Source organism: Lithobates pipiens, unplaced genomic scaffold (assembly GCF_037356315.1).
Source record: "Lithobates pipiens isolate NorthernLeopardFrog02 unplaced genomic scaffold, aLitPip1_a1.2 Scaffold_13, whole genome shotgun sequence".
NCBI lineage: Eukaryota > Metazoa > Chordata > Amphibia > Anura > Ranidae > Lithobates > Lithobates pipiens.
Window position 1 is genome coordinate 386422275 of NW_027507718.1, and position 281278 is coordinate 386703552.

The 281278-nt window shown below is 45.0% G+C and overlaps 2 protein-coding genes across 4 annotated transcripts; one reads left to right on the forward strand and one right to left on the reverse strand.

The window, feature by feature from the left end:
- Positions 1 to 46957: 46957 nt before the first annotated feature.
- LOC143975192 (caspase-3-like) lies at positions 46958 to 105072 on the reverse strand. The gene is made up of 7 exons (XM_077477300.1): positions 104926 to 105072; positions 77366 to 77459; positions 68068 to 68198; positions 67856 to 67984; positions 65964 to 66139; positions 52296 to 52416; positions 46958 to 47949 (listed from the first exon to the last, which is right to left on the reverse strand). The coding sequence occupies exons 2-7, from the start codon at positions 77437 to 77439 to the stop codon at positions 47723 to 47725; spliced, it is 858 nt and encodes a 285-aa protein (XP_077333426.1). The 5' UTR covers positions 77440 to 77459; positions 104926 to 105072; the 3' UTR covers positions 46958 to 47722.
- Positions 105073 to 105095: 23 nt separating this feature from the next.
- Positions 105096 to 236563, forward strand: PRIMPOL (primase and DNA directed polymerase). Of its 3 annotated transcripts, XM_077477297.1 has the most exons (13): positions 105097 to 105254; positions 128625 to 128805; positions 158303 to 158397; positions 168318 to 168456; positions 176092 to 176239; positions 192969 to 193196; positions 211046 to 211208; positions 217645 to 217736; positions 225786 to 225875; positions 228363 to 228471; positions 231325 to 231407; positions 231649 to 231695; positions 236066 to 236563. In XM_077477297.1, exons 2-13 carry the CDS (start codon positions 128626 to 128628, stop codon positions 236363 to 236365), a joined length of 1674 nt encoding a protein of 557 aa, XP_077333423.1. In that variant the 5' UTR covers positions 105097 to 105254; position 128625; the 3' UTR covers positions 236366 to 236563. The 3 variants fall into 3 exon arrangements, with proteins under 3 accessions (XP_077333424.1, XP_077333425.1, XP_077333423.1); XM_077477298.1 differs by lacking the exon at positions 225786 to 225875 and having other exon boundaries at positions 105096 to 105254; XM_077477299.1 differs by lacking the exon at positions 192969 to 193196 and having other exon boundaries at positions 105096 to 105254.
- The last annotated feature ends 44715 nt before the right edge of the window (positions 236564 to 281278 follow it).

Below are 281278 nucleotides of genomic sequence, written 5' to 3' on the forward strand. Positions count from 1 at the left end.
CACCCCCCAAAGGAAGTCCCACTCTACCGAGTCAAATGCCTTCTCGGCGTCGAGAGAGGCAATCGCACGGGACCCCGGTGTCTCATGGGCCATAGAGAGGTTGAGGAATAAACGTCTAATATTGATATCAGTGCCCTTTCCGGGCATAAAACCCGTTTGGTCGGCGTGAATCAGGGTAGAAATCACCGAAGTTAGTCTAGTGGCTAGAATCTTTGCTAACAGCTTGGCATCCACATTTAAGAGAGAAATTGGACGATAGGCCTCACAATCCCGAGGGTCTTTGCCCGGTTTTGGAATGAGAACAATGATAGCATCCCCCATAGAATCCGGAAGACAGTCCTCCTCTCCGAGCCCATCAAGGAGTTTCTTAAATTTAGGGGCCAGCACATCAGCATGTTGGGAGTAAAACTCCGCCGGTAGACCATCAGCGCCCGGAGCCTTGCCCGTTCGAAGGCCGCCGATCGCTAACTGGATCTCCTCCAGCGAAATCTCCCCCTCCAGCATCGCCCTCTGTTCTGCGGACAGCACCGGAAAGGGGATGCCCGCCAGATAACTCTGCAGTGCAGCATCCGAGTAGACTCGCCTAGACTCGTACACCCCTTTAAAAAATTTGTAGAACCTACTATTTATGTCCCCAGGGGAGGTGAGCTCCCGCCCCTGAGCATCGCGGATACTGGCAATATGTGTGGAAGCTGAGCGAACCTTCGCCAGCCAAGCCAACAGCCTACCATTCTTGTTCCCATATTCGAAAATCCTCTGCTTAGAGTGTAACATTGACTGCTGGGTCTGGGTCACAGCCAGCAGGGAAACATCCCGGACTACCTCCTGCCACCTCCGATAGGCCTCCTCCCCCCCGTTCGAACAAACTCCGCCTCCTGCCTGCCACACTGCTCCTCCAGGTCTGTAAGGGATCTAGACGCTTCCTTGCGCAAGGAGGCAATATTAGAGATGTAATGTCCCCGGAGAACAGCTTTAAATGAGTCCCAAACAATAGAGCCTCTCTCAGAGTCAGCGTTATGTTGCCAAAAAGTACTGACAGCCTCTTCAGTTTTCTCCCGCAGCCGCTCATCAGTGGCCCAGAACCCGGACAGACGCCACACCCTCGAATTCGGCGGGTGTGACAAGGACAGGGTAAGCAGAAGCGGGGCGTGGTCAGAGATCCCTCGGGGCAGGTGTCGCACGGACCTGGACCATCTCAAGGCCCCAGGGGAGGCATAGGCCAGGTCTATGCGAGACATCGCTCGGTGAGTGGCAGAGTGACAAGTAAATTCGCGTCCACTGGGATGATAGTGGCGCCAGAGATCAGTTTGGGAAAAGGTGTCTGCCCAACTCTGGAGTTCACCACCAGCCCGGGGAGGCAGAGTGTAGTCTGTCCAGGTCCTGCTGGGGTACTAAGTTAAAATCCCCAATTAAGAGGACCTCCGGTGCATGAAAACCTAAGGCTGTGTGCATAATGTCATATAGCAGTTGCCCATTCGCCGGGGGGAGGAGGTACAGGCCCACCAACACCATATCTTTGTCATACACAGACATATGTAGAAGCACAAACCGGCCCCCAGGGTCCGTCCGCACCTCCTTGATCTGAATCGGAAGGGACCTGTGGATCAGGACACCGACACCTCTAGCGTAGTTGGAGTAAGTTGCGTGATAATGAGTCCCCACCCAAGCCCTGCGGACCCCTAGTATCCGCGAACCAATCAGGTGAGTTTCCTGGAGTATACAGATGTGGGGATTGAATCTTTGCAGAAATTTGAATACCAGAGATCTCTTGGTCGCCGAGTTAAGGCCCCGGACATTCGAAAAGATAATCGAGATCTCACCCATCAGGCCAGGAAAGCGTATAAAGTGTCCCAATCCACAGGAACCCCCCCTCCCCCCAGACCCCCCACAGTAACACCATATAGAATGGTACAAGCAGAACATATCCATACCAGGCTATAAAGAAAAGTGAGCATGTCCCCCTGAGCCATAAAGTCACTCCAACACAAACTAAAGTAACAAAAAACAGAGAAAAAAAAAGAAAAACCACCCCATCTGCAACGGCAGATATAAACAGTCCCCCCCTCCCCGCACCCCCCCCCAAAACCGGGGGCACCTCGATCCCCCAAACCAACAACCAAGTCATCTGTTATGGAGGGTACCAAAACATAGCGTGAGGTTCTGCCCAAAGGCACAAGTGGGCCGTAGAGATGCTGACTAAAGCATAATGAGTCTCCCACCTCCTGGTGGGGGTTCCAAACTTGAGTTGCAAACAGTTAGTTCCTGAATAACCTCCCCGAGCAGGAGACCTGCAGGGGAAAAGAAGCTGTTCAATCGTGAGACATGTAATAAACGCTTTACCCCCCGGGCTCTGCGCAGCCACGAGTCCAGCATGATAGAGAAAGTATTGCTCCGGAGCTACCCCCCGCTACAGTGGTGTGTATCGTTCCAGGGTTCTGTGTCTCCAAGGCTCCGCCGCAAAGTCCAGACTGTGCAGTCGATTTCCAGTAAGTCCAGCGGAGACAAACAACCACAGGCCCCGACCCGGTGGGAGGCCGCAGCGACTGCATTAGGTAGGAACAGCATCCAGCTAAGTCCTCATCGGACGTTAGGTACAGGCGTTCGCTCCAGAACGTTCGCTGAAGCAGAGACCATACATGGGGGGCAAGTCATGAGTACAATGAGTAAGGAATCCCGGTTCCCCCCAAACTCACAGCCAGCAGGAGAGTCCCATACATGAGATAAGTAAGAGAAGCTGGGGGGAGAAAAAACAACTAAATCAAGTCAGGGATGTCATCAAAAGTGTACCTTCACCGCCAAGTCTCACCGACGCGGAGGGAGGGATTCCAGCCAGGCCGCAGCCTCGCGCGGGTCAGTGAAAAACCTGGTAGCCTCTCCATCCTGTACCCGCAGCCGAGCCGGGAAGAGAACGCTGTATTTAATATTCCGAGCTCGCAGACCAGCCTTCACATGATCAAATGATCTACGCAATTTCTGTGTCTCTAGAGAGTAATCCGGGAACAGCATTATGGTGGCATTCTGGTATTTCAGATCCCCCGTCCGACGGGCCGCCCTGAGTGCTTCGTCCCGATCCCGAAAGTGCAGGAGTCTGAAGATGAGTGTGCGCGGCCACGCACCCGGGGGTCCCGGGGTGGGGGGAACCCGATGCGCCCTCTCGACTGTAAAATAGGGCGAAAATTGCGCTTCAGGTAAAAGGTTGCGCAGCATCTCCTCAACGAAGACGGTGGGGTTCTTCCCCTCAACTCCTTCGGGCAGGCCGACAACACGGAGATTGTTCCTCCGGTTCCTGTTCTCTGCGTCGTCTACTTTGTACTCCAGGGCCTGCACTCGTGTGTGGAGAGTGCGTATGGACTCCGCGTGCTCCGAGGTAAGATCCTCCACTCGGCCCACGCGCTGCTCCATCTCCGACACCCGCGACCGTAGCTTGTCCAGATCCTGTCGGACGAGGCCAACATCCAGTTGCACCGCCTCGATCTTGTTAGTTAGCGCCGCTTGGCAGGTAGCAATAGCCGCCATGACCTCTCTGAAGCCGACCTCGGCGTCCTCCTCCCGGTCCTCCATCTCCGTTTGGGACGCCATATTGCGCGCCTGCACGAGTGGTGCCGCCGCCTGCAGGGTCAGAACCGGGGCTGGTTCCGGGTAAGAATGCTTTTTTCCCCTGCGTTTTGTCCTGCCTGACATCCGGAGCTCAAGGATGTATTTTCCAGGTGGATCCGAGGTGTGGAAATTAGTGTCCGGATAAGAAAAGTCAGCAGAGCTCTGGCAACCACAACCTCTCAAGTCGCCATCTTGGACACGCCCCCCTAGAAAGCCAACTAAATGTTTTTAGTTGATACAGGGTTAACTACATTTGGTCATGCTAATTTGTATTAAAAGAATTTTAGGACATTGTTGTCTAGATGTCTTTGAAACTAGAATGAATTGCAAACTTGATTCAGTGTAATGTAAGGAGAGGACACTCAGCAGCTGTTTACACATCTGGACTAAGGAGCACTAGTGTGGGACACCAGAGCACATTTTTAGGGTGACCCACACAGGTGCTCCAGTGGATACTTGGGGTGTCTCCATGTGTGAAACTTGTCCAAGGTAAGTATTCAAGCTTGGTTAAAAGGGAATTAATCATGTCTTCTACTTCAACTTGGAACTCTGCCCAGACAATTGTACCCCACTTCCAAGCAATGTTTCACATTCATATTTCTGGCCACAAATATCTGTGTGCTACATATACCTTTTGTTACTTCTCATAGGGGAGAAAAGACTCGCTCCTTCAGAGGACAACATGAACCCCCCCCCCACCTCGACATCCCTATCCTCCTGTTGCCTACTGTGGGTGTGAGCTGGGGGACCCTGGGGGTCGCGACCTGGAGCCAGTTGCAGCCAAGTCCATCCTCACCACTAGAGGCTCTGGTGAACACCTGCTGGCTCTTAGACTCCGCGCCCCAGGGAATCTTACGCTCTAACCCCGGTGGGATCCATCTTGGTGTTCTGGCGGCCCTGCCTTCCTATCACCTTGACTCCCATCCTCAGCAGTCAGCCGTAGGGTCCACAACCTTGCGGTGCACTCCTGATCCCTACGGGGTGCATCTGTCACCTGGCCTCAAGGTGACCTGACAGTACACCTATACCAGTCCTTAAAAGGACCTTTGTGGACCTAGTAGCTAGTGATTTGCAGACTGTCCCGCAGTCCCTACACTGATAAAAGACAGCTGCAGAATCGGGCAGCAGCAGTGCACCAGCACCCTATATACTGTACACCTATACCAGTCCTTAAAAGGACCTTTGTGGACCTAATAGTAATAGCTAGTGATTAAACTGACTGTCCCTGCTCCACACAGTGTCCTGTGCCTACACTGACAAAAGACAGCTGCAATCACCAGCACAGCAGTGCACCAAACCCTATATACTGTACTACACCTATACCAGTCCTTAAAAGGACTTTTGTGGACCTAATAGCTAGTGATTTGTGTCACTACAGTCTCTCCCTGCTCCACACAGCATCCTGTCCCTACACTGACATAAGACAGAATGTAAAATGGCCGCCAGATCAGGTATATTTATAAGGTAGGGGGAATGTTCAATTGTCCATGTGCTGAAATGTCTCAATTGGCTGTCCTGTGCCCCATGATGGATGTGTCATCATGGCTCAAACTTCTTTCACACTGTAAATGCATATGTCCACCGGGCGATTCGCGAACACACAAAATTTGCCGCGAACCGACCGCCGGGTGAACTTAGCCCCCAAGTGCATAACATTACATGTATCAACATTAAACCTAGACAGACCATTGAGGTTGGCTTGTAAATTGGAGACATCCTGTAAGGACATTATTCCACTGCATAGCTTGATGTCATCTGCAAAGACAGAAATGTTACTTTTGATCCCAGACCCAATATCATTTATTAAGATATTAAGGTTGAATATTTGTTTAATGTTACAGTTCAGGTAACAGTTTAATACCATAAGAGTTGAGAGGGGAAGGGGGTTACAGAATAAAGAAAGTTGGGGAGGGGGGAAGGGGTAGGGAGTGCATTGCATACAAAACAAGTTACAGGCATCTGCAGAATTCGCTCATCAAGTCATACAGTGAAACCCATACAAGAAGAAAATTATCATAAAACCTCCCCCACGGTTATGTCTATACAAGGACGCCGTTTGAGAGGTCCATGCAGTCAGGGAGCCTGTGAGCCTAAAATGGTAGCCTATGCGGCATGGGACGGGTTAGCTGCTTGCATGACCTCTTGGGCCACCTGGGTTGGGGGGCAGGGTGTAGGTAAGGGGGACTCAACAAGAAAAGTCTCTTGGTTTGTCCACCTGGGGGTCCGCTCTGAGCCCTTTGGTCCGGGGGACCATCCCGAACAGTCTGCCCGTGCTCCACTTTTACAAGGCCTCGTTTTCACTAAGCCACACTACTGAGAAAGTGGGCCGATGAAGAGTGATGGAGCCAGGGATACCAGAGGGACATATATTTATCCCATTTGTCAGTTTGTTTGGCGTGTAGTTCTTCCATGAGCATAATATCATTCATGGCATCTGTCCACCTCGTAATCGGGGGGACAACATCCTTTTTCCAGAACTGCGAGATGACGTGACGAGCTGCGGACAGAAAGAACCCAAAAAGGCTCTTTCAGTGTGAGCTCAGGGGTCCTGGGAGTATGGAAAGTAAAGCTATTTGTGGTGTAGGCAACACAGAGACATCATACAAGTCATTATGAATTTTAAATACCTTGTCCCAAAATGTGCGCACTCGGTCGCAATCCCACCACACGTGGACATACGTGCCCTCTCCTCTGTGGCAACGCCAGCACCTGTCGGAGGTCTCAGGATACATTTTGCTCACCATGACTGGATCCCTGTACCATCTCGCCAGCAGTTTGTAGTTTTTTTCTTGCGTGAAACCGGATATGGAAGATCTGTTAGTGATCATAAATGATGTGTTCCATTGTGTCATGGATATTTCAGTGCCGAGGTCTCTGGACCATTTTTGTGTGAAATTTGGTAGCGTGCCATAAGAATGTGATTGGATGTCCTTATAGATCAGAGATAATGAGTGTTTAGGCGTTCGAGAGAGACCACACATATCCTCAAAGGTTGTAAGAGGTCTATGTACCTGTCCAGAGAGATGAAGTGACTTACAGTATTGTGTTATAGTTAGCCAGTCTATCTGGTTCAAAGGTTGGGGGTCTACAGGTGCCCACAATAGACCTGTGGAGGCCTGTACATACTGTTTGGCAGTAGGCCACTGGTCCCTAGAGTAAGAGCCACATTGTCTCCCCGTGTGAAGTGTCGGGATTGCTGGATTGTCAAATAGGGGTGACAATGGGCTCGGATCCGTGGAGAGGAGAAGAGATGATTGTTTGCAATACCAGAGGGTAAGTGCTGCTATCGTCAAAGGGGATAGTCCGGACATGATGCAAATTCTCGCGTGATAGCCCCACAGGAGGGCTCTAAGGTCAACCTGAGCCATGGTTTGTTCGATTATCATAGACGGTTTAGTCAGGGGGCGTGGGAACCATTCAAGGAGTCGTGACAAAATGGCTGAGAGGTGGTACAACTGAAAGTCAGGGAGACCCAGGCCCCCCTTGTCTTTAGGAGAGCATAAGATTCTATGTCTTAGTCTAGGTTGGCCGATTCTGGCAGACGAACCTGACCGCTAAGGAACGAAGCGTATGGAAAAAGGCGACGGGAAGAGTTATGGGTAATGTCTGAAACAAGTACAGCAGCTTAGGCAGGATGTCCATTTTCAGCACATTCATACGGCCCCACCAAGATAGTTTGAGGTTATGCCAAGATTCCAGCGAGTGACGAATTACGAAGTACTTAACCGGGTGCGGTTGCCATTTAAATGGGAACCTCTGCTTTAGTAAGGATACTGTACGTGGTTTTAGAGATACATTCAGGGCCTCCGTTTTTGTAATATTTAGTTTAAAGTTACTATGCGTTCCAAAGCGGTCAAGCTCCTGTAGTAATGCCGGGATGCTAGTTAGTGGATGGGTGATGTAAAGGAGCAGGTCATCTGCGTATAAGGAGAGTTTGCTGGGTTCTGTGGAGGTCGGGATCCTGTGAATGGCAGGGTTGGCCCGAATCGCTTGTGCGAGATGTTCAATCGTGAGTGCGAACAGCAGGGGTGACAAGGGGCACCCCTGTCTGGTGCCGTTTCTAATTGTAAACGACTCAGAGGCCACCTTTGCTGAGGGATTAGAATATAAGGACATCACTTTAGACAGTAATTTTGGCCCCATCCCTATTTGTACTAGTGTTGCTCGTAGGAAGGACCAGTCTATGCGGTCAAATGGCTTCTCAGCGTCACACGCCAGTAGACACGTCGGGATGTTATGTTGTTGGGCGTATGAAATGAGATGCAATGTCTTAGTAGTATTGTCACGAGCCTCACGGTGCGGGATAAAACCAACCTGGTCGCTGTGCACTAGGGATGGCAAGAGAGGGGCTAAACGGGTGGCTAGAATTTTGGCAAAAAGTTTGAGATCGACATTAAGGAGGGAAATGGGTCTGTAATTACTGCAATGAGAATGATCTTTTCCAGGTTTGGGCAGTACCAATATTTGGGCTTGGAGGATGTGGGAAGATAGGGGGTGGGTATCATCTATTCCCTCAAACGCACGAGTCATAATAGGGGCCAATTGTTGCGCAAACGTTTTGTAAAACTGTGGGGTGTACCCATCCGGGCCCGGACTCTTCCCCGTTTTCAGGCCCTTAATCGCAGTCAAGAATTCTGTGGTGGTCAGGGGCAGTTCTAGATCGTCAGCTTCCGTAGGCATTATGGTGGGAAGGGCTGTGTCCTGCACATAACCTTGTAAGTCTAATGTGGCCGTGGCGGCCTGTGTGTCCCTGACAGCCTGTGGTTGGAGGTTATAGAGGGAAGAATAATAGTCCCTAAATTCAGAAACAATTTCTGAGTTCTTGTGTCTTTTTTGTCCGGTATTGGTAACTATAAATGGGATATTTTGTCGCTGCTGTCTGGGGTGCAAGACCTTGGCCAAGTGTTTCCCGCATTTGTTCGCTTGCGAGTAATGGATATAGCGGCCTTTGTTGCGAGCTGTCAGCGCCCTGTCTGAAAAGATGCGTAGTAAGTCGCGGCGGGTGTTGGACAGTTCCACTAGTATTGCTGGGTCAAGGGAATGTTTATGCGTGGACTCGGGTGTGTGGAGGTGTTTAAATAAGCGTTTAATGTCCTCTGTACGCGCTCTTTTCAGTCTGGCCCCGTGTTGGATAAAAATCCCCCTAAGCACGCATTTAAGGGTTTCCCATTGATTCATAGCGGATGTCTCATCAGTAACGTGATTTTGGACGAAGTCAGTGATGGGTTTCGACACCTCTGCAGTACAGATGCTGTCGTGTAGCAGATTATCATTCAGTCTCCACGTAGTTCTACGTGCGTGTTGTGGGATGCGACCCAGAGTGACATGCACTGGAGAGTGGTCTGACCACTAGTGATGGACGAACTTCCGACGTGACGTTTCGCGAACGCGGCCGATAGTTCAGCCAACTTCAATGGGAGGCGAACATCGCAAACCTACAGGTCAAATTTGCAGCCACAAAATAATGAATAGCTGTGCAAACATAGTCCCACCACATGGCCAATGACATAACACATGTATGAGGTGAATCTGGGATCGACAACTACAAGCATTCTTTTTTTATATGGGAAATTGTTGTGACAATTCAGGAGAGGGAAGGTCAGGGTAGGCAAAGAGGGTGCAGGAGATGATCACCAGCAGCGTGACATACAGCAATGACACCTGCACCGTGATAGAGTCATCTGACAACAGCACCGTGATAGAGAGCACTGACATCAGCAGCGTGATATAAAGCACTAACACCAGCACCGTGATATACAGCACTGACAGCAGCACCGTGATAGAGAGTACTGACATCAGCAGCGTGACATAAAGCACTAACACCAGCCCCGTGATAGAGAGCACTGACATCAGCAGCGTGACATAAAGCACTAACACCAGCACCGTGATATACAGCACTGACAACAGCACCGTGATAGAGAGCACTGACATCAGCAGCGTGACAAAAAGCACTAACACCAGCACCGTGATATACAGCACTGACAGCAGCACCGTGATAGAGAGCACTGACATCAGCAGTGTGACATACAGCAATGACACCTGCACCGTGATAGAGTCATCTGACAACAGCACCGTGATAGAGAGCACTGACATCAGCAATGTGACATAAAGCACTAACACCAGCACCGTGATATACAGCACTGACAGCAGCACCGTGATAGAGAGTACTGACATCAGCAGCGTGACATAAAGCACTAACACCAGCACCATGATATACAGCACTGACAGCAGCACCGTGATAGAGAGCACTGACATCAGCAGCGTGACATACAGCAATGACACCTGCACCGTGATAGAGTCATCTGACAACAGCACCGTGATAGAGAGCACTGACATCAGCAGCGTAAAATACAGCAATGACACCTGCACCGTGATATACAGCACTGACAGCAGCCCCGTGATAGAGAGCACTGACATCAGCAGCGTGACATACAGCAATGACACCTGCACCGTGATAGAGTCATCTGACAACAGCACCGTGATAGAGAGCACTGACATCAGCAGTGTGACATAAAGCACTAACACCAGCACCGTGATATACAGCACTGACAGCAGCACCGTGATAGAGAGTACTGACATCAGCAGCATGACATAAAGCACTAACACCAGCACCGTGATAGAGAGCACTGACATCAGCAGCGTGACATAAAGCACTAACACCAGCACCGTGATATACAGCACTGACAACAGCACCGTGATAGAGAGCACTGACATCAGCAGCGTGACATAAAGCACTAACACCAGCACCGTGATATACAGCACTGACAGAAGCACCTTGATAGAGAGTACTGACATCAGCAGCGTGACATAAAGCACTAACACCAGCACCGTGATATACAGCACTGACAGCAGCACCGTGATAGAGAGCACTGACATCAGCAGCGTGACATACAGCAATGACACCTGCACCGTGATAGAGTAATCTGACAACAGCACCGTGATAGAGAGCACTGACATCAGCAGCGTGACATAAAGCACTAACACCAGCACCGTGATATACAGCACTGACAGCAGCACCGTGATAGAGAACACTGACATCAGCAGCGTGACATAAAGCACTAACACCAGCACCGTGATATACAGCACCGACAGCAGCACCGTGATAGAGAGCACTGACATCAGCAGCGTGACATAAAGCACTAACACCAGCACCGTGAAATACAGCACTAACAGCAGCACCGTGATAGAGAGCACTGACATCAGCAGCGTGATATACAGCAATGACACCTGCACCGTGATAGTCATCTGACAACAGCACCGTGATAGAGAGCACTGACATCAGCAGCGTGACATAAAGCACTAACACCAGCACCGTGAAATGCAGCACTGACAGCAGTACCGTGATAGAGAGCACTGACATCAGCAGCGTGACATACAGCAATGACACCTGCACCGTGATAGTGTCATCTGACAACAGCACCGTGATAGAGAGCACTGACATCAGCAGCGTGACATAAAGCACTAACACAGGTGGTGGTGGTGTTGTTGGTGGTAGTGTCTTTGGGGGTGCACATAGCAGAGAGTGAAGAAGAGGGTGCAGATCGAGAGGATGAGGAGGGTGCAGAAGAGTAAGGCTGAGTGAGCCACTCAACCAAGTCTGGTGCGTCCTTTAAACTAATTGAACGCACCTTCTGCAACTTCCCACTTTGGTTCAAGCCTGTTGCTCCTGCCCTAACCCTACCACCCCTGCGGAACGGCCTGCCTCTTCCTCTGCCTGTCATTTTTTAAATGACCCTGTGACAAAACTCTCAGTCCCTATACCGATGAAGGACTGCTGCAGTATAGGGCAGCGGTCAGCAGTAGTGCACCTCAACCCTATGTATTGTGGACCTATACCAGTCCTTATAGAATAGCAGACTGTACCTCACTCAACCCTATGTACTGTAGCACCCTAGACAGACCAAGTTACCAGTCCTTATAAGGACCTTTGTGGAACAAGTAGGTTGTGTGTGACTGATTAGTAGACTGTACGTCAGTCCCTATACCGATGAAGGACTGCTGCAGTATAGGGCAGCGGTCAGTAGTAGTGCACCTCAACCCTATGTATTGTGGACCTATACCAGTCCTTATAGAATGGCAGACTGTACCTCACTCAACCCTATGTACTGTAGCACCCTAGACAGACCAAGTTACCAGTCCTTATAAGGACCTTTGTGGAACAAGTAGGTTGTGTGTGACTGATTAGCAGACTGTACATCAGTCCCTATACCGATGAAGGACTGCTGCAGTATAGGGCAGCGGTCAGCAGTGGTGCACCTCAACCCTATGTATTGTGGACCTATACCAGTCCTTATAGAATAGCAGACTGTACCTCACTCAACCCTATGTACTATAGCACCCTTCACCAGGTTATTACCAGTCCTTATAAGGACCTTTGTGGAACAAGTAGGTTGTGAATGATTAGCAGACTGCAGCAGAAGGGCAGCAGTCAAGTATAATATGCTTTCTATATTTGGAAGAAAGAATATTATACGTGTACAAGCCTATTACCATACCACTGATACCAGTCCTTTCAAAAACAAAAATCTCCCCTTAGGGTCTATGTCAACTTCTAATACCTCGGGTGAAAAAGAACAATGGAATGCTATTGTTACCCCTTTGGTCCTAGCCGAGGGGTTGGTGCTATGAAACCACATAGTGTAGTGTTTATCCTGAAAAGTGGGAATAAAATCAGTGCGGAAATGGGTTTCCTGCAATAGCATTATGAGAGTTTTAGCCTTGTGGAAATGATGTAGTATCTGCCTGCGTTTCTCTGGTGTGTTGAAACCTCTGCAGTTAAGCGAGGAAACCTTAAGTTCTATGGGGGTCGCCATAATGAGGTGGGACATAGATGGTGTGGTGTGTATTGGTAGTCTGAGAGCTTGGAGAACCGGAGTAAATAGGAAGGTGTTGAGTAGAGCGGAGGGGAAAAAAGAAGGTAGGTGGGGAGGGAGGGGAGGAGGGTGAGTGCAACTCCATAATAAGATGATGTGCAAATGAGCCTGTCGCACCCTGATACAGGGCACGGGGGTGTAATCCACGCGGGTGTTGAAGCCCGCGTGGTATGTAACATGCTATGAAAAGTTTTGGGTGGATAATACCCTCTAAAGTCCATTTTGGCAGGAAGGACGTCCTCTGAAAAACTAACTGAAATTGTAAATACAAAGTCAGTAAAGTCTCTGCTATTCTTAAGGGGGGGAACCGTGGAATGTTAACATAGTATCCCACCCCCGTCTATGTGTAAACACACAAAAAAAAATATATGAACAAACAGAACAATGCACTAGATTAATAAAGGAGTATTTCTAGGCAGCATTAAGGCATGTGAGGTTAGACGGCAATCTAGCACCATTCCAGAAGCAGAAAAATGTAAACCAACAGTGAATAACTAGAACCTCAAGGTGGTTCAAACTCTAATAAAACCCGTGCTTCCGAGGTGCAATGAGGAGGGTGCAGAAGAGTAAGGCTGAGTGAGCCACTCTGGTGCGTCCTTTTTTTTTTTACTTACCAGAAATGCCTGTTGCTAGGCACATAATCCTAATCTTCCTCTTCCTCCTCCGCGGAGATCTTCTTTCTTCTCTCCTCGTCGCGGCATCTTCTGGGTAATGGGTCGCGCTGTGTTCTGGGAACTGTGTGTTGCAGAACACAGCGCGTCCCATTCAGAAAGTGCTGCGGGACTCGCGCATGCGCAGTAGGAAACGGGCAGTGAAGCCATAAGGCTCCACTGCCTGTTTCCCTTAGAGGGAATGGCGGCGCCGGGACCCGAGAGCCGAGGGACGGGTCGGCCTCGGGCGGCCGACATCGCGGGCGCCCTGGACAGGTAAGTTTGTTTATTAAGTCAGCAGCTGCAGTGTTTGCAGCTGCTGACTTTTTTTTTTTTTTTTTTAAACGGCCCTCCTCTTTAACCACTACTCTCTGAATTCTGTCTTTTAGCCAGTTTTCTATTCTAACATGTGCTATCTACCATCAGGGGATTTCAATGTACGTGTTTTGTGGGTGCAACCCCTTCCTCCCAACTCTAGTAGGTGAGAGGAAGTGGTTGCACCCCCAAAACACATCCATTGATCCCCCATGATGGGAAATAGCACATACTGACATTAGGTATGGGGTCAGAAAGGAAATCCCCATTTTGACTCACAATTTGTGTGCATCTTCTAAATTTAGCTTTTACAGGGGTGATTTCACCCCATCTGATGAAGGCAAGACCAAGACCTTTTTCACACTATAACATTTATGATATTGCCTTCTTTTTTGCAATGTTGAACTTTGTAAGTTCCAGAGTTGTGTATATTATGTTTGGAAACATGCCTGTTTCTGTATCTTGAAAAAAAAGTTGTTTTTTTTTTTAACCGCCAAATGTTTTATAAAACACACATGTGAATGTGCACAGAGTAAAAGGCTTTCTACTCAACAATATGTGTGGCTTCTTCTTTCAATGCTCAACAACACTTTTTGTATTAAATTGGTGTTTACAGTGACAATGAGTGTTATTTAAATAATGTGAAAACCAATTGGCACTACAAGTGAACTAGGAGAACCTAGGAGACAGATAAAATAAACACAAGCAGTAAATCCAAATCAAGATTTTACATTTTTATTAATTAAAAAATATTTACAAATTAGCTGGCATAGCAATGGCCCCCCTACCTGTAAAATATTCCACATATTTTTGACGCACTTCACGGGCACTTTGGGGGAGCAAGCCAGGACGGACAGCTTCCAGGGCCATCAATGTTGGCTCCCAAAGTCCGGCCCCAGGCCCAACTAAGGCTATATAATTTGGAGCATTTCTTTTTAAAAAGTTGTGCAGGATGCAGCAGCATAATACAATGTGGTTCAGTTTGTACTCTGCCAGGTTGAGTGCCTTTAGAAATAGGCGGAACCGGATGGCCATTATCCCAAAGGTATTCTCCATGACTTCTTGGGCTCTGGCCAGCCGGTAATTGAAAACCCTGTTCTCTGGGTTGAGGGTCCCCTGGGGGAATGGCATCATCACATGATTGCCCGGACCAAATGCTTCATCAGCAATAAAAACAAACTGAAGTCCTTCGATGTTCTCTTTTGCAGGTGGCAATCCCATGCCACCGCTCTGGGGAAGTCTGTAGAACTTAGTCTGGGCAAAGACTCTGACATCCGGACATTCTTCCCCACGTTCACATAGAGGCCACGCATCCACACGATACTATGAAACCCCTTATGGTTAAAATAGTATGACCCCCAAATGGGGTGGCGGGACGATGTGGCCGTGCTTCCCATCTATTGCCCCTCTACAGTTGGGAAAGTCCCAACAATGGGCAACGTGGGATGGCACAGTCTGCCATTCTTGTGGCGTTGAAGGAAACTGGAGTCAAAACAGAAAGAAAAAAAAATAGTAATTTTGCACATAAATATTGCAAGCAGATTAGACACAAACATTCTTGGCCAACATCAGTATAACATTGATTTTAATGCATATTTAAAGAAAAAAAAATAAGGTCCACTTATCAGATTCCTCACCCCCTCTGATGGCCCATTGTACAAATTTTAGGGGGTAGGGTTCTAAATGAGTTTGTGAGCCCAAAAACGCCTCTGACACTGCATGAATTTAAGGACAACAAACAACATTTGTACACATTACAGGGGGTGTTTAGGGTAAAGCACTACATGCCGGGGAGGTTAGTGAAGGCAAATATGCATGTAGGCCAAAAAAGGAGCATTAAAAGATTCAAGCATGCATGAGGACAAAGAGGACATTCGCAGCATATTACAATCAGGGTAATTATGGAATGAAGAAATAAATACAAAACATTAAATACATAGAATGTGATGTTAAAGGATAAAACTTACCCTAATATAGTCCTTCTGCAGGACCTGAATAATAGCAGAACAGGTCTCTGGAATAATGATCCCCAGAGCCTGGGGGGAGATGCCTGTAGAGAACTTGAGGTCCTGTATACTTCTCCCAGTCGCCAAGTACCTCAAGGTGGCGACTAGCCTCTGCTCGAGAGTGATGGCTTGCCACCGGGCCTGTCGCAACAGGATAGGCAAAACAAGCAATTGCTTGGGGCCCCAAGCTGACCTGGGGCCCCAGCCGCACCGCCAGCCGCCACTTCCTATAAGCTACAGCCTGTAGCGTGGCCAAGCTCCTCTTCCTTCCTCCTGCAGTCCGCGCGGTACAAGAGATTCAGTTTCCTGTTTCCGGCCGGACTGACAGGAAGTGCACACACTGAGTGCTCACTTCCTTTTAGTCCGGCCGGCCGGGTATAGAAAATGGAATCTCCTGCCACGTGTTAGGGAGGGGGGTTAAAAAGAACACGGGGGGAGTAGTAAGGGGGGAGGCAGTCATCAAGACCCATTTAGTAATAAAAATATGGTAGCTTGCTGACCATAATAAAAACAATTACCATAGCTTTCGTTCCATTTTCTGTATCGCTATTCTGTGATTCCTGTAGGCTTTGCATGCGTGCGGGGGGGTTTGGGGGGCCTCCATATCCATTTTGCTTGGGGCCCCCAAATTCCTTCAAACGGCTCTGCTTGCCGTATTCAGGTGTCCTGGAGTCTCACTCTGAGCACACACGGGACAGGCAGCTACGAAGGCAGTAACATCAGCCCGTAGACTAGGCCACCAGAATTGTTGGGAAATGGCCCAAATTAGTTGATTCTTCCCAGGATGGCCAGCTGCCTTGGGAGAATGGTAAGTCTGTAGCACAGCAGTACGGACACTCTCTGGGACAAAGCAGTGGTCACAAGGTTTCTCAGGAGGATCATGGACCTGAGCAGCAAGAATCTTGTCACCCAAAGGAGAAGTAAGACTGGTGCGAACCGTAGCCAAGACACGATCAGGAGGAATCATAGGAACCAGAACCGACTTGGAAGTGGAGGAAAATTGTTGTGACAAGGCATCAACCCTTACATTCTTAGTATGAGGTAAGAATGAGACAATGTAATTAAATCTCGACAAGAAAAGAGACCATCGCGCCCTTTTGGGAGAGAGTCGCTTAGCCTCAGACAAGAATGTAAGATTTTTATGGTCAGTAAGAATAAGAACAGGCACAGTTGTCAAGGAGATGTCTCCATTCTTTCAGGGCTAAAATGATCACCAACAGCTCTCTGTCACCAATCTCATAATTGCACTCAGCAGGTGACAATTTCTTGGAAAAGTAGCCACACGGATTAGGACGTTGAGACAGAAGGGCGCCAACTCCAGTCTCAGAAGCATCAACTTCTAGGATAAAAGGCAACGTAGGATCATGATGTGCCAACACAGGAGCAGAAACAAAGGCAGCCTTGAGAGTCTCAAAGGCCTTAATGGACTCCGGAGACCAACTCTGTGGGTTACCGTCCTTTCTGGTCATATCAGTCAGGGGCTTGACCAGAGATGAGAAGTTACGAATACACTTCCGATAGTAGTTGGCAAAACCCAGGAAACGCTGCAGAGGACGTAAACCCACGGGTTGAGGCCACTGTAGGACTGCCGAAAGTTTCTCTGGGTCCATCGAAAAACCAGCAGTGGAAATAACATAGCCCAGGAATGTAACCTGTTCACGATGAAACTCGCACTTCTCCAGTTTACAATAGAGATTGTTCTCCCTTAGTTTCTGAAGCACATGACAGACATCTGTGTGGTGGCTCTCCAGGGACTTGGAAAATATGAGGATATCATTGAGATAAACCACCACATATAACTGCAACAAATTTTGGAGGACATCGTTAATAAATTCCTGGGAAACTGCCGGGGCTTTACAAAGGCCAAAAAGCATTACCAGGTATTCATAATGGCCTGTTCTGGTATTAAATACAGTTTCCCACTCAATACTATAGACAGAGGAGGACTTTTGGACTTTATAGGCACTACAAAAAAACGAATTAAATTGAGTTAAAAAGATATAATTTTATTTACAAACACCATGTATTACATAAATACATACTTAAAAGAAGAGAGATGGAACAAGTCATATAAATTCCAACACTTATCAGCAAAAGATGTTACCATAATCTCAATTATCATTCGGTAATATTATAATTGAAGCAACACAAAACAATATCACCAATTAGTAGATAACCTCAATTTTAAGATGGTAAAACATCAAGGATGGTAAGGTGCTGATAATGGCTTCATGCCCGACATGTTTCGCGTAATTAAAAACGCTTCTTCTGGGGCCCAATTCTTAAAAGCAAGGAAAAATAAACAAAGACATTTTTATTAATTGCACACGTCGCCCTCCTTAATGCACACGAGATTGTATGCCCCTCTCAAGTCAAGCTTCGTGGAAACCGTTGCTTCCTTGAGGTGGTCAAATAACTCTGTAATCAATGGAATCGGGTCGGCATTCTTAATCGTGACACGATTGAGACCCCTATAATCTATACAAGATTTGCAGCCTCCCATAATTATTTTTGGTTCAACCATCAATTTTATAGACAGGTTATGGGAGTGGCTATGGGGGCTAAATATACCCCAAGCCTGGCTAACCTGTTTATGGCCAGGTGGGGGGAGGATGTCATCTATGCCCAGGACACTCCACAGTTGGTCCTGTGGGCAAGATACATAGATGACATCCTCCTCCTATGGGAGGGCCAGTTGTGTAACCTTTCAGATTTTTTACAGTCCCTTAACAACAATCAAAGGGACATTCAACTAAATTATGAGATGAGTCAGGTCAGAATCAATTTCCTCGATCTGAGTATCTCCATAAAGGATGGGGCATTTGTCACTTCTACCTTTTTTAAGGAGACGGATAGAAATTCGTTTATCCCCACCGATAGTTGTCATCCTGTCCCCTGGCTCAGAGCAGTCCCTAAAAGCCAATACATGAGGCTGAGGCGTAACTGCTCTGACCCAGGGGAATTCCGGATTCAAGCTGATGTTCTCACCTCTAGATTTTTAGAGCAAGGGTATGAACGTGGCTTTTTGGCTGAAACCTTGGAGAGTGTCTCCAATATGGATAGAGCAGATCTGTTGAGAGAAAGGGGCTCTAGAAATGATGATGCCTTTCAGGGAAATGTCCCTTTTTGTTACCACCTACACTCTACAACATAAGAGTATAAAACATTTGGTGAATAAACATTGGCATATTGTCAGCAATGATGCTGTGTTAAGAAATGTTTTACCTGTTAGGCCTAAAGTGATATTTAGAGGTGTTCCTTCTTTGAGACATCAATTGGCACCTAATGTGATTGATCCGCCAAAGATGAGTAGAGGTTTCTTTGACTAGCTAACGGGTTATTATAGGTGTGGAAAATGTAGGGTTTGCTCTCTCAACATATGTACCCAGAGGTGCATCACTACGTTTACCTCTACAGTGACTCAGAGGGACCACACCATTAAACCATGTATCACCTGTTCTACAACGGGTGTTGTCTACATGTTGCAGTGCCCGTGTGGACTGCAATATGTGGGACGCACTAAGCGCCCATTACAGGTGCGGTTGAATGAACACATCACAAATATATTGACAGGGTTCCCTAAGCATTTAGTGTCCAAACATTTTTTGTTAAAACACAATAAAGATCCTTCAAAGACTCTGTTTTTGGGTATCGATAAATTCAAACCACATTGGCAAGGGAGCTTGTTAGTGAGAGAAATATCCAAGTTAGAAATTACTTGGATCCACCGTTTGAAGTCCTATGTTCCATATGGACTCACCATAGATATAGATGTGAACGCATTCATAGATAATTTGTAAAACTTTGTTACTGGTATAGGTACATGTATTTGATTTATTTGTAAACTCTGTCTGAGACGTGGAGGTAGGCCTTTGTAATATAGGCTCCCGCTAGGACTTTGGAGGAGTGTTTATATTAAATGTTTTTTAGTATATTAATTTTAATGGCTACAGGCCATGTGGAGACTGTACCTTTTGTTATAATATTTTTTATATATTTTTTTATGACTTATTAATTTCCTTATAAGAGGTAAGAATATAAAAACACATATGACTCAGGTATAATAAAATTATTGGGTTAGAAGGATGAGCACATTTTTTATATGTTCACGGGGAATGATAAAATATAAATACAACAATAGGAAAGTTTTTTTTTTTTCAGCTATTACAAGTATTGGTATAGATTAACATAGGTTTGGTTTTTTAAGGGGTTATTCTATATTATATTATCCTCCAGGTCCTTTTCAAATTGTAATTCATTTTTTGGTGTTTATTTATCAGTATAAAGGAGAACCCGTCCGTTATAGGATGTTCTGGTTTGCCCTTACAGTATGTTATGGGATATAGGGGTTTTGTCCATATCTAAGATGGTGTCTTCGGCCTATGTCTCAGAACGAGGTCTGGCTCTATTTAATGGTGGTGCGCTATGGTGTGCCCGTTCCCCATTGAAAACGTCACGTCTCACGAAACGCGTCTGGGAGAGCACGCTGTGACGTCACCACGTTGTACGAGAGGAGGACGGGCTCCCGATTTGCCGGCCGGCTTGTATCTATGCGATCAAACTTTTTTTCTTAAGTGCATTTTCATTTATAATTAAAGGAGTATTGATGATTTTACACTATGGGAAGCTTCTCTCTCTCTGTTTTTGAGCATATTCATTGTGTGTGAATGGTAGTGTGGAGCATGATAAAGATCTACAATATATGAAGCGTTACCCCTGAATTGCAAGACATCTTTTACCATAACGCTCCTTACGCGCTACCATCTGGTAAGCACATTCTTTTGTCGGTGGCTATTAGTGATAGATGTGTGGAATCACTGTGGTGTGTCCGTTTTTGAAGCTAAGTGATTTTCCTTCAACACAAAGATCTTCTCGATATGGACTTTTATTAACCACTTAACCGGCCCATAGCCGAATGACGACTACAGGGCAGTTGCTTAATTCTGGGAGGACTTTATAGTACATTCTCCCAGAATTCTGCTCTTGCGCGCGCACCCGAGAGCATCCGTGACTCGGTGCATCACGGAAAACAGCAGTTCATCGTGCCCGTTTACCACATGATCGCTCCGTCCCTCCCCTCTCTGTACCGATCGGTACAGCGGAGGGGGAAGTGATTGGTGTCAGCAGCGCTGTGGGCTGGATCTGCAGTGCCCACAGCGCTGCTCACCGACAATTAACCCCTCAATTCCCTGCCAATACTCTGCAATACCCAACAATACCCTGCCGATACTCTGCAATACCCTGCCAATACTCTGCAATGCCCTGCCAATACTCTGCAATGCCCTGCCAATACTCTGCCATACCCAGCAATACCCTGCCAATACTCTGCAATACCCTGCCAATACTCTGCTATGCCCTGCCACTACTCTGCGATGCAATACCCAGCAATGCCCTGCCAATACTCTGTGATGCCCTGCCAATACTCTGCGATGCCCTACCAATACTCTACAATACCCAGCAATGCCCTGCCAATACTCTGCAATACCCAGCAAAACCCTGCCAATACTCTGCAATAAATTGCCATACCCAGCCATACTCTGTGATACCCAGCCATACCTGGGGATACCCTGCAATACCCAGCCATACTCGGTGATACCCTGCAATACCCAGCCATAGTCGGTGATACCCTGCAATACCCAGCCATACCCGGTGATACTCTGCAATACCCAGTGATACCCTGCAATACCCAGCCATACTTGTCCATGCTCAGCCATACTCTTTGATACCCTGCAATAAACAGCCATACTCGGTGATACCTTGCGATACTCGGTGATACCCTGCCATGCTTGGCTGTACTCCGCCTCTGTATGTGGCCAGTATGTGGAAGTCTCACACACTTGGTATCGCCGTACTCAGGAGGAGTATGTACATGCTATGTGTTAGAAATATTGTATAAATGAACAACTTTGTGTTAAAAAAAAAAAAGCATTTTAACCACTTCCCGCCCGCCGGCCATCATATGATGTCCTTGAATTTGTGCGGGATATCTGTAGGATGCCTGTAGCTACAGGCATCATTCAGATATCAGCTTTTTCAGCCGGCGATTCCCTACACCATAAGAACGATCATAGCGGCTGTTCCGCTGCTTGTTCGTTCTTACAGGAGATGGGAGGGGATGTCCCCTCCCCTCCTGCTGCCCTCCAGTGCTTCTACCGATTCACCAATACGATCAAAGCCAGAATCTTTTTTTATTTTTTTTATTTCAGGCTTCCCAGCCTAGAGGTGAAATGTGGGTCTTATTGACCCCATATCTCACTTTAAAGAGTACCTGTCATGCCATATTCCTATTACAAGGGATGTTTACATTCCTTGTAATAGGAATAAAAGTGATCAAAAAAGGTAAAGTGCCCCTGTCCCCATGTGCTCGCATGCAGAAGCGAACGCATACGTAAGTCCCGCCCACATATGAAAACGGTGTTCAAACCACAAATGTGAGGTATCGCTGCGATCAGTAGAGCAAGAGCAATAATTTTGGCCCTAGACCTCCTCTGTAACTCAAATTTTAAAGCGTTGCCTATGGGGATTTTTAAGTAGCGACACTTGGCGCCATTCCACGAGCATGTGCAATTTTGAAGGGTGACATGTTAGGTATCTATTTACTCGGCGGAACTTCATCTTTCACATTATGCAGAAACATTGGGCTAACTTTACTTTTTTTTTTAAGCACAAAACTTTTTTTTACAAAAAAACACGTTTGAAAAATTGCTGCGCAAATACCGTGCGAGATAACAAGTTGCAACGGCCACCATTGTATTCTCTAGGGTCTTTGCTAAAAAAACATATATCTAATTTTATAGCAAATAAATGATGATTTTTACATGTAGGATAGAAATCTCAGAATTGGCCTGGGTGCTTCAGAACGCCTGATGGTGCTACCTTGATTCTTGATTTTGCAAAGAATTGTGGGAAAAAATTACAACTTCAAAAAACTCATCATGCCTCTTACTAAATACCTTGAAATGTCTTCTTTCCAAAAAGGGGTCATTTGGGGGGTATTTGTACTTTTCTGGCATGTTAGGGTCTCAAGAAATGAGATAGGCCGTCAGGTGTGATCAATTTTCAGATATTCGCACCATAGCTTGTGGACTCTATAACTTTCACACAGACCAAATAATATCAACCAATTTGTACTTATTTTTACCAAAGATATGTAGTAGTATACATTTTGGCAAAAAATTATGAAGAAAAATTACTAATCTGCTAAATTTTATAACTGAAACGAAGAAAATTTTTTTTTTTTACAGAATTTTTTCTTTCTTTTATAGCACAAAAAATAAAAACCCAGCGGTGATTAAATACCACCAAAAGAAATCTCTATTTGTGTGAAAAAAGGACAAAAATTTCATATGGGTACAGTGTTGCATGACTGAGTAATTGTCATTCAAAATGTGAGAGCACCGAAAGCTGAAAATTGGTCTGGTTATTAAGGGTGTTTAAGTGCCCAGTGGTCAAGTGGTTAATTTAATAAGGCAGGGACTTTGTGATGAATGTAGTGCTGTTTTATTACAAGCTATTTTTATTTATTGGGGCAGCTCTTTTCTTCTACTTCCATTGATTGTGTGTGTATCCCACAGTGGAGCAGCAGTCTTGTGATTTTCAATATTCACTGTAATTTTTATATTTTTTATTAATACTTATTTTGTCCCTTGATTTTGTATTTTTATATGTATTGTTATTTTTAGGTCTCAGCGCGGTTTTATCACCCTTGTTCTTAGTTCACCGCTCTTCTTCACAAAGAAGAAACCAGCACAAGGATTTGCGGATGAAACCTCGAGAAAGTGCATCAGCAACGTACTCCTCCATGGTCTTATCCTCCAAGACCGACAAAGGGTAAATCCGGCCACGGGGAGGTATGGCACCAGGTTGAAGGTCAATATTGCAATCATAAGACTGGGGTGGAGGCAAACTACCGGCTTGAACTTTATCAAAGACATCGCTAAAACCGCGGTACTCCTCTGGCAGGGAGGGGAGTGAAGAGGTGCACAGGACCTTGGATACCTTCAGGAAGCATGTCACACTGCATTGTGGTGACCAGGAGAGAACCTCAGCACGGGGCCAATTAAAAGAGGGGTTGTGCCTCTGTAACCAAGGATAACCAATAACCAGCGGAAACCTGGGTGAGGAAATAACTTGGAATTGGATTATCTCATGGTGAAGAGCCCCTACAGCCATGGACAACGGAACCGTCTCATGAGTCACATGGTCTCCCGTCAAGAGCCTCAAAGGCAAGTGGAGTGTCACGCAGCTGCAGCGGAAGTGAGTGCTGCAAAACAAATGCAGCATCAATGAACAGGCCTGCAGCCCCAGAGGCAATTAGAGCCTGTATCTCGATGGACGACTCAGCCCAAGAAAGGGTGACCAAAACCAGGGGCTTATCCTTCTGGATAACTGGGGACGAAACAACGCCACCTAAGGTCTGTCCATGACAGGACCTCAAGGTTCGGGCATTCCCTGGACGGACAAGACTTCAAAAAGTGACCTGCCTGGCCACAATAAAGGCACAATCTCTCCCTCCTACTAAAGGCTCTCTCATCCGCAGAGAGACGCGTGAAGCCCAGGTTCATGGGTTCATCTTCACTGACCGACTCGGTACCAGGAGGCATGGGAGGTGAAAGAGGCATGGGTGGGACTACAAAGCTTGGAGGCAAACGTACAGGAGGCTTCCGCAAGCACTCCTTAAGAGAAAGTCTTTCTCTGAGTCTGGAGTCAATGAGGATGGCAAACGAGATCAAGCTCTCCAGCTTAGTGGGTATATCTCGGGCTGCTAACTCATCCTTGATGGAATCCGAGAGACCATGAGAAAAAGAAGCCACGATGGCCTCATTGTTCCAAGCAACCTCTGCTGCCAGAGTACAGAATTCAATGGCGTAGTCGGCAACAGTTCTCGTACTCTGTTTGATGGACATGAGGCACTTGGCAGCAGAAGTGGAGCGTGCGGGAACGTCAAATACCCTTTTAAAGGAGGCCACAATCTGAGGGTAACTCAAGGCAACAGGTTTTTGCGTCTCCCATAGAGGGTTAGCCCAGGTCAAGGCTTTCTCAGAAAGCAAAGATATTACAAAACCTACTTTGCTTCTGTCTGTGGGAAACGCTTGGGGCAGCTTCTTGAAGTATATCTCAACCTGATTGAGAAACCCTCTGCATTGAATTGGATCACCCCCAAATCGCTGGGGAAGCGGAGCGGAACAAGACATACCTCTTATAGAGGTAATACTCGAGGAGGGTGCCTGCACAGAGACTGGCGCAGCAGCAGGGACGGACTGCGACTCAGGTTTTCCCAGAGCAGCCACCGTGGGGGATTCCAGGTGAGCCGTGCGACTCAGGAGCGTTTGTAACACCATGGCAAACTGATCTATGCTCATCCAATCTGGAAAAATTATTACCAACAAGTGGATTGACTATGTTCTGAATTAATGTCCTTCGCCTACTGTCAGAAACCATGAATCAGACCGAGACAGAAGTACAATTAAATCACACTTGTTTATTAAATAAAAATAAAAAGGTAAATAGAAAAAGCGTAGTCAACGCATAGCCAGAGTTCAGTAACCGGATCAAGTAGTCAGCCAGGCCAGAGTTCAATAACCAGATCGGGTAATCAGCCAGGCCAGAAGTGAGGTATCCAAGTAGAGCAACAGCAAGCATTATAAGGAGCCACAAGGGATGTCAGCAAGCCAATCTTTAAACAGGACCGCAGGAGATGGTTTCTTGAGAAGTGACCAAGGCGAAGGCAGATGTGAAGTGAGCTGGACAGCTTTAAGTAGGCAGGTCAGATGAGCATGATCAGGAACAGCTGGTAACTGTGGAGAGTGATGAGAGCTGGCAATTAGCCGATAGCTGAGCAGCCAGCCAGAGAAGGAAGGGCTAAGCCAGCCCTGACAGATAGGCACAATTGTAGACACTCACTCAGGTTGAACTGGATGGACTGGTGTCTTTATTCAATCTATGTAATGTAACTGCTATAGCAACTGGTCTTCAAACCTGATGCCTGATCGTGACACAGCATTAGCATTACAGTGAACCTGAGTTACCCTAAATATTGCCAGTAACAGTAGTGTTAAGCACCAAGTGCCCAGGGTTGGGTAAAATGTAACACTGTAATTGATATTCCAGATTTTCTCCACAACTTTCATCCATGCCCACTCTCCTCAATCATTCTCCTTTTCTATCCCTGTTTACGCTCTCCTCCCTTTTCATCCCTACTCACTCTCTACTCTTCTGTCCATGCCTACTGTCTCCTTTGGCCATTCTCTTCCTTTTTCATCCATGCCAACTGTCCTGTTTTCCTCATTCTCCCGTTCCATTCCTGCCTACTCTCTTCTCTGGTCATGTTCCTTCTCTTTCACATGTATGCTCTCCTCCTTTTCTCCCACTCTTCCATTCATGCTCACTGTTCACTCTGGTGATTTTCCTCCTCTTTCATCCATGGTCACGCTTCTTTCTGACCAGTCTACTTTTTTTGTCCATGTCCACTGTCCTGCTTGACTATTCTCCACCCCCAACTTTGAGGGATCAATTTCATAAGTACACAAAACTTACTACATTTCTTACTTTACATTACACATTAACAAAATGACTTCACAGCAGAAAGTATTCCCACTTCCAATAATTCTCTGCTCGTAAACAGGCATGCATTTTATAATTTTCATATACAGTATGATAAACAATGTTGTCTATAACTGAATGTTCACGGATGTTTGTACTCAGGAAAAATCATCTTATAATTATGTATTAGGGCTCATGTACACAGGGCAGTTGAAAACCTTTTCTGCATGCTGGAAACTTTACAGCTGGAGATAGACAGTGAAAAACTTCAGTTTCTCTTATATTCACCGACTGACACAGCTCCTCTCTGTAACTACATGGGTTGTACAGCCTGCCATTAGGAGAAACTAGGCAAAATTGTTACACAATACATAGAACTTTAATCCCGCCCTGGGGGGCGGGGCCTGTGCTATCGACCCTCCTCCTGCTACTGGCAGCTTCATTTCTTATTTTGCCTAGCAAGGAGAATGACCTAGGAAACCCTGCGGGCCTCTCGGTCCATATTTTTACTGCAGGTTTGCTGCTTTTTGCACAAGATGAGAGATCCTGAGATCTTCTATCAACTGCCGGCTGGGTGACAGGCTGGTTAATGATATCCTTGTTGTCTCCCCAGTCCGGCTATCGAGCGTGAGCAGGCCGCAGCTACGGCTCGGCAGGCCACGACATACCTCATGCTCCAGAGGTGGTCGGTGAGCTTCAATGCTCCGGGGTATACATATGACCGGGCTACTGATGTCTGGATCACAGTATACCGAGGCCAACAGCTACCCTGTAACTGCGCAGGTGTAGGTCTGTGATGGAATGTCTCCCAGCTGTTCAGGACTGGTAATTACGGCTCTTCCTGCCTTGGTGGGGGGAGCAGCTGGGCATTCCCTGGGGGGTCGATTCGGGGGCCACCTCACCTCCTTATCTTCTCTCCCAAGTCCCTATCACCCCTCCATTCCCCTTCCGAGGGGGATGTCTGTATGCGCTGCGGTCGGTGTATGTGTGTGTGTGGAGTCGCTGTTTCTCACCTGTGGGGGCTCTGTGCGGTTGCTGGTCAGTCCTGGTCCAGGTCTTGGGGTCCCAAAAAAGCAGTTTTTGTGAAGGTTGTCTGTCAGCCGGCAGCTTGTTTTTATTTTTGCTGTCTTCACCGCATGGCACCATTCCGGCGGCCATCTTTTGATTTGGGAAAGCTATAGATTCCCCTGGGGAGCTTCAGCAGCCATTTTCCTTAGGATTCCTATTGATTACATTGGAAGCCATTTTGTGAAAGCCTGAATGCTTTCTTCACCGCTGGCCTCTTGTGGCAGCATGACATGTGCTTTCTCTTGTTACTTCCTGTATCCACTGTGTGTGTGTGGGACACTGGATGGCTCTGTGCTGAATGCTGAGGCTGTTCTGCAGATCGTTGCACCGCTATTAGAGCTGCTGACACAATTTTTTCTCCTCTCTGCATCTGGGAACTTCATAGGGACTACAGGCACTATTGTTGGCATTCATAGAACGCCCCAGGGTGGTGAGTCTAGCGCCAACTACCCCCCCACATGGCGGCAGCAGGAGGGTGGGACCTTCACTGTCCTAAGTCCCCTTGCAGGTGGCAGACAGGATAGGGTCAGCATGGCTTCAGAAACTGGTGTTTCTTCCCCTGAAATCCAGGCTATAGCAACCGGGTCACCTGCGGTTAGTGCGTTGGGCATGGACACCCTGGCGGCGTTCCTTGACTCCTATGTTGCTAAGATAGAGGTGGCACGTGGCAGGAAAGGCGCACGTAAGAGGCCCCTGCCCCCTCGTCCTCTGGGGAGAGCTCTGATGCAGACTCTGCTGCGGTTGGAGACCCCTGCTCTGACCCATCAGACGTGGTTGACCAGGACCGTTAGGACAGTGAGGATGATTCCCCTTCCGGGCATGACTTGTTGGAGCACTTATCACAGCTGTGCATGATACCCTGAAGATTCAGGAGCCAGTGGATTCCTCTGCTGATGTACCGGTCCCTTTTGGGTCCCACAAGCCAGCACGTTCACCTAAGGTGTTCCTGTATTTGACTTATTTTGACAAATTCATCTACAGGCAATGGGGTCGCCCCGCAACGGACCTTTTCGGTCCCCAAAAACTTGGCGGTGCATTACCCCTTTAAGGAAAGCCTTCTCAAAAAGTGGTCGGCTCCTCCGGTGGTGGACCCCCCAGTATCTAGGTTAAATAAAGTAACCACGATTCCGGTTGAGGGAACTCCTGCATTCAAGGATCCCAAGGACAGGAAGGCCGAAGCAGTGGCTCGTTCCTTGTTTACGGTTGTGGGGTCAGCCGTGCGACCTGTACTGGCATCCGCACTGGTGTCGCAGACACTGACTGAGTGGGCAAAACTTTTGCACCATGAATTGAGAGAGCAGCATGCCTCCCCTGTCTGCGTGGAGCTAGCAGACCAACCAGTGCATGGCCTTAAGTACATTTGTGACGCGGCCCTGAATACTCTCCCTCTCTTATCCAGGGCCTCGGTGTCAGCCGTGGTGCTGAGGCGCCTTATTTGGCTGAAATGTTGGTCTGCTGACCAGGCATCCAAGAAAGCCCTGATGGATCTTCCCTTCCTTGGCGAATGGCTCTTTGGAGCCTCGTTGGATGACATTATTAAAAACGCCACGGGTGGTAAGAGTACACTACTCCCACAGGCCAGGAAGGCTAAGGAGCCACGCCGCAGGCAAGGGCCCTCCTTTTCCGCTCACAAGCGGCTTTTTCGTCCGCCTGGTGCTTCGGCAAAATGACCCCAGCCCGACAGGACGTCCATGGACGGTCAGAAGAGTCCCTGGACCGCAAGCCTAACAAGCCTGCGAACAAAAGTGCTACCGCAAGGTTTGCCCCCACCCATGTCTCGGGTGGGGGGTCGTCTTCGGGAGTTTGCAGCCCATTGGACCTCCTGGTTATCAGACCAATGGGTCTGCGATCTGATTTCCACAGGTTACAAGATAGAGTTTCTCTCTTGGCCGCCAAACAGATTCTTCCCCTCCAGCATACCCACGTCCCCGTTTCACCGGGAGGCCCTGCTAGGGACAGTAAGGGACTTGCTGAATCAGGGGGTGATTATACCAGTTCCGGACTCGGAATGCTTCCAGGGGTTCTACTCAAATCTGTTTGTGGTTCCCAAGAAGGAAGGGGTACATCCAATCTTGGACTTAAAAAGCCTTCAATCACTTTATAAAAGTGCAGAGGTTCAGAATGGAATCAGTTCGCTCAGTAGTCGCTGCACTCCATCAAGGGGACTCCCTGGCGTCTTTGGACATCCAGGATGCATACCTGCACATACCCATATAACTTTGGCATCAAAAATTTCTGCGTTTGGCCCATTACCAGTTTGTGGCTCTTCCCTTTGGCCTGGCATCAGCCCCCGAGTCTTTACCAAAAGTACTGGCTCCAGTATTGGCGTTGCTGCGACAACGTGGGATCGCGATCGTGGGTTACCTAGACTATCTCCTCCTGAGAGCACTTCCGCCTCAGAATTAAGAGGAGGATGTGGCGATGACCATGCAGACTCTGCAAGAATTTGGCTGGCTGTTGAACCTAAAGAAGTCGGTGGTTGTGCCAACCCAGCGTCTGGAGTTCCTGGATTTACTATTGGATTCCAGGGAAGCAGGATTTTTCTCCCCTCAGACAAATTGCAGACTCTCAGATCTGCGGTCAAACTACTGATGAACCGCAAGTGGTCATCACTCCGCTTTTGCATGCGAGTGCTGGGGCTCATGGTAGACTTTTTGGAGGCAGTACCTTATTCCCAGTTCCACACCAGAGTCCTGCAGAAGGAGATCTTGACAAAATGGGACAAATCTCCGTTGTCCCTGGATCGGTAGATCCAGGTGAGCCAGCCAGTCAGAGACTCCTTGATCTGGTGGTTGAGGTCCCCGGTGATTCCGGACGGAAAATCGTTCCTTCCTCTAAAATGGACGGTGGCCACTATGGACGCTAGTCTGGCCGGCTGGGGTGGAGTGATGGTGATTCAGTCGGCTCAGGGCCTCTGGTCGACGGAAGAATCCAAGTTGCCAATCAATCTGCTCGAATTGAGAGCGATCAGGCTGTGCCTCCACACGTGGTCGATGTGTCTTCAAGGGCGTCCGGCCAGGATACAGTCGAACAACGCTACGGCTGTGGCATACATAAATCACCAAGGGGGAACAACAAGTTCCGCCGCTGCTCGGGAGGTCGCTCACATACTTCGGTGGGCAGAGAAACACGTTCCGGCCCTGTCAGCCATTTACATCCCGGGGTGGAAAATTGGCAGGCGGACTAGTCGACAGATGCTGGACCCAGGAGAATGGGCATTGCATCCAGAGGTATTTAGGCTGCTGTGCCTGAAATGGGGCACACCAGATGTGGCTCTATTGGCCTCCTGGCTCAATTGAAAGGTCCCAAGATTTGTGTCCAGGACAAGAGATCAGTGGGCAGACGCGTCAGACGCGCTGGTGGCTCAGTGGGATCAGTACCAGCTGATCTATGTCTTTCCTCTGCTGAAACTGTTGCCACGTCTGCTTCGTAGAGTGGAATCCGAGGGTATTCCGGTAATCCTGATTGCCCCAGATTGGCCTCAGCGGGCCTGGTACGCAGACCTGGTGTGCCTGGTGGCAGACGCTCCCTGGTGGCTGCCATTGCCAGAGGACCTCCTATCTCAAGGTCCAATCTTTCACCCTGCTTTACCATCGCTAGCTTTAACGGCCTGGCTGTTGAAAGCCAGGTATTGAGGAACCGGGGTCTGTCGGACTCGGTGATTCCGACTATGCTGAGAGCACGGAAATCTTCTTCCAGGAAGATATACCATCGTACTTGGAAGGCCTATATCTCCATGTGTGAGGAGAAAGGGTGGCATCCGCGCTCCTTCTCTATTTCCAGGATCCTGCTGTTTCTTCAGCAAGGTGTAGATCAGAGGTTGGTGTTGAGCACCATCAAGGGGCAAATTTCAGCTTTGGCTGTCTTTTTTTAGCGACCCCTAGCGTCTCACTCACTAGTGACTACTTTTGTTCAGGGGGTCCACCATGTAGTCCCTCCGGTGTGTCCTCCTTGGGATTTGAACCTGGTGTTGTCTGCGCTTCAGAAACCGCCGTTTGAGAATATCAGGGAGATTCCTCTGTTGACCCTTTCACAGAAGGTGGTCTTTCTAGTGGCCATCACATCGGCCAGGAGGGTTTCGGAACTGGCGGCATTGTCCTGCAAGTCGCCTTATCTGGTCATCCACAGGGATAAGGTGGTGTTGCGTCTGCATCCGTTCTTTCTACCGAAAGTGATCTCGGACTTTCATATCAATGAGGACATTGTATTACCATCGTTGTGTCCTAAGCCGAAGCACCCCAAAGAGGTAGCCCTTCACGCTCTCGATGTGGTTAGGGCTCTGAAGGTGTACTTGTCTGTCACGGCTTCCTTTCGGAAGTCAGACTCACTGTTTGTTTCGGTGGCTGGTCCTAAGAAGGGTATGGTGGTCTCGTCGGCCACCATTTCCAGGTGGATCAGACAGATTGTAGTCCAAGCCTAAGCCCTGAAGGGGCAGGTGCCTCCCTTTCCAGTCACGGCCCACTCTACAAGAGCAATCGGAACGTCTTGGGCCTTCCGACACCAATCGTCTGTCGTTCAGGTGTGTAAGGCGGCAACCTGGTCGTCTGTCCATACGTTTACCAAGTTTTACAAGGTAGAGGTCAGTGCATGGGCTGATGCTGGTTTTGGCTGCAAAGTTTTGCAGGCGGCCGTGTAGTTGCCATTTTTTTCCCTGGTTTTTCGATAAAAACACAGTACTGTTTCGTATTGCACCGTTGCATTACTTCCGCAAGGTTGCGGTCTGGGGGATCACTCCTGTTGAGGATGCCCGGTTTTGTGGTGGAGTTTCCACACACTGCTGTTTTTTTTTGTGGGTTTAGTTTCACTAGTTCCCACTTGCCATGGTGGATGAAGTTTTTAATGCTGTTTTCCCACCCCTCGTTTGGTACTGCTTGGGGACGTCCCATGTAGTTACAGAGAGGAGCTGTGTCGGTCGGTGAATATAAGATAAAATAGGATTTTTGTACTCTCCGTGAAATCCTTTTCTCTTTAATTCAGACCGACACAGCACCCACCCCTCCTTTTTCTACGTTATACTGCTTGTTGACGTACTGAAGCTGCTAGCAGCAGGAGGAGGGTTGATAGCACGGGCGGGATTAAAATTCTGATAAATGTGTAACAATTTTGCCTAGTTTCTTCTAATGGCAGGCTATACAACCCATGTAGTTACAGAGAGGAGCTGTGACGGTCGGTGAATTACAGAGAAAAGGATTTTACGGTGTGTACAAAAATCCTATTTTTACAGCTTTTACATACAGTTTATGCGAGTTTAGCAGCAATTATGAGCATATGAAGTTAGAAGCGTTTTTTTAAACCTACCAAATAACCACAATGCATGAAAAACAAGTCAATTATTAACTTATTTTTTTTGTGTTTTCACTATGGATCCTATCATGAGCATGTGTGAGGAAATGCTCCTGCTGTTGGAGGCTCCGATGACGTAGAAAATTGTGTGAGAGGACCAGAGTTCATTGATGCAGGCCACAGGATGTGGCGACGTGTTTTTTTCAACATTTTTATATGATCAGAAATGGTTTACCCTTTAAAATCCTAATCAACATAAATACGGTTTGCCGTGGTTACATGCGGTTACAAGCATTTGGCGTTTAAAATGCCAGGAAACTACAGTCCTGAATGAGATTTTTCTGCTTTCAAAAAAATGCCTGTAACCTCAACTGCCTCTAAACTAATATAAATGACGGAGTGTACATGTACACATAAGATAACAGAGAAGAGTTCTGGGGCTTCTGAAAAAAAAAAAAAAAAAAAAAAAAAAAAAAAAACAACTCCTAAACTTCAGTTTAGCAGCTGTAGTGTACACGAGGCCTTACGCTAGTTCAATAATAATGCCACTCTAAAATCCCAATACAAGCCTCAACATACAAAAAAAAAAAATGTAATTAAACATTTGAGTTAAATCTGTAAGAGCACCTTTGCTATGTTAATTTTTGTCCACCATACATAGTTTATATACTACAGCGCAAGATTTGTCAAGCAAGTCTTTATTTTCACTTGGAACATTTGATTTCCATACACTTATAAGGCAGGTAATAAGTCTGACAAACTGAATTTATGTATTACAGGTGCTTAGAACTTTTAAACAAAGCTTAATATGAAATAGATCACATTTATAAAATGTTACAGCAAGATTTCCCTTTCCTGGAGCATATTTAAGAATATTTTATACTACTTAGAAACCCATTTGTTCACAAAATGGCATATGTCAAGGTCGCCACCTGCCGGCTGTAGAAAAATAGTGGCAGAGACATATGGGGAACATGAGGTCCTTTTTTTGCAATCCGCTATATATAAACAGTGTGTGGGGTGCCATCGTTTATCGTTTTTAAAAATATGTACATTGGGCAGACACATTTATGTGCTTCATGTTTAGTAATGCATCACAATGACTGTGCTTTACATTTCCCATTTAATTACAATCTCTGTAAAAATACATAATAAGCCGGTTAACCAATCCTTTCTATTTATATCCAGTAGATAGGTCATTACATTACAAAGTTGTTCGCAAATTTCAAGGAGATTGTCAAGTCAGATTGTGTATTGTCAATGTTAAAGTTTAACTAAAGAATAAAACTTATTTTTAGGTTTGGATAGAGGGGAGATGGATTAGAACACCTGTCAGTTTTTTTTTTGCTGTCTATGTCCCTGTTATGGAGATTTATCCTGTTTACTATTGAAAGTGAAAGCATAAAAAAAAAAAAGTCCAAATTTTAGGTTGTCCCCAGAAAGGTAACAGAGGGGAAATCTTCCAATGTGGACACTAGTTCTGATGAGCTGGGGTCCCCAAGGAATGTCTTTAATTTGAAGGGATTTATTCTCACTTCCTGTTTGGCTACAGGACAGGAAGTGAAAAGAAAGCTCCGAAATGGGACACAGATGGTGAAAAAAAAAAAATCTGACAGGGGGTTAGAACCCTCCCTTACTCTATCCAAAAAGAAAAATGTTTGCCTATATTTCTATTTTAAAAGGGGTCGTAAACCCTCATGGTTTTACACCTTAATGCATTCTATGCATTAAGGTGAAAAACCTTCTGTAGTGCAGCAGCCCCTCCCTGTTTTACTTACCTGAAAACGGCCATCTTCCATCTGGAATGAGCACACCATATCTAGCTGGGGTCTTGTGTGCTGATTGGATAGATTGATAGCAGCGCAGCCACTGGCTCCCACAGCTGGTCAATCAAATCCAATGACGCGGCACTGGGGGATGGGGCCGAGTCCTGTATTCTCTGTGAATGGACACAGATGCAGTATCTGGGAGCACATCCACATGGGTGTCCCCCTTATGAGAGCCTTCACCAACGTGTACACTCGATGCGGGGAGGAGCCACCAGTGCCGCTGAGGGACCCCAGAAGAGGTAGATCGGAGCCACTCTGTGCCAAATGAACTGCACAGTGGAGGCAAGAATATCATCTTTGTGATTTAAAAAAACAAAACAAAAAAAACAAGGGTTTGCAACCCCTTTAAGTACTTTGAGATTAAAAACAAATGCTGTGTGGATTGCCCTGTTATAACAGCAGCTGTATGATTAAACTGTTAGACATGCTAACTATTCTATTTGTATATACAAAATATTAATGAACAAGTAAAATGTGACAGTCAAATAAAGAAGTTCATTCAGTTAAACTCCACAATAAAAATCCTTAACAATACATCACAGTTTCACAGTTTTTAGTTGGGGGAGTGTTATCCCTAAAAGAACATGCCTATTGGATACTTGTGGTATGCAAAGGAAGAGAGTGAATCATCTATTATGCCACTGAATGTTAACAGAATTATTCATGGTTATAAATGCATAACCACTCACACTCTACTGTATATGGTAATAGAAGCTTTTGATTAAATCACAGAGGAATTGCATCATAGTGACCCTACGCATATCTTTTGACTTGCAGTCGTTTCTATGACTCTGGATTTCCAAACAAGGTGCCATATCTGAGATCAGGGCTCAATAGCAAGATCCAATATAAGCAACAATAACAGCAGGTATGGGCATCATATGCAATTTTGTAAAAGGTCACATTGCTGGCAAAACTCACATGTGACTGGCCTTTGCATTACGATGTACTTGACACACTGACTATACACATGGAAATGTTTGTGTGTGAAGGATAAAATCCTCTGAAGCTCCCTTTTTATGACCACAGTTGCGTTTTAAGTTGGTCACGTGCCCTATAATCAGATGTGGAGATGACAAAATTCTAGACAATCAACAGTCACGTTGAGGAATCAGTTAAAAAAACGCCACAAAAAATACATTTTCCCAGCTGTTCTCAAAGGTTTATGAAAAATTGATTTTTATATAGACCCCTAACATTTTGGATGGTTATACCAAAACAGCCTGCATCATAATTCAGCATCTCCTTCAGGTACAGGCACCTTAACCACTTCCCGACCAGCGCACGACGATGTACGTCGACAGAATGGCACGGGCAGGCATATTGGCGTACAGGTACGTCCAATATTCAATGCCGCCCTGCCATCGGGAGCGCTGGTCAGAACCCCCGTGAGTCCGGTCGTGGGACCCGCGGACTCGATCGCCGCGGGCATCCCCACGATCGTCTCACGGAGCGGCCGAATGGAGGAAATGCTGTGTAAACAACATTTCTCCATTCTGCCTAGCAACTAGTGACGCTGATCTCTGCTCCATGTGATTGGAGCAGAGATCAGTGTTCACTAAATGAAAGCCCAACCCCCCCACAGTTAGTAACACACCCCTAGGAACACTTAACCCCTACACTGCCAGTGTCATTTACACAGGAATCACTGCATTTATATAGCAGTGATTACTGTATAAATGACAATGGTCCCAAAAATGTGTCAAAAATGTCCGATGGGTCCCCCACAATGTCGCAGTCACAATAAAAAAATCGCTGATCGCCGCCATTACTAGTAAAAAAAAAAATAATAAAAAATTATTAATAAAAATGCTATAAAACTATCCCTATTTTGTAAACGCTATAACTTTTGCGCAAACCAATCAATAATCGCTTATTGCGATTTTTTTACCAAAAATATGTAGAAGAATACGTATCGGCCTAAACTGAGGGAAAAAAATGTTTTTTTATATATTTTTGGGGGATATTTATTATAACAAAAAGTAAAAAAGAATGCGTTTTTTTCAAAATTGTCGCTCTATTTTTGGTTATAGCGCAAAAAATAAAAACCGCAGGGGTGATCAAATACCACCAAAAGAAAGCTCTATTTGTGGGGGAAAAAAAAGGACGTACATTTTGTTTGGGAGCCACGTCGCACGACCGCGCAATTGTCAGTTAAAGCGACGCAGTGCCGAATCGCAAAAAAGGGGTCTGGTCTTTGACCAGCAAATTGGTCCGGTCTGCAAGTGGTTAAGGAATGTGTAATGTTTTTGTGGATAGAAGGTAACATATTTTGAGGATGATCAGTTAGGAAACTGTAGGTAAAAAAAAGAAACAGTGCAATGCATGTTAGTAAGCTGAATTAACGTGACTAGGATACATTTAGTATTTAGACACAACTGTGTCTATGGTACTGTTCCAGAATATATACATAATCTGTAGCTGCAGGACTGTGTGTAATGAAATTCCAAACTATTTGAATATACTTATCACTAGGCTTACTTTTGGCAGAAGTACGTTGGCAATATCTCATTGTACTGAATAAGTACAGAAAATTAATTAAAAACCACCATCTACTTTTTAAGACCTCATCACAAACCACTGAAGCTATGACATAACTTAGATCCATAGTCCATTGTATGCTGGACCCACAGACACCGATTATGCCCTTCAACCACTAGCTGCCCAGGCCAATTCTGACATTCCTCACATGCTTGTAAAAATCTGCATTTTGTTTTTCTAGAAAATTACTTGGAACCCCCAAGCATTATATATTTTTTAAAAGCAAAGGCCCTTGAGAATAAAATGGTGCCTGTTGTAATTTTTTATGTCACACAATATTTGCACAGTGGTTTCTTTTAACGCAATTTTTTTGGAAAAAATAAATTTTGATAAATTGTAGTGTACACAAACACAAGAGAATACCCAATTTTTGGTAAAATATAAAAGATGATGTTACACCAAGTAGATAACAAAACATGTCACTTTAACCACTTCGCGCCTGCACTTAAGCCGAAAGACTGCTACAGCATGGACACTACCTGCCGGGAGGGCATCCCTGGACAGCCTCCTGTTTACTTCCGCAATGCGCGCTCCTGAGAACGCGCACCGGGGAAGTTCTGTGTTGGCTATGTCCCTTCGACACAGCCAATCACAGAACGCTGTAAACGGCCAATCACAGCAGCCGTTTACAGCGCGATCGGTGTGTCCAAAGAGAGGTGATCTCATATGTAAACATATGAGATCATCTCTCCACGCCGCTCTCCCTTCTCGCACAGAAACAGCGTGTGAGGAGGGAGAGATGAACGGCAGCAGCGACCGTAAGTTCCCAAAAAAAAAAAAAACGTAAAATAAAACGGCCATTTGTCCCCACTGCCAACTGTTCCCAGTGCCACCTGTCCCCATTGCCGCGTATAAGTGCCATTTGTCATCAGTGCCACGTATAAGTGCCATCTGTCATCAGTGCCACGTGTCATCAGTGCCACATAGTGCCCTCTTTCATCAGTGCCACATTAGTGCCATCTGTCATCAGTGTCACGTATCAGTGCCATCTGTCAGTGCCACCTGTCAGTGTCATGTGCCATCTGTTATCACTGTCACGTGTCATCAATGCCACGTATTAGTGCCATCTGTCAACAGTGCCATCTGTCATCAGTGTCACCAGTGCCCCGTATTAGTGGCATCTGTCATCAGTGCCACATCAGTGTCACGTGTCATCAGTGCCACGTGTCATTGTCCTGGTGCTCCAGGGCCTTCAAAAGTGTAATAGTTAGTCAACAATTTAGATGTGTAATTTATGCTCCTAGAACACATGATGGTGCTCCCTGCATGTTGGGCCTCTCTAAGTGGCCAGGCTGTGGAAAAGTCCCACACATGTGGTATCGTAATACTCAGGAGGAGTAGCAGAATTTATTTTGGGGTGTCATTTGTGGTATACACATGCCATGTGGGAGACATAACCTATTACAATGACAATTATGTGGGAAAAAACAAAACAAACAAAAAATCTTCATTTTGCAAAGAATTGTGGGAAAAAATGACATCAAAAAGCTCACCATGCCTCTTACTAAATACCTTGGAATGTCTACTTTCAAAAAAGGGGTTATTTGGGGGGTATTTGTACTTTCCTGGCTTGTTCGGGTCACAAGAAATTAGATAGGTCACCAGTACATCAGCTGTGATCAATTTTGTATGATTCGCACCACAGCTTGTAGACTCTCTAACTTTCACAAAGACCAAATAATATCCACTAATTTGGGTTATTTTTACCAAAGATATGTAACAGTATAAATGGTGGTCAAAATTTATGAAGAAAAATTAATAATTTGCATAATTTTATCACAGAAAAAGAAAAATGATTTTTTTTTCAAAATTATCGCTCTTTTTTCATTTATAGCGCAAAAAAAAACCCAGAGGTGGTCAAATACCACCAAAAGAAAGCTCTATTTGTGGGAAAAAAAAAAAAGGACAAAAAATTAATTTGGGTACAGTGTTGCATGACTGAATAATTCAAAGTGTGAGAGCACCGCAAGCTGAAAATTGGTCTGTGCAGGAGGGGGGGGTTAAGTGCCCTGTAGGCAAGTGGTTAAAATTGCAAACACCCGTGGAAAGGTGACAAACTACTACTAAATTATCCATAGGTGATGCTAGAATTTTTACTCTCACTGACATTCAGTGTAACAGGGTTAAGTGCCCTGTAGGCAAGTGGTTAAAATTGCAAACACCCGTGGAAAGGTGACAAACTACTACTAAATTATCCATAGGTGATGCTAGAATTTTTACTCTCACTGACATTCAGTGTAACAGGGTTAAGTGCCCTGTAGGCAAGTGGTTAAAATTGCAAACACCCGTGGAAAGGTGACAAACTACTACTAAATTATCCATAGGTGATGCTAGAATTTTTACTCTCACTGACATTCATGACAATACCTCACGTGTGTTGTGATCACTGTTTATATGCAGTATCTCACAAAAGGGAGTATACCCCTCACATTTTTGTAAATATATTATATATTTTTATGTTACAACACTGAGAAATTACACTTTGCTACAATGTAAAGTAGTGAGTGTACAGTTTGTATAACAGTGTAAATTTGCTGTCCCCTCAAAATAACACAGCCAATAATGTCTAAACCACTGACAACAGTGAGCACATCCCTAAGGGAAAATGTCCAAGGCCCCAAGTGTCAATATTTTGTGTGGCCACCATTATTTTCCAGCACTGCCTTAACCCTCTTGGGCATGGAGTTCACCAGAGCTTCACAGGTTGCCACTGGAGTTATGTTCCACTCCTCCATTACGACATCACGGAGTTGGTGGATGTTAGAGACCTTGCGCTCCTCCCCCTTCTGTTTGAAAATGCTCCACAGATGCTTAATAAGGTTTAGGTCTGGAGAAATGCTTGGCCAGTCCATCACCTTTACCCTCAGCTTCTTTAGCAAAGCAATGGTCATCTCGGAGGTGTGCTTGGGGGTCGTTTTTGGAATACTGCCCTGCAGCCCAGTCTCGGAAGGGAGGGGGATCATGCTGTGCTTCAGTATGTCACATTTCATGCTGGCATTCATGGTTCCCTCAATGAACTGTTGCTCCCCAGTGCCAGCATTTGACTGTAGGCAAGACACACTTGTCTTTGTACTCCTCACCTGGTTGTCACCACACACACTTTAAACCATCTGAACCAAATAAGTTTATCTTGGTCTCATCAGACCACAGGGCATGGTTCCAGTAATCCATGTCCTTAATCTGCTCATCTTTAGAAGAGGCTTCCTTTCCGAGACGACAGCCATGCAGACCAATTTGATGCAGTATGGTCTGAGCACTGACACGCTGACCCCCCCACCCCTTCAACCTCTGCATCAATGCTGGCAGCACTCATACGTCTATTTCCCAGACAACCTCTGGATATGATGCCGAGCATGTGCACTCAACTTCTTTGGTTGACCATGTCGAGGCCTGTTCTGAGTGGAACCAATCCTGTTAAATCGCTGTACGGTCTTGGCCACCTTGCTGCAGCTCAGTTTCAGGGTCTTGGCAATATTCTTATACCCTAGGCCATCTTTATGTAGAACAACAATTCTTTTTTTCAGATCCTCAGAGTTCTTTGCCATGAGGTGCCATGTTGAACTTCCAGTGACCAGTATGAGAGAGTGAGAGGGATAACACTAAATTTAACATACCTGCTCCCCATTCACACCTGAGACCTTTTAAAACTACCGAGTCACATGACACTGAGGAGGGAAAATGGCCAATTGGGCCCAATTTGGACATAGGGGTGTACTCACTTTTGTTGCCAGCAGTTTAGACATTAATGGCTGTGTGTTGAGTTATTTTGAAGGGACAGCAAATTTATACTGTTATACAAGCTGTACACGCACTACTTTAAGTTATAGCAAAGTGTAATTTCTTCAGTGCTGTCACATGAAAAGATATAATAAAATAGTTACAAAAATGTGAGGGGTGCACTCACTTTTGTAAGATACTATATTCCTGTGGAACCAACAGGTGCGTTTGCACTTGGGCATTTTACTTTTTATCTACACCAATGTCTTTTAAATTGATCATCGCTTGTGACAGCATGGGCAGTGAAAAGTTCTCTTTACTGAGAGAGCTGGGGTCTATTAAACCCCAGATCTCTCATCTGCCCTACAAAGCAGTGGATGAAACTGAGATCAGCTTGATTAGCTACTTTACTATCCAGGAACAGCCAGTAAACAAACAACCAAAAGCAGAAGTGGTGAAATCCTTGTTTACATAACAGAGAAGACTGGAGAATGAATATTGCTCCTTCTTCTCTATGGTCAGCTGACGAGACTTCCCACAGTGGCCCTGGTGGAATGGGAGAGCCAAAAAATGCCAGCACAGCTGTATAGCCGATCAGATTACTTTTACAAAAAAGAGGATTTCTGGCTGAAAAGAATGTAGCTACAGCCAATATAACCATCTTAACCCAAGGCTGTATACATATGGCCTAAGGTCAGGAAGTAGTTGAATGCAGTAGCTAACAGATTCCAACTTTTCAAAGTCCTATGTAACAGCCGGCTTGTTTGTATAAAACAAATATCGTTTCCTTAAAAGAGTCAAAATTATGCATATCATAAGACAGGTTTTTGACCTAGTGAGCTACAAGCACTTAGAAAGAAGGATAATGGTTTGGATATGTCATAAATTACTAAAAAATAACTTTTTCTTAAAATGGAATGGTAACCTGGAAAAAAAAACCTGTTGGAATGAAGTTTTTTTTTTGTTAGAAGAAATGTGCATCTCTTCTGCCAAAAACTCCTTTCCCTTTTTTTTGCTAACAGTTTTCTTTTCCTAGCATTGATAGCAATACGTGCGCAGTAAATTGTTAATTCTTAGCATCTGTCAAATGTTGAAAGTGAGGCCTCATGCCAGGATGATGCCACTCCACTGCACACATATATAAATGCATCATTGGTCATCTTATGACTGGAGAGATGGTGCTAGCAGTGAGGGAAGCTTCTGTAAATTTGCTACCAACAGCTGTGAAGTGGCATGGTAAAGCATACAGCAATTTTCTATTATGTGCAAGTATACTGTGCACTGTGCAGGGTAAAGTATTTAGTGTAGAAGCACAGCCATTCAGGTTTATGGGAAGCTACCTGTGCAGGCAGGAACAGCACTGAATGTAAACAGTGGAAAAAGGCCACCTTAAAGTCATTCTACTCTCTACACCCCTTCAAAACAGCAGATCATGTTAAAAATCTTCCCTTATCTGTCAATGGCAGAGAGGGAAGATCTTGCGAGCAGATTGAAGGAAAGGAACACACCCCCACCACAAATTTATCTCATGTGTCCTGGAAAACTTCTCAGAAGTGACTCATGCTGATACTAGAGGAAGATAGCAGCAGAGAGAAACCACACTTGGAGCTTTGGAGATAGACAAGTAAAAACACTAAAAGGCACATGTGCTTTGTTCAGATTCCATAATGGAGGTTTACAACCACTCTAAAGCCTCATACACACGATAGGACTTTGTACAAACTTTCCCTTGGATATTTGTACAAAGGGCGTCGGCCCTGAACTTGTATTGCATACACACAGCAGGACTTTTTCAGCCAACTTTCACCAAATCACTTGTTTTTTCTGCTCTTTACCGCCACCTTTGGTCAACTTCTGTATTGTTGTCTGATCTTTTGCATTGGTTCTGAGTATGCCTGTTTGTACTTTGTACAAAAGTCCTATGGTTTTCTGTACACACGATCAGACTTTGCTCCATCAGACTTTTGTTGCCAGAAAGTTTGTCTGTTCGCACAGCCAACAAAAGTCCGATGAAAACCAAAAAAGTTTCTCCGATGGAGCGTACACACGGTCGGATGTTGCTCCAAAACAGCTAATTTGCATGTTTGTTGTCAAAAAGTCTGATCGTGTGTATGGGCCTTAACAGAAAGGAAAGCGGATGGATTGATGAGTTCTAGCTTAGAAAGGGACACATTTTATAAAAAAACATTTAACTGAAGTTTTACTTAAAGAGGAGGGCCGGTTATACAAAAAAAAAAAAAAAAGTCAGCAGCTGCAAACACTGCAGCTGCTGACTTAATCAACACACTCACCTGTCCAGGGTGCCCGCGATGTCGGCCGCCCGAGGCCGACCCGTCCCTCGGCTCTCGGGTCCCGGTGCTGCCATTCCTTGTAAGGGAAACAGGCAGTGGAGTCTTACGGCTTCACTGCCCGTTTCCTACTGCGCATGCGCGAGCCCCGCAGCTACTGCGCATGCGCGAGTCCCGCAGCGCTTTCTGAATGGGACGCGCTGTGTTCTGGAACACACAGCGCGACTCATTACCCAGAAGACGCCGCGACGAAGACAGAAGACAGAAGATCTCCGCGGAGGAGGAAGAGGAAGATTAGGAGAAAGTGCCTAGCAACAGGCATTTCTGGTAAGTAAAAAAAAATTATTTTTTTCATTTTTTTTTTTTTCTATTTTTTTGTAATTTTTAATATTTTTTTTGTTTTCAGGGTGGCCCTCCACTTTAAAAAGCAAAAAATGTATAAAAAAAAAAAACAAACAAAAAACTTTACTATGTGATTGTAAAACCTTTCTACTTTTAACCACTTCCCACCCGGCCAATGCATATATACGGCCGGGTGGGAGCCGTCTACTCCTGATAGGACGTTCAGGAACGTCATTCAGGAGTAGCGGGATCGCCCGCGCAGCGGCGCGATCCCGATGTGCTCGTGTCACCCGGACACGGCACATCTCAGATCGGCAGGAGGGCTCTGTGATTGGCCCTCCTGATCACATGACGGCCGTGTCCAATCACGGCCGTCATGTGATGTAAACAAACAGCCGGTTGCTAGGCAATCGGCTCTCCTCTCCTCACACGGAAGTCACCGCTGAGGAGAGGAGAGCAGAACGCTGCAGCCGGCTGATGATCAGTGAGTATGGGCTGCTTTTTACAGCTTTTTACTCACTGATCATCAGTGTAGTGTAAACACACAACACACCACACAGTACAAACACAGTCCCCACATATGTCCCCAAAACACACATGTCCCCAAAACATACATGTCCCCAAATAATAAAAACACATGTCCCTAATAATAAAAACATGTCCCCCACATATGTCCCACTAAAATCACATGTCCCAATGATTATCTGCACACATATGTACGTGATCACCTGCACACATATGTACATGATCATTTGCGTACATATGTCCGTGATCACACAAACCAATTATTATACACTTAACGGAATTTTTTTTTACCAAAAACATGTAGCAGAATACATTTTGGCTTAAATTTATGACAAAATTTGATTTTATTGGATTTCTTTTCAAATAGAAAAAAGAAAATATTGTTTTTTTTCCAAATTTCCGCTATTTTTGCGCTTATATCGCAAAAAAAAAAAAAAAACGGAGTCGTGAATAAATAACACCAAAATAAAGCTCTATTTGTGCGAACAAAATAACAATTTCATTTGGGTACAGTGTAGCATGACCGCGCAATTGTCACTGAAAGCGCTAGAGCGCTGAAAGCTGAAAATTGGGCTGGGAAGGAAGGGGCGAAAGTGCCCTGTATTGTAGTGGTTAATCAACACGTGCATCTCTTATATACCTGGTAGTCTTGCCAGTAAAATGGTTTGCTCCTCCTACAAAAGAGTTATAAATATGCAAAGTGCCACCCTTTTCTCTATGCCTAAAGAAGGGGCAAGTCATTTCCATATCTGCTATGTTATAACAGGCCAGGGGCATTCCAGAGCTCGCTTCTGCCCACCTATATAGGCTGCCATGCACAATAAAAAAAATAAAAAAAAATAAAAAAAAAAATAAATAAATAAAAAAAAGCAGTCATGTAACCACAGCAAACAAACAGAAAAAAAATAAAAAAAAAATAAAAAAGTGTTTTGGCCAAGACACAGGTAATAAAAGTGGTTATAAAGGTAAAGAAACATTACAGCCAGCATCTCTATCCTACAATGTGTAAATGTTTTGATAAAAGGATGCCTGTAAATACCTTATCGCTGATCTTTCATGGCCGATCATGTGACCTCCAACTGCTCTCCTCCTTTGATCAGAAAAGCTACAGCGGGAGGGGCCAAGACCCCCCCTCTAACATCAGCTGGAAGGTCACGTGACCAATGTGCTCTCTGCTCTGCCCCTGTAGTTCTTAGATGGGGGAGGAGAGTGACCAGAGGTTATGTGACTGGCCATAAAATATGCAAGATAATATTTTTATTAAAAATCTTTAAATACCTTAACACAATGTAGGATAGATTGATAGAACAGAGGGGCTTGGCAGTAATATTTCTGTACTTTTACTGCCAACTACTAAGGGGGGCAGGAGGGGGGGGGGGGGGGGGCGGTGTATGGTGTGGAGACGGCTCACACACACAGAACTGACAGGCAGGCAGGGAGGGAGGAGAGAGTAAAGCAGCATGATGACAGAGGCACACATAAACTGACCACGATGACCCTGGACCAGCAGCCATGATTACCGTGGGCCAGCACACAGAAAAGGAAAAAGAAACCGGCAGGATAAACCATTTTTTTTTACAGCTTAGAAAGGGGCAGATTATACAGCACAAGCACTGTGCTGTATAATCTGCCCCTTTCTAATCTGTAAAAAAAGCGCACTGTGCTGTTTAATCTGCTGTAGAGGAACAGGATCGCTCTCTTTTTTTTTGGATTACAACCACTTTAATATCAGCGCTAATTGAGAGCTCAATCACAGTTTTCCCAGCACTAAAATAAACGCAGTGTTCATTAATCATGACAACTGTTTCTAGGATTCTGTTATTGCCTTTTTGTATAATGCATCATTCTGCTGAATGTATGCTTGTATTTAGATTGAATGGAGGTTTGGTATTTCTTACTGCCCAATACATTCCAAAACCATTATGTCTAAATTTTTAACCACTTCGCATCCAGGCCAATTCTGACATTTCTCTTCTACATGTAAAATTCATAATTTTTTGGCTAGAAAATTACATAGAACACCCAAACATTATATATTTTTTTTTAGCAAAGACCCTAGAGAATACAATGGCGGTTGTTGCAACTTTTTATCTCGCACGGTATTTGCGCAGCAATTTTTCGAACATGTTTTTTTCAGAAAAACAAAACAAAACAGTTTCATGCTTAAAAAAAAAAAAACAGTAATAAAAGGTAGCCCAATTTTTTTGCATAATGTGATAATGTCACGCTTCAAAATTGCACATGCTCGTGGAATGGCGGCAAACTTTGTTATTTAAAAATCCCCATAGGCGACGCTTTCAAATTTTTTACTGGTTACATGTTTTGCGTTATAGAGGAGGTCTAGGGCTAGGGCTATAATTATTGGTCTCGCTCTAAAGTTTGCGGCGATACCTCATATGTGTGGTTTGCAGACCGTTTTCATATGTGGGCGGGACTTGCTTCTGCGTACGAGCTCATGGGGACAGGGGCACTTTAATTTTTTTTTATTGTTAATTTTACTTTGAATGTTTTTAGTTTGACACTTAAAAAAAAAAGAAAAAAAAATTGATTACTTTTATTCCTATTACAAGGAATGTAAACATCCCTTGTAATAGGAATATGGCATGATCGGACCCATTTACAGTGAGATATGGGGTCAATAAGACCCCACATCTCACCTCTAGGCTGGGAAGCCTAAAATAAAAAATAAAATAAAAATAAACTGATCACAGCTTCCCAATGTTTTGAATGCAGAGGCCGGGCGTGACGTCATAACATCGCACCCAGCCTCTGAACGATCATAGAGACTCCGGGGACCATCTGGTCCGCCGGAAATCTCTATGATACCACTAGGGGGCCAGCGGATCTTGTGACCGACTCACCGATGGAAGCGGGGAGTCGGTAGAAGCACCGGAGGGCGGCGGGAGGGGGTGTCCCACCGCCCATAAGAACTATCAAGCGGCAGAACAGCCGCTATGATCGTTCTTATGGTGCAGGGAATCGCCGGCTGAAATGCCGATATCTGAATGATGTCTGTAGCCTCAGGCATCATTCATATATAACCCTGGAAAGTCGAGGCCGTCCCAGGACGTCCTCCCGGCGCGAAGTAGGTAATCACACCGAATTGCAGGACTTAAGATTCCTTTCAGTGACAACTATTGATGACTTCCCCTACCATTCAATTGCCACATAGGCACCCTAATATTTAAAGAATATGCATTTATATAATTTGTCATTGTATAAATCAATGCACCCCCCTTTTACCTGGAGCATACTGTCCCCTTTCCCCTTCATCTACTGGAATTTTACACCAGACTCTTGCTTCTTGTATTGCACCTCTAAAAAAAACCAAGTAGTATTTTTTTTTTTTTTTTTAGAGAATATTAGTGTAATTACAAAATGTACGATACAACCAATTTACTAATAACTTCATTCCACTTGAGCATAATATACACCACATAACAAATACAAATCCTACTAGAAGTATTTTTCTTTTTACATTTTTAGCATTTCAAGTAGCTGGTATACCAAGGCTTTTTAGATATGTCTTCAACTGTTGAGTATGAATAGATGGTTAAATTTACATTCCCTGATTCCACAAAGCCTTCTGGCTTTAGAAAATTTAACAACAAGGCTAAATTGTAGACAATACATTAACCTACAATAAACCTAATGAAGTATTTTTTATTCCAAACACGTGACAAAACATGCTATCCAAGTCGCATGCAAACTTAGGATTTAAAAAACAAGATCACAAGCAGTCTTATACAGTGTCACTGTCTGCCCTAGCTGAAATAAGAACCTGCACTAACAGAAATTATAAATCTACTGGGCTTATATATATATATATATATATATATATATATATATATATATAAACTGGAGCAAAAAGAAAGGGCACTGTTGAGACAACCAATCAGATTCTAGCTACCTTTATTCTGTTCCTGTTATTCTATATTAGCCCCTCAATAAACCTAAAGCTGCATTCAGTTTTCGTCTTCCTTTCTCAACCAGTCTGCTAAAATTTATCAGACCTGGTTACAGAAGCAGGGTCAATGCACAACAGTCTGTGTGTGACCTTCCTGTTCATGCTTCCCCTGTACGGAATGAAGGAGTGAATTGTATACCAGGTACTGTATCATTCAAGTGGCAGCAGGTTCCTCTTTCTTATGGAAAATAGAATGCTTTTGTGAGCATGGACACAACACATGGGATCTGTTTCTTTGCGTGAAAGTCTATTTGATTTGAACAGGATTCAAATTCCAAGGCCACCATGTGATTTACGCATGTGAGAATCTGGATAAGTTCAAGTTGTCGGCGATGCAATTTTAGCATTTCACAAAGAGACTGGATGAACCAGGAGCCATTTACAGTGTTTCTCCAAGAGTAGTACCCTAGAAAGAAGAATAAACAGGGCTTATTCCCAGCAGTTGACTGTAATCATAATCCATATAGTTACTAAATTTTAAAATCTTACAAATATTCTCCACTTGCCCAATACCAGCTAGGCAATAGATAGTGAAATTAATTAAGAGGGTCAAAGACACCCTTTAGAATTCCATCACAAGATACCCCATTCTTACTGCATGGTCAGCCCCTTGGTAGCTAGGACACTGTCTGTACAATTAATGGCATCATAGCAACAGATTACTTATCCCTGGACCTATTCAGCTGCCAGTTGAGAGATTCCCAGACCAACAGCTAAAAGTAAACAAAGAGGTGGGGATGATGGCGAGTTATGGCTTCAGAGGTGCAGCAGACATAAGGGTGAGCAGAGCACTCAGGAGCGGATACATTTTGTAGGCTGGGTAGGTGCTGGAGGCAGAGTGGCGAGTGTAATGAGGTGCACAGTGAAGGTGCTGGATGTACATTGGTGCCGAGTACCTGTAGGGCACTGACACTGCAGCCAATGAAAGCTCAGGCTCATTGCAGGGGGTGCACAGTGGTGAAAGCAGTAGATAAGGGGGGTGAAGTGTGCTCCGTTTGGTAACACTGTGTGTATGTAGGGTGCTGCTGTTGACATCATTGTCCAAATATAGCCACTGTCATATCTGGGTAGTGACATCAACCAGCATCCCTGCCCTTGTGGTTTCATTTTGCCGTTAGCCAGGGAGTCTCAGTCGGCAGCTGATTGGGGCTGTGGATGAGTCATTGGTTGCTAGTCAGTGGATGCTGGGGTCTTAGCAACCATGAACCCTGTGTATGAAGTGGTCACATTAATGAGAGCTCCCAGCACATATGTCCAGCTCTAGGAACTGTAATCTACCTACAGTGGAAATAGAAAAGAATCACCCTCCCCCACTTTAAAATAATCACATTTTGTTGCTTTGCAGCCTGAAATTAAAGACAGACACAGCTTTTGTTTTATCCAACTGTATTTACCAGAATAACTGATAACAAGTAAGTTAAAGATAGAACACCAAAATGTCTCCAAAAAAAAAAAATCAAGAACAGAAATCAATGAGTTTGAAAAAGAATCACTCCTTATGTCAGTATTTTGTTGGACCCTTTTTTGCTGTAATTCCAGCCTTTAGTCTGTTGGGATATGTCTCTGCTAACTTTGCAAATCTATACTTTGCAATATTTGCCCACTCCTCTTTTCAGAACCACTCAAGTTCAGTTAAATTTGATGGTGACCGTTTGTGGACTGCAGTCTTCACATCAATACAAAAGATTTTCAATGTGGTTTAAAGAGGAAGTAAACTCAAATGCTCCTTCTTAATAATTCCAGTCTGATAAAGCTTTCCATAACATTCTGCATTCTTTCCCCCCTAAGGATTTCTTTTTTTCCCCCAGTTGATTTGTAATTTTTACTTCCTGGTTGCAGCCGGCGCCATGTTAGCTACTGTCTTCTTAGTCCAACAAGCAGTTTGCTTCTGCCCTTTCTGTTTTTCTATTTGTCCCTGCTGTAACCCCACATATGCTCAGTAAAGTTATAACCAAGCCTCATTTTCATTCCCAATTGGTATAGCAATAATATCCCACAAATTGAAGCATAGAGACGGGAGCAAGCTTTGCAACACATTTATTGATTGTTTAATATGTTTTTGACACAATCTATATGACGAAGCTGATCTCCTTGCTCCTGTGTGCCATGCAAAGTAGTTGCAAACTTGTGAATAGCACTGTAATCGCACGGGTTCTCAGACCCATGCTGCAGAGAAAAGATGCATATAAATTAATGGACTGACAGCACTAGGAGGATGTCGTGAATTGGCAGAAATATGTGCATGCGCCGGCAATGTCATGAAAATGAAGAAGGCAGATTACAAGCAAAATGGAGTAGGTTAGAATTGATTCATACACCACAATTTGTACAGTGCTTTACAACCACGTATGTCTGGGCTCCGACAAGCCATGTAAGGATATTCACTTTGTTTCTCCAACTACTGTGTGGTAATTTTTGCTGTGTGCTTTGGGTCATTGTCATGTTGCAAGCTAAACCTTCCCATTGACAACTTTCTGGCAGAGGGCAGCAGATTTTCCTCAAGAATTTGTTGGAATTGTGTCCCATCCATGTTTTTCCTTCTTTTCTGACAAGTGCAACAGTCTCTGCTGCAGAGAAACACCCCATAACAGGATATAACCACCTCCATGCTTTACTGTAGGAATGGAGTTATTTGATCATAACAGCTTTTTCCCATGTGACCTCAGAATCTTCAAGGTGCATTTAAGGTGGTCAGAGGAGACTAGAATTTAATTTAATTTAATTATTTGGCCTCAACACCAAACCAAACCATACGTCTGGTGGAAATCCAATAGAGCTTGCCATCTAAATACTGTAACACCATTTGATTCCATCATTACAGTAAATCACTGAGGTGGTAGTCTCCTGTTATGGGGGTGTTTCTCTGCAGCAGGGATTGGAGAATTTGTCAAGAAGGTTTGGAAAGAAGGTTTAACCCTTTCATGACTAGGCCTATTTTTGGCATTTGGTGTTTACAAGTTAAAATCCATATTTTTTGCTAGAAAATTACTTGGAACCCCCAAACATTATATATATTTTTTTTTAGCAGAGACTCTGAGAATAAAACAGCGATTGTTGTAATATTTTATGTCACACGGTATTTGCGCAGCAGTGTTTTAACCACAACTTTTTGGGAAAAGGGACACTTTCATGAATTAAAAAAAACGAAACAGTAAAATTAGCCCAACTTTTTGCATAATGTGAAAGATAAGGTTACGCTGAGTAAATAGATACCAAAAATGTCACACTTTATAATTGCACGCACTCGTGGAATGGCGACAAACTACGGTACCTAAAAATCTCAATAGGCCACGCTTTAAAAAAAATTCCCGGTTGCCAGGTTAGAGTTACAGAGGAGGTCTAGTGCTAGAATTATTGCTCTTGCTCTGACAATCGTGGCGATACCTCACGTGTGATTTGAACACCGTTTACATATGCGGGCGCGGCTTCCGTATGCATTTTATTTGCTTCGCAAGCTCGCGGGGACGGCGGGCTCTTTAAATTTTTTATTTTTTTTTTATTAATAAATTGTTTTTAAAAAAAATTAACATTTTTGATCACTTTTATTGCTGTCACAAGGAATGTAAACATCCCTTGTGACAGTAATAGGTGGTGACAGGTACTCTTTATGGAGGGATCGAGGGTCTAAAAGACCCCCCATCCCTCCTTTACACTTCAATGTATTCAGATCACCAAAAACTGCGATTCTGAAAACTGTATATATTTTTTTTAAAACCGGCATTATTGGCAGCCGAGTAAACGGGAAGTGACGTCATGACGTCGCTTCCGTGTTTACTATTAGGAGACTGGAATGAAGCCGCTTACGGCTTCATTCCAGTCCCTCGCTAGCTGCTGGAAGCGGCGGATGTGAGATCGGTGCTCCCGACTGAAAGGGAGCACCAGTAAGAGCGGCGGGAGGCGGTGGGGGAACGTCCCCTCCCACTCCTCCAGCATAACAGCCGAGCGGCTTTTAGCTGCATCGGTTGTTATGGCTGGATAGCCGATCGCCTGATGTGAAAAACGGTACCGGGATGATGCCTGCAGGTGCGGGCATCATACCAGTATAACCCCGGGAAGCTGAGTACGCACATCTGCGTACGCTCAGCGGGAAGGGGTTAACTTCCAACAAGACAATGGCAAAGCACACAGCAAAAATGACCACACAGTGTTTGAAGGAGAGAAAAAAATAAAGTATAATGTCCTTGCATGGCTTAGTCAGAAACCAGACAAACCCCATTGAAAATCTGTGAAATGATTTGAAGACTGCAGTTCACCCACAGTCACTATAAACTTGAACTGAAGTTGAGCAGTTCTGCAAAGAGGAGTGGGCAAATATTGCAAAGGCTGTAATTAAAGCAAAAAGTGGTCCAACAAAATACCCATATAAAGAGGGTTGTCCTTTTTCCAATTCAGCGATTCTGTTTTTGATTTGACATGTTGGTGTTCTTTCAGTTGGATGTTATCAGTTGCACTGATAAATACAGCTGGATAAAAACAAAATCTGCGTCTTCATTTCAGGCTGCAAAGCAACAGATTGTGATCATTTTAAAGAGGGCGATTATTTTCTTTACCCACTGTATCCATAGTTTTCAGGAGGAGGATGTCCAACTTGATTCTAGATATGAACAGCTTAGTAAAACAGAGATGTTGTTCTAAAATGTGTCCTCGTTGGGAAGCAATACATGATATGCATAAACAGTACTTTCTTTAAAGATGCTCCTTATTTAAAATTGTGACCTCCCTTTAAACATACTGTAGGTTTTCATAGCATACCAGGGACTGTAGAATAGGCGTATAGGAAATCTGCTTCAACTGGGATCCTGTGCGCTTCTTCTTGTGATCCACTTCCACTGTCTGTCTCCACTCCAGAGTCAAGCTCTGTTCCCCTGCAAGCCTTTAGGAAAAACAAAAAAGACCCATTACTTAGGAATTAAAAATTATATAAATTTGTAACATTCTAAAATATGTAAAGTTTTTGTTACCCTCTGTCGAAATAAATATGGCCTCTTTATTACTTTGTTGTAAAAAAAATAGGAATTTCGAACCTACCTGTAAATTTTGTTATCTTGGAGTACAGTAGAGAACCTGTATATAGACCATGGGTTATGCACACACACCACTCAACCCTCAGAGCTACTAACCGTTTAGAAGTATCACCTACTATGATACCATCCAGTACCACCAGTTGGTTCTCATATCTGTTTTCTGAGGTTTGAATATATTTATCTTTTATGGTCAGAAAACTGGAGTTAGTACTTACCGGTAACTCCTTTTCCGGTGGTCTTCCAGGACAGCCCTTGAGAGATGGAGCTCCTCCCATCGACACAGGAAACACATTGCCACAGTTCAAAAGGCGGTCCCTCAGGTCCCTGGTCAGTCATTCACCAAGAACCGAAGGATGGAACTGAAAAACATATAAACCATAACAGGTAATAACATTAGTACATCACTATAATCAAATAAAGGGTGGGATCGTGCTGTCCTGGAAGACCACCGGAAAAGGAGTTACCGGTAAGTACTAACTCCAGTTTTCCCAAGTGTTCTTCCAGGACAGCCCTTGAGAGGATCCCCAAGTACTTACCAGATTAGGGGGGGACCACGGCCTGGAGGACTTTCCTCCCAAAGGCCTGATCCTGACTAGACATTAAGTCCAGTCGGTAATGCCTTGTAAAGGTGGAAAAGCTTGACCATGTGGCTGCTTTACATACCTGCTCCGGGGTGGCACCAGCTCTTTCTGCCCAGGATGCAGACAACGCTCTTGTGGAGTGAGCTTTAACACCCTCAGGAGGATCTCTATTCAAGGCCTTATACCCCTCTGCTATAGCTAGCCTAATCCATCTAGCTATGGTTACTTTTGAAGCTTTCTGTCCCCTACGCTGTCCGGAAAAAAGGACAAAAAGGGAGTCTGAGATTCTGAATGGATTTGTTACTTTAAGGTATTCTAGAATACACCTCCTCACATCCAATAAATGAAAACATTCCTCTTTCTCATTTGCTGCATTTTGACAAAATGAAGGGAGGACAATATCTTGGGACCTATGGAAGCTAGATGCTACCTTTGGTAAGAACCCAGGGTCTGTCTTTAGTATGACTCTGTCTTCTAGGATCTGTAGAAAAGGTTCCCTGATGGAAAGGGCTTGGATTTCACTGACCCTACGGGCTGAAGTGATTGCCACCAGGAGTACTGTCTTAAATGTAATAAGCCTTAAGGAGGCCTCTGAGATAGGCTCAAAGGGTGACCCCAAGAAAGCTTTTAGTACAACTGCTAAATCCCAGGATGGGACTTTGGTGATTCTGACTGGCTTGCGTCTAGCGACTGCCTTACAGAATCTAGTGACAAAAGGATTTTCCTGTAAGCGTTCATCTAGGTACACACTTAAGGCAGCTATCTGTACCTTAATAGTACTTAGGGTTAAACCCTTGTTTACGCCTTCCTGTAAAAACTGTAGAATATTAGCCGTATTTATGTCACGGCTATTCAGCCAGCTATTAAATTTTTTCCAGACTTTTTTGTAAATAGCCCTCGTGACTGGTTTGCGACTCTGTAGTAAGGTCGCAATTACCTCATCTGACAGGCCCTTACTCCTTAAGATTTCCTCCTCAGTAACCACGCTGAAAGCTTCAGTGTGGCGACCTGTGGATGGTAAAGAGGTCCCTGCGACAGGAGGTCCTGTCTGTAGGGAAGCCTTAGAGGCGGACAATCTGTCAATTGTAGCAACGTTGTGAACCATGGTCTCCTGGGCCAAAAAGGTGCTACTAGAATCAAACAGGTTTTCTCCTTGAGGAATCTTGCTAGGACCCTCGGAATGAGATGAAGAGGGGGAAATGCATACGCCAGACTGAAAGTCCATGGAGTTTGCAAGGCATCTACAGCCAGGGGCTGATCTCCTGGGTTTAGCGAGAAAAAATTTGGAACTTTTGCATTCTTTTTGTTCGCAAAAAGGTCTACCTCTGGTTTTCCCCAGTGAGTTGTTATGAGATTGAATGCCTCTGGGTGTAAGGACCATTCTTGGTTCGAAATCTTTTGTCGACTCAAGAAGTCCGCCGTGTTGTTCAGTTCCCCTTTCAGGTGAACTGCAGAAATAGATTCCAGATTGGCTTCTGCCCACTGGAAAATGCGTCTGGCTACCAACATCAAACGAGGACTTTTGGTACCTCCTTGTTTGTTTATGTATGCTACAGCCGTCGTATTGTCTGAACGGACCTGTAGATGGTGACCCTGTATTGTGGGGTGAAAAGCTAGAACAGCTCTCAGGATTGCTGTTAGCTCTTTCCAATTGGAAGAGAAACATTTCTCTTCCGGGGTCCACTTGTCCTGGACCCAGTTTGAGCCGAGGTGGGCTCCCCAGCCCCAACTGCTCGCATCCGTTGTTAGTGTTGAAGTGATAGGAAGGACCCAATGAACCCCTTTGTTTAGGTTCTCCCTGTCCTTCCACCACCAGAGGGAGCATTATATCTTTGAGGGGATCGATACCTCCTCCTCCAGATCTCTGCCCTTTAATTGTTCCAGCAGAAATCCCTGAAGGTCTCTCTGGTGGAACCTGGCCCATTGTACGGCTGGAATGGCTGCCGTCATAAGACCTAAGACCGACATTACTTCCCTCACCGTACATTTGGGGCTGCATTGAAGAAAAGATATTCTCTGCCACAGATTCAAAATCTTTCCTTCCGGCAGTATAATTTTCTGATCTACAGACTTGATCCAGTAACCCAGATACAGGATCTCCTGTGTTGGGGTTGTCTTGGATTTCTCCTGACTGACAATCCACCCTAATCAACTCAGGTTGAGTTGAGTCAATTCCAGATCCTGAGAAAGACGACTCTCTGAGTGTGCTGTTAGGAGCAGATCGTCTAGATAGGGGATAATTGAGACTGATTGAAGCCTCAGTGGAACTAAAGCCTCTCCGAGAACCTTGGTAAAGATTCTTGGGGAGGATGACAGACCGAAGGGGAGCGCTCTGCACTGAAAGTGGTAAACCTTTGTGTCTATCTGCACTGCCATCCGAAGGAATTTCTGGCATTCCTCCCTTATTGGAATATGCAGATAAGCATCCCTTAGATCCAGGGTCGCCATAAATATCTCTTTCTGCAGGAGATTCTTTATGGAATAAATGGACTCCATCCGGAATCTCTTGTAACGGATGGAGCGATTCAATGGTCGGAGGTTCATAATTAGCCTGAATCTCCCTGACGGCTTTTTTACCACAAAAATGTGCGAGTAAAAACCGTCTCCTTGTTCCTGAATAGGGACTGGTGTCAATACCTCTTGATCCACCATTTCCCCTATCAGTAAAGGTAAGGCCCTGGCCTTTTCTGAGTGACTTGGAAGCTTTGTCACCAGAAATTTGGAAGGAGGGCTGCTGTGGAATTCCAGCGCATGACCCCTTATTATGTTTAAGACAAACTCGTTCGAGGTTGTCTCTTCCCATTGTGGAAGAAATTTGCTTAATCTTCCTCCCACAGGAACCCTGACGTCACTGGGGTTTGGGATCCTGATTGGGGCGGCTAAACAGTATGCCCCCTTTTTCTTTCCCTTTATGTCCCGACCAATGTTTTTTGAGGGTTGAACTCTTCTCTGATTTAGAGGGTTCCTTAAAGAGACAAAAAATTTTTCTTTGAAAATTTTTCTTTTTTGCGGGAAAGGTTTTCTTTTTATCCGCCGTCCTTTCTAAGGCGGAGTCTAATTCAGGCCCGAAGACTAAGTCTCCTGTAAAAGGGGCGCTGCACAGGCGGGTTTTAGACGCCGTGTCTCCCCCCCAAGTTTTCATCCATATTGACCTCCTAGCTGCCACTGAAAGTGCTGCTGACTTGGCCGTAAATTTTACGGAGTCCGTGGAGGCGTCAGAGATGAAACTGGTGGCCTTAAAAAGCATAGGGAAGGATTTCAGAAGCTCCCCCCTAGGAGTGCCTGCTTTTAAATGTTCCTGTAGTTGTGATAACCAGAACTCCAGGTTTCTAGCTACACAAGAAGTGGCTAGAGCTGGTTTTAAGCCTGCCATAGAGGCATCCCAGGCCCTCTTTAAGACAATGTCTGTTCTCCTGTCCATGGGATCTTTCAGATGGCCCATATCCTCAAAGGCCAGATCAGCTTGTTTTGAGATTTTGGACAGAGGGGCGTCTAGTTTAGGATTTTTATTCCAGACCGCCTCTGGGCTCTCATCAAAAGGGAACCTTCTCTTAAGGGATTTAGGAAAGAAAACCTTTTTATCTGGTTCCGACCACTCCTTAAGGACAAGGTCAGAAAGCACCTTGTGTATAGGGAAAACCCTTGCTTTCTTTTTTCCCAGAGCCTCATACATCATATCATGTCTGGATAACTGAGTTTCTTCCTCCTCAATTTCCAGCGTGTCATAGATAGCCCCCATTAGCTCATCTACTTCCTCAAGAGACAATCTATACTTTGAGGCTTTGGATGTTGCTTGATCCTCTTCCTGATCGGAATCAGTGTCAGAGGAATCGGGGCTAATCAACGTGGGGCTAGGCTCCCTGAACATACGGGGCTCCCCTGAGCTGGGTGTTGTAAAGCATGGTGAGGAGGAGACTGCAGTTGTTTTACTCGTGGAGGCAGCCGCAGCTGACCCCACGTCAGTGATTAACTCTCGGAGGGACTTAAAGGTCGACGCCATTTCCTCTTTAAAGGAGCCCAAAAATTTTGCCAAAGGGGAATCTGTCTCAGATTTAAGCAGGTTTGTAATGCATTGCTTGCATAGGGCTTTGTTAGAGCCAGAGGACAACCTATTCCCACAATTAGGGCACTTTTTGCGGCCTGCCTTGTCTTCCTTTGGTATCTCTTTAACCTGAAAATAAGAAGACAAAGGATTTTTAGCGCCAGCCCCCTGTCCCTCCTTAGAATCACCACTAACTGCACACAACCTAGACTGTGAGTAACCACCACCGTGGGGCACTACAGAACCCATCCTACAAACACCACCGCTCCACCAGAGTAATAGCATGCCCGGCAGCCTACCTGGGATTGGCTGGTGCCTGTCTCCGCCGGAGTGTCCTGGGGAATAGCCTCCATAGTCCCCCTCTGGCGCTCCGGATCCCGCCGCTAGTCCGGTATTGCTGGACGCTGGTCGGGCTTTACAGGCACAGCGCTGGCTCTCCCTCTCCCCCTTGTACCCTAGAGACCCGGAACCGGAAGTCTCGGCACACAGAGATGACGCGGTTCCGCCGGAAGTGAACGCTCGGCGTCTCCGACCCCCTGCAACGAGGAGGGAAGATGGAAGGTTCCACTCACCACTCCTGGGGGAAACCGGCGTCATTCTGCCCCTGGCCACCTCGGCACTGGAAGGAGGAGGGTAACGGGTCTGCTCCGGTTCAGCTGGACGGTACCCGAGCCAAAGAAAAAAGGTATGGACCCAAACTGCAGCCATAAACCAGGACCCGGTCCCTTAGGCTTGCAGGTTCTCAGGCAGCCCCTGAGAGGGGCCTCCAGGTTCCTGGCAACATGTTCCTCCGACGGAGGAAACACAAATGACTGACCAGGGACCTGAGGGACCGCCTTTTGAACTGTGGCAATGTGTTTCCTGTGTCGATGGGAGGAGCTCCATCTCTCAAGGGCTGTCCTGGAAGAACACTTGGGAAAGATACTTTTGTTGATTTTTTGATTCTCGTCAGTCAAGTTCATCATCTATCCCCCTTTTCTAGATAACAGTCAGTCTTATGAGGCCTGTATGTCCTTCTCTCTCTGTGATACACTAGATATCTCCGCTTTTTTCAATGTCCTTGAGACACCAGGTTTGCAATCTCCAAACATAGGACACGTCCTACAGTTCAGGTGGTCTAACTGTATCTGCAAGATCATTTCATTTCTATTTTTGATGTGTTTAAAATATTGTTTTGATTATTAAATACTGGATTTTAATATACCGTTTTTCACCTATAGTTACCATGCAGTGCTTGTTGGAAGTCTCCTGAGGAAGCCATTGCATGGTGAAACATGTAGAGCAAGAAGTCACTGCTGGTTACTGTCTGATGATACTGTGATATTTTAGACATTTTGTATAAATAAATTTATATATTTTATACTTGATTAAGTAATTTCTAGGCACCCTAAAAATCACATATTTCCTCTCCTACCTATATATGTATTCATAGGGATGAGGTGCCTTCTTGACTAACGTCCAGCAATTTACAAAATCTTACCACTTTTAGGTGATTGTCCGCTTGCAAAAAAAACTTTCTATGGCCACTCCTAATACATGCTCCTATAGCTCAACCACTCAGTGAGGCTTAAAATTTGTATGCAAGCAATAAGGAGTGACAGCAAAAGACAGAGGGAAAGGACCTGTGTCCTGTAGTGTACTCCAAGATAAGGAATGTACAGGCAAGTCAAAATTCCCCATTATCCTAATCATACAGTACAGGACACAGGGCTTATATTCATAGGACCGAAAGTGACGGCCTTCCACATTTAGTATACAGATGCTTCATGTTGAAAGGCCCAAAAAACACCAACAGATGTGGTGGAATGGGCTGTGATGAGGAAAAGAAGAACCATTTTCTTAAGGCATATGCCCTGGAAATAAGTTGTCTGGTCCACCTGGCAATGTAAAGCGAGAGACAGAATGTCCTCTACGAGAACCTGCAGGTAGGACAAAATGTCAGTTTTGCAAACAGCATCCGTGGCTGCCAGGCACTGACATCTACTCAGTGTAGGGAAATGTCCTTGGCGAAGTCTGGATCAGGACAGAGGAAAGGGAGGGTAACATCCTCACAAGTCGAAAGCAGAAGACACCTTGGGTATAGGAAAAAAAAAAAAAAAAAAGGTTTTGGGCTCAAGACCACTTTGTCCCTGTGCAATACAAGAAAAGGCTCTTTACAAGAAAGGCTTGCCAGTGCAGAAGCATGCCTAGCAGACATAATAGTCGCCAAGAAGGCAATCTTACATGTAAGGACTCAAAGACATATCTCCAATCAGCTCAACGGGGGTATCTGAAATACAGAGAGCACCAATTTGCGATCCCAAGGGGGTAAAGGGGGGGTTGAATTTGGAGATTTATATGAGAACTTCCTGAAGAAAATTATTGATTAACGGTTGCAGAGCAAAAAGGTTTCTCTAGGAGAGTGGGTAAGTTAGGAAACTGACCTTTAGCTACTTGACAGACCAATTCTGACATTTTTCACATACATGTAAAAATCAGCATGTTTTGCTAGAAAATTACTTAGAACCCCCAAACATAGATTTTTTAATCAGAGACCCTGGCGAATAAAATGGTGGGTGTTGCAATTTTTTTGTCACAGGATATTTGCGCAGTGGTTTTTCAAATGCAAATGAAAAAAAAAATACATAATAAATTTTATTGAACACAAACATGTATAAAAGAACACATTTTTAGGAAAAATATAAAATATTGTTACCCTGAGTAAACAGATACCACAAATGCCTCGCTTCAAAATTGCCCACACCAGTGGAATGACATAAAACACTAGAACATTAAAATTATCCATAGATGACCTGCCCCCCTTCTGCCACCTGTAAAAGTGATCCAGTGGCTGTATAGCTCAGGCCCAGAAACTGGTCAAGAAAAATACTGAAGGAAGGGCCAAAATATGGGCAACAGAGTACTCCTTGGGACTTAGCTTTTAGTCCTTGAATCAGGCAACGTACGTCTTCCATGTCTGATAGTAGATCTTGCAGGAGGCAGATTTTCTTGCTTTGAGTAACCTTTTCCTTTAGGACCTGGGTTTCCACAGCCATGCCTTTATTGTCAGTGACTAAGAAGCAGGGTGAAGGAAACCATGTGCCTGAAAATCTGATTTGTTTGGACGAAGCCAAGGCTCGTTCACAAGGAGTCCGAGTAGGTCTGTGTACCACCTTCTTTTGGGGCCAGTTCAGTGCAATCAGGTCACCGAAACACTTTCTATCTCTATCATGCATAGCAGTTAAAGGAAAACATTTATGAAAGCGAAGGCATATGTCAGCCTCAATGGAGTTCATGGAATCACCAGGCCAGAGAACTTATGAACCTGGCTACAAGTCTGTATAGTTTGTTGCTTAACATGGAGGGCAGGCTGTCCATATCTGGTTTCCCCCACCTTTGACAGATTCTGGAAGATCTCAAGGTGCAGATATCACTTCCGTGGGTCTAGGTGTTGGAGGTTAGAAAGTCAGCCTGCCAATTGGATAGGCCAAGAATGTGGAGGGTAGAGAGCTGAAATGTGAATTTCTGTCTAGGAGTATCAATTTTGTATCTCTTACAGCAGCTCAACTTTTGGTGCCCCCTTGAAGATTTATATAGGCCACTGCTTTGGCACTGTCCAGCTGCACCCTTACTGGGTGACTTTGCAGACGGTGGGTCCTATGTTGTAGTGTTAATTTGATGGTACTTAGTTCCAGAATATTGATGGGAGGGCCTTGACTCCCGAGGACCAGGTCTACTGGACAGTTAGGAAATTGTAATTCACAGTCATCATATTTTAGGGCATGTGGGCATGTGAAGGAATAACTCTAATGACTCTGGATAGATGGATGGGACAATCCAGAGAGTGGAACTGTGTTGTTGACATGAGGATTTTGAGTTAAAATGACATAGAATGAAACTGGCATAAGGAATGGCCTAGAAGGCGGCCACCATTAGACCTAGAAAGTTCATGTAAAAGCAAACTGTGGGGCCCCATTTGGATCTGAGAGTCAAGCTGGGGCCCTAGAGAGGCAGTTTTTTTTTTGGAGGAAGAAAAATTCTAGCTTGGGCTATGTCCAAGATTAGACACAGGCAATCCATTTGGTGTGAAGGCTGGAAGGCAGACTTTAGATTACCAACAGAAGGGTTGCAGAAGCGGAATCATATATTAACTGTTAACATGCAAGGTTATGGTTGAGAAGTCCTTCAGCACAAGATCGTCCATAAATGGTCTGCAGAAGAGCAAGACGTAGGGCAAACTCTTGTGAACAAACTGGAAGTTTTGGTCTCCCACAGCCAAAAGGCAGAAAGTGTTGGTGTGAGGGGAGGATAGGAATGTGTAGATAGTCTAAGGCCAGAAATTCCCGTTGCACTGAAAGACCTTGTGATTTCATACAGTATTTTAGTACACAATTAAATCGGCTTAGAGCCCAAAATTTAAAATGATGCCCTCATTTGGTTTGGGAACTGAATAGGCCTGATAAAAACCATGGGACCTTTACAGTGCAGGAATTGATACAACCACTCCTTGTGACTGTAGCTGGTGTAAGGTGGCCAGTAAATGTACTTGTGTTTGGAGGTGACACTGGCAGAATGGGGGGGGGGGGGGAGCAGGAGAAGGCGAAGGAGGAACAGAGAAAGAGACATTCCATATTGCACCCCCTTGAAATTACAGATTAGACCTAGGAGGTTCGGAAAATCTTGGATTCAGACTGGTGCAAAAGCCAATAGACATCTTCCTACTCCGAGGGGGGGGGGGGGGGGTGGTGCCCCTTTATTTTGAGGTGGGCTTCTGGCTGGGCTTGATGGCCTTAGGGGTCCAAGGCTTGCTATGAAAGGACGTACAAAGCACCTTCCCCAATGACTTCCTTTATGAATTTATCAAGGAATTCCCCAAATAGGGCTTCACTGTCAAAAGGCATGTGTATAAAGGCAACTCCTATAAGCAGGTTCGGCAGACCAACATTTTAACCATAAAATCCTGTGCATACAGTGGGGCAAAAAAGTATTTAGTCAGCCACCAATTGTCCAAGTTCTCCCACTTAAAAAGATGAGAGGCCTGTAATTGTCATCATAGGTATACCTCAACTACGAGAGACAAAATGTGGAAACAAATCCAGACAATCACATTGTCTGATTTTTAAAAGAATTTATTTACAAATGATGGTGGAAAATAAGTATTTGGTCAATATCAAAAGTTCATCTCAATACTTTGTTATATATCCTTTGGCAATGACAGAGATCAAACGTTTTCTGTCTTCACAAGGTTGTCACACATTGTTGCTGGTATGTTGGCCCATTCCTCCATGCAGATCTCCCCTAGAGCAGTGATATTTTGGGGCTGTCGTTGGGCAACACGGACTTTCAACTCCCTCCAAAGGTTTTCTATGGGGTTGAGATCTGGAGACTGGCTAGGCCACTCCAGCACCTTGAAAGTTTTCTTACGAAGCCACTCCTTCGTTGCCCGGGTGGAGTGTTTGGGATCATTGTCATGCTGAAAGACCCAGCCACGTTTCATCTTCAATGCCCTTGCTGATGGGAGTAGGTTTGCACTCAAAATCTCACGATACATGGCCCCATTCATTCTTTCATGTACACGGATCAGTCGTCCTGTTCCCTTTGCAGAGAAACAGGCCCAAAGCATGATGTTGCACCCCCATGCATCACAGTAGGTATGTTTTTTTTTGGTTCCAACTCAGCATTCTCTCTCCTCCAAACACGAGTTGTTTTTCTACCAAACAGTTCTACTTTGGTTTCATCTGACCATATGGCATTCTCTCAATCCTCTTCTGGATCATCCAAATGCTCTCTAGCAAACCTCAGACGGGCCCGGACATGTACTGGCTTAAGCAGGGGGACACGTCGGGCACTGCAGGATCTGAGTCCCTGGCGGCATGGTGTGTTACTGATGGTAGCCTTTGTTACATTGGCCCCAGCTCTCTGCAGGTCATTCACTAGGTCCCCGTGTGGTTCTGGGATTGCATGAAGCCCCAGATCGAGGGAGATTATCAGTGGTCTTATGTCTTCCATTTTCTAATTATTGCTCCCACAGTTGATTTCTTCACACCAAGCTGCTTGCCTATTGCAGATTCAGTCTTCCCAGCCTCGTACAGGTCTACAATTTTGTTTCTGGTGTCCTTCGACAGCTCTTTGGTCTTCACCATAGTGGAGTTTGGAATGTAACTGTTTGAGGTTGTGGACAGGTGTCTTTTAAGCTGGCCATACACCTATAAATCTGCAGATTTTCTATGGTTAGATGGAAAAAGTGGGAGATTCCTCCATCCACACAGTTTAGCGAACATGGAGAAATCTGTTGCACTTTTTCCATCTAACCATAGAAAATCTGCAGATAATCTATAGGTGTATGGTCAGCTTTATACTGATAAAAAGTTCAAACAGGTGCCATTAATACAGGTAATGAGTGGAAGACAGAGGAGCCTCTTGAAGAAGATACAGGTCTGTGAGAGCCAGAAATCTTGCTTGTTTGAAGGTGACCAAATACTTATTTTTCACCATAATTTGCAAATAAATTCTTTCAAAAATCAGACAGACAATGTGATTGTCTGGATTTGTTTCCACATTTTGTCTCTCATAGTTGAGGTATACCTATGATGACAATTACAGGCCTCTCTCATCTTTTAAAGTGGGAGAACTTGGACAATTGGTGGCTGACTAAATACTTTTTTGCCCCACTGTATGCACAAAGAGAAAATTTAGAGACTTAGAAAATTACATCTTCTAGCACTTCAACACAAGACTGAGGGCATAATCTGCAATTGTTCTAAGGGGAGCCATTAAGAACGAGATCACACATGTGCGGGTTCGTGCCTGGGGTCCGATACATTCCTGTACACCGGGTCAGGTGGCATTCAGGTCAGAATTTTATCCTGAATTCACACCTGAACGGGACCCTTTTTCAACCTGGACCGCTGCCGCCCTGGACATGTGTGAACCGGCTCCATTGAGAGACAGTCACACTCGCATGTCATATGAATGCGGGGAAACCCGGCCTAAAACCATATTCATGGTTTCTATTCATTTAGCAATAGTCTGGCAAATAGACAAGGCAGCAACTGCCGGCTGCAGGATTGGACCTGCTTAGGGGAAAGAAAGCCTTTAAGGAGGGCTTCAAAACACCTACCAAAAGAAACCCAAATAAAAGGGAACATCCCCAGTAGAAACTGTAAGGTAATTATTGAGGGCTGAAATGGAAGGATCTATTACCAGACCGGAGCATTTTTTCTTACATTTTAATATATTATATTACTGTCCATCCTGCTATATTGGCCTCTAGGGGCAGCATTGTCCATGTATCATCCCTAGGTGCCTGTTGATCCTTTGATCTTTGTCACCCACCATCAGCAATCATCCTGGCAGCCATGGTCCCTTTCAAGAGCATTATATCAGATGGTCCAGAGCAGAGTTGTCCAGCCTTGCTGGAGGCCTGATCTCTTCTTTCAGATCTGCTACAAAGCTTTGATGTTACATTCCAGACCGCCCCCAAGAAAGCAATGGCTTGGTTGTATCATCCAGAAATATGATATTAAAATCATGTTGCCTTCACACATATCCCTCTTTGCACCTAAAGGGCGTATATCACCCTTCTTCAGAAACAGCTCCTATGGAACAGTCCACAACGGTCTTACCGGTTTGTGCATACCAACATGTGCCGCTTTGCCACTGAGTGACAAACCACCATCACTCTTCTGCAACAGCTTCCATGTCACCATCCTGTGTCTTCCCCTTTCCGGTATCTTCACGACAGGGTGCATTACAGGCAAGGGGTGTCCATTCACTCACCATTCACCAGCACACACTCAGAGCAACATATTAAACAGCTTTCAGATACAGCGTCTCGGAGGGCCTTACTCACCCATATTACTAACCTAAAATACACGTCACACTATACCAATAGCATAAATCAACCTATTGCCATAATATATACATATATATGTGACCCATCCAATTACGCATTCCCGCGTAGTGGCCTTTCCTACCACAATTTTGGCATGTCAGCTGTATTTCAGAGCTCTGAATTGCCAGCAAAGCCTCTAATTTATACAAAGAGACCTTACTGACAATTCATCCCTCAACTTGCATAGATAAAACGGGAGACCCTTCTATTTAAATTTTGAATCTAACACATATAAACCTGAAACAATGATAAACCACAAAATTCCATCCCTGTGCCTGGATTTCAGAGACCCTTGCCCAGGGTATATCATGCACCTATTGTTAGGTTCAGGGAACACCCTAGTTCCATGACTAATGCTAGATCGGTATCCTTTAGGACAAAGAAACAAAATTGTCTATGTTCCAAATAATATCCAGGTGCTTCCTTCCCAGCAATGATCTTTCCATTCAGAACCCAGAGTGAAATTTTCCCAACATTTCTCGTTCACCACCGTGTATTGACCTGGCATACAAAGGACGTCATGGTCATTCCTTTGACAGAGGTTAATGTCAACCTGCCTCCAGCTTCCATCCTCTCTGATCACATGTGGGTAATTTAGCCTCAGACGCAAGAAGGTAGAATCCCCAGTCAGTAAGCCCATTGATGCCATCAAATATACAGACCGCCCTGAAGAAATCAATTGTTTGGTTGCATCAACCAGAAAAACTCCAGAAATATGATATTAAATCATGTTGCCTTCCAACAGTACATAACTCCGTGCATAAGCACCGTGAATCAGAATATTTTTCAAGGCCAGTTATATGAGAAATTACTGTATAAATAAAGCCTAGCAGCAGCAGTTTGACAAGAGAACTCTAAATATTAAAAAGCATATTAAAAAGCATATTAAAAGCAAAGTACCTGAATAAAGAATAATTTTGGTTTGCCCACCAAGGTCTTGCATCGGTCACCTCGGAAAAGGGATGTGAGCCGTTTAATAGGCATTGCGTCATCTACTCCATATAACAAGCCGTCCTCACCATGGCTCAAAAGTGCACAAACAAATGAACTTCTTTTGCTGTGGTCATCCTCAGCCACTGCACAAAACAAATAACATGAATGCATATAAAAATGAAGGGCTGATAAACTTGTAGCATAAACTATTGGTTATTATATTGAAAAGTACATCAAAATCTAGAGCTCTAAAGAAGGATTGGTGAAAATATTCTGTGAGTTTGCATTACAGGCAGGAAGTGGTAGTGGAGTATGTTGTAACAATGACAAAGACACTAATGATCACTGGCCCTATCTCTGTGTGAGCTACAAATCAGTAGAAATAGAGATGACATAGAAGTGTGTCTTTTTATCAATTATACACAAAACAAGCCAACTACAAAATTGCAGAATATGGCAAGTTCATTTTAATATAATGTTTCCACTAAGGTGACAATCCCTGCAAAGAAATACGTCTGAAGTAGTATTTGCCAATCTAGCTCTTTTGTCATAGAACTACCAGTTACAATAGGATAGCTGAATATTCACATGTTACCCAAGACTGAAGACATTTTATAAGAAATAGGGACTTTGAGGAAAACAAGGCCTGGTAAGGCCCAATGATTCCATCCCTAGGGACTTTAAATGATAACACGGCCTGGTAAGGTCGTGAATATCCATCCCAATTACACAATGCACACCATTATGTTTTACCCACCACTTACATACCCTTCACTTCTCTCTCTCTTTTTTTTCCCCCCTTTTTTCTTCCCTCTTTCTATATCTTTGTACATATTCATGTAATTTCCCTATTTGGGTCTTCTTTAATCCCCCCTCCCTTCCCTTCTTCGCCCCCTTCCCCCTCCCCCCCCCACCTTTTCTTATCCCATTTCCTTCCTTTCACTTTAGAATGTCCCTGCGAGTCACTCACCCTGGTTATCGCCCATATCGGTGCTGGGTGTTTGTTCCACCTCAGCTCCCGGTTGGAGCTGTTTTCCGGACCGCCTTTTCAGTCCCACTACCGCATTGGCTACACAGCGAACTCTAGTAAGTTAGCTTTGGTTGGGGTAATTATTCACTCAACCTTGCTTCTTTAGTCATTTATATATATATAATTTTTTATTTTATTTTTATATATATTTAATTAATTTTTCTATTTTCATACAAAATTTCTCCTAGATCCCATATATGCTTGCTCCTGATGAGTGGCGGTTAAGCCACGAAACGCGTAGAGCTACCGGTTTCTATGTATTTACCAAATTGTATTAAGACCTCTATGTCATTATAGAATTCTTACTCCCCCTTCAGTTTTAGTGAGGTCATAGGTCCTGCGGATTTTACCCCTTAAGTATTGTCATATACCATGTCTTTTTGAGACGAATGAGGAAATGTTTTATTGTTTACATCATATGAATTCATTATTTTTATCTATATTTATATTGTTTTGTCTATTTTATATTATAAATGCACTTAATTGGAATGTATTTAGTGAATTTATTATCATATGTATCATTATATGTATGTTATTTTGCATTACTATTCTGTATTTATTTATTTGTACTATCATTATATAATAATTTTGTATATTTAGATTGATGTATCAATAAAACTCCTTTACATTCGCCCTTTTATTGTTTTGCTTCCATGTGCTGCATTTAAAGTCCCACCTCCCTTGTAAATTATTTCCCCCCCCTTTGTTGGTTACCCAAGACTGGACTTAACAGTACAACATCCTATTTATGCAGAAAAAATAGGAGTCTGCATTTCCGAAATGATTCAGAAAGTATCTCATCATAGTGACTGTGGTGGATAGTACTTACTTTTTTTCAACAGTTCATAGATGTCAGAGCACTTCAGATCATTGTAAACATGCACTTTGTAACCCAAATTTTTAAATGTAATCTGTAATTTTTGGGCATCTAAATCAGTTCCATTCCGCATTCCCATTCCTTTAAAAAAGAAAAAACAAACTCATTTCACCATATATACAAAATGCTGGAAGATAAGATACACAAACCGTACACACACTTACTTGTGGTTGGGTGGAAATTCTTGTTATTAACAATTACACACAACCCCATCTCTGGGTAGTCTGTGCTGTATCTGAAGAGATGATTAAACTTTGATTCTATTTCCTTTGCTGTTCCACCCTTCAAATTCATTCTAGGAGAGAAAAAAGTATAGTACATGAGCTCACCAAAGATTCTTGAAGGGATAATATAGTCCATCCTTCTTTTGCTATGGGGGATTCTTGCATCAGAATCTAGTCTAACCTTTAGTATCCAGTAGGCTATTGTTCATCATAAGCAGAGCCACAAGCATTTATCTGATACTTTCCCATGCATATGTGTATGCTCAGCTGAGGATGGGCAGACTATGCTACTATTGTAATCTAAGGTGGATCTGCTGCCTTTCTAGGATACATTGGAAAGGCATTGGAAAGCCATAAGGAAAAGCAGAGCTATCCTCACATATAGAATGATTGTCTCCATCAAATTCTGCAGCAAAAATTGGATTTTTGCAGTCACCCCAAAACCGTTTTCTCCGAGTTCAATGAAGGATACAGCTTAATTCATCACAGATGAGTTTGATGCCACCACCTACAAGAGCAGGACGCTAGGTACAACTTTAAATAAAAGCATGCTTAAGGGGAGGCCTTCTGGTGCTGATGAAACCCCCCAGCTGCGACACCAGAATCAGTAGCCAGAGGTATCAGGACAAAAACACAGATGCAGCCAAAAAGAAAACTGGGCGGGTGCTGTGTCCTTCAAGGAACTCAGAGAATAGGTATTTACTGAAAGTACAAAAATCCAATATTCTCCATCATCCATTAAAGGACATAGCTTCATTTATCATGGATGGGAAGGCCCAAAGTAGTGGCAGAAAGACAGAAAAAACAAAAACAAACAAATAACTACAAAAAAAAAAAACAAAAAAAAAAAAAAAACACAAACTGCTGCCTGCAAAACTTCCCAGCCAATCTGAAATCCACTGAGGCCATGACAGAAATCCTATAAGGGCCCTTTCACACGGATGCATTTTCCTGCATTTTTACCTTGCAAGAAAAACGCAAGGAAGGATTTCCCTTTAAATCCTATGGGGCTCTTCATATCATTGTGGTGCGGCGGGTGTGGTGCATTTTGAAAAGTCCTAAATACCGCATCTTTGGTGTGGTTTTCAAACTGTAGTTCCTTATTGAAATGAATGTAGAACACAGCAAAAATGCACCAACCTAAGCTTTTGCCTTTTTGAGTCACGTCAAATTTTCACAGGTGCAGACAACCATAAAACGCACCTGAAATGCACTGGAAAAGTGCATATGTGTTTTTACTGCAATTTTGCTACAGAGTAGTGAGAAAGCAGCTTAAAACTTGTAACTGTCGGGATGGACGACCAGCAACTGCCTCACAACTCTGAAAAAAACATAAGTAGAATGATGAAATACTGAGGACGTGCTGAGTGCCCCTGGTAGAATTCCCAAGAAAAGGCAACAGAGCTTTTCAGCCCGAGAAGGCATAGGCTTGGATCACCGATGTACAAATCCATCCAAAAGGAGAAGACGAGGCAGCTAGATCTTGACCAGAGCCCTCCTGAGTGATGAACAGGGCAGCAGACTGCCAAATAGAGGCTGTAACAGAGAGGTAGACTCTAAAGGCCCTGTTAAGAACCACTTCCCTACAATGAGAAAAACAAGGGCACAACCAAGGAGGGTGAAATCTTCCCTTAAAATGAAAAGCCAAAACCACTGTAGGCAAAAAATGTACAGCCTAGAACGAAGAGCCATAATGATCAGAAAAATAGGATTTTTATATACAGCTTACCTGTAAAATCCTTTTCTTGAGAGTACATCACGGGACACAGGAGTTTCATTACATAGTGGGTTATATAGGCACATCTGGTGATTGGACACTGGTTAACCCCCAATTAAGGAGCATTCCTCCCCTATATAACCCCTCCCATATGGGAGGCACCTCAGTTTTGCAGCAAAGCAATAAGAAACCACGTAAAACCCAAGAAGGGCGGGAGCCCTGTGTCCCGTGATGTACTCTCAAGAAAGGATTTTACAGGTAAGATGTATATAAAAATCCTATTTTTCTGATCATACATCATGAGACACAGGAGCTTCATTACATAGTGGGATGTCCCAAAGCAATGCTCAGTTTGAGTGAAGGGAGACACAGATCAGAATCATAGACAGCCATGGACCAGAGGGTCTAAACTGCAGCCTGCAGTACACTGCGCCCAAAGGCGATATCCTCTTGCCCTCTGACATCCACCTGATAAAATCTGGTGAATGTGTGGACTGATGACCAAGTTGCAGCCTTACAGATCAGAGCCAGGGAGGCCTGGTGATGCACTGCCCAAGAAGCACTTACAGCCCTCGTTGAGTGCGCTTTCACTTGAAAAGGAGGACTCTATGGTATTGGGTACCTGCCCAGCTCGGGCTTTCCCTGGGAGTACTGACAGATGCTTCCGCAACTGTGGACAGCGAGGTGATGTTATGCACACATGGTGGGCTTGCCCAAGGCTGGTGGGGTTCTGGTCTAGGCTTTTTGGTTTGCTGCAGACACTCTTCCACCTAACGATCCGAAGGGACGCTAAGCTAGCTCTCCTACATTGCCCGGTACCTGGTTTGCGAGGCCCTCAACAGAAGCTGGCTGCCTATCTATTTATAGCAGCCAAGCGGACCATTGCCCAAACCTGGAAGTCCCAACGGGTAGATTTTCAAGGGGTTAAAACCTGCATGACTGCTATGTTACTTCAGGAACGTATTTCCAGTATTGTCCATGATTCTCATGCTAAATTTCTAAAAATCTGGGAGCCGTGGATCTCTTATGAGTTCCCCGCACTCCAAGCTGCATGCCTGGGCTTGGTCTAACTCCTCTCGGCGAGGCGTCCACGCCTGAGTTTTCCCCCTCCTTCTTGCCCCTCTCTTCTCTTTACCCTTCTTCTTTTGTTCCCTATCTCTTTTCACTCTTCTTTATAATCTCTCCCATTGCTAATAAATACTGCTGCCCCCCGTGGAAGGGGGTAGTGGGAGAAGGGCTTACCCTCCGGAAACAACAAGGGAACAAGTTTTTTGGTACTGGAGCCAGGTTCGATACCATCCCTTACTCATTTTCCTTCCTTTTCTTGTGTTTATTATAAGTATAATGTGATGGTTTGCCCTTTGGTTTCCTATTCATGCTTTGTAGCCCCTGCGAGGGCGCTCAAGGAGCAGATTGTAGTGTCTTGTTTATTCCTGTTTGTTCAAATTTTCAATAAACATATTGAAACAGAAAAGGAGGACTCTTCCCCTTTACACTATAGGCCTAAAAAATAACCTGTCTAATCCACCTTGAGAGAGTGGATTTTGATGCTGCCTGGCCCTTCCTAGGGCCTTCCGGCAAAATAAATAAGCAATCAGTTTTTCTTATCTGAGCAGTTGCCTGAAGATAGATACTGATTGCCCTTACCACATCTAAAGTGTGCAAAGACTCTTCTTCTGCAGACTGTGGATCTGGAAAAAAGGATGGTAGGATTACATCTTGATTCAAATGGAATCCTGAAACCACCTTAGGCAGAAAGGACCTATTAGGACGCATTACTTATCCTTATGAATAATTAGATAAGGTTCCTTGCTGGAGAGAGCTTCTAGTTCTGACACTCTTCTAACCGAGGATATGGCTATCAAGAAAACCAATTTTTTAGTAAAAAGAACTAATGAAGCCTGATGCAAAGGTTCAAATGGTTGCCTCTGCAAAGCCGAGAGAACCAAATTCAGATCCCATGGGCATACCGGAGGTTTGACTGGCGGCCTTAACCGCATAGCCCCCTGGATGAAAGCCCGCACAAGGGAATGTGATGCAAGTGGCTTCTGGAAAAACACTGACAAGGCCGAAATCTGCACCTTGATAGTGTTTAGGGCCAAAATCATTTCGAGGCCTGATTGGAGGAAAGCCAAGATCCTGCTAATGACATACTTCCTAGGATGCCATCCCCTGGGTTCACACCAGGAAACATATGCCTTCCAGATTTTGTAGTAAATAAGCCTGGAGGCCGGCTTTCTGGCACTGACCAGAGTAGAAAGGACTGGCCCTGAAAGCCCACGATCTCTCAGAATGTGGGTCTCAGCAGCCAAACCGTTAAACTTAGACTGTGTAAAGCAGGATGGTAAATTGGACCCTGTGAGATTAGATCTGGCCGGAGAGGAAGGATCCACGGCCTGCCTACTGCCAACTTCAAGATCTCTGCGTACCAAGGTCGCCTGGGCCAAGCCGGGGCTACCAAAAGAACCGACTTGGTTTCCCTCTCGACTCTTCCCAAGAACCGTGACAGAAGCGGGAATGGTGGGAAGGCATAAATTAGATTGTACTGATCCCAGGGAACTGTCAGAGCATCTGACCCCTGAGCAAGTACATCTCTTGTCCTTGACACAAATTTGTCCAGTTTTCTGTTGAATCTGGACGCAAACAGATCTACGTCTGGAGTGCCCCATTTGTGACATATGATCCAAAATACGTCGGGGTGTAGAGCCCATTCTCCTGGGCATAACTGCTGGCGGCTTAGAAAATCCGCTTGCCAATTTTCCACTCCTGGAATGAAGACTGCAGAAAGGCATGGAACATGCCTTTCTGCCCAAGTATGCGATTCACCTCTCTTTGTGCAACCAGACTCCTGGTGCCACCCTGGTGATTGATATAGGCCACAGCTGTGGCATTGTCGGACTGAACTCAAACAGGGAGACCCCGTAGTCTGTAAGACCAGTTTATGAGAGCCATGTAAACTGCCCGGATCTCCAAACATTTATGGGCAATAGCTTCTCGACCGCAGACCATTTCCCCTGCGAGCACGACTCCCCCAACACTGCTCCCCAGCCTGTCATCTGTAGTTATAATCTTCCATGGAAGAGGAAGAAAGGTTTTGCCTTTCAGCAGATTCTTGGTCTGTAACCACCAAACGAGACTTTTGCGTGTCCCTGGGGATAGACACATAGGAAGGTACAAGGCCTGGGGCTTCCTGTTCCAAGCCGCAAGGATGCATCTTTGCAAAGGCCTTGAGTGAAACTGGGCGAATGGAACGGCCTTGAAGGAGGCGACCATTTTCCCTAACAGTCTCATACACAACCGAATGGGGGAAGATCTTCTGCCCAGAATTAGGCGCACCAGATCCCCTATAGCCATGGCTTTTGGCCTTGGTAGAAACACCCCACCCTGAGCGGTGTCGATGACCATGCCCAGATACTCCAACCTGGTAGCAGGCTGTAGGGATGACTTTTCTAGGTTTATAATCCAACCTAGGTGTTCCAGGTGTTCTAACGTTCTGATAACACTGTGGTTCAAGAGTGCTACGGTTTTCTCTATGAGAAGCAAAGCGTCTAGATAAGCCATAACAGTAATACCCTGAGCTCTTAGGTTTGCCAAGAGAGGGTCTAGAATCTTTGTGAAGACTCAAGGAGCCGCAGCGAGACCGAATGGCAAGGCCACAAATTGAAAATGGCGCTGCTCTACCACGAACCTTAGATACTTCTAGTGTGCGGAAAAAATTGTCACATGAAGATATGCATCCTTGATATCTATCGATGCCATAAACTCTCCCCCTTGCAGGGAGGAGACCACATAACGTATTGACTGCATTCGGAAAGACTGGATGTGCAAAAACTGGTTCAGATCCTTCAGATCCAGGATAGGTCTGACACCTCCATTTGACTTTGGAACGGTGAAGAGATTTGAGTAAAAGCCTGAACCCTGTTCTTTTGGGTCCACTATCACTCCCTGGGATAGTAAGTGATCTAAGGACAGAAGTAGCGGTTTTTGCTTTACTAGATCCTTGGGGATCCTTGACCTTAGGAAGCGAGAAGGTGGAATCTCCTGAAACTCTAGCTTGTAGCCCAGAGATACCGAGGAGGTTACCCACTTGTCCCGGATCTCTTCCTGCCAGGCTTCTGCAAACTGCAGGAGCTTTCCCCCCACTCGGCCGAGTGGGGGCGCCCCTTCACAAGGAAGCTTTTGGGCTCTGCTTGGCAGGCTTTCGCCCCAAGTATTTTTCTGCACCTGGGCGTGGCCTTGGGCCTTTCCTGTAGAGGGAGGTTGGGAAGGCCGTTGCCACTGCTTAGAGCTTGATGCTCCGGGAGAAAGAGAATGCCTAAATGATGGACATTTGCTCTTTTTGATTGGAAGGAGAGTAGATTTACCCCCTATAATCTTTTGGGACGAATTTATCTAATTCCTCCCCAAATAAGCGTTCCCCCTTAAACGGGAACCCAATCAAATACTTCTTACATGATAGCTCAGCTGCCCAATTTTTTAGCCATAGGGCTCTTCGCATGTGTACCAACAGGAGAGACAAACAAGATGCTTGTTGGACCGAATCCAAAATCGCATCAATCATAAAACACAGAATTTGAGGAATCTCTGCATAATTCTCCACTTCCTCACTGGGAAGAAGGCCAAGCATCTGCTTAACCTGTTCCTTGAGGAACTGACAAAACCCCACAGTTGCGACTGTAGGCTGCACTACAGGGCCAGCCATGGAAAAGGAGGCTTTCAATAAAGTTTCCAGCTTCTTATCAGTTGGATCCTTAAATACCTGAGCATTATCCAAAGGATAAGTCAGGCTTCTATTCACACAAGAAACAGCCGCATCGACAGATGGGACCCCCCATTTTTTGGTGAAACTTTCCTCCAGAGGATAAAGCATAGAAAACCTTTTAGGAGGAGCAAACAGTTTATCGGGATGTCCCCAATCCTCATACAACAATTTATCCATTAAGAGATGAATATGAAAGGAAAAGGCAGTCTGTGGGATTTTCCTGACACCCAGGGAAGAAACAGAGGATGTAGCGGCCTCAGCAGCGGGCATTCTGAATGTGGTACGCACCAACTCAGTATAATATTGAACCTGTTTTCTGAGTGCCTGGGAGGAGGGGACTCTCTCCTCTTCCTCTGACTCATCCGACTGCTCTTGATCCCTATCCCATGATAGGGATCTCTCCTCATTGTCAGAGGTGTCATCTGAAAGAGGAATCTCAGCAGAGGAAGGGGATCTACCCATTTTTCTGCTATCTTTTAGGGAAGCTGAAATAAAATTCATGATTCTCCCTTCAAAACCCTCCAATGTAGCCTTAATGGAGTCTTCAGTGACATACACTGGGGCTGAAACATCAGGAGAGGCTGCAAAACCTGACAGGGGCACCGACTCATCCTGTGAGGCTGGCTCCAGTCTTGCAGGGGGGGATGGTAAACTACAGGCATTTTTAGGACCCCTAGACCTAGGCGGTGATTTACCAGTGCCCTTGTTACCTCCCCCTGAGACCCCCTTACGAGGAGACATAGTCCTAAGCTACAAAGCAGAGGTACTAGTACAAAAGTGCAATCACTGTTGTGCTCCAAGTCTCACAATAAATATATATGCTTAAACTGCACAACCTGATGCTGAGTAGGTGTCTTAGGTTTGCCTGGATCCAATCCCTTAGGATGCTTACTGCCCACAGCTCCTGTGTCTTCTACTTACAGCCCCCTGGCGCTCTAGGCTTTTAAAATTGCCGCTTTGGTGCCTGCGCAGTAAAGCGCCATACACGCCGACGTGCACGAGGACGAGGACCGCCGGTAGTCCAAGGGGGGAGGGGATCACCCACTGAGCCGCACGGGACCCCTACACTACGTGGGACCCCTCTCTTACCTCTACTGTGGCAGAGTCTGCAGCAGAGACGTGAGCCATCTGAAAAAACAGGCTTCACTGAGCGTGTGTATCTGAAAGGCATGCAAGTATGCATCAGGCTGCTCTTACTCCCTCTAGTGGTGGAAACCAGGTAAGACCAACAACTACTCACATGAAGAAATCCATAATATATGATTTATATAGGATTAACTTCTCTTGCCTGTCCTTGCCGCAGGAATTGCTGAAAACAGACAGATTCCAGCCTTCCCATCACGGCGGGCAGAGTTGTGCCAACCTTCAGGATTTTTTGGGTTCCTTCTCAGAGGAACCTCTTACCTGGACTTTGTAAAAGACTCTGCCAGAAACTTTCCTGCCACTATGTAAATAGTACACCAAGTCTGGTTTTCCCAGAGCCCAGTCTTCCAACAGGAGAGGACTTACAGGCAAAACCTAGTTTCTTCGGATGACGAGGCCCAGGTACCATATCATCTTGGGAGTCAAATATCGGCCCGAGATATGGATCCGGTTATCATAGCCCTTAGAACCCCGCAGGGACCTGAACAGAGCTTTCTTCATAGCACATGTTTTACGTGACCAACCACCTTAGACACTGGCGAAAAAACTGAGGTGCCTCCCATATGGGAGGGGTTATATAGGGGAGGAATTCTCCTTAATTGGGGGTTAACCAGTGTCCAATCACCAGAGGTGCCTATATAACCCACTATGTAATGAAGCTCCTGTGTCCCGTGATGTATGATCAAGAAAAAGGCTGTTACAGGGAAAGCCATAAGCTCAGATACCAGATGTGCTAATGAGAGGGGCACTAAGAAGACCTTCTACCATAGGGTTGCAATCCTACTTCTGAGGAGGATGCTAGAAAAACGAATTCTTGTATTGCAGCTGAGGGGTTTTGCCACCACCAGAGGGCCACCCCTTTGGAGTGCTTTCAAGTTAGGTTGCAGCATCAAACCCATCCATGATGAATTATGCTGTGTCCTTCAATGAACAATAGAGAAAACGTATTTATGCTATGTAAAAAAAACTTTATTTCACATTTAACATTTCTTGCAAGGATTATACAGGTCACTGAGTTTGTAAAGCATGCTGTGAACTCTAATAAGAAATCCCAGCTCTGTATGCATGCTTTCTTAGTTAAAGCCTAACTCCAGCTTTCTTCTGATGTAAATAGTTTATTTGGACCAAGCTAGCCCTAATGAACAATTTGCTAACAGATGCACCTGCTGAAAGCGCTGTGTAAACTGTATGTAGATACATTTACAGCTCTGTGTTCCGGCACAGAAACCCAATAGCCTGTATGAAAGTCTACAATATTAATATCAAAATATTCCACAGCCTGACCATCCTGTATACAAATATGTTTGAATAGAAAAATATATTTCTCACCTTTGCCTCAAATATGGCAGTGCAAAGTTTTGTACTATTATGACACCAAAGTAAATGGTGGGACTTAATGGTGCCATGACATTTATATCACATCAAACTGACTTTTTAAAACATGCTTATGGGGATCTTTCCTGGCCAGTGCAGAACACTGACATGTATGACATTACTTCATATATGGTTTTAATTAGACTATGATGACCCAATTATAACAGCATATATTATATTCTACCACCACTGTTGCAATGCAATGAAATTAATGTGTAACAAGCACATTGGTCACCACTTACTGGTGGCTGGATGAATATGTTCCAGCATCAGTTCTGTCGCCTCCTGCATGTACTCCATTCTGATTATCTGCCATTCTGCTTTCAGTCTTCAAGGCTGTCAAAACAAAATCAGGTTTATGTATAATAAAAGTTTTAGAAACATCTTCAGGCTCATTTTAAACAAACGCATATGTAGTCTTGTAGCATTTATGTAGAACTCAAGCCAACCAGACAGGATTGTAAACCTGATGGAGGTTGTAACCTTTTCACAACGCTGTTTTTTTTTTTTTTTTTTAAACTGCCTCCTTTGATTGACGCTTACTTTTAAGTCACAGATGCAAAATTATTATTATTTATATGTTTTTATAAATTTATTCTACAGCTATTTTTTGAAATGCTTGGGTTTATACACAAGAGCTGGAAAGTGCCGTTTGGTAAATTTATAAAGGATTACAGAAATTTACACTGTAAATAAATAATAAAAAAACATCTGAACAGTCCAATAAATGTAAAAATCACACTACAACATGTTTAATGTAATTGTGTTGCATTTTATATGATATGCAGTCAGCCCTGAGATGTCTGCACTAGTTGGCGGTAGCTTCCCAACCTAATCATATATGCTTACACTGGGCAAAGAACATTTCAATTGGCCTAACTGCAATCAAACAGAATTACTTATACTGTACACAATATTGCAAATCATTCTGCATACAGTAGGTAGTATGGTCAGATGAAATCATAAGAAAATGTGTTTGCAAATAAAAGACCTAATTATGTTTGACTAAGAGTAAAGCCTTTCAAGGCTAAATATACAGTACATCACAATGGTAGCTTTGGAAAGAAATCATATTTTGGAACACAACTGCTTGCTTCATTATGTTCTATTATTGCAAAAGGAGGAAGTCATTAAATCGGTTGTAAAACCACGGATATTGTAAAAAAAAAAAAAAAAAACCCTCCAAGGCAATGGCATAATGTGCACTATGCATCGCATACTAGCACATTATGAAATGCTCACCTTGGAACAAAGCCCTCCAGCACTGCAATGTCACAGCTGATAGGGCTGACATGGTCCCCATCTTTCTTCTGGGTTCGTGCGCTCTGGCTATGTGACTGGCCAGAGCCGCAACGTCACTCCCACACATGGGTGCGGGAGCTCTCATTTCCGACAACGTATACTGGACCTTCAGAGCGAATGTGCCAGTGATGTCACTGGCTGGATGCAGGGTGAAGATCTCCTAAATGGTGCACATTTAGGAGATATTCAATTTACCTACAGGTAAGCCCTATCACAGGCTTATCTGTAGGTTAAAATGACCAAACAGTGCTAGGTTGAAAAAATCCATACAGGGAAAACTAGTGTACTATGCACGAGGACATGCACCACATTCTTAAAAGAGTGGAGGAGGTAGAGGGAAAATTGGAATCTCAGTCACTGGCCATGTTAGGCCGCGTACACACGCGCGGACTGTTGGCCCAACTTTGTCCGTCCAACAGTTTGAGCGAACAGTCCGCTCAAACTTAGCATGGACGGACATGGCCACACACGACGGACGAACAGTTTGCTGAAACCGTGCGCGATGACGTGAACGGCACGTACGACGGGACGAAAAATACGACGTCCTATACACTGCAATGCAACCTTCCGACGTGGAAATCCTTTCTGAGCATGCGCGAGACTTAGTTGGCCGAACAAGCCTACACACGAGCGAACAGTCCGCTGAAACCTTGTTTCAGCGGACAGTTTTTCGGAATTTCCGTATGACCTTGTTCGGCCAACTGTCCGCTGAAACTGTCCGCTGAAAGCCCACACACGAGCGGACTGTCCGCCCAAACACTGTTCAGCGGACAAGGTTGGGCGAACAGTCCGCGCGTGTGTACGCGGCCTTAGAGTTTAAAGAACAGTTGGAGGAGATGCAGAGAGAGCAAAAATTCCTTTGGTACAAACTGGAAGACCAGGAAAATCACAGTAGGAGGAATAATTTAAGGATTAGAGGGTTGCCAGATATATCAGGCGAGGACTTAAAGTGAAAATGGATAAAATCTTTGGCCCACTATTGGGGAATGTGGAACCAACAAAAATTAAATACGAGAGAATATACAGGATTAGAAAACCAGCAGAGATGTCAGCTGAAACAATTAGAGACGTGATTGTAAGATTTCACAATTATAGCGATAAAGATCGGATTTGGACAAACCTAAAAACAACATCAGCTAAATATGAGGAGTTTCCCCTACAGATTTTCTCTGATTTAGCACCAGTCACACTCAGGAGGAAAAAATTGCTGAAACCCCTCTTAGAAACACTAAAAGAAAACAACATACAGTATTATTGGGGGTTTCCCGCCTGTCTTATTGATAAGAAAAAGGGGCGATCGGCAACACTGAGATTCCCAGAAGATACGGAGGTTTTCTGTAATAAACTGGACATAGTGTCAGTAGATATTCTGGGCTGGTGGGAAGTACAAGAGAAATCATCAAATAGCGCTGCCCAACAACAATGGCATTTGACTGATAGGAGGAAGAAAATGCCCAAGAAGAAATAAGTTTAAAGCTGTGGGGAAGGGGACGTTTTTGGTTACAAGAATGGGGGGGTGGGATGGGTAGGGGCACCCCAATGGGGGAAGCAGAGGCCTGCTGAGGGCACCATAGTCAGGGCTCAACCTCGGGGGGAGGGATCCAGTGAATAGGAAGGTCTAGGGCAGGGGTAGGGAACCTTTTTGGCTGAGAGAGCCATGAACACCATATATTTTAAAATGTAATTCCACAAGAGCCATACAATATGTTTAAAACTATTTTTTTTTTTCTAAGGATTAATCGACTAATTTCAATTATAACTGTAATATCCAAGTCATCTCCCCCACTGTAATATCCACATCTCCCCTACAATTGTCTGCTTGCTTACCACTACACAGGCAGCCAGATCCACGAGCAGTTGAGGCGGGTGATGATGACATCAGCGCGCCGCTCACCTAGGCCGCCGTTGAATGTACCAAGATGGCTGCAGCTCCGGAGCTAGGCCAAAGCTGCGGCTTTTCCTATGGGCTCAATCCACGGATCGGCACACCACGCAATCCGCGGATTGAGAGGTGAGAGCCAGATTCAGCCATCAAAAGAGCCACATCTGGCTCGCGAGCCATAGGTTCCCTACCCCTGGTCTAGGGTGATCATGGATCCCAGAGCCTTTGGTAAGGCAATTTCCCCTTTTGGATATGGGCCTGGGTGCGGGTGGGAGGTCTCTCCACTATTCAGGGAAAGGGGCAATTGAGGCCCGTGTTCGCCAAGGCCGGGAAGTGGTATGATGCCATCGGTCTGGGGTACGGGTCTTTGGAAAGGGCGGGAACCAAGGTCAGTAGAATACATCTGGGGAAGTTTCGGATGACGAGATGGGCAGAAAGGGTCGTGGAAGGCTTTATTTTAGATGGCCACATTAAAAGTAATGTCATATAATGTTCGGGGGCTTAATACCCAAATCAAAAGAGCTAACATTTTAAGAGAAATGAAACAATTTAAAAAAGCAGATATAGTTCTCCTCCATGAAACCCATATTGCGCAGGACTCTAGCTTGAAGATCTGGTCCAGGGATTACCCGACTTGGTTCTATGGGGACTCCCCAACCAAAACAGGTTAGGGGAGTTGCCATAGGATTTGTGAGAGGTATAATGTTTGTACCCGAGGAAAGAAGGGCAGACCCGGAAGGGCGCTACTAAGGGGCAGAATAAATGAAATAAAGTATTCATTAGCAAATATCTACGGACCCAATAGAAATCCAATAGGGTTTTTCCTGGGAGTGGTGGATAAGTTTATGAAGTTCAAAAGCGGCTGGGTGTTGTTGGCTGGAGATTTCTATTTTAGTATGGACCCTGGGGTGGATAGCATGTCCCAGATACAGCGGATGGAGAAGGAACAGCGGAAATCATTAAAAAAGAAGCTGCACCAACATCAATTGATGTATGTGTGGAGAACACAACACACAAAACTACGGGACTACTCATTCCATTCCGCTGTGCACGGGACATTCGAGGATTGACTTCTTAGTTGAACATAGGATGCTAAACGCGGTGAGGAGTTCAAATATTGAGACCGGGGTCTTCTCAGACCATGCCCCAGTATCAATAAAACTAATGATAGAAGGGGAACGAAAGGGGGCTAATAGGTGGAGACTGAATGAAGTACTCTTGCAAGATACTGAGGTTGTAGAAAAGATAAAAACAGAATTGGAATAGTATTTTTCAACAAATAGTGGCAGCACCACATCGGAAGCTACGGTATGGGAGGCACATAAGGCTTATATCAGGGAGATGCTGATCTCAATCGAAACTGCAAAGAAAAAGGCAAACAAACACACAGAACAGGGAAAGGTTATATAAAGAAATCTATGCTCTTGAGCAGAGATATAAAAATAGTGGGGAGAAAAGGGTAGAACAGAAAATTACTATTAAGAAAGAGTGTTTAAAATAAGTAATTGAACAAGAAAATAGAGCTATCTACTATCGGTTTAAAAAGAGCGGCGCCAGTGGGGGGGATATGTCGAGTAAATATCTTGCTAAAAAAGAAAAATAATGCCAATTTTATTGAGAGTATACAAACAGGGAAAGGGGGAGAGGTTTTCTCTACCCCAGAGATAGCCCGGGCCTTCCAAGAATACTATGGGAAGTTATATTCAATAAACCAAAAGGATCCCCCAGACATTGCTAAAAATAGACTAGATAACATCAGAGTTTTCCTAGAGGGATGTGACCTAAGAAAAATACACCCAGATAAAGCTGGCCCTCTGGAGGATCCGATAACAGAACTAGAAACATTCAGAATGTTAAAAGAATCTGCATCTGGGAAAAGCCCAGATCCAGATGGGTTCATGATTGCCTATTACAGAAAATTCAGTGATATTCTGGTTCCTAAAATGGTATCTTATATGAATGGGATAGGAGCAGACTGGGAGATAAGACGGTAAGCGCTTGAGGTGGAGATTACTATTATTCCCAAGGAAGGAAAAGATCCCTCTTTGTGTTCTAGTTACCAGCCCATCTTCTTATTGAATGCCGACGTAAAATTATACGCAAAGATTCTAGCCAATCGAATGAAGACGGTAATGAACGACTTGGTGCATACAGACCAAGTGGGATTCATCCCTGGCAGGGAGAGTAGGGTTAATGGTCCCTACGTTCTAGAACCCTTTTGGTTATACACAAACTGAAAGAGTGGATCCCCAGGGCTGCTACTGTCTATAGACGCCCAGAAAGCGCTTGACAGAGTAGACTGGGGATTCATACAAAACTCTCTGGAGGTATTTGGAGTTGGCCCTAAGATGCTAGGCCGGATAAATGTCCTATATAAACAACCCACAGCGAGGGTTAAAATAAATGGGTCTCTATCCCGGCCCCTTTGGAGATGTTCAATGAGACACGGCAGGGTTGTCCTTTATCCCCTTATTATTTATTTTATCAATGGAACCATTGTTGGCAAGGATAAGATCGAATCCCGATATTAAGGGATTACAGATCGAAAATGAAGTACATAAAGTACATATGCCGACGATGTTTTGTTTTAGGTTACTAGTCCCAGGATGACCGTCCCGAGTCTATTGAACACCTTAAAAATGTATAGCGAAGTCTCAAATTTCAAGATGAACCCCTCAAAATCTGAAATTTTGAATATAAATGTTGCTCCACAGGAAGTTCAAATGCTTAAAACAGAACTTTCCTTTCATCTGAAGGGACAAGGAAATAAAGTACCTCAGAGTCCGTTCACACAGGGGCAACTTGGGATCCGACTTCAAGTCGCCCCAGGTCGGACATTTAAAAACCAATGTAAGTGAATGAGAGCTGTCTTAATGCACGCTACTGAAGTCGCTCCGACTTCAAAAGTAGTTCCTGTACTACTTGAATCCGACTTGTAGGCGACCGGTACCCATTGATTTGAATGGAGGTCGCCTCCAAGTCGGATTTCTGTCTATACGGAGGAGACTTTGACAGAATTATTAGCTCTGAAGGGGGAACTCCACGCCAAATTTCTGAAAAATTTTTGGCGTGGGTTCCCCCTCCGAGAGCATACCAGGCCCTTAGGTCTGGTATGGATTCCAAGGGGAACCCCCTACACCGAAAAAACGGCGTGGGGGTCCCCCCAGATCCACACCAGACCCTTATCCGAGCACGCTACCCGGCCGGCCAGGAAAGGGGGTGGGGACGAGCGGGCGCCCCCCCCTCCTGAGCCGTACCAGGCCGCGTGCCCTCAACATGGGGGGGTGCCTTGGGGGAGGGGGGGCGTGCGGCCCCCCCACCCCAAAGCACCTTGTCCCCATGTCGATGAGGACAAGGGCCTCTTCCCGACAACCCTGGCCGTTGGTTGTCGGGGTCTGCGGGCGGGGGGCTTATCGGAATCCGGGAGCCCCCTTTAACAAGGGGGCCCCCGGATACCGGCCCCCCACCCTATGTGAATGAGTATGGGGTACAATGTACCCCTACCCATTCACCTGTGAAAAAAAGTACAAAAAAAACACAACACAGGGTTAAAATATTTTATTGCACAGCTCCGGGGGTCTTCCGTCTTCGGGGGTCTTCTCGCCGGACTCCTCCGCTATCTTCTTGTAGCTCTTTTGCTAGCGGAGGAGTCCGGCTTTCTTCCTCGCCGCCGGCCTCTTCTCCCGACTTCGGGGGTCTTGTCCCCCTCTTCGGTTCTTCTGCCGGGCCACCACGCCTTCTTAGAGCTCTTTTACAGGCGGTGGCCCGGTCTTCTGTCGCCGCCGTCACCGCCGCCGCCTTCCGTTCTTCTCCTTCTTCTCCTGGAGATGTTGACTCGACGAGCTCTCCGCCCGCAATGCCAGGGACGCGCTGTGCTGCCACTTATATAGGGACAATGGGGCGGTGTCACATGGGTTGATGTCACATGGGTTGATGTCACGTGGTGACAGTCCCAGCATCCTCCGGGACTGTGACATCGTAAGGGGGCGGGGTCACCATGTGACATCAACCCATGTGACCAACCCATGTGACATCAACCCATGTGACACCGCCCCATTGTCCCTATATAAGTGGCAGCGCAGCGCGTCCCTGGCATTGCAGCCGGAGAGCTCGTCGAGTCAACATCTCCAGGAGAAGAAGAACGGAAGGCGGCGGCGGTGACGGCGGTGACAGAAGACCGTCCCCACCCCCTTTCCTGGCCGGCCGGGTAGCGTGCTCGAATAAGGGTCTGGTGTGGATCTGGGGGGAAATAAACGGCGTGGGGGGTTCCCCTTGGAATCCATACCAGACCTAAGGGCCTGGTATGCTCTCGGAGGGGGAACCCACGCCAATTTTTTTTCAGAAATTTGGCGTGGAGTTCCCCCTTCAGAGCTCATTCTCTGATTGGCCACGGCAAAAGTCTTCGGCCTGGGGCGACTTGTAAGTCGTCCCAAGTCAGGTTGAAGTCATCACAAGTCGTGTTGAAGTCGTCCCAAGTCGCGCTGTGATCTAAACTCAAGTCGTGTCCAAGTTGCCTCACTCAAGTCGCCTACAAGTCGTGTTGCCCCTGTGTGAACGGACCCTCAGAGTTAAAATAACACTTACATGATATGTTATATCAACAAAATGTTATTCCGTTAATGAACGATATCAAAACAGAATTAAACATTGTGGCTTCTAGACAGAGATCTTGGATTAACAGGATAAACTGCCTAAAGATGATAATATTCCCTAAAACATTATATAAAATACAAATGTTACCAATCCTGATCCCCGAATAATATTTGAATAAATTAAATCTGCTTTTCGTAGGTTTATTTGGAGGCATAAAAAGACACGAATAAGCTTGGGAATACTCTCCAGAGATAAGAATCAAGGGGGCCTGGGGGTTACGGATATTAAAACCTATTATTCAATCCTAATAGCACAAGTGGTGGAATGGGTAAAGGACAATAAAGAAAAAGGTTGGGTGAAGTTAGAAAAAGGGATTAGCAATATTAGGTAAAGTGATACGGATCCCCTCACATTTAAGAGATTTAGATGTACATACATATACACACACACACACACACACACACACACACAATCACACGGACCGCAATGGCAATATGGGATAGGGTTCACAAAAAACAAAAATGGGATTAAACTTCCCCGTTAATACCATTATGTGACACCAATTATTTTTGCACTGGGGAAAGACAGGCTATATGGAGGCTGGATTAGAATAAGGAGGCACAAGTAAAAGATATTATTAAAAAAGGCAAAATTTGTATGTTTCAGGAACTAAAGACAAAAAAAAGAGGCGTTAGATATAAATTGGTGGAGGTATGTCCAGCTGAAACATTTCGTTTAATCCCTCCCATATCCAATTAGATCAGCAGACAGCTTGCTCCCATTAGAGCAGCTGTGTGTGGCGGCTGATGGAAGGAGAGGGATTGTGAAGATATATAGAATATTGATTGGTTTAAAAATATCGGAACCCCCTGCATACATTACAAAACGGGATGAAGAGATTGGGCCAAGAAGTATGGAGGCAGAGATTAATAAAATATTAAAGATGCCGCATGCAATTTCACTGGACTGTAGTTTATTGGAAATGAACTACAAGTGTATGGCCCGGTGGTACATAACTAAATACATCAATTTCAAGGAGGGCTCTTCAATCTATGGTGGAGGGGATGCTCATAAATAGGTTCCATTTTCCACATTTGGTGGTCATGCCCTAAAATTAAAGTATTTTGGAAGATAGTTTTGTTAATAATTGAAGAAATTATGGGTCTAAAATCCCAGAAGATCCAAGGGTATGCCTGCTTCATGGGACCACTTTGCTTATTAAACAATATAGGCAATCATTGACACCATGTTTATTAAACGCAGCAAAGAGTTTAATTCCCAGCCAGTGGAAAGACCCAGAGATTCCCTCTTTGAATAGTTGGTTTAGTAAAATCAACAAAATTTACAATCTGGAGTATTTAAAGCGGGAGTAAACCCAGTTTCAAAAAACACTTACATTCCCGGCATGCCAGAAATGCTAACTTTCACATTGGTTGTGCTCTCAACCAAATTTTCAAACCATCCAATGGCTGGTTTCATAACTGATCACATGTGCAGCATTATGGCAGTTGAAGCATCATTAGAGGCCAAGATGGCAGCTTCCTTGACTGAAAATTATAGAAGGGTTTACTTCCACTTTAAAGTATAGTGGAGAATTAGGAGAAACAGGGTTTGTAAAGAGATGGAAAGATTGGGAAAAATACCAACAAATATCAAGATGTGCTGAAATGAAGGCAGAAGTATTATAGCATGATTTTGGGCTGAATGGGCAGTCACAAAATTACCAAACAGGGTTTACCGCCACTTTAAGCTAAAACTCACACAGACCATAGATGCATTGACTGGTGCAGCTCGAAGAATTGCATTAAAAAGAAGTCTGTTTTTTTCCTTTTTTTAAAGATTCATACTTACCTAGGTGGATGGAGCAGTGGTCCGATGCTGCATCTGTCCCTCGGCAACGCTACACTGAGAACTGAGCAATCGAACACTGACAATAGCTCGGTTTTCAGAGCTCTGTAAGGAGAGAGCTGTAGACGGTCAGTCACAGCTCCCTGCTTTGATCCCTCCTCACTCATTGGAGTGCTGGGCTGTGGAGGGGGCAGAGCAGTCGGCTTAGGCTCTCAGTGGGTGGTTGAGAGGCTGAGCCGGATGTCCGTCCAGGGACCTGGCGGATCTCCATACTTCCATTGTCGTGATGATGCAGAGCCTGGACTGACTTCTGTGATGTCAGCAGAGAGCAGACTTCAGCCCACTCTCTGCTGAAAACGGCTCACAGAAGTGCAAAACAAAAGTGCAGCCAAACAAGTTTTTCCTGCTCCTAATGTCACTATGTGACTTTCTTTTTTATTCAGCTTTCAGCTGGGAACCCTGCAGACAGCTGATTATTCATTGGTTGCTAAGGACATGGGGGCTGGCTTGCCGGCCCCCTGCTATATCCAGTGGTAAAATAAGAACCGCAAAACACATCAAAAATCATATCACAAATGCACCACTTGCATTTCTGGTGCAGCTCCATTGAAGTCTATTACCCTCAAATCACAAGGAAAAAAGTCCCCCACCCTTTCCAAAAATGAACCACCTGCAAAACGCATAGGTGAACTAGTACCATAGGAAACCATGTTAAATGGACTGTAGTGCATTTCTGCAAACTGCAAAAAGCACAAATAAATAAATAAAATAAAAAATGCATGGGTAACTGCATTTTTATACACAGACCCATAAATGTGAACCTACGCCTAAATGTCACTACCAGAATTTACAAGAAACAGGCTTTTTCTATGGGTTACCCTAGTGCCAGGTCCTTTGATTGCAAACAGCAATATATTAAATTAAGGGCAAATCCTGGGCCTTATTTATCAAAGTACCTAAATTAAGAACTGTATGCAACACGCTATGGCAATCAATGAAAATTTTTGGGTCAGTTATCTATTTGATTGGTGGATATGGGGTAATGTAGACAGTTTTTTTTCACTGTGATAAGAGGTGCATTTCCACTGATCAATGATCGATTTTACTTCTTGTACTCATTTGGAATCCTGACATGCTGTTTTGAAGATTGGGAAGAGAAATAACCCCTTCAAGCCATGAACGCATATTTGTGTACAGTCGGCGCAAAGGGGGTTAAAGAAAAGAATACAGTCGCTAAAGTTAAACATGGAGATTCACTGATGTTTTGGAGTTGCTTTGCTGCTTCAGTCACTTGATGTCTTGTCTGCCTGCATGGCATTAGGAGATCTGAAGATTACCAAAATAGCAGTTGGGAACCAAACTTCCAATCTGAGAGACCTGGGGCAGTTGGCAAAAAAAGAGTGGACCAAAATTCCAGTAGAGGTGCAAGAAGGCCATTGAAGGTTACAGGAAGCGACAGATGTCAGTTACTTTTACCAAGGGGTGTGCTACTAAATATTACATAATTTTGTCCAATACATTTTTGTAGTTTTGTGTGTCAGATTTGGCTTTTTGTTCCACCACTTTGTGTCATACCAATACAAACAGAAGAAATAAACATGAGAATGCCTAAACATTTGTTTTTCTGGGCAAAGTGGTGCCTTATCTGACCGAAATGCAGGGGTGCCAATATTTTTGCCCATGATTGTATTACACCTGTTTCCAAGTGGGAGTATTTAAACGGATATAAATGGCCACACTGATAAACTAGAATACAATATATTTGCAAAGCTGTACCCCCTCCTAGAGCTTCACAATTAATCGTTAAAAAATTGTGATCTTGATTCAACCCCCCGACAATCTCTATTGCAGAGATTGCAGATTCTTTCATATAACAAGTGGAGAGACTTATCTGCTCACTCAGCTGTCAAAAGAAAGCATCCAGGCAGTCTGCCAAGTTTTTAACATGAAACATTGTAACTAACTCTTCCTTCTTCGATCAAAGGGATACACTCCTGTGTGTAAAGAAGCAATCCAGGCAGTCTGCCACGTTTTTAACAAAGTGTAAATGCAGGAAGTTTAACCAAAGTCTAAAGTCTTTCTCTGACACTTGTTTCTTAAGTTAAAACCAATATTTTTTGCTAGAAAATTACTTGGAACCCCCAAACATTATATATTTTAGCAGAGACCATAGGGAATAAAATGTCAATTGCTGCAATATTTTATGTCACACTGTATTTGCCCAGCTATCTTTCAAATGCAATTTTTTGGGGAAAAATACACTTTAATAAATAAAAATAAATAAATAAAAAAGTAAAGTTAGCCCAATTTTTTTGTTTTAATGTGAAAGATGATGTTACGCCGCGAGAATCGTGAGCTATCTTCTAAGCAAAAAAATAAATAAATTGCGATTCTCATTTGAGCCAGAATCGTGCAGCTCTAACCCCTCCTACACAGAGATTGTTGTTCTGCAGGTTTTAGTATACCAATAGAAGAAAAAAAAAAAAACACTTTTACAATGGTCAGGCACATCTTTTCTAGTGGTAGATAGTAAGAATTTCCTTGCGTTATTCTTCAGAGGAAAGAGCATAAGCATGTTATCTCATGTGACACGCTTTTACTGTTGGTAGACTGAACTGTACTAGTGTGTTGATATAAATCTTTCTCCAACCAGAATGACTAATGTTTATAATCAAACACAACATTAGATTCAATAAATAACAAACACAAATTTGTATTTTACAGTTTCATTTTTAACACAGAGCAAAAAGCACCAGACTAATCTAAATTCATAAGTGAGGCACACACAGCAGATTTTCCAAGACCATCAGAAAGGGCAACGTAATCACCATGAGCTAATGTATTAAGTAAGCCAGTCCTGTCACTAGGGATGGTGAGCTCATCCAGCTATTTATGGAAATAACAGGAATTACACTGGATGGAATATAACTCACTCGACACCTGTGCCATCACCAGACTTGTTATTGTTTTTAGTGTTCAAGACACCATTCTATTATTTTGAATATATATTTTTTTATCCTACAAATTAAAGCCGAATCCCAGGCATAGATTTATTTTTTTGCATATGCCGTAACTATGCAAAAAAAATAAAATAAATGTATACATGGAATTTAACTTGAAATATAAAGGGTAGTACCTGAAAAGCCCAACTACTTTCTCTGCACTCACACAGCTATAAGTAAATGTTCCTGGGCACACTTACATCATCACTCTGGCAACTAGACCACAGTGATCTATGGAGAAGTCCTGGGTCCAGTCATGGTAAGAAACGGTTTGGTCTTTAAATGGTTAAACTTCCTTCATTTACACACCTGAGTTCTTTCGGTGCTGTGATTAAGGCCGGGTTCACACTGGCACGGCAAAAGGTCCAACATTGGGAGCTCATGTTGCACGACATGTGGAAATCAATGTTTCCCTATGGGAGCCGTCTTAACTGGTCTGACACAAGTCGGTCCGACTTTGAAAATGCTCCCTGTACTACTTTGGTCCGACTTTGATCCTACTTCAGCCCATTGATTATCATTTACGTAGGATCAAAGTCGGATCCTTGTCCTAACCATTCAACATTGGCATCCGACATTGTGTTATTTCCTGCCCCCTGCTGTAGCCCCTCCCATTGTGTGTTAGTTTTGATTGGTCAAAGGACAAGTTGTACTATCTGAAAAGTTGGATTAAAGTAGTATCCTGTTCATGAAAGTCGGATGAATGTAGGACCAATGTAGGACTGATGTCGCAGAGCAAAGTAGGATGAAAGTCGCATTACTGTCGTGTAGAATAGTGTGAACCCGGTCTAAACTTGGCAGGCTGCCTGGATTTTTTATTTTATTTCCCCCAGCTGCGAGAACTGTCTGCACTTGGAATCATGACATGCTGTTTTGAAGATTGGGAAGAGAAAAAAAATAGCGATTTAGATTATTAGGGCTCTTTCACACGTGCGGACAGTTCAGATCCGCCTGCCAGTTTTTTCAGCGGATCTGAGCGGTACATACATCTCTATGAAGCGATAGATTTTTTATTTCTTACATTTACATATATTTATCAATTGTTATATATATTTGTAATATGTTTGGATTGTTATGCTATTGAGTTCCACAGTTTAGCTAGAATTGACGTCAAATGATTCCCTGGAAGTATGTGCTTGATTTAATCAGACCACAAAAATGGCGTTTTGTCTCTCCTGTAGATATTATTCTATCCTTAGGAGCGATGTCTTTAGCCCACCAACAAAATGGTCGATATGCCATATTTGAGTGGTTCTATTTAGAGGTGTTTCTCCTCCGCCCTCTATTTAAAGTTGGCCCAGTTCACCGGAAATTAGGGTGAAACGTTGACGCAATTTTCGGTATTACTGACGTCACTTCCGGGCTTGTGGAACACACACCACAAACAATGTTTTTATACGTACAGATCTATGTTTGAGGCCTGTTCGATCGTATTTTTTTTGTAAGTACCCACTCCCTTGTACAATAAAATTGTTTTAATGGTACTTCACTATTAGTTCAATTTTTCTTCACTTTTGGGTACCTGTCTGTTCTGCTGAGTAAGAGATTTCAGATTTGAGGATCTGACAACACATCCATCATCCCTGGACAACATTACAAAGCTTTAAGTGACCCACTAGACTAAAAAGCTGGGCGTCGCCTCAATCCGGTTAGTGGGGACACATGAGGGGGTGTTGTACATCTGAATGTTTCTTCTTCGGATTGGAGCACCTTTTGTCACTTTTTGTTTGGACATTGTTTTGTTTTAATATACATTGTGGTATATTCACTCATTGTCTTTGCGAGCGCCATATTTATATGTTTTTCAAGTGATCAGCACTTTGTGTGTAGCAGCTGCATTTTTATTTTATTTTTATATTTTTCTAGTTGTTTTGTATACACTGTCTCAAAAAATGGCCTGGTCAGGAAGAGGGGAGGGGTTACCTCCCAGAGCTGACTTGGTTCGTTTTTCTTATATCTGCATATAATTTAGCGTCAAAGGCCAAGTTCACTTTTTTTTTTTCTAAACTCCAGCTTCTCTATTTACCAACATGTCATTAATGTACCTCTGTTGCAGAAAAGAGAATGCACTTCTCTGTGCTGAGAGCGCACACCCTGTGTGCTCCCAGCACATTCACCACATGACCTGAAAGCTCCCGATGAATATTTGCCATTGGGAGCATTCTGATCATGTAACCACTGTGACATCCAATCACAGTGATCACATGACTGAATGCCCCTCTCCACCTCCCAGCATGTAGAAGCTCGTAAAAGGGCCAAGAGGCTGTGGTGGGAAGGGGTTAACAGAGTACATTGCACCATATAACACACGAAATACAGTACCAAAGTAATGTATGCTTTAACTCAAACTTGAGACAATGACCCAACTATTTACAGGTATGCGTTTATTTTACCTAGTGACTTATTTTATATTCTACTTCTCCAGAATTAAAACAGAAGTTTGATCAATCACAGCAAATGGCAATTATTTGTAAAATGCCTGTAATGTGTAAAATACCTTCTTTGTCACTATCAAACCTGTTTCATCAATAGAACAGCTCAGTCTGACATTTCAATCAGACAAATGTGCCTGAAAGCAGGCAACCCTGCTGTAATGGTGCTTAAGTTAATGCACAGTGCTCTGTGAATCCTCTGCCATGCATTGTTATATTAAGAGAATAGAAATATTTAAAAATAATAAACTGGCCCTATTAGGCCCCTTTCACACTGACGTCCTGTTCAGGCCCGCCTGTCAGTTTTTCAGGCGGACCTAAACGGGTGCTCCATAGGGCTCTATGGAGCGTCGGATGTCAGCGGTGACATGTCCGCTGACATCTGACCCGCTCCGATCCGAAAAAGTGTAACAGAGGAAAAAGCAATTTTTCCATCCGTCTGCGGATCGGATGACGATGGGCACTGCGGTCCGTCGTCATCCGATCTCCCATAGGGGAGAGCGGCGCTGTGACAGGTCCGTCCCTGCGCAGTGTGCAGAGACAGACCTGTCATCTCCCTGCTCAGCGGGGATCGGCGGAGTGATCCCCGCTGAGCAAACGGATATCCACGGGGCGGATCAGAACTGATCCGCCCCGTGTGAAAGGACCCTTAGAGTTTTACTTTTATCAAATAAACAAAGGAATCAAGCTGTTAACAGATAACCCACTCCAAAAAGGGATTACTAGCTAAATACCATGTTCACATACAATGATAAGGTCTAGTAAGAAGAAACAATACTGTCCATGGGCTGGTGTTCTGGTTTAGCAAAGGCTAATATGTTACATTACTTGCCTGCAATATAAAAATGACATTTACCTAAAGTTCTTTCACCTTTTGTCCTAGGTTGTTTGCTGAGAGCTTATTTCCTTTTACTGCTGTAAAGCACTAGTTGCATACATTTGCCTGAGGTCTTGTAGTTTGTCTTTGTACTCCAGGTTTCTAAAGATAGTCTACAAAAAGACGAGTATGCAAAGTACAACAAAAACAAGTCTGACTACATGTATCATTGCCGTTATCGGCTTTCATTTGTTTGCCCAAGCTCATATTTACCTTTACTCGGCAATGAAAGTAAATGCAAAATGTGGGTTGTCTAAAGAGTATTGTTACAGCACACAAAATATGAACTGGTTTTAATTAAAACAGAACCATCACAATATACTGAAAACATTACCATGTAACCATATACCAGTCCAAATTAAGGCAGAAACGGGTTGATTTACTAAAACCGGAGAGTGTAAAATCAGGTGCACCTCTGCATAGAAACCAATCAGCTTCCAAGTTTTTTGTCAAAGATTAAACAAACTGAAGTTAGAAGCTGATTGGCTACCATGCACAACTGCACCAGATTTTGCACTCTCCAGCATTAATAAATCAACCCCATAGACTCAGGCAACTTTGCTCTTCAAACAGTGCAAAAGCTGTCAGTGTGATTAATGTAGCACTTTATGCCCGATTTGTTATTTATTCCATCATATTGTGTGGCTGTACAGTATTAGTGGAGGTGTAAACAATCACAGGAAGGTCTTCCTTTAACCACTTAACAATCGGCCCATAGCTGAATGACGGCTACAGGGCGGTTGCTCAACTCTGGGAGGACGTACTATGACATCCTCCCAGAATTCTGCTCTCGCACGCCCCTTGGGCCGCCCACATTCGAGAGCATCCGTGACCGCCGGCGCATCACGGTGAACGGCCGCTCATTGCGCCCATTTACCACATGATCGCTCCATCAAATGATGGAGCGATCACTTGTAAACAAACCGGCGTCATGTTATGACACCGGTTCTCCCCCCCCTCTCTGTACCGATCAGTACAGTGTGAGAGGGGAGAGATCGGTGTCAGCAGCGCTGTGGGCTGGATCTGCACTGCTCACCGACAAATTAACTCTGCAATGCCCTGCCAATACTCAGCGATACCCCGCAATGCCCAGCCATACTCGGTGATGCCCTGCAATGCCCAGCCATACTCGGCCATGCTCAGTCATACTCGGTGATACCCAGCCATGCTCGGCTTTACTCGGCCTCTGTATGTTACCAGGCTGTGCAAGTCTCACACATGTGGTATTGCCTTACTCAGGAGTAGGAGAATATTTTGGGGTGTAATTATTGGTATGTACATGCTATGTGTTAGAAATATTGTATAAATGGACAACTTTGTGTTAAAAAAAAAAAGCATTTTAACCACTTCCCGCCCGCCGGCCGCCATATGACGTCCTTGACTTTGTGGCTACAGGCATCATTATTCAGATATCAGCTTTTTCAGCCAGCGATTCCCTACACCATAAGAATGATCATAGTGGCTGTTCTGCTGCTTGATCGTTCTTGCGGGAGGCGAGAGGGAATGTCTCCCCCCCCCTCCAGTGCTTCTACCGACTTGCCGATACGATCAAAACCAGAATCTTTTTTTTATTTTTTATTTCTGGCTTCCCAGCCTAGAGGTGAGATGTAGGGTCTTATTGACCCTATATCTCACTGTAAAGAGGACATGTAATGGCATATTCCTATTACAAGGGATGTTTACATTTCTTGTAATAGGAATAAAAGTGAACAAAACATTTATTTTGGGGGGGGGGGGGGGAGTGTTGAAATAACTCGCATTCAGAAGCGAACGCATACGTAAGTCCCACCCACATATGAAAACAGATGAAAAATTAAAAAATGCGAGATAGCGCTGCGAACGTTAGAGCGAGAGCAATCATTTTGGCCTAGACCTCCTCTGTAACTCAAAACATGAAACCAGTAAAAAAATGTAAAGCGTCGACCTATGGGGATTTTTAAGTAGCGACGTTTGGCGCCATTCCACGAGCGTGTGCAATTTTGAAGGGTGACATGTTAGTTTTCTATTTACTCAGCGTAACTTCATCTTTCACATTATGCAAAAACATTGGGCTAACTTCACTACTGTTTTTTTTTTTTTTAAACGGTGCATGTTTAGGAGTTATTCATTATACCTACAGGTAAAGCTTGATTGTAAGCTTACCCGTAGGTACAAGTTTAAATACAGACTTTACTACCACTTTAAAAACTCACAATGACTGCAGAGCGGTGCCTGGGCACTGTCACATGGGAGGAAGCACTCTGTCATTTCATAATCATAAAAGGTATTTTTTTCCCCAAGACAGCCAGATTTCAGAGACATTGCCATATGCGGGCAGGATTCTCCCTATTCCCCCCCCCCCTCCTTCCCCTTCTTGTTCTTTCCTAACCCCCAATGGGGTTGTTCAAGTGTATATTTTACGCAGTACTGAAGTTGTGATCGATAGTATTTTCCAGTGGTGACTGACTGCGTTTATGGGTTTCCACGTGTTTTGCTGGGTAATCATGCCTTTCAATGTAACGTCTATAGGCAACAGTACCATTTTCAAGGTAGCAGCTGAATAGTTGTGACTTTTTGCATGAGATTTGGTTGCCATTGTCTTACCTGAAATTAGCAGTCACTAGGAGAAGCTGCCAACTACATTGCATTACATAAATGTTTTAGCTTGGGGAGACAAAAACTTTTGCATTTATGGAAATATCTGCTGAAATATGACTGTCAGGTGGTAAAATCACAACCTCTGGCATCATATAATAATCGATGGTAGGCTTTAGACTACCACTGTCTATTCACAAGGGCTGACTATTAGACCTCATGCACACTGGGCATCAAAAACTCCACTTTAAGAACTTATTCACACCTATGCAGGTTACAGTTTGCATATTCTCAAGGCATTTTGCATTTTTAAATACACGGTTTTGATCCATTGAAGTCTCTGGAACCAAAAACCAGAAAAAAGTCACTGGCCTTTTCCATAAAAAGCATAGATGTGAATGTTACCCACAGGAAAGTCGCCTGTAAGTGCATCTAAAAGCGTCTTCAGCACTCATTTATTTATTTCAATGGCCACCATTAATGAACCCCTTCAAGCCTAAGAGTAAAACAAATCTTAATGCCCAAGCACAATTTTGCAACTATGACATGGGTTAGTAAAATGTGTAAATCATGACAACTACCGGTATTTTGTGTATTCAGCTGGATTATACCTTTTTTCAGGAAAAATTGGGCTTTCATTTGGTGGTAAATTGTAATTAATATCTCCTGATTTTTATTTATTTTTTATCAAATGGAAAACTGGCCCAAAATAGTAAAAAAAAGATTTGCATTTAGCTGTATATATTTCTTCCTGATGATCACAGCGATACCACATATGTTTATGTTATTTGTGGTTTGTAACCGTAGCACAGCCCAGAATCAATAGTGCACATTTTGCTTTTTTTGGTCTTACCTAAAACACACCGATACTGACAATTAATCGTTTGCCGATCAGCGCACGACAATGTACGTCAGCTCAATGGCACGGCTGCGCAAATGGGTGACACGGAGAGGCAGAACGGGGAGATGTAAACAAGGCATTTCCCTGTTCTGCCTAGCAACATGACATGACAGAGATCTACTGCCCCCCCCCCCCCGTCATCGGAAGCAGTGATCTCTGTCATATTCTAGTGAGCCCATCCCCCCTACAGTTAGAACACAGTGAGGGAACACAGTTAACCCCTTGATCGCCCCCTAGTGTTTAACCCCTTCCTTGCCAGTGTCCTTTACACAGTAATCAGTGCATGTTTATAGCACTGATCACTGTATAAATGTCAATGATCCCAAAATAGTGCCAAAAGTGTCCGATGTGTCTGCCGCAATGTTGCAGTCGCAATAAAAATAAAAAAAAGATCGCTGCCATTACTAATAAAAATAACATAAATCTATCCCCTATTTTGTAGACGCTATAAGTTTTGCACAAACCAATCAATATACGCTTATTGTGATTTTTTTTAACCAAAAATATGTAGAAGAATACAGATCAGCCTAAACTGAGAAAGAAAATCCTTCCGGGGCTGAAGTGGTAAAAAAAAAAAAACCCCACACCCTCTCGCCCAAAATATACTGACCCTTGACCCAAACACTAACCCTGGCACTAACCTAGATCAAACTTTCAGCTAGGTATTTTTTCTTTATTTTTCTATTATTTTTTTCCTTTAGGAGAGAGAAAGATGCAGTATATATTTCCTCTCCATTCACAGAGAAAAAAAAAAACAAGGAAGGGCTTCAGTGACTGATCACTTTTTTTTTTTTTTAATTAACCACTTGTCTACTAGCACCATTTAGGCTGGGTTCACACCGCTGCGGCTGGGAGACCCGGATGTGATTCGCACCGCACTGCAGTGCAAATCACATCCGATCTCTGTGCGATGCGAGTTCAGCCATACAGATAGTATGGCTGAATTCGCATCGCACCCGCCGCAAACTCGCACGGGACCCTTTTTTTGGTCCGCAGCAGAATCGGATCGCATGGGTGTTCACATCATGCAATCCGATTCCTGTCCGAGTTTGCAGATCGCACTGCGATATGCAAACTGATCTGGGGGTGTCATTAACATTTCACTGACACTCCCAGCAGTCCGCATAGGGCAGTGTGAACTGCCGGCGGGAGGCTTGCGATGTGGGAAAACGCCGCGGATTCGCGGCGTTCCCGCATCGCTCCGGTGTGAACCTAGCCTTAGACACAGTTGGCTGCTCGACTGGGATTTTAAAAACACCCCACCCAGCAGGGACTGTATTTAAAATTTGAAGCGGGCGATGGGCTTTCAAGTTAAAGCTGCCTCATTACTTTTACAGCCCACTGAAGGTATACTGTTTGGTTGGTTAACTAAATATTCAGGCCTAAAACGTACATTTTAACATGTACAAAAACAGCTCTGGTAGAGAAGTGGTTACAGTAAGAAACACTGAGCCTTTAGTACTAATTCAGCCATTGCTGCCTCTATAAAGCAGAAACATGGCCAGCAGCACCACCTCCCTTTCGTGTACCTACAAGAACTATTTATACATTGTAATTATACATTGAGAAGCAGGCAATGTCATCAGTATGTTATTGGGTACATTTGCTCTGCCTATCAGATATCAGGGCAATGATATTTTACGTGCAAAGTAACTGCCAGCCTGGCATAAACCCAGACAAGCCAAGTATGCTAAGATAGTTGTGTTTTTCTGAGCAAAGTCCACAGTGTAGATTATTGAGTAAGGGCATCAAAGCTGAAATTATGCTGGGATGAAAATCCTTCTGTCATAAAGATAAAGCTTTACAAATTACCTTAAGGCTGTTGAGGCTGCACTAATGAGGCGGCACAGATAAACTGCACTGATGGGCACCGATGATCAGGGCACTGTACTCACTGCTTCCCTCACAGATTTCTCTCTCTATCCCTCAAACACTGTCTTTGTGTGAGAGAAGAGAGGCGGTTACAGGCAAAGACCTTTTGTGTTTACATTACATCTGTGATTGCTTGTGACTGGACACAGCGATTACGTAGTAAAAGGCCATTGTGATTGGCTCTTTACTTCAATCTGTGATGTCCAAGGCACACAGTGGTCATAGAGATTTCTTGATGCATGCCCCAGAGGGCACACAGGAAGCGCGCACACCGGACGATGCCCTCCCAGAACTAGAGACTGGCCATGAACCATATACTGAACATAGGCGGGACAGAAAGTGGTTAATATGTGGCCCTGAGTGGTGTTGTCATCAGTGCCACCAGCTGCAATTGCCAATTTGCAACATCAGGTCCCCTGGGAACAATGGGCATTGAAACTACCATCAGCTACTAAAACCTGGGTAATACAGGTCACATGCATGTCAGACTCAGGGCTGGAGCAGGTCCAGTAAATGTTTTTGTGGCAAGAAGATGTGAGATGAATATCCTAAGTCAACCAGTTCAGCAGAGAGACAGATACAACTGTAATTAAGACTAAAATGTTTTGTGTCTATTTCAAAGCTAAACTTAGGGATACCCAAATAACATCTAATTCTTACAAATATTGTGTATTCTAAAGCAGGTGTATGAATACAACCAGCCTGCTGTATTTTACATGCAATTAAGCTAGCAGCTGTTAAAGCCGCAAGCAATTATTACTGTGTTATCCTGGTGGGGACGGCTTCCCCTGCCCTCCCCCACCAGAACACAATGGCTCCATCTCCGTGGGAGGGATTCCCCCATCATCTCAGTGGTTGTGGGAAAGAAAATCGCTCAGTCCATGGCCAGATTTACAGTGACAAGGAAAAAGTATGGTTGTAGTTCTGAAATCTGAACGTTTGATTCTTCTCAAATCTTTGGCAGTTAATTGCCTTTTTTTTCTCAACACGTAACTTGAGACCCTGTTGACTATTTGCAAAAAAACATCTGATGGTTCTGTTCACACCCCTAATATTTTAGTAATTTCAAGAGTGCTGCATCCCTATGAAAGACTTTTGAAGATTTTTGACTTTCAGAGTCAGTTAAATCTCTTTTTTTGGCCAATTTTGCCTGAGGAAAAGAAGCTGCCTAGTAATTATACACACCTTGATATAGGGTACTGATCTCAATACACATCACCTGATATGCTTAAATCCAATAAGCATCCAAGTTTATACATCTTGGAGTTGGACATAATGCATAAAAATGATGATTTGGTCAAAATACTCACTTGCTTAATAATTGTGCACACAGTATATAAGTACAATATGTTTCATACACTACAAGTACATATAAGTATATAGTGCAACAGACACATCCCGGGAATATAAAATGTAGGAGTAACATGCACTTTAATCATTCAATACTCTCTCCAATGTTAGATGGTTTTAGCGATACATTAAAGGGGCTGTAAAGTTATTATTTTTTAAATAACAAACATGTTATACTTACCTCCACTGTGCAACTCATTTTGCACAGAGTGGCCCCCGAACCTGCTCTTCTGGGGTCCCTCGGTGGCTGTCTCTGCTTCCTCCTGCAAGTACTTCTGATATTTATGCGAGCTCCCACAAATGGTGAGAAGCAGGCGCGGGCATAGAATGCATTAAGGTGAAAAAATATTTACCTTTACCACCCCTTTAACATCATCCCTTCAGGCTTGTTTCTTAGGATTTCTCCAACTCCTTGCCAGGAATATTTATTGTAGCTAAAGGCATCTATGCCTCTCAGCAGAAAGAATCAGCAACAGCCGCTTGACCAAATAAGTCACATAAGCATTTTCAGATATGTGAATCATTTCTTTTGTAAACCATATACAGCACACTGCGCTCTCCCTAACTGCGTAAGCAAGCTTCATCTAGTATTCGGACAGCTGTACTGCACAGAAAGGCTGACTCAGAGAGCACAAACAATACAAAACTGAAAGGATCACTTACTCTATTTAATTTCATACCATATTTCCAATCATTACGCAAAAAAAAAAAACCTTTTTACAATAAACTATTTTCCATATTGCTACACAGTCTATGTGTATTTTCTCAGCTGGAATGACAGAAATAAAAACCACCAAAGTACTTCCCTAAAGCAAAATATGGGCAAATGTGGGAAAAACACAGCCATGTATCACCACTTCTTCCTCCTCTGAGTATAGGTGCAGTGCTTATAAAACCATACATCCCTGTCTGTAACAAACACGTCAGTACAATTCACATCTCCATAACAGCCTAGACCTCAAACAACCCCATCAATGCATGGAAACCAGGACAAACAACTTGGGACATCTGACACCCTCATTAGAGAGGCCCACAAAGAGGCAACCACGCGGGCAGTTACTGTTTGTCACCCTGTAAGAGCGATGACATGTCATTTCTGTCATTTCCCCCCTCCCTTATAAACATGTCACAGTTCCCTACTCTCACAAAATGCCACCAATGAGATTAAAATGGGACACACTCAACAGTCACTGGAATCTGAACGTTCAAACCTGCTACAGACCGGCCAGCAAAGACAGATCTTCTCATACTGTACGCCTACCCAATGAGGACAACATGCAGAAGCTTTACTGCCTGGGCTGCATGCCTTACCGGGCAGAAATAACAAATGGAAATCTGCTCACGTTATCAAAGTCATTACCAAACAGGGAGCTGAAAGGGTATTTCCACTTCTGCAGTCAAATTTGAGAAAACACCACCACTATGTTTGTTATCTATTCCCATTCACAGCATACCTGTAACAATTAGAAATATCTGAAAGTTAAGAATGTTTTAAGAAGGTGTCATCGCTGATTCTGAATGTAAGGAGACATCAGCCGGTTCAATAAAAAAAATGTCTGACATTCAGCCTTTGTGTGTCGGTCTGTCTGACAGAAGTCGGCTGTTTGGCCGGCTTTTGTCGGATGTACATGCTGGAAAAACAACAGCCGACCGACCCTGATCAGTGCTCTCAGCCAATAGCAGAGCACTGATCGGAGTGTTCTGGGGTTGCTGGTTATCTTTGTTGCTGGTTATCTTTTTTAAGTTATGCTATGATAATGGGAACATGTAACAAATATAAACTTGTGTTATCCTGATGTGGCTGGAAAGGTGGAAATTCACTTTAAGCCCCAGTTCACGGGACTTCACGGGAACTGCTTGTGATTTTGAACAGCAATTGAACTGCCTTCGTGTTCAAATCACATGCAAATCTCCAGCAGTGCGATTTGAGCCATTATTCTGTATAGCTCAAATCACACCAAAAACGAGCAGGACCCTTTTCTTGGTCACACAAGAATCGGATTGCGAGGGTGTTAACACCATTTTGGGGTGTTGTCGACTAAGCATGCACGCCCGCATCGATTTATATGACTGGGGTGCGATTTGTGCAAGCTGATCGGTTAGTAGACAAGGGGATGCGTCTTTTACTGGCCCTCTGCTCCCCTTATCCCTTCACAGAATGCCACATTCAGTGTATAAAATACAAGGCTTTCTGTAAATGCACAAGGGGAGAAGAATATAAAAAAAAAAAACAGATAGAATATTTTGTGCCCTCCTTTTGCCCTTGCTTTAGATCTTTGCAGAACAGGGCAACTAGCAGATTAATTCTCTTTTAATTCTGCAACATTTTAAAGTGCACTAAACCCACCAATTTAATGGTTTCCCAAAACCGTTACATTCGAGGTATGTTAGTGTATGTTAGCTCTTAATCCAACTGTCAAGCCATCAAATGACTGGTGTCATAACTGATCACATGTACGCTGCCCCACGACAACTACAGATGGCAGCTTCCTTGGTTATAAAGGATCGAAGGGTTTCATTCTGCTTTAAGGCTGTGTTCACACCTAATACCAATGCGGCTCACAGCAGGGGTCCAGTGTGTCTCTGTTCTCCGTTTCAGGTCCAAATTTTTTTGCCTGAAACTCGGCCAAAGACGGGACCCCTGTGCAATTCGCCACAGAGATGTGTGAGCCGACTCCATAAAAGCCTGTGTACATTTTTCTTTCTAAAGCCCCATACACACTATCAGATTTTCTGATGATTTTTTTTACTTCAGATTTACCAAAACCATATAATATGAGGTCAAACCTTAGGAGTTTCAATTTGTATGCAATCAAGCAGGCCCTTCTACTACATGGTTTTGGTAAATCTGAAGGAAAAAAAAATCTGCAGAAAATCTGATAGTGTGTATATTTCTTTAATGTGTAAGCTCTGCAGGCTGTTATGATGCAATGTATTAGGCCTCATTCACACTGGACGTTAATAAAACGTTATAAAAACACCAGTAGCTTTGCAGTGAGTTTTTTTTTAACATCTTTCAATAGCGGTTTTCTGGTTCAGCGTTTTTCTTTTTCTTCAATGGTTCAAAAATGTCAAAAAATGCTAGCGAGACACGTTTTTGAGCGTTTATCAGTGTTTTTTGATGTTAGAGCGTCTTTACAGCTGAAAAACTCCTCTCAGAACCCACTAGATTTGGGGTTCTTTTAAAGCTAAAAAACGCCCCAGCCAAAAACTGCTGATAACAGCCTATGTGCGCATGGACATATAGGATAACACGATGGGGAGTTTATTGACTGTAGAAAAAAAACGTCTGAAGCCAAAAACAGCTGCTGTAAAAACATCCAGTGCACACGAGGCCTTACAGTGCAACAGAAAAATGCAGCAAATTATATTTTTTTTCTCAGCACATCGGTGTAAACGCAAAAGGACATAGGGCAGACTGTCTTGTCTATGGGCTGGGCTATGCAGCCTATTGTATATGTGACTGGGTCTTAAATAAACAAACATTTTTTCCTTCAGTTTGGATAGACTAAGGTTCTGGTGACAACCAGGGATTTCCTCTCACTTTCTGTTTTGGCTATGGGACAGGAAGTGAAAGAAAATCTCCTCAATGAGATACAGATGTAAAGAAAAACCTGACCGGGGTTATAATGCTTCCCTAAGGGTCCTTTCACATGGGGCGGATCAGTGCTGATCTGCCCTGTGGATATCTGCTTGCTCAGCGAGGATCACCGGAGCGATCTCCACTGAGCAGGGAGATGACAGGTCCGTCTCTGCACACTGCGCAGGGACGGACCTGTCACAGCGCCGCTCTCCCTTATGGGAGATCGGGTGACGACGGACCGCAGTGTCATGTCACCGCTGACATCTGACGCTCCATAGAGCTCTATGGAGCATCCGTTCAGGTCCGCCTGAAAAACTGACAGGCGGATCTGAATGGATCAGTAGTGTGAAAGGGGCCTAAGACCCCATACACACTATTAGATTTTCTGCAGATTTTTGTCTTCAGATTTACCAAAACCATATAGTGCAAGGGCCTGTCTGATTGCATACAAATTGAAACTCTTAAGGTTTGACCTCATATCATATGGTTTTGGTAAATATGAAGACAAAAATCTGCAGAAAATCTAATATATTGTGTATGGGGTCTTAGGGAAACATTATAACCCTGGTCAGGTTTTTCTTTACATCTGTATCTCATGGAGATTTCCTTTCACTTCCTGTCCCATAGCCAAAACAGAAAGTGAGAGGACAACCCTGGTTGTCACCAGAACTAGTGTCCCCACTGAAAGATTTCCTTTCCATTACTGTTCTGTGGACAACCCATAATGTAGGGTTTTCCTTCACTTCAGTGAGACTTTCAGTGAGAAGTGTAGACAGGACAAATGACAATCCAAAACACATTCATTTCAATGGGTGCCGTCTTAATCAATGCGATTCAAGTCGCAGCAAAAAATAAATAAAAAAAAAGGGGGTTCCGACACTACTTTTCTGTAACTTACACTGCAATGTCAAATCATAAAAGTCACATGACTTTGGGTTCCCAGCGGTGTGAATTGAGCCTAAAGCAGACCTTGATCACACCTGCGTATTTCAGGAAGGTGCTCAGAACCGCACATTTCTACACGTGAAAAACACGGGACGTGCTTGTAGTGTCATTAATTGTTAACGGCACACCAAACGCTGCCAAGAAACTCGCCAAAATGTGCTTAACTCTCCACCTGAAAAAGGTGGCGGAGCTTTCATTTGTCACACATTGGGCCACCTATTCATGTGAATTGGCTCTCCACACTGCTGTGGGGAGAAAAGGCTTATTAGTGCGACACTCTGGTGAGGATGGGGTCTGCGGGGTCCTCAGATGTATGGAAAGGTCTGTCCCCTCCCCCAGAGGTGAGTACACATTGTCCCTGGAGATATATAGTGTGAGGGGAAGGAGGACATTCATGACTAACTACAGGCTGACCATGACTGTCCCCTGTCATGCCTTTCCCAGTCACAGAATACCTCATTGTCCCTCCAGCAGCCTTATTAGGCAATAGTTTGAATGCTGAGACCCAACCCCGGAGACTAGCCGCTCATGTCCGGACAGCTGTGCTCCCCCCTCACACATTCCCCGGTATAAGGAACACATAGAACGCCTTATTTCTTTTCTCCTCTCCTCTCCGCCTAGTCACATTACACCCGACTCACCTCCGCCCCGCTCTCCTGGCTGATATCTTCTTTTTGTCTCAGTAGCTCCGAGTTACAAGCAGTGAAGTCAGCCTGGGCGGGGGCTTCCAGCAGGGCCGCTTCCTACTGGCTAGGAGTTCACATAACAACAATAACACGGGCCGCTCCAGGCGAATGGTGGGACGCTTCTGTCAAATCAGAGCCCAGCAACGGCTTTCACTTGGTGTTGTCGCGCTAAGAAACTGATGACTCGTAGTCTTCTGCGCCAATGAGTGGGCCCCGCGCTGTATCTGAGGGGGTGATGGTGTGTCTCGGGAGACGTCTTCTATAGGAAGTCTGCCTGTGTGCAGGTAATACGTATAGAGAGAGAGAACACTGCATGTGGGCAGGGGAATTATTTCATCAACGTAATAAACAGCGCCGAATACATGGGCTGAGCAGAGTGACAGGATGGGGGATCAGACAGGGAGTTCAGTGTACTAAACATGTGAGAAGTAGAATTAATGACAAGGGACTGGGTGGCAAAGAGCATGCATGGCCTGTACCAGGGCTCCTGCAAGGATTTTTGTCACCCTAGGCAAAACCTAATTTTGCCACCCACTTGGCACCACCCCATTTGCCCTGCCCTTGTATACGTTGGGGGTTGGGATTTTTGCGGCGCCATGGTCCGCGGGCCCACATGTGCACCTCTGGACCCAGCCTGAAGACAAATAGTGGTGACACCGGCTCACTTCCTTGCGCCAGCTGTGGTCCACAGGTATATAGATGGGCTTAGGTAGTATATAGACAGGCTAGGATAGTATATAGACGGGCTAAGGTAGTATATGGACGGGCTAAGGTAGTATATAGACAGGCTATGGTAGTGCAGTAATACCTTGGATTACGAGCATAATTTGTTCCAGAAGCATGCTTGTAATCATAAGCACTCGTATATCAAAGCGAGTTTCCCCATAAGAAATAATGGAAGCTCAGATGATTCGATCCACAAGGTGCGGGGACGCTGGTGACACTCTGAGACACTCGGGAACTGTTAACACTTTCGGGTGCTCTGACACACGTTACACCCGCCCCACCCAGCTGGGAGTTTCTCCAAGTTCTCCAGTGATCCCGGACCTCTGGCCACATATGGTAATATATACACCAGCGGTTTGAGTCCTGCTTGTATCGCGAGACCGCTTTCGCAAATCAAGTCAAGTCATATAGATCGTCTTGTGAAACGCCTGTATACCGCGTTACTCGCAAACCGAGGTATCACTGTATGTAGACAGGCTAGGACAGTGGTTTATTTAGTGCTGCCTTATTAGTGCGGCCCCACGATTGCTGCCTCGTCAGTGCAGCCTACCAGAGCCCATCAGTGCAGCCTATTAGTGCCCATCAATGCAGCCTCATTAGTGCTGCCCTATCAGTGCATTTTTATCAGTGCAGCATATCAGGGCAGCTTATCAGTGGCCATCAGTGCTGCCTCATCATGTTACTGGGTTAGTAAGATTACTGTTATCTTGTAAGGTATTTGGATTTGTGTTTGCTGCCACTGATTGAAATTATAGGATTATTTTACTTATTTGTATAATGACTAGGAAGTCCCTAGTCATTTTACAAAGAAGTGAAATAATCAGTGGCAGCAAATACAAGTCCAAATATCGTATAAGATAGGAGTGATTTTACTAATCCAGTCACATATTGTGATAGCACATATGAGGTGAGCAGATCTAAAATATTATTGGCATCATATACAATTAATTATGTATATGATGTAATTCAACATACTCGCTCAAGCAAGGACAAGGATGTTTAAAGAAATTAAATTAATTAGATTGAAGTGATGCCATACCTGGGGGCTTCGGCTTCCCTCCTCTCTTCTCTGCGCTATTGACAACCTCCTTCTAGGTTAGATTGGCAATACACTGCACAAGATGATGAAGACCTCATTAGGTCACAACATTCCTATTTCAGATGTATTTGGCATTAAGGTCCAGCCTTCAAAGTAGAAGCTATGAATCCTCCTTTATGCACCCACCGTTATGTCAGCCTTTCCTGCTGGGAATGCGGGATTCTGGTCCCAGAGGGAAAGTCTCTGTGTGAGCTATTCTAAGCCCAGGCGGTTGGCAAAGGGGATGGTGACTTCCAGCAAATGGAATCTCTGGTGAGGCACGTGGTACAAGAATCCCATAAAGAGTGGAATACATGCCACACGCAAAGTTCAACAGCCATTGAGGTGTGTCCTCCCACTAGGGTGACCAGAAAGAACTGGAACTGTCCCAACTAGGCCATCCATCTATGAAGACCCTAGACAGTGAGGAAGAGGGAGATGAGTTTCTTTACCCTTGTAAGGCCTTGTGGTTAAGGAAATGATGGGCGCATGTACATGAATGGAACCTATAGAGCAGGGATATGCAATTAGCAGACCTCCAGCTGTTGGAAAACTACAAGTCCCATCATGCCTCTGCCTCTGGGTGTCATGCTTGTGGCTGTCAGAGTCTTACTATGCCTCATGGGACTTGTAGTTCTGCAACAGTTGGAGCTTCACTAATTGCATATCCATGCTGCAGAGTCTCCTGCAAAGCAAGAGGAAGCTCTGTAAGCACCTTGGGCTCTGTCTTCCGCTAGTGCAATTTGCCATGCGACTTGTGACACATAGGGTCAACAAGACGAGTCACAGCCCATTGATTTTTAATGACATCTGTTTCAATCTATGCGACTTAAAGTTGCAGCGATTCTGGAAAGGTTCCTGCACTTCTTTAGTGTGACTTTTGATCCAGAGATTGAGAAGTTGGTTCAGGGCTGCACTCAGTTGCATTAAGGTCGCACTCTAAATGGTGTCACAATAGTGGCGTAGCCTCAGAGAGAGTATTCTGTTTTCCCATTCCGAATGGAACTAGGGAACATAATTTTGGATGAGTGGAGCAAGGTCACGAGATATACCTCCCTTCTGAGCAAACATGTCTTTTTTTTTCTTGGAAGATGCAATGAATAGCCCAAAAGTCGGCCTGGGCTCTTGCGTCCATGTTGAAAAGGATGAAAATGTGGAGGGAGAATGGATGCAATATTTCAGAGTGTTTTCAGAAACTCTGTAGTTCAGGAGCCAGAGCTGGTGTCGGTTTGCATTGAGGCTCCAATTGACATCATCCACGGGGTTATGCTGTCGTCGACTACGGCAAATGAGTACTTTGGCTGGGACCTAGGCTCGCTGATCCCGCCTCTAACAGGAGTAATATAGTATTTACTTTGAGTGAGCTTCATCTTTGGCAAGCTGGATAGCACCACAACCCAGGCCACAGTTGGCAAGTTGGGGTCCTGCCACAAGACCGGCATTTAATAGGCCGGAAGACGACAGTCTAGAGAATAAAGTTTGGAGCGTGCGAGGGTCGCAAGTTTTTACAGACTGGAGACCAGATTTCCCCTCAAAAGTATGCTAAAAGCTTGATCTCGGGTATCCAAGAAGCTAATGAGTTTGGGCCTCAGACTATTGGGACGTCAAAATGGTCTTTTGAGACATGCATGGTCTATCAGAAGTCCTCATCTCAGATTCTTTTCAATGGATATTTGTCCTTGCGCACCTGGGTCAATTTTCAGCAAAGGAGAAGTTCAAGGTGGAAATATTGTCCATGATTCGTAAGAGGTCCAGCCAGGTGACTGGCTTGTTTCCAATAGACCTAAGATGCTTACTTTCATGTGCCCATTGTAGAAGACTTCCGCAAGTTCCTTTGGTTCGCTGTAGGTCAAGACCATCTTCTCTAGCTCCAGCCATTTGGGTTTCACCCTGTATATTTTCAGGGTCTTATTGGTTGTTTTGCTCTTTATCAAAACAAGAAGCATACGCCTGCATAGTTACATGGATATCCTTCTCCTACTGTCCCAAAACAAAGGGCAGCTGCTGGAGCCCAGAACTCAGGTCTTTCAATGCTCCTCAAATTCGTATGGCAGCTGAATCTGAAAAAGAGTCACCCGGAGTCCACTTAGTCTCCTGTGTGCTTCGAGGCTCATTTCATTATAATCAAGAGGATCATTCCCTTGACTCTGGATCCGGATGTTCTGAAACAGAATACTCCTGGCCTTGTCTTCTTCCCACCTGTTCACTTTTCAGTGTCTTAAATGATTGGCACTATGGTGTCTACAGTTCCGAGGGTCAAGTGGAAGCTGGAGAAGATGGCCCTTCCAGAAGGGGTTTCTCCAGCAGTGGGTGCCAGGAAGCAGAATTAAGGTCATCTACATAACCTCAATCATGAGTACGAGTTCCCTGGTGGCTGCAATGGAGAAACTGGCTCATCTGCCATTCAATTCCGTTTCTAGTCCATTATCATGTCCGATGCTAGCCATATGGAATGGGGGTTCTTGCTGCTTGTCGGGGATAGCTCATGGCAGGTGGGGGTTTCCATTTCTCAGATTGTGTTGACCATTCTGAAACTACGGGCAGCCTTCTGCACCTTACAGGCCTTTCACCATATAACAAAGGGAGCGTCAGTGCTCTTAGGTTAGTCAACTCTATGGCAGTCTCCTATGTTAAGAGACAAGGGGACTCACAGCCTGTTCTCTATTACAGGGAATGGAGCCGATTTTGTCTTGGGCCCAGAAGAATCAAGCCTACATCTCAGCGGCTTATGTCCCCAGACTCCAAAATATTCTAACAGACATTCTTTCCAGAGTCCAGTTGGACAACAACGAATGGTCTGTATATGTGGAGGTTTTCAGGCACAGATGTCCTGATGGACCATTGGAAATTCAGTAGGACCTGTGCATTCCTTCCAGTCCTGGTCAACCTCGGTTTTCTACAAAGACTCCGAACAAAGGTTGTGGAGGTAGCGGCAGTAATGCCTTATTGGCCAGTTAGGCCATGGTTCCCCTTGCTAGCACAGTTCCGGGAACCCAGTGCACCTTCTCCTCAGGCCAGACATTCTGTTACTGGGTGCATTTCTACATCCATGTCCAGCACAGTTGCATCTGACGGCCTGGTTTTCGAGATTGGAGGTCCTAGGCTGCTCCTCCAGAGTCATCTCCGCCCTCTTGAATACTAGAAATATGAATGCAAACAAAGTTTACGGGAGAATCTGGTCAAAGTTTATTCAAATACATGTCCAATGCTGACAGATCATGTAGTGATCTAGAAGTTCGAAATATTCTAGGCTTTCTCCAGTTGGATCTAGAACTGGCCCTATTGGTCAGCTCCCTCAGAGTTCAAGTGTCAGCTTTATCGGTCTTCACAGGTTTATCCCGCTCTAGGTTTCTTTTTCCTGTCCAACAATTCTTCAAGAGGGCAGCTAGGCTCAGACCTCGGAGTAAGTGGAGGTTTTCCAAATGGAGTCTCCCTCTTGTTCTCAACTCCCCTTGGCAATCGGAGCAGAATGTTCTAGGGCTGTCTCCATTGAAGGCTTCTGTCAGGTTCGCCTTTTTCCTGGCTATCACATTGGCATAAAAAACCTCAGGATTGATTCACTGGTCATGGAGAACTTTTCTTAACATTCTTTCCAGTTCGAACTGTGCTGCTACCTATGCTTGACTCAATTCCCAAGGGTGCATGAGTCTTTCATGGGAGCCAAGAAATTTTTCTTCCAACCTTAGAGTTCTAGCTTGCGTCCTTTTAAACGTGGGAGAGGGCGTGCTGTGGCTTAGTTGGTTTAAGAGCACGTCTAGTAAACAGGGAGTCCTGAGTTGACTCCCAGCAGTGCCTTCCTTCAGTTCTAGGAATCCCTCAGATATTACGATTATTATAAGTTATATCTTACATACAGTGCCTTGCGAAAGTATTCGGCCCCCTTGAACTTTTCAACCTTTTGCCACATTTCAGGCTTCAAACATAAAGATATAACATTTTTATTTTTTGTGAAGAATCACCAACAAGTGGGACACATTTGTGAAGTGGAACGAAATCTATTGGATTTTTGAAACTTTTTTAACTAATAAAAAAATGAAAAGTGGGGCGTGCAAAATTACTCGGCCCCCTTGTGTTAATACTTTGTAGAGCCACCTTTTTGCTGCGATTACAACTGCAAGTCGCTTGGGGTATGTCCCAAGCCCATTCTTCCTTGCAAAACAGCTCGAGCTCAGTGAGGTTGGATGGAGAGCATTTGTGAACAGCAGTTTTCAGCTCTTTCCACAGATTCTCGATTGGATTCAGGTCTGGACTTTATCTTGCCATTCTAACACCTGGATACGTTTATTTGTGAACCATTCCTTTGTAGATTTTGCTGTATGTTTGGGATGATTGTCTTGTTGGAAGATAAATCTCCGTCCCAGTTTCAGGTCTTTTGCAGACTCCAAGGTTTTCATCCAGAATGGTCCTATATTTGGCTGTATCCATCTTCCCCTCAATTTTAACCATCTTCCCTGTCCCTGCTGAAGAAAAGCAGGCCCAAACCATGATGCTGCCACCACCATGTTTGACAGTGGGGATGGTGTGTTGAGGGTGATGAGCTGTGTTGCTTTTACGCCAAACATATCGTTTTGCATTGTGGGCAAAAAGTTTGATTTTGGTTTCATCTGACCAGAGCACCTTCTTCCACATGTTTGGTGTGTCTCCCAGGTGGCTTGTGGCAAACTTTAGACAAGACTTTTTATGGATATCTTTGAGAAAGGGCTTTCATCTTGCCACTCTCCATAAAGGCCAGATTTGTGCAGTGTACCACTGATTGTTGTCCTATGGACAGACTCTCCCACCTCAGCTGTAGTTCTCTGCAGTTCATCCAGAGTGATCATGGGCCTCTTGGCTGCATCTCTGATCAGTCTTCTCCTTGTCTGAGCTGAAAGTTTAGAGGGACGGCCAGGTCTTGGTAGATTTGCAGCGGTCTGATACTCCTTCCATTTCAAAATGATCGCTTGCACAGTGCTCCTTGGGATGTTTAAAGCTTGGAAAATCTTTTTGTATCCAAATCCGGCTTTAAACTTCTCCACAACAGTATTACGGACCTGCCTGGTGTGTTCCTTGGTCTTCATGATGCTCTCTGCGCTTTCAACAGAACCCTGAGACTATCACAGAGCAGGTGCATTTATACAGACTTGATTACACAGAGGTGGATTCTATTGATCACCATCAGTCATTTAGGACAACATTGGATCATTCAGAGATCTTCGCTGAACTTCTGGAGTGAGTTTGCTGCACTGAAAGTAAAGGGGCCGAATAATTTTGCACGCACCACTTTTCAGTTTTTTATTTGCTAAAAAAGTTTAAAATATCCAATAGATTTCGTTCCACTTTACAATTGTGTCCCACTTGTTGGTGATTCTTCACAAAAAATTTAAATTTTATACCTTTATGTTTGAAGCCTGAAATGTGGCAAAAGGTTGAAAAGTTCAAGGGGGCCGAATACTTTCGCAAGGCACTGTACATAGTAGGGGAGTTTGAAAAATGACTCAAGTCCAACCTATGTGTGTGATTTTATGTCAGTGTTACATTGTATATCCCTGTATGTTGTGGTCGTTCAGGTGCTTATCTAATAGTTTTTTGAAACTATCGATGCTCCCCGCTGAAACCACCTCCTGTGGAAGGGAATTCCACATCCTTGCCGCTCTTACAGTAAAGAACCCACTACGCAGTTTAAGGTTAAACCTCTTTTCTTCAAATTTTAATGAGGGGCCATAAGTCTTATTAAACACCTATTCACAGAAAGGTTTCATCCCTATTGTTTGGGTCACCAGTATGGTATTTATACATTGAAATCAAATCCCCTCTCAAGCGTCCTCTCCAGAGAGAATAAGTTCAGTGCTCGTGACCTTTCTTCATAACTTCATAACTAACATCCTCCATTCCCTTTATTAGTTCTGTTGCCCTTCTCTGTACTTGCTCCATTTCCAGCACATTCTTCCTGAGGACTGGTGCCCAGAACTGGACAGCATACTCCAAGTGAGACCAGACCAGAGTCTTGTAGAGTGGGAGAATTATCGCTTTATCTCTGATTTAATCCTCTTAACCACGTACGGACCGCCCGCCGCAGTTTTATGGCGGCTGTTTGAAGGAGGATATCGTTGTTATGGCAGCAGCTAGTTGCCATAACCCCGGTATCCCTTTCTTCAGTGGGCAGTCCGCTACAAGATAAAAGTGGTCTCTGCGGCAGATCACTTTTATCGGTGGAGAGAGAGGGACCCCCCCCACCCGATCTGGTGCCTTCCGCCGCTTACCGGAGCTGTCGGCAGCAGCAGAGGTGATCGCGTCCTCTCGATGGCTCAGTATGGAGACAAGTGAGGGGAAGATACAATTGCTGGGCAGAAGCGACATCAAAACGTCACTTCCGCCCATAGCTCTTAAAGGGCCAATTTTTTTAAATTTCAATTTTTTTTCTTTTTTGTTTATTGCATTTTAGTCTAAATATGAGATCTGAGGACTTTTGGACCTCAGATCTCATATTTAAGAGCACCTGCCATGTTTTTTTCTATTACAAGGGATGTTTACATTCCTTGTAATAGGAATAAAAGGGACAATTATTTTTTTAAACAGTGTAAAAATAAAAGGTAAAATAAATAACTCGTATGACCGCTGCACAAATACGGTGTGGAAAAAAGTATTGCAACGACCGCCATTTTATTATCTAGGGTGTTAGAAAAAAACAATATATAATGTTTGGGGGTTCTAAGTAATTTTCTAGCAAAAAAAACTGTTTTAAACATGTAAACACCAAAATCTCAAAATGAGGCTGGTCCTTAAGTGGTTCATGCATGCCAATATTCTGTTTGCTTTGTTAGAAGCGGCTTGGCATTGCATGCCATTGCTGAGCCTATAATCTGCTAGGACCCCAGGTCCATTTCCATCCTCGATTTTCCCCCCAGAGGTTCCCCCCGTGAGTATATTGCATTCATATTTTTGCCACCCAAATGCATTATTTTACATTTTTCCACATTCAACCTCATTTGCCATGTAGTTGCCCATCCCATTAATTTGTTCAGATCTAATTACAAGGTTTTCACATCCTGCAGAACAGAACACTGGTTTGCACATCCTGCAGGACAGAACACTGGGGGATCCCGTTTTCCACCCCTGACCATTCAGAGTACTCCCCATTTATCACTACCCTCTGAACTCTCCCTTGTAGCCAGTTCTCAGTCCATGTACTCACCCTATGGACCATGCCAACAGACCTTACTTTGTACAGTAAGGACATGTACGTTTATAGGGAACTGTATCAAATGCTTTTGCAAAGTCCAGATACACCACGTCTACGGGCCTCCCTTTATCTAGATGGCAGCTCACCTCCTCATAGAAGGTTAATAGATTGGTTTGGCAAGAAAGATTCTTCATGAATCCATGCTGATCACTGTTAATACCATTTTCATTGCTAAAATCATTTACACATAGTCCCTTATCATCCCCTCCAAGAGCTTGCATACTATTGATGTTGGGCTAACTGGTCTGTAACTCCCAGGGATGTATTTTGGCCCTTTTTTAAATATTGGTGCTACATTGGCTTTTCTCCAATCAGCAGGTACCGTTCCAGTCAGTAGACTGTCAGTAAAAATTAGGTACAATGGTCTGGCAATTACTTGACTGAGTTCCCTAAGGACCCACAGGTGCAAGCCATCTGGTCCCGGTGACTTATTCATTTTTAATTTTTTAAGTTTTCCTATTTATAATTCTGTCCTCTGCTGGCCATGAGGGTGCTTCCTGTGATGTGTCATGAGGATAAACCCTGCAGTTTTGGTTACTGAAGCCCCCCGATTCCCTTGGGAAAACTGAAGTGAAGAATAAATTCAATACTCTCGCCATCTCACCATCCTTTGTAACCAGATTCTCTTCCTCATTATTTATGGGTCAATATGGTCTGTCCTCCCTCTTTTACTGTTTACCGTATATACTCGAGTATAAGCCGAGATTTTCAGCCTCTTTTTTGAGGCTGAAAGTGCCCCCCTCGGCTTATACTCGAGTCATCGCTGTCTGCCCGCTCGATCAGCGTGTCGAGCAGACAGACAGCGGCCATTCTAGGATTCAAAAGCCGCGCCTCCGGCTCCGCCTTCGCCTGTGATAGGCGGAACACTGAATTTCCCAGCAGCCTGTGTTCCGCCTATCACGGACATCGTATCATCCTCGTACTACGGACGAGGATGATACGATGTGCGTGATAGGCGGAACACAGGCTGCTGGGAAATTCAGTGTTCCGCCTATCACAGGCGAAGGCGGAGGCGCGGCTTTTGAATTTTACAATGGCCGCCGAGGCGCCGACGAAGAGGGCACGGGACGGAGGCAAGGCGAGGCAAGGCACGGCACGGGACGGAGGCAAGGCACGGGACGGAGGCTCGGGACAAAGGCTCGGGACACAGGTAGGCTGGACACACACACACACACACACACACACACACACACACACACACACACACACGGATGGAGACACACACACACACACAGGGATGGATGGATGGATGGAGACACACACACACAGGGATGGATGGATGGAGACACACACACACAGGGATGGATGGATGGATGGATGGAGACACACACACACACAGGGATGGATGGATGGATGGACACACACACACACAGGGATGGATGGACGGACACACAGGGATGGACGGACACACAGGGATGGACGGACACACAGGGATGGACGGACACACAGGGATGGACGGACACACACACAGGGATGGACAGGCATGTCTCACCCTCGGCTTATACACGAGTCAATAAGTTTGCCAGTTTTTTTGGGGGTAAATTGGGGGCCTCGGCTTATATTCGGGTCGGCCTATACTCGAGTATATACGGTATATACTTTAAAATTTTTCTTGGGATTTTCTTTGCTCTCCTCCACTATGTGTCTTTTGTGCTCTATCTTAGCCGCCCTAATTGCACCCTTACATTTCTTGTTGCATTCTTTGTAAAATTTGAATACTGATGATGATCCCTCAGCTTTGTATTTTTGAAGGCTTTCTCCTTTGCTTGTATATGCATTTTTACATTGGAGTTAAACCACCCAGGACTTTTATTCGCTCTTTTAAATTTATGTCCCAATGGGATGCACTGGCTAATGCCCGAATTTAATATGCTCTTAAAGCAAACCCACCTCTCCTCCGTGTTCTTTGTTCCTAAGATTTTATCCCAATTAATATCTTCTAGCAGTTCGTAGTTTAGGGAAGTTGGCTCTTTTGAAATTCAGTCTTTGTATTCCCCTTATGTTTTCTATTTATGTGATTTTATACTGAAGCTAATTCACCTGTGATTGCTATTTCCTAAATTACCCCGTACTTCCACATCCGTGATCAAGTCTGTATTGTTGATAATCAGTAGGTCTAGTAACGCTTTGTTTCTAGTTGGTGCGTCTACCATCTGACCCATGAAATTGTCCTGCAAGACATTTAGGAACTGGTGAGCCTTAGACGAATGCACAGTTCCTTCAGCCCAGTCTATGTCTGGATAATTAAAATCCCCCATTATGATGACACTTCCCATCCTTGCCGCTAATCCAAATTATGATCGGACGTCCATCTCCCTCTCCTCCTTCAGATTAGGGGGCCTATAGCATACTCCCAGTATTACATTCCCTTTAGTTTCATCACTTTTGGAGCTCTACCCATAAGGATTCCACCTCCTCCCTTGCTCCCTTAGTGATGTCATCTCTCACATTCACTTGTACATTATTCCTGATATACAGGCATACCCTTCTCTCTCCCTGCGATAAAGGGAATACCCATGAATGGTTTCCAGCCAACTTCACCTCTACCCTTCCTGACTGTCACCCATCTACTCTTTTCTAGTTCCTGCCTCAGTGCTGGCCCCTGCCTGCACCTGCCGGGTACGTTCCCAGCTCTCCTTTTAGTATGGAGGGTCTTTTCAGTATTGACAGTTGTTTCCCTAGAGTCAGAACCCAGGCTTCCAGGGAAACAATGTGCTTACATTTTGCACAGCAGTATTTGCCCTCGATCGGATGATCAAGGAATGCATACATGCTGAAAGATGTACACAGAGTCGCATCTCCACACCTGCCGGGCATCGCCACCAGTGTCTTGAGGAGGCTAGTTATGGAACGCGGCCTCTGGCTCAGAGCAAAGATTTGTGGGAGTGGGGTCCTATAGGGGAGGAGTGGAGGCGGGGTTAACCCATACATATGCTGCCATGCAGTCCATCAGGAAAGGAAAATTACAGTAAGTATTTGATAGGAAATTTTAATTTTTTTTAAATTAGAAAATAAGAAAACAGTAACGTTAGCCCAATTATTATTTTTTTTATATATATTGTGTAAGATAATGTTATGCCGAGTAAACTGATAGCCAACATGTCATGCTTCAAAATTGCACCGGCTCGTGAAACAGCGACAAATGTTGACCCTTTTCAATAAGAAAAAAATTCCCCTTTTTAAGGCCGTCATCCAACGTCATTGAGTCGAGTGGGGGCCATCATTCCCTCGCTCGATTTGCAGTCTCTGAGGGGAATGGATCGGATCCTCTCCGCCTACGGGTCCGGTTAGGGCAGATGTGTGGCTGTAGGGTAGTAGCAGGGGTGGGTTCGGGGAGAAGTGGAGCTGACAGGGGCAGAGCAGAACCCCTGTCAGGAAATGTCCCCTGTGCGGCTCTCTTCTCCCTCCCAATGGGTGCGGGTCTGGATCGAGCTGTCCGGGGAGACTCCCTGGAGCAGAAACCAGCTGCTCTGAAAAAGTTCAACAATTGCCCCAAGCTGGACACTGCCTCACAGCCCCCCCCCCCCCCCCCCGATTGGCTACGGCGTCAGGTCTGAGCAACTCGAGAACTGCTACCCATTGGACAGCACAGCCATCTCTCAGTGCCCATCAATGCTGTTTTATCAGTGCCCCTCAATGCAGCTTTATCAGTGCAGCTCCATCAATGCAATGTTATCAGTGCTGCCTATCAGTGCCAAATACTGCTGCCGTGTCATTGCAGCCAGTCAGTGCATATCAGTGCAGCCTCATGACTGCACATTAGTGAAAAATAATTTTTTTTACTTTTTTTGCAAAATTTTCTAACTTTTCTTAATTTAGAAAGGGTTTATTAATTTTTTTTTTTTTTTGGTCTTTTTTTTTTTTTTGCTGATTAGAGTGGTTGTAGGTCAGAATGTTTGTTTTTTTATCTTAATGCATTCTATGCATTGAGATAAAAAGCCTTCTGTGTTGCATCGGCCCCTCTCTATCCAACAATGATTGTCTCTGCTGACCGGGAATCCCCTCCTCATTGGCTGAAACAGCTGCGCAGTGCCTTTTGGCTCCTGCTGCTGTCAATCAGTCAGCCAATGAGGAGAGAAAGGGGGCTAGCCCCGGCCACAGCTCTGTGTCTGAATGGATACACGGAGCTGCAGCTCGGCTCAGGTGCCTCCATAGCAAGTTGCTTGCTGTGGGGAGACGCATCAGGAGAGTGGGGCCATGATAGCCGAAGAGGGACCCGAGAAGAGGAGGATCCAGGCTTCCCTGTGGAAATGTTTATTATTTTTAACAAAAAAAAAAACGGAGACTTTAAAATCGCTTTAAATACCACCAGAAAAAAAGTTCTATCTGTCTCAAAAAAAAAAAATGTAATTTGGGTACAGTGCTGCATGACCTCACAGTTGTCATTCAAAGTGTGACAGCACTGAAAGCTGAAAATTGGCCTGGGCAAGAAGGGGGTGACAGTAACCAGTAGTTAAAAAGAAACTGGCTCTTAACTTTTTTAGCTGGCTTCTCGATTCACGGCAAATTTGTTAAGCTCTGCTGTAGAGGGCGGAGCCAGTCATCTCACAAGTAAGCTGTCCTGGAAAATTCTTGGAAATGCCATTACTGTTAAGTCTAAAGGAAGTTTTCACAGGTTCCTATTTATTTGTGCTCATTCATGCAGCATGCTTTACTTTTTTAAATATACATGAAAGCACTGCATACTGTACATTCATTTTTCTTGCATATGAGTTTTGTACTGTGATTTTGCTGCATTTAAAACACACCTGAATGTATCTGGTGTAAACAAGCCCTAAAGCCTCCTTTACACTTGCAGTTGGGGGGAGTCAGGTTTGCTGATAGAGGGGAACAGTCAGCCCTCCCATACCGGGTCCCACTGAGTCATTAGGGGTGCCAGTTTAGCTGGGAACCAGGATGAGTCTGATTGGTCATGTGTGTAGTCCATCAGACTTTTGCTTGTCTCACCCCTTGCATTCCTTCGCAGGGCCTGTCAGGTTGTAAGGGGCCCCATGATTTCTAATGGTGGCTCTGAGGGCAATAAAAAACACACGGTTGAGCCACATTTTTACACCCCCCCCCACCCCCCACCCCTTCCTCAACCACTCCCCCTTAAGCAGCAAAGACAGTGGATAGGTAGTACACATGCCACAATGCTTTGCATTATTGCAAAAATGATCCCTCTGTTGCGGTTGATGGGTAGTAGTGCCCGCTGAACATGACCCGTTTAACTGACTTTAGCCATGCATCAACTGCATGCAATGCACAGGGATGTGGTGTGGGGTTTTTTTTTTCCCATAAAGAATTTATTTTATTAACCACTTTCAGACCGGACCAATTTGCTGGTCAAAGACCAGACCACTTTTTGCGATTCGGCACTGCGTCGCTTTAACTGACAATTGCGTGGTCGTGCGACTTGGCTCCCAAACAAAATTAACGTCCTTTTTTTCCCACAAATAGAGCTTTCTTTTGGTGGTATTTGATCACCCCTGCGGTTTTTATTTTTTGCGCTATAAACAAAAATAGAGCGATAATTTTGAAAAAAACGCATTATTTTTTACTTTTTGTAATAATAAATATCCCCCAAAAATATATAAAAAAACATTTTTTTTCCCTCAGTTTAGGCCGATACGTATTCTTCTACATATTTTTGGTAAAAAAAAATCGCAATAAGCGATTATTGATTGGTTTGCGCAAAAGTTATAGCGTTTACAAAATAGGGATAGTTTTATAGCATTTTTATTAATAATTTTTTATTATTTTTTTTTTTACTAGTAATGGCGGCGATCTGCGATTTTTATTGTGACTGCGACATTGTGGGGGACCCATCGGACATTTTTGACACATTTTTGGGACCATTGTCATTTATACAGTAATCACTGCTATATAAATGCAGTGATTCCTGTGTAAATGACACTGGCAGTGAAAGGGTTAACCAGTGGGTGGCAGTGTAGGGGTTAAGTGTTCCTAGGGGTGTGTTACTAACTGTGGGGGGGTTGGGCTGTCATTTAGTGTACACTGATCTCTGCTCCAATCACATGGAGCAGAGATCAGCGTCACTAGTTGCTAGGCAGAATGGGAAAATGTTGTTTATACAGCATTTCCTCCATTCGGCCGCTTTGTGAGATGATCGCGGGGATGCCCGCGGCGATCGAGTCCGCGGGTCCCGCGACCGGAATCACGGGGGTCCCGACCAGCGCGGGAGCGCGCCGCCGGCGGCGCGCTCCCGATGGCACGGCGGCAACGAATATTGGACGTACATGTACGGCAATATGCCTGCCCGTGCCATTCTGTCGACGTACATCGTCGTGCGCTGGTCGGGAAGTGGTTAAAGATAATGCGGAACATAACAGAGATAACAGTACAGGTAATTAAGGCACCCCTTGTCAAGTTAAGCCAAAAGAAATACTCAAATATCCAGAAAGTAAAATTTTCAGTCACATATTCGTATCCAGATTTAAGTTGTACAACAGCAAAATCAATTTGACCATATATGTCTATTACTCTTAAGCGTTTTGGTTTATGGGCGTCACTTGTATTGAAGATCAGCTTCTCATTTTGTATATATCTTACTGCAGTTGGGCCATTAGGAAGTCTGACCTCCTGATGTCTGTATGTCCTATCTTCAGGGGGATGCGGACCGGTGGTCCACAGATAAAGCAGCCCCGTGCTCCATATCCTCCCTAAATTACAGGTCAATTAGGAGAGGGGAAACAGGGAAGGAAGGATGGGGGAGGGACAAGAGGGGAGGAGAGGTAGGGAGCAAAGGGAAGCAGCAGAGGGGGGAAGGGATATGTGCAGTCGAACTTGGGGATGGGGTGGGGTCACCGCTAGGGATGCACCGAAATTTCGGCCGCCGAAACATATCGGCCGAAAATGGTGTTTTCGGCCAATTGCCGAAAGGAAAATCTTGCCGATAATGGGGCCGAAAAATGGGGGCGGGGCCTGTGCGGGGCTCCGCCCCCTGGTGCCGCCCATTGCACGGGTGTTTTCCTGGCTCGTCCTCCGTCCCCCCTCCTCCTTTCCTCCCTCCTCCTTTCCTCCCGCCCGACAGTGTGGTCATCTCCGTGTGTCACCGAGCTGTGCATTGAATTTCCCGGGCGGCTGCAGTAACAATGTCCCGCCTCCTGTGACAGACGGTACACTGATCCAGTGGCGGGACATTGAATCAGCGTGACGATATTACAGGAGGCGGGACATTGTTACTGCATCCGCCCGGGAAATTCAATGCACAGCTCCGTGACACACGGAGATCACCGCACTGATCCGGGCATGAGTAAGCGGAGATGCATGTGTTACATTGGATCCTTAATACATATTTGGTGGCAGTGTGCGTTAATCATCTCTTTTTAGGACAAAGTAATAGAACTAATCAAATTGATTACAGAGACCACATTGGTACTTGATGCAACATGCTGCTTACTGCATATATCAAACTGGCCCAAAAAAATAAAAATAAAGTACAAGTCTGAAACTATCCACCTCTGGCCACTTGTGTGAATGTAGCCATGCTATATAACACCAGGTCACAGGACAAAGGCTGTACTCCCTTTATTGGCCATATAAAAAAAATAATAATCTTGATTTTGACCCAGCTAGGTTTTTATCACCATGTGATAGAATGGGGAAGGGTTAAGTTATTGCTAGTAGAGGTAACGATATGAGTATTCCCAATAGAAGTCTGTTGGAACGGAACCAGGTAGCTTGCTTGGGGGGCCAGTTCACACCAGATGCAGTTCCGTGTGCTTTTTTTTTTTTTTGCACAAAATGCATGCACAGTGTTTTCCATGTATTCCAATGGCTCTAGTTCACACCATGCAGTCAGTTTCTGCACCGGAAACTGACTGCATGGTGTGAACTAAAGCCATTGGAATACATGGAAAACACTGTGCATGTATTTTTATCAGGCAGGCTGCATCTGAGGGGAACTGGTGAGGCTGCTTTGATCTCTCCTGTACCATGTCCGCAGTCTCTGACCATCTCCTGTACCATGCCTGCAGTCTCTGACCATCTCCTGTACCATGCCTGCAGTCTCTGACCATCTCCTGTACCATGCCTGCAGTCTCTGACCATCTCCTGTACCATGCCTGCAGTCTCTGACCATCTCCTGTACCATGCCTGCAGTCTCTGACCATCTCCTGTACCATGCCTGCAGTCTCTGACCATCTCCTGTACTATGTCTGCAGTCTCTGACCATCTCCTGTACCATGCCTGCAGTCTCTGACCATCTCCCGTACCATGCCTGCAGTCTCTGACCATCTCCCGTACCATGCCTGCAGTCTCTGACCATCTCCCGTACCATGCCTGCAGTCTCTGACCATCTCCCGTACCATGCCTGCAGTCTCTGACCATCTCCTGTACCATGCCTGCAGTCTCTGACCATCTCCCGTACCATGCCTGCAGTCTCTGACCATCTCCTGTACCATGCCTGCAGTCTCTGACCATCTCCTGTACCATGCCTGCAGTCTCTGACCATCTCCTGTACCATGCCTGCAGTCTCTGACCATCTCCTGTACCATGCCTGCAGTCTCTGACCATCTCCTGTAATATGTCCCCAGTCTCTGACCATCTGCTGTATGAAAATATTTTTTAAAAACAGTCATTTTCGGTATCGGTGCTGTTTCGGTATCAGTTTTGGTTTTCGGCCTAGTGTATTTTTCATTTTCGGTATCGGTTTCGGCACCAAAAAACCCATTCGGTGCACCCCTAGTCACCACCAGCTACCCTCCCCATCAAATCCTCATAGCTCACCTGATGCTTGTGGTGTGGGTTTTTATAGGTCAAAACAGGCAGTGAGGTGGCAACTTAACGCCTCCTCAACCGCTATCAGACACCCTCTAAGGAGCAGTCCACTGAAAATCACTCTTCAGAGTGCTATTGTACAAGCTCTGTCACCCCAGAGAGGTAGACAGTCAGCCACTTGTGATTATCCTCATAAACCAAGCCCACCACTGTGATGTCTAGGGTAGATCTGGTAACGCAGGTGAACAGCTAGAGTGATCCCAGCTCTGAGGACAAAGGACCGCCCCACTGGGACTGGAGCTCATTCCGTAAGGGTATCCCCACAGTAGGTGGGTCTTTTGGAGAAGCTGCAAGCTATCGGGCCCCTACCTGGCTGCCGGCACATAGAATCAGTCAATAGAGGGCCTCTTGCCTGGTTACATGTAGATCACCTGCCCAATTGCTGTTAGGTGTGACCTTTCCCAAGTGCTGAGGGACATACCTTCCTGGGTGTGTCCAGGAACCCAGGGAATTTTGGGACAGAAAGTTAAAAGGGCCTGTGCCTGCATGTGTGTAGATGGGCACTCCGCTTCAGTGTTAGCTGAAATGGGTTGTGACACAAAATGGCCATCAACATTAGACAGGGAATAGTAATGGTGACTATACACATGTTGATCTGAAGGGAGGTTTTCTGATCACACGTTTCATCTTGATTGTACAGTCTTATTTAGATAATCCAGCACATATAGTTTGAAGACCTCACTTAATTAATTAAACCCCCAAAAAATAACAAATAGGCCCAGGAACTTTTAGCCATAATGTGCTAGTATTCACACATTATGGCAGACTTACCTGGCAAGCAGAGCTGTGGTGTCGGCGCTCCAATCTGTAATGAGCAAGCTTCCAGTTTTTCTCAGTTTTCCTTGCGGGTTCAGACAATTTGGCTGCTTGATTGAGAAGTGCCATAAATGTGTGCTGAGTTGCACATGCAGGGAGAAAGATTGACAACAGAAGAGACCAATAGGGTCACAATATAAGGATACTGTATGTTCACATTGACTCTGGTGATCAAATGCACCAAAATAAAATGTATGCAAGTCTTCCATCTGTCAGTTGCCATTTGCAGGTGACTAGATTGCACTTTTTTTTTTTTTTATTGAAGATGATTTGTTTAAGTACAGAACATAGCCTTTGGACATTCCCCAGCTAACAAATACTGATAACACAAACTGCTAAATAATACAACTTATATACAAAGAACAAAAAATTCCATACACTGTGTGCGGCCGTTCTAATAATTTATTTCAAGGATTAATTAATTACAAGGAGATTCCTGCTCCCTCCCAACCAACAGAGTGATACATCAGGAGAACATTTACTCATAGTTGGATTTGGATTTATACCCAATCTAATGAAGCGTGAGTCACTGCAAAGGAGTAAAACCATATATATCTTAGGCTAAACCATAGCAGGGGTGAATAGATTCAGTCCATGGTCTTCTGATCATCAGTTGTATAGTCTGAGTCTGTCCACAAGTGCCCGACCTTCTCAAATTTTTTAGACAAATGGGTAGATTTGGTATAGGGCTACAACCACACTTCCAGAAAGACAAAGTAGGGGCTGTGGCTGATTTTCCACTTAAGCACTATCGCCTTCCGAGCATAAAATAGTAAGAGACCCAATAAATTACGCATAGTCCTATTACCAGCCAAAGAGTCAACTGACCCCAGGAGACAAGTTGCAACCCTTACAGGGACATGCATAGTAGCCAGAGTATATATGAACTGGGTCACATTCCGCCAATAGCTATTAATCTGAGGGCACGCCCAAAAGATATCAGCAAATCGCGCAAGGTCACTAGAACACCTCCAACAGCAAGAAGAAGGAACTAGGGTAAATACAATATAGTCTTTGCGGTGTAAAATTAAATTCTGTGCACTATTTTAAATTGGATCAACCTATCTTTAGTCTATATTAATGGTTGGAATTTGCTGTCCCAGAGGTCCTCCCAGTCCTCATTATCCAATTCCTCCTCCTCCGAGCACCATAGAGTAAGCAGGGCATCTAGACCCTCATGAACGGAGGGCAGTAGTGACTAGATCACTGATAGTGTTTTTTTGAGAGTGTCATCCCGAAGGAGAACCTCCAAATCATCCTGCTCCAATCAAACGGAGAGGATTCAGATGCATGTCGGAGTTGCAGGAATTGGAAAAAGAACACATTAGGCAGTATAAATTTGTTCCTCCACCTGTCAAATGTAAATAGTGCCCTCCCATCACAGATGTCTGCAAGGTATCTAACTCCTTTTGGCAGTCCATAGACCGGGGTCTGGTAAGGAAGTGAATTCTGGTAACATAGGATTAAAACAAAATGGCGTGGATGGGGACCTTTTACCCTGCACTATATTAGGTTTAATAAGAACAACATGCCAGGCCGTAATAACTGCCCTCATAGTAGCAGTAAGGGGTGGGTAAGAGACTCTCAGACCCCTGTAAAGGACATTACAGAGGGCCTCGTAGGATCCTGAGTGCGCAGCTTCTAGAACTACCGAGGCATTTGTGTCATCGGAGACAAGTCAGTTATGAGCATTGGTGAGCATGGCTGCCAAATAGTAGTTATAAAAGTCTGAGCAAGCCAAGCCCCCTTGTGCCCAAGGTCTGCATAAAGTCTTCCTACTAAATCTAGCTGGGCGGGATTGCCATAAGAAGGAGCCTATCAGTGAATTTGGTTGCTTAAAAAAGGATTTCTATAACCAGACTGAGGAGTGCCTAAGGTTATACAATAGGACTGGGAGGATTTTCATTTTTTTTAGATTAATTCTCCCAATAAGGGATAAAGGGAGATGTGACCAGGCTTTCAGCCTCTGTTTATGCCACTGAAGAGCTGGGGACAAGTTAAGTTAACTGCACTCATTTTTAGCCTGTCTGTGATGCCCAGGCAAGCTCTTTGTGTATGTGTGTGTGTATATGTATATGCATGTGTGTGTATGTATGTATGTATGTATATATATATATAGTTGCTTCATGTCTTTAAAAGAATTGCACAGCACCTTCATTCATTCAAACCACTTGCTTTGCACTACCTAGGAGGACTGTTGCCATTATTTATAAGCAACAACACTGTGTCTATGTGGCTCTGCTACATGGATACAACCCATTGTTTATTCATCGGATGCATGACACATCACCTGGACTCTACAAATTCATCTACTTTGAGTACTATTTACTTACCAGCAAACAACTCTCATACATTTGTCAGCTGATTGTGGGATACCATTTGTGAAGTTTATACTTTTATATTCAGAAGTTTATACTGAACACATTTTGGCAACTGATTAAAACGCTCCAGATAAAATATTTGCAGACATCTCCCAACAAACCATTCAGAAGAGATGTGCACTGAAGCCACTATTGACGCACTTAATTAATCACCCCATAAAATATTGATGGTCTTTGCCCTTCCACCTCTCATTTACCTACAAGGGTAAGATGCACTCATTTGCCAATTTCTGAGATGGAGAGGAAATTCTGCTAGACCTATGACTGATCACACGAGAACCTTCATTTCCCTCTCCCCGGCAAGTAAGGGAACGACCGATTTCACCTATATGGTCCCAACAAGGACGCTCCTCATCCAAGTGGTCCAACCCAGCCATGGGAGCATATGGATAAAGCTGAACTGAATTCCGATCTTCTGACCCAGAGTTGAGGCATTGCCTGCTGAAACCCAGATCTGACAGAAGCCTAGTGAAATGACTCAAAAGGTTTTTGTTCTTGTTCCCACCCCCCCCCCCCCCTTTTTTTTTTTTCCGCCTCCTCCCACATACATGTTCATGGTTGGAGCTGTTGTGAAACTAGGATGTGGACACCTTAATCTAGTTCTAGGACCGGGTGATAAGATTTTCCTTTTTTTTTCTCTTCCACATTTTGTCAAGTTACAACCAAAACGTAAATGTATTTTATTGGGATTTTATGTAACAGACCAATACAAAGTGGCACATAATTGTGAATTGGAAGGAAAATGATAAATGATTTAAATTTTTTTTTTTTTTTTTTTTTTTTTACAAATTAATATCTGAAAAGTGTGGTGTGCATTTGTATTCAGTCCCCCTGAGTAAATACTTTGTATAACCACCTTTTTCTGCAATTACAGCTGCAAGTCTTTTTGATTATGTCTCTACCAGCTTTGCACATCTAGTAGAGCTGCACAATTCTGGCTAAAATGAGAATCACACATTTTTTTGCTTAGAAGAAAGATCACGATTCTCGTGGCGTAACACCATCTTTCACATTATACAAAACATTTGGGGTAACTTTACTGTTTTTAGTTTTTCTAATTCATTGAGGTGTATTGTTTCCCAGAAAATTACATTTGAAAGACCACTGTGCAAATACAGTGTGACATAAAATATCGCAACAATTGCCATTTAGTCTTTAAGTAGTTAAAGTGACCTCATTACAGATTACAAAATGTGGAAAATTTCAAGGGGTATGAATACTTTTTCAAGGCACTGTGTATACTGTTTTACCAACCCTGTTTGATATGGTGGTTTATATCTGACTTCTGTAATTTACTCCAATATTTATTAGGTCAGATTGTTTATATAAAACCTAACTGCACTGTAGATTCTTAATTGTGGTACTGCAGAGTGTGTTTAGTAGAGTAGAACCAAAAGTTATGCACCCTGTGGGTGTCCATATGTAGCATCAACTACATACAGTATACAGCACTGTATGCCAACAGTGGTAGGGGGCCTTTATGAATGAATATACAGGGGGTCCCCGACTTACATACGCCCGGCCTGCGAACATCTCCTACTTACGAACCGGGCGCTGTGGGGACCCTCTGCCATTTTGCGCGGACATCGGCCGTTCTGCGCAGATGGAGCCTCGGAAAATGGCGGAAAACATTGGAAATGCCCGTAATTTGTCGCGCATGTGCAGAACGGCATTCGACGGGACATCGGAAATGTCCAGAATTGTTGTCCTGTGCATGCGCGGCCGACTTACGAACATTTCCGAATTACAAACAGAAGGACAGTCCCTAATGGGTTCTTAACCCGGGGACCCCCTGTTAGCCCTTGTACACACGGTCGGACATTCCGACAACCATGATTGTCCTTTGAAATGTCCGACCGTGTGTACAAGGGCTAAGGCTTCCTGTGATTGGCTGAGGTGATTAGGCTGGTGGATAACTCTGTGATCTCCACCACAGCTAATCAGCGGAAGCCTTGTCATTATTGATAAAATGCAATGAATATTTGTGCAGTGTTCTGCCCACAAAGTCCCTGTATCGCTGCTGGAACATGATAGCTGATGCTACATACAGTTTATGCAGCATTAACAGCAGGCACATCAGTTAGTAAAGGAAAATGGTTAATTTGGGCCGGCCTGGCCCAAACAAATCGTTAATGTGAAAGTAAACCTGGAGTTAGGCTTTAACATCTGTCCCCTATGATTACGCCCGTGTGAATAAAACACGCCAGCAGTGAGTGAGCAGTTCATAGGCGGGGATTGTCATTTGGATTTTGGCGAAATAAAGTTGATACTTATAACCTCTTCAAAGTGTGGATGCGTATCTTTCTCCAGTTAAGATCTGTGTCTAATCTATTTAGTTATTGCACTGCATATACTTTAGGTATGGGAGTAAAAAAAAAAAAATTAAAATCACATTCGCCCATGTGGCTGCAGCTGTCCCCTATTAGCTCTTAGACCAAGAACTGAGAGGTCAGTTGTCAGCCGACAGCAGCCTTTAGCCTGGGAGAAGTAGGGCTAAAAGAGCTTTGGTCATACTTCTCCTTTAAGGCAGAATATAGAATGTGAATAAACAGTTAACTCAAGTGTAAAAGAATGTATTCAATGTACTCCCATTATTTGCTTCTAATTTGCAATACCAGTTCATTAGTATCTATTCTGTATTTATTTCTTACAGCATGAAGAGAACATGGGTTGAAAAATGCAAACAAATTGAAGAACTGGCATCTCACTACAAAAGCCATCCACTGAATTCACCCTATCGACCTAGGCTAGCCAAGCCATGGCAGCCGTCCTCAGTTTGGAGGCTTTTTCATCGTCAAGCTGCAGCTCTCCAACTTGCCAAAACTTGTAAAGAGGTATGTAACTACTGTATGTAATGGAAGGTAATTGAATGGCAAAAGGTAACTGAAGCATGCATGTTTTAATGCATGTTGACATTCAATACAAAGTTCAGTGCATCGCTCTTTGAAAACCAGCAGCAATGTTGATTTCAGTAAACCTATCGGGCACAAAAACAAAAACTTCATATGTGTTTTCCACATTGGTTTACTCTAGAGGTGCACCGAAATTTCGGCCACCGAAAATTTTCTGGCGAAAACTGTGTTTTTTCGTTCGGCCGATAGCAAAAAAACAGCCGATACCAAAAGGGCGCAGGGTCCACCCTAGGTGCCACCCATTCTGTGCCCCAGTCCTCCGCTCCCTCTTTGCCGCATGTCACAGAGCTGAATTTTCCAGGCCGTCGTAACAATGTCCTGCCTCCTGTGATAGACGGCACACTAATCCAATGGCGGGACATTGAATCAGTGTGACGTGATCACAGGAGGCAGGACATTGTTACTGTAGCCCGGATAATTCAAACTCTGCTCCGTGACATACAGAGATTGCCGCTCTGATCCAGGCACAGGCATGCTGCTTATGATGGGCACTGATGAGGCTGCTGGGCACTGTTAGGCTGCATATGATGGGCACTGGTGAGGTTGCTGGGGACAGGCAGGAAGCATATGACGGGCATTGGTGAGGCTGCTGTGCACTGGCAGGCTGCGTATGATGGGCACTGGTGAGGCTGCCCTTGCACAGGCATGCTGCTTCTGGTGGGCGATGGTAAGGTTGTGGGGTACAGGCAGGCTGCATATGACGGGCACTGGTGAGGCTGCTGGGCGCAAGCAGGCTGCATATGATGGACACTGGTGAGGCTGCTGGGCACTGGTAGGTTGCATATGACGGGCACTGATGAGGCTGCTGAGCACAGGCAGGCTACATATGACGGGCACTGGTTAGGTTGTTGGGCATAGGCAGGCTGCATATGAAGGGCATTGGTGAGGCTGCTGTGCACTGGCAGGCTGCGTATGATGGGCACTGGTGAGGCTGCCCTTGCACAGGCATGCTGCTTCTGGTGGGCGATGGTAAGGTTGTGGGGTACAGGCAGGCTGCATATGACGGGCACTGGTGAGGCTGCTGGGCGCAAGCAGGCTGCATATGATGGACACTGGTGAGGCTGCTGGACACTGGTAGGCAGCATATGACGGGCACGGATGAGGCTGCTGAGCACAGGCAGGCTACATATGACGGGCACTGGTTAGGTTGTTGGGCACAGGCAGGCTGCATATGACGGGCACTGGTTAGGTTGTTGGCCACAGGCAGGCTGCATATGACGGGCACTGGTGAGGTTGCTGGGCACAGGCAGGTTGCATATGACAGGCACTGGTGAGGCTGCTGGGAACAGGCAGGCTGCATATGACGGCACTGGTGAGGCTGCTGGGCACTAGTAGGCTGCATATGATGGGCCCTGGTGAGGCTGCATATGACAGGCACTTGTGAGGCTGCTGGGCACTGGTAGGCTGCATATGATATGCCCTGCTGAGGCTGTATATGATGGGCACTGGTGAGGCTGCTGGGCACCGGCAGGCTGCATTTGATGGACACTGGTGAGGCTGCATTGATCTCTTGTATCATGTCTGCAGTCTCTGACCATCTTCTGTATCATACCTGCTAGAGGTGCATTGAATGGACATTTTGCTAATACTATTAGCAATGTGGTTAAGTAAGAGATTGCAGACATGCTACAAGAGATTTATAGAAAAAGAGGTAATTGGAACTTTAAGTGAGACCCGCCATGTCAGATAAGAACAGGATCAATACATAAATTTACAGAATATGATTTATCGTTCCAGTCTAAAATTCATAACAAATCTTGAGAAATACATTGTATGAAATAGGTAGTCACAAGACTTACACTAAGATACGCTGCTCATAGCATGCAATCCAATTGATAAATAGATATGATAAATTTACATAATGAGAAAAGTCAATTGAAAAATACATAGTAGGACCCAGTATCTTTTGGCATCTAGTGGCATTCAACATGTTTCTTGTCATTACAGCCATTCTTCAGGATTGTAATAATGTAATAATGTAATATACTAGAGGGGAGAATAGAAGTTGGTAGTTAGTGATGCCCTCTGAAAAAAAAGGGGGGGTGGGGTACAAAAATTTATATCCCAACAAATGGGGACAGGTAGAGAACTTGCTGCACAGCCTCAGGGCAAGGTTCGGTGTCTGCACAGGAGAGTGGGGATATCGAGCATGATGTCTCCCCCGGGATTGAGACGGGGAAACCCCCTGGGGACAGGACCCAAAGGACTACATTTATTATCTTGTATTTTTTAACCTCAAGGAGGTTGGTTGGTGTCCCTTGTTAATTTGACATTGTATCTTTGAAATGTACCTGCCTCTTCACAAACAAATTGGCCTTTTTTAATAAAAACACATAGGCAAGTATTTTTTGAAAACAAAATTACCATTTATTCTGGGTCATAACAAAAGAAAGAGGGAAGGCGACGCTGGAGAAACTGCAGTAATTTGCGAAGCCTTTAGACCCCAGGGCAGACATCAACTATTTGAAAAAGAAAATTGGTAGCCTGAGGAGTCCATACCATGGTGAGCACAATCTGGTCCTGGACTCAGAGATCAGGAACAGCAGCAGATGACATTTATGTCCCCAGGCTGTGGTACTATAACAGCCTGAGTCTTCTGTCATACCAGACTGAACCCAGGCCATCACTTTCTTGTCTTACTTGCATGCTTACTTCCAGGCTGTGGCTTTGTTTGCCGAGTTGTGGCAGGAGGAGGAGGATGGACGAACTCACAGAGGTGTGTATTTTCTGTCATTTGGCTACTCAACCCCTTATTTAGGGTCTGTAAAATTATGTTCTCATGTAAGAGGCATTGTCCCGTCTCCATTTCCATTTGACTATCATTCTGACCCCAGCATTTTTCATTCTTTTCCCCATTATTTTTGGTCACTACTGTCTATTGATATATAAAACACTTTTTGTTCAATCATTTCTTATCAATCATAACATACAGTCGGGTCCATAAATAATGGGACATCGACACAATTCTAATCATTTTGGCCCTATACACCACCACCACAATGGATTTGAAATGAAATCAACAAGATATCCTTAACCACTTCAGCTCCGGACCAATAAATACCTTAAGGACCAGAGGTCTTTTTGCAATTTCGCACTGCGCTGCTTTAACTGGTAATTGCGCGGTCATGCAATATTGCACCCAAACGAAATTTGCGTCCTTTTCTTCCCACAAATAGAGCTTTCTTTTGATGGTATTTGATTGCCTCTGCGATTTTTATTTTTAGCGATATAAATGGAAAAAGAGCAAAAATTTTGAAAAAAAAATATATTTTCTTCTTTTTGTTATAAGAAAAATCGAATAAACTAAATTTTAGTCATACATTGAGGGCAAAATTTATTCAGCCACGTCTTTAGTAAAAAAAATGTCAATAAGCGTATATTTTTTGGTTTGCGCAAAAGTTATAGCGTCTACAAACTAGAGTACATTTTCTGGAATTTACACAGCTTTTAATTTATGACTGCCGATCTCATTTCTTGAGGTGCTAAAATGGCAGGGCAGTACAAATCCCCCCCAAATGACCCCATTTTGGAAAGTAGACACCCCAAGGAAATTGCTGATGGGTATGTTGAGCCCATTGAATATTTATTTTTTTTGTCCTAAGGGATTGAATAATGACAAAAAAAAAAAAAAAAATTTTTTTTACAAAAAGTTGAAATGGATAAATGATATATTGCTCACACATGCCATGGTTATATGTGGAATTGCACCCCAAAATATATTCCTCTACTTCTCCCGAGTATGGGGATACCACATGTGTGGGACTTTTTGGGAGTCTAGTCGCGCACGGCACCCCGAAAACCAATCACCACCTTCAGGATTTCTAAGGGTGCAAATTTTTGATTTAACTCCTCACTACCTATCACAGTTTCGAAGGCCATAAAATGCCAAAATAGCACAAAACTCCCCAAAATGACCCCATTTTGGAAAGTAGACACCCCAAGCTATTTACTGAGAGGCATGTTGAGTCCATGGAATATTTTATATTTTGCCACAAGTTGCGGGAATATTACAAACTTTTTTTTTTTTTGCACCAAGTTGTCACTAAATGATATATTGCTCACACATGCTATGGGCAGAAGTCAAATTACACCCCAAAATAAATTCTGCTGCTTCTCCCGAGTACGGGGATACCACATGTGGGGGACTTTTTGGGAGCCTAGCCACGTACGGGACCCCGAAAACCAAGCACTGCCTTCCGGATTTGAATATAAAATGCTACCAAAAAACCTGTTAGCGATGGCAGGGATCAGGCCTGACTCTGCGATCGCTGCAGTTATGTGTTTAGTGTTTTGTAAGTGACAGTGATCGATCGATACTGCACTTGGGTGGGCTGGGCAGAGGGGCAAAACGCAGGTGCCAGCAGGTATTTGGGCTGATCCCGCTAACAATGCGTTTTTTTGGAACCCTAAACTGCTGGGGACGCTAGTATAGATCTGATCAGATCAGATATTGATCTGTTCAGATTCTATACCACTACGGGAGGTGTATGCTTTGTGTGTGGGTGTTAGCGGTACTGGCACTAACCTAGCGCTGCCTGGGGCGACGCAGACCCTGACCCTAAAACCTAATTGATATCACCCGCCGGGTGATCAGGGGGTTAAACCTTTATTGGGTAATAAATGGTGGGTGCCCTGATGCTATAAAAAACAAACTAACCAGAGTCACCCGTAACACTTATACGGTGATCAGTGGTGAAAGGGTTAACTAGGAGCAATCAGGGGGTTCAAATTTTTATTAGGTAGTATATGGGGGTCCCTGGCGCTATATAAAAACCTGACGGGGAACCTAAATAACTAACTGGCTAACCAGCGTCACCAGTGACACTTATACTGTGATCGCTGGTGAAAGGGGGTGAAAGGGTTAACTAGCAGCAATCAGGGGGTTAAAACCATTATTGGGTAGTATATCGGGGTACCTAGCGCTATAAAAACCTGGCGGTGAACCTAAAAAAATAACTAGCTACCTAGCGACACTAGCGACACTGATGCAGCGTTCAGAAAAATTATCGCTTAGGTACACTGGCAAAAGGGGGTGAAAGGGTTAACTAGCGGAAATCAGGGGGTTAAAACCATTATTGGGTAGTATATCGGGGTACCTAGCGCTATAAAAACCTGGCGGTGAACCTAAAAAAATAACTAGCTACCTAGCGACTGTAGCGACACTAATGCAGCGATCAGAAAAACGATCGCTTAGTGACACTGGCAAAAGGGGGTGAAAGGGTTAACTAGCGGCAATCAGGGGGTTAAAACCATTATTGGGTAGTATATCGGGGTACCTAGCGATATAAAAACCTGGCGGTGAACCTAAAAAAATAACTAGCTACCTAGCGACACATGCAGCGATCAGAAAAATGATCGCTTAGTGACACTGGCAAAAGGGGGTGAAAGGGTTAACTCTAGGGGCAATCAGGGGGTTAAATCTTTATTGGGGGGTGATAGGGGGCTACCCTGGACCTAACACTAACTGTCCTGACAGTTTTTACTGTCACAACTGACACTGAATGCATTGATCAGTAAAGAAATGATCAATGCAATCAGTGACACTGTGACTGGGGGGGGAGGGGGGGCGGGGGGGGATCGGGGGGCGATCGGGGGGGGGATCGGGGGGGGGTTTGTGTGCCTGTGTGTACCTACATGTCAGTGTAGTGTTGGTGCACACTTACTTTCTGTCTTCTCCTCGTAGTCCGGTCAAAAAGACCGCCCCGAGGAGAATGACATCACTTCCTCCTTCCTGTGTAAACAATACACAGGGGAGGAAGCTTCTCCATGGCCAGGAGCGATCCAGAGGGGGTGGCCGAAAACCAACGGCCATCCCCTCATCACGGAGCGCTCCTGGACCGAATCGGACCGCCGTAACCAGCGGTAGGGGGTCCGATCGGACCCCCCACCCGCTGGAAGGCAATCACGTAGATGTACGTGATTGTGCCTGCCTGTGCCATTGTGCTGACGTACATTGGCAATACGGCGGTCCTGAAGTGGTTAAACTGCAGACTTTCAGCTTTAATTTGAGGGTATTTACATCCAAATCAGGTAAACGGTGTAGGAATTACAACAGTTTGTATATGTGCCTCCCACTTTTTAAGGGACCAAAAGTAATGGGACAGATTAACAATCATCTATCAAGCTTTCACTTTTTAATACTTGGTTGCAAATCCTTTGCAGTCAATTACAGCCTGAAGTCTGGGACACATAGACATCACCAGATGCTGGGTTTCATCCCTGGTGATGCTCTGCAAGGCCTCTACTGCAACTGTCTTCAGTTCCTGCTTGTTCTTGGGACATTTTCCCTTCAGTTTTGTCTTCAGCAAGTGAAATGCATGCTCAATTGGATTCAGGTCAGGTGATTGACTTGGCCATTGCATGACATTCCACTTCTTTCCCTTAAAAAACTCTTTGGTTGCTTTTGCATTATGCTTATCCATCTGCACTGTGAGGCGCCATCCAATGAGTTCTGAAGTATTTTGCTGAATATGAGCAGATAATATTGCCTGAAACACATCAGAATTCATCCTTCTGCTTTTGTCAGCAGTCACATCATCAATAAATACAAGAGAACCAGTTCCATTGGCAGCCATACATGACCACGCCATGATACTATCACCACCACGCTTCACTGATGAGGTGGTATGCTTTGGATCATGAGCAGTTCCTTTCCTTCTCCATACTCTTCTCTTCCCATCACTCTGGTGCAAGTTGATATTGGTCTCATCTGCCCATAGGATGTTGTTCCCGAATTGTGAAGGCTTTTTTAGATGTTTGGCAAACTCTAATCTGGCCTTCCTGTTTTTGAGGCTCACCAATGGTTTACATCTTGTGGTGAACCCTCTGTATTCACTCTGGTAAAGTCTTCTCTTGATTGTTGACTTTGACACATGCACCTACCTCCTGGAGAGTGCTCTTGATCTGGCCAACTATTGTGAAGGGTGTTTTCTTCACCAGGGAAAGAATTCTTCGGTCATCTGCTACAGATGTTGCTGAGCTCACTGGTGCGTTCTTTCTTTTTAAGGATGTTCCAAACAGTTGATTTGGCCACACCTAATATTTTTGCTATCTCTCTTATGGGTTTGTTTTGTTTTTTCAGCCTAAGGATGGCTTGCTTTACTGATGGTGACAGCTCTTTGGATCTCATATTGAGAGTTGACAGCAACCGAGTCCAAATGCAAATGGCACACTTGAAATTAAAGCTGAAAGACTGCAGTTAAGGCACGTCTTTTTATTTCATTTCAAATCCATTGTGGTGGTGTATAGAGCCAAAAAGATTTGAATTGTGTTGATGTCCCAATATTTATGGATCTGACTGTATTAGTTAACATCATTAATTTTAGGACAAGAAATATAGAAAAATACTATACCTGCATCAAACTGGGCTCCTCCACTTCTTCCTGGCTGGAAGTCCCAGGTTGGTCCTCGGAAGCCTCAGCTGGGGTGGAAGGAAGTGTGGAAAGTGATGACCTCACTTTAGTCTGGTCTTCCAGAAAGCGCATTTTGTCATAGTACCATAGACTGGGTACATAGACATCCTCTGCTGCTGCTCCTGACTTCAGGGATGCCAGGACCTTATTACACTCCTTCTTGTATGTGCTCCTCAAGCTACCAATTTATGCTACCAAAAAATCGCTGTCTGTGTTGGGGACCTTCCGTCTTCACAAATTCCAACAGTTTCTCCAGCACTGCCTTCCTAGCTGGTCTGTTATGGTATAAATTATGTTTGACATGCAACAAACTGGGCAGCTCCCTGTACCTATCTATAAACTGCTGCTTTTTGAAGGGATTCATTATTTCTGCAAGTCAAAAAAAACAGAAAAACCCTAATGTCAGGCTAAACTCTCATGATCTTATCACAATATAGGCTTCAATCTAGAAGCAGTATAGGCCACTGATGCCCCAAGTTAAAATGTTACCTTCGTTTTCACGATCGGCACTTCCTCCACTCACCGATCGTACGTCTGATGCTTTATATACACTGCACATGCGTGAAACGTCACCCGCCCCGACTTTCTTTCTAGAATATTCCCTGCCCCTTCTCTTTCAGCGCAGTGAGAAAGGACATGGTGGAGAGACATTAGGTGCGTAATTAGTACCGATGAGGAGGAAAAGCCGGTGCCAGAAACCCCACAATCTGGAGGAGATTTAAGGCCTCAAATATGGCCTTTGTTGAGATGGTGGAGATAGTGGACATCTTGAAGTGGGCCGACTATGATGGTAAGTATGGACCGTACCTAAACCCAAATGTGAGAAAGGCCAAGATCATGTTTAAAGTTGTGAGTCTACACAGGAATTTTGGGGTACGATGATCCAAGGAGCAATTGAGGAAACGCTGGTCAGACCTGAAATTGAGGGAGCAGGATCAGTATAGAAGGATCAAGAAAGTGCTTCTAAAAAGTAAGTAGTTGTCGTATGTTCCTATTATTATTATTATTATTATTATTATTATTATTATTATTGCATGCTGCTCCCTGTGCTTTTCTTTACTGTTGTACAGTTTAGTAATCGATCGTAGTAAACATTGTTTGTTCGCTAACTAATAATACAATGTTTTTTGTAGATACAGGGTTAACTACATTAGATCATGTCTATTTGTTTTAAAAAAAAAATTAGTACATTGTTGTCTAGATGTGTTTGTAACTAGAATGAAATGCAAACTTGATTCAGTGTAATGTAAGGAGAGCACACTCAGCAGCTGTTTACACATGTAGACTCAGAAGCACTAGTGTGGGACACCAGAACATACTTTTTAGGATGTCCCACACAGGTGCTCCAGGGGATGCTAGGGGTGTCTCCATGTGTGAATATTGTCCAAAAAAGGTAAGTATTCCGGCTTTGGTAAGGGAAATAAAATCATGTATCCAGCTTGGAACTCTGCCAAAACAGACAATTGTACCACACTTCCAAGCAATGTTTCATATTCCTATTTCTGGCCTCAAATATCTGTGTGCTAAGTATACATTTTGTTTCATTCTCATAGAGGAGAAAAAACTCAGGACATCTGAGGACAACAGGGACCCCCCACCTCCTAAAGAAGTGGAACTCAGCACACAATCTGAGGATGTGGAGGAAGGAGAGGTGGATGACATGGTTGAAATAGTGACCACGACAGGTGAGTGTCTGAGTCCACAGCTTCAGGTAATAGATGTATGCCTGCATATTTATAATACATGCTGTGTTTTATTTTATTTTAGGTGATGTGCATGTTGTGGAAGGACAAAAGGACAATCTACTCGTTTCACCAGTGAAACTGCACAAATGCTAATCCAGGACATAATAGCGTGTAGTCGGGATTTAGACATCATAAAGCAAAAAACCAATGATGTTGAACAAAAACTGAAGAACATGTTTGATGTATTAGGGAGAATCTAAATAACAACTACGGGACACCATTTTTTTTATTGTTTGGAGACATTTCCTAAACGTTTTATACAATTTAAAAGCCACATTTTGAAGATGCACACATGTCAACATGTGCTATCTGCCATCATTGGATATCAATGTACGTGTTGTACGTGGGTGCAACCTCTTCCTCGCAGCTCTAGTAGGTGAGAGGAAGGGGTTGCACCCCCAAAACACGTCCTTTGATCCCCCATGATGGGCGCTAACACATGTTGAAATTAGGCATGGGATCAGGAGGGAAATTCCCATTTTGAATCCCAATTTGTGTGCATCTTCAAAATTTGTCTATTACAGGGGTGGCATCACCTCATCTAATGAAGGCACTATCAACATAGTTTTGACATATTAATGTCTGATATTGCTTTCAATTTTTGTACGTTGACCTTTTGTAAGTTCCAGAGTTGTGTAGGTTATGGTTTGAAACATGCCTGTTAAAGCAAAATCTATAACTAAAAATGTCAATCTTCATCAAAGAAGTATTTTTGGTGGAAAAATGTTTTACATCGCACATGTGAATGTGCACAGAGTAAAAGTTGTTATACTCAACAGTGTGTGGCTTCTTCTTTCAATGCTCAATACCAGTTTTTGTATTAAGTTGTTATTTACAGTGACAATGGGGGTTATTTAATAAAGCAAAATCCACTTGGCACTACAAGTGCACTAGGAGAACCGAGGAGACAGCTAAAAGAAGCACAAGTAGTAAATTAAGTTCAAGATGATTTCAGATCAAAATATTTTTTTATTTCATAAAAGGATCAAAAATTTGCTGGCATAGCAATGGCCCCCCTACCCATAAAATAGTCCAGATAATTTTGCCGCACATCAAGGGGGGGCAAGCCAGGACGGCCTGCTTCCAGGGCTGTCATTGTAGTTATGTCCTGAATTGTGACCTCAGGCCCAACTGAGGCCACATAATTTGGAGCATTTATCCTTAAATAATTATGGAGAATACAGCACGCTAGGACTATGTGATTCAGTTTATACTCCGCCATGTTTATTGCCGTAAGGAATAGGCAGAACTGTCTGGCCATTATACCAAACGCATTCTCCACCACTCTTCTGGCTCTGGCCAGCTGGTAATTAAAAGCCCTCCTCTCCGAGGTGAGGGTCCTCTGGGGGAATGGCCTCATCAGTGGTTCATCCAGACCAAATGCTTCATCTGCGACAAACACAAATGGGAGTCCTTCCACGTTCTCTTCCGCAGGTGGCAATCCCAAGCCACCACTCTGGAGACATCGGTAGAACTCGGTCTGGGCAAAGATTCCACCATTAGACATCCGGCCATTCTTCCTCACGCCCACATATAAAAACTCATATGTTGCTGACACCACTGCCATCAATACAATACTATTAAACCCTTTATAATTAAAATAGTATGACCTCGAGTGGGGTGGTGGGACGATGTGGACATGTTTCCCATCCATTGCCCCTCCACAGTTGGGAAAATCCCAATGCTCAGCAAACGGGGAGGCCACAGTCTGCCGATCCTTTGGCATTGAAGGAGTCAAAACAGAAAAAATAAAATTAGTACTTTTTCACATAACATTGCAAGCAGATTGGACACAAACATTCTTGGCCAACATCAGTATAAAATGTATTTTAAGGTGTATTTAAAGACAAAAAGATAAGGTGCACTTATCAGATTCCTTACCCCCCCCCCCCTCTGATGGCCAATTGTAAAAATCTTAGGGGGGGGGGTTCTAGATGAGTGTGGGACCCAACAAAAAAGCCTATGGCACTCTGCCTGAATGTAAGAATAGCAATACCATTTGTACACATTTTAGGGGGTGTTTAGGGTAAAGCACTACAAAATACATTACGTGACTAGGCTAGGTGTATATGGGCCCAGGATAGCATGCTGGAGAGGTTAGTGAAGGCAAATATGCATGAAGGACAAAAAAGGACCATTAAAAGCATACAGCATGCATGAGGATAAAGAGGACATTCACAGCATATTACAATCATGGTAATTAGGGAATGATAAAAGAAATACAATACATTAGCAAACATTAAATACATATAGAAATCTTACCTTAATTTAGTCCTTCTGTAGGACCTGAATGATGGCAAAACAGGTCTCTGGAATAATGATCCCCAGAGCCTGGGGGGAGATGCCTGTCGAGAACTTGAGGTCCTGCAGACTTCTCCCCATCGCCAAGTACCGCAAAGTGGTGACTAGCCTTTGCTTGGGAGTGATTGCTTGCCGTATGCAGGTGTCCTGCTTCGTAATATAAGGGTAAAGCAACACCAACAGATGGCGAAAAACTGGGTCTGTGACCTGTAGAAAATTCCTGAAATCATCAGGATTATTCTCCTGGATCTCCCGCAAAAAAAGGCATATGACAGAATTAGTCACGCTGGAACAACCAATTCTTGGTTAATGAACTCCTCCCCACCCTGTTCATGGACTGGGCTTGGGTCAAAGCAAGAACCCCAACACCAAGCCCCCGCACAACACGAACTCTATGACGAGTACGTAACCACAACATGGCTTCAAAATGGTCGGCTGGTCAGAACGAACTAACAGAATGCACAGAAAAATAGGCCTGAGAAGAGTGAGCTGAAAATCAGAAACAAGCGGACAAGAATGCACTGAAAATCAAATATGTACTATAATAATACACACTGAAACCCAGATGCGAACTGATGAACCCACAAGCACAAACTGAAGAGCAGTAACGATCGGAAAAGCGCAAGTCTGAAAAGCACAAATCGTCTCTCACGAAACTTCTAACACGAAATTGGCAGAAGGAGCCCAAAGGGTGGCGGACTGGCTATTGAACTTCCTCTGTATAGTCTCATCATATTTGTTGTACGTCACAACGTTCTTGACGGTCGAAAGTTCCGAGACCTTTTGTGTGACCGTGTGTATGCAAGCCAAGCTTGAGCAGAATTCCGTAGGAAAAACTATCCAAGATTTTTCCAACGAAAACTCAGATTGTGTGTACACGGCATAAGTCTTGTGACTACCTATTTATTTGATACAATGTCTTTCTCAAGATTTGTTATGAATTTTACACTGTAACAAAAAATCATGTACTGTAATTTTATTTACATGTTGATCCTGTTCTTATGTGACATGGTTGACCTCAATTACCTCTTTTTCTATAAACCAATGTAGGGATGGAGGTCCGCCATTGTGTATCAAGTGTGTGTGCCAGGTCGCATCCAATTCAATGATACAAGAGATGGTTAGAGACTGCAGACTGCATTTTTCGTGACCCTTCTTGCACTAAAGGTGCAAATAATGGCAAACAATAAATTCATATTAACTACTTCCCACCCGGCCAATGTACATATACGGCCGGGTGGGAGCTCTCTCACCCGGACACTGCGTATCTCGGATCGGCAGGAGGGCTCTCCTGATCATATGACTGCCGTGTCCAATCACGGCCGTCGTGATGTTAACAAACAGCCGGTTGCAAGGCAATCGGCTCCTCCTCTCCTCACACGAAAGTCGTCGCTGAGGAGATTAGAGCAGATCGCTGCAGCCGGCTGGTGATCAGTGAGTATGAGCTGTTTGTTTTTTACAGCTTTTTACTCACTGATCACCAGTCTAGTGAAAACACACATCACCACACAGTATAAACACAATGTCCCCACATATGTCCCCAAAACACACATGTCCCCAAATAATAAAAACACATGTCCCCCACATATGTCCCACTAAAATCACATGTCCCAATGATTATCTGTACACATATTTCCGTGATCACCTGCACACAAATGTACATGATCATTTGCGTACATATGTCCGTGATCACACAAACCAATTATTATACAGTTAACCAGTTTTTTTTTACCAAAGACATGTAGCAGAATATATTTTGGCTTAAATTTATGACAAAATTTGATTTTATTGGATCTCTTTTAAAATAGAAGAAATTATTGTTGTTTTTTTTCCCAAATTTCTGCTCTTTTTTCGCTTATATGTCGTTAATAAATAACACCAAAATAAAGCTCTATTTGTGTAAACAAAATGATAACAATTTAATTTGGGTACAGCGTAGCATGACCTTGCAATTGTCATTGAAATTGTGAGAACGCTGAAATCTGAAAATTGGGCTGGGAAGGAAGGGGGCGAAAGTGCCCTGTATTGTAGTGGTTACGGTACGGTGCGGTGCCACTCACAGCAGGAATCTGTTGCGTCCCTGTTCACCATTTCAGGTCCAAATTCAGCCTGAATTTTTGGCTTAATTCAGACCTGAAAGGGACCAGAAGATGCATAGGACTCCTGTGCAATTCGCACATAGAAAGCCGGTCACAATCTCCTGACATGCGAATTGGATGCAGAAACTCGCATCTAATTCGCAGTAGTGTGAACCCCTAATGTTTTTTTGTTTTGTTTTTTCAATTATTTTATTAATTTCAAACATAATTCAAGTACATACATAAAATAAAGAGAAAGGAAAAAAAAGAAGGAATAAACATGCGTTGACAGGTTTATATATACTTTTTTTTTTTTTTTTGAAAGTTTTTCAACACATATATAACATACAGACATACAAAAAGGTCCCAACAACCCCAGACCTCCCCCCCCCCCCACCCTTCCCACCCTCTCCCTCCCCCTGCCCAACAAAACTCCCTCCTGTGCAGCCCTCCGTTCAACTTCTGAGCTCAGTCTATGATCACCGACAGTATCTCACATAGAAAAAACATAGCTTATACCGTTACTGATTATTTAGATACCCGAGATGGGGATGAAAGCCAACCCAAGCATAGCAACTCCCTGCCCCGCCCCTCACCCAACTCTCAAGGAGTTCACCTCCCGCCTAGCGATTAATTCACAGTATCTGCAGCATCAAGCCAACACCGCCACACCCTCTCAAATTTATTAGGACATCCTCTACTGAGATAAGTGGCTTTGTAGAACAGCAAAGCTTTATTAATTAAACCTTTCCAATAAGAAACCGTAGGAGGTTCAGGATTCTTCCAACATAACAGGATAGCGTTACGTGCATAAAATAACGCCAGAGAGATCAGAGTCCTCTACGCCTTTCGAGGTGCCAACTCCTCCACCAGTCTGAGCAAACATGCCGCGACTGTGACTGGAATCGGCACCGAAAGTACTGATTGTATAACTTGTGTCACTCCCTTCCAGAACTCCTCTATCTGCGGGCACTGCCAAAACACATGATCAAAGTCAGCTCGGTCGGCTGTACAACACCAGCACCCCCCCCCGCAGCCGTACCATAAATTTTGGCCAATCTGGCTGGGGTGTAGTATACTCTATACAGGATTTAAAACTGGATAAGTCTGTCTCTAGCCGATACTAAGGTCTGAAACGGGTAACCCCACATGTCATCCCAGTCCTCCCCTTCAAAGTCTGGTACCAAGGCACTCCAAACATCTCTACATTTTTGGACAGGCTTTGGCCTGTCAGAGAACAACATCCTGTACACAACGGAAAGAGGCTTTTTCAGGTCCTCCGTCCTCAGCACATTCTCCAGAGGCGACACTCCCATCTCCAGAGCCCCAGGACCGAACTGAGAGAGAAAATCATGCCGAAACTGTAGGTAGCGAAAGAAATACCAATTTGGGAGATCATGTTTTACCTTAAAGAGGGATTCCACCTAAAAAAAAAAATATTAAAAGCCAACAGCTATAAATACTACAGCTGCTGACTTTTAATAAATGGACACTCACCTGTCCCGGGTTCCAGCGATGCCGGCAGCCGAGGCCGATCGATCGCTCGGCTCTCGGCTGCTGCCGTCACCATTCTAGTTGAGGGAATCAGGAAGTGAAGCGAATCGGCTTCACTTACCGGTTCCCTACTGCGCATGCGCGAGTCGCGCAGCGCAATAGGAATTGTCTGCGCTGTCACTGGGACCCGTGTGTGTCCCAGCAGACAGCGTGGCAGGACAGGAAATGACATAGACTCCCACGGGAGTCTATGCCCGGAAGTGGGTGTACATACCTGTCTTTGACAGGTATCTCCACCCCCCTCCCCCCTGTAAGGTGCCAATTGTGACACCGGAGGGGGGGGAGGGTTGCGATCAGCGGAAGTTCCACTTTAGGGTGGAATCCCGCTTTAAGCTGATCAAACGTTAAAAGCTTCCTCTCTCCCACCACATGCTTCAGTTGTTTAATACCTACTCTGGCCCATATCACGGGTCTGGAATTTCCCCAAAATGTGGCAATTTAGGATTAAACCATAGAGGAGTGTCAGGAGACCAACTCCCCTCCGGTTGTTTCATCAAGGCCTGCGCTTTTTCCCAGGCCCGTATCGTTGCCCGCATTGAGGCCGTCAGAGCTGGTGAAGCCCTTTGACCTCTATACACCAAATAGGACAGGCTCTCATATGAGCCCAAAAGGGCCGCCTCCAGTACATTTGCCGAATCCCCGTCCTCCCGTGTTAACCAGCGTCCGGCGACCACCATTTGCCCAGCTACATAATATTTAAAAAGATCCGGCAATGCCAAGCCACCTTGACCCCATGGCTCCTGCAAAACCCTGAGACTTATTCTGGGGTGTGCAGTGGCCCATAAAAAGGAGCCAAAGAGACTATTAACCCTCCGAAAAAAGTAGCAGGGAATCCAAATAGGAGAATTACGTAAAAAGTAAAGAAATACTGGCAGGACCTTCATTTTGAGCAAGTTAACCCTACCAATTAGGGACAGCGGCAGATTCTTCCAGGCTTCCAGCTGTACCTTAACCCTGGCCAGCAATGGGAAGAGATTCAGAGACATATAGTCTCCCACTTTTGGTGAAACTCTCACTCCCAGGTACTTAAATTCCTGCACCCAAGCAATAGGAACCCTAGTGGTCGCCAGCTCTCGCGCCTCCCCGTCAATAGCCATCACGTTGGACTTCTTCCAATTGACCCGGAGCCCTGAGAACTCCAAACACCGCCTCCAAAGACGGCCCTGCATCCCTCAAGAAGAGGAGCATGTCATCCGCATAGAGCGCTATGCACTCCCTAATACCCCCCACTGACAGTTCTCCTACCTCAGGTGATTGCCTCAGGGCTATAACCAGTGGTTCTATTGCTAATGCAAACAAGAATGGGGATAGTGGACACCCCTGACGCTAAATTGGGGTGAGACTGAGGTGGCTATTTTGATACCCGCCTGTGGAGAACTATAAAGCAAAGAAATCCAAGTCACATAGGTCTCCCCAAAGCCCATCCTCCGCAGAACTGTCAACATATATTGCCAGTCTACTGAATCAAAGGCCTTGGCCATATCCAAGGAAACTACCACTCTAGATCCTTTTTTGGCGTGTTCAATCTGTAGGTGGGCAAACAATCTGCATAAATTAGTGTCAGTAGATTTCTGCGGAATGAACCCTGTCTGATCTATATCCACCAAAGTCGTGATAACCTGAGAGAGTCTGGTAGCCAGCACCTTTGTTAGAATTTTTAAATCTTGGTTCAGCAAAGCGATCGGTCTATACGAAGAACATGATAGGGGGTCCTTGCCCGGCTTTGGCAGTAGGATCACCTGTGCCTCCAGCAGAGAGTCCGGGAGGCACCTGTGTTCCAAGCAGTAGTCATACAAGTTTTTAAGTCTAGGAACCAATTCTTCCAAATGCTGCCTATACCACTCGATGCAGAAGCCATCAGGCCCTGGGGATTTACGGGGAGGGAAGGACCTAATAGCTTTTTCAATTTCCTCTGCCGTTATGTCAGCCTCCAAAAAGTCCCTATCTGACTCAGACAGCCTCAGAATCTGCAATGATGCTAATAACCCGTCCATCTCCGCTATGTCGTAGGTCGGTATGGGTGCATACAGAGTAGTTTTGTAGGTCTCCCTGAGCATTCTTGATACAAGGAATATTAGTCTGCACCCTTTGCTCAGCCACTAGCATGGCTAACAATTTCCCGTTCTTGTCCCCTTGCTCAAAGATGGATTCAGCCATTTTCGTCCTAGATGTGTGTGTTAGTTCAGAATAATGGAGTGCTAAAGCACGCCTTGCCTCCAACAGTTCTCTATAGGTGACATCAGACTGATTGTTCGCGTGTTCCATGGCGCGCTCCCTCTCCCTGTCCTGCAATTCTTGTTCTATCTGATTGTGGGACCTGCAGGCCTGTTTGATGGCTGAAATATAGTGCCCCCACATGCAGGCTTTAAAGGCGTCCCAAACAATGGTGGCGTTGGCAGTCCCCTCATTATCTTCCCAATAAAGTGTGGCACTACTTGAGAGGACACCTCCTCTACCTCCAACCACCCCGGGTTCAATTTCCACCCCCTCCCCGTAGGACCTAAGTTGGATCCAATGTGAATCAACAAGGGTGAATGGTCTGAAATACCACCCGCTAAATACTTTGCACCCCCCACTAATTGCAGCATAGATGCATTTGCAAATGCTAGATCTATTCTCGATGAGGATTTATGAGTTTTTGATAAATGTGAGTAACCTCTGGTAGCAGGGTTTTTCCAACGCTAAAGCTCTGTCAGGGAAGCAGCCGCCGCCCAGGCAGAAAGATCGGCCGACGCCACTCTAGATGCATTGGACGAGTCCAAAGCAGTAAATAGGATTGCATTAAAGTCCCCGGCTATAAGGAGAGGGAGATGCATGTAGGGCGCCAGTTTACCCAATAGGTCATACAGGATCTGAACCTGGAATGGGGGTGGAATATAAACGTTCACCAATACCATTTTGCACGCACCAATATCAGCCCCATTCACCAAAAACCTACCACCCGCGTCTGAGATCACATGGTGAATGGTGCACGGTACCGCCTTACTAATTAAAATTGATACTCCCCTGGAGTAGGTAGAGTATGTAGCATGTAACGCTCTCTGTATCCATGCTCTGCGTAAGGCCAACACCCTGCTCCCATCCAGATACGTCTCCTGCAGGAACACCACATGAGGACTGATTGGTTTCAGAAATTGAAACATTAAAGCTCTACGGAATTTATCGTTAAGACCTCTAACATTCCATGAAACTACATTAAACCTTGAACCCGTCATCATCCCCCACATGACTCATTAGACAGCAAAGGAAATACAAACGACATCAGTGATGCATACAGTTGAAGACTGAAATCAGATATGGCATTAAGCATATGAATAAACAATTTACCTTGGAGGGCTGCACCTATCAAGCCCCTTACCCTGCCAATCCCATAAACACCCTGCTGCCGTGTAACAACACAAAAAAACATGTACACGCAGCTTATCCCCAAACTGTGTCCAAAAACAGTCCCCGAAGGCATGGCCTTGATGGGTCAAAAAAAGGACCACTAGACAACAAGTAAAAACCCGAGAACCAAAAAAAGGTTCAAGTGTAAACCAAGAGTTCAAAATATCATGGACATAGTGTTCATGTGCCTGGAGCTCCCACTCCACTTACGACCCGTCTGTCCCTTGGTATGGATATCTGGAAAGCCTGTTCCTCCACGTATCTCCCACCATCTTATTTATCCAGGTGGGGGCAAGAACATAAAAATAAAAATTATATAGGCAACCATGGCAGGCGGCCCCACCCGAGGCAGGGAGCCTGCAGGAGAACATACAGGAGAAGCGGACATCAACTGCTACCCCCAACCCCCCACCCCCAGCCAAAGTATGTCAGGCTTCTTGCAGGATAACAAAAGTACATTCCAGCAGGAGACACATATGTCGGGGAGTGAAACCACCCCAAAAACTGGGCAACAACCACAAAGGGCAACAAAAAAGAAAATAGGTAGTTGCAGTCAACCCGCCGTTTAGTAATCAGAGGTGTCTTAACAGGCCATTTACAGCGATTGTAGCCATAGATCTGCTTCCGTGTTGCACCCGCAGTCAGCTGGGATAAAGCATGGAATATTTCAGCTCCCGCTCATGAAGCCTCCTTCTGATGTCTGTAAATGTCTTGCGTCTTCTCTGAAGATCAGCTGAGAAATCAGGATAAAGATGTACCACCGTGTTCTCAAAAGGTAGATTCTGATGTTTACGAGCCTCACGCAGGATCCGATCTCGGTCCCGAAAGTTGAGAAAGCGTACCAAGAATGGTCTAGGGGGGACCCCGACTGGTCGGGACCCTGTGAGCCCGTTCGACCACATACGTTGGGGGCACATCCGTCAAGTGAAGCAATGATTTAAAGAAATCTTCAGCAAATTCAGCCGGGCGGTCCCCTTCCGCGCCCTCCGGCAGGCCCAGGGCCCTGACATTGTTTCTTCGCAAACGGTTTTCCGCGTCGTCGGACTTGGCCACCAGAACCGTACGCTGCAGCGCTTGAATGGCCTCATCATGACGGTGAGTAGTGTCCTCAGTCGCCGAGATTCGCGATTCAGTTTCCGAGAGCCTGCCCCTGATTTTATCAAAATCTGCTCTTATAAGGTTGCATTCGTCTGCCAGGTGGTCAATGCGCACCAACAAAGAAGTTCTGCTTTGCTCAATCGCTGCGAGAATAACAGTGGTATCATTAGAGGCAACCTGGGTGCAGATGGGTTAGCCTCCTGCCGGGCCGCCTGCTCCATATCCTCCATTAGAGCCTTGAATTGATTCAAAAAGTCACTAGGATTCTGCACAGGCTGTAACGGTGCTTTCTTAGCCGCAGACTTGCCTTTGGAGGGCATGAGGAAAAGATGAAAGGCAAGCTGGCCTTATGTATACTTGTGTGCAGAGAGGAGGGTGCGTCCCTTTAAGGATACTCAACTTCAGGGATACAGTAGAGAATGAATAGGATGGCTAAAGGCACAGTTCTGATAGCCCCCAAGAACCTCTCACTTCCAGGAACTGAACAATAGAGTATGCAGACAGTTTTGCTATGCACTAGGGAGTTGGAGTGTTGCCCTTTAAGGTATTCTGTTCATGTGCCCAGCGAGGAAAGCAGCAGGGAATGGCACCAGGGCTGCTACCCACTCTCCCACACCTCTCTCCACTGCTCCTGTGCAGCTATCTATGCCCCCCAGTTCAGGACTCACCGCCCCAGCAAGGATGGTAAAGGGCCTCCACAGAGCCGACAGTCCTCCCAATGGCAGATGCACCGCTGTGCGGCCGTTTGCAGCGGATTATTTCAGGCACCGCAGCTGTGTCTGGCAGGATGGCCCGAGGGTTCGTCTCCTTCCCGCGTCCCCTCTGCTCCGCGCTTCCGTGCATCCGATTCCCGCACTCGGTACTCCACCGCGGCCGGTCCGGAGGCTCCACAGGCCGCAAGATGGCGGCCGGACACTGCGAGCCTGCTCGGCCTCAAGCCACGGAGCCGCCAGACACACCGCTATCCACGCCAAAATGTTTCCCCCTAGTCCAGCGGGATGTCAGGGGCATAGGGGAGATTATTTGGCTGTCCCCGAAGTCAGACAGGCGAAGGATGGCACAGGATTACTTTCAGGATGGCAGGAGCTCCAGCACCACGCGTCCTCCTAGGGCTACATCCGGCCACGCCCCCCCAGGTTTATATATACTTAAAGCACAGTTTTATATCATCCAGCAATAAGTTCAATCTATTTCTAAAATAATTCCTATTTAAACCAATATCCTCAGTACTGCCTCCCTTGTATTGTCGAGCCTGGCCCAGTCAGATTTTTCCTTTTTTACCATTATTTATCAACCAAACTAAACCAAACAAAACCAAACAAAATAAGATGAAAGCTAAACAAAACCAAACAAAAAGAAAAGAAAAAAAAAACCGGAGTCTATCCATGGGGAACCACCTCTGATATACCTATCTCCCTTAAGGGGGACTTAAGTAAGATCATTAAATCTGTACCTTAGCTATTCAAATTACCATCAAGAAGGGTACTTCCTTCTTCCAAGCTCAAAAAAAGTATTCCAAGGAGACCATATCTCAGAATATCTCTCTTGTTGATGTCGTGTAGAAAGGACCAGATCTTCTAATTTACTGATTTATTTCACTTTACGCAACCACATCCCTATCGTCGGTGGTGGCGTTGATCTCCATGTTAATAGAACACAAGCCTTTGCAGGGTCTAACAGGTGACGTATAATTGATTCACTATATCTCTTTTCTGGTATCTGGGATACCCGAAAAAGAAAAAAGGCCGGATCTTCTGGTATCCTATAATCTGTGATAATCTGAAGAATGCGTCCAATTTCTGCCCAAAATTTTTAATTTAGGGCAATCCCAGAAAATATGCAGCATCGTACCTCTCTCTGCCTGACATCTCCAACAAAGGTCCAAACGGTCGGGTAAGAACTTCTTCAACCTGTCTGGTGTTCTGTACCACTGAGTAAAGATTTTAAAATTAGTCTCTTGGGTTTTCACACAGATGATTCATGTGTAAACCTCAAAATTTGTCTTAGTTGTGTTATACTGAAGTTTCTCCCCAACTCATGTTCCCATTCCTGTACACAGATCAGCGGGTCTTTTTCTCTTACTGTAATCACTAAGTCATAGTTAACTGATAGATTATGTGACTTTGCTCCCATCTCTGAACACAGTTTTTCAAAACTGTTAGGGGTCCTGTCAAACTGTCCCGGGGCCGACAGGGTGCCAAGAAAATGAGTGATCTGGAAAGCGCTCCAGAATCTTAATCTACCCAATTCTATCAACTCCGGGACAGTCAGCCACCTCCCCTCTTTTATATAACTAGAATCTTGTATACAACCCATATTCCATAAATATTTTAAGGCTCTATCATCCATCCCTGGTGGGAATACAGGATTCCCACATCTGGATATAGTGGGGATGTCTCTGGGGTTATACCAATAGATGGAAAAGTCACTCAGATCTTAATGACATTTCCTATCCAAGGTTGTTTGATAAGCTCTCTAGGAAGGGATGCGCAACACCAGGGAGCTCTTCCCAATAAGATAGACGATTGATCATATTCCATTTGTACCCAAAGTTTAAGATCTTTATGTCTGTTGCAGTCTATTACCCTACTAAGATGAGTGGCTTGGTAATATTTACGTATATCTGGCACAGCTAGGCCCCCCGCCTCTTAGGGAGTGTTAATTGACTGCGGCGTAACTGAAACTGTTTATAAGCCCATATGAAATCAAAGATTAACTTCTGACACTGTTTAAAGTAGATAGCTGGGATTTGTATTGGTAATGTCTGTAGGAGATAAAGAAATTTAGGAAGAATGCTCATCTTAATAATGTTACAGCGCCCTAGCCATGAGTGCAGACCTGATTTCCATTTACCCAGTAGGATCTTCACTTTTTGAAGCAATAGGGGAAAACTGAACCTGAAAATTTTACCAATATTGGGTGCCAACCGCGTTCCCAGGTATGTAAGAGCTCTATTTGTCCATTTAAATCTAAAGTTTTGTTTCAGTTGTTAAATTAATGTTTGAGGGCCATTAACCCCCATTGCTTCTGATTTAGTGAAATTAATCTGGAGGTTAGAAAGTAAACTATATTTTCTAAACTCCTTCATCAAATTCGGAATCGAAATCAAGGGATTTGTCAAAGAAAACATCATGTCGTCTGCATAAACCGAAATCTTATATTGAGCCTCTCCTATTTTTACTCCTGTAATGTCTTGATTTAATTGTATTGTGCAAAGAAAAGGCTCCAACGACAGAGCAAAGAGGAGTGGTGACAAGGGGCATCCCTGACATGTCCCATTTGAAATCTGGAAGACTTCTGATAGTACTCCATTAGTCCATACTCGAGCCGCCGGGCCGGAGTAAATTGAGGTAATACATTGCAACATTTTACTTCCGAAGCCTCCATAACGTAAAACTGATATCATGAAATTCCAATTTACCCTGTCGAAGGCCTTCTCCGCATCTGTATTTATAAACACACATTGTGTCTGAGTTTTCTTCACTATATACAGGAGATTAAGGACTTCATTGTATTATCTCTTGCTTCTTGTGTAGGCACAAATCCCACTTGATCCAGATGTATCAAACTCGGGATATACTGTTGTATTCTACTTGCTAAATTTTTTGTAAAAAGTTTAAGATCTAAGTTGAGTAAAGAGATAGGACAATAGCTTCCACAGGAAGCCGGGTCTTTTCCCTCTTTAGGGATTACTGAAATATGGGCCATATATGGAGCTAGGGAAATAAACAGGGTCTTATAATATTGAGCCGTCAGGCCATCCGGGCCAGGGGCTTTACCTAATTTAGTAGTCCTCCTTGCTCCCTGAAGTTCCTCCATTGTTATGGGTTTTTCCAAATTGTCTATCCACGTCTGATAACTGAGGCATTAGTGGTCAGGGGTGCATCGAATGGGTTTTTTTGGTGCCGAAAACCGATACCGATAATGAAAAATACACTAGGCCGAAAACCGATACAGAAACATATTTAAAAAAATATATATTTTTATACGGGAGATGGTCAGAGACTGGGGACATGTACAGGAGATGGTCAGAGACTGGAGACATGGTACAGGAGATGGTCAGAGACAGAGGACATGGTACAGGAGATGGTCAGAGACAGAGGACATGGTACAGGAGATGGTCAGAGACTGGCGACATGGTACAGGAGATGGTCAGAGACTGGCGACATGGTACAGGAGATGGTCAGAGACTGGTGACATGGTACAGGAGATGGTCAGAGACTGGCGACATGGTACAGAAGATGGTCATACTGGGGACATGGTACAGGAGATGGTCAGAGACTGGGGACGTGGTACAGGAGATGGTCAGAGACTGGGGACGTGGTACAGGAGATGGTCAGAGACTGGGGACGTGGTACAGGAGATGGTCAGAGACTGGGGACGTGGTACAGGAGATGGTCAGAGACTGGGGACGTGGTACAGGAGATGGTCAGAGACTGGGGACGTGGTACAGGAGATGGTCAGAGACTGGGGACGTGGTACAGGAGATGGTCAGAGGCAGAGGACGTGGTACAGGAGATGGTCAGAGACTGCACACATGATACAAGAGATCAACGCAGCCAGAGTGCCCCCCATTGCAGCCAGCCTGTGAAGGGAAGAGAGGAGAGCACCGGGACATCGCAGCTTTCATTTCAATAGCTGTTTGTTCCCGGCCGCGCGCCATCACATACAGCCCCTCCCCCTTGTCCGGGCACTTTGATAGACAGATCACCCGTAAAATCCTGCGGGTGATCTGTCTATCAAAGTGCCTGTGCAAGGGGGAGGGGGCTGTATGTGACGGCGCGCGGCCGGGACCACACAACTATTGAAATGAAAGCTGTGATGTTCCCGGCACTGTGATCAAACAGGCGGCGGAGGGGGCTCTCATGCACTATAGGACACCCCCACCCAGGCCACGCCACATTTTCAGCTCGATTATCGCCCGTTTTTCTCTTTCGGCAAATTGTGATTTAGTCTGCAAATTATACAATGACTTATAAAATTCTAAAAATTCCCTGACGATATCATATGGTTTTGTAACTTTAAGCTTTTTCGATGAAACCAAATGCGGTATGTAATTCATTTGTTTCTGTTCTCGTAATGTTCTAGCCAGGAAACTTCCACACTTGTCACCTGACTCATATGAAAATTTAATAAAATAAAAAAATAAAATAAAAAAGAGTGGGTTGCGCTAAAACAAATAACAAAAATTAAACAATAATTAGAAAATAATGAAAAGAAAATAAATATGTGACTATACCAATGAAGTGTCACCAAAAATACATAAGTGAATATATATATCAATCCTATACTGAAAAAAGGGTGTAAAAAATACACAAAAATATATCAGTGAGAATAGCAAGTACAAATCACCATAAAAGCAACGTAGATAGTAATTGACTAATGATATATAGCCACGAAACAGCTAGCCAAACTGTGTGGATATCAAAAGAAATGCACAATAGAATTCATTTAGCTTAATAAATCAAACCAGTGAAACATAATTATAAACAGTGAAAAAAGCTTATTGACAAAAAAAGAATTTTAAAATGTCCATATAAAGTCCTTAGTTGAAAAAAAGAGAAAAGATTTCTTATAATAACTCCACAGTGGTAAGGCGATAACAGAGCATCCAAAATATTGTGAATAGTGCACGCCTCCACCACAGATAACACTGCCGCTTACCAAAGGTATATGGTTCTTTGTTATAGAGAACCATACAGCGCAAGTGACTGATTCCCCCAGTCCAGGGTGTTCACAGGTGGATATAGGAACAAAATACTTCTCCCAGCCTCCAAACACTTCCTCTCGTCAGTGACCGTAAAGGAAATAAAACTCGCAATAGTGTAAAACCCAGATACTTTAATGAAGTTAAAAAAGCAAATTGCACACTTACAAGATGTCAGTATACAGATCGCATAACAAATTCGAGCCGGCCGGTCTCGATATGCAGCACCCAATACTTCCGGAACAAACACGTGAGCTGCTCCTCCCTATGCGTTTCGTCACTAAGGGACGTGGTCACGGGGTACGGGCGGCATCCTGACGCACCGCTTAAATAGTAAAAGCAAATACCAAGCCTCGGTCTGACCCCCGGAACTGAGACGGAAGACGCCATCTTAGTTTGGGGAAAATGACACTGTCTAGTGCTATGGGGGAAAAAGCGCCCTCATATCAAGCAGTAGAAACAATAATAAATAAAAAAGAAAATATACAACTTCAATTATTAAACATCTGAGCCAGATGCATACACAAGTGCAAATAGCAAACCAAATCAAATATCTGATTTAATATCTAAAAAAAGGAACTCCCGAGGATATTCAATCAAATTTTGGCGAATACAATTAGATCTCCACTGCAAACGCATTAGAGGAAAGAAAAAACATTTTTATCTTTTTATAGAAAGGAGATAAAAACTGCCACATAAGATTTTAGTAGGAAATATTTATAAATTAACCCACTTAATTAAACATACCACATGGGTAGTCCGCCGAATTCCAGAGGTCAGACCATTGGGCAATACCTTATGCAAAACATCAATTCTATATGCACAAATACCCAAATTTTAAAAGAAATATTTCACTCCTAAAAATAGGTATACATTAACCATAAAAAATATATAGAATACATAAAAACAAAAACAAAAAACAAAAATAAATAAAAAAATAAAAACATAACAATATAAATCAAAATATATATATATAAAAATATATATATATAAAAAATGATAGCGCAAACCCTACGGTCCTAAGAATTATCAATGAAGCAATTGACATCAACATCAATATTTAACCCAAAGGGGTGTAGCTCTTTAACTTATGCACCCAGGCCATCTCTAATCTAGAAATGCTGCGAACCAAACAGCCACCCCTCCAATTCGGCCTATATTTGTCGATGCCAAGAAACAACGTATTGGAGGGATCCCTATTGTGGACAGTTAAATAGTGTTTGGAAACCGAGTGCTTAGTGAACCATTTTCTGATGTTGTTTATATGCTCGTTAATGCGGACCTGTAAGGGTCTCTTTGTCCGGCCCAAGTACTGCAGGCCACACGGACACTGAAGCTTATAAACAACGCCAGTAGTGGAACAGGTAATGAAAGAATCGATAGAAAAGGTTTTCAAAGTACAGGAAGAAGAGAAACTAGTAGTCCTTCTTGTAGTACATCGATTAAGTTGACATACCTGGCATCTCTTACATTGATAATATCCTTTTAGTTCAGAGAACAAATTTAATCTCTCCCTTGGTTGGTTTTGAACATTAGGGGCCAACTTGTCTCTGAGGTTGGGCACACCCCTAAAAACCACCATTGGTTTATCTGGTAGGATGCCATTCAAGACCCTGTCACTCTTCAAAATATGCCAATATTTGTTCATAATATTCTTTACGCTAAAGTGTTGGCGTGAAAAATTCGTGACAAAAGGGCATCGGTAGGAACCGACACCACCCTCGTTATTGGTTTTAACCTTCAATAGATCAACACGATTAGTGTGAATGACTTGATCTAGGACATTTTTAAGGAATTCTGAACTGTACCCCTTGGCCAGAAAACGCTTGGTAAGAACTTATGCCTGTGCTAGAAAGGTGTTATCCTCTGAGCAGTTACGCTTAATCCTGAGGTACTGGCTCTTTGGGACTGAATCGAGCCATGATCTATGGTGGCAACTATCAAGGGGTATATAAGCATTCCTATCAGTAGGCTTAAAATAGGTAGAAATGATAAACTTATCCTCCTTGACAGAAATAGCCAGATCCAAAAAATGGATCTGTTCCAAACTCGCTTCATAACTAAGGTGTATACCTCTATTGTTAGTATTTAGAAATTCCATATACTCAGATAAAGCAGTTTGGCTACCGTCCCAAAGGAGGAGGACGTCATCTATATACCGGACCCAGAGGATTACCTCAGATCTTGGTTCCGCATAGATGACGTCCTCCTCCCATTTGGCCATAAATAGGTTAGCGAAACTGGGGGCATACTTAGCCCCCATAGCAACTCCTCTATCTTGACAATAAAAATGGCCATTAAACCAAAAAAAGTTATGGGTTTCTGTGTGAAGGGAAGGGAAGAGAGGAGAGCCACCTCCGCCGCCTGTTTGATCACAGCGCCGGGACATCACAGCTTTCATTTCAATAGCTGTTTGTTCCCGGCCGCGCGCCATCACATACAGCCCCTCCCCCTTGTCTGGGCACTTTGATAGACAGATCACCCGTAAAATCCTGCGGGTGATCTGTCTATCAAAGTGCCTGTGCAAGGGGGAGGGGGCTGTATGTGACGGCGCGCGGCCGGGACCACACAACTATTGAAATGAAAGCTGTGATGTTCCCGGCACTGTGATCAAACAGGCGGCGGAGGTGGCTCTCCTGCACTATAGGACACCCCCACCCAGGCCACGCCACATTTTCAGCTGGATTATCGCCCGTTTTTCTCTTTCGGCAAATTGTGATTTAGTCTGCAAGTTATACAATGACTTGTAAAATTCTAAAAATTCCCTGACGATATCATATGGTTTTGTAACTTTAAGCTTTTTCGATGAAACCAAATGCGGTATGTAATTCATTTGTTTCTGTTCTCGTAATGTTCTAGCCAGGAAACTTCCACACTTGTCACCTGACTCATATGAAAATTTCCTACAAATCTGTAGAGCTGCCTTGGCCTTATAGTGAAGAAGGTCTGAAATTTGTGTTCTCTTAGCACGGAGATCTTTTTCTAAAGATGGAGATAGAGTCTGTTTATGACAGTTTTCTATCGTAGCTAATTCTTCCAGCAATAACTTTAATTGTTCCATGCATTTCCTGGTCCCATGTTTAATTAATACCCCTCTAATAACTGCTTTATGTGCCTCCCATACAATTCCAGGGTCACAATCTGGGGTATCATTAGTAGTGAAATAGAAGTCTAGTTCCTTGATTACGTCTTCCAGGACAACTTTATCCTGTAAAAGACTTTCATTCAGTCTCCACTGTGTTGGTCTGTTACTCCTAGTATTCTGTAGTTCGTATATCATAAAGATAGGTGCATGATCGGACCAGGTAATAGAACCTATGTGAAACAAAAAAATAATCTATACGAGAATAAGACTTATGCAGAGAAGAAAAAAAAGTGTAATCTTTCTCTGTAGGGTGAAGTAAACGCCCTATATCAATCGGTTGGCTTTTATGCAAAGTTTTAGCAATACGATTACATGCACCACCAGAGATAGATGACAGTCCAGAGGAAGTATCTTCTGCTGGATTCAGTGGGACACTTAAATCTCCTCCAATAATCAGCTGGCCTTCAGTAAATTCAGTCAATTGCTTAAGTACTTTACTCAAAAAGGTCTCTTGATGATCATTAGGAGCGTATAATGCCAATGTGATGCCAACATCTCCTATTTTGCCCTTTACAAACAGAAAACGTCCTCCAGGGTCACTGACCAGGTCTGTAAAAAACCATGGTACCCTACTCGAAACCAGAATAGATACCCCTTTTGATTTTGCATCTTGATTTGTAGCGTGGTATGCTGTTGGGAATACCCTCCCCCTAATGTTTTTAAGTGAGCGAAAGCTTAAGTTACTGCATACCTCAAATAATGCCCTTTTTGTTTTGGATATATCATATTCTGTTCTACTTGTATATGTGCAAAAATCTTAGTAAATATAAATATACCAGAGAATTTTATTACATTTTACAATCCAAATATATGTTACAATGCCGAACGTTGCTTTTATGTGGGATGGGAGTTTAGGTTTAATGTTTTATTTGTTCCCCTTAAAAAAAAAAAAAAAAGTGTTTTTTATTTTTATTTAAAAAAGTCCTAAAGTAAGCATAAATAATAATGACAGATGCCACAGTGATTCTACAAATATGTGTTTATTTTATAAGGATGTCCATATATTTGCCTTGGAGACTGTTCTAGATGATGTTGGAAGACGACTGTATCTTGTGACTACATACACGGAGTTCTGGTTTTATTATAAGTGAGTGTTTACACTTTTTTTTATGTTTGTTTCTTTTTTTTTGGGGGGGGGGGGATCTTTTTCAGGCCTCCCAAATCTTTTTCCTGTATTTAGATGTATCTGCTTCATAGCAGGGTTACCTGCATTTAGTTGTTAACATGTGTTTTGAGTTTCTAATTGAATGCTGGATGCCCAAAATTCTGTTTATTCTAAACAAAGCCAAACTGAGTGCACATAAGTGCAGGTAAACACAAAGTGTGGATAGCACCATTGAAAAGTCATAACATATTTTTAGATGTATTTACAAATGTCCTCTAAATGCCTATAATCGCAAGTTTGACAGTGGGACCATCAAGCTGTCCCTCCTAGAATTTTAATGCGCCTGCGTGGAACAAGTGCAGCACCCAGCACTGCTGCCTGCAGCCTGTCAAAATCTATGACAGGCTGCAGCTAGACAGGGCTGAACACTGTACTAAAATGGCTGCTGTGATAAAGCCATTCACTAATACACGTTTATACATGGTTTTGAATGTATACATACTATTTGTATAAATCACTTTTTGCATTTTTAATGATTGTATCGGGAGCGCCCTTTATCACAGCATTTATTAGTCTTCGCTAATTTAAGGTGCAGCAACCCTTCTTTCCTTTTTGTTTCATTATTGGCGGCAGTTCCATTTATTTAATATGTACCAAAATGGCACTGGCAGTTAGGGCTGTATGCCTTCAGGGACATATTTCAATTCACAGGATGTACGGCAGTAGGGCACTAAAATGCTGGGAGGGAAGAACAGCAACTGGGCAGCTCCATGATCAAGGACTAAAAGGGTTGGTTATAATATTATTATTATTATTATTATACAGGATTTATAGCGCCAACAGTTTGCACAGCGCTTTACAACATGAGGGCAGACGGTACACTTGCAATACAAATCAACACAGGAGGGATCAGAGTGCCCTGTTCATTAGAGCTTACAATCTAGAATGGAGGGTCAAGTGGAAACAAAAGATAATAACTGTGGGGGATGAGCTGATGGAAAAAATGAAAATACAGTTGTTAGGTGTGGGTAGGGTAGGCTTGTTTGAAGAGAAGGATTTTCAGGAATTGTCTAATAAAGTAGGAGATAAGCGGACAGATTGGGGTAGGGCATTCCATAGGATTGGAGAGGCTTTGGAAAAGTCCTGGAGGTAAGCATGTGAGGAGGTGACGAGGGGGCTAGAGAGCAGGAGATTTAGAGAGGAACGAAGAGAACAAGTAGGTTGGTAATTGGAGACTAGGCTAGTGATGTAGCTGGGGATGGCTTTGTACGTAGTTGTTAGTATTTTGAATTTAATTATTTGGCCGAGCAGAAGCCAGTGGAGGGATTGACAGAGAGGAGTAGCAGACACAGAGCGATTGGTAAGGTGGATGAGTCTGGCAGCAGCATTCATGATGGATTGAAGAGGTGATAGACTATGTGGAGGTAAGGCAATGAGAAGGGAGTTGCAGTAGTCGATGACCAGCGAGTAAAGTAAGAGCTTTGTTGTATCATTGGTTAGAAAGGGGCATATTTTGAAGATGTTGCGGAGGTTGAGGCAGCAGGATTTGGACAGTGATTGTACGTGTTGCTTAAAGGAGCATTCAGAGTCCAGGACTACACCTAGAACCTTGGCATGTAGGGATGGGCTTATAGTTGTGCCATCGATTTTGACAGAGAGATCAGGAGAAGGGGCATATGGAGGAGAAAAAATTATAAGTTCGATTTTGGATTGATTGAGTTTGAGGAAGTGGTGTGACATCCAGACTGATATATCTGATAGTAAATTAGTGATACATGAGGAGACAGAGGGAGTGAGCTAAGGGGTAGAAAAATTGATTTTGGTCTCATCAGTGTAGAGGTGGTGTCATGGTTATGCATTAGAGTTGTTCTCCTTACCTGTCTGCATGTGTTCATTTCTAGAGACCAGCCGAGCTTCACCTGACTGCTTTTATTTCCTTCCTCTGGAATGGCTCCACCCTAGCCCCTATCAGACTACACTATATTAACCTTTGCACTGCTAGCCTATCCTGCTGATCAACCTTTGTGTATTAGCTTCCTGTTTCCTGTCGTGTGCTCTGCTACTGGTTTCCGTTACCGACCTTGGCGTGTTCTGACCATCCCTGCTTGCCTGTGACCCTGACCTATTGGCGTGTACCCGACTATTCTGTTCTGCTTGTGGCCCCGACTTTGGCTTTGTCCCTCACCATCCCTATCCTCCTGTTCCCTACTGTGGGTGTGAGCTGGGGGACCCTGGGGGTCGCGACCTGGAGCCAGTTGCAGCCAAGACCATCTTCACCACTCGAAGCTCTGGTGAACACCAGCTGGCTCTTAGACTCCGCGCCCCGGGGAATCTTACGCTCTTACCCAAGTGGGATCTGTCCCCCGTCTGCAGCCGTCAGCCGTAGGGTCCACAGCCTAGCGGTGCACCCCCAACCCTACGGTGTGCACCTGTCACCTGGGCTCTAGGTGACCTGACAGTTTGATCAGCCATGGACCCGGCTGACGTGCCGCTCCCTGCAGTCGATCCTTTGCAGGGCATAGTGCGGAGACTCGAGACCCAGGAATCTAATCAGACTCAGGTGATGCGATTCCTCCAGGATCTGGCTTCTCGCTTCGAGCAGCTACAGGCTTCCTTGGGAACCCCGAACCCGCAGCCTCAAGTACAGTCTGCGACTGCACCTATCGCACCAGTCGCATCCACGCATTTATTAGTACTGCCTGCTCCGTCCCGTTTCTCTGGGGACTCCAAGGCCTGCAGGGGCTTCCTCAGCCAATGCACCATTCATTTTGAGCTCCAGCCTCAAAACTTTCTATCCGATCGGGCAAAGGTAGCCTATATCATTTCCCTCCTCTCCGGTGAAGCTTTAGCCTGGGCTGCCCCCCTGTGGGAGAAAAATGATCCAGTGGTTTCCAGCCTGTCCGACTTCTTGAAGCTCTTTCGTAACATCTTTGAGGAGCCAGCTCGGGTTTCTTCTGCGGCTAGTGCCCTTTTACGCCTTCGCCAAGAATCTGGTTCAGTGGGCCAATATGCACTTCAGTTCCGTATCCTTACAGCGGAATTGAGCTGGAACAATGAGGCCCTGGTCGCAACCTTTTTACATGGCCTCTCAGACCGAGTGAAGGACGAATTAGCAGGAAGAGCTATCCCCGCCGGTCTAGACGAAGTCATTTCCTTATGTAATCAAATTGACATTCGCTTCCAGGAGAGGTCCTTAGAAAAAAGACGCCAGCACCCCCCAGGTTCTAGTCAGCCTGAGCTTTTTCCCCGTCGCCCTGTGGATCATCCTCCGTCTGCTGAGGAGCCCATGCAGCTGGGCCGGACCAGACTAACCCCCGAAGAACGTGCTAGACGCAGAACTCTGGGCTTGTGTCTTTATTGTGGGGGAAAGGGTCATTTTCGTGACTCCTGCTCGCTCCGTCCGGGAAACGCTCGGGTCTAATACATTTGGAAGGTGGAGTATTGGACCCAGAAACATCACCTTCTCGTCTCCTTCTTCCGGTGTTCCTCCATGTAGGCACTTCTCCCCAATCAGTCCTAGCATATCTGGACTCCGGGGCTGCCGGCAATTTTATGGACTGGAGAACTGCCTCTTCTATGAAGCTTACCCTTTCTCCCCTCGCTACTCCGCTAGTAGTCTCGGCAATTGATGGCACTGTGCTCCCAGGGGGTCCTATCCGTTTCCAGACGCTACCTATTAGGATGTCGGTAGGGATACTCCACCAGGAGTGGATCTCCTTCCTCATCCTACCCAAGGCCTCTACCCCCATTGTATTGGGTCTTCCTTGGTTGCAGCTCCACTCGCCACATGTGGACTGGGTATCTGGGCAGATCCTGGCCTGGGGTCCTTCGTGTTTCTCGTCTTGTCTTTCCAAGGTGACCCCCAAGAGGAAACTTCCCATTGCTACCACATCTGTCTCGTCCGATCTTCCTGCGGCTTATAGCGATTTCCGGGATGTGTTCTGTAAGAAGTCTGCTGAGGTACTTCCTCCTCACAGATCTTTTGACTGTGCTATTGACCTTGTCCCTGGAGCAACCCTGCCCAGGGGTCGTACCTACCCTTTATCCATTCCAGAGACCCAAGCCATGTCTGAGTATGTCGCTGAGAATTTGGAGAGAGGTTTCATCCAGAAATCCTCATCGCCTGCAGGAGCAGGGTTCTTTTTCGTTGCCAAAAAGGATGGCACCCTCAGGCCCTGCATTGACTATAGAGGTTTAAACGCTGTGACTATTAAAAACCGTTACCCCTTACCTCTAATATCTGAGCTATTTGACAGGTTGAAGGGGGCTTCCATTTTCACTAAATTGGATCTCAGAGGTGCATACAATCTCATTCGAATACGAGAAGGTGACGAACGGAAGACCGCATTTAACACTAGGGACGGGCATTACGAGTACTTGGTTATGCCTTTTGGTTTGTGTAATGCTCCAGCTGTGTTCCAGAACTTTGTCAACGAAATATTCAGGGATCTACTGTACCAGTTTGTTGTCATCTATCTGGATGACATTCTCATCTTTTCCCAAAATCTGCCTGCTCACAGAAACCATGTACGCACCGTACTTCAGCGCCTTAGAGAGAACAATCTCTATGCCAAGATGGAGAAATGTTCCTTTGAATGTTCCGAGGTCCTGTTTCTGGGATGTTATGTTTCTAGTGAGGGTCTTCGCATGGATCCCGGAAAGGTCTCTGCCATTACCAACTGGCCCCTTCCTGCTAGCCTCAAGGCCACACAGCGCTTCCTTGGCTTCACAAATTATTATAGGCAGTTCATAAGGAATTACTCTTCCATTGCTGCGCCTATTATCGCTTTGACCAAGAAGGGTGCTAATGCCAAAGACTGGTCTTCCGAGGCTGTCTCTGCGTTTCACGATCTGAAACAGGCCTTTGTCTCTGGACCCCTCTTGAGGAGACCAAATCCTGAAGACCCATTTTTTATTGAAGTAGACGCTTCTTCGATGGGGGTGGGAGCTGTGCTTCTTCAGGACTTTGAGAAGAAACGTCAACCATGTGCGTTCTTCTCCAAAAAAAATTCTCAGGCAGAGAGAAATTATGCCATTGGTGATCGGGAACTTCTCGCAATTAAATTGGCGTTGGAGGAGTGGCGTCATCTCTTGGAAGGTTCCCCTCACTCCATAACGATCTTTACTGATCATAAGAATCTACAGTACCTACAGAATGCTAAACGTCTGAACCCCAGACAGGCCAGGTGGAGTCTCTTCTTTTCTCGTTTTAAATTCACGATTACGTACAAACCTGGTTCCTGCAACGGTCGAGCTGATGCGCTCTCTAGGTCATTTGACACCTTGGACGAGGAGTCCAACCCTGATCCTGAGCCGATCATTCCTACCTCTTGCATTGTTGCCCATTCTACCACCCTGGAATCAAAGATTCCTCCTGGTAAGACCTTTGTTCCCACGGAGCTAAGAACCAAGATCCTTCGTTGGGGACATGATTCCAAGATGGCAGGTCATGCTGGGTTCCTCCGATCCTTCCTGCTTATCAGTCGTCACTACTGGTGGCCTAATCTCCGCTCGGATGTTAAAGAGTATGTTAAGGCTTGTCACGTCTGTGCTCAGTCCAAATCTTCCACTCAAGCCCCTGCTGGTCTTCTCATGCCCTTGCCCATTCCTAAGGAGCCCTGGTCTCATATCGCCATGGATTTTATCACTGATCTTCCACTATCAGAGAATAATACGGCCATTTGGGTAGTAATCGATCGGTTCTCCAAGATGGCTCATTTTGTTCCTCTTCCTGGTCTCCCTTCTGCCCCTGCCTTGGTTCCCATTTTTGTACGAGAGATTGTCCGCCTTCATGGTGTTCCTTCGCATGTTGTCTCGGACAGGGGTGTGCAATTTACTTCTCGTTTTTGGGGAGCCTTTTGCAAATCCCTCGACATTACCTTGGATTTTACCTCTTCTTATCATCCCCAATCCAATGGCCAGACTGAGAGAGTTAATCAGGAGTTAGAGGTCTTTCTCCGTACCTTGGTCTCTGCCCATCATGATGATTGGGCATCACTATTACCGTGGGCTGAGTTCTCCCACAATAATCATGTTAACGTCAGTTCTCAGAAAACACCCTTCCTCACTGTTTATGGAAGACATCCTCAGCTTCCCCTTCCTATGATTTGTTCTTCTGACATTCCAGCTTTGGCTACTGTTCAGGAATCATTCAATTCCATGTGGGCTGACGTTCATGATTCCCTCCAGAAAGCTGCCAACAAATTCAAGAGTTTTGCTGACCGTCGCAGGCGTAAGCCACCCTCTTTTCAGCCAGGAGACAAAGTCTGGCTCTCCACCAGGAACATCAAACTCCGGGTTCCTTCCCTCAAATTTGCCCCAAGATTCATTGGTCCATACACCATATTTTCTAAACTGAATCCGGTATGTTTCAAGCTCCAGATTCCCAAAAGCCTCAAAATCTCTAACTCCTTCCATGTTGCCCTTCTAAAGCCGTTAGTCCTCAATAAGTTCTCTCGTCCTTCCCCTACCATAGCACCGGTCTCTGAGGATGATCAGGAATACGAGGTTAGCCAAATTTTGGATTCCCGACTCTGTAGAGGCATTCTCCAGTACCTCGTGCACTGGAAAGGTTTTGGTCCTGAGGAGAGGTCGTGGATTTCGGCTTCCGAGGTCTTTGCACCTCGTCTGTTGAGGAAGTTTCATTTGAAGTTCCCCTCTAAACCTGGTCCCAGGCGGGGGAGGCCTCGTAAGAAGGGGGGTACTGTCATGGTTATGCATTAGAGTTGTTCTCCTTACCTGTCTGCATGTGTTCATTTCTAGAGACCAGCCGAGCTTCACCTGACTGCTTTTATTTCCTTCCTCTGGAATGGCTCCACCCTAGCCCCTATCAGACTACACTATATTAACCTTTGCACTGCTAGCCTATCCTGCTGATCAACCTTTGTGTATTAGCTTCCTGTTTCCTGTCGTGTGCTCTGCTACTGATTTCCGTTACCGACCTTGGCGTGTTCTGACCATCCCTGCTTGCCTGTGACCCTGACCTATTGGCGTGTACCCGACTATTCTGTTCTGCTTGTGGCCCCGACTTTGGCTTTGTCCCTCACCATCCCTATCCTCCTGTTCCCTACTGTGGGTGTGAGCTGGGGGACCCTGGGGGTCGCGACCTGGAGCCAGTTGCAGCCAAGACCATCTTCACCACTCGAAGCTCTGGTGAACACCAGCTGGCTCTTAGACTCCACGCCCCGGGGAATCTTACGCTCTTACCCAAGTGGGATCTGTCCCCCGTCTGCAGCCGTCAGCCGTAGGGTCCACAGCCTAGCGGTGCACCCCCAACCCTACGGTGTGCACCTGTCACCTGGGCTCTAGGTGACCTGACAGGTGGTATTTGAAGCCATGGGGGGCTATCAGTTGACCCAGGGAGGAGGTGTAGATTGAAAATAGGAGAGGTCCAAGGGCAGAACCTTGGGGACCCCAATAGAGAAAGGAAGAGGAGGGGGGCGAAGTAGAGTTGTAAGAAACGCTAAAGGTGCGGTTGGATAAGTAGGAAGAGAACCAGCGAAAGTACAGTCACGGAGATCAAAGGCGTGGAGTTTTTTCAGGAGGAGGGAGTGGTCAACCATGTCAGAGGCAGCAGAGAGGTCCAGGAGTAGGAGTACAGAATAGTGTTGATTGGTTTTGGCTGTTAGTAGGTCGTTTGTTTTAGGAGAGCAGTTTCTGTGGAGTGCTGAGGACGAAATCCAGACTGAAGGGTCTCAAGAAGTCTATTATCAGCAAGGTGGACGCTCAGTCGGTTGTAGACCAGACGTTCGAGAAGTTTGGATAAGAAGGAGATGGGGTATAGGTTGTTTATATTGGGTGGGTCCAGTGAGGGCTTTAAGTATGGGTCTGAAAAGTGCATGTTTTAGAGAGTTGGGGTAGATGCCAGAAGAGAGGGAGAGATCGAAGATGTGGGTTAGAGAGTGTAGCATAGAGCCAGAGGGTGAACGTAGCATTTGTGAGGGAACAGGATCCAGAGGGCAGGTGGTAAGGTGTATATTACCCAGTAGTTAAACAACCTCATCTATAGTGATGGGGTTTAAAGAGGGAAGTAATGATTGTGCCTGTGGGCATGAAGTGTAAAGCATGGAGGGTATTGGATCAGTAGAGATCTCCACGCAAATTGTTTTAATCTTCTGTTTGAAGTGATTGGTGATCTCCTGGGCAGTGAGTGAGTTGGCGGGTGGAGGCGGTGGAGGACGAAGTAGAGAGTTGAAGGTAGAGACGAATTGACAGGGACAGCATAAGTTGCTAATGAGAGTGATAAAATAGGTCTGCTGGTGTAGAGGAGGCTGGAATTGTATTTTTGGAGGTCAGATTTATATTGGTTGAAATCTTTGAGACTTATGCCTTGTACACACGGTCGGAAATTCCGATGGAAAAGGTCTGATCGGATTATATTGTCGTAAAATCGATCATGTGTGGGCTCTATCAGACTTTTTCAGTCGGAAATTCCGAAGGAAAAAATTTGAGAGCAAGATCTCATATTTTCCAACAAAAAAATCCAATTTCGATCGGACAAAGTGCCACGCATACTCAGATCAAATTACGAGACCAAAGCTATTGGCGACTAGCCTCAATGTAGTCCCGTCGTAACGAACGTACGTCATCATGTTCTGAACTATCGGATTTTCTGACGGATTTTATGGTCGAAATGTCCGACGGCGTGTACAAGGCATAAGTCTTACGCCACAGGCGCTCATGAGTACGACTAAGTTTTCAGACTTCTAGTATCATCTGTTTGCAGAGGTTGAAGGGGTCGGGCCTGGTTCTATGTGTAGTGAGGGGGGCCAGTGAGTCCAGTGAGGCTAGAAGTGAAGCGTAGACAGAAGTGGCTAGGTTGGTGCAGGATAGGGGTGAGATTTTGTCATAGAAGTTGTCGATAGAGTAGAGAAGGGAAGGGTTGAGATTACATAGGTTTCTGTGGGTAACTTTTAGGTGGTTGGAGGGAGAGGAGGTGGAGGAGAGGGAGAGAGCGAAACTAATAAGGTGGTGATCAGAGAGAGGGAATGGATAGTTCGAGAGGTTGCATGGAGTGCAAAGGTGAGAGAAAACTAGGCAAGGGTATTGCGAGTAGGAGCATGTATCCACTGCTTCAGGTCAAAGGAGGAGGTTAGGCTGAGAAGTTTGGAATGGGCAGGAGTGTTAGTCTTAATAGGGGTGTTGAAGTCCCAGAGAATTATTGTGGGCTTTTCAGATGAAAGAAAGTAGGGTAGCCAGATAGAGAAGTTATCAATAAAGGTTGATACTGGTCCAGGGGGCCTGTAAATCCTTAGACCCCTTTCACACCACAATGCCCATAACGTTGGCGTTAAAACACCACTATTTTTAGCAGCGTTTTCACGGCCGGATTTGCGGCGCATTTTGGCCGCTAGCTGGGCGCTTTTACCCCTGCTAGCAGGTGAGAAAGGGTTAAAACCGCCAGCAATACACCGCAATAGCGGCGTTTTGCCGGCGGTATTACAACGCTGCACCATTGATTTCAATGGGGAGCAGCGGTGGAGGAGCGGTAAACACACCGCTCCTTCACCGCTCCAAAGAAGCTGCTGGCAGGACTTTCCCTGACGTCCTGCCAGCGCACCGCTGTAGTGTGAAAGCCTACAGACAATGGTGCAGCTTTTTTAGGGCGGATTACAGGCGCTATTTCTAACGCTATAGCGCCTGCAAAACGCCCTAGTGTGAAAGGGGTCTTAGAGAAACTGGAGTGAAAAGACAAATTCAGTGTGCTTCGAAACAGGAGAGTGACAGAGAGGGAGGTGGCTGAAGTTATACACAGAAAATATCACTAAGGCAAATTTGCTACTACCATGCTTTCTTTTATCATTCTGTATATGGTCTACCCATTAGTTTTTGCCCTGTAAAAATAAAATCTGAGATCAGTGTCTTGTATAACAATCATCTGTATTTTTATTTATTTTTTCCAGTAAAAATTCCCAAACCCTGGCTCACTGCTATGAGGTCATTCCTGCTGATACAGTTTGCAAACTTTACTTTGATTTAGAGTTTTGTAAACCAGCAAATCCAGGGGCAGATGGTCGAAAAATGGTTGCTCTTTTAATTGAGGTAAGCATAAATCATGGGAAGAGGAACTATATTTTATGGGGGAATCTTTCATACTACAAGTGTGTAGTGATAGATTTATACTGTGTTTTCGGTTTATCAGATTACCCTACCCCCTTTAATGAAAAAGGTCTTTTCTCTTATATTCCCTGACCAACACAGCTCCTCTCTGTAACTAAATGGGTTGTAAAGCCTGCCATTAGGAGAAACTATGCAAAATTGTTACACAATACACAGAACTTTAATTCCACCCCAGGGGGGCAGGCCCTGTGCTATCAACCCTTCCCACTGCTCCTAGCAGCTTCAGTTTTTATTTTGCCTAGCAAGGAGAATGACCTAGGAAACCCTGCGGACCTCTTGGTCCATATTTTTGCTGCAGGTTTGCTGCTTTTTGCGCAAGATGAAAGATCCTGTGATCTTCTATCAACTGCCGGCTGGGTGACAGGCTGGTTAATGATATCCTTGTAGTCTCCCCAGTCCGGCCATCGAGCGTGAGCAGGCTGCAGCTAAGGCTCGGCAGGCCACGACATGCCTCAGCTCCAGAGGTGGTCGGTGAGCTTCAATGCCACGGGGTATACATATGACCGGGCTACTGATGTCTGGATCACAGTATACTGAGACCAGCAGCCACCCTGTAACTGCGCAGGAGTGGGTCTGTGATGGAATGTCTCCCAGCTCTTCAGGACTGGTAAGTACGGCTCTCCCTGCTTCGGTGGGGTGAGCAGCTGGGCATTCCCTGGGGGGTCAATTCGGGGGCCACCTCACCTCCCTATCTTCTCTCCCAAGTCCCTATCACCCCTCCTTCCCCCCTCTGAGGGGGGTGGCTGCATGCGCTGTGTGTGGGGGTCGCTGTTTCTCACCTGTGGGAGTTTGTGCGGCTGACGTTGGTCCTGGTCCAGGTCTGGGGGTCCCAAAACATGTTTATGGAGGTTGTTCTGACTGTTAGCAGGCAGCACGTTTTTTATTTTTTTGCTCTGTCACTGCATGGCGGAGTTCCGGCGGCCATCTTGGATTTGGGAAAGCTATAAATTCCCCTGGTGAGCTTCAGCAGCCATTTTCTTTAGGATTCCTATTGATTACATTGGCGGCCATTTTCTTAAAGCCTGAGCGCTTTTTTCACCGCTGGCCTCTTGTGGCAGCATTACATGTGCTTCTCTTGCTGCTTCCTGTATCCACTGTGTGTGTGCAGGACGCTGGATAGCTCTTTGCTGAACGCTGAAGCTGCTCTGCAGATCGTTGCACCGCTGGTGGGAGTTGCTGCTGCTGACACAGTTTTCTCCTCTCTGTAACTGGGAACCTCCTAGGGACTACAGACACTGCTGTGGCTATCACAGAACGCCCCAGGGTGGTGAGTCTAGCGCTAAGTACCCCCTCCACCCCCCCCCCCCCCCCCACGTGGCGACAGCAGAAGGGTGGGACCTTCACTGTCCTAAGTCCCCTTGAGGATGGCAGACAGGCTAGGGTCAGCATGGCTTCAGAAACTGGTGTTTCTTCCCCCGAAATCCAGGCTATAGCAACTGGGTCACCTGCAGTTAGCGCCATGCGCATGGACACCCTGACGGCGGTCCTTGACTCCTATGTTGCTAAGATAGAGGCGACCTGTGGCGGGAAAGGTGCACGTAAAAGGCCCCTGCCCCCCTGTCCTCTGGGGAGAGCTCTGATGCAGACTCGGGCCCTGCTGCGGCTGGAGACCCCTGCTCTGACCTATGAGACGTGGCTGACCAGGACCGTTCGGATAGTGAGGATTATTCCCCGTCCGTGTCCGGGCACGACAAGACGCTTGTTGGAGCACGTATCACAGCTGCGCGTGATACCCTGAAGATTCAGGAGCCAGCGGATTCCTCTGCTGATGTACGGGTCCCTTTTGGGTCCCGCCAGCCAGCACGTTCACCTAAGGTGTTCCCATATTTGACTTATTTTGACAAATTCATCTACAGGGAATGGGGTTGCCCGCAACGGACCTTTTCGGTCCCCAAAAATTTGGCGGGGCAATACCCCTTTGAGAAAAGCCTTCTAAAAAAGTGGTCGGCTCCTCCGGTCGTGGACACCCCAGTATCTAGGTTTAATAAAGTAACCACGATCCCGGTTGAGGGGACTCCTGCATTCAAGGATCTCACAGACAGGAAGGCCGAAGCAGTGGCTCGTTCCTTGTTTACGGTTGTGGGGTCAGCCGTGCCACCTGTACTGGCATCCGCACTGGTTTAACAGACGCTGACTGAGTAGGCAAAACTTTTGCACCGCAAATTGGGAGAGCAGAATGCCTCCCCTGTCTGCGTGGAACTAGCAGACCAACTAGTTCATGGCCTTAAGTACGTTAATGATGCGGCCCTGGATACTCTCCCTCTGCTATCCAGGGCCTCAGTGTCAGCCGTGTTGCTGAGGCGCCTCATTTGGCTGAAATGCTCGTCTGCGGACCAGGCATCCAAGAAAGCCCTGACGGATCTTCCCTTCCTTGGCGAATGGTTCTTTGGAGCCTCGTTGAATGACATTATTAAAAATGCCACGGGTGGTAAGAGTACACTACTCCCACAGGCCAGGAAGGCTAAGGAACCACACCACAGGCAAGGGCCCTCCTTTTCCGCTCACAATCGGCTTTTTCGTCCGCCCGGTGCTTCTGCAAAATGACCCCAGCCCGACAGGACGCCCACGGACGGTCAGAAGCGTCCCTGTAACCGCAAGTCTAATAAGTCTGCGAACAAAATTGCTACCGCATGAAGGTTTGCCCCCACCCATTTCTCAGGTGGGGGGTCATCTTCGGGAGTTTGCAGCCCGATGGACCTCCCAGTTATCAGACCAATGGGTCTGCGATCTGATTTCCACAGGTTACAAGATAGTTTCTCTTGGCCGCCAAACGGATTCTTTCCCTCCCAGCATACCCTTGTCCCTGGTTCGCCGGGAGGCCCTGTTAGGGGCGGTGAGGGTCTTGCTGAATCAGGGGGTGATTGTACCAGTTACGGAATCGGAACGCTTCCAGGGGTTTTACTCCAATCTGTTTGTGGTTCCCAAGAAGGAAGGGGTACGTCCAATATTGGACCTAAAAGCCCTCAATCACTTTGTAAAAGTGCAGAGGTTCAGAATGAAATCAGTTCGCTCAGTAGTCGCTGCACTCCATCAAGGGGACTTCCTGGCATCCTTGGACATTCAGGTTGCCTACCTGCACATACCCATATGCCTTCGGTATCAAAAGTTTCTGCGTTTGGCAGTTGGGGAAGCCCACTATCAGTTTATCAGTTTGTGGCTCTTCCTTTTGGCCTGGCATCAGCCCCCCGAGTCTTTACCAAAGTACTGGCTCCAGTATTAGCGTTGTTGAGGCAACGCGGGATCGAGATCGTGGGTTACCTAGACTATCTCCTCCTGAGAGCTTCTTCCACCTCAGAATTAGAGGAGGATGTGGCGATCACCTTGCAGTCCCTGCAAGCATTTGGGTGGCTGCTGAACCTAAAGAAGTCGGTGGTGGTACAGATTCAGCGTCTGGAGTACCTGGGGTTACTATTTGACTCCAGGGAAGCAAGGGTTTTTCTCCCCTCAGATAAATTGCTGACTCTCAGATCTGCGGTCAAACTGCTGATGAACCGCAAGTGGTCATCACTCCGCTTTTGCATGCGGGTGCTGGGGCTCATGGTAGCCTGCTTCGAGGCAGTACCTAATGCCCAGTTCCACACCAGAGTTCTGCAGAAGGAGATCTTGGCAAAATGGGACAAATCTCCGTTGTCCCTGGATCGGCAGATCCAGGGGAGCCAGCCAGTCAGGGACTCCCTGATCTGGTGGTTGAGGTCCCCAGTGATTCAGTCCGGAAAATTGTTCTTTCCTCTGAAATGGACGGTGGTCACTACAGACGTCTGTCCGGCTGGGGTGGAGTGATGGGGATTCAGTCAGCTCAGGGCCTCAGGTCGACGGAAGAATCCAAGTTGCCGATCAATCTGCTCGAATTGAGAGAAATCAGGCTGTGCCTCCACACGTGGTCGACGTGTCTTCAAGGGCGTTCGACCAGGATAAAGTCAGACAACGCCACAGCTGTGGCGTACATAAATCACCAAGGGGAAACAAGAAGCTCAGTCGCTGCTCGGGAGGTCGCTCACATACTTCGGTGGGCAGAGCAACACGTTCCAGCCCTGTCAGCCATTTACATCCCTGGGGTTGAAAATTGGCAGGCGGACTATCTGCGTCGACAGATGCTGGACCCAGGAGAATGGGCATTGCATCCAGAGATATTCAGGCTGCTGTGCCTGAGATGGGGCACACCAGATGTGGATCTATTGGCCTCCCAGCTCAATCGGAAGGTGCTAAGATTCGTGTCCAGGACAAGAGATCAGTGGGCAGACACGTCGGATGCGCTGGTGGCTCCGTGGGATCAGTACCAGCTGATCTACGCCTTTCCTCCGCTGAAACTGTTGCCACGTCTGCTTCTCGGAGTGGAAGCCGAGGGGATCCCAGTACTCTTGATTGCCTCAGATTGGCCTCAGCGGGCCTGGTACGCAGACCTGGTGCGCCTGGTGGCAGACGCTCCCTGGCGACTGCCGTTGAGAGAGGACCTCCTATCTCAAGGTCCAATCCTTCACCCTGCTTTACCGTCACTGACTTTAACGGCCTGGCTATTGAAAGCCAGGTATTGAGGAACCAGGGTCTGTCGGACTCGGTGATTCCAACTATGTTGAGGGCGCAGAAACCTTTTTCCAGGAAGATATACCATCGTACTTGGACTGCCTACATCTCCATGTGTGAGGAGAAAGGGTGGCATCCACGCTCCTTCTCTATATCCAGGATCCTGCTGTTTCTTCAGCAAGGTGTAGACCAGAGGTTGACGTTGAGCACCATCAAGGGGCAGATTTCAGCTCTGGCTGTCTTTTTTTTCAAAGGCCCCTGGTGTCTCACTCATTAGTGAGTACCTTTGTGCAGGGGGTGCGACATGTAGTCCCTCCGGTGCGTCCTCCGTTACCTCCGTGGGATTTGAACCTGTTGTTGTCGGCGCTTCAGAAGCCACCGTTTGAGAATATAAGGGAGAGTCCTCTGCTGACCCTTTCATGGAAGGTGGTCTTTCTAATGGCCATCACATCGGCCAGGAGGGTTTCGGAACTGGTGGCCTTGTCCTGCAAGTCGCCTTATCTGGTCATCCACAGGGATAAGGTGGTGTTGCGTCCACAACCGTCCTTTCTACCTAAGGTGGTCTTGGCCTTTCATATCAATGAGGACATTGTATTGCCATCATTGTGTCCTAAGCCAAAGCACCCCAAGGAGGTGGCCCTTCACGCTCTTGATGTGGTTATGGCTCTGAAGGTGTACTTGTCTGCCACAGCTTCCTTTCGGAAGTCAGACTTTCGGAAGTCAGACTCACTGTTTGTTTCGGTGGCTGGTCCTAAGAAGGGCATGGCGGTCCCGTCGGCCACCATTTCCAGGTGAATTAGACAGATTGTAGTCCAAGCCTATGCCTTGAAGGGGCAGGTGCCTCCCTTTCCAGTCACGGCCCACTCTACAAGAGCAATCGGAACGTCTTGGGCCTTCCGACACCAAGCGTCTGTCGCTCAGGTGTGTAAGGCTGCGACCTGGTCGTCTGTCCATACGTTTACCCAGTTCTACAAGGTAGACATCAGTGCATCGGCTGATGGCTGTTTTGGCCGCAAAGTTTTGCAGGCGGCCGTGTAGTTGCAATTGAATTTTGTTCCTGTTTTTTCGATAAAAACGCAGTACTGTTTTGGTTAATGCACTCTTGCATTACTTCCGCAATGTTGCAGTCTTGGGGATCACTCCTGTTGAGGATACCCGGTTATATAGTGGTGTTTTCCGTACACTGCTGTTTTTTTGTGTGTTTTTAGTTTCACTAGTTCCGTCTTGCCATGATGGATGAAGTTTTTATGCTGTTTTTCCCACCCCTTGTTTGGCACTGCTTGGGGATGTCCCATTTAGTTACAGAGAGGAGCTGTGTCGGTCGGTGAATATAAGAGAAAATAGGATTTTTAAAATCTTTTTTTCTGTAATTCACCGACCGACACAGCACCCACCCCTCCTTTTTTCTACGTTATACTGCTTGTTGACTTACTGAAGCTGCTAGGAGCAGTGGGAAGGGTTGATAGTACGGGGCCTGCCCCCCTGGGGCGGGATTAAAGTTCTGTGTATTGTTTCTCCTAATGGCAGGCTTTACAACCCATTTAGTTACAGAGAGGAGCTGTGTCGGTCGGTGAATTACAGAGAAAAGGATTTTACGGTGAGTACAAAAAATCCTATATTTGAAGTTATAGCGTAGTTTCCCTGACAAATAAAATCCTTTTTCTTTTAAAGCTAAACTCTAGCATTCACTTCAATTGTGCATAGTTGTAAGGCCTCTTCTCTGTACTGAAAATGTTAATTCTGATTTCATTGCACAGTAAGAGCTTGCATTAAAGTGGTAGTAAACCCTCTCCCACAACTTTGTCCCATGTAAATCGGCATAAAAAACCCAAATGAACACTGCTTGTAGATATCGCCTTACTTGCTTAGTATTGTTGTAATTTTGTTCTTTAAAATTATGTCACTGATCATGCCCAGATCTCTCCTGATTTACAGCACACTATGTGCTTGTCTATTATCAGGACTTCCTATGGCACACAACACTGAACTCCCACGAGGCTGCATAATCACTCAGAGCTTCCTCCTACACACCATGTGACCATGTGACATCACATGCAGTGTAAAGTAGGGCATGGGACAGAAGTAACTGCAGTCTTATCAGCTGAAGCTGATAGGACTCACACAGGCCAAAAACACTAGATAAGCAGCACAACTAAATACTATGAATTAAAACATGTCAGCTATGAACAGGGAAGCAGGGTTGCCATAGAAACATTGGATTGAGAAGGAGGCTTGGTTAACAGTACAGGAAGTGCTCAATGTAAGGGCGGAAATACACTCTACTGTGGACTCGGAAAACAATACTTAAGATGGCGCTGCCTAACCCCTGGAAACAAGTTTTTTAAAGTTTCTTTAAACAGTAAGTAATATGCGATTTGGGCTGGATTACAGTGGCTATAGTTTGATAATTACTTATTATAATGGACTACATAAAAAGAAGCATCAGAGTGGGAGAGTTTCCTTCCTCTTTAAAAGCTGTTGCAAGTAATTTTCTGTCTGAAGGACATCCAGGATCATCTAGCCCTTTCCTCTGCCTAACAGTCCCTGGCCCACCATTTTATTTGCCATTTATTCATTAGATATCAGTTCTTTCAATCTTGGTGGCTCAGCATCAGATGGGGACAATATCTAGGTTTGTCTTCATGCAAATACAGTCTGGTTTTGTAATGCCCACTTCTCCAGACTGACATTCACCCATCAAGACATTTTGATATTTAAACACCTTTTCCCAAGAGCAAGCCACTGACTTGCGTGGCGAGGCAACAATTTCACGATACCCACATTGTCCAGTCAAAGAATGCCTTGTAAAAATAAAAGGATTTCCTTGAATTGCGGCAGTGTCGCTCGAGCAAGCCCCAGTGGTTACTATGCAAAAGGGCATTCTACCCAGAAGACTGCTGCTATTGCTTTATGCATCTTACACAGAGATCAGTCAGGTATGAGTTATTCATCTTTAAATCAGTACAAGCTTTGCCATTGTAACTATACTATAAAAATCATACTTCAGCTTTTACTCGTTTTTCACTTGATTTTCAGTTTTTCATCAGAAAGCTTCAGGAACATTATGGTTTAACATGTTCTGCAGATTGTGTTATAAATCTGGACTCCAGCACCAATGAAAAATTTAGTCGGCACTTAATATTTTTATTACCTAATGCAGCCTTCAAAGACAATATCCATGTCGGTAAGTGACAAGTAACCAATTCTAAAATAATTTTACTTATTGTTACTGTAGCACTGTTACAAATTCAAAACATGCTAAATTCATTAAGAATTGGTTAGTGTTAATAGATTTGAGAAGACTGAGGACAGCAATGCAGTGTTTGATTTTTTTTTTTTCTCAAATCCTGTGTTTTTCTGTGTTAACAAAAGTGCCAGGGGATTATCCTTTTCTTCTTCTCCTCCTCCTCCTCCAAAAGGTAGAGTAAGTAAAGCTTGTGGTGGGCACCTAATTCACAGCAAAGACTGATCTCTGGTTTCCTGCATTAAAGAGACCCTTTATTTCAGCAACAATCTTCCCCAGATTATGTGTGCATTTAACCTATTTTATGCATGCTATTTACCTGTAAAAGCTTCCCTTGTGTATACATCTAAATGGCTCTAAGACTGCTGCTGGGTGCCACTGTTTTGGATGTGGTAGTAGCATATTCCCTTTCAGTTCAGTTCAGTAGAGGACTGTGATGTGGCAGGATGGAGGGGACTGTGTTAGGGAATTGACTTTTCCTGAAGAAGTGAATGTTGTGAAAGTTCAATGGTACATAAAAATTGTCAGGTGGAACCCTGCAATCTGAGATGTGGTGGCACAGGAAGCATCAGAATCTCCACGGTTTGCTTGCAGTGCCGGTACTGTGGCACTTAGGAACTGTTACCAAGAATTATTACCACCTATATTTAAGAGGGCTTGGGGGGCAGGCCAGGCTAAGGCAACCTGGTTGTCACAGAGGCAAGGATTGAAGAAGTACTGTCAAAAAGGGGGTGCTCAGAAAAAACAAAAGCTGTAATCTTTGCCTTCTGTGTTTCCCTTCAGCTCTGGCCCCAGAGACATATCCTAGAAGTTAGATGAAATTCCTTAGAGTGGTTATAAATAATCGCATATACCCGGTGAGGTGACTGGCCTTAGGTGATACACATAGATGGAACAAATCCTCCTGCATCAATTGTACCCGTTTATCTACAGCTGTCTTTTCCCTACATTCATTCAAAAGCTAGCATTTACACAGGATCTCTCGGCTCTGAAAAGGTGAAGAGCTGAAGTTACATCAGTGAGGAGAGCTCTGAGAGCTGATTGGAGGGACAGCAGCACACAGAAACAGCTGAGCCTGTCAATCAGCTGAAGCTCCCTCCCCTGTCACCATTTTTCTCTGGGTGTCAGGAAAACTTGTCACAAGTGACTCATGCTTATAGCAGAGGGATGAGGCGGCAGACAGAAATTACACTTAGTGCTCTGGATTGAGACAAGTACACACTATAGAGGGGATATGTTTTGTTCATAGTTCATGTCTGAGGTTTACAACCACTTGCCGAAGGATGGCTACAGCATGGTTGTCCAGTTCTGAAAGGGCATCTATTGACCTCTTCCCAGAACCCCATATCAGACGCAGCTGATTACAGATCGAGGTCAACGGTCAATCACAGTGGCCCTTTACCATGTGATCAGCTGTTCACAATCGCATGTAAACAAATGCCAGTTATCAGCATTTCCTTTCCTCAGCACTCACTGTGTGAGTAAAAGAAAGCTGATAAATGGCTATCCTGTGATGGAAAATTTACACAGATAATCAGAGCACTGATCTTCAGTGCCCTGATTACCAGTGCAGCCTCATCAGCACACATCAATGAAGAAGAAAAACTATTTATTTGCAAAAAAATTTGAAAAACTAAGCAGAAAGTTTTTTTGTTTTTTTTGTTTGGTTTTTCTAATATTTTTGGTCTTTTTTTTTTGTTTTGTTTAGCATACCCAGTGGTTAAATAGGACCAAAAGAAAAGCTCTATTTGTCTCCAAAAAATTATAAAAATTTCATTTTGGTACAGTGTTGCATGACCACGCAATTGTCATTCATAGTGTGACAGCGCCGAAAGCTGAAAATTGACCTGGGCAGGAAGGGGGTAAAAGTGCCCAGTAGGCAAGTGGTTAAAGTAGGGGGAATTCCCCAGAACAGGATCATCACTGGAAGATTTGTCCCTATCTCATATTCTGTGGACAAATGTAAAATTTTGGATTTTCCCTCTTGGTGACAATGCTCACAAATACAATTAGAGTGGTGAATCTCCCCTATGAGGACACATACAAGAATAAGACACACGCGATGGAGGGTCTTATTCTTCTCCACTCTATCCAAAACTAAAAACTAATAAAAGGTTTTAACTAGAGATACACTTTCAGTGCTGTTAACTTTAGAAATATGTTAGGGTAGGTCTTGGATCCGAACCATAGAGGAACAGACAGCACAGCAACAGGGAGGGGGCGGAGCTATGACGTAGGAGACAGGCGTCCAGCCGAGCGTCCGTCCGAGCCTCCCGATGCCTTCGCTCTACCTCCCCCGCCACGCACCTCTCCACAGCCCCATAGCCTGAACCGTACGCTCATGCCCCCGAGACGCTACACTGATTCGGGTTGATCCTCCGATCTTGGCGGCCCCAGGGAACGAGAGACGGATCTGCCAAAACCCAGCTACAAACTCAGCTGCAGCCCACGCTACTGGAACGGCTGCCCAGGAGCACAGCGGCGGAGCATCGTAAGACGCCGATATATGGCGGGACGGGACCTGGACGGCTTACCCTGAAGGGAGGAGTGGATCCCTGCTAGAATATATCGGAACACAGGGAGAGGCTGACTGTTACAAGCTCCCACAGACACGCGGCAGAGCGGTAAGGCAAGCAGTGGGACGGGGATGCGGGAGAGTTTCTGTTGGAGTTTCTGCTGGACTGGTATGAGGCAAGGATATAGATACTATACTAGATAAGGGGATATACCCCTAGGTAAACTGGAGCCTACCCCATTGCCTCTCTTTCTCTGTCTAAGGAAAAAAACTGTTCTGACAGAATTTCACATGGAATGATTGTTTGAACTGGCTCTTAATTGTATTGCTACCTGGGGAGAGAAAAGGAAAAGGTATCGATATCCAAAGAGGGTTTTCTCTGTTAACCCCTCCCCCCCTGGTTTAAAGGGACAGTTGCTTATGTATACAACCAGTAATATAAAATCCACAGGAGGAAATCCGGTATGCTAGGAACAACAGCTGCTGGAGGAATTTAAATGCAGCTTTAATAGCCCCTGCTGTTGACAAGAGGATTCATACCCCCCTGAGTTCTTTTTTTGGAGGTTGACTGGGAAACATATTTTATGGTCTCGAGAATGCATGATATGGACAATATCCAATAGTCCCTGTTAATTAATAGCGGTTGCCCAATACAGAAAAGTGGAAGTGGAAGTAGCGGAACAGTTAAAAAATCTTGTTTCCCATTAAACGGCCTTCTTGAAAGAAAGAAAAGAAAAAACTTTTTTTTTTTTTTTTTTTTGGTGGTCATTTGGAACTGAACAAACGCCTGAGACATCAGGATAGAGGGCTTATCGGTTATTGAGCGATAGCCCCTCCTCCCTGTGTTCTTTCCTCCTTTTTTTTTTTTTGTGGACATTTTGGTGGATGAGACTTAATTGGTATTGATCACCAGTCAAATAACACAGTGGTTGATGTTTTTGTGTTAGGGGGGTCTTTTGAAGGAGAGCTATATAAAGCGGTTGTAAAGATTTATATTGATATCTTGATATAGGGGGAAGGGAGTTAAGCTTTGATAGCTCTGCTAGGATGAGAGGGAAAGCAGGCAAGACAAATAAACAAACAACTCCTGCCGCAAGTCCGGTCGGAATTCAAAAATATATGGCCGCCAACACCAGTATAAGGGCAGGTGAAGAGGCTGGTAGCCCCAGGATGGAAAAACTGCTCCGCTCGGGTCCAAGTAGACAGAAGGGAGAAGATAGCAGAGGGACAAAAACCCCGGTTACTAAGCCAACTGAAAAAAAAAATAGTGCAAACTCACAAAGTGGCGATATTAGTCAGAATGGAGTTCAAGGAAGTGAGGGGTCAGAACATCTGAGGGCAGGAGAAAGGAGTCTGGATAGACACGGAGAAACCTCCCAGTCCCCACAGATTAGGGAGATGCTCTCAGAGATGTTCATGAGAATGGAGATCTCTCTAAGGGCAGACATCGCAACTATAAGAGAGGATATAGGCCTGGTCTTGGGGAGAGTAGAGGAGGTGGAAAACAAAATAGAGGCCCAGGAGCATAGAATAGACGGAATCCTAGAACAGGTAACAGCTCTCCGTAGGGGAAATAGAATAATTAGATATAAATTAGAAGATCAGGAGAATAGAAGCAGAAGAAAGAACCTACGAATAAAAGGTCTCCCTGAGACAAATAGCGCATCTACCCTTGGAGAGATAGCTCAACAGATCTTTAACCCCCTATTAGACAGAGAAGTCACAGCCCCATTAAAGTTAGATAGAATACACAGGATGACACGACCTTTTGGAATTAGATCAGAAACCCCCCGAGATGTCATAGCAAGATTTCATCACGTAGCAGAAAAAATGCAGGTAATGAGAAAAATTAGAACACAGCCAGGGGTGACCTACGGGGACGCGGAACTGCAGATCTATTCCGACTTAGCAGGAGAGACGCTTGGAAGAAGGAGAAGATTGAAACCACTAACGGAACTACTGAGAGCAGCCGATATCCCATATCAATGGGGATTTCCGGCATGTCTCATAGGGAAAAAAGACGGACGATCTGCGGTTCTACGTTTCCCGGAGGATCTCCGAGAATTCTGCGAACAGTTAGGAATACACCCTACCCCACAGATAGAATGGGATAGTGAAGAGGATCTAGAAGGAGCAGGGAGTATGACCCAAAGAAATAAGAGACAGGATAGACCGAGTGATTGGAGACGAAAGAATCCAATTATTTGAAGCTGAGACGAATTAGGAAGGGGGGCTAAAAGGGGAGGAGGGGGGGAGGAGAGGGAGGGGGTTGGGGGGTCTCGGACGGACATGGGGGTGAACCCCAGGGATACTATGGGGGAGAGGAGACCACTGTTATTGGCCTTCCAGCCCCATAGGTTTAACAAGAAAAGGGGAGTCCTACCCAGTCCTACGAGACGTTTTGTTATAGGACAGGGGGGGGGTGGGGGGTGGGAGGGAGGTTTTGGCTATGTGGGGTTTTTTTATGGGTTCTCACTCGGTCCCCCTATAGGGGCAGCAGGTATGGTCTCCAACGGGTTCACTAGATGCTCCAACAAAAGAGGGGAAACCCTCACTGGAAGAGAGGTATGGGGATAGTTAATGTTATTACTTATAATGTAAGGGGCTTAAATACAAAAAGGAAAAGATACAGAATAAACGATGAGTTGCAGCACATGGAAGCAAATATAGTATGTCTCCAGGAGACGCATATAACTTGCACCTCTGGGGTCAGAATGAATTCGAATGAGTTCCCGTTATGGATTTATGGGGATTCCCCATCCTCATACTCCAGAGGGGTTGCAATAGGTTTTAGTAAAACAATGAGGTTTAATCTAGAGGAGCGACTGGTGGACCCGGAGGGACGATACCTGTGCTTAAAGGGAATGCTGTTTAACCTTAAATGCACAATCGTAAATATTTATGCCCCAAATGAGAATGTGGAAGTTTTTCTAAGGAAAACATTGAACAAAATAGAGGATTTCAAAGAGGGGAAATTAATTCTTGCTGGAGATTTTAACTGGTGTATAAACCCAAAAATTGATACCTCAACGGGAGGTCCCAGGACATCGGTACATAAGCAGAAAAAGTTTTTAAGGGCTCTGGCTCTATATCAGCTACAGGATACCTGGAGAGTACTTCACCCAAAGGATAGGGACTATACATGCTTCTCCTCGGTCCATGGTTCCTTCTCTCGAATAGATTATATTTTCCTGGAACACTCATCCCTGAAAGCACTAAAAAAGGCGGAAATAAAAGTCAGAACTGTGTCAGATCATGCGCCAGTTATGATTAAGTTGGAGATAGGGGAGGATCATGGACCGAGGGGAATTTGGAGATTGAATGAATCTCTGTTACAGGATAAGGACTCTGTAAGTAGGGTGGAGAGGGAGATGGAACAATTTTTTAGATTAAATGATACACCTGGTATCTCCAGCCCCATATTGTGGGAAACGCACAAAGTGGTAATGAGAGGGGTTTTTATAGGGATCGGAGCGGGGAAAAAGAGAGAGAGAGAAAGGAGGAAAACCCTACTGTATGAAGAAATCCAGAGACTGGAGTTGGGTAGTAGACCAAGGGGACTTTATGACACTCAGGACTTAGTAATAAAAAAAAGAGAACTAGAAGACTACTTAGAGCAGGACAGGATGGCCGCTTATTATATTTTGGGAACAGAGAGGTATCAATGGGGAAACAAAACCGGTAAATGGCTGGCCAGGAGAGTGAAGGATAAGAAAAGTAGAACTTTTATCCCGAGGGTAAGAAATGAGGTAGGGGATATACAAAATATGCCGGAGGATATTGAAAATACGTTTTTTACATACTATAGGGCCCTATACAATATTCAACAGGATAGCTCAGAGAACAGAGGCCGAGATACAATAAAGGACTATTTGAAAGGGATAGAGATCCCCAGGGCTAAACAAATAGAAATGGAAGCATTAGAAGCCCCGATATCAAAGCTGGAAGTTGAATGGGCTATCAAAAATACAGCTAAGGGAGGATGCCCCGGGCCAGATGGTTTCCCGATCTCATACTACAAGGAATTCCAAAAACAGCTAGTTCCAAAATTATGCGAGTATTTCAACGCAGTGGGGAGAGATGAAAAATTTCGAGAAGAGACATTACTGGCACATGTGGTCTTGATCTTGAAAGAGGCAAAGGACCCACTTGCAGTGGAAAGCTACAGGCCAATTTCCTTGCTAAACTCAGATATTAAACTTTTTGCAAAAATTATCTCTGAACGATTAAGACCTTACGTGCCAGAGTGGGTACAGCAGGATCAGGTTGGATTTATCCAAGGGAGAGAAGGGCGGGATAACGCATTAAAGACTATTATGCTAAGCCAGGAATCCATAAGACAGAAGACCCCCACGATACTCATGTCTATAGATGCTGAAAAGGCATTTGACAGGGTTAGCTGGGGGTTCTTATTCGAAGTGCTGGAGCGATATGGATTAGGGGTGAGGATGAGAGGGTGGATTGAAGCTTTGTATACCAAGCCTAAAGCTAAAATAAGAATAAACGGGGCCCTGTCCTGCCCCCTTGAATTGTGCAACGGGACAAGACAGGGGTGCCCGCTCGCCCCAATATTATTTGTTCTGGCTCTAGAACCTCTCCTGACGGCTATTAGAAAAAACCAAAACATCCACGGAATATGGGCCGAAGGGAGGGAGTATCGGGTTGCTGCTTTTGCAGATGATCTTTTGCTCTATATCTCTAGCCCGGGGACTTCTATACCGACGATTATGGAAGAAATAAAAAAATACGGAAAAGTCTCCAACTTTAGGGTTAATGCAACTAAATCTGAAATTCTAAACTTAAATATACCAGTAGAAGAGCAAAGAACCCTGCAAATCAAATACCCCTTTAGATGGTGTGGGAGGGAGTTGGCCTATTTGGGTATAAAGCTTACGGCAGGGAGAGAAGACTTGTTTGAGGCTAACTATATCCCCCTACTTAATAAAATCAAACAGTATTTAGATAAGACCCAACATAAAGCTTTATCTTGGATAGGGAGAATAAACACAGTAAAAATGTTCATTCTACCAATGTTTACTTACATTTGTCAAATGGTCCCCATTCTATTACCACAGGGATATTTAAATAAATTAAATATGATGATCAAAAGATTTATATGGAAAAAAAAAATGGCGAGGGTGGCCCTTAATACTTTGACAAGAACTAAAGACAGAGGAGGATTAGCAATGCCCGATTTCAAAAGGTATCACGAGGCTATAGTAATTTCACGAATCACAGACTGGACACATAATAAAAAAGGGAAGGATTGGGTGGAATTAGAAATTAAGTTAAGTAGAAGGGAGCTAGGGGAGATAATATGGATACCTGCAAAATATAGAGAATTAGGGATTAACACAAGTTTATTGACAAAAGGGGTACTACGAATATGGGATATAATAAATAAGAGAAATAAGTGGGAGCACAATTCACCATTTATGCCACTATTAGACACTAAAACTTTTCCACCAGGTCAAGAGGAATATATATATTATAGTAGATGGGCTAAGAAAGATAAAATTAAATTACAAGAGGTTATGGAAGGGAATAGGGTATGCACATATGAGGAAATTATAGGAAAGTGGGGCCACAAGCCCTTAGATAGGTGGAGGTACTTACAACTATATCATTTTACTCAGTCTTTACCACAACCACTACGAGGACAGGAGCAACTTAGACCTCTGGAGAAGTGGATAGGGAATCCCCAATGCTTGGTAAAAAGGATCTCAAAAATATATGAAATCTTAGGGGAAGTAGAAGAACAAAAATTCCCCCCCCTATATAGAAAAGTGGGAAAGTGAATTGGGACCGCTGGATAACGACCTTCATAGAAACAGGATAATTAGACGAACGTACTCGGTTGCCAAAGACCTTCAAACTAGAGAGATGTCATATAAACTTTTAACAAGATGGTATATAACCCCACAGCAAGGAAATAAAATCTGCAGCGAGACCTCCCCATTATGCTGGAGAGGCTGTTCAGTAGTGGGTTCCTTCGCCCATATATGGTGGGAGTGCCCTAAGATACAATTATTTTGGGAGAAGATTATAAAAGCTATCCTTGAAATAACAGGGGAAGGGATTAGAAGAGACCCATGGGTTTGCTTATTCCATGACTCTGAAAAAAGTGAGAGAGAGTATGGGCAATCCCTGGTCCCGGGCTTATTGAATTCTGCTAAGGCACTGATCCCGCGAAGCTGGAGGAAACCCGACCCCCCCTCGATGAAGGAGTGGGTAGAAAGATTAGAAAGGATACGAAACATTGAGGAGACAATGAATAAACTGGATAACTCAGAAGGGAGATATCAGTATAAATGGCGACTTTGGATACAATTCGGAAAAACTGAAGGTTATCTAAAGCTGCTTGATTGTTAGCAAAGGGGGGGACCGAGTGAGGGGGGAGGGGAGGGAGGGATAAGGTAGATTATTCTTAAAGAAATGGTGTTGTATTTATTATTATGTGGAATGGTCTATGCCTGTATATTTGGAAAAACTTGAAAATAAAGAATATAAAAAAAAGAAATATGTTAGGGTAGTCCATGTTCAGTTTTTTGCTTCACGAGGTGGTATTGGATGCATGGAGCCTATATTTTCAAACATCTGTACACTAGGCCTTGCCAAATTGCTACACTCATTAATAGGATTTTAGGGTATTATTCCTACCCTCCAGCAAGCTGTCTCTGGCTTGATTTCCTTTTCAGTAATAGATGCAGAGCAATCGTGTTATAAGGAGTTAGAACACATAATCAGTAGAGGTTTTTTTGGGTTATTACCTCGAAAAACTACCAAAGCCTTTGGCTCAGCATAGTCTGGCAGCCTAGCATTTTAAGAAGAATGTAACAATGTCAGCCTACAATTTTTTTCTCATGACAGATTTTTTTAGTAATTTTAAAATTTTTGATTTTAAAAAGAACTTGTAGTTTTCAATTTTTTTTTTTTATTTTTTTTTTTACATTTAAAATGGATCAGCTTTATGCTTTAAAATGTTTTCATATTGGGAGGACCAGACGAGTGCAGGACAAACCTACTTGGACTGTGTCCGATTGTCCTCGTCTCTTGCATGTTTTACCTCTGCAATACCAGTTGGACTTGTTCCCCTCATATTGTGTATACATTGTGATTTTTTTTTTTTCCTGCTTTAGATACACTAATAACAAAAACAAAAATGAAAGCAAAAATCTGAAAATCATTTTAAAGTATAAGGAACATCTAAAATAACCCTTTAAAAAAGAAGAAAAAATCCTCCCCACTGCTCCTGTACATGCTGCAAACATTTTGTAAAAAATCCCAGTGTAAATGCCATTTTTAATCTTTTGAGTGGTCATGTGACCATCAGGCTTCAGCTTCTCTGTGTATATGTGTGAGCCAACGACGGGACTGAAGTACACAGAGCCATGGTGTCACCTGTAGGTTTCCACTGTTGTAGCTGTTGTCAGCAAAGGGGGTGTTTGCTTGCAGCAGCCACTCATTTATACCGGGTAGTTGGAGCTCTGAAATTGTGTGATTGCTTGGAAGAAGAAGTAAAAAAATATTTACATTGAGATTTCTTACAAATTGTATGTAAACATAGTGGGGAGGCAACATTTTAAACATGGCTTATTTTAGCCTTTACTTCTTCTCTAAGGTAAACTCTGAAATAACTCCAAATATGTGGTAATGGAAAATAAATTATACTTTCTTTTCTTACATCAGGGGACACAGAGCCATAGTACCTACTATGTGGGTTATATCGGCGTATCAGGTGCTGGACACTGGCACACCCCTTAAAGTGGTTTGGTACCTAAAAATGAAAGTTCATGTTATTAAAATCAACAGTTAGCATACTTACCTAAACGAACCCTGAAAAAAAAAAATATTATTTACTTACCTTTTATTTCTGATGTTTCAGCTGACTTCCGGGTTCTCCTCCCGTGGGAGTAGGGGTGGCTATCGTCCTCGCAATGGTCCCTGGGAAATTTCCCAAGAATCCATGGGGGACATTGAAATTGCGAAATCTCGCGAGATTTCGTTCGGACGCCGGTCACGTGACGAGGGCGTGTACGAATTTGCCATTTTTAAAGTGGGCAGGCAGCTGTATCTGCCATTACACACGAGGTAGCAAGCAAACAAGTGATTGCTTCTGTGGGTTCGTTTTCATTCATTCTTTGTTCTCTGTGCTGTGTGGTTTTCGTTGCCTTGACAACGGGGCGGGAACTTCCTGGAGTTTTTCTTTCCTTGTCACTGCTCTCACTGAGCATGTGCAAGATGGAGCGGAGCATGCTGGGAGCCAGACATCATCATATACCAGGAAGTAAATGCCTGTGGGCTTCAGACGCCCACAGTTAAAATGGAAAATGCCAGAGTAGGTTTTTATAAGTCATCCTGAAGAAAAGATTCGTCGCGCCGGGGGTCAAATAAACGCCGGACGTGGATGCCAATCGAAGCTAGCACTCACCCACCAGTGAGACAGGTAAGAAAAAAATAAAAAAAGAGCGGAATCCCACTTTAAGGCGTGAACCTCCCCATATAACCCCTCCCATTACTGGGAGTCCTCAGTGTTTTTGCCAGTGTCTAAGGTGTTGGGCACGTGTAAGGATGTGTTGTACTGAGCTCCACGAGCAGTAATCCTTTGATGAGAGCCAGCCATCCTGACCGGATCCGTTCTGATGTCTCCGTAATGGACTAAAGGAATGGTACCCGGGCCTCGTCATCCGAAGACATGAGGTTTTGCTTGCGAATGTTTTTAAAGCTGGGCCCTGGGATCCAGTACTTTTTGGTAGTAAGGCCAATAAAAGTTTACTGGCAGGGTCTTCTCGCTCTGTTCCTGAAGGTTTCCTTTCAAGGTCTAGGAGCCTACCATGAAGGGCGAAGATTGGGTTTTTTATCTCTGATAAAACCCTGCGGCGAGGAAAGGTAGGGGAGATTTTCTGCAAAGGAATCTCTCCTTCCATGTATTGTGTTGTCATGTCATGTCTATGTGTCACCACTGGAGGCTGTATTGAGCACTCACCATTTTGGCGCTGGAAACAGCAGAAGCTTTCACTCTCTTCTCTGTTCAAGCCAGCTCAGGCCCTCAGGTATGAAGGGGGGTTCTGATCACTTCCTGGGCCCCCAGATTGGCATTTTTTTGTCCTTGAATGCCAGCTAGCTGCCTCTTTTTTTCTTTAAAAAAAAACTTTTTTTGGGCAAAGTCCGTTTTACCCGCCGCCGGCCGCCATGATGCCGACACTCACACACTTCCCTGTTGAAAGAGGGGGAGGCATTTTTCACGTGGGGGGCATGGCTAAACGGCGTCAGACACTGGCCACATGTGGAGGAAATAATTTAAGCTATACAGGAAAAGTTGAAGTTTGGCGGTGGAGGGACAGAGCAGAGTGGTTGTTGGTCAGGTTTGGTGACACAGGCATCTCCCTTTTGTTGACAACATTGTACTGTATAGCTAGGACTAATAGCATCTTTTGTACTGTACTATAGCCTAGCAAGTGAAACATTCTTTTGCTGGAACTGCCTCTGCTTTGTACTGTAAGCCTATGAGTGACAAAGGACCAGGAACTCCTCTAGGGGTTCTAAGGGGTTAATGGTATACAACAAACTAAAAACCCTTCCAAAAGAATGTCTTCCTCACCTGAGAGGTAAAAAAGAAAGATACGGCCAGTCAGATGAGCCGTCAAGGGTAGAACACTTCTGTCCCTGTGTATTTCATACAAACAGGCTTTTTCTTCTACCATTTAAAAGATTATTGCTATGATGTCTCCCTATAGTAGGACTAAACATAGCAGATTCCCATCTAGTCCTCAGGGCCCTTTTGTTGATGTGCAGGAGGCTGGGGATCAGGTAGATCTTCCCAAATATTGGAAGATACTTAGCTTTCCTCTTCTGAGGATCCTAACAGGGAGGGAGTAGCCGCACAGGTCAGGTGTATGTCTACTCCCTTACTTAACCCTTGTGTTGCCTGCAGCGCAGGCTCTTGGGGTATCTGCCTCTAATAGGGTTCATTTGAACCTCGCCCACCTGGGGATGTTTTTCCTATTCATGCATAGCTTATGTATTCTGAATGGCAAAATTTCTATGAAAAAATGGGGGGTTCCAGCTATTGATGCTGCAATCACCTCAGTGAGCAGAGTCTTGCATGTCCAGTGGATAATGCACTGATGTTAAAGGATGACTTTTGCAGTTCTGGCTGCAATTGGAGTAGCTCAGTCCATTAACCCTTTAATGTCTGCACCACTATTGTGGTGGAGCACATTTTGAGTCACGCCAATGCATTGGAATATGGACTCCAAGGGGTTAAGGAACAGGTGTGAGATACCTGAAAGTTGTGCCTGATCAGCAGGCCCGGCAAGGGGCTGTTGTATTTGATGCACTGTGTCTCACAGATGCTATGAAGGATTCGATCATTAAAGCCCTATGGCTTATACTTGGACGAGTGCATTTTTGCACAGGTCCTTGGCTGAAATATTAATCAGCCGAAGCACCAGGTGAAAACCCTTAGCCGGTCTGTGTTCCTTTCTGGGGTATTATTATCTGGACTATTTAGAATGGATAAGTACAGCCAAAAGGGGTAAAGCTCTCTTTATCAGTAAAAGGAGGTTCAGACAGTTCTCCTTTAATCGCGCAGCCTCTCCTATGTCTTAGTTCCCAGGGGCAGCACCAGGATCTTAGGGGCAGAAAGCCCATAAAGCAAAATGCGAAGACCTTCTCATGAAGGAGCACACCCACTCGTTCGGGTGAGGGGAAAGGTCCTGCGATTCTCAAAGTCTGGCAGGAACAATGTTTAGAGCAGAGGGATTTCTGCAATTTTCTTTTCTAGGTTACATCTAGAGTTTCAAAAGCCCGGATGGCCCAGTCGGCTTTCAATCTGAGGGTTCGGTCCTGTTTGGGTGCTGTCTGTGGGGGTCCTTGGGGCTGCTGATGCGGCATTCTTTATGCAAGAGTGTCTGTCTCCTCAAAGAATGCTCCTAAGGTTCCAGAAAAAAAAGGGGGAAAAAAGAGAAGTCTCTCTTTCTGGCCTCTCAGCCTAGGAAGATTGTCCTTAAAACCATCAAGGAGGTTACTTGGGAGGCTGGTTATAGATACCATACAGAAGAAAGTATTCTTACCCCAGACATGAATCAGTTCCATTGTAGAACTAATTCAACTTATCAGGATAAAGGAAAATTCCTTCATTCGGCTGCAGGAGATTTTTAGGGATGGCCTCCTTCAGGGCCGTCCCTTATGCACAGTTTTATTCAAAGACTGCTTCAAGACACCATCCTGTTGGTCTGGAATAAAGAGGATTCGGGCCTTGTTTGTTTCCAATACGCTTGGCTCCCGATATAGGTCAGAGCCTAAATTGGTGGTTGTTATACAGCAGGAGGGAAAATCTTTATCTTGCAAGGTGTTAACAACAGATGCCAGCCTTCTAGGCTGGGGAGCAGCCCTGGAAGAAGATTCTGTCCAGGTTAGAGGACCTTGCCTATCAACTTTGTTGGAAGTTTCAGGCAGTACATATGGCCATAGAATCTTGGCGGTTAGATTACGGGGCTGTCCTGACAGGATTCAGTCTGACAGCCACGGCAGGTGGCTTACATCAAAAAAAAAAAAAGGAGGTGAATAATGTTCTAGCTTTGGCAGAACACAACACTCCTTACCTATCGGCAATTTTAATATTTCAGGTGTACTACTTGAGATGCCAAAAATTATTTCCGGGAGAATGATCTCTTCACCCCGACGTCTTCCTAGCAATATGTCAGTTGGGGTACTCCGGGCAGGGACCTATTTGCGTTCACATTCATTATGAGGATTGACAACTTTGTCGAACAAGGGGTCCGCTAGCAGGCGGAACAGACGCATTAGTCTTCCCAGGGGATCAGTGTTTCACTGATCTATGCATTTCCTCCAGTTCTGCTACTTCCGCTCCTTCTCCGCAGGATTAATCGGGAACAAAAGAGGTGATTCTGGTGGCCCTAGCTGGGTCCCAGAAGATTGTAATTTATTGAGATCATAAAGAGGGCAGTAGAAGTCCTTTGGACTCTGCCATTATAGCCAGACCTTCTTGCACAAAGTCCGGTATTTCATCCTGCTTTGCGGACAAGTAGTTTAACAGGTTTGACTGTTGAATCCCACTCTATAAAAGATCGTGGGTGATCTCCTTCAGTAGTGTCTACGTTGACTAAGCCCAGGAAGCTGGCTTCCAGAATCACTTACTTTAGAGTCTGTAAGGCATAGGTTTCTTGGTATGGATCCAGGGGTTGGCACCCCAGCAAGTATGTCAATAAGCAAGATTCCTGCATATGGGATCTGAAATTAAGCTGGTCTTGACTTTTATCAAGAGCCAGATCCAGGCCGTGTTGATGTCTTTTCCTATGGCCTCTTGCTTCCCACTCTTGGTGCGTAGCTTATTCAGAGGGTAACACGGTTTATCCCCCTATCAAGGCACATAAAATTGGTCTTTTCAGCTTTGCTGAATCGGCCATTACGAGAAATTCTCTTGGTTCTTTAACAAGAAAGATAATATTTTTTGCTTGCCATTTCTTCTGCTAGAAGAGTATCGGAACTAACGGCTCTGTCTTGTAAGAGCCATATTTCATCGTGCATAAGGATGAGGTGGTTTTATGTCCTCATCCTGAATTTTTACCAAAAATGGTAACAGGTTTTCATTTAAACCAAGATATTATTCTTCCTTCTTTCTCCCCAGAAGCCTTAATCTGGGGAAGAGAAAGCACTACAGTCTCTTGATGTAGTAAGAGCGATCAGAATCTGTTTTGAGGCAACCACTCAGGTTCACAAAACACAGGTTTTGTTTGTACTACCAGAGGGTCCAAGATATGGGCAGGCTGCATCAAGATCCACTATTTTCCAGATGGATTTGTCAAGTGATTGATCAAGCTTCAGCTTAAAGAAGAAAATTCTTTCTTCTCAGATTAAGAGCACACTCATCCTGGGTGATTAGTGCCTCTTGGGTGGTGCATCATCAGGCCTCTATGGCTCAGAGCTGTAAGACTGCAACTTGGTCTTTGGTTCAGACGTTTATCCATTTTTTTTTCAAATCAATATTAAGGGTCTTGAGGATATTGCCCTTGGGCACAGCATACACTGCAGGCTGTGATATGAGTCCTCTGGCCTCCTGTTTTTTTTTTTGGTCTGTCTCCCCCCTTCAGTTGCCATTGCTATGGGACATCCCACATAGTAAGTACTATGGCTCTGTGTCCCCTGATGTAAGAAAAGAAAATAGGATTTTTAAAACCGCTTACCTGTAAAATCCCTTTCTTTGATGTACATCAGGGGACACAGAGGTCCCTCCTTTCTTCTTTTTATACACTTTGATTGCTTGGCTACAAAACTGAGGACTCCCAGTAATGGGAGGGAGTTATATGGGGGAGGTTCACGCCTTAAGGGGCGTGCCAGTGTCCAGCACCTGATACGCCAATATGACCCACATAGTAAGTACTATGGCTCTGTGTCCCCTGATGTACATCAAAGAAAAGGATTTTACAGGTAAGCTGTTTTAAAAATCCTATTTTTTCCCTTTTAATTTATGATAAACTAGAAGAATATGTTACCTCCAGATCCAGACCCAGCAACAGTGTCATTGTGCACTGTACCCCATCCAAAATGTCATTGTGTTATGGCTTGTCTCTCACATATGATGCTGGAGCTTGGAAGTGGAGGTGGAGCTTTTAAACCTTAACATTTTATTTATTTTTATAATAAACACGTTATACTCCCCTGCTCTGTGCAATGGTTTTGCATGGAGCAGCCCTGATCCTCCTTCTCCTCTGGGGTCCCCCGTCGGTGTTCCTCCTCTTTGGTGAGTGCCCACCATAGGAAGCTGCTTCTGATGAGGGCACTTATAAGGGCTTGCTCTTGATCCCTGCGGCCTGTGTTTATATAGATTCATGATAGGATTTGATTGAAAGCAGCAAGAGCCAATGATCCCCGCTGCTATCAGTCTGCCCTGTGAGGAGGGAGAGGCCCATTGTTCTCTGACACAGTATTGGATCAAGTTTAGGCTCAGGTAAGTATAGGGAGTGCCGAGGGGGATCCTCCACAGAAGGTTTTTTGCCATAATGCAGAGAATTAATTAAGATAAAACCTTAAGTCTTTAGAACCACTTTAAGCAAAAATCCATATATGGTAAATACTGATAAAAAATAACATTTGCACACAATCTAACTACCTGGTATTTCTTCACTTTAGGTAATTTTATTAAGATGGTATTACAGCCCTTATTACCTCAAAGCAATAGTAAATGTACCCATACAGACCTTGGACCATCAGTTATGGAAGCCGCAGAGCTCAGTGATGATGCTGTGAAAAGTTGTAAAAGCTGTAACGGCAGCATGAATATGACGGAAGAGTATTGTGAACTTTCTTCCTTTCTTGTGAAGGATAAAAATGTCAGAAGGAAACCTTTTATAGATCTAGGTGAGTTTTTTTTTTCCAAGCTTTTAAAACTGCCTATGATTTTGTACCAAAAAAAAGGCATGCTTCTGTTGAATGCTCTCAAGGCAGAGCAAGTGTAGCATGTTAAATGAATTGCACAAGTAATAACTGACTCATCTGCTTTATTTCATGTTCTACCACAGCAAATTGTATGTTGCCTGCAGCATTAAATAGTTTGAACACACTGGTTTGTGTTAATGGCCTAGCTCCCTCCTCCTCGCAGCACATTTAACAGTTCATTGGAACGCAGATCAGACGCAGCAGCAGCTGGATGATGTGCTCCAGTGTTTGGTTATGAGCCTTCAACCCCTTTTACCTGCAGCAAAGAGGTAAAAGGGGTGGAACTTTGTTCTGTTTATGATATATTTACCAAGGTCCTGCAACACAAAGGGATGGCATTCAGTACAAAATCTTAGTAACCAAGGTGTAAAGCTGGCCATACATTGTATAGCTTTTTAGCCGGTTGCTGATGAACCACCTGAAATTCGCTCAGTGGGTGGCCTTGTCTCTCCCTTGGTTGAAAAATAGAAGGAGCCAGGCGGAAAATTGTTGGCTGAAAAGCATCTACATCCAGTCAGATGAAGCAACTGTTTGGGAATTTTTATAGCCTGTGGGGCTGACTGTCAAAATACAGGAGGGACCGCAGGAGATTTGTCCATCAATGCTAGCGCAGGCAAACTATCTGTGTATGGCCAGCTTAAGTTGCTCAACTGAAATTTAGCAGATATCAGTTGAAGTCATGCCAAACTTTTGTGACAGAGTGGGGAAAAGTCTGTATTTCTATCAGGATTTTACTGATGTATTTGTGTCTATGTTGGGGAAATTCTGTCTCAGAAAGCACCATTCTTGGGAAAGAAAAGTAAGGTGGAAACTCCTTAAATGGGAGATCCAAGCCCCTTTCTCCCATCCTAAGGTGATGGTATTGGTGTCTTTGCTCTTTCTGTCCTGCAGACTGGAATTGAGATATCTTATCTTATGTTTTAAGTCCTGTACACATGGGACGAATGCCAGATGGCATTGTCATGTGACCCATGTGTCCTGCAGCCGGCCTGACAGCAGCCAGCCAAATGACTGGAATAACTCTGCTGACCGGCCCCCGGTCAGCCCGCTCAGCCAATAGCTGAGTGCACTGACCGGAGTGTTCAGGGCGGGAGGCTGCCACCCCCCTGTGTCAGGGCACAATAAAACAGGGGAGAACGCTGTACTAACATTGGATTATTAGTACAGTGGCTCCGACCTGAGCTGTCAGTTTTTCTCTTATATCCACCGACAGACACAGCTCCTCTCTGTAACTAAATGGGTTTGTTAGCCTGCCATTAGGAGAACTAGGCAAAAATTGTAACAAAATACACAGAACTTTAGTCGCTCCCCGGGGGGCGGACCCTGTGCTAACGACCCTCCCTGCTCCCACTGTGCGGCTACCATTGGTCCTGGTCCCGGTCTGGAGGGTCCCAAAAGGTGTCTGGGGATGTTCTGACTGTAGGCAGGCAGCACTGTTCTGTGATTTTTACTGTCACCGCATGGCGCTGTCCGCCGGCCATTTTGGCTGTGGGCAAAGCAGGTTCCCCTTGTGCGCCTCAGCGGCCATTTTCTATAGGATTTTCCTATCGGTTGCATTTGCGGTCATTTTTTGAATCTTAAGCGCTCTTTTCACCGCAGTTCTCTTGTGACAGCTTTACATGTTCTCTCACATGCTGTTTCCTGTGTCCACTATGTATACAGTACGCTGGATGGCTCTTCCCTGAATGCTGGTGCAAGCTCTGCAGAACGTTTCACTGCTATTCTATACAGCTGCTACCGACAGTTTCTTCACTCTGTAACTGGGTAACCTCCTAGGAACTACAGGCACGGCTAGTAACATTCACAGAACGCCCCAGGGTGTTGAGTCTGGCGCTATGTACCCCTACCCCCCCCCACGCGGTGGCAGCAGGAGGGTGGGACCTTCACTGTTCTAAGTGCCCTTGCAGGTGGCAGACAGGGTAGGGTCAGCATGGCTTCAGAAACTGGTTTCTTCCCCTGAAATCCAGGCTATTGCAACCGGGTCACCTGCGGATAGCGCTGTGCCCATGGACACCCTGACGGCGGTCCTTAACTCCTGTGTTGCAAAAATAGAGGCGGTGCGTGGAAGGAAAGGTGCACGTAAATGCCCCCTACCGCCCTGTCCTCTGGGGAGAGCTCTGATGCAGACTCGTGCCCTGTGGCTGGTGACCCCTGCTCTGACCTATCAGACAAGGCTGACCAGGACCATTCGGACAATGAGGATGATTCCCTGTCCGGGCGCGACAAATCGCTTGTTGGAGCACTTATTACAGCTGTGCGTGATACCCTAAAGATACAGGAGCCAGCGGATCCCTCTGCTGAGGTAGCGGTCCCTTTTGGGTCACGCAAGCCAGCACGTTCACCTAAGGTGTTCCCGTATTTGGCTTATTTTGACAAGTTCATCTACAGGGAATGGGGTCGGCCGCAAAGGACCTTTTCGGTCCCCAAAAACATGGCGGTGCGTTACCCCTTTGAGGAAAGCCTTCTCAAGAAATGGTTGGCTCCTCCGGTCGTGGACCCCCCCAGTATCCAGGTTAAATAAAGTAACCACGATCCCGGTAGAGGGGACTCCGGCATTCAAGGATCCCACGGACAGGAAGGCAGAGGCAGTGGCTCGTTCCTTGTTTACGGTTGTGGGGTCAGCCGTGCGACCAGTACTGGCATCCGCACTGGTGTCACAGACACTGAGTGGGCAAAACTTTTGTACCGCGAATTGGGAGAGCAAAACGCCTCCCCTGTCTGCGTGGAACTAGCAGACCAACTAGTGCAAGGCCTTAAGTATGCTTGTGACGCGGCCCTGGATACTCTCCCTCTGTTATCCAGGGCTTCAGTGTCAGCTGTGGTGCTGAGGAGCCTGATTTGGCTTAAATGCCAGTCTGCTGACCAGGCATCCAAAAAAGCCCTGGCGGATCTTCCCTTCCTTGGCGACGGGCTCTTTGGAGCTTCGTTGGATGACATTATTAAAAATGCCACGGGTGGTAAGAGAACTCCACTCCCACAGGCCAGAAAGGCTAAGGAGCCACGCCGCAGGCAATGGCCCCCTTTTTCTGCTCACAAGCGGCTTTTTTGTCCGCCCGGTGCTTCGACAAAACATTCCCAGGACGTCCACGGACGGTCAAAAGTGTCCCTGGAACCGCAAGCCTAACAAGCCTAACCGCAAGTGGTCGTTGCTCTGTTTTTGCATGCCAGTGCTGGGGCTCATGGTAGCCTCCTTCGAGGCAGTACCTTATGCCCAGTTCCACACCAGAGTCCTGCAGAAGGAGATTTTGATAAAATGGGACAAATCTCCATTGTCCCTGGATCGACAGGTCCAGGTGAGCCAGCCAGTCAGGGACTCTCTGATCTGGTGGTTGAGGTCCCCGGTGATTCAGTCCAGAAAATCGTTCCTTCTGAAATGGACGGTGATCACTATGAACGCCAGTCTCTCAGGCTGGGGTGGAGTGATGGGGATTCAGTCGGCTCAGGGCCTCTGGTCGATGGACGAATCCAGGTTGCCGATCAATCTGCTCGAATTGAGAGCGTTCAGGCTGTGCCCCCACACGTGGTCGACGTGTCTTCAAGGATGTCCGACCAGGGGGGGCGTGGCCTGGACAGCAATGGAGTAGGACATCTGTGGTGAGTCCTCCGTTTGCCCACTGTATCCTGCCACCTATCCTGCTAAAGTTATCCCTGCTTCCACAGCCAGAGACCTTGCCACTCTCCCTGGGCAGCCATCCAGCCACCCAGCGCTCGAAAGCGCCGCCCACGGCCGCCGCCGAAGCTCTCCTCTTCCATTCGGGCTTGCTGTGCAGGAAAGACTGGGGACTCGGCCTACCTCCTGGAGGAGCGGCCATCTTGGTTCACCCGGCGGCCGCTCCGGCAGCTCTATCTCTCTGTGCAGGCAGCCCTGAGCCTGCTTATTGCCCCCTATGCCCACCGGATGATCTGGGGTACATGCTGAGGCAGTTGTTTGGTCGGTGGAGGCCTGGGGGACGGTCCAGCGGTCTCGGCCTAGCTCCCGGCGGCCATCTTGCTACACCCTGTGCCTGCCCTGGTGAGGACTCACAGATCTCCTGTATTGCTTCCCTTCGTTTTAGTGCCACTGGACCTTGCCACTGATTGTCTGACATCCCACAGCCTCCTCTGGGACACCCCTGGACTGGGTAGGAGGGGGGATATTAACGATCCTGCCTGGTGAACAGCGGCCATCTTGGTACACCCGGGAATTCTCCTGCTCTTCTCCTGCAGTATGTCTCCACCAAAAAAGAGCTCTGAAGCCGCTGACAAACTTGCCAAGTACCGCAGGCTCGGAGAAGACCTGCGGGATAAAGACGGCGCAGGCGCATCCCCGGATATGGAACGCTCCGAAGCGGCCACTAACAAGGTCCTAGATGCCATTGCCATGTGCCAGAGCACGCTTACCACCAAAATCGAGGAGGTCAAAATTGATGTTTCTCTTATCAGACAGGACCTTTCCGCCCTGCGGGATCGTGTGGAGGAAGCGGAGACCCGTATCGGCAGAGTGGAAGATGTTTTACACCCCCTGCAACATACTACTGATGAGGTACGTCGTCAGCTACAGCAGCTTAGTGCAAAGCAAATCGCCTTCGGAGGTGTAACCTCCGCTTTATCGGCCTCCCTGAGCATGCTGAGGGCAACGACCCGGCAAGCTTCCTTGAGAACTTCCTTACAACCAATTTTGGTAGAGAGGCATTCTCTGTGATGTTTGCAGTTGAGAGAGCTCACCGCATCCCTGCCCGCCCTCCTCCCCAAGGAGCTCCGCCGCGTACTCTGATAGCGAAATTCCTAAATTTCAAAGATCGCGACAAGATTCTCCGCCTGACTAGAGAGAAGGGGAATATCCCCCATGCCAACGTTCATGTGGCCGTCTTCCCAGACTTCTCCAATGAGGTGCAGCGGCAACGGTCCAGGTTCCAGGAGGTTAAACGTCGCCTCCGTACTCTACACCTCAAGTATGCCATGTTATATCCTGCGAAGCTCCGTGTGGAATGTGACGGCCGAACCCATTTCTTCGAAGACCCCGAACTGGCATCCACCTGGATTGATCAGAGGGATCGCCGGGCCTGAATGTGCCATGCTGTCTGAAAGCTGTGAGTGCTCTAACCCCCTCTTCCGCTCCTCTCCTATACCCGCAATGCTGTTTGACTTTCATCTACGGTCTATCCCCTTAATGAACACAGTGCGGATCTGTGTATTCTGGCAGAGCGGGGGGACAATAATGGCAACCCCTCCCCCCCCCCCTTTTTTTTTTTTTTTTTTTTTTTTCCTTTTCCTTTTTATATATACCACCCCGGATTTTGCAATATTCCGGCCGCATTCGGGTGATTTTGATCCATTATCCTCACTTTCTCCGCGCCTGAAAGAGACTGGCTGAAGACCACGTGCTGACCGATGTTGTGGATTTCTGCTATACCTTGACTATTTCTCCGTTGGCAAACGGGACCTCTCCCTGTATGACTGTAATGGTGCCACACTGTTGTGGCTCCTGCACCCCATGCGCTTCTCAGAGAAGGAGTCGCCCCCCTAGGATTTTTGTGAACTTTGTCCGTTTACTGGACTGTTTTCTGTTCCTCTTCTTTTTTTTTCTTTTTATAATGGGTATCTATGCTCCCTTAAAATTAAGTCCCTTGCCTCCAATGGGCCTTGCCCGTTTTATGTCCCCCGTTGATACCTGGTTGTGGGATACTATGTTCGTGCCGAGTTGGGGAGGCAGTGGACTGGGAGGGATGGGAAATGTTGTGGGTATTTGTTTTTCTATGCCAACCTATCTACAAATGTTTTGTTATGCTATAGGTACTATGTTGTTGTCACATGTGCACTATAGATATTGGCTGATACAGAGGTTTCCACCAATGGCTCTGTCCATGTCTGCTCGGCTGGTCCTGGTCCATCTGCGGTTCATTATGCACGCCCTATATCCGCCATGAGCTCCCTAAAATTTCTGACGTGGAATGCCAGGGGCATGCGCAATAAGATTAAGCGCACCGCCGTTCTGACATTCCTTAAATCTCAGCGTGCTGATGTCATCGCACTGGTTGAGACTCATGTTACGGGTCACTTACAATCCTCTTTGAAAAAGCCTTGGATAGGCTGGGCCTATCATGCTACTCACACTTCGTATTCCAGAGGGGTCTCGGTCCTGGTTGCAAAAAGGGTCCCATTTGATTTACTGTCACTTCAGACGGACCAGCAGGGCAGATATGTGTTTATACACGCCACCGTTAATGGATCCCCCATCCTGATACTAGCTTGCTATGTCCCCCCCCCATACAATTCACTTGTCATTAGTGAGGGTCTTGCCTTTATGACTCAATATCCCTCCGTACCAGCGGTGTGGATGGGAGACTTTAATATGACTCTCACTCCTGCCCTGGACCGTATGGGTGCACCAGACCCTCCCTCTGACTCGCCAGCCCACACTAGGCTATACCGCATGCTGACCGACTTTGCTATTGTTGACACTTGGCGCCACAGACACCCACACGCTAAAGCCTTCTCATGCTTCTCGGCCAGTCACAATACTATGTCGCGTATAGATTTTATTTTAATTTCAAGGTCCCTAACACCGAAACTAGGGGATGTGGGCTTTGCTCCGAGAATACTTTCGGATCACACTCCATACTGGATTACGCTCCAGCTCCTGAGCGTCTCACCTGCTCCTCCTTGGCGGCTCAACCCGTTTTGGCTGACGGCCCTGAGGGACCAGGAAGACATCCCCACTGAACTACAATATTACTTCACGGCTAACGGGCACTCAGCTGCTTATGACATGGTCTGGGAGATGTTTAAACTGCATGCCCGCTCCCTCCTTTCCACGCGCATCAATAGAGTCAAAAGGTCATCTAAACTTATTCTGCAACAGGCTGCGGAACATCTACAGGTGCTGGAGGAGGCGTTCCATCGGGACCCTTCGCCCAACACCGCCAATAATCTTAGGATACAGACGCGACAGGTTTCCCAGTTGCACATTGAGAAAGCTAAGCAGCGCATCTTCTTTTGTAGGCAGAGGGTGTTTGAGTACGGTGAGCGATCGGGCAAACTACTTGCATACCTGGCCCATCTGGATGCGCATCCCCCTGTGGTAGTGTCGTTGTTAGATCCGCGGGGGAACGATATCACCGATCCGCAACTAGTGGCGGAGGAATTTGGGAAGTTCTACCGTGCACTTTACACCTCCCGGGTCACCCACTCTCCCCAAGACACCAGGGACTACCTGGAGGGAGTTGCATTTCCCAGACTGGCTGATGAACAGCTTGAACTGTTAGAAGCCCCTATTACTATAGAAGATATCTCTGTGGCTATCTCCTGCCTGGCAGCGTCCAAGGCCCCAGGATTAGATGGCTTACCACTTGAATTCTACGCCACTTACTCTGAAACCCTTATCCCTAAACTTTATGACTTATACAAATTTATCTTTGATACAGGTACCCTACCCCCCTCTATGAGAGAGGCCCAAATTGTAGTAATCCCTAAGCCTGGCAAGGACCCTAAATACCCAGAATCGTATAGACCTATCTCTCTGCTCCAAGTTGATATTAAGATATTAGCTAAGATCCTAGCCTCCCGCCTCAACCAAGTCATTCTGTCCCTAGTCCACCCAGATCAGACAGGCTTTATGCCAGGGAAAAATACAGCAATGAACATTCGTCGTCTATTTATGAATATTCAGGGATCCCACGATGACATCGGGTCGAGGGTCGTGGTGGCTCTGGATGCCGCTAAGGCCTTTGACTCTGTGGAGTGGAACTACTTATGGGAGTGCCTTTCGAGATTTGGATTTGGCCCCAATTTTATTCGTTGGGTTCAACTCCTATACCAATCCCCCAAGGCCAGGGTGTTTGTGAATGGTTGGTTATCGGACCAATTTCCCCTTGAGAGGGGGACCCGACAGGGCTGTCCTCTTTCCCCCATGCTGTATGCACTGGCGGTGGAGCCGTTGGCCATCATGATTCGGGCAGATGCTAATATCCGCGGCCTTAAGATTGGTAACCTGGAAGAGAAGATCGGGCTGTATGCCGATGATACCCTCCTATACCTGGCAGACTCGGGTCCTTCCCTGTGCGCTGCCCTTCATTCTATAGAATGTATCGGCGGCCATTCGGGTTTGCGTATTAACTGGTCCAAATCTCAGATCCTTCCCATTGACCATTTCCCCCCTCCGTTCACGTCTCCACCTCTGAGTCTCCCAAGGGTCTCCTCGATTAAGTACCTTGGGGTGCAGGTGACCAGGTCGCTCACAGACTACACACTCCTTAACATTGAACCTCTATGTACCCTGATCAAGACTAAGACACAGAATTGGGCCAGACTACCACTGGGGGTTATGGGACGCATTAATTTGGTTAAAATGATACTTTTACCAAAGATACTCTATCTCGTGTGGCATGCCCCCCTATATATACCACAAAAATTTTTCAAAACGATTGAGTCTATTCTTAACTCATTTATATGGGGACACAGCAGACATAAATTATCCTGGAAGCTCCTGAAAAACCCGACAACGCTGGGAGGAGCTGCTCTTCCAGACTTTCAGGAGTACTACCTTGCCTCACAATTATCCCATTTTTATTATTTCGATAAAAGCGAACTACAACGATATCAGGCACTAATCTGTGGGCATCCTGACAATCCAGCCCACACCCCCCTTCAGGCAGTACTCAGGGCCCCCTTGACGGGTTGCTCCCCCCGTCATAACGCAGACATGCTGACACATCACCGGAGGGTGTGGGGGGTGGCACTGAAAAAACTTGGGATCCCACGGGTCCACTCCCACACGCCTCTCTGGTTCAACATGCACCTACCTGAACTGCTGTCCATTCCAGATCCTGTGGTGTGGATACGCCATGGGATCTTATATATTTATCAGGTCATGACTAATATGGGAATAAAAACGTTTCAAATGCTCAAAGACGAATTTTCCCTCCCTAACTGTCTCCTTTTTAGATACCTGCAGCTCCGCCATGCCATACAAACCCAATTTATTAGCTCTAACCCATCCTTGGCAGTCCCCTCTATAGTAGATACAGTTACGGGTACTGAGCCAGCTAAATTAATCTCCACCTTGTACTCCGCTATCCGTCTCCCTGGTGTCATGGCCTTGGCCTATGCTGCTAAGGCCGGATGGGAGGTGGACGTTGGGCTTATTGCGGATGAGGATTGGGATGACATTCTGGGGGATGTGAAATATGTATCCCCCCGGCTGTCAGATCGCCTCACGCAGCTGTATATCATACACAGGACATATCTAACTCCCCAGAAGATAGCACGTTTCAAGCCCATGTACAATCCGGGATGCCGTCAATGTGGTCATACCCCGGGCTCCCTTTATCACCTTCTATGGACCTGTCCCACTATTCAAGCATACTGGATGCAAGTGATACGATTCCTGCACGACCAGATGGGTTCACCTGCTACCCTAGACCCCAAAATGTGCCTGCTCGGTCTGATGCCTAGCTTAGAAGCTGATAAATCTCTTCGCACCTTTTTGCATGAGACCCTATTCCTGGCAAGGAAAGCGGTGGCTAGAAGGTGGATGCAGGCCCTGCCCCCCACAATCCAGTGTTGGAAAAAAGAGGTAAATGATACTCTTCCATATAAGAAGCTGATTTATGTGCATAGGGGGTGTTCACCTAAATACGAAAAGGTCTGGGGTAGATGGTTGGCAGATGGTGAAACGTGTACTTGATATACTCACCCTTCATCCTCTCCTTTCCCTCCCCCCTTTTTCTTTTTTTTTTTTTTTCTCTCCTCTCCCCTCCCTCTCTGTCTCTCCCTTCTTCCTTTGTTTTTTTTTTATATATACATATATACTATGTGATGGCTCTACCTCTTGTGGGTAGTTTGTTTTATGCTACACGGTTACTGTAATGTATCTATATATGTGCTATTGTTTTGGCCATGTTGGCCTCCGTCAATTTATGTACCAAGCATTTGTACCTCAATAAAGTTGGCTTTTTCAATTAAAAAAAGGATGTCCGACCAGGATACAGTCAGACAACGCCACGGCTGTGGCGTACATAAATCACCAAGGGGGAACAAGAAGCTCAGCCGCTGCTCGAGAGGTCGCTCTCATACTTTGGTGGGCAGAGCGACACGTTCCGGCTCTGTCAGCCATTTACATCCCGGGGTGGAAAATTGGCAGGCGGACTATCTGAGTCGTCAGATGCAGGACCCAGGAGAATGGGCGTTGCATCCAGAGATATTCAGGCTGCTGTACCTGAAATGGGGCACACCAGATGTGGATCTATTTGCCTCCAGTCTCAATCGGAAGGTGCAGAGATTCGTGTCCAGGACAAGAGATCCGTGGGCAGACGCGTCAGACGCGCTGGTGGCTCCGTGGGATCAGTACCAGCTGATCTACGCCTTTCCTCCACTAAAACTGTTGCCACGTCTGCTTCGCAGAGTGGAAGCCGAGGGGATCCGAGTAATCTTGGTTGCCCCAGATTGGCCCCAGCGGCCCTGGTACGCAGACCTGGTGCGTCTGGTGGCAGACGCTCCCTGGCGACTGCCACTGCGAGAGGACCTCCTATCTCAAGGTCCAATCTTTCACCCTGCTTTACCATCTCTGGCTTTAACGGCATGGCTATTGGGAGCCAGGTGCTGAGGAACCGGGGTCTGACGGACTCGGTGATTCCAACTATGCTGAGGACCCGGAAATCTTCTTCACGGAAGATATACCTTCATACCTGGAAGGCCTACATCTCCAGGTGTGTAAGGCGGCGACCTGGTCGTCTGTCCATACGTTTACCAAGTTCTACAAGGTAGAAGGTAGGCTGATGCCTGTTTTGGCCGCAAAGTTTTGCAGGCGGCCGTGTAGTTGCAATTTAGACTGCTTCCTGGTTTTTCGATAAAAACGCAGTACTGTTTGTTAATGCACTGTTGCATTACTTCCGCAAAAAGGTTGCGGTGTTGGGGATCTCTCCTGTTGAGAATGCCCGGTTATGCCGGTGTGTTTTTCCGTACACTGCTGTTTTTTGTGGGTTTAGTTTCATTAGTTCCCACTTGCCATGGTGGATGAAGTTTTAATGCTGATTTTCCCACCCCTTGTTTGGCATTGCTTGGGGACATCCCATTTAGTTAGAGAGGAGCTGTGTCGGTCAGTGAATATAAGAGAAAATAGGATTTTTGTACTCGCCGTAAAATCCTTTTCTCTGTAATTCACCGACCAACACAGCACCCACCCCTCCTTTTCTCTACGTTGTACTGCATGTTGACGTACTGAGTTCTGCCTGGGAGCAGGGAGAGTTGTTAGCACAGGGTCCGCCTCCCAGGACGGGACTAAAGTTCTGTGTATTGTGTTACAATTTTTGCCTAGTTCTCTAATGGCAGGCTAACAAACCCATTTAGTTACAGAGAGGAGCTGTGTCAGTGGGTGAATTATAGAGAAAAGGATTTTACGGTGACTACAAAAATCCTATTTTTTTTTCGTTCAGCCCACTGGGTTGACCTGAAATAAACTAGCAGCGTGTACCAGACTTTAGATATGAGAAAATACTTTGGTAACAATTGTCAGAGGTGGGATTTACCCTTTCTGCATGGAGATTCCCTCTCAATTGTGGCTTTGTTTCTGGGCCACAAAATGAGAAATAATCCTTTCAGTGGGGACTTGAGCACCTGACAGAGAGACAGTTTACTTTCTTCATCAATTCAAAATTTTACACATCTGTCTTTTATTTTCACTTTAAATGATTGCAGTCATGAGCGAAACAAAGAAGCTGCTATTCCTAATCTTTCCTTGTAAAACTGCAAATTTTTATGCTGGTGCTGAGCAAGTATACTGAAACATTTCTAAGACTTATCTGATCTATATACTTGGTGGTAGTCAATGACTCTGAACTTAAAGGCTCCATGCCCACAGGACACTCAAAAAAGTAATTCTGGACGTCGGATTGCTGCCTCTATTCAAAATTGATGGTTCTCCATGGGAGCACATTGATTTGAATAGAAGTTGCACCAGAAGTCGGATCATGATGTGTGCTGAGGATGTTGAAAGGGAAGCCCCCAGCCAAAATGATAAAAAAATTGGCGTGGGGTTGCCCTCCTCAACGATACCAGAACCTTTGGTCTGGTGTGGATTTTAAGGGGAGCCCCCACGCCAAAAAAAATATGGCGTGGATCCCGCCCAAAATCCACACCAAACTCTTATCTAAGCATGCAGCCCAGCAGGTCAGGATAAAGGGGGGGCAAGCGAGTGCCCCCCCTCATGGACCATACCAGGCCACGTGCCCTCAACGTGGGGGGCTTTGGGGCACCCACCCCAAAGCACCGTGTCCCCATGTTGATAAGGTCCTCTTCCAGACAACCCTGGGCGTTGGTTGCGGGCGGGGGCTTATCGGAATCTGGAAGTCCCCTTTAAGAAGGGGGCCCCCAAATCCCGGCCCCCCACCCTATGTAAATGAGTATGGGGTACATTGTACCCCTACCTATTCACCTAAAAAAAAGTGTCAAAAACAAACACACTACACAGGTTTTTGTAGTATTTTATTAAAGCAGCTCTGGCTCTTCTCCCTCTTCTGGTGACGTGTTCTCCTCTCTCCAGTTCTTCTCCCCTCTGCGCTGTCCTCTCTCTCCGCTATCTTCTGCTCTTTTGCAGGGTATTCTCCCCTCTCCGGTGTATTTGTTTTTGTTTTTTTTGTTTTTTTTAGGTGAATGGGTAGGGGTATACTCATTCACATAGGGTGGGGGCCCCCTTCTTAAATGGGGCTTCCAGTGTACGATAAGCACCCATCCGTAGACCCTGACAGCCAACAGCCAGGGTTGTCGGAAAGGGGGGGGGACCCCACGCCATTATTTATTTTTCATTTTGGTGGGGGGGGGGGGGTTCCTCTTCAACACCCTCAGCACACAAGTCACACTGCAATCATGATCCGACTTCTGGTGCGACTTCTATTCAAATCAATGGGCTCCTATAGGGAACCATTGATTTTGAATAGAGGCAGAGAAACGCCTGACGAGGCTTAACGCTCTGTTTACAGCGTTAAACCACGCTTAACATATTTTACCAGTGGCGTTTTTTGGAATGCTCTTGAACGCGATCTTGGGGTGTTCTGACAACAGCCCATAAACTCCACTGCTGATAAAAGCTAAACAACGTCCATGTGTGCATGGACACATAGGATAACAGTGGAGTTTATGGGCTGTTAAAAAAAACGCCCAAACACCAAAAAACTGACGTTTTTGAGCTCTAGTGTGCATGAAGCCAAGAAGCTAGTGGGTCAGCCTAACAGCCAAGAAACTAGCCTTTTTGGACAAAAGTTGGCAATGGCAGAGGACAGAAGAGCTATAGAAGAAATGTTCTTCCCTGAGCAACCAGTCAGCCCATGCTTAAAAAATTACTTATGAAAGTTGAATGTTTAAATCTGATTAGTTGCTGTATTTGGGCACTTCAGACAATTTATTTCCAGTGTTTTAGTAAACGAGGTCTGTGGCTTAATACAGTAATAATACATAATACAGTAATGTTTAAAATAAGAATTGCTACCTAAGCTGGGTACAGGTTTTCCAGATACAGATATGCTTTCTAGTACTGATTAAAAGGTGTATTTTCACTTTTAACCACTTCAATACCAGACACATACCCCACTTCCTGCCCAAGCCAATTTTCAGCTTTCTGCGCTGTCGCTGTTTAAATGACAATTGCGCGGTCATGCTACACTGTACCCAAAAATATTTTTTTATCATTTTGTTACCACAAATAGAGCTTTCTTTTGGTGGTATTTGATGACCTGTGCGCTTTTTTTTTTTTTTTTGCTAAATAAAAAGACCGAAAATTTTGAAAAAAAATAAAATGTGTTTCTGTTAAAATTTTTTGTAAATAAGTATGTTTTCTCCTTCACCAATGGGCACTAAGGTGGCACCGTTGAGGTGGCACTGACGATGGGCACTGGTAGGCGGCACTGATGGGTGGCACTGATATGCAGCACTGATGGGCATTGATAGGTGGCACTCATGGGCACTCATGGGCAACACTGATTGGCACTGAAAGGCTGAAAAGATGGGTACTTATGGGTGGCACTGATAGGCGGCACTGATGGGCATTGATATGCGGCACTGATAGGCATCCCTGGTGGCACTGGCAGTGGTAGGCATTGTGAGTGGACAATGATTGGCAGCTGCCTGGGCATTGATTGGCAGCTGCCATGGCACAGATTTGCATTTCCCTGCTAGTCTAGGGGGCTCCGTCAGAGGCTCTTTACTGAGATCGGTTTGTCAGACTGACACACCACACCACCCATTGCCGTGATGCGCATCCCCACGGGCGCGTGGCGGCTGTTATCCTGCTGAACGTCATATGACGCCCAGTCAGGATAACGCAACCACCGCTCGGCCATCATTTTGCTATAGGCCGGCGGGAAGTGGTTAAACACTAGTCCTGACTATCATCTTATTAAGGGGGCCTTTTACATGACCCTTCACTGATGAAGGGGCTGCTCTTGGACCCCTGAAAACGTAAATTGCTTCTTTTTGGGTTGTAGCCCTACTTTTAAAAAGCTAAAGCTGTATCAGGATCTGTGAGCAGTGGTGTGATGCTTCAATTTCAATTTTTGCTACATTACACTACAAGCCAAGGAACCTGGAGATCCTCTGGAGTGTATAAGCTGCCTGCCTGGGAACCAGGTCACTTACAGTAACATCAATGCTTTCAGATAACGATACCGGCAAGTTAACCCTTCAGGTCCAGCACTATCTTTTCACTTTCCTCAACCATAGACCTAAGTTGACTGCTGTCTGCAAATTTTTTGTCAATTAAGAAAATCTCATGTCTCTGTAGCAAACGGACTCTTTGAAGGTTTCAGAGGAAAGACCTTGAACAGACAGGTGGAAAAACCTGTCCCTATTTAAAATTGAACTTCCCCATAATAAATGTGGTCAGGAATAGGTATCTATGCCACTCCCCCACCCATCTGCATTGAAATAAATGTGCAGGGCTGGTAGAGCCAAATTTATGTAGCTTGGAACATTTTTTCATTTTTTTTTTTTTTGGTATGAGGAGAGGACAGAGCCAGAACCTATTTAATTGGTCTAAACAAAAGTAAAAGAGTCCATTATAGTGGCAGAACCGGGAAGTTGGAGCATAGATCATGCTGCCTGACATCTGAGATGTACAGTATAAGAGAGGATTTGGGTGATTCAGCCTTCCAGCATCTGCTAAAGAGGTGGCAGACATGGGCGTCCGCAGAACTTTTTCCAGGGGGGGGCATAATTTTAGGATCACCCATGCACCGCCCCTTTTCGACAATGTCATTATCACATTATCATGGTCAGAGACTGCAGACATAGTACAATCCCTAGGATGAGTAATGGATAATGGCCAACAGGCCCTCTTAATAGACCCAGCGAAACTACAGCAGTGATCCCTCTGGCTGGATGATCGCTCACTCTGGGTTCCACCGCGGGCGACTCTGGTCAGTAATGTAGCATGTCTTTACCCTGGCAGTGGCTCAGTCTCTCTCTCTCTCTCTCTCTCTCTCTCTCTCTCTGGCGGTGTTGGGCAGCGTGGCTCTCTCTGGTGGCGTTGGACAGCATGACTTTCTCTGGTGACGCTGGGCAGCGTGGCTCTCTCTCTCGCCTTTGCCCTGCACACTCCTCGTACTTTTTCCTGTCGCACTCTCTCCCTCAGCTTTTTTCCAGGCTGCAGTCTCTCAATCTTTTCCTCGATTGAGCTGTAGCCTCCTCCCTGTAGAAAACAGGGCCACCAATCTTTGGGACTACATGTCCCATGATGCTCTCCTCTCCTAGTCTCCTTTGATTGGCCTTCCGTTATGGCCAATAGGGAAGCAACAGAGCAGGCAGAAAGCTGGGCGAGGAGCCTGGTGAGAGCCGTCATCTCTTCTTCCTGACAGGAGAAGGGGGGGGGGGTGACCAGGGAAAACCTGATAGCCCACAGCTCACCATTCTCTTGTCACAGCACCACTGAATTCTCTGCTGGACTGAGCAGGGAAAAGAGCCCACAGTCACACTACACGGATAGGGGGGCTTGACAGCGCCTTGATGGTGTCACCCTCTGGGGGGTTGCACATGGGTGTGGGCTGCCCGCACCCCGATAGCGAATTTAAGATCTGATCCCTGATTCCAGGGGGGGGCACTTGACCCCCCTTGCCCCTACCTGCGGACGCCCATGGTGGCAGACAGATATCTGCTGGACAACAGCAATGGGGGTGGGGCATCAATCAAATAAATTAGGCCTTATTGGCTGTTTTATTGTCAGATTTCTTCTCCTAAAATCTTCCTACCTCCCTACCTGTGTCCTGAACCCCATTCTGTATGCATTTACATAAAATGACAGTCTTATAGAGCTAACCTTTTTTTATGGAGTCCTTTGCAGTGTTTAGAAGATTTGTTGCCTGCTTTGTCAAGTTATCTTGTAAACTCCTATGTGCAGGCTTAGTTTGGGGGAAATGTTATTTCTTATTAATGATGCTTTCAATTTGTGATTCATTAGTCTGGCAGCTCATAATTCTGTCTGTAAATGGCAGCCTGCTACTGACCATAGTTGTTCACCATGTAGACATAGGCACTAAATACAGTATAAGCCTGGAGATGGAAAAAACCTTGCTTGTCCAGTCCCTAAACCTGTGCCTGTCAAATAATTGCAGTCAGGTCAAGAATGTCAACCTCAGGCATTAAGAGGCACTAATCATCTTAAGGTACATTTTCCATTTTGGATGTTGATGATGGGTGTGTTTGACAGTGGGGGCCCAGTGCTCATACAAGGCTATGTACCGTATATACTCGAGTATAGGCCGACCCGAATATAAGCCGAGGCCCCCAATTTACCCCCAAAAAAACTGGCAAACTTATTGACTCGTGTATAAGCCGAGGGTAAGACATGCCTGTCCATCCCTGTGTGTGTGTCCGTCCATCCCTGTGTGTCCGTCCATCCCTGTGTGTCCGTCCATCCCTGTGTGTCCGTCCATCCATCCCTGTGTGTGTGTGTCTCCATCCATCCATCCATCCCTGTGTGTGTGTGTGTGTGTGTGTGTGTGTGTGTGTGTGTGTGTGTGTGTGTGTGTGTGTCCAGCCTACCTGTGTCCTGAGCCTTTGTCCCGAGCCTCCGTCCCGTGCCGAGCCTCCTTGCCTCCGTGCCTCGCCGCCGTGCCTCGCCGCCATGCCTTGCCTCCGGTCCCGTCCCGTCCCGTCCCGTGCCGTGCCGTCCTGTGCCTTGCCTCCGTCCCGTGCCCTCTTCGTTCGTCGGCGGCCATTGTAAAATTCAAAAGCTGCGCCGCCGCCTTCGCCTGTGATAGGCGGAACACTGAATTTCCCAGCAGCCTGTGTTCCGCCTATCACAGACGTCGTATCATCCTCGTCCGTAGTACGAGGATGATACGAAGTCCGTGATAGGCGGAACACAGGCTGCTGGGAAATTCAGTGTTCCGCCTATCACAGGCGAAGGGGGAGCCGGAGGCGCGGCTTTTGAATCAGAATGGCCGCTGTCTGTCTGCTCGACACGCTGATCGAGCGGGCAGACAGCGATGACTCGAGTATAAGCCGAGGGGGGCACTTTCAGCCTCAAAAAAGAGGCTGAAAATCTCGGCTTATACTCGAGTATATACGGTAGTTATCTCCCTGTCCACTTTCCAAGGGAGATATCTGTCCCTGGCCATTCTATGTCGAGTTACATATATTTTCTACAATATTGGGTTAGTAAAAATAAAAAGGGATTCTTATTCATACCTATTAGCAATCCATCAGAACTGAAGGAATTTTTTTTAAAATATGGATCACACCCTAATTGTTTCTGTTTTTAATGATTCATCTGTGTTATCTGTTCTTTTGTGATGTATTGTGTGCAGGGGTCTACACAAAAAACAGGAACTTTCGTTTATACAAATCCTCTAAACTGGGGAAAAACGCTGTGCTTGAATTGGCTGAAGACAACAAGTTTTCTTGCAGGCCTCCGAAGCATCTGTCAGCCGAAGAGCACATTTTCCTCAGCTCTTTAATTAGCAATGTGAGGTAAAGTCAAGTCCTTTTTTTGACAATTGTCACCGCGTTTATTTCATGAGCCTTATGCATAGCAGCCAGTCTGATGGCCTCTTCTCATTTTCATTCTGCACTTAAAACAATATATGCTTTTTATACATCTCTTTTAGTCACTTTATAATCACTTTTCTTTAAAGTCGGCCTGTCACCACAGGGTCACTTTTACAAACTAAGCTACCTTTAAAGGACACATTTATATGCTTACCTTTTCAGCAGCTCGTGCTTTGAAAAGCCACCGCTGCAACTATTCTGCACTTCCAGGTGTGCGAAATGCTTGCTCCAGTTCTGGCTGCTGTGGTTCCATCTCCTGGCTCCTATGTCATTACAGGACTATGTACATCACTATAGGAGCTGGTAGAAGGAATTACAGCAGCCAGTGCGGAGAGCATGGGCAACCAAAATGTAAAATTTAAGTGCTTCTTTTTAAGGTGGCTAGTTTTGTAAAATTGACCCTAGGATAGGGTCACGTTATGCCAATATTTCAAGTTTAGCTAGGTACTATGGAGTTCTGTCACAGTCTTTTTTTTTTTTTATCTCTGGGGACACTAGCAGTGCCATTTCTGCAATTGATTTGCCAGCTCTGTGCAAACTTTGTCAATTTAAATAGGGTCTCATTCTGATTTTCTTTTTTTTTATCTGCCTTGCTTTACAGAATCCAGCTGGAGTGAGACCCTGTGGGTTGGGAGGGGTAGAGGCACAGACAGGTTCCATGGTTGGGGGGTGGGGATACTCCAGGCATTCTAGAAGTAAAGGTATGATTCACAAGCATGCTAGAAGTAAGGATGTGAATCAGTAAGCTAACATTCCTTCATAAGTGAAAGTGAAAATATCAGTTGTGGAACGGTTGACTCTTAGAATTGCATTAAAACAGAATTCCAACCAACCAGCGAAATACAAAAAGTTAAAATTGAATATAGAAGTTGCTTTACTTCTTAAAGAATTTGTATTTCTGTCCATTCAGTTTAGGATTTACACAGCTCAGCTATAATACTAGGTCACTTTTCTACCTCCTCCTTGTGATTGGACAGTGAGGAAGTCGCAGAATATCACCTGTCTACTCACACTGCTCTCCCCTCCTGTCCATGTTCCTTGTCAACACTTGTTCATGTAGCACATCTCAATGGCTCATAGTACTGCCCCTTCCTCTCCCAATGTGAATGCAACTGTGCTAGGGTTTCCAGGTAAACGTTGGGTCAGTACAATAGCTATGTTTAGAAGCACATTTATTTATATTTTGATTATTGCCTAAAGCAGTTGTAAACCCATATTTTTTTTTTTCTAAAATTAAAAACAGGTTTATACTTACCTGCTCTGTGCAAAGATATTACACAGAGCGGCCCGAAGCTTCTCTTCTGGGGTCCCCTGCTGGTGTTTTATGCTCCTTCCCTTTTGTAGGTGCCCCCAAAGCACACAGCTCTCGAGCTGGGCTGTGTGTGCTCATAGACACACACAGCATGGCTAGGTCCATAATTTACTAGAGAAAGAGAAATTTGCAGAGAAAGCATTAAGATAAAAACCCTTTGGCCTTTAGAACAACTTTAATTGCATTTATTGATTCACTTTTATGTATTTGCCTTTAAGTAATCCTGTATTCTGTATATTTTCACTTTCACGTCAAAATTTATCATACAGAGCAATAAAGTAGGCTGTATTATGTCTTGCTTAGCTAATGATTTGTGTGGTGTGATATTACAGCAAGTTCCTCCAGGTCTTAACTGGAACATTCTTGGAAAATTATTGTGGTTTAGTTGTTAAGAGCTCTACCAATAGGCTTTTTATTACAATCACAATCAGAAGCACACAAACAGGGTGATCTGTTCACTACAAAATTTGTATTAACTGTCCATTTCTTTAAAGCTGAACTCTAGATTTTGTTACACTTTACATAGTTTGAGCCAAGCTGGCCAAAACGAACTATCCCCCTCGCTAACGCGTAAGGCCACTGGGTCTGCTGTATAAACTGTATGTAGCTGAGGCTGCATACAGCGTACCGCACTGTGTACATACAGTTTATTCCGCACATCCAGTGGTCTTGCATGTTCATGAGGGACATAGGGGTTGATTTACTAAAACTGGAGAATGCAAAATCTGGTGCAGCCCTGCATGGGAGCCAATTGGCTTCTAACTTCAGCTTCTTCAATTAAGCTTTGACAAAAAAAAAACTCGAAGCTGATGCACCACATTTTGCACTTTCTCTAGTTTTAGTAAATCAACTCCACTGTTCATTGTGGCCAGCTTGGTGGTGATGTAAAGTGTACCAAAAGCTGGAGTTCAGCTTTACCAATGTTCTTATATAAAAACAGAATTTAATTCAAATACTTACCATAATTTTCCTTTCCTGACGAGCTCCATGGCTGCACAGCTGTGGGGAGGACCCGCCCACCCCCTACATAATTAGGACTTAACTATACACTTTTCACTCACCTCAGCCTCAGTGTTCTGTAATTCATACTACTTAACTGGGAAAGCATTGTGCTCCTATGGAACGCGTCAAGAAAGGAAAATTATGGTAAGTATTTTAATAAAATTTTCAGTTTTCCTGATGGCTCCATGTTAGCACAGCTGGGAATTAACTAGCCACACACGGGAGGGTAATGCTTGGGAAAAAAAATGTAATCTATACTGGAGACGGAAGCCAGAACACTCCTGCCAAAATCTACGGTAGTCAGAGCTGCTGGCTCCACACAATAGTGTGCCATGAGGTATGTATGTACGTCCATGTGGCTGCCTTGCAAATCGTCTCCAAGGACACTTGTCCTGCCGCTGCCCAGGAGGTAGAGACTCCCCTAATGGAATGCGCTGTGACCCCCCTCCAGAACAGGCAAACCCTTCGCTCTGTAGGCCAACGATATAGTCTTGACTAGCCACGAGGCGATCACCCTACCTAAAGTTCTCAGGCCCTTTCTAGCACCATTTGGGATGACAAAGATGGTCCGACTTTCTAAGTTTGGTCGTTGTGTCCACATAGGCTTTAGATGAAGACCCTGCATCGAGTGAATTTGGATTCTGAGAGTTCTCTGCAAGAAACATTGGGTGCATGATTTCTTGTGTCATATGAAAACTAGAGGCTACCTTCAGGGGACTAATCCCAGCACTGGCCTGAGCACCACTCTATCCAGGAAGAAAGAGAGGAAGGCTTCTTTAAACCCTGAGGCTGCTATCTCGGACACCGTTTTGGCTGAAGTTATTGCCACGACAAAGGCTGCCTTCAATAAGAAATGCCATAGTGAGACAGGAGAAACAAAGGTGTCTGAAGAAAGGAAATCCAAGATTGGAGGCAAGTCCCACTTTGGAAATCTTAGAGACCTTGGTGGCTCTGAAGAATCGGATCACCAACTTATCCAAGGCCCACTGGGTACCAGTGAAAGCCGAGATAGCAGACACGTGGGCCTTCAAAGTACTTGTGGACAGGCCTAGTTCCAATCCCGCCTGGAGAAATTCCAGTATGTGGCAGACGCTTGGAAAATCTGGCAAAAAGTCATGTCTGTATGCAAATTCCACAAACTTGTTCCAATTTCTGGTATAGGGATTGTTGGTACTGTCTTTCCTGGCTTTCATTAGGGTATGCATGACTCTGGCTGAGCAACCCAAACTAATTAGCCTTCGCCTTTCAAGACCCAGGCCGTCGGTTTCAGGTTTTCTGGGGCTGGGTGGCAAATTGGCGTCTGCATCAGCAGATCCGATGTTACTGGTAGAGGACGTGGTTCTCTGATTCTCAATGAGAGAAGCAGAGGATACCAAGGTCTCTTTGGCCAGTCCGGTACTACCGCCAGAAGGGACACCTTCTCCTACCGCAATCTGCGCAAAAAAAGGAGGATCAACGGGATCGGAGGGAAGGCATATGCTGTTCTGAAATTCCATTCCGCTGTTAAAGCATCTACCCCTGTCGCTTGTGGGTGTCTGGACTTGGCAAAGAACGGTGGTAGTTTGGTATTGGTCAGAGAGGCAGACAGGTCAACCTCTGGAAGGAAGGCCCGAAAAATTGGTGACAGGGCCCACTCGTTCTCCAAGTCCTCTCTGGACAGGTAGTCTGCTTGAGTGTTCAGATTACCGGGGACATATACTGCTGTTAGCAGCTGTAAGTTGGCAAATAATGATCGAGGACACCTCTCTGGGGAGAGCACTGCTGCGAGTGTCTCCCTGCCTGCCAATGTAAGCCACTGCAGTCACATTGTCTAGCTTCAAACGGATGGGTGCTTCTTGAATCTGACTCTTGAAAGCCAGGAGGGCCTGGAAGGCTGCCCTCAACTCCGGTATATTGGAAAGCCTGACAAGTCCAATGGCCTTGGACCCAGTGGTATTTCTATAGGACTCCCCAGCCCATTCCGCTGGGATCTGACTGGACTATTTGCCACCTTGTTGTGAATAGGAGTGGCACCGAAGAAGATTCTCCTGCCTCGATCATCAGTCATAGTTGACCCACATCTGGGCTGTGATCTGGATTCTCTGACCAAGATCCCCTGATCTCTCCATTGATCTAGGAGACCCATTTGGAAGAGACGTGAGTTCCATTGAGCCCATTTGACCATTGGAGTGGTTGAGATCATTATACCCAGAAGTCGCATGCATTGTTGGTACATACGCCTTCTTTCGAGCTTCTGGCATAGTCTTTAGGATACAGGACATCTTGTCTCTGGGTAATGCCACTGATCCCATCCGAATATCTATCTTTGCACCTAAGTACACCATAGATTGAGTCTGCACGAGGTGACTCTTTTCTTGATTGATCAGCCAGCCAAAGTTCTCTGTCAACAAGGTTGTCTTCCAGTGTGTCAGGAGCATGTCCTTGTCTTGGCTTAGGAGTAAAATGTTGTCCAAATAGTGGTCTATACGGATTCCCTGCAGTCGTAGGTGTGCCAGCAGGATCTTCGTGAATACCTTGGGAGATGTGCTCAGCCCAAAGGGCAGGCATACAAATTGATATTGACGTTGTCCTACTGCGAACCGAAGAAACCTCTGGTAGAACGGTGAGTGCAGCGTCCACTACCAGAGACTCCTCCAGAACTTTCACCTTCTCCGTTTTTAAATGGATACAGCTTTGCAAACGGATTATTGAATATCCTCTTGTCTAATTGCTTCCACTCATCATAGATCACTTCCTGGATCTCTTCCATGAAGGGAAAATTCAGCGCCTCCTCTTCATGTTTGCAAAATACTTCCTTTGCGTCTTCTGCGGTTCTTCTGCCGCATCTTCCCACAACAGGGTCTGCCTAATCTCTTTCACAAAAGTTTGGACTAAGTCGAAGTTGAATACATCATACTGGGTATCCTCCTCTTCAGCAGAAGATGCATCTGAAGCCGACGATGTTTGTGCCTCTGAGTTACCCTGAGCGGCCGGAAGTATTTGAGGTGAAAGGGAGCGAGAGGTAGAAGGAACTGGAGCAGTTTAAGCCTACGACTTCAGTGTTTCCTCAAACGCCTGTTTCATTAATGATACTAGTTCCATTTTATCAGGTTCCTGGCTCTTTGTCACTTCTTTGAAGCAATCCACACAAGCCGTCTTACCCACCATTGCCTTTTTTTAGGGCAAGCCCAGCAACCTCCTGGCTTGGGCTATTCATGATGCGAATCCCTGCGATGACACGAAGGAGAACGCCAACACCTTGAGGGAGCAGCACAAATAGGCATGAGGTATTAGTCTGCCAACCTAGGAGAATTTTAAAATGTATATATTCCTTGGTATCTCCCCTACCTTCTTTGCGAGTGCAGATCTTTAGAGGGGGTAGGCATTTTGATCCTGCTGAAATAAAAAATAAGACATGTTATGTCCTGCATAAAATGTTATAGCGGGTAATATTCAGGAATGAATCTTGCAATTTGCAAGGGTTACCTGAGGGGAGGGGTGTAGGAGGCACAGCCTTAGAGCACAGTCAGCTGTAATAGCAGATGGTTCTTCCCTTTCCTCTTAAAGTATGCAAAATGTTCTATGAGTTGAGGAGGGGAATCTTGTCCTTCATTTGTCTCTTCTCCACTCACAGGAAGTTTTGCAATCTTTGAAAAGAAAAAAAAATAGTGCAGCCTGCATTTTTTTTACTGTGCAAAGCTGTGGGGCATTATTAAGGTGTATTGGCATGCAGCGCACAAAACATGTACCATGCTTTACCACAACACAAGTAGTGTGAATGGGCCCTAAGAGCACTCATCTGTGGTTCAAGTATAGGAAATGATGAGTCTTGCTTGGATCCCGGTTATAAACCTCATCAGTGATGGAGACCTAGAGAGCATGCAAAGATATTTTGCACAATCGTGTATTAATCGCTATTTAAAAGAATGGGGGACCCTCTCTTATAGCGATCTATGATTGGCAGTGATCCTAACAGACCAATACAGTGATAGAATAAAATATGGGGGTGCTGTGATAGATGTATGGAAAAGGTACACATATACTAACAACTATTAAATCTTAAAGATTTACAGACAGCCTAAAAATCTTGTCATGTGCCAGCCCAAGTGACCGGAATGAAAGTAGTCGTGTCAGTTCTGGAGGATCCCTTATTTCAGGTATGGCTTAAATATTGGCACTCTTCCTTGTTTGCACATAACTATTACAAATAGATTTTACTACTGCAGCTGAAAAGTTGTCTTTCTAGTTCAACATGGCCACACCTAGCTGCAAGTTTATGCCCTTTAGTTATGGCATTTATTAACTGATTTTCACAGGCTTCAGACATCAGTCAGTGTCAGAAGGAGCTTAGTTAAATAATATGCTGGAGGAAAGCAATTTTTGTATTATACTGAATTAAAGAATATGAGAATCCTGCATTTTACAATAATGTTGGGGATATTGCAAGCATACAGCAATAATCTCTAGGTTTTGTGACATGAAAGTCAACTAATTGTTTTGTTTACATGTTATTATCAGTGATTAAGTTCTGCAAGCTGGGGGTTGTCGGAGGGCAGAGGCTGCTTGAGGTTGCTAGTGACATCTCGGAAGCCAGAAGTCGCCATCTTGACTGTTAAATGGTCAGAGCAGATGTCAATCAATCAAGGCTGGTTCACTGCACCAGATTGGATGAAGCACAACCCATTGTTCTCACAGGAGTGTGACTATGCTCCTGGGGCAATGGAAACTGGCACCCTATTAAAGAAAGAATTACAACTAGCAGAAATTGGCAGGATGAACAGTTTGTATTTTATTTTTCTAAAAATCCTTTAATTACTACATTTACAAGGGGGCTATTTACACCGTAATGGGGTTGCATACACCTAAGGCTGGTACACTGGTACACACTGGCTGAATATTGGGAAGTTCAACAGAAACCGACCAACATTTGACCAGTGTGTACAGCAGCCTGCCTGTCAGGAGCTGGCCAATGTGTGTTCTGACAGGGGAGGATCACTGTACTAACATTGAGGAGGTAGTACAGCAAGCTCCTCGCGAGCGCCTCAGTTCTTTTTTTATTTTTTCATTCAGCCCACTTAGTTGAATTGAAAAAACTGCCTGTGTATACCAGGCAACAAGGTCCTCATTGACAACACCTTGCCACCAATATTCCAGCTGAACTAGTTGTTTTAATACACTTTAATATGCATAGGATTTTACAAAATCACAGTAAGCTGTATGCTGTATTGTTCTAGACGTTGGTACAAACTTGTGTATGATTATAAAATGACAAGGCTAACTGCAGCATAAGCTACCGTGTTTCCCCGCAAATAGGACCGGGTCTTATATTAATGCATTAGGGCTTATTTTCAGGGGATGTCTTATCTATCCCCTGTCTACTCTCTCCCTCTGTCAGCTCAGGAGTCAGCATCTCTGTAATCCCCAAAATAAACCCTTAGTAAAGTCCTTGTAAAATCATTTAGTCCACTCTGTAAATGGATTATATAATGGCCAGTGTGTGTCTCTATGCAACAATGTGGAAAATACCCCTTTTTCAGTGCCGCTGGGCACTCACATGACCTGCCGTTTCTCTTCTTCCCTGCTCCGAGCACTGCAGAGGGAGGGGCCAGTGATGTCAGGAGAAGAGGAGGAGGCTCCAGCGGGTCAAATGAGCGCCTAGTGGCACTGTAAATAAGGTATTTTATACAATGTTACATAAAGACACACACTGGACATTATATAATCCATTTACAGCATGGATTACAAGATTTTACCTAGGGCTTATTTTTGGGGCAGGGCTTATATTACAGCCATCCTAGAAAATCGAGATTTTATTTTCGGGGAAACACGGTATCCGCCATTACTAATTGCTGCAGAAACTCCCTGCCCATATCCTACAATAAAGTGCCTGAGCTATCCATCAGCAGGCCTGGGTTTTTGGCACATAGGACAAGGGGGTATGTCCATACGATTTTACACTTATTATCTACTTAGGGTTGTAGGCAATGCTGAGGTAGTGGTGTCATTTTATTAAAGCGGGATTGCACTGTGGAAAAAAAATATTAAAAGCCAGCAGCTACAAATACTGCAGCTGCTGACTTTTAATAAATGGACACTCACCTGTCCCAGGGTCCAGCGATGCCGGCAGCCGAGGCCAATCGATTGCTCGGCTCTCGGCTGCTGCCACCACCATTCTAGGTGAGGGAATCAGGAAGTGAAGCGCTGCGGCTTCACTTCCCGGTTCCCTACTGCGCATGCGCGAGTCGCGCAGCGCAATAGGAATTGTCTGCGCTGTCTCTGGGACCCGTGTGTGTCCCAGCAGACAGCGCGCAGGGACAGGAAGAGGCATAGACTCCTGTGGGAGTCTATGCCCGGAAGTGGGTATAAATACCTGTCTTTGACAGGTATCTGCACCCCCTTCCCCCTGAAAGGTGCCAATTGTGACACCGAAGGGGGGGGAGGGTTCCGATCAGCGGAAGTTCCACTTTAGGGTGGAGCCCCGCTTTACCTGCCCTCAAAAAAAAAAATACATACACATTTACATTATGGAATATGCATATTTCTTTCTCGTACATCACGGGACACAGAGACTCAGTAATTACTGGTGGGTTATAGGGTATCACTAGGTGATTGGACACTGGCACACCCTAGACAGGAAGTTTAATCCCCCATATAACCCCTCCCCCTACTGGAGGTACCTCAGTTTTTTCGCCAGTGTCTTAGGTGTTGGTCACAAGTAAAGATGTGCTGTGCTGAACTCCGCTGGAATATCCTTACTGGGGCCAGCTATGCAACCGGATCCATTCAAGGTGTCTTTTCCAGGCCGAATTGGATGGTACCCGGGCCTCGTGTCCGAAGAAACAAGGTTTTACCTGTAACACTTCTCTTTTTAGAGAGCTGGACCCTGGGATCCAGTATTTGTTTTTTTCAGCCATATTCCTGGCAGGGTGCTTTACGGGCCCAGAACTGCGGATCCCCCTATTCAAGGGGGCCCCAGTCTAAAGGTTTTTTTCCTAATGGAGCCCACCGCGAGAGGTGAAGATTGGGCCTGTTGTTCAGACCCTGCAGCTGGATAAGGTAAGGGAGACTCCTCAAGAATCTTTCTAATTCTAGTAGGTTTTTCCTTTTAAGTAAATGTATACTGTGCCTATAGTCACCACCGGGGGCTGCCAAGAGCACATAACTTTTCATGTCTGATCTGTCCGCTGGATGTCCACGCTCTATGCTCCTCCAGCCATGCTCCAGGGAGGATGAAGGTAAGGGGTTTTTTTCCTTCCGGGATTCTCCCTCCACGGATTAGGGGGCTGAGACGGGCCTGGGCAGAGAGCGGTAATATACCCCGCCGCCGTCCGCCCCGTCCACTGCCGCCATTACAGCGGGTTCACATCCACCGGCCCTTCCCTCTACTCTGTGACACAGAGCTGACAGGCGCATGTGAGTGTGGGAGACGCAGACATTCCCAGGCAGCATTTACTTAGGCACCAGACTGAGTCTTAAGTAGCATCGGCAGTTGCTGAACTACGGGGCTCAGCAGTCAGTGCATTTTTTGTGGTACCTCTACCTTTTGTTGCTTTGCACTATAGGTAAAAGAGGTACAAGTACCCCGAAGAATAGGGGTTCTAAGGGGTCCCCTTCAGGCTCTGAGGACCCCCCTCTGCAGCACCTTCCCCCCTGCAGGACCCGGGGAGGCTGGCCAGGTAGAGCCATCGGGGTCAGGGGCTGCAACTGCTTCTGGCACTTCAGCCCCTGTGTACATTACACAGGAGGTTTTTCCCTCAACCATAAACGGTTTAGAGGAAAGATTAGTGGCCTTAATCGCATCTTCACTCAGTGGAAGAAAACGCACTAGGCCTCCCTCTGTCACCCAAGACCCTCAGAGTGAGGAACTCTGGGATAAAGGCGAGGAATCCCCCTCAGAGGATCGGGAAGAAACTGATGATTCCACTTCTGACGATTCTAGTGGAGAAGGGCCCTCTTCAGCTTCTCAGGATGAGAAAATATTGGTGCAGATCCTTGCTGGATTGGTCCGTTCCACGTTTAAGTTACCTGTACCTGAGTCAGTTAAAGAACCCTCTTCTCTGGGTTCACTGAAACCTCCTCAAACTGCACATGCTTTTCCTGTGCTTGGTTTGCTGGAAAGGCTCATCTATTCTGAGTGGGATCACCCAGATAAACATTTTTTTTCCTCCTAAAAAGTTTTCTACACTTTATCCTTTGGAGGAAAAATTTACTAAGATGTGGGGTATACCGGCAGTTGACACCCTCATTTCCTCAGTAAACAAAAGCCTGACTTGTCCTGTTGACAACGCTCAGATGCTTAGGGATCCAACTGATAAGAAAATGGAATTCCTATTAAAAAATGTCAGAGATTCTACCCTTCAGAGCTCTCGCCTTACGCTTGGATTGATACACATGCGTAGAATCTTGTGGCTGAAAAATTGGTCAGCCGAATCACCATGTAAGAAACTCCTGGCGGGATTTCCCTTTCGTGGTGCAAAACTGTTTGGAGAGGACTTGGACAATTATATCCGAAGGATCTCTAGTGGGAAAAGCACCCTTTTACCAGTCAAGAAAAGGAGTAAATGTTCCTCCTTTAAACGGGTGCTTTCTCCAGTGCCAAGGCCATCAGCCTCCAGGCATTCACGACGGCCTCCTCCGTCAGGCTCTAAGGTTAAAACTCAAAGTCAACCCCACGGACAAAAGAAGTCCTGTCGAGAAGGTCTTCATGACAAAACGCTAAGACCACCTTATGAAGGGGCGCCCCCGCTCACTCGAGTGGGGGGAATACTACTAAAATTCTCAGGGCTCTGGCAGGAGGAATTTTGGGACAAGTGGGTGGTCTCCACAATAGGTTACAAACTAGAATTCCGAGAATTCCCTTCTCCTCATTTCCTCAGATCAAATGTACCCAGAGACCCAGAGAAAAAGAAGTCTCTCCTCCTAGCGTTGGAGCGACTATTGTTGCAAAAAGTTATCATGGTAGTTCCCATGCAAGAGCAGGGATTGGGGTTTTATTCAAACCTTTTCACGATGCCGAAGCCAAACGGAGATGTCAGACCCATTCTGGATCTCAAAGATCTAAACAGATTTCTAGAGATACGGTCCTTTCGCATGGAATTGATCCGATCGGTAGTCTCCATCCTATAAGGAGGAGAATTTCTGGCGTCAATAGACATCAAGGATACGTACCTGATGTAGCTCATCAAAAGTTCCTGCGTTTCGAAGTAGAAAAACACCACTTTCAGTTCGTAGCTCTGCCTTTCGGGCTAGCTACTGCACCTCGGGTGTTTACAAAGATCTTGGCCCCTCCTCTGGCCAGATTAAGGACCCAAGGTATGATAATTGCATACCTAGACGACTTGCTCTTGATAGACCAGTCAGTAGCCCGCCTGGACCAAAATTTGGTCACCACAATCAACTACCTGGAATGCCTAGGTTGGGTCCTCAACTTAGAGAAGTCTTATTTAAAACCAGTAAGAAGACTAGAGTATTTGGGTCTGGTCATAGATACAGCCCAGCAGAGGGTATTCCTACCCCAAGCTAAGATTAGTGCTATAAGAGAACTGATTCAGGTAGTCGGGGCAAAGAAGGGTCCTTCTATTCGTCTTTGTATGAGGCTGTTGGGGAAGATGGTGGCTTCATTCAAAGCAGTTCCCTACACTCAGTTTCATTCAAGGCTACAGCAAAACAGTATCCTATCGGCCTGGAACAAGAAGGTTCAGGCATTAGATTTTCCGATGCATCTGTCCCCTACAACGCGTCGGAGCCTCAGCTGGTGGTTGATACCCGAAAAAACTGCGGAAAGGAAAATCCCTTTTACCAGTTACCTGGACAGTGGTAACAACAGATGCCAGTCTTTCGGGTTGGGGGGGGCAGTCCTGGAACAGTCGACTGTCCAAGGGAGATGGTCTAGGACCAAAAGGGCCTTACCCATCAACATTCTGGAGATCCGTGCGGGGTATCTAGCCCTAAAAGCCTGGACACTCAGGTTGCAGGGCTGCCCTGTCAGGATCCAGTCCGACAATGCCACAGCAGTGGCTTATATCAATCACCAAGGGGGCACCAAGAGTCGTGCAGCTCAGGAAGAAGTAAACCAGATCTTGATCTGGGCAGAAAGACATGTGCCATGCATATCGGCAGTCTTCATTCCGGGGGTAGAAAACTGGCAGGCGGACTACTTGAGCCGCCAGCAGTTAGTACCAGGGGAATGGTCTCTCCACCCCGACGTCTTTTTTGCCATATGCTAGAGATGGGGGGGGGGGGGGGGTGTTCCGGATGTAGATCTCTTTGCGTCCAGGTTCAACAACAAGGTCGTCAACTTTGTGTCAAGAATGAGGGATCCTTTTGCATGCGGGACAGATGCGTTGGTTACTCCATGGCATCAGTTCTCTCTGATTTATGTGTTCCCTCCTATTCTGCTACTGCCAAGACTGCTTTGCAGGATCAGGCAGGAACAGAAGTCGGTGCTTCTGGTGGCCCCAGCATGGCCCAGAAGAGCTTGGTATGCAGAAATAGTGAAGACGGCGGTAGGCTCTCCTTGGACCCTACCGTCCCGTCCAGACCTGCTATCCCAGGGACCGGTATTCTATCCTACCTTACAGGCACTAAATTTAAAGGTTTGGCTATTGAAACCCACATTCTGAAGAATCGTGGGCTTTCGGGCCCTGTGATATCTACCTTGATTAATGCAAGAAAGCCAGCTTCCAGAATGATTTATCATAGAGTCTGGAAAGCATATATCTTCTGGTGTGAATCCAGGGGTTGGCACCCCAGAAAATATATCATAGGCAGAATCCTCGAATTTCTGCAAAATGGCCTTGAGTAGCATCAAGGGCCAAGTCTCGGCCTTATCGGTTCTGTTTCAATGTCCACTTGCTTCACACTCTTTGGTCCGAAGCTTTATACAAGGGGCAACGCGCCTTAATCCTCCAGTTAGAACCCCTGGGATTTGAATGGTTCTGTCAGCTTTACAGAAGCAGCCTTTTGAACCTATACATCAAATTCCCTTAGTTCTGTTGACAAGAAAATTAATTTTTCTGGTGGCCATTTCTTCTGCCTGAAGGATATCATAATTAGTGTCTCTCTCTTGTAAAGAACCGTATCTGATAATGCACAAGGATAGAGTGGTGTTACGCCCTCATCCTAGTTTTCTATCGAAGGTGCTCTCAGGTTTTCATCTGAACCAAGATATTGTTCTGCCTTCCTTTTTTCCAAATCCCTGTTCTACGGAAGAGAAGTCACTATATTCTTTGGATGTAGTGAAAGCAATCAAAGCCTATCTGGAAGCAACGGCTCAGGTTCAAAAACTGCATCAAAATCTACCATTGCTAAATGGATTCGACAAGTAATTGTTCAAGCTTATGGTTTGAAGCAAAAGATTCCACCTTTTCAGATCAAGGCGCACTCCACTAGGGCTATTAGTGCTTCGTGGGCAGTGCATCACCAGGCCCATCTGCAAGGCTCAAATCTGCAAGGCCACAACCTGGTCATCAATCCATACATTCACCAAATTTTTTCAGGTGGATTTGAGAAGGCATGAGGACATCGCCTTTGGGCGTAGTGTGCTGCAGGCAGCGGTACAGGGTCCTCAGGTCTGAGTACACCCTATGTTGTGTGGTTCCCCTCCCCTCAGATAGCATTGCTCTGGGACATCCCACCAGTAATTACTGAGTCTCTTTGTCCCATGATGTACGAGAAAGAAAATAGGATTTTTATAACAGCTTACCTGTAAATCCTTTTCTTTTGAGGTACATCATGAGACACAGAGGTCCTTCCCCTCTTCTAATACACTTATATTGCTTTGCTACAAAACTGAGGTACCGCCAGTAGGGGGAGGGGTTATATGGGGGATTGAACTTCCTGTCTAGGGTGTGCCAGTGTCCAATCACCTAGTGATACCTTATAACCCACCAGTAATTACTGAGTCTCTGTGTCCCGTGATGTACCTCAAAAGAGAAGGATTTTACAGGTAAGCTGTTAGAAAAAATAGGATTTTTATAATTGTGGCTGTTTGTGTTAATTGATGCCTGTTCTGTGTATCTAAAAGACACAATATTCATTGTTCCATGTTTAAAAGCATGATCTAGATAATTTGAAGTGTTTTACGTAGGATGTTGGGCGGGTGCTGTTACATACACATTTTGCTAATTCATCCTGCCAAGTGAAGTTAAAAACATCAAACAACATCTACCCTACAGTGTAACAATGCTGTGTTCCCTCTTCATCAGGCAGTGTCATGAATGGATATCAGGTTTCTCCTTATCCAGAAATTGATCAATTCATATGGTCACTTGTCACAAGAGAAGGATTCCAAGGCGGTATGTTTCCTGGGGTTTGTGCCATTTAGAACTAAAATATTATTTCATACTTCCAGTGCTTTCTTAAGGAAAGTAGCTATTGCCAACCTTTTCTGGAAATGCTAACGGCTTTGTTAATAACCCTCTGGTTTAGATTCTTTGTGAGTCACTGACCTAAGGCAAATATAGGTCAGAAGTCAGAAGAATTTATCTGCTTACTTGTTCTGGGCCAGTGCCTCAAAGAAATGATGCAAGAGATAGTAGAGCCAGCAAGTAGTATTTTCAAAATAGGACTACAATGGCTACCAGAGGAACTGGCACTTGCTTTCTTTTACTGTAACCTTGTTATTGGATACATGATTTGCAAAATTACAAATTGTAATGTTTCTACATAATTGTAGGGCTCCATTATACCATGTGAACTAATAATTTTTCTGGGATTTCTTGATGGTTTAACTCTAGATAAATATGAGAAAAATGTTTGCAGATGGTTTTAATGGTTCAGTATCACATAAGACTACTGGGACCCGTTTATAACCGATATTCCCTCTATGCCACTATGTTTGTCCACATTGCAGCCTGCTATTTACAGCCTATTCATGAAAAGCAGACACATAGTCTGGGGTGTCTCACAGAGATTTTTGTACTTCGTGGATTATAAGGAACATCACAATTGGAGGAGAGGCCAGCCACATGACTGACAGGCTCTCCTCTGTTGATTTGATAGTGCTACAATATGTACATTTAGGCTGCTTTCACACTGGGGCGGTATTCAGGCGTTACAGCGCTAAAAATAGCGCCTGTGTAACGCCTGAAAAAAACCGGCCCCTCCGGCTTTCACACTGGAGCGATGCGCTGGCAGGACGGTGAAAAAAGTCCTGCTAGCCGCATCTTTGCAGCGGTGAAGGAGCGGTGTATTCACCGCTCCTATACCGCTCCTACCCATTGAAATCAATGGGACACCGCGGCAATACCGCCGGCAAAGCGCCGCTGCAGCGGCGCTTTGCGGGCGGGTTTAACCCCTTTTCGGCTGCTAGCGGGGGTTAAAACCACCCCGCTAGCGCCCGCACACCGCCGCTAAAACGACGGTAAAGCGCCGCTAACCGACGCTGCTCCCGCCCCAGTGTGAAAGCAGCCTTATGGACCACATCACTTACTATGTTTTATAGATGTGCATTTATTTTTAAGCTGAACTGTAGGAAACCAAAAATTCACTATTACAGTGGGGCTGCATCCCCGCACTCCAGCAGCCTAAGGTCCTGACACCATTTATTTTAACAGGACTCACGTTTGTGAAGCTGTGCTTTATAAATGTACAACATTTTTTTAATTGGCTGTAAGGACATGGTGCTGCTTTATAAAAGTGTCCTAGGTGTTCAGAGACACCAAATGTTTAGATCAGAGTACTCTAAACATTGGTGTACAGTATATAACATTTGTTTCCCTTTATACCTGTACTGTGGATTGGAATGATGATTATACTGTACATATGCAAAGAACTCAGTTTTTTTCCCATTTATGACTGGCCTGCACAAACTTAGGCCCCTTTCACACATGCAGACTGTTCATTTCATCAGCTCAGTCACATCCAAACACATGAAGTATTCATCAGTTTTTCAGCAGTTTTTTGTTTAAAAATGGATGAAAAACAGACCATTTGTCAGTTTACATCCATTTTTAGTCCGATCCCTTTTTTTTAACAGAAGAAAATTAGAGCTTTGATCAGTTTAAAAAACAAATGTTGATGGATGCAGATGTAAACTGATCATCCATTTACATCCGTTTTTCCATACAGATGCAAGGATGTCTGTTTGTTTTTCACCCCTCAACAGATGGATCAAAAACGAACAACATGTGTGAAAGGGGCCTTACATGGACGCTATACTGTATCTTAATGAGTTTTATAGAATATGATTGTTTCTGGTGATTTACACAAACTATTCTTCTGGTTGCTCATGCTGTAAAAAACACAATGTATTATGATTTGGGACTTTAGACTGTTGATATGAGAACATTTGAGTCTCATACACACTGACAAAAATGTTTTTTCTTTTTTTTTTAATGCCTCTGAATGCAGCTATATTTTAGCCAATGTATCCATACCTATTGTGATGTTTATGTTTGCATTTTATAGCGGTGTTCAGGGGAATAAATAAAATGCCACAAACCTGCATTCGGAGAGAAAAACTTATGGGCATATTTTATGCATATACGCTCGTACATGCGCACATATTGCTTCTAATGGCTAGAATAAATTAGTATTCTAGCCAACAGAGTTTACGCGCATACACTTCTAAATGGCATATGGCCAGAAACGCAAGTAATTATTATTATTATTATTAAGATTCAACGTACATGGACCCAGCGTAGTGTAGCCTTATTTTATACTTTGTGGCAAATCATTTTGGTGCATTTTTATTTGCAATAATTGTATTTGGTATAAACATGTAAATAAGCATTTTTTTTTTCATTAAAATAAGAGTTTTTTTGTTGTGTAATTTGCATAAGGTATTCGACAGTGGAACTACTTTGCTTTAGAGGAATTGCTTGTCTATGACACAACTAACTATCGCTGGTGTGAAAACATAGGCCGTGCTCACAAAAGCAACAATGTCATGTAAGTTGTTCCCTTTTAGAAATGTATCAGACACAAAGTCCAGTGAGAAATAGGTGATATTTTATTGTAGTTAAGCAGAAGATAGGAGCATTGCTATAACTCTAATACCACCCTTGCTTTATATTTCATTCTTTGGTAGATGAAGTTTACATTGTTCTGTGTGTTTGCATAAGGGGTATAACTTACAGTTAGTAGGATGTGTCCCTTGTGCAGATTCATCTTCTTTTAGTTAAAATCTTCATAAGTACCTGAACTCCACCCCTCCTTAATCTTACGGTTCAGCGGGGGGGGGGGGATACAGTTAACGGGCTGTCATAGCCTCTCAATAAGAAAGCCTGACTATGCCTTTTTCTACCTAGCTGCTCTATTCATAGAAGCTTTACTACAGCTTTTATGAATAAGGCAGGATCTAAGAATGGAGGATGGGTGGATGATTAAAAGGTTCACACCCTCCATTCATAGATCCTGTTTCATTCATAGAAGCTGTAGTACAGTGCAGCTAGGAGGAAAGGGTGGGCATAGTTGGGCTCTCTCTTGATGAGAGCATGTGGCAACCACTTACAAGTATTAAACCCCACTACACTGGAAGTTTATGGAGGTAGGGAGCGAACAAGAAGACTGTCACTAAAAGAAATGGAATCGACACAAGGGACATATCCTACTGACTGTAAGTTATGTCAATTGTGCTGATTGTCTGGTTTTGTTTTTAGCTACACTTCGGCTTTAACCATTTTTCAGTGTCCTAAACCCTTGGTGGCCATGCAACCTTCTCACCCTGCATTCCCATAGCATGCACCTTGAGACACAAAGTCTTTGATCTTTTGCATATTAAAAGACAGTGTGTGTAAAGGAATCTGCCTTGCTGCATTCAAAACTGGATGGAATGTGAAGGATAACAGGTGGGAGGGGAAAGGACTGAGAATAGAACCAGAATGTGTACTCTATCTGGTATCTACTACTACAACCACTTCATTCATTGGTGCAGGTATCCCTTAATATTAGACTGACCAGTCCAACACACTGGACAAGAGAAATCACCTGATTCCCTTATCCACACTAAACACTAAAAACAGTATACATGGACAAATCTGCAGTGCTAGCTACTTGAACAGTACCTGTATATGGATGCTGGTGCTGTTTACCTGAGAATTTTCTGCCCAGTTCTCTAGACAATAGTCAATTGAAGAAAACTAAACTGTTGTCAAACCTAGTGGTGCCAATAAGGCCACATATGGAACAAATTAAATCAGTATATAGCCAGGTTAAGTAAAATTACCTTTTGTGAATCTGATCTTCGCCAATACATTATGCTACAGAGTTGGTCAAAGTTATACAGATGTTAGAAGCCAATCGGGGCAATCTAGGTACTAGCAGAGAGTTTAAAATACTGCCAAGAATATGTACTTCTACTGACAATAAAAGATATCAAAACAGGCCCCATCTGCAGCTTTTTTGGAAAAAAGTGTGCTGGCATGAATGGCATAAATAGGGTAGTGGAAGCAGTATTACTGATACTTAAAAGAGAAGTATGGCCAAAGCTCTTTTGGCCATATTTCTAATGTGGGTCAGAGGAATGCACTTATTTCTGCACTCCTGTGACCCAGATTCTGCAGACAGCGGTCTAAAGTCTGCTGTCAGCTGATGTCACAGAGTCGGACCAAGCTCTGCAGGGATCCTGATAATGTCAGGATCTGCCCAGGTGCCTAACCAGCAGCTGGCTCAGCCTCTTGGCAAGTTGAGTTTGAGCAAGCCAGTCTCACTTCACTGGTGTGTTGGAGGAGTAGAACAGAATGCTGGTGACTGAAAGTCACTGCTCTTTGCTCAGTGAAGATTGAGAACTGAGTGATCAGCGGGCATATGATTGCTCAGTTCTTGGTCTTGGAGTCAGATGGGGACAGCTGCAGCATCGAATTGATGCTGCAGCCATCTAGATAAGTATGTACCGTATGTTTATTTTTTTCCAATCCCACACTTCTCCTTTTAATGTACAGTAACCTTTAGCAATAAATCCTATTTAAGATTGCTGCTTTTATATGACATACAGACATATGTACAACATTATATGTTATGGGATGTGTACTTATTGGTTGGTGTGACTTACTGAACTTTGCATCTTACTTTTGCTTTTTATGGTATTTTTTATTTAATTTAAATTGTTTGTCTAGCTTTGTACAATCAGTCCATTAATCATTTACTTTAAGCAATACAGTAACTCCCTTGCACTGTTTATAGTATCTTGTTTTGATCTATTTCATAATCTAGATGGCATCTTACATTTATATACTTGGTTGTTTCCTAATTGTATATGCAGTGTTTGCATCTTATGATCATATTCATTCATTACTCATTTGGCAATGGAGTATTTATTGGGGTTCATTATTGCAAATTAATCTATTTTGACATTCTAAATATGTACAGCCTTTAATAACAACCAGTCACATTTTTAGCTTTCACAGATTTTAAATCCGACCTGTAAAGGCCTATTTTTGATAGTGTCTTCACTTCTGTAAATTTTTCGTATAACACCTAACTTGGCTTTGTTCAATTGACCATGTTCTTGTTTAAAGAATTTACAGTATATTGCAAAGTTACTATGAGCAGTGATTGCTTTACCACTATGCATTCACTGGATATATGGGAGTGGGTAATTATTTTAATAGGGAACCGGTAATCAAAACTTGTAATATTGATAGTTAAAATAATACAACCCACAAAAGATCTTTTCACATGTAACAATGTCTACGTTCACCTGAAGTGAGTGCATGTTGCTTTGCATGTTAGGCGAGCTGTATCATTTGTATGGACATTGCCTGGCTGTTCACTAGGATTTCATTGTCCCATCTCTCTCTTTAGGCTTCTGGTAGATCTGAAGAGAGATGTTTGGTATCAGAAATGCCATGATCCAATTTGTAGGGTACAGAACTTTAAGTCTGATTGTAAGTCATTTTTGTCATGTCATTTCACATGTGTGTTTTTTTTTTCTTCAAATATAATCTAGCAGATTCTTATATTATTTATGATATAGATTATTATTATATAGATTATATCAGTATTTTGTGATTTATTATATTTTGTATGCCAAGTTTGTACCAGTTTTGTTCTCTTACAAGAATAATTTTTACAACCGCTCTTTTACCATATAATCATCATCATTGTTGTGGTTTGTTTTTATCACAGGTTATCCTTTACCTCCTGAAGTATGTCTTCCATCTATTTTTAAAGAGGTATGTTAATCTCATGTTCGAATTGCCTTGAATGCTTTCATACCTAGCCTTAGAAATTATTATTTGTATAAAATATAACATCTTGGCCAGCAAACTGCCAAAATCCATCTAGTTAAAACAGTTGTCCTCATATAGAGCATTCCCACATCAGAATGTGCATGTATTGAGAGATTGTTACTTCTTATTAGAGGGTGTAAGCCCTGAGCTATTTCCTTGCTGTGATCAACACCTGTCTGCTCAGTGCTGTCTGAAAGTGGTTGGTGTTGGAACAGTGGAGCAGTCAGATCTCCCTGAATCATAGGCTCAGTCATGGTTGACCTTGCACCACCTCCTGTTTTACACCAGGGACCATTTTTCTTGAGCCTTTTTTTCTTCTAAAGAAAAATGAAGCCATTTAAGCAAACCACATATATTTTGCCACTTTTTAAATGACTACTGCAGTAAAGCATAAATCACCATGAGAAAAATGTTAACATTAAATCCATGGAATTCTTTGACACCTTGGCTGTCAGAGGTAGCGTTGTTACTATATACAGCTTTTGCTTTCTGTGCATTGTTTGAATGGCAGCTGTGTGTTCCTTAGGAGTCTATGGGAGGGACAGTTACAGTAGTTTAGAAAGTAAAGAGGAGGCAGGTTTCCAAGGCAGGATAACTAATAAAGAATGTCACAGATTAATGTGAATTGTACGTTAGACTTGGTACCCACTGTTCTTTAGACGTCGGCTTCCTGGATTTCTTAATACATTTCTCATTATGGGTGTGTTTGCTGTTTAGGACTTTTTTTATTATTATTATTATTATTATTAATTAGGGCAAATTTAAAGATGCTGCAAGCCAGATTTCTGATTTTTCCCCAAAAGTGTTGCATCAGTTGTAGCTGCAGACCTAAAAAAACACCTGCAGTTTTTACATTTGAGTTGCAGTAAATGTTCAGGTATTTGCCATCTACTGTATTTCATATCAATTGGGACTGTTTTTAAGAAACATAGTCACCAATAAGCATTTATGACAATTGTCAGTCTTTAAAAGGAGCTCCACACCCAACCCCCCCCCCCCCCCCCACACACGTAAAAAATATAAGCCAGCAGCTACAGTATTTGTAGTCTTTTACAATTAGGACACTTGCCTGTCCAGGGATCTCACGATGTTAGCACCCCAACCAATCTTTCAATCAGCTCTCCACCATCATGCCTTCTAAGGGAAACCAGCAGTGAAGCCTTGCTGCTTCACAGCCGTTTCCCTACTGCGCAGGTGCAAAGTGTGATGGGCTTTGTGAATGGCCCAGGGTGGGGGAAGGAGGAGGGGGACCGAACTTCTAAGGGATCTCGCCGCATGTCAAAAATGCCAAATGTGCCAATGGGAAGAAACAAACAATTGGAGCTTCCCGTTTTGGGTGAGCTCCGCTTTGAGGTCTAATAACACAACACAAACCTTGGGCCAAGCAGGTCCAGTCGAATGGTTTCAATTACAAAATTATGTGGCTGCCGGATGTGCTGTAATATAATGTATCTACATAAGTATGTGGCGCTGTGTTCTGGCAGCAGTGTTGGCGACTTCCCTTCTGCTGCTGGATTTAAAGAGAGTCCACCATTCAGGAGGAGCCTTGTATTTTATCAATGAATACAAGGCTTCCTGTGATTGGCCAAGCCTCTCCACCATCATCCACCTGCCTCTCCACCAAGACTTCTTAGAGGAAGTATTGTATTCATTGATAAACATACAAGGCTTCTGCTGAATGGTGGAGAAACACTCAACCTGACTTTTTTAAATCTGGCAGCAGAAGGGAAGTTGCCCTACTGCTACCAGCAATTACCCCTGCCTAATTTATATAGCTAATGCTATTAGAGCACTGCAATTTCCTTGTTTTGCAATGGAAATAATTTGTTTTGGGCAAGGTGGCACAAGGTAACTCTTTTGCGAGACAATAAAACTGGAAATCTACTTTAAACAAAACGTTTTGTTGGGAGTACATAAAAAAAGCAAAAAAAAAAAAAAACGAAAGGCTTTGTTGATCGACAATCTTACCTCCGTTATGAGCCCTGAGCAGTTGCTGACATACTTCAGGAAATGCTGGTTGAGTCGCTAACCCAAAACAAGTTTGCAGATCAGGAAAGTCAGAAGTTCTAATCTACATACTTGTTCTACATCAGTGACCCAATGTATTAAGGGAGAAGGGTTAGCATGAGCGCCAGGCAACTAGAATTTTTAGATGGATAGGTTAGCAATGGTAGTCCATATATTTCTCTTGTGATAAGTTTCCTTTAAGTAGCGATTCAGGTTCTTACAACTTCCCAGTCCTTACCAATGTTTTTTTTCAAAAGAGTAGTTTCTTATTGTGACCACCAGAGGGGGACATTTAACTGCAAGTTACACCTATCAAAGGTCGAGATGATGTTTTTTAAGTGAATGATACTGTTAATGGCACACCATAGAGTGAAATTTTAGATAACCGTTTGCAGACAGTTTGGGTAATAGTTTAGGAAAGGCCCTTTCCACTCAAGCAGGACTGTGCACAAAGCCAGCTTTATAAAGACATGGCTTGACCAGTGTGATGTGGAAGAATTTGAGTTGCCTGCAGAGAGCATGGACCTCAACCCTACTGAATTTCCTTGGGATGAATTAAAGGAGTTCTATGGTCACAGCATAAACATTCATTTTTTATAACATCAGCATTGCAATAGTAATACAAATAATAGTTATTTTTGACAATCGAATATAAGCATACTTGATAAATCTCCTTTCATGTTGCGAGTGCTGCCTGTCTGCTGGCCATCTCTTTTCACAATTTACTGGATTTCCAGCATGCTTTACAGCTTCTCCTCTGCTGTTTATGTTCGATTTCTAAGGACTACATATCCCATGGCACCTTTCTACCTGCAATCACTGATTTCTGAACTGACTCTGCCTCCTAAAACTCCTCTCAGCAATCTGTAGTTCTGAAAGAGGCTCTGTGATATGTGACACAGCAGTGCCTATCAACGGAGCATAGTGAATGTGTCACAGAATTCAAGGAAGCAAATGTGTGAGGATCTTTACAAAGTAAGTTTAGAAACTTCAATATTGTTCAAAGTAACAAGAGTAGGCTAAAATAACTAAAATAGAAACACTTTAAGAATTCAAAGAGTAAGCCTTCTTATCCAACATCAGTATCTGACCTCACAAACACACTTTTGGCTGAATGGACACAAATTCCCACAGACACAGACTCCACCACTCTCTGCATAGCCTGTGCCTTTTATAGCAGCAAAAGGGGGGCAGGGCAAGGTAGTTCTGTATTATTGAACACACAATGCATTGAAAAAGCATTCCTACCCCTTGAAGGTTTCCACATTTTGTCATGTTACGACCAAAAACATAAATGTATTTTATTGGAATTTTATGTGATAGACCAACACAAAGTTGCACATAATTGTGAAGTGGAAGGAAAATAGTTTATAATATTTTTTACAAATAATAAATATCTGAAAAGTGTGGTTGTGCATTTGTATTCACCCCCCCCCCCCCCCCCCCCGAGTTTGTGTTGTTCTATCACATAAAATCCCAATAAAATACATTTACGTTTCTTAGTTGTAACATGAAAAAAACGTGAAGAATTTCAAGGGGTATGAATACTTTTTCAAGGCACTGTAGTTTTGGAATGAGATGTCCATTAAGCTCATATAGCTGTAATAACCAGATATTCACAAATATTTTTCAGTAATACAGCAGCATTTTTTTTTTTTTTTTCAGTTGTGACACCCTTTAAAAGTATGCAATATCTTGAGTCACCCAGGTCTAAAATGTAAAAAACAAAGCGTTACTAAACCCACAACAGTAAAATCAGTTTGTGTATGCAGTAAAGCATGCTTGTTATACTCACTGTGGAACCTAAGGGGTTAATCCTCCATATTGTGTATAAAGGCTGTGTTATCCTGTCTTCTCTGACCCACCTCTTCTTTAACTGACTCCAACCCATCTCTTGATAGAACAGAGCATTAGGAGTCAGGATGCACATGCTCAGTTTGGTGTGTATTGCTAGAGAGTGTCTTCTTCTTTACTTTGGAGAGTACATGTGATCAGCACAAGACCAATCAGCAATGTCCAGACAGAGAGTCAGGGGAGAATGAAAACTCCTTTTACAAGCCTAAGCAGACAGTGATAAAAGTCACAAGACTATGTACTGCTAATGAGTAAAAGGTATTTAGCCGTTTATATTTATATTTACTAAAATTATTGGATATAGCAGCTCATTAATCAGATCAAGGACAGACAGTTTCCTGTGCTCACGGCACTGTGGTTGAGAAACATTGGTATAGTATATGTAAGTACAACTGTTCTACAGGGTCTTTTACTAAATGCAGTCCCATATCTAAATATAAACATTCTTATAGGAAGATGAAGACTGGTGTTTTACAATGGATGAAAATGGAAACATAAAGAGGACACAACAGTTAGATATTCATACAAAGGAACATCTGCCAGGAATGTCCGAAGAGCTTATTGGGACTTGTGAAAGAGACTGGGAAGATTGCATGGATGATGTCTGTATGCTTGAAGCTGCTGAAGATGCAGAATTGGCAGACATAGCTGATCACAGCGTTGCTGAATGGAATTCCGGACACGCTGATATTCCCGATGAACTACTATTAGAAGCTGCCATCAACGATCACGATACATCAGTGCAACAATAAACAACGTTTTCTCAGCTTGAAGTCACAGCTGTTTGTGATTTTTGCACTGGATGAGTGTTTTTATGGAGGAGCACTGACTTGTATCAGTAAATGGACATCAGGATGCAGAACCTTGAAAACTGAATCAAAGTTTTGAAAACTGCAAAAATATGCCCTTAATAATTTATCCTTCTTTTTAATAAACCCCTCTTTATTTTATTTTATTTTTTGCATGTGTGTTTTGCCATTTACGGGATGTTCAGTAGTAATGATATAGTCAAATGTTTAGAAAGCACACACTGCAGGTATAAGGAGCGGTTCATGTATATGTAGTAAAAAGATCATCTCAAATTATACATTTTTGTACTGAAATAGTGCATTCTTGTTATCACTACATTGTATAAAGTTTAAATGAGTATTTGTTATTCAAAGCTAAACTCCAGTATAATAACTTTAATTTTTATAAATTGCTTAAAGCAGAGTTCCGCCTAATTTGTTTTAATTTTATTTTAAAGTCCGCAGCTGCAAATACTGCAGCTGCTGATTTTTAAAATAAGGACACATACCTGTCCAGGGCGCTCGTGATGTCAGCACCCGAAGCCAATCTACCCCTCGGCTTTTTGGGTGCTGCCACCACCATCCTCGGTAAGGGAATCAGGAAGTGAAGCTTGTGGCTTCACTTCCTGATTCCCTTACTGGCTTTATTTCTTGTGTCTCCCAGAAGACAGAGAAGACAGCGGGCGGAGGGGGGGGGGAGAGGTGTAGATGCCCACGAGTGGCTCGGGTATCTATGCCAGGAAGTGGGAGAAAAATACCTGTATTAGACAGGTATCTGCTCCCTCCTTCACCTGAAAGGTGCCAAATGTGACACTGGAGGAGGGGAGGAACCGGAAAAGCGGAAGTTCCATTTTTGGTTGGAACTCCGCTTTAAAGTGGATGTAAACCCTCCATATACCAAGTATAATGAACTGCCTCAGATGATACACAGGGATGAAACAAAACTCCCTAAATAAGTTTTATATGTGTGTGTATATATGCTGTCTTCACATTTATCTAGTGTTAAGAAAGTGCACATTCTGTTAGAATTTTCACTTCCTCATCATAGGAGACTATTTCTGTACACTGTGAGAAAGCCGATTGGAGGAAAGGCACCCCCTCCCCACACATGCAGAGGTGAATTGTTTAGCTGGCTGCTAATCTATTTATAGCAACCTCCTCCAACACACAGCTCAGGCTGCTGTCTCCCAGAATGAGTGAGAACTTATCAGGCTGATAACAGCTAGGAAGAGACAGCTAGGAGAAAGAGACAGTTTCTGGACTTAGCTCTTTAAAGAGAGATAAGGAAACACTACAGACAGATGTGCCCAGCTCAAATTTCATGAATTGGGTTTACATCCACTTTAACCACTTGCCCACTGGGTACTTGAACCACCTTCCATAACCAGACCAATTTTCAGCTTTCAGTGCTTTCACATTTTGAATGACAATTACTCAGTCAGGCAACATTGTACCCATATGAAATTTTTGTCCATTTTTTTTCCTCACAAATGGAGCTTTCTTTTTGGTGGTATTTTATCACCTCTGGGTTTTTTATTTTTTGCGCTTTAAATGAAAAAAAAAAATGCATTTTTGTTTGTTTCTTGTTATAACACATGCAAATTAGTAATTTTTCGTCATAAATTTTGGCCAAAATTTATACTGCTACATTTCTTTGGTAAAAGTAACCCAAATCGGTGTATATTATTTGGTCTTTGTGAAAGTTAGAGTCTACAAGCTATGGTGCCAATCACTGAAAATTGATCTCGCCTGATAGGCTGTCAGTACATCTAATTTCTTGAGACCATAACAAGCAAGGACAGTATAAATACCCCCCAAATGACCCCTTTTTGGAAAGCAGACACTCCAAGGTATTTAGTAAGAGGCATGGTGAGTTTTTTGAAGTTGTAATTTTTTTACCACAATTCTTTGCAAATAAGATTTTTTTTTTCACAGAATTGTCATATTAATAGGTTATTTCTCTCTCACAGCATATGCATACCACAAAACACATTCTATTACTCCTGAGTATAGCGATAACACATGTGAGAACTTTACACAGCCTGGCCACATACAGAAGCCCAACATGCAGGGAGCACCATCAGGTGTTCTAGAGACATAAATTACACATTACATTTTGGACTAACTCTTATGCCGCGTACACACGAGCGGACTTTTCAACATCCAAAGTCCGAAGGACTGAGTCCGTCAGACTATACGATCGTGTGTGGGCTGCAACGGACTTTTGACTCACCAAAGTCCGAAGGACTTTAGAATATGGAACATGCATCAAATTTTCCCAACGGAACTCCGCCGGACCCGGTCCCCTTCGAAAAATCCGCTCGTGTGTATGCTACTCCGACGGACTAAAACCGACGCTAGGGCAGCTGTTGGCTACTGGCTATGAACTTCCTTATTCGAGTCGGGTCGTACGTCATCACGTTCGAATCCGTCTGAGTTTAGTGTGATCGTGTGTGGCCAAGTCCGTTCGGCCGAAAAGTCTGTCAGAACTCCGTCGGAACTCCGTCGGAACTCCGGCAGAACTCCGGCGGAACTCCTTTGGAAGTCTGTCGGACATAAGTCCTCTCGTGTGTACGGGGCTTTATGCTTTTGAAGGCTCTGGAGTGCCGGGACAATTTAAATGTCCCCAAAATGACCTTTTTGGAAAGTAAACAACCCAAAGTATATTCTATGAGGCATAATGAGTCTTTTGAACATGTCATTTTTTTTAACAAGTTTTTGGAAAACGTGGAAAAAAAGAAAACTTTTTTTAGTTTTTTTTTTTACACAAAGTTGTCCATTTATAAGATATTTCCAACAACATAGCATGTACATAGCAGAAATTACACCCCAAAATATATTCTGCTACTCCTCCTGAGTATGGCAATACCACGTGTGAGACTTTTACACAGCCTGCTGAGGAAGACCAGAGGTCAATAAATGTGCAGAGGAGAGGATCCGAGCCTGTGACATCGCTCTCAATACATGTAACAAGCTAATTTTGTTTTTGTATCTAGTAAGTGTCCTCTTAAAATATAAGTTTTATAGCAGAGAGCATTATGTTGGCTGTGTTTTTGATTACATGATACATGAGTCCCTTGAAGTGGAGGAACAGCTGTATAATCTCGGAGCTCAACCCCCTATCTGTGAGGGACACATTGGGGGTCCTTTACTAAAGGAAAATCCACTTTGCACTGCAAGTGCACTCGGAAGTGCAGTTGCTGTAGATCCGAGGGGGACATGCAAGGAAAATAAAAAAATAGCATTTTAGCTTGCAATGATTGGATGATAAAATCAGCAGAGCTTCCCCTCATTTCAGATCTACCCCTTAGATTTAGAGCGACTGCACTTCCAAGTGCACTTGCAGTGCAAAGTGCATTTGCCTTTCGTAAATAACCTCCATTGGGTGGAATGGAGATCGTGAAAGGGAAAAATTGAACAGCTGAGTCCTGAGAGAAAGAAAAGACGTTTGGTGAGTGAAAATAGTTAATTTGAGTCTTCCTGACTCATCCTTGAGGTGAGCAGATTAAATAGCTGCTGGTGGTTTGCACAAGCAATAAAAATTATTGAGAAGCACGGTGATATGATAATAACACTGGAGCACTATTATCAAGATTGATATTGATTTATGAGACATTTATTATGATTTTTTTATAAATTTGAATGTCATTGCATGTATATATAGCACTAAATATAGCATTGAAATTATCACTGTAGTAACACTGCATTGTGTATATGTGTGTGTCTTTTGGTACACATATACACACACACACATATATATGTGTTCACATACAGAGGCCCAACATGCAGGGAGCACCATCAGAGACATACATTTCAAATCTAATTTGACTACCTATTACACTTTTGTGAGACACTGATGGGCACTGTAGTGGCAAGGAGTCATGGATGAGCACAGATGGATAATGAATGAGCATGGATGGAGCACAGATTGAGCATGGATGAACCAGGGATGGATGAACATGGATGGAGCATGAATAAGGCAGGGATGGATGGAGTATGGATGAGCCAGGGATGGATGGCGCATGGATGAGTCAGGGATGGATGGCGCATGGATAAGCCTGGGGTGAATGGATGACGCATGGAAAAGCCAGGGATGGATGGCGCATGGGTGAGCACAGATGGAGCACGGATGAACCAGTAATGGATGAGGAGCCAGGGATGGATGGAGCATGGATGAGCCGGGGATGGATGGGCACAGACCAGCACTATGGGCACTCCACCCTCCGATCGGTGCGAGGAGAGGGGAGCAACTGCACCAGACATACTCCGGTTTGTTGACAAGTGATTGCTTTGTCATTGGCCTTAGCAATGACATAAAGGGCACTGTCATTGGCGCATGGATATGGATCAGGGGGCATATGGGAGCATGATTCTAGGAGGATGTCCATGGACGCCCTCCCAGAATAAGCCGACTGCGCTGTAGCCATCTTTCGTCTATGGCCGGGTCGGTATGTGGTTAAAGAAGGATATAAATACACTTTGTGTGCCCCAAATGTCTTTTCAGATTTTACTTTGTAAACATAGAAATGACCTCATCACTGTGGTGCACAAAGCCTGTGCAGAGAACAGGACCAGCAGGTTCGCTCACTACAAGCCTTCTGTAGAAAACTACAGGAAGGTGGCACAAGGCCAGTCATCATGCAAAAGCACATCAAACAACATTTTTATTAAATGCAACAATTTTTATTACACTAAACTTCAGCACTGGGGCAAAGTGCAGTTGTTTGTTGATTACTGCACAAATCTAGAAGAAATACACATAGGACACAAAGGTTAAATAATATATATAGTCATGATATAGAACAGTAGTGCCCAGTGATAGGGACAGTGTAAAATATCGCTGCAGCCAACTACCAGTGAGGGGGGAGTATGAGCAGCCCTGCAACTGACTACCAGTGGGATTTGAGAAGGGGAGTTTTACAAGGTAGGTTTCTGGTAGACCCATTCATGTATCCTATAATTGATTTAACTAGTGAGGGTTAGATCCAGATAATGTATCTGAAATGGATCTTTTTCCCAAATTAATTTTAACATTTTATTTAATGCTATAAAGTATTGCACTTCCGCTCAGCACTATCTAACACAACTCTTCTCTACCCCTCCTACAGGTATGTGTCAGCTCAACCACATCTTCCACCTTTAATTGAAACTGGGATCTGCTTGCTAATTCTGTCTGTCAGCTCAACCACATCTTCCACCTTTACTTGAAACTGGGATTTGCTTGCTAATTCTGTGTATGTGTCAGCTTAACCACATCTTCCACCTTTAATTGAAACTGGGATCTGCTTTCTAATTCTGTGTATGTGCTTTTGGTGATCTATGCTGCCTTCAAATTCTTTACCTCTGTCCATATCACAGTGATGTTTATTTTACTTTCTTATTGTCTATACCTAAATTATGAGCTGTTCCTATCTTTACGGCTCTGACCTTTCTGTTCTCTTGCTGTGTCTTGTAGTGAGCCTTGGTGTGAGAAGTTCATTCTGTTAGCCATGTGTTCCTCCTATGCAATCCTAACTAATTAATTGGCAATACCCCCACCCAAATGCAGTACAAATTCAGGCCTTACCTAGGGGATGCACAGGCTAGGATTGCATTGCCAACTATCATCTTGGATAAAGTATACATATTGGATTAAGTATTGCAATTCCACTCAGCACTTCAGCGACTGCACAAAGCAAAAATACCCAACAGACTTCTGCAGAACAGTAAACAGACTACAGGTGACCTGATTTTCCAAACCTTTTCATCTCTCATTCAGGCTTCCTCTCAATTTTACCACTTTGCATCTGTATCATGCACTCCCTACTTTTCCTTCTCACACTTGCATCCTCTCTCCTTAAATTCTCACTCCTTCACCCACCTTCTCCACCCCACAGCTTATATATATATATATATATATATATATATATATATCACCCTTGGTCCTGCTAATTCTGACCCCATATACCAATAAAACCTGCAGGCCACTGGGACATGTCCCCCCACATAAGTCACAATCCCATATCACCTCTCTCACCCTTCTGCTTCTCTTAACTTCAGGATATATTTCCCCAAATCCTGGACCACCATCATTTACCTCCGGCCAACGTACCCAGCACCCCCCATCCTCTGATAGCAGCCGCAATCCACACAATCTCATTTCTATTCCTATTCAGCCTACAGCCAGCCTCCACTTCTTATGTCCCCTTCGGAATGCCCACTCTGTAACAAACTCACCACCATCCATGACCTATTTATCACTAACTCCCTGAACCTACTTGCTATTACTGAGACCTGGATTCAAGAATCCTACCTTCCTTCTTCTCTCTCCTATGGTGGACTCACTCTCCCAGGTCTAGTGGACGGAAAGGAGGGGGTGTTGGAATCCTCCTATCCACTCAAAGCACTTTTCAGGTTCTTCATTCACCCCCCCTCTCTGTCTCTCTCGTTGTCTATTTTCTCCAGTTTCATTGAGAATTGCTATGATCTATCACCCCCCTGGACCGGTATCATACTTCCTTGACAACTCCTCTGCCTGACTACCCTACTTTCTCTCCTCTGAAATTCCAACAATCATTCTTGGTGACTTCAACATCCCTGTTAATCTTAACACTCCTGCCACTTCTAAGCTGCAGAACCTAACCTCTTTTAAACTAAAACAATGGACAAGTACTTCTACTCACTCTGTTGGCAACTGCCTTGACCTCATATTCTCCTACCTATGCACTCCGCACACCCTCTCCAATATTCCTTTTCCTCTATCTGATCACCACCTTATTTGTTTCACTCTCTCCTTGTCAAACAAAAAAAAACCTTTATTTAGGTGTCACTAACAGATAAAGAGGGAGGCAGCGCTGGAGAAACTGGGGAGATTAGCGAAGCCTTTGGCCCACAGGGCACACATCAATTATTTAAACGCAAAAATTGGTGGCCAGAGGAGTACATATCTGAGGGAGAGCAGTCTGGTCCTGAAGTCCAAGAAACCCGGAACAGCAGCAGATGACATTTATGTCCCCAGGCTGAGGTCCTACAAGAGGCTGCATCTTCTGTCAGACCAGACTGAACCCAGGTTATCACACTCTGGTCTTCCTTCCACGCTTCCTTCCAGGCTGTGGCTGTGGTGCTGGAGGTGTGGCAGAAGGAGGAGGAGGAGGGGCATGGGCCAAATCACACAAGTGTGTTGCTTGTGTGATTTGGCCCAACAGCCCCTTGTTTAGGGTGTGGATAATGAGCTCCTCACACAAGATCTGTTGCCCCTCCTCCATTTGCTGTAGTTTGCACACAGCCAAGGTGGCAAAGGCCTCTATATAGGTGGGGGTGGCTTTGAGGGCCGCTGAAGCCTCCCCGATCAGCTTCAGAGCCGACTCCTCCACATTCCCCCCCTTTCTGGCCCTTTTGCGTGGAAGGCGGAGCGGAGGGACTGGGATCCTGTCAGGCTCCTCCGCTTGCCCACCGCTTGGCTGCCGCTTACCCCTGCCTCCTCCTGGCTGCCACTTTCCACAGCCACTTCCTGGCTGCTGCATTCCACACCCTCCTCCTGGCTGATGTCTTCCTGTGTATGAAAAAGGGACATAGTTTTAGTTTTTGGTTCATCAAACACACACACAATTTTCAGCTCAAGACTTTTGAAAATTGTTAACAAATAGAAAAGACTATCATTCTGAGCCCCATTTTTCATTCTTGTCCCAAAGGTTTTGGCCACTACAGTCTATTGATATGTGAAACACTTTCTAAAATCAGCAATTAGAGAGCAAAAATCAAGTTAACATCATTCATTTTTACTCCCAAAAAATGTAGCACAATACTATACCTGGCTCAAGCTGGGCTCCTCCAGTTCTTCCTGAGTGGAAGGCCCAGGTTGGGCGTCGGAAGACTCAGCAGGTGTGGAATGTAGCATAGGATGCGTGAAAGGAAGGGTAGAGAGTGATTCCCTGACATCAGCCTGGTCTGACAGAAACTGCATCCTGTCATAATACCACAGCCTGGGGACATAAACTTCATCTGCTGCAGCTCCAGATTGCATGGACTCCAGCACCTTCTTCCTGTCCCTCAGATATGTACTCCTGAGGCCACCAATTTTCACTTTTAAATAGTGGATGTCTGCCCTGGGGACCACCGGCTTCACAAACTCAACCAGTTTCTCCATCACTGCCTGCCTCTTTAGTCTGTTACTGTAATGTGGGTGCGTAGCTTGCCACAGGCAGGACAGCTCCCTGTATTTGTCGATGAACAGAGGGAGGAAACTGTGGTCATTGAAACCGTCCATAATCTCTGCAAGACACAACACAAGACAAACCCTAATGTCAGGCTAAACTCCACTAATGCAGGCCTCAATCTGGAAGCAGTATAGGCTAGGGATGTACCAAGTTAAAAATTGTACCTTCGTTTGCACGATCAGCGCGTCAGCTTCTCCCTCTGTTCACAGATCGTACGTACGACACACGCGTGTTGCGTCTTAGATACAGTGCTCATGCGTGAAACTCCGCCCGCCTGTCACGTACCTGGTTGGAGAGCCCAAGCGTGCAGGGAGCGGCGCCTCGTAAGCCCCGGCTCGAGAGCCCCTGGAGATGGGAACAGGGATTCAGGAGTCCGGAGGGCACAAGTGCCAGACTGGTCAGCTGGTAGAGAAGACCGGAGCAGATGGTGGACCGGAGCAGAGGGTGTAACCAGCGCAGGATGCTGGACAGGAACCGCTGGACGGCTGGCACAGGTGAGCAGGCAGGAGCTGCGGAAGTAGTAGTCAGAGCAGGTCCGTAGGCAGGCTGGCAGAAGTAGTCAGGGACGAGCTGGGTCGGCAACAATCGGGCAGCAGAGGTACAAGGCAGAAGGCAGAAGCGTGGTCAATCAGGCAAAGGGTCGGAGGCAGGCGGCAAACAGGCAAAGTCCAGGAACAGGCCGGGTACAGAATCAGGAACACACACACAGGAACAGATAGCAGGAGTCACGGGAAAGCTGCAGACGGGACAGCACAGAGGAGCAGGAGCAGGTCCCTTAAGTAGGCAACTGGGCGCCAAGAACGGTCGCACGGTACGTCTACGTATCCCCGCGGGTGACCGTGCTCCCGTTCGTGACCCCGCGTACGCCCGTTCGGCTCGTCGCGCACCCGCGTGCGCCCGCTCGTGTCAACGCGCACCCGCGTGCGCCTGTTGGGGACTATGTGCACTCGCGTGCGTTCGTTAGCGCCAACCCGCGTCCGAAGGCACCGACGATCCCCTCGTACCGGGAACCTGCGGGTAAGTCTTACTTGGGTGACCGGGGTGGTGGAACGACCGTGACATTGCCCCCCCCCAAGGGGCAACCTCCGGATGCCCAACTGTGCCATCTTATCCGGGTGAGTTCTTTTGAAGGCCTGGATTAGTCTTTCGGCATGCAGGTTGGACTCCGGTTCCCATGAATTCTCCTCAGGGCCATATCCCCTCCATTTAACCAGAAACTGGGTCTGGTTACGTCTCCTCCTGCAATCCAAGATAGCTTCAACCTCGAATTCCAATTCCCCATCAATCATCACGGGTTCTGGGGGGTTGGTACTCCGGTCGGCAAAGGGGTCCGGAACCGCGGGCTTGAGTAATGAAACGTGAAAAACCGGGTGGATCCGGAATGACCCCGGGAGTTTCAGCTCAAAGGCTACTTCATTTAGTTTCCTCAGAATGGGGAATGGACCCACAAACTTCGGGCCCAGCTTCCTGGAAGGACAGGCCAACTTCAAGTTTAACGTAGACAGCCAGACCTGGTCCCCGACCTGGAGGTTAAGCTCGCCCCTTCTCTTCCTATCGAAGACTTCCTTATAGTGTTCCTGGGTTTTAGCCAGCGTTTCTTGAAGAATCCTGTTATTATTCCTGAAGAAGTTAAGGTCCTCCTGGACCGCCGGTACCGAACACTCAGGAAGATTACTGGGCAGAAAAAGTGGGTGGAAACCGAAGTTTGCAAAGAAGGGGGACTGTTTGGTGGCCGAATGGACGGAATTATTATATGCGAATTCCGCTAAAGGTAGAAGCGATACCCAATCGTCCTGGGAGAAGGAAGAGAAGCAACGCAGATACTGCTCCAGCGTTTGGTTGGTTCTCTCGATCTGGCCGTTAGTTTGAGGGTGGTAGGCCGAAGATAGGCGAAGCTCGATTTTCAGGGCCCCACAGAGAGCCTTCCAAAACCTGGACGTGAATTGAACACCCCTGTCAGAGGTGATGTCAGCAGGAATGCCGTGGAGCCTTACTACTTCTTTAATAAAAGTCCTGGCCATCTCTGTGGCCGATGGAGTCCCCTTCATGGGTAAGAAGTGAGCCATTTTAGTAAATCTGTCCACTACCACCAGGATCGAGGAAAAGTCTCCAGAGGGGGGCAGTTCCACGATAAAATCCATGGATATCATTTTCCACGGCCTATCTGGGATGGGTAATGGTCTCAGCAAGCCCCAAACCTTCGACTTACTCCCCTTATTCCTAATGCAGGTGGTACACGCTTCCACATATTCCCTGCAGTGTTTCTTCATCTGGGGCCACCAAAACGTACGTTGAAGTAAGTCTAAGGTTTTGAATGCTCCAAAGTGACCGGCCAATGGGTGGTCATGGCAGGAGCTGAGGACCGCAGTACGTAACTCCTGGGGGACAAAGATTCTATCCTGGTGCCAGAGAAGACCGTCCTTGGGGGTTAAAGAGGTGTCAGAAGATAGAGCCGGATCACTGGAGGCCTGTTTAATTCGGGACAAGAGATCTTCATGGAGCAGGAGAAAGTTTCCTGGGGGAAGAATGGTGTCTGGCGTAGGAGATAACACTGGCTCATTGTACATCCGGGAAAGGGCATCAGACCCGGGCCTGTACGTGATATGGAACACGAACCTGGAAAAGAAAAGTGCCCACCGGGCCTGTCTTGGCTTCAGTCGTTTGGCAGATTTAAGATACTCCAGGTTCTTGTGGTCCGTATAAACCAGGATCGGGTGGGAAGCACCTTCAAGGAGGTAGCGCCATTCCTCCAACGCCGCCTTGATTGCCAGTAATTCCCGGTCTCCGACGTCATAGTTCCGCTCAGCTTCTGAGAGTTTGCGGGAGAAAAAGGCCACTGGGTACAAAAGTGACTTAGGCCCCTGTCTCTGGGATAATACCGCCCCAACGGCTACTTCCGAGGCATCCACCTCCAGGATATAGGGCAGCGTAGCGTCAGGGTGTCTCAGGATCGAAGCTGAAACAAATAGTTTCTTCAGGGTTTCAAAGGCTTCTTGCGCCTTGGGAGTCCATAGGAATTTTTGACCCTGTTTGGTCAGCTCCGTGATGGGGGAGATAATAGATGAAAATCCTCTGATAAACTTTCTATAGAAATTGGCAAATCCCACGAACCGTTGGACCCCTTTCCGGTCCGAGGGAGCGGGCCAGTCTAGGATGGCTGAGACTTTCTGGGGATCCATTTCTATTCCATCTACGGAGATGATCAAGCCCAAGAATTGAATGCTCTGTTGCTCGAAGACGCACTTCTCCGGTTTGGCGTACAGGCCATGGAGACGGAGACGAGCCAGGACAATCTTCACATGCTCCCGGTGTTCGGCTAAGGAGGAAGAAAAGATTAGTATATCGTCAAGGTATATAACAACAAACAGGTCTAAGTACTCTCTGAAGACATCATTGACGAAATGCTGGAATGTAGCAGGGGCATTACAGAGTCCAAAGGGCATGACGAGATACTCATAATGCCCGAAGCGGGTACGAAAGGCGGTCTTCCACTCATCGCCTTTGCGGATACGGACCAGGTTGTAGGCGCCCCGCAGATCCAGTTTGGAGAACACCTTAGCCGACCCCAGTCTCTGGAACAATTCAGGCACCAACGGTAGAGGGTAGCGGTTTTTCACAGTAACCTTATTGAGTGCCCGGTAGTCTACGCATGGTCGTAGGGAGTGATCCTTCTTCTGGACGAAGAAAATCCCTGCACCTGCCGGGGAAGTGGAAGGTTGGATAAAGCCCTTCTTTAAATTATCGTCCAGGTAGGTCTTTAGAGCTCCCAGCTCGGTCTCAGATAGGGGAAAGATTCTCCCGAAGGGAATCTCCGCTCCCGGAAGCAAGTCTATCGGGCAATCATATAGTCTGTGGGGAGGTAGAGTCTCTGCGCCCTTCTTACTAAAAACATCCAAAAATTGGTGATAGACTTCGGGCACTGCCAGTCGGGTTTCGGTGTCTGTCTCCAAACAGAGCAGAGAAGGAGGGTCCGTCTTGATGGCTGGAAGGCAATTCTGATGACAGTAGGCAGATGGAAACTCGATTTTTCCAGTGAACCAGTTTATCAGGGGATTGTGGGCCTTCAACCAGGGTATGCCAAGGATTATGGGAAAGAGGGGAGACTCGATAATGTCCAGACACAGGTGCTCCTGGTGGTCCCCCGTGATGGTGGCAAGAAGGGGAGATGTTTCCTGGGTTACAGGTCCGGATCTCAGAGAGGAACCGTCGGCCAAATAGATAGGGAGTTCCTTGGCCCTGGGCCGAAGGGGAATGTTGTTCTTCAGGGCGAAGGATAGGTCCATAAAACCGCTACAGGCCCCAGAGTCAATGATCGCGTTGACGCGGATAGTCTTGCCGGAGAACTGTAAAAGAAGAGGCACAGCCAGGTGAGAGATGGTACTGGTACTAGGCGTAGTAGGAGGAGAGGCGGGAGGTATAAGCAGGCACTTACGCGACTTGGCGGGGCAAGTGCGAACATAATGTCCAGATCCTCCGCAGTAGAGGCACAGGTTACCAGATCTTCGGCGTTGGCGCTCTTCGGGGGTCAGAGGTGAACGTAGTAATCCCAGCTGCATGGGTTCCGATAAATCCGGAGAAGAAGGATCAGGAAGAACCGGTGGATTGGCACTTGGAACCCGTGGCATCATCCAGACTGGGCGCGAGGTGGAAGAAGAGCGCTCCAGACGACGCTCTCTTAACCGCCTATCGATCTGGACAGAGAGGTCGATGAGCGCTTCCAGGGTCTCAGGAGTTCCTACACGGGCCAGTTCGTCCTTCAAAGCCTCCGAGAGTCCCATGCGGAACTGGTAACGGAGAGCTGAGCTGTTCCACTCTGTGTCGGCGCTCCAGCGCCTGAACTCAGACACATAGTCCTCTACTGGCCTGCGGCCTTGCTGGAGTGCATGCAAAGCTGCTTCTGCGGTGGCTGCGAGCTGGGGGTCCTCATAAAGACGAGACATGGCTTGAAAGAAGACATCTAAGGAGTCCAGACAGGGGTCTTTTCGTTCAAGGAGGCGATGTGCCCAGGCCTGGGGTTCGTCGGTAAGTAAGGAGATAACGAACCCTACTTTCGTAGCCTCAAGAGAAAAGGTCCGGGGCTGAAGAGCGAAGAAGAGCTCGCAGGAATTCCGGAAGGCCCTAAATTTATTCCGGTTACCGGAAAAACGGTCTGGTGTAGGGACCCTTGGCTCTGGCGGCAACATGACCACTGAAGGGGGACCTGGAGATCCCGAGGCAACTGGAGCTGCAGCAGATAGGGCTTGAACCCGTTCCTCCAAACGACCATAACCCTCTTGCAGGTTCTTCACGGCCTGGGTGAGGCCGGCTAGATGGTGGCACAGTTCATCCATCGGAGACGCTCCCTGCGAGGGCTCGGACATGGCTGTCCCGTACTGTCACGTACCTGGTTGGAGAGCCCAAGCGTGCAGGGAGCGGCGCCTCGTAAGCCCCGGCTCGAGAGCCCCTGGAGATGGGAACAGGGATTCAGGAGTCTGGAGGGCACAAGTGCCAGACTGGTCAGCTGGTAGAGAAGACCGGAGCAGATGGTGGACCGGGGCAGAGGGTGTAACCAGCGCAGGATGCTGGACAGGAACCGCTGGACGGCTGGCACAGGTGAGCAGGCAGGAGCTGCGGAAGTAGTAGTCAGAGCAGGTCCCTAGGCAGGCTGGCAGAAGTAGTCAGGGACGAGCTGGGTCGGCAACAATCGGGCAGCAGAGGTACAAGGCAGAAGGCAGAAGCGTGGTCAATCAGGCAAAGGGTCGGAGGCAGGCGGCAAACAGGCAAAGTCCAGGAACAGGCCGGGTACAGAATCAGGAACACACACACAGGAACAGATAGCAGGAGTCACGGGAAAGCTGCAGACGGGACAGCACAGAGGAGCAGGAGCAGGTCCCTTAAGTAGGCAACTGGGCGCCAAGAACGGTCGCACGGTACGTCTACGTATCCCCGCGGGTGACCGTGCTCCCGTTCGTGACCCCGCGTACCCGCGTACGCCCGTTCGGCTCGTCGCGCACCCGCGTGCGCCCGCTCGTGTCAACGCGCACCCGCGTGCGCCTGTTGGGGACTATGTGCACTCGCGTGCGTTCGTTAGCGCCAACCCGCGTCCGAAGGCACGACGATCCCCTCGTACCGGGAACCTGCGGGTAAGTCTTACTTGGGTGACCGGGGTGGTGGAACGACCGTGACACCGCCCCTGATGTTCTTTCTAGCCTATTCCCCGCCCCTTCTCTTTCGGCGCAGTGGGGAGAGCACATGGTGGAGACAACGCAGGCGCGCAATCAGAGTTCCACTAACGAGGAGGGCGAGGAAAGCCCGGAGCCTGAAACGTCCCGATCCTGGAGGAGAAGCTTTAAAGGCCTCAAATATGTCTTTTGGAGAGATGTTGGAGATGGTGGACATATTGAAGAGGACCGACTATGATGGGAAGTATGGACCTTACCCAAACCCAAATATCAGAAAGGCCAAGATCATGACTAAAGTTGTGAAGAGTCTTCAGAAGAATTTTGGGGTACGACGATCCAAGGATCAACTGAGAAAACGCTGGTCAGACCTGAAACTGAGGGAGCACGATCAGTACAGAAGGATCAAGCGTGTTCTTCAAAAAAGTAAGTAGTTGTCGTGTGTTCATATGATTATTATTGTTTGCATACTGCTCCATGTGCTTTGATTTCATGTTGTACAGTTTAAAATGGGCACTTTCATGTTCATGGGTTCAATCGTTCGTAATAAACATTGTTCGTTAGCCCACTCCCAAAACAAGGTTTTCCCAAATTACACTTCACTACATTTGTTCAGACTGCAGGTAAGTATTCCAGCTTTAGAAAGTGTCCAAAATAATGTTCTCACCTTTGAACTCGGCCAAATAACACAATTGTACGACGCTCCCAAGCAATGTTTCATATTCCTATTTCTGCCCTTTGTGTGCTAAGTATTCCTTTTTTACATTCTCATAGGGGAGAGAAGACTCGGGAAGTCTGAGGACACCAGGGACCCCACACCTCCAAAAAGAAGGCGAAATTCCAACACCAGAAGCAGAGGAGGAGGAAGGAGAGATTGTTGAAGTTGGACAAATTGTCACCACAACAGGTGAGTGTCGGAGACCACAGCTTCAATCAATGTATGTCGCCATATTTATTATACAAGGTGTGTTTATTTTAGTTTTTTTAGGTGATGTGAAAGAAGAATCACATCTTACCAGTGAAAGTGCCAAGATCCTGATTGGGGAGATAATGGGGTGCAATCGTGATTTAGAACTTATACCGAAAAACATCAATGATGTTCAACATAAAATGAAGAACATCATTGATGTTTTGGGGAGAGTTTGAAACACCCCAAACTAGCTGGGTTTTTTTTTTTTTTTAACAAACAACTTTTGTACTTTACTAAAAGCCAAATTTGGAAGATGCACACAGTGTGTCAACATGTGCTATCTCCCATCATGGGGGATCAATGTATGTCTTTTGTGGAAAGTGGCTCAGATGAAGGGTTTGCACCCCCAAAACATGTACATTGATCCCCCATGATGGGAGATAGCACATGTTGACACACTGTGTGCATCTTCCAAATTTGGCTTTTCCAGGGGTAACACCCCATCTGATGAAGGCAATATCAGCCCAGTTTGTACATACTCATGTCTGATATTGTCTTCACTTTTCAAAGTTGAAATTTGTAAGTTCCTGTGTATGTTATGCTTTGATACATGCCTGTTTACAAAAAAACGCCAAGTTACAAAAAAGTTACGGAAAATAATGTTTTTGATACACCCAATATGTTGGTTTGTTGTAAAACCCTTTTCTAAACGCACATGTGAATGTGCTTTGATTAATAAAAAGTGAAATTATCAGCAATGTGTGGCTTCCTTTTTCAATGCGCAAAAGCAGTATTTGGAGTAAAATTGTTGTTTTCTGTGACAATGGGTGTTATTTACTAAAGGTAAATCCACTTTGCACTCCAAGTGCAGTTTGAGGTGCACTTTTGCAATGCACTTGTAGTGCATAGTGGATGTGCCTTTAGTAAATAACACCCACAGTGATGTGTAAATTTCCCCAATCACGCCATTTTCCTGACCCCACATATTTCTGCCATGGTGCTGAAAATGAGCAATATATTTGTCAGTAATGCACTACATACATTGGCAACAAAAACAAGGGGTGTGTGTAGCAGACCCACAACATAATAAGATGATTTGAAGAAGAGACTGTCACCTCATCTCGCTCAGAACTTGGGTTTACACTGTTGTAGAAAAAGGCCCAACAAAAAAAAGCCAAAAAACCTAGGAGACACCTAAAACCAAGCCAAGCAGGAAGTTAAAACAAAGATTATTGTAGTTTCAAAGAAAAATGTATTAAAAAAAATGCCTCTCAGACATTGTCTGGCATATCGATGGCCCCCCTACCCACAAAGTACTCCATGTATTGGGTTCTGACCTTGCGAGCGCTTTGGGGGGGGCAAGCCAGGACGAGCAGCTTCATGGAACATGAGATTCTCATTTTCAGGCAAGTCTGCATCTGGGCCAACTGAGATTCCGCCATGTGGATTGGCGTAAAAAAAAAGGCGGAACTGGCTGGCCAGTATTCCAAAAGTGTTCTCCACGACTCTTCTGGCTCTGGCCAGCCGGAAAATGAAAGATTCTCTGATCTGGGGTGAGGGTCCTCATCGGGAAAGGCCGCATCAGATGATTTGCCAGGGCAAACGCCTCATCCACGACGAATACAAACGGGAGTCCTTCCTGATTCTCCTCTGGGGGTGGCAAGCCCAGACTGCCACTCTGGAGACGGCAGTAGAATTCCGTCCGTGAGAACACTCCACCATCCGACATCCGGCCATTTTGCACCACGTCCATGTACAGGAAGTCATAGGTCGCTGACACTGCCGCCAACATCACAATATTATTAAACCCCTTGTAATTATAATAGTAGGACCCCGAGTTGGGGGGTGGGATGATGCGGACATGTTTCCCATAAATTGCACCTCCACAATTGGGAAAGTCCCAACGGCTGGCAAAGTGGGAGGCCATAGTCTGCCATTCCTGTGGCATTGAAGGAAACTGTGGAGTGAAACAAGAAAAAAAAAATTACTAATTTTTCACATCAACATTGCAAGCAGATTAGACACTAACATTTTTGGACAATATCAGTATAACATTTTGGGAAATTAGTATTTAAAGCCTTAAAGTATAAGGTCCCCTTATCAGAGTCATCACCCCTCCATCCCCCCCATCTGATGGGCCCTTTCAAAAAATGGGGGGGGGGATGTTTTGGACAGGTAACCCTCTCCACTTGATTGAGAGCTGAATGCATAAATAATGTGTGATACTTTGGGAAGCCCTTCCTTACTTACACTATTGGCAGCCCACCGGACAGGTAAGAAGTGTCATAATAACAAAAAAAAGGAACAAATGGAAGCATATTTTGACATTCTGCTATTACCCATCAAGATAATAATAGTAGAAAAAATACTTGAAACTGTAGCATTTGAAAGTATTGAGGCAGGCCCTTACACTACATGCTTTGGTGAATTCGTCCATAAATGTGACAAGAAAAAAGGTAGGTAGAGTGTGTATTGGGTTTGGCAAAGTCAGCAGATAGAGGATTGCTATCAGCTGATCTAGCAGCTGGGGGGAGGGGGTTCCTAATGAGTTTGGCCCAACCCAAAAAAAAATGGCACTCTGCATGAATTTAAGCACACACATAACATTTGTAGACCTTTTAGGTGGTGTTTAGGGGAAAGCAATACTATGGAGCTGACTAAATACATTGGTAAGTGACTAGACTATAGGTTTATGGACCCAGAAGAGCATGGTGGGGAAGTTAGTGAAGGCAAATATGCATGAAGGACAAAAAAGGAACTTGAAAAGCTTCCAGCATGCATGAGGACAAAGGGGCAGAGCATAGCAATTAGAGCATATTGCAATCATGGTAATTAGGGAATGAGGAAAGAAATCCAAGACATTAGCAATCATGAAATACATAGAATGTAATGTTAAATGATAAAACTTACCTTCATATAGTCCTTCTGCAGGAGATGAATGAGGGCAGAACAGGTTTCTAGAATAATGATCCCCAGAGCCTGGTGATATAAGGGAACAGCAAAGCCAGCAGACGGTGAAAAACGGTGTCCGTCACCTGGAGATAATTCCTGAAATCATCAGGATTATTCTCACGGAGCAAAGGCATGTGCGAGAACTGGTCACGCTGGCGTAACCAATTCTTGGTCCACAAACGCCTCCTCACCCTGTTCATGGACTTGTGTGAAAGCTAAAAGCCCAACACCAAGCCCCTGCACAGCACAAACTCTACGATGAGTACGTACACGAAACATGGTTTAAAGCGGTCGGCTGGTCAGAACGGACAACAGAAAGCACCGATAAACAGCAATGCCTGAAAGAATGACCTGAAAAGCAGAAACAAGCAGACATTAAGCAATGCTAATCAAAGCGTACTATACCAAGATATAGTCCACAATGAGAAACAAATGCTTACTGACTACACGCACTGATAATCGGATACGCACAGACAAGCACAAACTGAAGAGCAGTACCAAACTGAAGCACAAATCTGAAAAGCGCGAGTCGTCTCTAACCAAACTTCTACTAACACGCGATAAACACAAGATCAGCAGAAGGAGCCCAAAGGGTGCCGGACGTGGTGCTAAACTTCCTTTTTCTAGTCCCGTCGTACGCGGCTTACGTCACTGCGTTCTTGGCAACCGGAACTTCCGACAACTTGGTCCGACCGTGTGTATGCGACACCACTTCCGGACCTCTTCTGGACTAAATCCGTCAGAATTAATCCGACGGATTTGGTTGCCGGAATGTATGACCGTGTGTACATGGGGCTAACACTGTTTGTTTTACTTCCTCCATCAGCTCATCCCCCCACAGCTATTGCCTTTTGTATCAATTGACCCTTCCTTTTTAGATTGTAAGCTCTAATGAGCAGGGCCCTCTGATTCTTCTTGTACCAAATTGTAATGTCTGCCCTCATGTTGTAAAGCGCTGCTCAAACTGTTGGCGCTATATAAAACCTGTATAATAATAATAAAGATATTCTAAAATAATAAATCCACAATTAAAAATCAGATCATCAGTACTGTATACAAAGAAAAAAAATCCGAATTACCTCTGAACTTTTGAATTTTATGCTTGGTGTCTCATATATGGGTAACCTCCACCTCAAGGGTTGCTCACAAGTTATCTATCATATCTACCAAAAGTTTACCGAGGGAGACAATGTTGGCAACTCTGAGATTGCCAAGAATTTGTTGCCTTTCCCCCCTCGTGCATCTTCTGTAGATATTGGAATATAGGAATGACTAGAAAAGGAAGGGAGAGCTTCTCTGCCAAATGCTTGTCTAAAATGCCCAATGCTACAGCCTCACTGATGATGACTTTTGGTAGCATGTTAAAATCTACTGTTAGATCTTTAATTTATGGTAAGCCTCTCTGTGGTACGCCTTTGTATTAAATTGACCCCATACTTTTTTGTAAAGTAAAATAAATGCAGTTTTTTTTAAAAATATAAGTAGAATGTACCTTCTATCTCTGTCTTCCTTTGTTTCATATTTCAAATGCAAGATTTTCTTTCTGCTATTTTCCAATTTTGTGTTCTAGGGTGGCCCCCTGCTTGCCCCCAAGATGGACTACACATCTAGATGCATATACATTCAGCTCTAAGGGAATTGTACACATAAAGTAGAGCATGTGACCAGAAATAAGGACACTGCTTGCTTTACACTAGTAGCTTGAGATGCATCAGTGGAGGATAGGGTGCATGCAAAGGACGAGAAAGAATCCTGAAAACAATGGGAATGCCTTAAATGGGGAAAAAAAACACATTGTATATTTTAGAACAATTCATGTAAAAATTTTTAAGTTTAGTGTCACTTCAAGTACCACCACAGCACCACCCTTGTCTGCTCTTTCAATTGTGATTGCATGATTATACTTGAGGGACTTCAGCACTCAAAGTACAAATAACTTTGGAGACCATTTCTCTCTTCTGGCCATATATATATATATATACAGGTGCATCTAAAAAAAATAGAATATCATCAAAAAGTTAAGTTATTTCAGTAATTCAATTCAAAAAGTGAAAATCATATATGGATTCATTACACACAGAATGATATATTTCAAGCATTTCTTTCTTTTAAAACCCAAAATTCAGTATCTCAGAAAATTAGAATATTGTGAAAAAGTTCAGCATTGTATGAATGAATGAAATACTTATATAGCGCACAATGCGAACTGAATCGCCTCTAGGCGCTGTGGCGAGCTTTGATCATCTGCTAAAAGAGGAAGGTCTTGAGTTTTTTCCTAAAAGCCAGGTGATTTTTTTCCAGGCGGATGTTGATTGGTAGAGCATTCCATAGCCGAGGCCCTTGGACAGCGAATCTCCGATCCCCCTTGGATTTATACCGGGCTTTGGGCACGAGGAGGAGGTTTTTGTTGGCTGATCGAAGACTGCGGTTTGGTGTGTAATGATTTATTTTCTCCATTAGGTATTGCGGAGCTTCTCTATGCACGCATTTGTGGGTGAGGCAAAGGGTCTTGAACATGATCCGCTTTTTTACGGTCAGCCAATGTAAGCTCCTCAGTGAAGGAGAGGTGGATTCCCAGGGTTTTTTTCCTGTTATCAGCCTTGCCGCCGTGTTTTGGATTAGTTGTAATCGCGCAAGTTGATATTGTGGTAATCCTATGTAAAGCGAGTTTGCGTAGTCCTGTCGTGAATTAATGATTGTTCCAACTACCACTGCTTTATCATTCTTTGGGATAAAAGGGATGAGTCTGCGAAGCATGCGCAGCAGGTGGTGAGATCCACTGACTACTGCTCCTATTTGCGCATCCATTGACATTTGTGCGTCTAAAATAACACCGAGACTCTTCGCTTTGGTCTTTGGGGAGATAGTCTGCCCAAAGACGGTTGGTGGAGACCAGGAGGTTTTGGTTGGGGGCTTATGATTTGGGTGTAAGATAAGAAGCTCTGTCTTTGATTCGTTCAGCTGGAGGGAGTTAGTGGTCATCCAGTCCTCTATTGATTTGAGGCAGTCTTCAAGTTGTTGTTGGTGATCTTTTTTTCCATTGATCTGGAAATAAAGTTGCGTGTCGTCAGCGTAAGAGTGGAAGCAGAGATCTGAGCATCTGATGATTTGAAGGAGTGGGCAAATGTAAATGTTGAAGAGAACGGGTGACAAAGGAGAGCTTTGAGGGACTCCGCAGGTGACTGCCTGAGTTTCGGAGAGGAATTTTCCTAGTTTCACTGTCTGTGACCGATTTCCTAGGAAGGACGTGAACCATTGGAGATCTATGTCTTGGACTCCAGCTACTTCTGTGAGGCGGACGAGTAGAGTATAGTGATCTACTGTATCAAACGCTGCACTTAGGTCTAGCAGTACGAGGAGGCACGGCTCTCCGTCATCTGCTGCTTCGAGGGTGTCATCTCAAATCTTGAGGAGAGCTGTTTCTGTTCCATGACCTGGGAGGAAGCCTGATTGAAGCTGGTACAGGAGTTTGTGAGTATCCAGGTGAAGTTGTAGCTGATGTACTACAGCTTTCTCCATGATCTTAGAAATGGTGTTGAGGCTTGTAATTGGCCTACGGTTGTTTGGATCCTGAGGGTCCAGGTTTGGTTTCTTGAGTAGAGGTTTGATGATGCCTTGTTTGAGGATGCTGGGAACAATCCCTTTGTGGAATGATCGGTTTATGAGGTGGGTTATGGTTGGAGCCACGATGTCGGAGCTTCCTTTAGTAGTTTTGTGGGGATGATGTCAATAGGTGAGGTACTGTCACGCAGTTTATTAATGATGTTTTTTGCGGTGTCTTCGGTAATTGGGGATAGTGAAAATTTCGGCGGTTGCGGTATGTTGGTGCAGACATCCTCTTTATGTATTTGCTGGCTGAGGTTGGATGTTTTCTTCTGTCAAATTGTTTCCCTGATGGTTTTGACTTTTTTTTTGACAGTTTGTTACAGTAATCCTGGGATTCACTTTCTGGGGGTTCTAGGCACACCGGATTCATTGATTGATTAACCAGTTTAAACAGTTCCCGTGGTTGGTTTGGACCGTTGAGATTGTATATGAGAAGTGGTCCTTTTTGGCTTTGAAGATTGCTTTCCGATAATTCTCTGTGAGACCTTTGTAGTTAAAGTGGTTTTCCTCTGTGGTATTTCTTCTCCATGTTCTTTCCGCTCTTCTGCGTTCTTGCTTTAGTACGGCAAGGGAGCTATTAAACCATCCAGAGTTTTTCTTCCTGATGAGAGGCCTGCGTTTTGGTGCTACCGAGTCTGCTGATTGCAGCAATGCCCTGTTCAGGGAGTTGAGTGTTTCTTCCGTAGAGTGGTTTAAGGTTATTGTAGTTATCTTGTTGGACTAAGTGGATTTGAAGGATTTGGAATACAGTTTTTTATGCGATCTGGCCCAGTGCATTGTTGATACAGGATTCCGTTTTTCATTGGTGATGTTGGTAGCTATTTTGAATTTGATGGCGTGGTGATCCGTCCATGGCAATATTATGTTGTCGAGTATGTTGACGTCAATGTTCTGTTTGAAAATTAGGTCCAGGGTGTGTCCTGACCCATGTGTGGGAGTCTTTATCAGTTGCTGGAGACCCAGTTCTTCTAGTTGATTGATAAAGGCAGTCGCAATGGGGTCTTTGGGCTCGTTTGCCCAAAGGTTGAAATCTCTGAGCGCCAGGAAATTTTAGAATTTTAGGGTGTGCATTGCAAAGGATTCCGTGAGGGGTGAAGGAGGATTGGACTTTGGTCCCGGTGGTCTGTAGCACAGTAGAATATGAGTGATGTCATGGGGTGTTGGTTGAAGATGTAGCGTCAGGGTTTCCATAAAAGGCACTGGGTTCTGAGATGATGGTTTAGTGAGATCCAGGTGACCTTTAAAGATCACTGCTAGGCCTCCTCCTTTTTTCCCTATCCGGTGTTCGGTTAGGATCCTGTAGTTTTTCCGCACCAATTCGGTGAGGATGGTGTTGCAGTCAGAGGTTAACCAGCTTTCGGTGATGAAGAGGCAGTGTACATTGTTCTCGATGATGAAGTCGTGTACTTCCAGTCTATGTTTGACTGCAGACCTGGCGTTAATCAAGGCGCAATCTAATTGTAGTGGTCGAGTAGATGTCTTCCTGTGGTTGGGTGCTTCTTGTCGTCCGGTTTTTAATAGTTGTTCTCATTTGAAGTATTTTTGTATGGAAGATGGCAATGTGGTGTTGATGTTCCTTAGTCTGTGCAGAACTTCAGCTGAGTATTTGAAGTAGCACATGGTTTGTGGATGCTGTTGATGGTACTATGGGCCTAAGATGATGATCCTGATCAGGGTATTGATCCTGAGAAGGTGCTAGGTATCAGACTTGCCGCCGTGCTTGAGGCTATTAGCGCGCAAGTTGATCAGGGGATGCCTATATGGATGCGGAAGGAGTTGTATTCGGTTGCTGGCTGTTCCGGCTACCTTTACTTGAGGTGAAGGTCTCCGCTCAGAAAAGAAGTCTGGCTGTGATCTGGAGTAGTCGTGCTAGTATAGCGTGAAAAATGGAATGGAGGCCGGAGGTAGGGGTATGCTAACCTACGGTTGTTCCTGATTGTTCCAGAGGAAGGCGAAAAAAAAACCCTGACAGTAGCAGCCAAACCCACAAGTGGGGCAAAAATTCCTTCCTGACCCCCGTAGGCGGTCAGTCGGAGTCCCTGGAACAATCACTAGGGGGGGAGTGCAGGTGCGAGCTTACCTGGCTGCGGTGGTCCCCGTTAAACACTCTGGTTCCGGTGAATCTGGCTTGCTGTCAGCCTGACGTTTCCGGAGAGCTGTCTGGTTGCCCCTTGCAGTGGGATCTTTAAAATGGAGGGGAGGATGGAGGTAGGATAGAGGTTAGAGACTCCTGTCTTAACTCCTGTTTTCAACTACTGGTTATTAACTCTCCACTTTAGTTCAAAAATCCACTTGTGTTCACAAAATCCATATGCAAGCCACCATCAGGGAGCAAGCTCCTGAAAGAGTGTGTATAACTACCTTTATACACCTTTGAACAATTAACCCCTCCCCTAAATTAGCAGGAAGAAAGAGAAACAAAAATGCTGTTTAAAAAGTGTCAGCAAAAAGGTCTTTTAAAAACTGCTAGCAAATGTATCAAATAAAGGAGGGGAGAAAAATAAATAAAACACCCCCAAAAACCACACTTGCAAGCAGAAGCAGTCAAAGCACAACTCCTGGTTATTAACTCTCCACTTTAGTTAAAAAATCCACTTGTGTTCACAAAATCCATATGCAAGCCACCATCAGGGAGCAAGCTCCTGGAAGAGTTTGTATAACTACCTTTATACACCTTTGAACAATTAACCCCTCCTCTAAATTGGCAGGAAGAAAGAGAAAAAAAATGCTGTTTAACCACTTCAGCCCCGGACCAATAAACACCCTAAGGACCAGAGGTCTTTTTACAATTTCGCACTGCGCTGCTTTAACTGGTAATTGCACGGTCATGCAATATTGCACCCAAACAAAATTTGCGTCCTTTTCTTCCCACAAATAGAGCTTTCTTTTGATGATATTTGATTGCCTCTGCGATTTTTATTTTTTGCGATATAAATGGAAAAAGACCGAAAATTTTGAGAAAAAATTATATTTTCTACTTTTTGTTATAAGAAAAATCAAATAAGCTCAATTTTAGTCATACATTTAGGGCAAAATTTATTCAGCCACATGTCTTTAGTAAAAAAAAATGTCAATAAGCGTATATTTATTGGTTTGCGCAAAAGTTATAGCGTCTACAAACTAGAGTACATTTTCTGGAATTTACACAGCTTTTAATTTACGACCTGCCTATCTCATTTCTTGAGATGCTAAAATGGCAGGGCAGTACAAACCCCCGCCCCCCAAATGACCCCATTTTGGAAAGTAGACACCCCAAGGAAGTTGTGGAGAGGCATATTGAGCCCATTGAATATTTTTTTTTGTCCCAAGTGATCGAATAATGACACAAAAAAAAGTTTACAAAAAGTTGTCACTAAATGATATATTCCTCACACATGCCATAGTTATATGTGGAATTGCACCCCAAAATATATTCTGCTGCTTCTCCTGAGTACGGGGATACCACATATGTGGGACTTTTTGGGAGTCTAGCCGCGTACGGCACCCCGAAGCGGTACTGGCACTAACCTAGCGCTGCCTGGGGCGACGCAGACCCTGACCCTAAAACCTAATTGATATCACCTGCCGGGTGATCAGGGGGTTAAACCTTTATTGGGTAATAAATGGTGGGTGCCCTGATGCTATAAAAAGCAAACTAACCAGAGTCACCCATAACACTTATACGGTGATCACTGGTGAAAGGGTTAACTAGGGGCAATCGGGGTTCAAATTTTTATTAGGTAGTATATGGTAGTATATGGGGGTCCCTGGCGCTATATAAAAACCTGACGGGGAACCTAAATAACTAACTGGCTAACCAGCGTCACCAGTGACACTTATACTGTGATCGCTGGTGAAAGGGTTAACTAGGGGCAATCAGGGGGTTAAAACCATTATTGGGTAGTATATGGGGTACCTAGCGCTATAAGAACCTGGCGGTGAACCTAAAAAAATAACTAGCTACCTAGCAACACTAGTGACACTAATACAGCGATCAGAAAAATGATCGCTTAGTGACACTGGCAAAAGGGGGTGAAAGGGTTAACTAGGGGCAATCGGGGTTAAAACCATTATTGGGTAGTATATCGGGGTACCTAGCGCTATAAAAACTTGGCGGTGAACCTAAAAAAATAACTAGCTACCTAGCGACACTAATGCAGCGATCAGAAAAATGATCGCTTAGTGACACTGGCAAAAGGGGGTGAAAGGGTTAACTAGGGACAATCAGGGGGTTAAAACCATTATTGGGTAGTATATTTGGGTAACTAGCGCTATAAAAACCTGGCAGTGAACCTAAAAAAATAACTAGCTACCTAGCGACACTAATGCAGCGATCAGAAAAATTATCGCTTAGTGACACTGGCAAAAGGGGGTGAAAGGGTTAACTCTAGGGGCAATCAGGGGGTTAAACCTTTATTGGGGGGTGATAGGGGGCTACCCTGGACCTAACACTAACTGCCCTGACAGTTTTTACTTTTACAACTGATCAGTGATCAGTAAATAAATGATCACTGCAATCAGTGACACTGTGACTGGGGGGGGAGGGGAGGGGGGTGATCGGGGGGCGATCGGGGGGGGTTTGTGTGCCTGTGTGTACCTACATGTCAGTGTAGTGTTGGTGCACACTTACTTTCTGTCTTCTCCTCGTAGTCCGGTCAAAAAGACCGCCCCGAGGAGAATGACATCACTTCCTCCTTCCTGTATATACAATACACAGTGGGAGGAAGCTTCTCATTGGCCAGGAGCGATCGAGAGGGGATGGCCAGAAACCAACGGCCATCCCCTCATCATGGATCGCTCCTGCAGCGAACCGGACGGTCGTATACAGCGGGAGGGGGTCCGATCGGACCCCCCACCCGCTGGAAGGCAGGCACGTACATGTACGTGCTTGTGCCTGCCTGTGCCATTGTAATGACGTACATTGGCAATACGGCGGTCCTTAAGTGGTTAAAAAGTGTCAGCAAAAAGGTCTTATAAAAACTGTTAGCAAATGTATCAAATAAAGGAGGGGAGAAAAATAAATAAAACACTCCCAAAAACAACACTTGCAAGCAGAAGCAGTCAAAGCACAACTCCTGGTTATTAACTCTCCACTTTAGTTCAAAAATCCACTTGTGTTCACAAAATCCACATGCAAGCCACCATCAGGGAGCAAATTGTAGACTCATGGTGTCACACTATAATCAGCTAGGTAACTCAAAACACCTGTAAAGGCTTCCTGGGCCTTTACATGGTCTAGAAGTCTGGTCCAGTAGGTTACACAATCATGGGGAAGACTACTGACTTGACAATCGTCCAGAAGACAGTCATTGACACCCTCCTCAAGGAGGGTAAGTCACAAAAGGTCATTGCTAAAGAAGCTGGCTATTTACAGAGTATTGTATCCAAGCATATTAAGGAAAGGTTGAGTGAAACGAAAAAGTGTGCCAGAAAAAAAGTGCACAAGCAACAGGGATAACCACAGCCTCGAGAGGATTGTGAAGCAAAAGCCATTCAAGAATTTGGGTGAAATTCACAAGGAGTGGACTACGGCTGGTGTCAGTGCTTCAAGAGCCGCCACATACCAGGACATGGGCTACAGCAGGGGTCTCAAACTGGCGGCCCTCCAGCTGTTGCAAAACTACAAGTCCCATCATGCCTCTGCCTGTGGGAGTCATGCTTGTAACTGTCAGCCTTGCAATGCCTCATGGGACTTGTAGTTTCACAACAGCTGGAGGGCCACCAGTTTGAGACCCCTGGGCTACAGCTTTCGCATTCCTTGTTTCAAGCCACTCCTGAACCAGAGACAATGTCAGAAGCATCTTCCCTGGGCTAAGGAGAAAAAGGACTGGACTGTTGGTCAGTGGTCCAAAGTACTCTTTTTAGATTAAAGTAAATTTTGCATTTCATTTTGAAATCATGGTCCCAGAGTCTGGAGGAAGAGTGGAGAGGCACAGAATCCAAGTTGCATGAGGTCGAGTGTGAAGTTTCCACAGTCGGGGATGATTTGGGGTTGGTCCACTGTGTTTTATCAAGTCCAAAGACAGTGCAGTCCTCTACAAGGGAATTCTAGAGCCCTTCATGCTTTCTGTGGGGTATTGTCAAGAGGAAGATGAGTGACACCAGACCCAACAATGCAGACAAGCTGAAGACCGCTATCAAAGCAACCTTGGCTTCCATAACACCTCAGCTGATCGCCTTCCTGGCACACTACATTGTTGCACTAATTCATGCAAAAGAAGTCCTGACCAAGTATTGAGCGCATACTATACATGGACATACTTTTTAGTAAAATATCAAAAAAGATGCAGCGCTAAATAAGCTCATAAATCATATTGAATAAATGTGAAAATGTAAGTATACGTGAAAATAATACCAAGGTGAAAAAAAGAAAACTAAAACAAAGCCCTATCAAAAAATCCATAAATTTTTATATAGCAGTGTCCATCCAGATAAACGGAGGTAAATTGCAAGGAGAAAGTCGTGACAAAATCTTCAAAACAGACGAAGTGCATCCAGAACGCCACCCGAAGTGTATGAATAACCTGCTTACTCGAAAGCATTGACCGCCGCAGGAGTCTTGCCCAGCCTACGGAAGTATGGTCTCCCTCAACACTTAGGGAATATCTAGAGCTCCCGCTGTTGCTAATGGTACTCAAAAACATAAAGCGAGAAAGACTTCCATGGTGTAGTATGTTGATAAAATAAGGTTTAATAAAAGAACAAGTTTGCACTTACAAAAAGCAGATCATTTATCAGAAAAGGAACGGTACGGATTTGATCGACCAATCACATTCTTCTTTGCTAACATCAAACTTATTATTTTATTCTTTCCATGTGAGTAGAGGAGAGCCGATTGCCTAGCAACCGGATCTCTATTTACATCGGATGATGGCTGTGATTGGATACAGTTGTCATGTGATCAGGAGGACCAATCACAGAGCCCTCCAGCCGATCGGAGATGTGCTGCGCGGGAATGTCCGTCAGAAGGAGGAAACGCCCACCCAGCCGTATAAGTGCAGTGGCCAAGTGGGAGGTGGTTAAAATCTGACTTGTAGCCAGTTTTATTTTAAAAGGTTGCATAAAAATAACACAAATAAAAACAGAAAATAAATCCTTGCCATCCAGGCACTAACTGAACATTGCAGGTTCCTAACTCACAGGTGAAGGGCCTCTCCGAGTTACCCACAAAACAAAGATAATGCAAACATTTCTCTTACAAAGCAAACGTCACAGGTTTTGGCTTCCTGAGTCCCAGGCCAAGAGCAATCCTTTGCTCTAGTCCTGCTTAATTTATCCCACCTGTTGGTGGACACAAGTGGACCACAAAATCTGGTCCAGAACCTAGCCTGCCAAGGTGGCTGGTAAAACCTTCCACCTTAGTTTTCTGCAAATGAACGCATGTGAGGTGAAACATAATGTCCTTCAATGACCTCGTCTTTCATAATGTTACATATACTCCCCCTCTGCTCAAGCCCTTTCAGCTGAGTAACTGTCCCAACCAGACAATTAATGCGGGAAAGGGCATCTGTATTATTCTGAAGTTTCCCAGCTCTATGCTCCACTGTAAACTTAAATGCTTGAAGAGTGAGGAACCACCTTGTTATCACACATCCATTTGCGAGGGGCATGATCAGTGACTAGTTTGAATGGTCTCCCCAACAAGTAATACTTCAGGGCATCTAAGGCCTAATTGATAGCTTTTATCATAGACACAATGCATCCCAAACAGAAGGGGACAAGAAAAGTTGGGGCTTATCAAATGACAGTAAACACTAGTGTAGTAGTATCAAAAACAACTATTTATTGATTAGATATAAAACATGAGGGTTATTTGAAAGTGACACATGCTAGACCAGCCCAAATCATGTAATGGCAGGCCACACTGGGCTAGCCAAAAACATACACAGACATGTGGGACATGAACAACATAGAACACATTTCAAATAACCTTCATGTTTTATATCTAATCAATAAATAGTTGTTTTCACTACACTAGTGTTTACTGTCATTTGATAAGCCCCAACTTGTCTTGTTCACTTCTTTTTGAGATGCATTGTGTCTACAGTAACTTCAGGGACTGAATGATAGACACCACTATATATTCTATTTAAAACAAAATATTTGTTTAATCGTTTTCATCATATCTGTTCAGCTTTCTGCATAGGTAGACCACTGGGTCTTCTTCACTGTCTCTGATTTGGGGCAGTACCACAACTAGGGATGAGCTTCGCGTTCGAGTCCAACCCATGTTCGACTCGAACATCATCTGTTCGCCCATTCTGCAAATTACAAATGTTATGGGCCGTTCACACCAAATTCGAGTGGCGTGTCACGGCCCATAATTCACTGCGGCATTGTAACGCATTGCTTGCTGCTGATTGGCCAAGCATGCACTATGACCCGCATGCTTTGGCCAATCACAGCGCAGAAAAAATGGAGAGCCATAATTGGCCAAAGCCAGGGTGGCTTTGGCCAATTATGTCTCAGCGTGTTTAGTGCACGCCACACACTATATAAAGCCGCCTGCGTGGCAGCCTTGTGTAGTGTGTTGTGGTGGCGGAGAGAGACAGAGATGGTGTAATTTGATTTAAGCTAGATAGAATAGGTAGGTGAGTCAGCTTCAGTTACAGTGTGTAGAGGATATATATGCATCCCAGGTGTGTTGTGTGTGTGTGTGTGTGTGTGTGTGTGTATATGTATATATATATATATATATATATATATATATATATATATATATTTATTTATACACTGTATTCACTTTAGCTAGATCCGTTCCTGTTATTCTCTTCATATTATACTGACAGGCAGGGAGCTGCACTATTGTCACCTAGTGTACTGTGTCCTTTGCACAGTGTGCACCTAAAGCTTTACCTGATTACAATTGCCGGCGTTCTCATACAAATATAGGCAGGGAGCTGCAGTAGTTTGTTTTAGTGTCCTTTGCAAGGTGTGCACCTAAAGCTTTACCTGAATACAATTGACAGTGTTCTCATACAAATACAGACAGGGAGCTGCAGTATTTTGTTTTAGTGTCCTTTGCACGGTGTGCACCTAAAGCTTTACCTGAATAGAATTGCCAGCGTTCTCATACAAATACAGGCAGGGAGCTGCAGTATTTTGTTTTAGTGTCCTTTACACGGTGTGCACCTAAAGCTTTACCTGAATAAAATTGGCGGCGTTCTCATACAAATACAGGCAGGAGCTGCAGTTTTTTGTTTTAGTGTTTTTTGCACAGTGTGCACCTGTCAGGGAATTAGTAGACCAGACTGTGTGGACTGCACAGAGGAAACCAGAAATACATGTAAGTGAATAATAATGGTGTTTATTTACATAGGTGACAAGTGAATATACCAGTGCACAACCAACCCAAACCCACAAACAATGGTATATACAAATAATGGGAAATACCGGAATCGTACCAAAAGCCAGGCCGAGGTCATACACATGGGGGTCAGCAGATGGGTAAGGATGGGGAACAAACAGGACAGGACGAAGACGGATGGATGAGCTGCAGAGCAGGGATCCAAGGCAAACAGGAGGGACAGGTCCAGGATGGAATCGGAATAGATCAGGTCAGGTCAGACGCAGGCTCAAGGTCAGGATAGCAGGCTCAAGGTCAGGGCCCAGGGAGAGAGATACCAAGGCAAACATGTGTGGGCTTTCCGGGTATTTATAAGACTGCAGTAAGTGTCCTCAAGTAACACCTGAGCGCAGGAAGTGTTGCCTGCTCCATACTGCCAGGAGCCATCCGCTGGTGGACGCCAGTACTGCGGCCTAATGATGACATAACACCAGCAGGGAAAGTCTCTCCTGACAGTTACAAACTTCCAGGAGACACCTGCTGGTGGACCTCAGCACTGCACGCCAAATGATAGATCTTACCAGTGGACGGACCCTTTCCTGTCAGCACCTAAAGCTTTACCTGAATACAATTGCCGGCGTTCTCATACAAATACAGGCAGGGAGTTGCAGTATTTTGTTTTAGTGTCCTTTGCACAGTGTGCACCTAAAGCTTTACCTGAATACAATTGCCGGCGTTCATATACAAATACAGGCAGGGAGCTGCAGTATTTTGTTTTAGTGTCCTTTGCACGGTGTGCACTTAAAACGTTACCTGAATTCAATTGCCGGTGTTCTTATACAAATACAGGCAGGAGCTGCAGTATTTTGTTTTAGTGTCCTTTGCACAGTGTGCACCTAAAGCTTTACCTGAATTTTAATTGCCGGCGTCCTCATACAAATACAGGCAGGGAGTGTCAGAAACCATGAATCCGACCGAGACAGAAGTACAATTATATCTCACTTGTTTATTAAATAAAAATAAAAAGGGAAATAGAAAAAGCATAGCCAGAGTCCAGTAACCTGATAGAGTAGTCAGCCAGTCCAGAGTTCAATAACCAGATCGGGTAATCAGCCAGGCCAGAAGTTAGGGATCCAAGTAGAGCAACAGCAAGCAGGATAAGGAGCCAGAAGGGATGTCAGCAATCCAGTCTTTGAACAGAAACACCCGAGATAGTTTCTTGTGATGTGACCAAGGCGAAGGCAGATATGAAGTGAGCTGGACAGCTTTAAGTAGGCAGGTCAGATGAGCTGGATAAGGAACAGCTGGTAACTGTGGAGAGAGATGAAAGCTGGCGATTAGCCGACAGCTGAGCAGCCAGCCCAGAGAAGGAAGGGCTAAGCCAGCCCTGACAGTACCCCCTCCTCAATGACCCCTCCCCCTCGGAGGGCCACCGGGCTTGAGGGGAAAACATCTATGGAACTCGTGGAGGAGGACAGGGGCATGTACATCCGAGGATGAAACCCAGGAGCGTTCCTCCAGACCGTACCCCTTCCATTGCACCAGGTACTGTATGTGCCCACGGAACCTACGGGAGTCAACAATGGATTGTACCTCATACTCCTCATGGTTCTCAACCTGAATAGGGTGAGAACGTGGCACTGAGGTGGTAAATTGGTTGCAGACCAACGGTTTCAATAAGGAGACATGAAACACATTTGAGATGCGCATACTAGGAGGAAGGTCCAACGCGTAAGCCACTGGGTTAATCCTGCGAAGGATACGGAAAGGCCCAATAAACCGAGGTGCAAACTTCAGTGAGGGAACATGAAGCCGGAGGTTGCGAGATGACAGCCAGACCCTGTCCCCAACCTGGTAGGAAGGTGCAGGCAGGCGTCTGCGGTCAGCATGGAGTCTGTACCTATCATTAGCATGACGCAAAGCCTCCTGGACTTGTACCCAAGTGGAACGAAGATCATGGAGATGCTCTTCTAATGCAGGAATACTCTGTGGAACAAACAAGTCAGGCAACATGGAAGGTTGGAAGCCATAATTCGCCATAAATGGAGACAATCGGGAGGCAGAATTCAAGGCACTCTTGTGCGCAAACTCTGCCCATGGTAATAGGTCTGACCAGTTGTAATGGTGGTCAGAAATATAGCAACGTAGGAATTGCTTAAAGGACTGACTGGCTCGCTCTGCAGCCCCATTAGACTGCGGGTGATACGCAGAAGAGAACGTAAGCTGGATTCCCAACTGTGCACAAAAGGCTCGCCAGAACCGGGAGACAAACTGACTGCCCCTGTCCAAGACAATCACCTTGGGTAGCCTATGTAAGCGAAAGATCTCCCAAGCAGAAATGGAAGCCAGTTCCTTAGAGGTAGGCAACTTTTTAAGTGGAATACAATGACACATCTCTGAGAACCAGTCAACCACCATAAGGATAACAGTGTTGCCTTGGGAGTTGGGCAACTCCACAATGAAATCCATTGACAGGTGAGTCCAGGGCCTCTCTCCACTGGGTATGGGTTGTAGGAGGCCCACTGGAAGGTGTCGTGGAGTCTTACTCTTAGCACACATGGGACAGGCAGCTTCGAAGGCAGTAACATCAGCCCATAGACTAAGCCTCCAGAATTGTTGGGAAATGGCCCAAATGAGGTGAATCTTCCCAGGATGGCAAGCTGCCTTGGGAGAATGGTAAGTCTGGAGCACAGCAGTACGGAGACTCTCTGTGACAAAGCAGCGGTCACAAGGTTTCTCAGGAGAAGCATGGACCTGAGCAGTAAGAATTTTGTCACCCAAAGGAGAAGTAAGACTGGTGCGAACCGTAGCCAAGAAACGATCAGGAGGAATCATAGGGACCGGAACCGACTCCGACTTGGAAGTGGAAGAAAATTGTTGTGACAAGGCATCAGCGCTTACATTCTTAGTACCGGGTAAGAATGAGACAATGTAATTAAAGCTCAACAAGAAAAGAGCCCATCGCGCCCTTCTGGGAGAGAGTCGCTTAGCCTCAAACAAGAATGTAAGATTCTTATGGTCAGTAAGAATAAGAACGTGCACAGTGGTACCTTCAAGGAGATGTCTCCATTCTTTCAGAGCTAAAATGATCGCCAACAGCTCTCTGTCACCAATCTCATAATTGCACTCAGCAGGTGACAATTTCTTGGAAAAGTAGCCACACGGATGCATAGCACTCTCAGAGTTAGGAGTTGAGACAGAAGGGCGCCAACTCCAGTCTCAGAAGCATCAACTTCTAGGATAAAAAGCAATGTAGCATCAGAATGTGCCAACACAGGAGCAGAAACAAAGGCAGCATTGAGAGTCTTAAAGGCCTTAATTGACTCTGGAGACCAACTCTGTGGGTTACCGTCCTTTCTGGTCATATCAGTCAGGGACTTGACCAGAGACGAGAAGTTACGAATAAACTTATGGTAGTAGTTGGAGAAACCCAGGAAATGCTGCAGAGGACGTAAACGTCGAGGCCACTGTAGGACTGCCGAAAGTTTCTCTGGGTCCATTGAAAAACCAGCAGTCGAAATGACATGGAATGTAACCTGTTCACGATGGAGCACGCACTTCTCCAGTTTACAGTAGAGATTGTTCTCTCTTCATTTCTGAAGCACACGACAGACATCTGTGTGGTGGCTCTCCAGGGACTTGGAAAATATGAGGATATCACCACACATAACTGCAACAAATCTCGGAGGACATCGTTAATAAATTCCTGGAAAACTGCCGGGGCGTTACAAAGGCCAAAAGGCAATACCAGGTATTAATAATGGCCTGTTCTGGTATTAAACGCAGTTTTCCACTCGTCGCCCTCCTTAATGCGCACGAGATTGTATGCTCCTCTCAAGTCAAGCTTTGTGAAAACCATTGCTCCCTTGAGACGGTCAAATAACTCTGTAATCAATGGAATTGGGTAGGCATTCTTAATCGTGACACGATTGAGACCCCTATTATCTATACAAGGTATCAGTTCACCGCTCTTCTTCTTCACAAAGAAGAAACCGGCAGGAGACGAGGATTTGCGGATGAAACCTCGAGAAAGTGTGTCAGCAACATACTCCTCCATGGCCTTATCGACAAAGGGTAAACCCGGCCACGAGGAGGTATGGCACCAGGTTAAAGGTCAATTGTGCAATCATAAGAACGGTGTGGAGGCAAACTACCGGCTTGACCTTTATCAAAGACATCGCTAAAATCTCAGTACTCCTCCAGCAGGGAGGGGAGTGAAGAGGTGCACAGGACCTTGGATACCTCAGGAAGTATGTCTCACTGCATTGTGGTGACCAGGAGAGAACCTCAGCACGGAGCCAATCAAAAGAGGGGTTGTGCCTATGTAACCAAGGATAACCAATAACCAGTGGAAACCTGGGTGAGGAAATAACTTGGAATTGGATTATCTCATGGTGAAGAGCCCCTATGGCCATGAACAATGGAACCGTCTCATGAGTCACGTGGGCAGGCTGTAAAGGTCTCCCGTCAAGAGCCTCAATGGCAAGTGGAGTGTCATGCAGATGCAGCTGAATCGAGTGCTGCGAAACAAATGCAGCATCAATGAACAGGCCTGCAGCCCCAGAGTCGATTAGAGCCTGTATATCGATGGAGGACTCAGCCCAAGAAAGAGTGACCGAAACCAGGGGCTTATCCTTCTGGATAACTGGGGACAAAACAATGCCACCTAAGGTCTTTCCATGACAGGACCTCAAGGTTCGGGCATTCCCTGGATGGGTAGGACAAGACTTCAAAAAGTGGCCACAATAAAAGGCACAATCTCTCCCTCCTCCTAAAGGCTTTCTCATCCGCAGAGAGACGTGTGAAGCCCAGGTGCATGGGTTCATCTTCACTGACCAACTCAGTACCAGGAGGCATGGGAGGTGAGGGAGGTATGGGTGGTACTACAAAGCTCGGAGGCAAATGTACAGGAGGCTTCCGCAAGCGCTCCTTAAGAGAAAGTCTTTCTCTGATTCTGGAGTCAATGAGGATGGCAAACGAGATCAAACTCTCCAACTCAGTGGGTATATCTCGGGCTGCTATCTCATCCTTGATGGAATCCGAGAGACCATGAGAAAAAGCAGCCACGAGGATCTCATTGTTCCAAGCAACCCCTGCTGCCAGAGTACGGAATTCAATGGCGTAGTCGGCAACAGTACTCTGTTTGATGGACATGAGGCACTTGGCAGCAGAAGCGGAGCGTGCGGGAACGTCAAAAACCCTTTTAAAGGAGGGCACAAACTGAGGGTAACTCAAGTCAACAGGTTTTTGCGTCTCCCATAGAGGGTTAGCCCAGGCCAAGGCTCTCTCAGAAAGCAAAGATATCATAAAACCTACTTTGCTTCTGTCCGTGGGAAACGCCTGGGGCAGCATTTCGAAGTATATCTCAACCGCATTGAGAAACCCTCTGCATTGAACTGGATCGCCCCCAAATCGCTGGGGAAGCAGAGCAGAACCAAACATACCTCTTATAGAGGTAATACTCAAGGCGGGTGCCTGTACAGAGAATGGCACAGCAGCAGGGATGGCCTGCGACTCAGGTTGTACCGGAGCAGCCACCGTCGGGGATTCCAGGTGAGCCGTGCGATTCAGGAGCATTTATAACGCCATGGCAAACTGATCCATGCGGTGATCTTGCTCATCCAATCTGGAAAAAATATTACCAACAAGTGTATCTTCTGAATTCATGGCCTTAGCGTACTGTCAGGAACCATGAAACAGACAGAGACAGAAGTACAATCAAATCACACTTGTTTATTAATAAAAATAAAAAAGGTAAATAGGGAAATGAGTAGTTAAGCATAGCCAGGGTCCAGTAGCCAGATCGGGTAGTCAGCCAGTCCAAAGTTCATAAACCAGATCGGGTAATCAGCCAGTCCAAGCAGGATAGAAGCCAGGAGGGATGTCAGCAAGCCAGTCTTGAAACAAACAGCAGGAGATGGTTCCTAGTGATGTGACCAACACTAAGACAAAGGAAAGAGTGAGCTGGAAGGCTTTAAATAGGCAGTTCAGACAAGCATCGTCAGGAACAGCTGGTAACTGTTGGAAAGAGAAGAGAGCTGGCAATTAGCCTACAGCTGAGTGGCCAGCCCAGAGGAGGAAGGGCTAAGCCAGCCCTGACAGCGTGTAGGATGTACCCACTCTTTGGGGGATTGCTGCACCACCCGTTTGACCAGCGTCTCCATTTTCCGGCTTTCAGCATCTTTTTCTCGACTGCCTTGGCATAACAAGGGTCACATAAGGGCTTAACTTCCGGGACCCAGGTCCCACAACCGCAGCAGGATCTGTGATCAAAATGGCTGTTGTGGCGGTGGGTGTGGTGTTTAGAGAAGTACTAGTAAAATCTCCTCTGTTGGGAGGAGGAATGGGAACATCTCCTCTGATGTTGGGTCCTAGACGGAGAATCACATTTGAACCTTGATGAAGAAAGTGGGCATTGCAGCCTTGCAAGGTCCCTGTCATCTTGGACAGTAAGCTGATGGTCTGTCCTGGATAGGCTAAAAAAGGGAGAAGAGAGAACGTGACGTTTAGGGAATCGGTCCTTTTGCATGTGGACCTGGCCCTCCCCTTCTCATGCCCCACATACCTACAGCGTGAGGGCTGGCCATATAGAGTTGGCGATCTGTCCATGGCACCCTGGAGGACGAATAGGAGGCGATCCTGCAGCTTTTTAGGAACACTCACATGTCCTGGAACAAAGGAGTACAAATAGCAGTGCAGCTTCCCCTTTCAGAGGCATCTTAGCCCCCCTTCCCTCTTTTACCATAGCCCCAGGCTGAAGCTAACCATGATCTGGGAATCTGGGGCCTGAGGAGCTGACACAAGCTGCCTGTAGTAATCCTTAGAATGACAGGGCTCTCAGGGATTCAAAATACCCCCGCCGGAATGATGTTACTGCCTTGCCCGGACTGCGCCTGCACAGTGGCGACCTGCCATAGAGTGCCTGCACGGCCGCCGGGTCCCCTGCCACACCGTGCATGCATGAAACCAAGCCTCTGCTTCATCCGAGGATCACACTTGCACAGTAGCGAGCTGGAGCCACGACCCAGAAGAGGGAGCTGAACCCTGGAACACGGTCCATGTGCCATAGAAGCAAAAAGAAAAAGAAGATAGCACCGCACATGAGGGAAATACAAACAGGGAACTTTTACATACAAAAACTGCTGCCATGGAGAATCTTCAGACCTGCCATCCATTCCACCGAGCCTGGGCATACGAAGGCCATCCCCACCACAGGACACAGTGGCCTGGAGCCACACACCCGCCCATGGCTGGGTCTGGGGCTGTCTTGAAACTGCCCGGCATCAACTTCCACTATCAATTTTGGACATCCGTAAACGTAAGTGTATTGACTTGTAGGTTCAATGAGGAGGACAAAAAAGGAACGCAGTTTCTAGTGGTGAGCTCAAATTTATGGGAGTGGGGTCCTATAGCATTGGAGAGGAGGCGGGGTTAACCCACACGTAGTCTGCCATGGAGTCTGTCAGGAAAAGAATGTTTACTGACATGCCTTTCAAAAAAAGCAATTAAAAAAAGAAGTGACTTATATAAGAGAATTTTCTGGAGTGCTGTTTTGTTTGGTTAACACCTGGTTTAAACTTTTGTTTTTGGCCCAACCTTTTTTGGCCTCAGTTCTTTTTATGTTTAAAAGATGACATATAGTATGTTCTCCTGTGACAAAAAAACTCATGTACATGTGGTGAGTTATTGCCCACTATATCCTGACAGCACAGAGCCGCAATGCAGCCGGGACAGATCCTGACAATACTGTCGACATCCACCCTGCTGCCTGATTGACAGCTGGTTCTGCCTCACTAGAGCCAAAGCAAGCTGCGCCCGCCCCATTCCCAGATTTTCTCCTCCGTCTGTTCTAGTCAGCGCTAGAGAATCAGAAGGGAGGGCAATCCCTGTGGGGGTGGCAAAACTATGCATGTGAAGTAAAACATCATATACAATATCCACCAAATCTGCACAAACCGCAAACAAATAATTCTAGTTGTATGTAAGATTTAATAACGAGGTGTAAAGTCAGTGTGGTTTGATAACATATACCACTCAATATCTCCAAAACCAAAGCGCCACAAACGTTTATTTTTGTGGCACAAAGGCGGCACAAACAAATGGCGCGTTTATTTTCAAAATTCAGTAACATGGGGTGCAAAGTGGGAGGGGCTTGCATTAAATTTAATGTTTAACCACTTAAGGACCGCCGTATTGCCATTGTACATCATCACAATGGCACAGGCAGGCACAAGCATGTACATGTACGTGCCTGCCTTCCAGCGGGTGGGGGGTCCGATCGGACCCCCTCCCGCTGGATACGGCGGTCCGGTTCACTCCAGGAGCGATCCGTGATGAGAGGATGGCCGTTGGTTTCTGGCCACCCCCTCTGGATCGCTCCTGGCCAATGACAAGCTTCCTCCCACTGTGTATTGTTTATACAGGAAGGAGGAAGTGATGTCATTCTCCTCGGGGCGGTCTTTTTGACCGGACTACGAGGAGAAGACACAAAGTAAGTGTGCACCAACACTACACTGACATGTAGGTACACACAGGGACACAAACCCCCCCCCCCCCCGATCGCCCCCCGCCACCCCCCCCCCCCCCAGTCACAGTGTCACTGATTGCATTGATCATTTCTTTACTGATCACTGCATTCAGTGTCAGTTGTAAAAGTAAAAACTGTCAGGGCAGTTAGTGTTAGGTCCAGGGTAGCCCCCTATCACCCCCCAATAAAGATCTAACCCCCTGATTGCCCCTAGAGTTAACCCTTTCACCCCCTTTTGCCAGTGTCACTAAGCGTTCATTTTTCTGATCGCTGCAGTAGTGTCGCTAGTGTCGCTAGGTAGCTAGTTATTTTTTTAGGTTCACCGCCAGGTTTTTATATCGCTAGGTACCCCGATATACTACCCAATAATGGTTTTAACCCCCTGATTGCCCCTAGAGTTAACCCTTTCACCCTCTTTTGCCAGTGTCACTAAGCGATCATTTTTCTGATCGCTGCAGTAGTGTCGCTAGTGTCGCTAGGTAGCTAGTTATTTTTTTAGGTTCACCGCCTGGTTTTTATAGCGCTAGGTACCCCGATATACTACCCAATAATGGTTTTTACCCCCTGATTGCTCCTAGTTAACCCTTTCACCCCCTTTTGCCAGTGTCACTAAGCGATCATTTTTCTGTTCCCTGCTTTAGTGTCGCTAGTGTCGCTAGGTAGCTAGTTTTTTTTTTAGGTTCACCGCCAGGTTTTTATAGCGATAGGTACCCCGATATACTACCCAATAATGGTTTTAACCCCCTGATTGCCCCTAGTTAACCCTTTCACCCCCTTTTGCCTGTGTCACTAAGCGTTCATTTTTCTGATCGCTGCAGTAGTGTCGCTAGTGTCGCTAGGTAGCTAGTTATTTTTTTAGGTTCACCGCCAGGTTTTTATATCGCTAGGTACCCCGATATACTACCCAATAATGGTTTTAACCCCCTGATTGCCTCTAGAGTTAACCCTTTCACCCTCTTTTGCCAGTGTCACTAAGCGATCATTTTTCTGATCGCTGCAGTAGTGTCGCTAGTGTCGCTAGGTAGCTAGTTATTTTTTTAGGTTCACCGCCTGGTTTTTATAGCGCTAGGTACCCCGATATACTACCCAATAATGGTTTTAACCCCCTGATTGCCCCTAGTTAACCCTTTCACCCCCTTTTGCCAGTGTCACTAAGCGATCGTTTTTCTGATCGCTGCATTAGTGTCACTAGTGTCGCTAGGTAGCTAGTTATTTTTTTAGGTTCACCGCCTGGTTTTTATAGCGCTAGGTACCCCGATATACTACCCAATAATGGTTTTTACCCCCTGATTGCTCCTAGTTAACCCTTTCACCCCCTTTTGCCAGTGTCACTAAGCGATCATTTTTCTGTTCCCTGCTTTAGTGTCGCTAGTGTCGCTAGGTAGCTAGTTTTTTTTTTAGGTTCACCGCCAGGTTTTTATAGCGCTAGGTACCCCGATATACTACCCAATAATGGTTTTAACCCCCTGATTGCCCCTAGTTAACCCTTTCACCCTCTTTTGCCAGTGTCACTAAGCGATCATTTTTCTGTTCCCTGCTTTAGTGTCACTAGTGCCGCTAGGTAGCTAGTTATTTTTTTAGTTCACCGCCAGGTTTTTATAGCGCTAGGTACCCCGATATACTACCCAATAATGGTTTTAACCCCCTGATTGCCCCTAGTTAACCCTTTCACCCCCTTTTGCCAGTGTCACTAAGCGATCGTTTTTCTGATCGCTGCATTAGTGTCACTAGTGTCGCTAGGTAGCTAGTTATTTTTTTAGGTTCACCGCCAGGTTTTTATAGTGTTAGGTACCCCCATATACTACCCAATAATGGTTTTAACCCCCTGATTGCCCCTAGTTAACCCTTTCACCAGCGATCACAGTATAAGTGTCACTGGTGACGCTGGTTAGCCAGTTAGTTATTTAGGTTCCCCGTCAGGTTTTTATATAGCGCCAGGGACCCCCATATACTACCTAATAAAAATTTGAACCCCCTGATTGCCCCTAGTTAACCCTTTCACCAGTGATCACCGTATAAGTGTTACGGGTGACTCTGGTTAGTTTGCTTTTTATAGCATCAGGGCACCCACCATTTATTACCCAATAAAGGTTTAACCCCCTGATCACCCGGCGGGTGATATCAATTAGGTTTTAGGGTCAGGGTCTGCGTCGCCCCAGGCAGCGCTAGGTTAGTGCCAGTACCGCTAACACCCACACACAAAGCATAAACCTCCCATAGTGGTATAGAATCTGAACAGATCAATATCTGATCTGATCAGATCTATACTAGCGTCCCCAGCAGTTTAGGGTTCCAAAAAAAATGCATTGTTAGCGGGATCAGCCCAGATACCTGCTAGCACCTGCATTTTGCCCCTCTGCCCAGGCCACCCAAGTGCAGTATCGATCACTGTCACTTACAAAACACTAAACACATAACTGCAGCGATCGCAGAGTCAGGCCTGATCCCTGCAATCGCTAAGGCTGCGTACACACGCGGGGACTGTTCGCCCAACTTTGTCCGTCAAACAGTTTCAGCAAACAGTCCGCTCAAAATTAGCATGGACGGACATGGCCACACACGACGAACGAACAGTTTGCTGAAACCGTGCTCGATGACGTGAACGGCACGTACGACGGGACGAAAAATGCGACGTCCTATACACTGCATTATAACTTTCGGCGTGTAAATCCTTTCTGAGCATGCGCGGAACTTAGTTTGACGAACAAGCCTACACACGAGGGGACTGTCCGCTGAAACAAAGTTTCAGCGGACAGTTTTTCGGAAATTCCGAAAAACCTTGTTCAGCGGACTGTTCGCTGAAACTGTCCGCTGAAAGCCCACAAATGAGCGGACTGTCCGCCGAAACACTGTTCAGCGGACAAAGTTGGGCGAACAGTCCCCGCGTGTGTACGCGGCCTAACAGTTTTTTTGGTAGCATTTTATATTTAAATCCGGAAGGCAGTGCTTGGTTTTCGGGGTCCCGTGCGTGGCTAGGCTCCCAAAAAGTCCCCCACATGTGGTATCCCCGTACTCGGGAGAAGCAGCAGAATTTATTTTGGGGTGTAATTTGACTTATGCCCATAGCATGTGTGAGCAATATATCATTTAGTGACAACTTTGTGCAAAAAAAAAAAAGTTTGTAATATTCCTGCAATTTGTGGCAAAATATAAAATATTCCATGGACTCAACATGCCTCTCAGTAAATAGCTTGGGGTGTCTACTTTCCAAAATGGGGTCATTTTGGGGGGTTTTGTGCTATTTTGGCATTTTATGGCCTTCGAAACTGTGATAGGTAGTGAGGAGTGGAATCAAAAATTTGCACCCTTAGAAATCCTGAAGGTGGTGATTGGTTTTCGGGGTGCCGTGCGCGACTAGACTCCCAAAAAGTCCCACACATGTGGTATCCCCATACTCGGGAGAAGTAGCGGAATATATTTTGGGGTGCAATTCCACATATAACCATGGCATGTGTGAGCAATATATCATTTAGTGACAACTTTTTGTAAAAAAAAAAAATATTTTTTTTTTTTGTCATTATTCAATCCCTTGGGACAAAAAAAAATATTCAATGGTCTCAACATGGCCCTCAGCAAATAGCTTGGGGTGTCTACTTTCCAAAATGGGGTCATTTGGGGGGGGGGGGGTTTGTACTGCCCTGCCATTTTAGCACCTCAATAAATGAGATAGGCAGTCATAAATTAAAAGCTGTGTAAATTCCAGAAAATGTACTCTAGTTTGTAGACGCTATAACTTTTGCGCAAACCAAAAAATATACGCTTATTGACATTTTTTTAACTAAAGACATGTGGCTGAATAAATTTTGCCCTCAATGTATGACTAAAATTTCGTTTATTCGATTTTTCTTATAACAAAAAGAAGAAAATATCTTTTTTTTCAAAATTTTCGCTCTTTTTCCATTTATATCGCAAAAAATAAAAATCGCAGAGGCAATCAAATACCATCAAAAGAAAGCTCTATTTGTGGGAAGAAAAGGACGCAAATTTTGTTTGGGTACAACATTGCATGACCGCGCAATTACCAGTTAAAGCAGCGCAGTGCCAAATTGTAAAAAGACCTCTGGTCATTTACCAGCAAAATGGTCCGGTCTGAAGGTGGTTAATCTACACTCAATAACAGAATTTTAGAATGCCTGTGAATTTATTAAACAGGAAAAAAAATGAAATCTCACATGTATTTAAAGTGGCGCTCCACCCAAAAGAATCTCTGCTTTAAGGACTCATTCCCTGTTCCTCTTGAACAATTGGCACTTTTCAGGAGCGGGGGGGAGCAGATATCTGATTTTGACAGGTACCCGCTTCCCACTTCTGTTCCGACTGCCACTGCGGTCAGAAACTGAAATTCTCCCCTCTCCCACCCCCACTGCAGTATCTGGGACACCCACAGGTCCCAGAAGACTGCATCCACCTTTCACGATGCACATGCATTTCGTTTGGGTGCAATATTGCATGACCGCGCAATTACCAGTTTAAGCAGCGCAGTGCGAAATTGGAAAAAGACCTCTGGTCCTTAAGGTGTTTATTGGTCCGGGGCTGAAGTGGTTAATAACTCAGAAACCGAACCAGCACAAACGCTCATTTTTGTGGCACAAAACAGCACAAATGCGGCACAAACGAATGGTATATTTTTATTCAGGTTTTACAAACATGAGGTGCCAACTTCACAGAGCTTCTCATTTCTTGTTCCTTTCAATTTCAATGTTCCACAACCTTCTCCCTCTCCTTTCCTTTTTTTTGCAGCCCTGTTCCCCCTTTTCCTTCACCCCCCCTCCCCCATTCCCCTTTCTTTTATCTTTCCTCCCCCCTTCCCACTTTTATTTCCTTTCACCCACCTTCTTTCTTCCGCCACATCTCTTCTTTTGCTGTATTTCATTTATATCATTTTTTTTTTTTTTTTGAGGCACCCATTTGACCATTTGGCTTATCATACTTTTTCATCTGCATGTATAGGGACCCACCCATTCTTCCCAGTTAAGGTGGGGTGGAGCTTTCCCATGGGCTCCCAGGCCTCACATTGTCCCATTGAGTCGGTGTCCTCTGATTACAGTTTCTGGGTGAGTGAGAGATACGCCTTCATGAAACACTATGGTCTCTATATATGTGTGTGTATGTATATGTGTGTGTATATATATATATATATATATTATATATAATTATATTTATTTATTTTTTATTTACATAATTCCATAGTTTAGCGTCAGATATCTGGATAATTAACAACACGCAATTGACTCCCTTTGTTCTAGCTCCCTGTGTGTAAAGCA

Bases quoted from the DNA above. Each gene is read 5' to 3' on its own strand.
- LOC143975192 (XM_077477300.1), bottom strand. From the start codon at position 77,439: ATGGCAGATAATCAGAATGGAGTACATGCAGGAGGCGACAGAACTGAT. The intron at 66,140-67,855 runs GTAAGTACTATC...TGTTTTGTGCAG, and splicing joins CTATGAACTGTTGAAAAAAA to TGGCTGAGGATGACCACAGC. The intron at 47,950-52,295 runs GTATGCTATGAA...TCTTCTTTCTAG, and splicing joins CGCCTATTCTACAGTCCCTG to GGTACTACTCTTGGAGAAAC.
- PRIMPOL (XM_077477297.1), top strand. From the start codon at position 128,626: ATGAAGAGAACATGGGTTGAAAAATGCAAACAAATTGAAGAACTGGCA. The intron at 193,197-211,045 runs GTGAGTTTTTTT...TATTGTGTGCAG, and splicing joins GAAACCTTTTATAGATCTAG to GGGTCTACACAAAAAACAGG. The intron at 217,737-225,785 runs GTATGGCTTAAA...CCTCTTCATCAG, and splicing joins TGGAGGATCCCTTATTTCAG to GCAGTGTCATGAATGGATAT.